General features: G+C 39.6%; 1 protein-coding gene and 2 long non-coding RNA genes across 9 annotated transcripts in view; 1 reads left to right on the plus strand and 2 right to left on the minus strand.

The window, feature by feature from the left end:
- LOC135228051 (uncharacterized) overlaps window positions 1-6,158 on the minus strand; it is an 11,286-nt gene extending 5,128 nt beyond the window's left edge. Inside the window, exons 1-2 of the long non-coding RNA XR_010318252.1 lie at window positions 2,778-6,158; window positions 1-1,310 (exon numbers count right to left, since the gene is read on the minus strand). The exon at window positions 1-1,310 is cut by the window's left edge and continues 5,128 nt beyond it. This is a non-coding gene — a long non-coding RNA (uncharacterized LOC135228051). The remainder of the gene's footprint in view (window positions 1,311-2,777) is intronic.
- A 37,569-nt stretch (window positions 6,159-43,727) lies between these two features.
- PCMTD1 (protein-L-isoaspartate (D-aspartate) O-methyltransferase domain containing 1) lies at window positions 43,728-162,627 on the minus strand. 7 transcript variants are annotated; one of them, XM_064270410.1, is made up of 8 exons: window positions 162,497-162,621; window positions 142,263-142,362; window positions 132,789-132,904; window positions 87,345-87,772; window positions 74,052-74,154; window positions 62,615-62,786; window positions 56,060-56,183; window positions 43,728-45,603 (listed from the first exon to the last, which is right to left on the minus strand). In XM_064270410.1, exons 4-8 carry the CDS (start codon window positions 87,649-87,651, stop codon window positions 45,236-45,238), a joined length of 1,074 nt encoding a protein of 357 aa, XP_064126480.1. In that variant the 5' UTR covers window positions 87,652-87,772; window positions 132,789-132,904; window positions 142,263-142,362; window positions 162,497-162,621; the 3' UTR covers window positions 43,728-45,235. The 7 variants fall into 7 exon arrangements, with proteins under 7 accessions (XP_064126480.1, XP_064126479.1, XP_023394640.1 ...); XM_064270409.1 differs by lacking the exon at window positions 132,789-132,904; XM_023538872.2 differs by lacking the exons at window positions 132,789-132,904; window positions 162,497-162,621 and adding an exon at window positions 143,640-154,895 and having other exon boundaries at window positions 142,263-143,220.
- On the plus strand, window positions 162,570-172,182 carry LOC135228050 (uncharacterized). The gene is made up of 2 exons (XR_010318251.1): window positions 162,570-163,854; window positions 165,588-172,182. It is a non-coding gene; the product is annotated as an uncharacterized LOC135228050 (long non-coding RNA).
- The last annotated feature ends 116,176 nt before the right edge of the window (window positions 172,183-288,358 follow it).

Below are 288,358 nucleotides of genomic sequence, written 5' to 3' on the forward strand. Positions count from 1 at the left end.
TTAAAAATTCTGTTTCAAAGGCCAAAGTAACCCTTGAGGGTTAAATTAAAAATAATAAAATAATCTAGCTGGAATGGAAATTGGAAAGAGCTGAAGATATCCTATTTTTGTCTTGAACAAGATGACATTTTTATCAGCTGGATAAATTTTTTCATGACTGAGCATTTTCCCATCCCCACCCCACCTTTTCCCTTTAGTTTTATATTATCTGGAAGCCAAGTAAGCTTTTTACATAATGGAACTGTCTGTAAGTTAAATATTTAAAACTTTCCATTTTATATAGTCCTATATTTAAGACATTTGGGGGAAATCCTAATCAACCAAATAGCCCTAAGCTTATATATTTTTCTCTTGGAATCTCAGAGGTTTTTAGAGTATATTCGCTTTCTGATCACTGTCACTCTCCCCACTGCTGAGGGATTCTAAGATCATCACATTTCTTAACCGGTAACTAGGAGTTTGAAAGCATGACCCAGTGATCCTGGAATAAAATGGAATCAACAGAAACTAAGGAAGTACTACTGCTTCCGAGCATTGAACAGGCTCCCTACACATATTGTGTTCATTCTTAGAAATGTTTCACTCACAACTTCTATTTCCAAAAGAATGGCTTTATTAACGTATATAGGGTGAAGAGTGAGGTTTTCTAAATGGTAGTAGGCTATGCGGTAAATGTATTTGCTTTGAACACACAGTGGTATCTTTATAAATGGAATCAAGGTAAAAAATCTGGGGGTTGGTTTGCATTTTTCTAAACTTAAAGCCACAATCAACTCATCTTTAAACACAGTGAAGCTTTCTTATCTATGGTTGAATACAGTATTTTCTGTATTCAGATTTAAAAATGTTTAAAATGAAGCTAAAAAATCAAGAACATTATAATAATAACACTATCTAACATTTATTAAAAATAAAATTCTTACAGGCTAAAAATGCTATTTACATTCTTTTCGATGTTATGGTGGAAGTACATATATAATTCATTATAGTTTAACAAAAGCTATTATTTAAAAATCAGAGAATTTCATTTTGGATTTCCATATTTCCTTGAAAAACATGGCAAGATCAGCAACACTAGCCCAAATTCCCAGAGGGTTGTACCCAGCTGAGTGGCTGACCCTCAGATAGGGTGGCTATGCCCTCTGCCTGCAGCGACAACCCACTCTCTGCTGCCAGCTTCTGACTCACATATTCAGCACTCCAACGTCAGTTCCATCCATCTTCCTACTCACACAGTGTCTTGTCTTTCCACCAGCCCACTTCCCTCAAATCACTTTACCAGCCAGGCTCTTCTAGGTATTCGGTCACTCCTGTCCTTAAGTGAAAACATAATAGTAATAGCTAACACCGACAATTGGCAAAGAACATTCAAAATTTTAAGGTACTTAGCATTGCAGAAGGGGTTGACAAAGGCCCACTGGGTTTCCAAGGAGCACCTGGTAGATTCAAACTGCTGACCTTTTGGTTAGCAGCCAAGCTCTTACCCACTGTGCCACCAGGGCTCCATTCTGTAAAAATCCTTCCCCTAGGGAGCACTTAGCACCTAGTTTGGTGTTTCCCCCCAATGGCTGCTCTGTGGCCATGGTTGCTCTTGATCCTCAACAAAACTCTTTACTTTTAATTTTAAACAGACTGTGATTTTTAGCTCTTCTACATTTTTGGTATCAGAAGTCATGATTTTGAGCTCTATAACATGGCACTTTGTAGGGTAATGCTATGCGCCTATACGGATCCCCTCTCTAATAGAATCAGCTTTGCTCTTCCCTGAAGCATGCTGGGGATGAATTCGGGATGAACTCGGGCCAGGGTACAAGGCCGGGAGGGGCATGACTGGGCCAGGAGCCAAAAACGCCAAAGAATGCCTTAACAACAAGAAAACATCTGGGCCTGGACATGAAGCCGCTGGGAACACTGACTGCCCAAGGATGTGGGAGAAAACTATGAACCTTGGTTCCAGCCGGAATGGTATATAAGCTTGGATCCCTTGTTAGGTGGTTGCGGAAAATATTCCAGCCAGCCGCCACTGGAGAGCAGCTGCTTGCCCATGTCAGTAAGTTTCCCTGAACGCATGAATCTGGAAAGAGCTACGTGTCAGTTCTTCGAATTATCTGCCAGGACACACAGTGAGGGTCTTTCCCTGCTGGGGCTGTCCCCTGATACACTTATAAAGGCTGGCTATTTGCTTAAGCATTTAACTTGCATTACATTCCCTACAGGGTAAACACTGTTAGTGTTCCCTTTGTACAGAAGAGGAAACTGAGTCACCTGGAGGTCAAAAACCCACCCAAGGCCACACTCACTCAGTAAATCAGGGGTTCAGCCTGAGAACGCAGACATGAGCTCTACTGAACTCTCAGCAGAGCTCCTCACACTGCATCCCCGGTGTCAATGTCCTTTCACTCTCTCAAGGGGGTGAGAAGTAGGGGTGAGGAGAGGCTCTGGCAGCCCCTCATAGTACCACCTCCACCTGCTACCAGGTGCTCTGGAAACGCATATGCATAAGAATCCCCATGAAAAGATTATTCTACTGCAGGGCAGGTCTCTTACACAATGAATTCAACCTTAACGTTTAAAAAATTGAACACCAATCCTTTGACATTAGGGTTTTAAAAACAGGTGACATAAAAATCTAGCACAGCGGTTAAGAGCATGGCCTCTGGCCCCTGGCAGATCTGGATTTGGACAGTGCACCAGCTGAGCGACTTTGAGCAGTTACTGGATTTTTCTAACCCCCAGTCACCTGTACTTTCAAGGGGTTAAGAGTTATATATACTTACCAAAATAGTAATATGATCAGCTACTTCATAAGAGGTGCTCACTGCATTCCCGTGAAATGTTGCATTTGGGATTAATTTTACAATGATGATGATGATTAAAAAGAACAGCACACGCTTCTTGTTGTGTGGGAAGCATTGGTCTGAGCATGTTGAGCTGCAATATTTCTTCTACTCTTCACTATAACTCCATGAGGTAGGTATTATCGGCCCTACGTTAAGGATGAGGGAACTGAGGCTTAGAAAATAGAAGTGGCTTGCTCATGACCACATACCTGGCGGTAGAGCCAGATTTAGCTAACTAAGAGTTGCCATTTGCTAACACGGAAAAGGCATCTTGACTAAATCAAAGGAAGCAAACAGTTCTGGAGTGGGCCCCTCGGAAGGCTCAGGTTGTTAATGGCACAGAGAGACATCTTAACCTAGGGTGGAAATTCTGTGCTCAGGTGGAAAAGCACAGACATTTCTTGATTTTGCTCAAGCTCAAAATTTTTAAATCTTTGAGATCTTCAGTAATTTTATCTTCATATTTTAAGGCAAAGAACTTTGTCATCTTTTTCCTATTATTTCTCCCCTTGAAAGCCTTTGAAAGTACCAATATTTATCCTACTCGTGACTCTTTTCAGTATCATAGACCCCAGAGACCCAGCAGTAATGATCTATCTAACTACCAGTTGTATTAGGTGCCTGAGGTCTGCACCTCAGCCCTCTACTGAAAAAGGACAGTTTCAGTGATGCCCTGGCACTTGATCAGACAAGCTGTCCTTCTCTAAGGCTTTCTTGTGATCTTCCAGAAAACTGTCATTACAAAAACGCAAATTTATGCTCATGAGTATGATGGCCCATATATTTGTGCTCTGCCACCTGCACAACCATGAGCTAGAGAGAATTGTCTTTTCAGCTTTTACAATGATATTTGGAAGCATATAAAATTAACAAAATTCTTAATAAAAGTTACCATGAAAATGTGTGGAATATATATATATATATGTATATATATATGTGTATATATATACATATATACACACATATATATACACATATATATAAACCAAAAAGCAAACCCATTGCCGTTGAGTTGATTTCAACTCATAGCAACCCTATAGGACAGAGTAGAACTGTCGCATACGGTTTCCAAGGCTGTAATCTCTACAGAAGCAGACTGCCACATTCTTCTTCCACACATCGGCTGGTGGGTTCGAACAGGCAACCTTTTGCCATTGCACCACTAGGGCCCCTGTGTGTGTGTGTGTGTGTGTGTGTGTGTATAAATACACATACACATGTATATATATATATATCACTAACCAGAAGATGAAAGATATGGCAATCTGCAGTCTGCTTCTGTAAAGATTACAGCCTTGGAAACCCTATGGGGCAGTTCTACTTTGACCTGTAGAGTAGCTATGAGTCAGAATCGACTCCACAGCAGTGGGTTTGGTTTTGGGGTATAAATATATATATATATATATACACACACACACATAAACAAACAAAAAAACCAAACCCAGTGCCGTCCAGTCGATTCTGACTCATAGTGACCCTATAGGACAGAGTAGAACTGCCCCATAGAGTTTCCAAGGAGCGCCTGGCGGATTCGAACTGCCAACCCTTTGGTTAGCAGCCGTAGCATTTAACACTACGCCACCAGGGTTTCCATATATATACATATATATACATACACATACATAATTCTCTATGCAACTAGCACTAACTTGAATTTTTCATTACCAAACTAAATTCTCATTTCATGATTATGACCAAAAAATCTATAATGATGATCTTCTTAAAATTTCTAGCTCAAATTCCCAGGAGTTTTAGGTTATTTCTCTCTACCCAAGAATGGGCTTGAAACATTGAACACAATTCTTCCCAAGGACATGACATAATCCACAAAAAATACTGTGGAGCAGGCAACCTTTGAATCAACATGTCCTTTCAGCATTTTTCCTTTCCTTCTCTCATGGTATAAAGCTTGGAAATTATAATAATAAAAGATTTGCACTTCCCATGTATTATTTAATTTAATCTAAATAACAGCTCAATGTTCCAGGTTTCTTATCCCCATATTAAAGGCAAGGAGGTAGGATTTGAACCCAAGTCTGTTTGACTCCTAAACTCTGGTTTATTCTACCATCCCACAATGCCTCCTAAATGCTGATTAGTAGTAGCTGCTTAGTAAGGCTTTTACGCACCAAAAGCTCCACGGGCCCATTTGAGTCTCTCTCTTGGGAACCCGGTAACACACTGGGAATGGGTAGCACTTCAAGCATTTGGAGGTGGGGACATGCCCCTCCTGGGAGGCACACTTAATACACAGCATAGCAATGAGCAGAGGAAACTCAATTTGCCATGGCGTAATAAATTAGAACCACTTTCTGAAGTTAAATTAGTTCTTCCCAAATGGGACAGATGCATGCTGACCCAACTAAAGGAAATATGAAAAGGGATACATTGAGAACCTATGTGGGAAAATTATTGGAAGAAGAATGAGGACGAAAATTCTCAATGGTGAGTTCTGGAAGATATTAGGAAAGATAACTGCACCTGGAACAAATACATTGAGCTCAACTCATTATTGTTCACATTTTCTAGGCTGGCAGATCAGATCCATGACAGTGTTTGAAAAGTGAAGGCACCTCTTCCAAGTATGTCATCAGGGAAAGCAGGAGGAATTCTAATGTAAAGAATGGCCTTTAGTCTGTCCTAGTGTTGTCAGTCACTGGGCCAACTCTCTAATTTGATATTTTAACAAAAATTCTATTGAAGGAATGAAAAATCTGTGGGAAAGCCTGTGTTCAGTTTGGCTGTAACAGTATGCTCTGCCTTACAAGCAAAACAAACATATTTAACAAGCAGAATGAGTGCAAATAACAGTTTCACATCAAACTAGTGGCAGGGAGGTATTTACAAGGGTGGCAATTAACCGCAAAACTTTCTCTACGCCAGTTGAAACGTTTTAACTAAGGTAATATTTCCTTTCTTTTTTTTTTTTGGCTTTAAAGAAGAGAAATTAATTTTCTCACAGCTCTGGAGGCTAAATGTCCAAATCAGGGTATTGGCCATGTTGATTCCTTCTGTGAGCATCTGTGAGCATCTCTCCTAGTTTCTGGTGTCTGCCGGGGATACGTGGCATTCCTTTGCTTGTAGACCATTCTTACCTGTTGTCTGTCTTCCCCTCTGTGTGTCTGTCTGTACTGGCCTTTTTATAACTCAGTCATAATTAGATTTAGAACCCACCCTACTTGGGTATGATCTAGTTAACACAACAAAGAAAACCCTATTTACAAACAGGATTTCCTCCAGAGGTATAACCAAACCCATTGCCATAGAGAGGATTTCAACTCATAGTGACCCCATGAGACAGAGCAGAACTGCACCCCCCCCCCCCGCCCAGTTTCCAAGGCTGTAATCTTTACTGAAGCAGACCGCCACATCTTTCTCTTGCAGAGCAGCTGGTGGGCTCGAACCAACAACACTTTGGCCAGCAGCCAAGCACTCAACCACTGTGCCACCAGGGCTCCTTTCCAGAAGTGTAGGGGTTAGAATTTCAACACATATTTTGTGGTGGTGGTGGTGGGCGGGGGGAGACACAATTTAATCTATAACATTCTTTCTTTCATAAACTTCCCATATAGTTAGATACATGGGAAGTGCAGAAGGAGCCCCAGTGAGGCAGTGCTCAGAAGCCCAGCTGCCAATCAGAAGGTCAGCAGTTGAAAGCCACCAGCTGCTCTAAGGCAATATTTCTAAAAGTATAAATAATTTTGACATGAAAGTTTAGTGATATGGAAGTTAGTGATATGACTGCAGCTGTGACAACTTCAATGGAATCTTTGGATACAGAACTGACCATTAGTTGTTGTTGGTGTTAGGTGGCCTCCAGTTGGTTCAGACTCATAGGGACCCTATAGTTAGAAAGTGTAAACGAACCCTGCTTATTTAGCTGAGAGGAGAGAGAATGCCTCAGCACTTGCTGAGGACCTTCTTTAAGGTAGTCAAAACAACACGGTCATCTATAAGCCCTAATTTACTTGAACTCAGTGAAGCTTTTCCTAAGCCAGCGGCAGAACACTCAACCAGCTGAGCTTTGTTCTTCAAAGGGCAAACTTCAACAAAAGTCAAATGTTAGCAGGAGCGTAGAAGTAAAACCCTCCGTTTAATTTCACAATGGAGTGCTTTATTTTAGTTCCGAAATCCCCCCAATTAGACCTACCAGCACCTCAAAATTTAAAACTTCCTCATACAAGTTCCAGCAGAGAGGGGCGGTGTCGCGCCCTCAGGCAGGGACTCGTGCGAACTTACAGGGCTGTGGTCTGCTGTAGCACCTTGGGGATGTGAGCTAGCTCAAGTGCGAGCAGCTGATGGTGCTCTTAAAGCAACGGCACCGGCTGGGCCAGGGCTGAACGGGCAGGCGTCTCAGGGCCAGGAGACACTGCGTGGCCCCGAAGAGGAGCCCGGGCTCCATCGCTCGGTTGGCTGAGAGACAGGCAGGCAGCAGGAGGAACAGCAGCAGCGCCGGCTGCCGGGCTGACCCAAGCTCGGAAGTAGTCGCTGGGTGCGGCTCCCAAGGCAGACAGATTCCTCGGCCAGTCGGGGTGGAAGGAGATCACCTACAGGGCCGTTGGGTGCTGCAGCTCCGGGCGGCACTGGACTCCCAGGGGCAGATGCCATCAGCGCAAAAGCTCTTTTCTACAGCAAACCTCCTCTTTAAGCAGCACAAAGCAAATACACACTTTCCCAAAGTTGCGTCCGCTGCTCACTTTCTGTAAGCCCCAGCCTTACCTAGCCCCCGCTTCCTTTTGAAGTTCAAGTTGATTAATAATTTATTGAATTGAAGCAGAATAGCTTTTCTTTTTATCTGGTAACATTACCAAATCCTAAGGGGCAGGCAGAGTGCTAATTAGCTGATCTAGGCGCATGTATTCCTTCCCTTACTCCAAACTATGCTGGAGGAGGGGGGTCATTTCTTTCTATATGTTCTGCCCCTGAAAGCCAAAGCGCTTCACTCATGTAAGTTTCAGACCCGCTACTTCTGATCTTTTCCTCTAATATTTAGGGCCTTTTTTAACACTGCGTTCAGAACGGTGAAATCCTGGGCATGCCTGCGGAGGCCTCACGCTGACAGACGTGAGCACGTACAGAGCAGAGCTGGGCTTCGCGCAGCACCGGGTGGGGCGGGGGCGTTCAGGGCGGTGGGCGCTGCGAAACCTCCCGGGCACGCAGCCCCTCCTAGGAAGTCGCGGGAGAAGGCAGCAGACGTTTTCCAGAAAAATGCCTTGCAGTTACATGTATCTTTCTTGCTCGTCTTCTAAAAGCTTTTATTTTTTTAATCTTTAAAGACTACAGTCTCATCCCTAAAATTGCACTTTTATAGAAAAATATAAAAGTAATAGAAAAACTAATTAAAACTTGGACGGGTCAATTTAGGCAAAAAATGCTAGGTAACCAGACTGGGTGACAAACCTAGTGAGTGGAGAACTAGTTTTGTCAAATGTTTTACCAACTTCAGGAGGGAAGAAAAATCCGTCTGCCTTCTCTGTGCAATAACTTTTCAGCCCCCTTACATTCTGCTGAACCAGGGGCGCTCCTTGGAAACTCTATGGGGCAGTTCTACTCTGTCCTATAGGGTAGCTGTGAGTCTGAATGGACTGGACCACAACGGGTTGGGTTTGGTTTGGTAGGTAAACACTGCCCTCTTTTGGTAAAATGGTCAAACATCATTGTGAGGTTTTATTTTTGGATTAAAATGCAAAAAGGAAGACATGAAGAAACAAATTAATCTTCATGAACAAGGATATTTTTTAAAAATAAACATAAGTATGTTTAACATTGTTTATTGTCTAAATATACCAATAAAAAAGGCAAATGTCTTCCTTTCAATCCCTACCCACACAATTCCTATGCTCTTGCCAGGCTGCAATTTGACGGACTTGAAGAGACATGCAGGTTTGTGCAGTTATGTGTTCAAAATGTCTATTCATATGTATTCAGAAGGCATTTTTTCCAAAAGAAAGAATAAAAATTTTCCATGTTAGAAACCCAAGCTACCATTCAGTTAAAACAGTGTGTTGATGCCCTACTGTAACCGAATGCCAGTCGGGTTCTTGTCCTGTCTTATCAGCTGATTGAAGTAAGACGGATACTGATTGCAATGGAAACAGAAAGTGGCAAGTTTATTGTCCGCGCATACAAGAAGCGCCGTGGGGTCTAGTGACCTTAAGGCCACGTGCTCGCAGACTAAGGGGGCTGGGGAGCTTTTTGTTTCCAATGACCTCAGGGGGTTGGGTTTCTGCCTTTAACCCTCCCATGCCTATATTTGGGGGTGGGTGGGGGAGGGGGTCAGTTGAAGGATGTGATCTCAATCTGTGCATGCTTCAAGGTGTAACTAGGGCTAGTCAGTGGACGGAGCCACTACCTGCTGCAACTTCCAGCTCAAAACAAGCTTGTGGTTAGCAAGACAAAGAGAGGGGTTTTCAAAGGATTGGGTTTTCAGTATGGCTGAGCAGCCTGTTTCACTACTACAAGTACAGGGATGAGAACCACAAGGGACAGAGGGATCATACCCACAAGGACTGCAAGTTCCTTCCTATATATAGTGTCTTGGGGCAGCAATCCAACTGAAAACAACTAAATGTGCTGGGTAAAATATTAAAAACCTCTTTATACATGTATCCAGAATCTAAAAACATAAGTGAAAATGGAAAGTCAGAAAAGCAAGTCAATATTGCGGGCAGGGTACCTATCCTATGTGGAAGTCTTAATTGGAAAATCTCCTGCATGAAGCCACATCTTAAGGGTGAGAAATAATCCAACTGTCCCCCTCCCTCCAAACAAATACCAGAGAATGAGGAAAAATTGCCTATTTCAAAATTTATCGTGGGGAGAAGGGGAATAAAATCTCCTCGGAGGTGCTATTTTGCCAAACTAACTCTCACTTAAATGTTCAAGGCACTCTCGGGTGGTTTGAAAAACATTAAACCCAGGATTAAGTTCAAAGATGTCATTAGCTGGTGGTGTTCCTGGCAAAAAAAAAATCCACAAATAAAGTCCTACAGCACAAGCTCAGTTGGACTTGTGACCCTAATACTCCCCAGCGTGTTTTCTCCTTTTCAAAATGGGTGACTGAGAGCTTGACATAACTAATGCCATGATGAACCTATAAGTTTTTCTCCTTCCTCTGCCTACCTCCTCCTTCGCATACCTTTGTTAATGACTTTGTGTTGACCTTGTGTTAATAACTTTGTTCTTTGTTTTAATCTGATGCAAATAACTTTGTTTTGTTCTGTCCAACCACCTGTGACTTACAACCCCCCTCAGGGAAATCAGAGCCCAGGTGTCCGATATGTATGTCTTTAGCCTGATAAAGGGATGTCTGGGATATATCTCTTTAGTCTGATAAAGAGTCTTTTGTCACTACCTTGTAATGAATAACTCCTCTGCCACGCCATCTGCGGCCTTCAAAGAGACTTATAACCTTTGTAAAATTCTATATAAGCTCTAATGTAAAATTGCTCTCTAGGACTCCATAGAGACAGCCTGGTTGCTGTCAGTCCCTGGTGGTGTATACATCTTCTGAATAAACTTTCTCACTCTTTCTGGCTTGGAGTACGTTTCATTGGCTCAACTGCTCCAGGGCACTGACCCTGATCAGACAACAGGACCCACACTGTACAAGGGGAAACAGAGTTATGGATGTAAGCTATTGGGGTTGCCCCTCCTGCCTCATTACCCTCAACATATATCAACCTTTTATTTTCCGTGGAAACCCTGGTGGCGTGGTGGTTAAGTGCTACGGCTGCTAACCAAAAGGTCGGCAGTTTGAATCTGCCAAGTGCTCCTTGGAAACCCTGTGAGACAGTTCTACTCTGTCCTATAGGGTCGCTATAAGCCGGGATCAACTCGATGGCAATGGGTTTGGTTTTTGGGGGGTTCATTTTCCACACACCTTCACAGCCATGTACACATCTTCCCACCTCTTTTAAAGAGCAACATGGTGGCCTCATTACAAACAATGACAACTGGAACCAACAGCGCCTCTATAATGGGGCTTCGCCACTAAAAGGATGCTCACTCCCTTCCAGCTGCCTCCTGGGATCAAATACACTCATCTGCAAAAATAACTGACTGAAGTTAAGAGCAGAGTCAATGTACATCCAGAATATAAAATGAAACTACTACTTTTTTTTTTTTTTTACAGAGGCCTGAGTACTGGGGAATATGAATTGAAAGGGGGAAAAAGGAGATGTGTGATATTTAGTGTGCCTGTCACTATGTGTGGAGGTGTAAGTCACTTACAAAGACTCAGGTGAATATATGGTTTTTATAAAAGTTCAATGGAGAGAGGATGGAGAGACCTCATTCTATGTGCTTTGGCCATGTTATCAGGAGGGATCAGTCTCTGGAGAAGGACATCATGCTTAGTAAAGTAAAAGATCAGTGAAAAAGAGGTAGACCCTCAATGGGATGGATTGACACAGTGGCTGCAACCATGGGCTCAACAATAGCAACGCTTGTGAGGATGGCACAGAATCAGGCAGTGTTTTGTTCTGTAGTACACAGGCTCACTGTCAGCTGGAACCAACTCAATAGCACCTAAGAACAACAACTTTTTCAATAAGAAAAAGGCAGACAACCCAATAGAAAAATGAACAAAAGATTTAAACACCTACTTCACAAAAGAGGCTAACTAAATGGCCAGTGAGCACATGAAAATGTACTCCGTATCATTAGTCATCAAGGAAATGCAAATTCAATGAGATTCCACTTTACACCTACAGAAGGGATAAAATTTACAAGACCGACAGTACCAAAGATTGGTGTGAAGGTTCATAAATATTGCTGGTGGGAATATACTGCTGGTCCAGGTATAAAATAGTGCAACTACTTTCTAAACCACTTGGCAAAATCTACTAAACCTGAAAATCTGCCTGTACTATGGCCCAGAGATTCCACTCCTAGGTGTAGACTCAATCAAGATGAGTACGTATGTGTACCACATTATAAACAACAGAATGTTCAAAGCAGCACTATTCACTGTTGTTGCTAGGTGCCATAGAGTAGGTTCCAACTCATAGCAAGCCTACGTACCATAGAACAAAATACTGCCGGTCCTGTACTATCCTCATAATCCTTGTGTCCTCGTGAAGTCACTGGACCAACACTCTAATTTGATATTTAAACAAATTAAATTTATTGAAGAACGGAACCAAGGGAGAGCATGCATTCAGTTTGGGTGATGTAACAGTATGCTCGACTTGCAGGCAAAACAAAGAGATATTTAACAAGTAGAGTGAGTACAGATAACGGCTTCACATCAAAGCAATGGCAGGAAAGCAGGTGAGATTTACAAGGGTGGCAATTAACTGTGAAACTTCCTTTACATCAGTTTCTAGTCTAACACAAATCTGTCATACTCCATACATTTAATTAAGGCAATATTTTTAAATGAAAAGTATAAACCATTTCAACATGAAAGTTTAGCGACATGGAAGTTAGTGATGTAATTGCAGCTGGGTCAACTTAATTAGAATCTTTGGATACAGAACTGACCATTAGTTAACCCGTTGCCATCGAGTCAATTCCAACCGTAAAGGACAGAGTAGAACTGCCCCATAGGGTTTCCAAGGAGCAGCTGGTGGATTCGAACTGCAGACCTTTCGGTTGGTTAGGAGCAGAGCTCTTAACCACTGTGCCACCAGGACTCTGACCATTAGTTAGAAAAGTGTAAATAAACTCTGCTTATTTGTCTGGGAAACCTGGTAGTGTAGTAGTTAAGAGCTATGGCTGCTAACCAAAAAAAAATCAGTAGTTCAAATCCACCAGGTGCTCCTTGGAAACCCTATGTGGCAGTCCTACTGTTGTCCTATAGGGTTGCTATGAGTCAGAATTGACTCAACAGCAACAGGTTTGGTTTTTTGGGTTTGCATTTAGCTACGAGAAAAGAGATAATGCCCAGGTGCTTGCTGGGGAAATTCTTTAGCATAGTTAAAACAGCATGTTTCTCTATAGGCTCTAGCTTACTTTAACACCTCAATGGAGCTTTTTCCAATGCGTGCTGCAGGAACACTCTTAACATAGCAAACACTACTGAGCTTTGTTTTTTTCAAATGGCAACTTTAACAGAAGCCTAATGGGTATCAGGAGTGTAGAAGTAAAACCCCCAGTTTAGTTTCTGAATGGAGTGCTTAATTTTAGTTCTGAAATTTCTCCCATTCGACCTGCTGGCACCTAAACACTTAAAACTTCCTCACAGAGTTGTTATGCTTGAGCTCATTGTTGCAGCCACTGCAGAATAAATTGTGCTATACTCACAATATTATACAGCCATGGGAAAGAACATCCACAACTACACCCAGCGTGGACAAATCTCACATACAATGTCAAGCAAAAGGAACCAAATGCAAAAGCGCACATCCTTAGGATTCAATTTATACAAAGTCTAAAAGTGGACAAAACTAATCTATGGTGTTAGAAGTCACAAGAGGGTTACTTTAGGCCAGGGGTGGGGGTAACTGGACAGCAAAATGGACACCTGGGAGCTGATACTGTCCTTTCCCTGATGTGAGTGCTGATTATGTAAGTTCTGCTTTCCCCTACGTTATCTGTCAGTTTGTCATACTGTGGGGGCTTGCGTGTTGCTGTGATACTGGAAGCTATGCTACCGGTATTCAAATACCAGCAGGGTCACCCATGGAGGACAGGTTTCAGCTAAGCTTCCAAACACAGACTAGGAAGAAGAACCTGGCACTCTACTTCTGCAAAGATTTAGCCAGTGAAAACCTTATGAATAGCAGCAGAGCATTGTTTGATATAGTGCCATAAGATGAGCCCCTCAGGTTGGAAGGCATTCAAAAGACAACTGGGAAAGAGCTGGCTCCTCAAAGTAGAGTTGATCTTAATGATGATGTGGATGAAGTCAAGCTTTCGGGACCTTCATCTGCTGATATGGTACAACTCAAAATGAGAAGAAACAGCTGCGAACGTTGAAGCAAGGATGGCGAGACTAAGGCTCACATACTTTTGACATGTTGTCAGGAGGAATCAGTCCCTGGGGAAGGACATCATACTTGGTAAAGTAGAGGGTCAGTGAAAAAGAGGAAGACCGCCAAAGACAGATTGACACAGCGGCTGCAACAATGGGCTTAAGCACTACAAGGATTGTGAGGATGGTACAGGACTGGGCAGCGTTTCGTTCTGTTGTATATACGGTTGCTATGAGTCGGAACTGACTCGACGGCATCTTGAACAACAACATGAGTAGGAACCGACTCAGTGGCACCTAACAACAACTCTGTGAAAAGTCATCAAGCTGTATACTTGCAATCTGGGCCATTTTCTGAACGCATGCTATATACTTTAGTAAAAAGCTCAAAACAAGACAAAACCTGTAAATGTGGGAGTAAAACTAATCAAGCACTGATTACATAAACAATAATCATCATGGTGTACTATACCAAAAACAAAACCCGTTGCCCTCAAGTTGATTCCGACTCATAGGAACCCTATAGGACAGGGTAGAACTGCCCCACAGAGTTTTCAAGGAGTGCCTGGTGGATTCAAACTGCCAGCCTTTTGGTTAGCAGCCATAGCACTTAACCACTACACCACCAGGGTTTACTTGGTTTAAAAATGTAGAATTACACTAGCATACAATTTTTTTTTTTAAGTTTTAATTTATTTCTGGGAATTTTTTTCTTTTTTTAAATAATATTTTATTGAGTTTTTGGTGAAAATTTACCCAACACGTTAGGTTCCCACTTGACAGTTTCCACACAAAGTGTCCAGTGGTACTAGTTACATCCTGTTTTTTCCCTTTCCAGTACTCATCTCCCTGCCCCCTTATCTTCTCACCAATGCTTTTGAGAAATTGTTGGTCTTTCAGGGTCTCATGCTGAAGGTTTTTAAGTAGGGAACCAATCCTATGGGTAATATCTTTTACTTTGTGTGCCACTTTGCTATTTCACAAAAAGATGATCTCAGGGGAAAGGCTCAGATTAAAGAGTGTCTCAGGGCAACAGTCTCAGGGGGTCTTCAGTTCTCTAGTGTTCCAGTCTGCTGGCTTTTTTGTTTGTTTATAAGAATTTGTGTTCTGCTCCATATTTTTTTCACATTCTCTCTGGAACCCACTATTGTGGCCCCAGTCAGGATGGTCAGTAGTGGTAGCTGGGCACCATCTAGTTCTTTTGGTTTCAGAGTAGATGAGGTTGCAGCTTGTGTAGACTTGTTTCTCTCTGCACTTTTGGTTACCTTCTTACTGTTTTGCTCCTGGAGAATTGAGACCTGTAGTTGTCTTAGATGGCCACTCACAAGCTCTTAAGCCTTCAGATGCTAGTCACTTTACTAGGAGGCAGATCATGATTTTTGTGAACTATGTTATGTCAATTGACTAAGTTGTCCCATGACAACTTGGAAGGTGTTTGGTTGTGTATGAGGAGTATTCATATTTGTGTCTTCAACACACATTTGTGCCTGTACCCACACATTTGTGTTTACATGTACTTACACATGTTCTCACTTATATACACATCTGTACCTGTCTGTATTCTAATTTGCTTATACCCATCCATATGTGCTCGAACACTGCTATTACTTTGGTTCTGCTGTGCTCACTACATCCACAACTGGTGCCACTTTTCCCATCACCAAAAATAACTAGTCCCTACTGTATAAAGCATACTTGCCCTACCCCCCTTCCTGGTAACCACCAACAAACATTAGTCTCTCTATATTTATCTATTCTTATCTTCTTATAAACCTCCACATGTCTGTTAATCTGTCATACTGTGGGACTTGTGTGTTGCTGTGAAGCTGAAAGCTATACCAACAGTATTCAAATACCAGCAGGGTCACTCATGTGGACAGGTTTCAGCTGAGCTTCCAGACTATGAAAGACTAGGAAGAAGGACCTGGTGGTGTACTTCTGAAAAAAATTAGCCAGTGAAAACTTTATGAATAATGGCAATTGGAATGCAAAAGTTGGCAACAAAGAAGAATGATCAGTAGTTGGAAAATATGGCTTTGGTGATAAAAAACGATGCCAGAGACTGCATGATAGAATTTTGCAAGACCAACGACTTCTTCACTGCAAATACCTTTTTTTAACAACAGAAATGGCGACTAAGGCTGTGGACTTCACCAGAACAGAAAACACAGGAATCAAATTGACTACATCTGTGGAAAGAGACGATAAAGAAGTTGAATATCTTCAGTTCGAAAAAGGCAATGGGCTGCCTGTGGGACAGACTATCAATTGTTCACGTGCAAGTTCAAGTTGAAGCTGAAGAAAATTAGAACAAGTCCACGGGAGCCAAAGTATGATCTTGAGTATATTCCACCTGAATTTAGAAACCATCTCAAGAATAGATTCGACACATTGAACACTAATGACTGAAGACCAGATAAGCTGTGGAATGACATCAAGCATATCATACACAAAGAAAGCAAGAAGTCATTAAAAAGACAGGAAAGAAAAGACCAAAATGGATGTCAGAAAAGACTCTGAAACTTGCTCTTGAAAGTTTAGTAACGAATGCTAACAGAAGAAATGATGACGTAAAAGAGCTGAACAGAAGATGTCAAAGGGCAGTTTAAGAAGACAAAGTATTATAATGAAATGTGCAAAGACCTGGAGATAGAAAACCAAAAGGGAAGAACACGCTTGGCATTTCTCAAGCTGAAAGAACTGAAGAAAAAATTCAAGCCTTATGTTACAATATTGAAGGATTCTACAGGGAAAATGCTAAATGATGCAGGAAGCATCATGAGAAGATGGAAGAAATAGAGTCACTGTATCAAAAATAATTGGTCAACATTCAAACATTTCAGGAGGTAGCATATGATCAAAAACCAGTGGTACTGAAGGAAGCAGTCCAAGCTGCACTGAAAGCATTGGCAAAAAAACAAGACACCAGGAATTGACTGAATACCAGTTGAGACGTTTCAACAAACAAATGCAGTGTTGGAAGTGCTCACTCATCTATGCCAAGAAGTTTGGAGGACACCTACCTGGCCAACTGACTGGAAGAGATTCATATTTGTACCCATTTCAAAGAAAGGTGACCCAACAGAATGCGGACATTATTGGACAAATCATTAATATCACACAGAAGTAAAATTTGGCTGAAGATCATTCAAAAGCAGTTGCAGCAGGGAATTGCCAGAAATTCAAGCCAGATTCAGAAAAGGATGTGGAACAAGGGACATCGTTGCTGATGTCAAATGGATCATGGCTGAAAGCAGAGAATAACAAATTATGGATAACACTGTGATGAATGGGAATTTCAGAACACTTAATTGTGCTCATGAGGAACCTGTACATAGATCAAGAGGCAGTCATTTGAACAGAACAAGAAGATACTGCATGGTTTAAAGCGAGGAAAGGTGTGCATCAGGGTTGCATCTGGACCAGTAAGTAACATCATGACAAATGGAGAAAATATTGAAGTTGTCAAGGATTTCATTTTACTTGGATCCACAATCAACAGCCATGGAAGCAGCAGTCTAGAAATCAAAAGACACATTGTATTGGGCTAATCTGCTGCAAAAGATCTCTTTAAAGTAAAAGCAAAGATGTCACTTTAAGGACTAAGGTGCACCTGACCCAAGCCATGGTGTTTTCAACCACCTCTTAGGCATGTGAAAGTGGGACAATGAATAAGGAAGACTGAAGAAGAATTGATGTCTTTGAATTATGGTGTTGGTAAAGAATATTGTATATACCATGGCTGCCAGAAGAACAAACAAATCTGTCTTGGAAGAAGTACAGCTAGAATGCTTATTAGAAACAAGAATGCCAAGACTTCATCTCACATACTTTGGAGATGTCACTAGGAGGGACAAGTCCCTGGAGAAGGACATCATTCTTGGTAGAGTAGAGGATCGGAAAAAAAGAAGAAGACCCTCAAGGAGATAGGCTGACACAGTGGCTGCAACTATGGGCTCAAGCATAACAACAATTGTGAGGATGGCTCAGGACCAGGCAGTGTTTCGTTCGGTTGTACACAGGGTCACTATGGGTCAGAACCAACTCAATGCACCTAACAGAAACAACAGCATCTTCTTATAAAAGAGGGATCATACAATATTTGTCTTCATATGCTTGACTTATTTCCCCAAGCATTATGCCCTCCGGGTCCATCCACATTTTAATAGGTTTTGCAGCCTCATCCTTGTTCTTTATGGTTGTGTAATATTCCACCCTAGTTTGCTTATACATTCATCCATTGATGGGCACTTCAGTTTTTTCCATTTATTTGCTATTGTGAATGAAGCAGCAATGAACATAGGTATGCATATGTCTGTTCATGTCATTATTTTTAAGTCTCTAGGGTCATTATGAATCAGAATTGACTTGACTGCAACAGGTTTAGTTTTTGGTTAGGGTATATACCTAGGAGTGGGGTTGGTGGATTATAGGGTAGTTCTATTTCTAGTATTTTGAGAACGTGCCGTGACATTTTTCTTAGTGGTTGTACCATTTTACAGTCCTACCAGCAATTGACAAGGGTTCCAATCTCCCCACATCCTCGCCATTTGTTATGTGGTTTTTTATCAGTGCCATTTTAGCCTAGGTCAGATGGTAACTCATTGTAGTTTTGATTTGGATCTCTGTAATGACTAATGATCATAAACATCTTTTCATGTGTTTTTTGGCTGATCGTATGTCCTTTTTGGTGAAGGTTTTGTTCATATCTTTTGCCCATTTTGTGATTGGGTTTTTTTTGGTCTTTTTGTTGTTTGGTTTTTGCACTTTTCTATAGATTTTAAAGATTAGATGCTTATCAGATAAATCATTTCTGAAGATATTTTCCCAGTCTGTAGGTTGTCTATTTACTTCTTTAATAAAGTCCTTTGATGAGCATAAGCTTTTAATTTTTAAGATATTCCACTTATCTATTTTGTCTTCTATTCGTGCATTTGTCATCATGTTTGCTATCCTATTTTTACAAAAGATTAGGTCCCATAGTTTTCTACCTATGTTGTCGTCCAGGGATTTTATGGTTTTACATTTAGCATTAAGGTCTTTGATCTATTTGGAGTAAGTTTTTGTGTACAGTGTGATGTATGGGTCCTACTTCATTTTTCTGTAGGTGGATATCCAGTCTTGCCAACTCCATTATTAAGAGGCTGCTTCAGCCCCACCGAATGGTCTGTCGCAAATCAGTTGTCCATATATTGCTAGGTTTAATTCTGGGTTCTCAACTCTTTTCCCCTGGTCTATGTATCTATTGTTGAATCAATGTCAGCCTGTTTTGATTACAATGGCTTTATAGTATGTATTGATACCAGGGAATATGAGACCTCCTACTTTGTTCTTTTTCTTCAATATTGCTTTGCTGTTTGGAGTTTATTTCCTTTCCATATGAAGTTGGTCAATAGTTTTTCTGTTTCAGTAAAGAATGTTGTTGGGATTTGTATTGGGATTGCATTGAATCTGTAGATCACTTTAGGTAGAATTGACATTTTCACTATATTAAGTCTTCCAATCCATGAGCATGCAATGTCTTTCCATTTTTGTAGGTCCTTTTTAGTTTTTTGTAATAGTGTTTTATCATGTTCATTGTATAAGTCTTTTATGTCCCTGGTTAATTCCTAGGCATTTCATCAGTTTCAGGGCTACTGTAGTGTTGTTATCTTGATCTCTTTTTTGGAGTAGTTTTTTTAGTGTAGAGGAACCCAGCTGATTTTTGTGTGTTGATCTTGAACACTGCAACATCGCTAATTTTCTATTAGTTCCAGCAGCATTCTTGTGAAATCTTTGGGGTCTTCTATGTATAGGATCATGTCATCTAGTACATAGTTTTGAGGTGATGATTTCAGAGTTAAAGGGCTCTGAAGTGCCTAGTGTCACTTAGGAGGAAGATAAAGTGTTTTAAAATGTCTAGAATAACCAGTGAAAGACCGGAAAGAATTAGTACATAGGTTTCAAAATAATATCGGTCAAAAAATAGGAGAAAACAGAGGTAGAGCTAACATGGTGCTATACAGAAGTACCATGCTGTCCCTCTGCAGCAAAGACCCAAAAAACTAAATAAAACAAATACAAACATCAATCCTGGAAGCTTAAGCATCAAATAAAGGAATAAAGAACTCGATCAAGCACTGAATAGAATAAGAAACTGGCAGAGAATAGAGAACGAGGAGAGGTACGGAGTGCAAGTACCCTACCAGCTGACTTGGCACAGATTCACCATCTTTGACTACAGCCACCGAGGAGTGCAGACGGAGTATGGAAAGGCAATTTCACAGAGTTCCCAACAGGAGACAGAGCACCTGGTAAGCAGGGATGCATGCTTTTCCACCCCTACCCTTCTTCCCCGTACGAGGCCTCCACCACTTTTCAACGGGCCATGGTCACTCAGCCAGAGAGACACCAGCTCACTGCCACCCAGATTCACCATCATTGACCTCAGCCACCAAGGACCATGGACGGGGAGTACTGAAAGGCAACTTCAAGGAGCTCCCAACAGGAGACAGAACACCAGGTAACTATGGATACATGTTTTCCCACCCCCACCCTTCTTCCCTCTACATGGCCTCCGCTGCTTTCCAATGGGCCACAGTTACTCTGCTGGAAAGACACCAGCTCACTTCCACCATGTCCTCCCTGCCCCTACAGCTGGCCCTTTCTGTACCACTTTTTTTGTTTCTTTTTTGTTATTATTATTATTTTGGCTTTTTTTTTTTTGGTCATTTGTTTCTCCCTTCCTTCCTTTCCTTTCTCCCCCCAGCTAGCCCTTGTATGCCATCCCCTGCCCTTCTTGATGGGCTGTGTCACACCGCTCAGCTACAGAGCCACTGGTGCACGGCCTCCCTGGGTCCCTGCTGCAACCCTCTGGCAGGCTCCCTCAGTGCCTCTTTTCTTTTCCAGTTTCTTCTCTCTTTCTCCCTTCCTTCCTTCCTTTTTCACCAGCCCATCTAAACCTGTGAGTTGGCCCTTCTCAACAGGCAGTGTTGCACCACTTGGATAGAGAGCCACTGAGGCACAGCCTCCCTGGGTCTGGGCCGCTACCAATGGCTAGCTCCTTCAGCACCATACTTTTTTTTTTCTGTTTCTTCTCTCTCTATCCCTTCCTTCCCCCCATCCACTTGGCCCCATGTGCCATCCCTGCACCTTCTCAATGGGCCTTGCTGCACCACCTGGCTGGGGGGCCACTGGCACATGGCCTCCCTGGGTCTGAGCTACCCCCACCAACTGGCTCACTCACTGCCATATATTTTGGTTTGATTTTTTCTTTTTTCTTTCTCTCCTTTCCTTTCTCCTGCCCACCTAGCCCTGGACAACATCCCTGCCCCTTCTTCAGAGGCTGTGCTGCATTAGTCAGCTGGAGAGTCACTGGAATGTAGCCTCCTCGAGTCTGCGCTGCCATCAGCACCATTTAATTTGTTGTTTGTTTACTTTTTGTTGTTGTTTCCTCTCTCTCTCTCTCCCTTCCTTCCTTTCCTTTCTCCCACCCACATAGCCCCACGCTCTCCCCCACTTCTTGGCGAGCTGTGTTTTACTGCTTGGCTGGAAAACTTGTGGCACGCTGACTCCCTGGGTCTGTGCCACCCCCACAGGTTGGCTCCCTCAGAGCCTTTATATTTTTCTTGCTTTTGTTTTTCTCTCTGTTGTGGATTCCTCTCTTTCTCTCCCTTCCTTGCCTTTCTCCCACCCACCTAGCCCCATTCACCGGCCCCCCCCCATTCTTCATGGGCTGTTCTGTACCTCTCAGCTGAAGAGCCACTGGTCCATGGCCTCACTGGGTCTGTGCTGCCCCCACAGGCCAGCTCCCTCAGAGCCATTTTTGTATTTTTATCTTTCCCCTTCTCCCTTTTCTCTTCCCCTCTAACTAGGGCCTGCACTGCCTACACCCCTTCCTGACGGGCCATTCTGTGCCACCTGGCAAGAAAGACATCAGCTCACCACCACCCCAATTCCACCTCACCCCCAATGGCTGAATCCCCCACAACCATATTTATTTATTGTTGTTGTTTTTATTTATTCTTTTAGTTTGCTTGTTTCTTCTCTCTCTTTCCCCTCTTTCCTCTCCTTTCTCCTGTCCACCTAGGTCCATGTGCCATTCATGCCCCTTCTCGACAAGCCAAGCTGCACTGCTCAGCTGAGAAACACTGGCAAACAACCTTGCCAGGCCTGTCCCACCCCCACCCATGGAATCCTACCTTGCCACCATTTACTTTTTTCTTCATTTTTTCTTTTTTTTTTGCTTTTGTTTCTCTCTCCTTTTCCTCTTTTACTCACCAATTAGATCCACACATCACATCCTCTTCCTTCCCTCCTGTCTAGCTGCACTGATGCACTGAGCACTGTGCCCCCAAATGGCATTGACAAAGTCCCACAGACCCTGCCCTGCACTGCCCCCTGCCCCCATCCCAACAGCACCAGTTCATGCTGCAAACCACTCATCCCCACCCCTCCACCCCCGCTGGACCCACCTGGCTGCACCACAGCTGAGTGACTGGCCCTGCCCACCTGGACAAGGTGGTGAGAAGTATTGTGCCCATAGGCTAGCAAGCAACAAAACAAACCCAGCCTGCCTGTCCAGACATAACCAAATAAAACAAAAACGCATGACAAACAAAAAAACCTACAATTAATAAATGAAGAAAATAATTCCTCAATGTCCCAAAGACAGCAGACAATATCAAAATATATTAAAAAACACAGGACAGGGTGACTCCAGAAAGTGACCAAAATAAAACACCAGATAACCGTCCAGTAGAAGAAAAGGCAGTGGAACTACCTAATAGGGAATTCAAAACTCTAATATTCAGGTTCTCCAAGAGATGGAGGAAAAAACAGACAAAAATAAGGAAAAAATAGACAAAATCTTGGAAAATGTGAACAAAATCAGTGAAAACACAGACAGAGCAATAGAAGGACTCAGGAAGGTAATACAGGAACAAAATGTCAAAATATGTAAACAACTAGAAATCATAAAAAGCAGCAATTAGAAATCCAAAAGATAAATTACAAGACTTCAGAAGCGTTTAGGAGTGAATTTGAAAAAAATGGAAGATAGGATCAGCAAAATTGAGGACAAATCTGTGTATACCACTTTCAGGAAAAATCAAAGAAAAGAACGAAGAAAAATGAAGGAACACTGTGAACAATGTGGGATACAATCAAAAGCAAAATTTTGTGTGATCAGAGTTCCAGAACAGGGGAAGAAAACAGAAAACACAGAGGGCCATTGAAGATTTGCTGACAGAAAACTTCCCTAATATTATGAAGGATGAAAAGCTGATCAACCAAGCTCAATGAACCCCACATAGGATATACTCCAAAGGAAAATCACCAAAACATGTCATAATCACACATGCTAAAATCAAAGACAAAGAAAGAATCCTGAGAGCAGCTTGAGAAATGAGAAGAGCTTGCAGCAGTACTACTCAAATTATTTCAGGACATACAGAAGAAGGGATACTTCCAAATTCATTCTACAAAGCCAGCATAATTATAATACCTAAACCAGGCAAAGACACCACAAAAAAGAAAATTACAAACCAATAACCCACCTCCACTGCTGTCGAGTCGATAGCTCAGACCAATAAAAAAAAAAATCATGAATAAAGATGCAAAAATTCTCAACAAAATTCAAGCCAATAGAATTCAGCATCATAAAAAAAAATACACCAAAACCAAGTGGGATCCACACCAGATATGTAAAAATGGTTCAACATTAGAAAATCAATCTATGTAATCCACCACATAAAAGAATCACATGATCACCTCAATTGATGCACAAAAGGCATTTGATAAAGTCCAACACCCATTCTTGATTAAAAAAAACTGTCAAGAAAATAGGTATAGAAGGGACGTTCCTCAACATAATAAAGGGCATCAATACCAACCAACAGCCAACACCACTTTTAATAGTAAGAGGCTGAAAGCACTCCCTCTGAGAACAGGAACCACACAAGGATGCTCTTTATCACCACTCCTATTTAGCATTGTGCTGAAAGTCTTAGCTAGAGCAATAAGGCAAGAAAAAGAAATAAACAGCATCCAAATAAATAAGGAAGAAGTAAAAAATCCCTATTTGTGAATGATATGATACTACACGTAGAGAACCAAAAGGACACCACAACAAAACTACTGGAACTAATAGAAAGATTCAGCAGAGTAGCAGGATACAAGATCAATATACAAAAATCAGTTAGATTCCTAAACACCAATAAAGAGAGCTATAAAAAAGAAATCAGGAAAGCAATATCATTTATAATGGCCCCTAAAAAAAAAAAAATTCTTAGGGATAAATGTAACCAGAGACATAAAAAGCCTATACAAACATTACTGCCAGAAACCAAACAAGACATACATAAATGGAAAAACATACCTTGTCCATGAATAGGTAGACTCAACATTGTTTCAGTTCTACCCAAAACAATCTACAAAAACAATGCAATCCTGATCCAAATACCAACAGGAGATGGAATAACTAATAACTAACTTTATATGGAAAGGAAAGAGGCCCCAGATAATTAAAACACTATTGAAGAAGAAGAATAAAGTAGAAGGACTTGAACTACCTGATCTCAGAAGTTCCTGTATAGCTACGGTACTCAAAACAGCCTGGTACTGGTACAATGACAAAACATTGACCAGTAGAACAGAATAGAGAACTCAGATGTAAATCCACCTACAGTCACCTGAAATTTGACAAAGGGCCAAAGTCCATTAAATGGGGAAAAGACAGTCTTCTTAACAAATGATGCTGGCAAAACTGGATGTCCATCTGCTAAAAGAAAAAAAAAAAACAGGAACCATACCTCACATCACACACAAAAACTAATTCAAAATGCATCAAAGACCTAAATACAAAACCAAAAATTATAAAGATCATAGAAAAAAATATATACAACACATATACACTTATATCCCCCACGTGTCTGTCAGTATGCCTTACTGTGGGGGCTTGGGTGCTGCTGTGATGCTGGAAGCTATGCCACCTTTATTCAAATACCAGCAGATCACCCATGGCAGACAGGTTTCAGCTGAGCTTCCAGACTAAGACAGACTAGGAAGAAGGACCCAGCAGTCTACTTCTGAAAGAATTAGCCAGTGAAAACCTTATGAATAATAGCAGAATATTGTGTCCTGTAGTGCCAGAAAATGAGCCCCCCAGGTTGAAAGGCACTCAAAAAATGATTGGGAAAGAGCTGCCTCCTCAAAGTAGAGTTGCCCTTAATGACGTGGTTGGAGTCAAGCCTTTGGAACCTTCATTTGCTGATGTGGCAGGACTCAAAATGAGAAGAACCAGGTGCAAACATCCATTAATAATCAGGACCTGGAATGTACGAAGTATGAATCTAGGAAAATATGAAATCAACAAAAATGAAATGGAATGCATAAACATTGATATCCTAAGCATCAGTGAGCTGAAATGGACTGGTATTGGCCATTTTGATTTGGACAGTCATATGGTCTACTATGCCGAGAATGAAAACTTGAAGAGGAATGGCGTTGCATTCATTGTCAAAAAGAACATTTCAAGATCTATCCTGAACTACAATGCTGTAAGTGATAGGATAATATCCATATGCCTCCAAGGAAGATCAGTTAATATGACTATTATTCAAATTTACGCAACAACCACTGAGGTCAAAGATGAAGAAACTGAAGGTTTTCACCAACTTCTGCAGTCTGAAACTGAATGAACATGCAATCAGGATGCATTGGTAATTACTAGAGATTGGAATATGGAAAATGGAAACAAAGAAGGATCAATAGTTGGAAAATAAGGCCTTGATGATAGAAACGATGCTGGAGATTACATGATAGAATTTTGCAAGACCAATGACTTCTTCATTGCAAACATATTTTTTCACCAACATAAACAGTGACTATACACACGGACCTCGCCAGATGGAATACACAGGAATCAAATCGACTACATCTGTGGAAAGAGATGATGGAAAAGCTCCGTGTCATCTGTCAGAACAAGGCTAGGGGCCAACTGCAGAACAGATCATCAATTGCTCATATGCAAGTTCAAGATGAAACTGACGAAAATTAGAACATGTCCACAAGAGCCAAAGTATGACCTTGAGTGTATCCCACCTCATTTTAGAGACCATCTCAAGAATAGTTTTGAAGCTTTGAACACGAATGACAGAAGACCAGACGAGTTGTGAAATGGCATCAAGGACATCATATACGAAGAAACCAAGAGGTCATTGAAAAGACAGCAAAGAACAGAAAGACCAAAATGGCTGTAAGAAGACACTCTGAAACTTACTCTTGAATGTCATGTAGCTAAAGCAAAAGGAAGAAATAATGAAGTAAAAGGACTGAACAGAGGTTTCAAAGGGCAGCTGGAGAAGACAAAGTAAAGTATTATAATGATGTGCAGGGAGCTGGAGAGAGAAAATCAAAAGGGAAGAACATGCTTGGCTTTTCTCAAGCTGAAAAAATTGCAGAAAAAATTCAAGCCTCCCGTTGCAATATTGAAGGATTCTATGGAGAAAATATTAAACAACACAGAAAGCATCAGAAGAAGATGGAAGGAATACACAGAGTCATTATACCAAAAAGGAATGATCCACTTTCAACCATTTCATGAGGTAACATATGATCAGGAACCAATGGTACTGAAGGAAGAAGTCCAGGCTGCACTGAAAGTATTGGCAAAAAACAAGGCTCCAGGAATTGACGGAATAGTAATTGAGAAGTTTCAAAAAAGGGATGCATCGCTGGAAGTACTCACTCATCTATACCAAGAAATTTGGAGGACAGCTACCTGGCCAACCAACTAGAAGAGGTCCATATTTATAACTATTCCCAAGAAAGGTGACCAACAGAATGCAGAAATTAATGAACAGTATCACTAATATCACATATAAGTAAAATTTTCCTGAAGATCATTCAGAAGTGGCTGCAGCAGTATACCAACAGGGAACTGCCAGAAATTCAGGCCAGATGCACAAGAGGACATGGAACCAGGGATATCATTGCTGATGTCAGATGGATGTCTACCTGTGTTTTACTGACTACGCAAAAGCATTCGACAGTGTGGATCATAACAAATTATGGATAACATTGCCAAGAATGGGAATTCCAGAACACTTAATTGTGCTCATAAGGAACCTGTACAGAGATCAAGAGGCAATGGTTTGGACAGAACAAGGGGATACTGCGTGGTCTAAAGTCAGGAGAGGTGTACGTCAGGGTTGTATCCTTTCACCATATCTAACAAAAAAAAAAAAAAAAATTTTTTTTTTTTTTTTTTATTCAATCTGTATACTGAACAAATAATTTGAGAAGCTGGGCTATAGAAGAAAGGGACATCAGGATTGGAGGAAAACTCATTAACAACCTGCATTACGCAGATGACACAACCTTTGCTTGCTGAGACTGAAGAGGACTCGAACCACTTGCTGATGAAGATCAAAGACCACAGCCTTCAGTATGGATTGCACCTCAACATAAAGAAAACTAAAATCCTCACAACTGAACCAATAAGTAACATTATGATAAATGAAGAAATGATTGAAGTTGTCAAGGATTTCATTTACTTGGATCCACAATCAACAGCCATGGAAGCAGCAGTCAAGAAATCAAAAGACACATTGCATTGGGCAAATCTGCTGCAAACGACATCTTTAAAGTTTGAAAAGCAAAGATGTCACCTTGAAGGCTAAGGTGCACCTGATCCAAGCCATGGTATTTTCAATCACATCATATGTATGGGAAAGCTGGACAATGAATAAGGAAGACAGAAGAAGAGTTGACACCTTTGAATCGTGGTATTGGTGAAGAATATTGAATATACCATGGACCACCAAAAGAATGAACAAATCTATCTTGGAAGAAGTACAACCAGAATGCTCCTTAGAAGCAAGGGTGGTGAGACTATGTCTTACATACTTTGGACATGTTGTCAGGAGAAATCAATCCCTGGGGAAGGACATCATGCTTGATAAAGTACAGGGCCAACGAAAAAGAGGAGGACCCTCAATGAGGTGAACTGACACAGTGAGTGCAACAATGGGCTCAAGCATAACAACGATTGTGATGCAGGATCGGGCAGGGTTTCTTTCTGTTGTACACAGGGCTGCTATGAGTTGGAGCTGACTCAACGGCACCTATCAACAACAAACACATATAACAAGAAAGAAATACTCATAAAAATTACAGTCCTCTTTGCTGTAACTGGTCACGTGGCCTTCCACTACCCATTCCGTTTTCCTTTTCCCCTAGCAAGCTCCTCAGCTGGTGGTGGTTTTTTGCCTCGTGGGTTGACCAAAACCTTTACTCCTGAAGGGTCTGGGCCATTAGCAGTCATGTTGGAATTGAGTAGTTGTATTTCTCCTTGCCTTTAATCACTGGGCATGATAGTACTAAAAGTCATCATAAGGGATCTCTTGTATTCCAGACATACTCTTCTTCATGTCCGTTATGTAATATAAATCCAATTTCCCCTTGGTAATCAGGATCAATCACAACAGCCAATGCAGTTAGTCCCTTATCTACATGTTGATCCAGAGGTGTGAGAAGCCCAAATTGGCGATTGGTGTTTGTGATGGTTAAGATTGTGTGTCAACTTCGCTGGGCTGTGATTCTCAGTGTTTATATGTGATTACTCCCATGATGGGATCTTCTATAGTAGCAAAATCAGTTGAAAGGGAGTTTCCTTGGAGGTGTGGCCTATCTGAATATAAGTAGACTTTCTGGCTTTTTGGATCCTGGATCTCTGGTTCCTGCAGCTGGCTCCTGTTCAGTTCATGGGACTTGAGCTAGTGGCTTTCCTGCCAAACTTGGGATTCACTGATCTTCACAGCCTGTGAGCAACAGCCCTGCTCTTCGACCTGCTGATCTTGGGTTCACCAGCCCCTGCAGCTACGTGAATCAGAACAAGTTTCTATCCTAATCCACAAACTTGGGACATTCCAGCCTCCACAACTGCATGAACAATTTCCTTGATATAAATCTCTTTGTATAGATTTATATGTTTTATTGGTTTTGCTTCTCTAGCAAACCCCGCCTAAAACTGCATTCTTAACTTCCAGTTCAAAGGAATCTGTGTTTTGTCTCCTGGTAGGAGCATTCCTACCTTTTGAACTAAGACCTCTAGACCTGCTGAGCATAGAGTCATGGGGACAGGAAGCAAAAGTTTTGTGAGTGGGTTACTAGGAGTCATAGTGAGTGGTGCCACTCCCATTTCCACCCTTGATTCTTGGTCCTGTGAATTCTGGCTGTAGGAGAGACAGCACCGTATACTGGATGCTGGTTTAGAGCATATACAACCTCCTGGAGAACACTGTCCCAACTCTGTAAGGTACTGCCACCTAGCTGGCACCATAATTGTGACTTTAGAAGACCATTCAAACATTCTATCAAGCCAGCTTCTTCAGGATAATGGGAAGTAAGACCAGTGAATTCTAAGAAAATGGGGACACTGCCACATTTCATTTGTTGTGAAGTGAGTTCCTTGATCCAAGGCAATGCCGTGTGGGATACCACCATGGTAGATAAGGCATTCTGTAAGTCCATGGATGGTAGTTTTGGCAGAAGCATTGCATGCAGGGAAGGCAAATCCATATCCAGGGAAAGTGTTTATTCCATTAAGAATAAAATGCTGCCCTTTCCATGATGGAAGTGGTCCAATGTAATCAACCTGCCACCAAGTTGCTGGCTGATTGCCCCTCTGCTGCTGGCAGATTGGGCGCTCAGCAGTGGCTGTAACCAAGTCTGTCTTGGTGAGTGGAAGTTCGTGTTTCTGAGCCCAAGCATAACCTCCATCCCTGCCACCATGGCCACTTTGTTAATAAGCCCATTCGGCAATGGCAGGAGTGGCTGGGGAGAGGCTGACTGTTACCCATAGAATGCATCATTCTATTCACATGATTGTTAAAATCCTCCTAGGCTAAAGTCACCCTTTGGTGAGCATTCACATGAGACATAAATATCTTCACTTCTTTGGCACATTCAGAGAGGTCTATCCACATGGCTCATCCCCAGACTTCCCTGTCACCAATTTTTTAATCATGATCCTTCCAAATCCCTGACCATCCGGCCAAATTACTGGCCACAGCCCTTGAATCAAAATGCAATCATACATCTGGCCACTTCTCCTCCCAAGCAAAAAAAGCAACCAGGGGCACTGCTCAAAGTTCTTCCCACTGTGAGGATTTCCCTTCATGACTGTACTTCAGGAAGTGCCAGAAAAGGGCAGAAGTCCTGTCACTGTCCACTTTTGAGTGGTGCCTGCATATCACAGAGAACTATCTGTAAACCAGGCACAAGTTTTCTTGTCCTCAGTCAACTGATCATAAGGAACTCTCCATGAGGCCACAGGTGCAGAATGGGGGAGGTAAGGTAGTATGACAGGAGTGGGGACCATGGGCATTGGACCACTTCCTCATGCAACTTACTTGTGGCTTCAGGTTCTGCTTGAGCCCGATCTCATATATATCACTTCCGTTTAATGATGGGCTGCTGCTGTGCACATTCAACTTTATGACTCTGTGGGTCAGACTATACCCAGTTCACGATGGGCAGCTCAGGCCACATGGTGATTTGGTAGCCCATGGTTAAGCACTCCGTTTGTACTGTGGCCAAGTAACAAACCAAAAGCTCTTTCTCAAAAGGAGAGCAGTTATTATCTACAGAGGATGGCAGATCTTTGCTTCAAAATCCTAAGGGTCTGTGCTGAGATTCACCAATAGGGGTCTGTCAAAGACTCCAGCAATATCTCTATCTACCACTGATACTTCAAGTACCATTGGGTCAGCCTGATCATATAGCCTAAGTGGTAGAGTGGCTTGCATAGCAGCCTGAACCTGTTATAGAGCCTTTTTTTGTTCTGGGCCCCACTCAAAACTAGCAGCTTTTCAAGGCACCTGATAAATAGGCCAGAGTAGCACACCCAAGTGACGGATATGTTGCCTGCAAAATTCAAAGGTGTCGTGGCTCCTTTTTAGTTGTACGAGGGGCCAGACGTAACAACTTATTCGTCACTTTAGAAGGAAAATTTCAGTATTCCCCACACCACTGGATCCCTAGAAATCTCACTGAGGTGGAAGGCACCTGAAGTTGTGTCAGATTAATTTCCCACCCTCTAGCATGCAAATGTCTTACCAGTAAGTCTAAAATCATGGATACTTCTTCCTTACTAGATCCAATCAGCATAATGTGATCAATGTAATGGACAGTGTGATATCTTGTGGAAGGGAAAGGTGATCAAGGTCCCTGAAGATTAAATTATGAGATACGGCTGAACAGTTGATATATCCCTAAGGTTCAGATGAGTGAAAAGTGTACTGCTGGCCTTGCCAACTTAAGGAAAACTGCTTCTCGTGATCCTTCGAAACCAGAATCAAGAACAAGCCATTGGCCAGATCAATAACTGCATACCAGGAACCAAGAGATGTATTAATTGGGTCATGCAATGAAACCACATCTAGAACAGCAGCTGCAATTGCAGTAACCTCTTGGTTAAGTTTATGATAATCCTCTACCATTCTCCAAGATCTGTTTTTTTGCACAGTCCAAATAGGCAAGTTGAATGGGGATGTGGTAAGACTCACCACCCCCCGCATCCTTCAAGTCCTTGATGGTGCCACTAATCTCTGTAATCCCTCCAGGAATGCGGTACTGCTTTTAGCTTACTATTTTCCTAGGTAAGGGCAGTTCTGAGGGCTTTCGCTTGGCTTTTCCTACCATAATAGCCCTTACTCCACATTGCGAGCATTAATCCAATGCGAGCATCCTGCCAGTTGCTGAGTATATCTATTCCTATTTTGCATTCTGGAACTGGGGAAATCACTACCATGGGACTGGGGACCCACTGTGGGACAGATCTGAGACTCCATTTATAACCTGACCGCCATACACCTCTACTCTGACTAGTGGGCCACAGTGACATTTTCGGTTTCTTGGAATTACTGCCAGCTCAGAGCCAGTGTCCAATGATCCTCAAAAAGTCTGATATTTCCTTTTCCCCAGTGAACTGTCACTCTTGTAAAAGGCCATCAAGTCCTTTGGGGAAGGCTGGGACAAAGATCAACACTATAAATTTTTGGCAGTGTTGTGGGGTCCTTGCTTAAGGGGATCTGGCCTCACCTTCATTCAAGGGGTTGTGGTTCTGTAAACTAATTCAAGTTTGGGAATTGATTGAGGGGCTGTGACTCTCTACTCTGGTGATTCCAGTTAGACTGCTATTCACTTGATCTAGAATTCTTACACTTGTACAGATCAAGTAAATATTTAGTAGATTTCCCATTTATTTCACTCCTAGTAACACCATGGCTACTTAAGTAACCAATGCCGTAAGTTCATATGAGTCAGACTACTCTGACTGCTGCTTTGACTCTGGTGTCCATTATAGTAACTATGCCCACGTCCTCTTTGGTGATTTAGAGCCACCACTTGGCCCTAACCCCAGCCTTACTCCCAGGATCCAATCAGCCCCATTGTAGTTAAGTGTCTTAATTCAGTTAGGGAATTTCCCAGTATCAAATCTGGCTTACATAAAATAGCAATCACAGCAGTCTTCAAGGATGCTGGGACTCCCTTCACAAATTTTTCCTCACCATTTTAGTAAGAGGTGTGTCCTTTAGGTACTCCATGGGTGGGTCTGTGGGTCCAACCTGATAAACCCACTCTAGCATGCCAATTTCCCTAAGCCATTGGACATCTCCTCTACAGTGTACCAAGGCAGGTCTGGCATTTCAACTTGAGGTAGTGTAGGCCACTGCTTAATCCATTCTTCAGTGAACCAACCAAACACAAGTAGTCTTTGACTTATGATGTGTTTGAGTTATGACAAACTGCTCTTATGGCCACCCTTTTTTTGGGGGAGGGTACATCTTACCATCAGTAATATATACTACATACAATGTTGCAGCACATAATTTGTGGATGTTACCATTTTCAGATGTTCACTCGCAGATGTTCAATGTTATGATTTACTGTTCAAAACACTGCCATAGCAGGCGATGTCCCGGTCTACAGTGAAGTCAGTTTTGGTGTTGGGAGTTGTAACAGATAGAAAGTGGGGCAATGTACAACTCTAACATATGACAATTGAACTGCACATGTACCCCACAGCTGTTATGACTTCAACTTCATTGTAGACCAGACCTATAAAAAAAAAAAAAATTTTTTTTTATAAGATCATGACCTATAAAAAAAAAAAAAAAATTTTTTTTTTTAATAGGTCATGATCTTATAAAAAAAAAGCATGATCTTATTCAGCATTCCATACTATAAGAAGCATCGGTTGTTAATTTGAAGCCTATGGTTCAAATTTCTGTTTGTGATCTCTAGAAGAATTATAATATTCTTCAATGTATCTAGAGCATTTTCTTGGGAGGAAGTTATGGGAAAATGCATGCAGGGGATATGGAAAATATTTGCTTTGTTATGTGAACATGCTCCAAGCATGATTGATCAGGATAATTATGATGCACAAGATCGGTGGAAAAACCCATGTGGCAAAAATGCTGAATTTAGAATCTGGTATCACCAATGTGGAACAGCTCATAGATAACAAAGAAGGGGAACTGATGTATCAGAGCTTAATGGGTTTTGAAGAGGAAAGAAAAGCTGAAGAAGAAAAAAATTATGAGGAAAAGGAAGAAGAGAAGTTGTCAAAAAATTTTATAGTGAAAAGATTAGCTGAAGTTTTTTCTAAACTAAATCTGGGGCTTCAGTTGCTTGAAAACAAGTACTCTAAAGCTGATTGCTTTGCTAAAATCAACGGGCAGATTCAGTAAGCAGTGAGATGTTACTGTGAAATTTATGAAGAAAATAAGAAAAGGACCAAACAGATAACTCACACCAATTTTCTAACTAGAAAAACTATCCCTATCCCCAGGGATAATCCAGATGGTCCATAACTTTCTACAAGCAGAGTTGCGCCTGCAACTGACAAAATACCAATGTCATTCAACTCTTCATTACTGTCGGAGTAAATTTTTATGATTTATGTATTTTTTATGTATGTATGTATTAAAATCTGTAAGTTTATATGTAATGTTTACAATCTCGAAGACTGGATTTTAAAAATATTGATAATAAAAAGCAATAATAATTAAAAAAGGGTATTTGACTTATGTCAGAACAAACATATGACAGAGTTGTCAGAACGGAAACCCATCATAAGTGGGAGACTACCTGTAAAATACTAGATACTTTTATAACCTTTCAAGCTGAAACACTGATTGAAGAATATGTGTTTAATGGTCCCATACCAATAAACTCAGGCTGATCCAAATTTGTTCCTTGTGCCATTATCCCACATCCTTACTAGTCATTCCCACACATATTTCCCAGGCTTCTGTTTGTATGCATTAGAAAAATGAAACAGATCTTTTTGAGTGTAGCGTACTTCTTCCTGGGTCATACTTTGTAGTTCACACTTTTGGGGGCTCATTGAGCCTCTAGTCTAGTTATAGGTCTAGAAGCAAAAATGGGTGGTGAGGGTGGGTCCTGGGGATATTCAGCAATGTCTTTTAAGGCATCTGCCTCAGGCGATGGCCCAAGCAATGCCCTAGGTGCCACCCCAGGCAATATCTCAGACAAAGACTCTTCATACACAGCTGGGTTAATCTCATCAGATGGGGTGGAAGGGATAATGGTTTTACTGGGGAGGGTGGTTTAGCAGACAAAGCTGGAGTAACCTCTCCAGATGGGAGTGATTCAATGGGATTTAGGGGCTCAATGTCCCCAGCTTCCTGATATTTGCCCATATGTATGCATCCGAACATTCAGGATTCTATTTCTTCCCAATCGATGTCCTCACTTTAACTTCAGATACCACTCGGGGTTGGAAATTCAACTGGCATTGTAATTCAGCCACTCTTAGGATAAGACTCTGGGTTTGGTTTTTGGAAGTATCAGCTCTGTTACTACTAGAAATAAAGCTTTGTTTCAGGAGAAAAGTGGCAACTTTCAGGTCTTCTATGTAGTGGAGCTTGAGCTGTGACTTTGAAGCTTTTAGCTCATCTCTTTCACCACTTTGTCTAGCAAAAGGACAACCAACCAGCTTCCTTATACTTCTCAATATGAAAAAATTGTAGAAAAGTATGCAATCATCCAGAGCCTTGTCTCTCATAAATATTTGATGAAACAGTGGTGATATTTTGTGTGCTTCTATTCCACCTTACACCACGGATTAGCAGTACCCTCTTTACAACCGGAGATAGATTCATCAGTGCCTTTCAGAAAACTCATCCTTAAGATTTTGTTCCTCTAAAACCGCCCTCAGTACCAAATGTCTTAGGGCTGGGTTCTAGAGGAGCAAGACCAGTGAAGCATATACATAAGGTCATAGAGAAGGAATCTACTTAAGGAAATGACTTGCAGTTGTGGAGGCTGGCAAGTCCCAAGTCCGTGGGTCAGGCAGCAGACTGGGGGCTTTTCCTGACTCATGTGGTTGGTTGCAGGGGCTGATGAATCCAAAATCTTCAGATCAGGCAACAGGCTGTTGGCTAACAGGGTTGTGGAAACTGGAGAATCCAAATTATGCAGGTCAGGCAGGAGGCTGCTGGTTCACATTCCAAGAACCTGAGGTCAGGATGATGAGATGGATGCAGGATCGAGATAGAGAGCGAGCTTTCACAGAACTTCCGTATATACTGGACGTAGGTCACACCCCCAAGGAAACTCCCCCTCCAACTGACTGGCTGCTCACATCAGATCACAAAACAGAGGATGATTACATAATATCTGCCAAACCACTGAGAATCCTGGGCTAGCCAAGTGGACACACGTAATATCAACCATCACAGCTCCACAGTGTTTCCTAGGGTGAAATATTTAAGGGAGCATATAGATCATCAGGTCTTTTCTACCATGAAGTGCTGATGGGTTCGAAACTCTGACCTTTCTGTTAATAGCCAAGTGCTTAACCATTGCACCACCAAAATTAATATAAATAATATATATTTTATTTATTAATATAATTGGATTATATATATAATATAAATGGATGGAATGCTTCAAGTAAAAATCAAAGACTGTCAGAATTAATTTTTAAGAAACTCAGCTATATGCTGTTTTAAGTAACAAACTTAAACCATAAAGATACAAAAAAAGGTTGAAAATAAAAACAGAAAAAGATACACTAGGTGAGTACTAACCAAAAGAAAACTACTGTGTGAATATCAGACAAAATATACTTTGAAGCAAAGAATATTACTAAAGATAAAGAAGGTGCCTACATAATGTTAGAGGTTTAGACATAGCAATCCTAGAAACTTAAACATATTATTATAGTATCAAAATATATAGAGCAAAAATTGGACAACTACAAGAAACTTGACATTCCATCATCAAAGTAAGAAAGGTTGCCAAATATCTCTGAGCAACTGATACATAATGCAGGCAATCCCCCTCCCCGCCTGCCCCTCAGGCTACATGGATATCTGTGGCATAATGGTGGCATAGTGGTTAAGAGCTATGGCTACTAACCAGAGGTCAGCAGTTCGAATCCACCAGCTGCTCCTTGGAAACCCTATGGGGCAGTTCTACTCTGTCCTGTAGGGTTGCTATGAATCAGAATCAACTCAACAGCAACGGTTTGGTTTTGGTTTTTTAGGCTATACTGACTTTGAATAACACAATTAGAAAACTTGATTTGAATCAGCTCAGCAATTAATAACAGAAAGCACCAGGTCCGGATGGTTTCACTAATAAATTCTACCAAACATTCAAAGAAAAATTAACATCTATCCTTCTAAAATTCTTCCAAAAAACAGAAGAGGAGGAAGTATTTCCCAGCTCATTTATGAGGTCAGCATTACCCTAATACTGAAACAGGGAAAGGCACTAACAGGAAGGAAAATGACAGACCAATACATCTCATGAACATAGGTGTAAAAATCCTTAACAAACGTTAGCAAGCTGAATCCAACAACGTGTAGGTATATAATACATATACCACAACCAAGGGGCATTTAGCCCAGATATGCAAAGCTGGTTCAACATTCACAAACCAATCAATGTAATTCATCATACAGTAGGCTGAAGAGAAAAAGAATCATATGATCGTATCGACAGATGCGGAAAAACATTTGACAAAATCCAACACCTTTTCATGATAAAACTCTCACCATCTCACCAAACTAAAAATGGGGGGAAACTTCCTCAACTTGATATTAAAAAGTATAATAAAGGCAGCTACAAAAGAAATACAGCTAACATCATACTTAATTGTAATAGTGAGAAACAAAATACTTTCTCCCTAAGACTGCGAACAAGACAGAGATGCCTCCTCTCACCATTCCTATTCAATATCTTACTTGAAAGTCCTTGCTAATGAAACTAGACAAGAAAATGAAAATGAGATTAGGAAGAAATAAAACTGGTTGTTCATAGATATGATTGTCTTTATAAAAAATTCAAAAAAAATCCACATAAAAAAACAGCTGGAACTATGTGATGGTTAATGTTATGTGTCAACTTGGCTAGGTTGTGATTCTTAGTGGTCTGACAGCCTCTATGGAATCATCTCCCTTTTTGTGATCTGACGTGAACAATCAGTTGGAAGGGGCATTTCCCTGCGGGAGTGGCCTGCATCCAACATATAAATGGACGTTTTGTCAAAGGTAGCTCTCTCTCTTTTTCTCTTGATTCTGTATTCATTTTGTCATCTGCCCCTGGCCCTGGGGATGTGAGAAGCCTTCAGTCTGCTGCCTGACGTGCAGATTTTGGATTCATCAACTCCCACAATCCCGTGAGCCAACAGCCTGCGTCTGACCTGCAAATTTTGGATTCGCCAGCTTCCGCAACCCCATGAGCCAGCAGCCTGCTACCTGACCTGCAGATTTTGGGTTTGTCAGCCCCTGCAACCACGTGAATGAAGAGGTGCCTTCAGCTTGCCTCCTGACCCATGGATTTGGGACTTGCCAGCCTTCACAATGGTGTGAACTATTTCCTTGAAATAAATCTCTCTATATATGTGGGTTGGTTTTTTATATATATTTATGGAGCCTTGGTGGTACAGCTGTTAAGAGCTCAGCTGCTAACAAAAAGGTCTGCACAGCTCAAATTCCCCAGCTGGCTCCCTGAAAACCCTATAGGGCAGTTCTGTAGGGTCGCTATGAGTCAGAATTGACTCAAGGGCAACAGGTCTTTTTTTTTTTTTGGTTTCTATATTAAAAATAAAAATTTTTTTTTTTAATATATTTATATACACACTTCACTGGTTTTGCTTCTCTAGGGAAACCCATTGCCATCAAGTCGATTCCAACTCATAGCAACCCTACAGGACACAGGAGAATTGCACCATAGGGTTTCCAAAGTTGTAATCTTTATGGAAGCAGACTGCCACATTTTATCTTCCGCAGAGAGGCTGGCGGGTTCAATCCGCAGATCTTTCAGTTAGCAGCCGAGCACTTAACCACTGTGCCACCAGCCTAGCCTAAAACAAACTAATGAGCAATTACAGCCAGGTTGCAGGTTAATATACAATATACACAAAAACCAAAACGGAACTCATTGCCATCAAGTCGATTCCAACTCATAGCGACCCTATAGGACAGAGCAAAGCTGCCCCATAGGGTTTCCAAGGAGCAGGGGTGGATACAAACTGCCACCCTTTTGGTTAGTAGCCTTATGCTTAAACACTGCGCCTCCAGGACTTTTATATGATACATGCAAGGTTAAGTCATTTGCTTTCTTATATACCAGAAGTGAACTGGAATTTGAAATTAAAAACACATCATTTACACTAGTCCCAACATATAAAAGAAATAGGTATAAATATAACGCACTATATACAAGACGTATGGGAGAAAAACTACAAAACTCTGATGAAAGAAATTAAAAAAGCTTTAAGGAAATGAAGAAATACTCCATGTTCATAAATAAGAAGACTCAATAAATTAATATGTTAACTCTTACCAACTTTACCTATAAATTCAATGCAATCCCAATCAAAACTCTAGCAAGTTATTTTGTGGATATCAACAACCCAATTCTAAATTTATACAGAAAGTCAAAAGATTATTCAGATAGTCAGCAGAGTTCTGAAGAACAAAGTTGGAGGAGTGACATTCCCTGACTTCAAGACTTAATGACTGAGACAGTGTGCTATTGGTGAAGAAACAGACAAACAGATCAGTGGTACAGAACAGAGCCCAGAAATGGGCCCTCACAGCATAGTCAACTGGGAGAAAATATTGTAAAACAGCTATCTGAGAAAGGACTTGTATTCAGAATGTACAAAGAACTCTCAAAGCTCAACATTAAGAAAACAATCCAATTATACAATGGGCAAAAGATCTAACCAGGCAGCACACCAAAGACAACACAGAGACGGCAAATAAGCCTATGAAAAAATGCTGAACATCCTATGTCATTAGGGAATTTCGAATCAAAACAACTATGAAATACCACTATATACCTATATACCTAGCATGGCTAAAACCCAAAACAATGACAATACCAAAGGCTAGGCAGGATGTGGAGTAACAGAAATTCTCATTCATTACCGGTGGAAACACAATATGGTACAGCCACTCCAGGGAGCCAGCTGGGGAATTTGAACTGCAGACCTTTTTGTTAGCAGCTGAGCTCTTAACCGCTGCACCACCAAGGCTCCATAAATATATAGAGAGATTTATTTCAAGGAAATGGTTCACACCATTGTGGAGGCTGGCAAGTCCCAAATCCATGGGTCAGGAGGCAAGCTGAAGGTACCTCTTCATTCACGTGGTTGCAGGGGCTGACAAACCCAAAATCTGCAGGTCAGGTAGCAGTCTGGCAGTTTCTTACTAAGCTAAACACAAATTTACCATGCGATCCCAGCACTCAAACTCCTTAATTCTTATCCAAATCAGTTGCAAACATGTCTACATAAAAACCTGTACATGAATGTTTACAGCAGCTTTATTTATAACTACCCAAAACTGGAAGCAACCAAGATGTCTTGCAATAGGTGAATGAATAAACTGTGATACATCCAAACAATAGAGTATCATTAAAAAGAAATGAGCTATCATGCCACAAAAAGGCATAGAAGAACCTTAAACGCATATCACTAAGTGAAAGAAGGCAGTCTGGAAAAGCCTACATACTGTATGATTCCAACTATACGACATTCTGGAAAAGGCAAAACCATGAAGGTGGTAAAAGAAAATCTGAGTGGTTTCCAAGGCAAGAGGGGTGTGGGAGAGGGATGCATAGGTGGAGAATGGGGCATTTTGCGGGCAGTAGAACTATTCTGTACAATAATACAATGGTAGACACAATTTGTCAAAACCCACAGGACCGTACAACACAAAAAGTGAACCTAATGTAAACTACGGGCTTGAGTTAATAATAACGTGTCAATATTGGTTCAATTGCAATGAAGGTACCACACAAATGTAAGATGTTTAATAATAGAAGAAACTGTGTGTAGGGGGGAAGACGGTACATATAAAAACTCTATTTTCTGTAAAATTTTTTGTAAACCAAAACTGTTTTAAAAAATAATAAAGCCTATTTTTTTAAAAACTTTATTCAACTGACATCTACAAAATGCTACACTGAACAACCACAAAATACATATATTTTTTCAAGCACGCCAGGCCATTTTAAAAAAATGACCATATAAAAGTAATAAAACAAAAAATAAGAAAGGCTGCCCACTTTCATTACTTCTGTTTAGCACTAATTTGGAAGCTTCAACCAGCACATCTGACAAAATAAGAAAATAAAACCCTAAGTAAAAAATAAAACTGTCTTTATTTAAAAATATGATTATTTAGAAAACCCAAAAGAAAGAATCAAAAGACAGTGTTGGATTTAAACAATGTGCAAAAATCAACAAAAAGAAAAATTCAAAAAAACAATATAGTAGCACTGAAAAAACAAAATATCTACAATAAATATATGTCAATTCTCCCACAAACTGATCTATAAATTCAATGCGATTCCAAAGAAAATCCCAAAAGGGTTTGTGTATGTCTGTGTGTGTGTCTGTGTATAAGCTGAGAAGCTGATTAAGCTGATTCTAAAATTTCTATGAAAGTCTGAAAGTCCAAGAAGAGCCAAGAAACTCCTGAAATACAAGTTGAAGGGACCTGTCTTACCAGATCAAGGTTGAGAATTATTGCAAATGTACAGTAAGTAAAACTGTGTGTTGTTAGCACCAAAAAAAAAAAAAAACTGTTGCCATCGAGTCGATTCTGACTCATAGCAACCCTACAGGACAGAGCAGAACTGCCCCACAGGGTTTCCAAGGAGTGCCTGGTGGATTCAAACTGCCAGCCTTTTGGCTAGTAGCCGTAGCTCTTAACCACTACACCACCAAGAATACATCCACTGACTAATGAAACAGAAAAGAAAGCCTAGACACACAGCTACAAACATATGAAAAGTTAATTTATGACAGATCAGAGGAAGAAAAGGGAACTTCTTAGAGAAAGGTGCTGGAACAACTGATTATCAACAAAGGGGAGGAAAAAAAGAAAGAAACTAGCCCACTACTTCTCACCACCGACAAAGATCAATTCAAGGTGCACTGCAGACCTAGATGTGAAAAGCAAAAATCACAGGGCTTTTGTAATAAAATACAGACTGATATTTTCATGACCTTGGAATTGAGGGAGTGCGAAGAAGATGAACTGGACACAATAAAAACAAAAACATTAAAGACACCATAAAAAGAACAACAGAAACCACGAACTGAGGAAAGATATTTTTAACACACAAAACTGATAAGGGATTAAAATCTAGACTACATAATCAATTTTTAGAAAGAAACTACCCAATGAAAAATTTACAAAAGACTTGAATGGGAAGTTTACACAAAGGAAACCAAAAACCAATAAACGCTTAAAAAGATTTGAAAAACCTGCTTAATAAGTAACAAAGCCCCTATATCATTTCACACTCCCAAATTGGCAAAAATCACTAGCATCAAGTGTATGTGTGGATGTGGAATAACGGCAACATTTAAACATTGCTGGAAGGAAAATATATTGTTACACTATTTTGGGAAACAATTTTGCACCATCTAGTAAAGTGAAATATAAACCTATTTTATGACCCAGTAATTCTACTACTACATATACGATCTAGGAAGATCCCACATATATCCATGAGATGGGTGGGAGAATGTCCACAACTGACCTGTTTGAAGGAACAACAAATGCCCATCACCCGCAGAATGACTAAAGTGTGACATACTCACTCAGTGAAGATGACATGTATAACGTGGTTCAGTCTCAGAAAGGTAACGTGGAATGAAAAACAGAAGAATGCATAGAGTGAGACGCCACTTACACAAAGTTAAACATGTATAAAGCCAAATAACGTATTTCTTAGAGAGAAAAACACATGCGGCAAAACTACCGCAAAAAGCAAGGTAATGATGAACACAAAAGGGTTATCCTGAGAAGGGAGGGGTTCAGGTGAGTTTGGGAAGAGGCACCCAGTTTGCGGTAATGCTGTACCTGCATTCCTGTACCTACATGTGCACCGCATTCTTATTCTTTGAACTTTTCATAGTTTATAAACATCCTTTCATATCTACTCAATATTTAATAATTAAAAAAACAAAATCTACACAGTTCAGAGGTGTGAATAGTGAACAAGAAGTGAGATGTCTAAAAATACAGACTATATACCCAAATTCAGAATATAGCCATAGGTGTATTGAGACTATCTAAATTAAAAAAAAAAAAAAGAAAAGAAAAAGCCAGGCCATTGGAAAATGATGGTTAATTACATGCAACTGTTTATTTAATATAGTCCAAGGCTTTCCATGATATAGCAGGCCTTGCTAAACTTTTATCAGTTCAGACGGTAGAAAGCAACAATTACACTTTTTGTATTTTACTTTAACCTGAATGTATGTGGTTTTTCTTAACACCATGACCAAAAATCTCGACCGATAAGCAGGACTAATTGAAATTACCTTCTCGTTTTAGAAGTTACAGTGTCAATGACAGATCTCTGGGGCTCAGCTGCTGCTGCATGCTGTGTCGGCCCTGTCTCCAGCCAGCTGCATGGCTTGGGCAAACCATCTACCTCTCTAGATGCTTTCTCATCTGCAAGATGAAGGCCTAGATTAGGTGATTTCCATTGTTTCACCTGGCTGTAAAACTCAAAACTTTATTTCCCATAATTTTAACTTAATTTACTTCATCTTTATATGCCATTTCTCTACCTATAAAGCATAATTTCCCAGGCTCATATAAACATGGAATCATTCAAAATTAAACACAGGCCCAAAATACTTTAAGTTTTTCTACTGTGTCCCACTAATAGATACAAGGGCTGTCACCTGAATTTTCATTTCTACCTCTTTATTTAAAGTCACAACTGTAAAATGAATGCATTTGAAAACAAAAAAGATACATTTCAATGATGAAAAATATGCAATGATCATTAATATCTACTGTACATTTTGCCAAGGTCAACAGAATGAAAGATGATATGAAAAAGTCAATCTTCAAAATATCCTTAACAAAAACTCTCTCCTAAATAGTAAAGTCATCATTTAAGAATATGCACTTTACATACCCGGACAGCAGCTGCAACACAAAAGATGGGGGGGCAGTTAAGATGTTAAGTCCTCAAGTTTTCTACATAAACACATGTGGCAACAGGAATTCAAGATTAAACTTCTAAAACAAACTTAGAAATTAAAATAAAACGAACATTTCAAACAGATAACCACTGTTAGAATAAACAAACTAAATTTCTTCTCTTTTCTCAATAGAAACAAAATGGGACATTTCTTAACAAGAACAGCTCGTTACTGATCTAAAAGACCTGTGGAGGTCTCCAACCTCTCAGCACTGGTACAAAGCAAATACCTTCCACGAAATTATTTTTCACGTTATATAAATATTCTCATTTATTTGGAACGGGTAATGCTTAAAAAAAAAAAACTTAGAACCCTTCAAATACTTGTTTTTATGTGTGTGGAATTACTACACTTGAGAGCTTTAAAATCACCTAGGCATAACCAATATTTGAATTTTGCAGAAAGATAATAATTCTTTCACTATAGATTGAAAATAAAAAAAAAAAAGAAATTTTTTTTTTTTTTTTTATAGATTGGGTTTCCTTAAGCAAAACTTATCAACTATGATAATAATGATGCTGGTGGTATTAAGTGATATTCTCATATTTTTCCTTTTAAAACATATATAATCCATGTAACTCTAAGGCGTAAATATGTTACAGTGTATACTTCCTTCACAAGGAATGACTGCTTTCAAGCCCTACCTAGGAAAAAAAAAAAAGAAGCAAACTAACAATGGCATTTACCAACTGTTTTGTTATTGAAAAGCTACAACTAAAATTCAAATGATGGACAGTTTAAGTACATGATATAAAGCAAAAAATGAAAACCATTATAACTTTACCAAAAGAAACTTAAGAAACCACGAGAAGAAGTTAAATGAGCACGATGTAGGACCCAAAGATTACACTATGATTCTCAGCTGATTTCAAACCAAAAGACACCTATGAACAATTCCTGTGAATGTTTCTTATACTAGAAAGACGAATTTCAAAGCAAATGGTGGCCTGCTCAGCCCTACCTTGTCAAAGATAAATATTCAGATGAAATAGAAGTTGCGTTTGCTAAAGTGTGTCCCCTGAACAAATGCACTGGGCCCTGCTACTCAGAGCTGCCCACTCCCGGGCTGTGCCAGTTAGGAGAGTAACAGAGAACGGTGGTGCTTTGACTAAACACTTTACACAGTGGACTACAGAAAAACAATCCTAAACAGACCATCTTTTAAAACTCCAGAGAGTAAGATAATTTCATTATTTATAAATACTGAAAATGCAAAGGGTCCATACAAATTAAGAGTGGAATTAAGTGTGTACTTTTCACTTTAATATTCACTTGATGTGCTCTTAAAATCTCTATGAGAGAAGCAGTTAATTTCCCCATATCTTTTGGCAATAGGTTCAAAAGCAAAAGTAGCAGGGCTGTTGAATTCCATGAAACTTGCCTTTTTTTTTTTTTTTAAAGCTAAATGATTCAATATCTGTATTGTTATTGCACTCATATATTGCCCGGAATATATCTATAGTAACTCAGCAACAGTGATTGCAACAAAACTAAGGTAAATTGTTCTACAAAGCATTTGATTTCCTTATAAGAAAGTCTTGCTAGAGGAAATGCAAACTACAATTCAAATCAGATTATATATGCTTAACGATTATTTAATCTTATATAAAATTAAATTTAACCCTCACCGCTATAAATCTGTAGGGAATCAGAAAAAGATTTACAGTACGCAAAGTTTTAACTATTGCATTCTACTTTGAAATCACTGAGTTAAAACAGTATTTTCCCAAGATTCAAAGAAAAATAGATTTTATAAAAGGGATTCTTCTTAATCACCAAATACATCATTTTTGTTACTAAGACAAAAACAAGTTATACTTTTTTTTCCACTATAATTTGCTCTGATGAAAGAAATACTCTCTTTTAACTCCTAACAAATGCTACATTTTCAAGACTAGAGGAACTAGGAGGCATTCTTCTTGGCCTAAATTATTTTTCTCTAAAATATGTCAAGTAAGCTTTTAAAGATTCAGGGAGGGGCAACTTCATGATTTTTTCTCTCAGCAGATTTTGAGGAGGCTCTTCTGGCTTCATGGCTTCACTGTTATCTTTCTCCTCCTCTTCCTTGTTATCTTCTTCCATTTTTTCATCCTCTTCACTGTCTAGAGGCTGTGGAATGAGCTGATTACCCACAAACACATATGTGTTAATTCTCTGTTTAACTCTCTTTCTTTTCCTTTTCGGGGGGGCTCTGGGAGGAAGCCCCTTGGCCTGCATCTCGTCATTGATGAAATTTCTAAGTGTGCGGCGGATGTAAATGCGAGCCAAGTCCTGCAGGTTCCTGACAGCACACGGGGCTAAACAGGAAACAGATATGAAAAGTAAAACATTACACATTGCTCATGTCTTCAAAGGACAAAATGTGAATTCCTCTGCGAACATTAGAAAACATAAACAGTACCGCTAATGTTGAATTTTACCTGAACTCTGTGATACTAGAAAATAGCAAAGGTTAAAGAAATCCCCTAGACCTATGTAGCCAGGAAAACAGCTTTCTGCAAACAGCCTGCCTTCCCATAGACTTAAATAACACTCACCAGGCACCCCGTGTTCACCTATGACAAGGTCAGACACAGACCCTCCAAATTCCAATTCCTTTACCTCATAAACAAGTAACCTATTGCCAAGCAATTCAGTTACTTGGCAATGAGAAACAAAGTGCTGTTAACTAAACTTTGTCCAAGCTTCCTCAGGTCCCTGAACTTTTTGGCTCACCTCAGTTCAGCCTCAGCTAACACAAGACCCCTCTTTAAAAGCCCCTCCTGGAGGACAGGCTGACCTCAGTGTAAAGCCTTCTAAGTTACTATCTGATGATACCACCGCTCATCCCACTGTCCCACACTGCTTTCTTCTCTCCATGTTTACCATCCTAGGTTCTGAGTGTTCTCCCTGTTGGAGAAGTTCCCCTCCCCAACTACTACAACAGTTCCTTTTCCATTCCTCCTTTCCTTCCTGAATAAAGCTTCTCCCTATCAAAGTCTGGATTTGTTTTTATTTGACAGTGTAAAAACCTGGACTTCCATCTAACAAAGATTTAGGGCACTGACGCTGTCAAGCACAACCTTCTAGGTACTGGGGACAGTGCAGAGAACAAAGGAGACCATTCTCTGGGCCCAAGGAGTCTAAGCAGGGAGAAGACGATAGACAGACTAGCAAACAGAACAATGCCCCAAGGTGAAGCTGCTGTGCAGAGCATGAAAACCAGGGCTTGCTAGAAGAAAGAGCTGAAGGCCCCAGCAAGCTCTTTAGATCAGGGGTCAGGAAGGTCCTCCCTCAGGAGGTGACATCTGAGGGAAGAACTAAAATAAGGAGAGGTCAGCCACAAAAAAGCTGGGGAAAAGACCACTTTAATGTAAAATACTTGAATATAAACATGCTGCATGTATGGAGTAATAAGGGTTTAGAATTCAAAATAGTTTAAGCAGACAAATCAATAAAGGGCTGACTAAATAATCACAACACATGCACGAAACAGAAGAATGTTGCGCAGCTGAAAGATGAAAAACTAAGCTTCTGGTGAGTGGAAAGATCTCTAAAGCACATTTTTCTGGGGGTGAGGGTGGGGGTAGGGGAGCAGGGCACAGAAAAATATGTCTAGAATTATGACTTGCCTAAAAAATGGGACCACCACAGGGCTCCTTAACAAAGAATATATATATATACATAGCACCTTGTATTTGGAAACCCTGGTGGCATAGTGGTTAAGTGCTACGGCTGCTAACCAAAGGGTCGGCAGTTTGAATCTGCCAGGCACTCCTTGGAATCTCTATGGGGCAGTTCCACTCTGTCCTATAGGGTCGCTATGAGTTGGAATCGACTCGACGGCACTGGGTTTGTTTTTTTTTTGGTTTATATGCATCAAAGTTCTCTGGCAAGATAAGAAATCTGGACCAGTGAGGGTGCACAAGAGACAGGGACAGGAGAGATTTTATACTGCATATCCTTAGATACTTTTTGATGTTTAAAACATGTGACCCAAGTACAATATATTCAAAAAACTCAAATAAAGGCAACATTTGAACAGCTGCTTCAGTGTAACCTCTGAAGTTGTTATACACACACACGCATACACATACACATACTCAGAGCTTATGTCATTCTTTCTGTAAATCAGCAAGTAGGACTGGTTCACAGGCAAAGGGCCACCAGAAATCATCCTGTGATTTTAAAGGCACAGGGAAATACCACAGGTTCCTTTAAATTACTGATGTTAACTTAATATCAAAAACATCAGAGTTCGAACATATCCTGTCTGCCTCATTGTCATTTCCCACAGATACATAAATGTATAAGCCCTATAACCACATACTCTTCTTTGTATCCTGTTCCAATACTTAGCACATAAAAAAAAATAATAATAAATTCTCTGCTCCCTAGTTTCCATCCTTATGGAAATAAAACAATTACGAAGACCCCTCTAAAACACCTAAAACAAAACCCTCCTTGGTTAAACAGTATTAAAATGTTTCATTATTTATTTTTCTGTCTCTTCAGTTTTGGTACTTTTTTCTGGACGTTCCTTTTCAAACGTCTTTATCAAACCTTTAAAATTCTGCCTTCTTTAGTTATTTGCAAATGGTTGAATCCAATGGCTACTGGGTTGTGAGCTCTGGGAGGGGAGGGACTGTGGCTGTTTCCTCTTCAGACTCCCCACAGGTCCAGTACGCACCAGCCGTGCAGAGTCTATACTCACACTCACAGCCACCAGCTTGTTTCCTGTGTTCTTACCACTGTACCACGGTGCCCTGGGCTAGGCCAAGTCACATGTTAGACACACACACCCTCAGTAGGAGACATAATTATTCACAGAGCCCTAGGACTAGAAACTTTTCAGAGTCCTTTAGAGCTCGGCTGCTAACCAAAAGGTGGGCAGTTCAAATCTACCAGCTGCTCCTTGGAAACCCTACGGGACAGTTCTACTCTGTCCTGTAGGGTCACCATGAGTTGGAATCCACTTGATGGCAATGGGTTTCTTTGGCCTTCTTTTTTTTTTTTTAGCACACATCTATTGGGCCACTAGAAAACTTTTACACTATTTGGAAAAGAATTTCAAAGGCACCTTAGGCCTGTTCTGCTAAGTACTGTGCTTACTTGTTCTACTGGTCTGGACCTGTCCCCACTACATGTACTGGAAAATGAAGCAGCATGCAAGAATTTCAGTTCAAGTCCTGGGGCTACCACTGACTGGTTCTGTGAAGACAGGTAAGAGACAAAAGGTTTGTATTCTCATCCTTTATGTGTTAAAATGTATAAAGTACCACTTGTGTTGCCTACCTCCAAAATTGTTCACTGCATTATTTAGCATTCATTCAGTAAACATTTATTAAACTATATGCCAGGCTCTGTTCAAGAACCCATTAGGTAACAGTGCGTGGTTTAGACTAACAAAGTCCTTGTCCTCACAGAGCTTAAACATCTGCACTAGGGCTGGGGAGGAGATAAAAAATAAGTACACATAAGACAGGGGATATCAAAAACAATGATATGATATAAAGTGACTTTCTATTCGATTGGCTCCTTGTGAAGGTCATGTCTGAGCGATGATCTGACTGATGTCAGGGTTACGACTATGTAAATGTCTTGGAGCACAGATGTCTGGGTAGAGGGGAGAGCAGTTTTCTACGAGGTCAACAAGCTTAGCATGTTCAAGGAGCTGAAAGAAGGCTGATGTAGAAATTTGGAGCAAGAGGACAGTGGTAAGAGATCTGATCATGCACTGCCTCATAGGTCACGGTAAGGAATGTGGATTTTATTTTCTAAACAACTACTCAAAAGTTTTAAGAGGCAAGAGTTACAATGCCATGACAATAATGCCTCTGTAGAGTCTAAAATGCATCAGGGCAAGAGTGGAGCAGGAGGTCAGCTAGGGCACTTCGTAGGCCACACGAAATATGACTACTTGTGATGGAGGGTGGCAGTACAGATGGAGAGAATTGGACAAAGGAGAGAGATATTTTGAAGACAGGATGGTGATGGATTGGAATGGGGGATGAAAGCACATGTGTGTGTGCGCACACACTCACACACACACACACACACAAAAGAATTCAGTAAGACATCTACGTTTCTGGCCATAGCAACTGGGCAAATGATGCTGGTGTCAGTTATTGACGTGACAAAGGCAGAGAAGTCAAAAATTTGTTTTGTGTTAAATCTGAGGTGTCTATTGCATATTCAAAATGGAGATTTCAGGAATAACAACAACAGCAACATTGATCGCAAACTCTTCAGGAAGTAGTACTATGGCACATCAGCCACTATTTTAAGCACTTATAAATAAATAATTGCTCACTCAGTGCTAAATGAGGAGACAGAAGGAGAGAGAGTTTAAACAACTTGCTCAGGGTCATAGAAGTTGTGACAGAGCTGGGATTTTAACCCAGCATCTGACTGCAGAGTCTATTCTGCCTGTTAGATAATGACTCTGGACTCAGGAGCAAGGTTGCGTGGGAGATACACATCTGGGAGTCATCAGCCCGTGGGTGACGTGGTGAGTGACAAGGAGCTGGGTAAGAATGCGCAAGGGAGTGTAGACAGAGGAGAAGAGAGGTCTAAGGCCCAGTGAGCTCTGCAAAGGGGGAAGGTAAAGAAGGAACAAGAAATACAAGCTATAATTAGTCTTTTCATCTTGTCTCACATTCCTGGTATTCTCTTTCAACACCTTAATTATGTTCTTCCCCTGCCAACAACACTGTCTGCCATTCCAGGGGCACTGCTAGAATGACAAACTGTTCGATCCTAAATGGTGAGGATACCTAACCGCATAAAGAACCAACTGGGCCCGGAGTGGAAAAAGGATTCACAGTTTACTTTTGTAGCTTCTAATACTCAGATATCCTAAAATAGCATCTAAGTGAGTGTCATTTAAAAGTTCTTTTGAATGATAAAAAAAAACTTAGATAATTCTCAATACTAAAAAAAAAAAATTACTTACTCAAATATCCCCAGTATTTTTTATTCCTTAATACTCCTTTGTTTCTAATGCTTCAAGTTATGAGAGAAGGACTTACTGAGTCAAATAGTATTAATCCTTACTACCATAAAAATTTATTTTGAATTTATGCTTTTATCCCGAAATTACAGTTAATGTTATCTCATATATATACATTTAAACTCCATTTATTTAGACTCTGTATAGATTTTACAAAAACCTACTGTCAGCATTTTGACTTGGATTTTTAACAAAAATTAAAGAAGGCATTTTATTTAGGTCAAACCACACAAAATTGACAATTTTGGGGCATTTTTGACCTACAAAAACAGTAATTTCATATAGTTCACAATTCATATAGTTTCACAATTTATGAAGTCTCTTCTGACCCTTCTAAAGGGCCTGACATGAACTTTAAGCAATACAGCCTTATTTTTAGAATACAAAAAAAAAAAAAAAGACCTCTAAGTGGAATAAAAATTAGTGATGAATTTGAGAAAAAATAGCTATATTTTAGCAGGCAGTTTAATATAAGCTATTTTATAACTACATAATAAACTTGGCAAAGGATATGCATGTATATTTAGTTTTTTTACATATATATACTAGCATTCTTTCATATTATAACTCCCTATAATTAATGGAATAATGTCCTCTGAACAGAAAGTTATTTTAACTTATCTGAACAGAAAAGAAAACTTGTTCTCATTCTCTATATGTCATATTAAATTTTGGCAAATACTAATTTTCAAAACTTTTTAACTACGTGAACATTGCCAAATAAAGCTCTTATTTTTAGAAAGTCTCATAATTCCTGACTCATTCTATAAATTGCTATTAGTAGTTGAAGATTTTTTTCTCTTTTTATTATAGAACTTGCAAGTTTATATATAAAAGGAGAGTACAATGGACACCCAAGACCTGCCACCCGGCTTCAAGAATTATCAATTCACAATTATTCTGATTTTATCAACACCCCCAGATGCTCTCCATCCCCCACCCCAGATTATTTTCACAAAAAAGTTAGACATCGTACCTTTTATCTGTATAGATTTCAGAGGTATGATGGATCTTTTATTAATTCAGGCTCACCAGTCCCAATTTTATCTATTCCACATGAAATTTATTCCTTACTTTATAGGAACAGTTGTAAACATCAATCATTCTAACTAATGACAATCTTAGTAACTGCCTGGCCCTACCTGGGCTGACATCCTTAAAGTGAAAATAAAAATTGCTCATTTAGAGCATATCATCCATGTCATTCATAAATCATCTTATTATAAAACAACATTTACAATCAAGACCCTCTTGAGTGAAACTAAGCTAGGAAAACTAGTAATCAGATAAAAAGGGAAATGACTACTTGTAGGATTCTGAGGATTTTAAGCGTCAATGACAAAGTAGAACATTTTCACAGTTGCTGCAGAAATCTACAGGGGGCTCCGTAAGTGCACGCATCCACGATGCAGGCCACTGGCAAGCCAGACTGTATCAGGGAAACTTTCATACTTCTTTTTATTACTCTCCATCCAGTTACGAGATAGGTTAAACAGAATTTTCATAAATAAACTGTGTACTTCTAGTATTTAGAACACGAGAGAAAAAATAATTTTACTTTGTGAAACTGTTGCTTTTAGCAAGGAGACTGAGTAGATACCCAATAATTACAGAAAAAGTTTAGTCTGAAAAGTAGGCAACTTTATTGAAATAATTGGTTAAAGCACGTGCATACTAACAACATTTATGTGATTCTACTGCAGTGCTAGAAAGAAGTCCCCTTTGTCGCAGAGCGCGCCCAGCATGCATCCTTTTTTGACTAGACTGGAAAAAAAAGGTCTAAATTTAACATTCCAGTGCAGTAATTTCACATTTTTAACAGGATTCTTCCTTTTGAGACTCCTTGTTTAAAATCGCTTATTTTAGTTTTATTACCTTGCTTTATTTGAATTTTTTGTCTATGCTGACTCACATCTTTTTTGTAAGTGGCCAAAGCATATGTGGGAGTGAGTCAAAAAGTACTGCTACAAAATCAAAGAAATCTTTATTAAACAAAAATATCAATATGTGAAGCTACTGTTTCCCAGCATATCCTCCATCTATGCTTACACACTTTTGAAGGTGGTGTTTCCATCTCTCCAACCCCTCCCTGAAGAATTCTGCACTCTTCCATTTACACCACATCAAAATGACAAGTTTTGGCATCCTCAAGGCACTCAAATTGTGTTCCTTTTAAATGTTCTTTATGTTTTGAGAACAAACAGACATCTGAAGAGGTAAGATCAGAGATGTAGGTTGGATGGGGTAAAGTTTCCCAAAAAATTCTCATTGCTACCCTCAAAGAATGAGCAGGTGCACTGTCACGACAGAAAAAAATTCCTTGGAGCAATTTTCGTGGCCTTCTTCTCACCAATGCAGTTTGTAATGTTCTAAGACCCTGTGATCTTCCTGTGTCCTTTGAGAAAATCTATCAAGATTACCCCTTTGGAATCCCCAAAAATAGTCTCCATAACCTTCTGAATGGTCTTCCCTCTCCTGGCTCATCTTTGAGGTCTTCTCGACCTTCCTTAAAACACCTGATACATCTAAAAACTTTTCTCATTTTTTTTAATGTGGGGCACCATTCCCATAAGCCTGTTGCAAAGCTTCAATGATTTGGGAAGACGTCCAATTTAGTTTTGTTAAAAATTTGGTATTAGACCTGACCTCAAAATCGTTTTTTTCCATAGCACAAAAAGCACCTTTTCTTTTTTTTGAAGGTCCCCTGAAGAGGCTAAGACAAGTGTACTGCTGAGACAGCGTGTCTGCAGCCACCCATAGAAACACATTTAAACACGTTTTGTTTGTAGTAAAACCGTGCATGTATGAACTGGAACCCTAGTAGCAAAACTTTTTGACTTACCCTTGTACTGGCAACAAGCGTATTTGGGAAAAAAATTGAAAGATTGAAAACATTTTCTAAATTATGAAAGGTTCAAAATTTTTAGAATTGAGTACCTACTTTATTTCTAAATGAAATCAAAAGAAGAGCACTTTGTCAGAATCTGGTGACTCTTCCGTGCCCATGAAGAGAAGTCAGCAGTCTCCACTGCTAGAAGCTCCTGTTGGAAAACATGGCTATAAACCTCCCCTGGCTCCATGTGGGGAGCCCTTCATGCCATTAACACTCCTGGCCTCTCCATACTACCTAACTCATTCTCTCCCAAGACAGGAGGAGTGGCTTGTAGAGTGTGTGCGTTCATCATAAGAAGCTGGTCACATGTGGCTGTGACCTTTCCTTCGTCTTCCCTCTGGGATTTGCCTACTCAGAAGCAAGCATGCTGGGCTCTGCTCATCCATGTACTTGCAAGGTAAACTACCATGGCAGAGGCAGATGGTGGCCAGTGTTACCTATAACTGGTAGTGGGTAAGCCTGTCTAATTAATGGTGCAGACCTAATCCCTATTCTCCAACCTACTTTGGTAATAAATATGACATTTCAATCCCTAGCTATCTGACCCCCGCACTGATAAGAATTTGAACAGAAGAAAAATGGGTATGATTTACTGATCCTCCCAAAATCCTTAATACAAAAAAAAAAAGAAGAAAGACCCAAACCCACTGCCGTTGATTCCAACTCATAGTGACTGTGCAGGACAGAGGAGAACTGCTTGCCCCATAGAGTTTCCAAGGCTATATATAAATCTTTACGGAGGTAGGCTGCTACATCTTTCTCCCTTGAAGTGGCTGGTGAGTTCAAACCGCCAATCTTTTGGTTGGCAGCAAAGCACTTTGCCACGGTGTCACCAAAAAAAAAAAAAAAAAAAAAACCAAACCCGTTGCCATTGACTCGATTCCAACTCATAGCAACCCTAAAGAACAGAGCAGAACTGCCCCATAGGGTTTCCAAGGAGCACCTGGTAAATTCGAACTGCCGACTTCTTGGTTAGCAGCCATAGCTCTTAACTACTATGCCACCACGGTTTCCACCTGTGCCACCAGGGCTCCTTAAAATCCTCTGGGGGGTGGGAGAGAGACAAGAAAAAAGCAAACTAAGGCAAGAGGTCTACTATGGTTAAGTTCATTTTTTGGTAAAGAACTTTACTTAATGTTTACCAAGACCATTAGGTAGGCCAAATCAAGTACTATTCCCTTTCTCTTCTTTCTCCCCATGTCTGTAGCTCCCAGTAGGTTGATCGCTCGCTCCCTTCTTCTTGAAATGCTTTTCTTTTTTGGCTTTCAACATACCATGCATGCTGGCCCTCTTCCTCAGTCTCCTTTGCTAATCCACCTAATTCCCATGGGTGGGCTGCAGGCCCAATCTAATGTCTCTTCTCTATGTCCATTCTCCCCCTAAGTGGTCTCATCCTTTTTCATAGCTTAAACGACATCTTTACTTTGAAGATTCTCAATTTATATCTCCCATGTGCAGTAGGTTTATCCACTTGACCACCTGACACTCACATGCTAATCATCAACTCAAACATGGCCAAAATATAAGTATCTGATTTCCATACACCAATTTCCAAACTGGAGCCCAAACTGGTATAGTAGTTAAGAGCTCATCTGCTAACCAAAAGGTCTGCAGTTTGAATCCACCAGCCACTCCTTATAAACCCTATGGGGCAGTTCTACTCTGTCCTATAGGGTTGCTATGCGTCAAATTCACTCAAGGGTAATCGATTATTTCCAAACTGGAACCTGGTGGCGCAGCAGTTAAGAGCCTGGCTGCTAATCAAAAGGTCGGCAGTTTGAATCCACCAGCCACTCTTTGGAAACCCTATAAAAAAAACCAAACTAAACCCATTGCCATCAAGTCAATTCCGACTCATAGCAACCCTATAGGACACGGTAGAACTGCCCCATAGGGTTGCCAAGGAGCAGCTGGTGGATCTGAGCTGCCAATCTTTTGGTTAACAGCCAAACACTTAACCACCATGCCGCCACAGCTCCTATTTCATCCCATAGGGTCGCTAAGTCAGAATTCACTTGATGGCAATGGGTTTGGGTTTTTGGTTTTTTATTTCCAAACTATTCCAAACCCCCAGTCTTTTTTAAATAGCAGTTAAGTGGTACCATCACTCAGCCAGCCACTCAAGGCAAAACTTTTAATTCCTCTTGTTCCTCACCTCTATCCTCCCACACCCATTCTACCAACCAGCCAGTTCTGTTCTAACTTATACCCATATGTTTAATCTGTCCGCTACTTGTCCACCTTCAAACAACTCTATCCAGACCAACATCAACTCTCTCCTTGACTATTAAAAGAAAAAAAAAAAAAAACCCTCTTAACTGGCACTCCTGCTTCCCCTTTTGCCCTATGATAATATATCCTCCGCAACCCAGCTAATGAGCTTCAGCCACCAGGACATTTATTCCTGGTCTTTGAACGACCAAGCCATTTTTGGCCTAAAGACTTTTGCCCTGGCTATTCCTTTTAATAGAAAACCCTGCCATCCAATCTTGACATGGCTGGTTCTTTCATATCATTCTGGTAGTTAATTCGAATGACAGCTCATCAGGATGGCCTTCCTTTCCACCAAACCTGAAGTAGATACATTTTCCCATGACCAGAGATTCACTGTCATTAATAAATTCCTTTTTATTTTGACCTGCCTGTTTTTTTCATGATTACATAATTACAGTGTCTGGTATAAGGTAAAGGCTATTTTTTAAAAATATTTACTTATTTAAAAAACATTTTTAAAAAGTTTAAATGCATTGACTATATTACTGCATATTTATTTAATTCTTCTTAATTATATAGGGCATCAAATCTCGAGCATATAGGCTGAACATCACACATCACATAGTTCAATCAGAAAGAACCAATAACTACTTACGGAGTCCCACCGAATCTGGTTTGCCATTATCATTCTTACTTGGCTGCACAAGTGGAGCAAATGAAACAGCAAGGATATTTTTACTTTCCCAAGTGTTTTGTCCGGTTCGCATAATTTGTGTTAACTATTTAGAGAGAAAAAAGGAATAGAACAGCTTAATCCTGAAAATGTGATGACCTTTTAGTCACAATTTTGTTTTAAAACAGTAATTGCCAAAGAGAGCTATACAATCACTTATATTTGAAGGCAATCAAATTACTTCCATTAAGATACTTACTATAAAATAATACAAACGGAATTAAATATCTTTTCTGTTCAAGATACATATTCCAATGCAACTGAGATACCCAAGTATGGCCGAGTAACTCTGCGTGTTAGATTTGGGGTCTAATAGCTTCTAGGGTTACCACTCCAATCCATACTTGCCACTGGCTCTCAAAAGGCAAGTCTAAGATAGGTTCAGTTGTTTGGGTAAAGCATTATATTAATAAAATCGTGTTTTGATTACTGTACCAATGAGTCAGCCCAATGCTATTCCATAACGGAAATGAAATATAGATTCTCATTCTAACCTCAAATTGGTATTTCACAAATAAACGCTATCACTCACAAATGGACTAGGAAAGAGTTTGTTACTCAGCAAAGACTCACCACTGGTCTGAGAAAAAAAATATCAGCTCAGTATTTGACTTGTTCAAGTTGAATTAGTATCTTCAACATAAATTATAAAAAGCAGCCAATTATCACATTTTATGTTTGTATGCTGTTGGAAACCCTGGTGGCATAGAGGTTAAGTGCTACAGCTGCTAACCAAGAGGTTGGCAGTTTGAATCCACCAGGCGCTCCTTGGAAACTGTATGGGGCAGTTCTACTCTGTCCTATAGGGTCGCTATGCGTCAGAATCGACTTGACATTAGTGGATTTGGGGTGTTTATGCTGTTGTTAGGTGCCTTTGACGAAACACAGTCCTGCGCCGTCCTCACAATCATTGCTCTTTGAGCCCACTGTTGCAGCCACTACGTCAATCCATACCGTAGAGGATCTTCCTCTTTTTCCCTGACCCACTTACTTTATCAAGCAAGATGTCCTCAAGGGATTGTTTCCTCCTGATAACACGTCCAAAGTACATGAGACAAAGTCTCACCATCGTCAGCCATCGTCACTTCTAAGGATCATTCTGGTTGTGCTTCTCCTAAGACAGATTTGTTTGTTCTTCTTACAGTCCATGGTATATTCAATATTCTTTGCTAACACCACAATTTGAATGTGTCAATTCTTTGGTCTTCCATTTTCATTATCCAGCTTTCACATGCATATGAAATGATTGACAATACCATGGCTTGAGTCAGGCACACCTTAGTCCTCAAAGTGACATTCTTGCTTTTTAACACTTTAAAGAGGTCTTTTGCAGCAGATTTGCCCAATGCAATACGTCATTTTATTTCTTGACTTCTGCTTTCATGGCCACTGATAGTGGATCCAAGTAAAATGAGATCTTTGACTTCAATTTCTTGATTTTATTTATTGATCCAACTGTAAGGATTTTTTTTCCCTTTATGTTGAGGTATTTACTGATCCAATTGTAAGTATTTTTTTTTTCCCTTTATGTGGAGGTGTAATCCTTACTGAAGGCTGTAGTCTTTGATCTTCATTAGTAACTGCTTCCGGTACTTTTCATTTTAGCAAACAGTTGTGTCAGCTGCATATCACAGGTTGTTAAGTCTTCCTCCAATCCTGATGCCGTATTCTTCTTCTTATAGTCCAGCTTTTTTTTTTTTAATTAATTTTTATTAAGCTTCAAGTGAACATTTACCATCCCAATCAGTCTGTCACATGTAGGTTTACATACATCTTACTCCCTTCTCCCACTTGCTCTCCCCCTATTGAGTCAGCCCTTTCAGTCTCTCGTTTCGTGCCAATTTTGCCATCTTCCCTCTCTCTCTATCTTCCCATCCCCCCTCCAGTCAAGAGTTGCCAACACACTCTCCAGTGTCCACCTGATTTAATTAGCTCACTCTTCATCAGCATCTCTCTCCCCGCCACTGACCAGTCCTTTTCATGCCTGATGAGTTGTCTTCGGGGATGGTTCCTGTCCTGTGCCATAAGAAGTTCTGGGGAGCATTGTCTCTGGGATTCCTCTAGTCGCAGTCATACCATTAGGTGTGGTCTTTTAATGAGAATTTGGGGTCTGTATCCCATTGGTCTCCTGCTCCCTCAGGAGTTGTCTGTTGTGCTCCCTGACAGGGCAGACATCGATTGTGGCTGGGCACCAACTAGTTCTTCTGGTCTCAGGATAATGTAGGTCTCTGGTTCATGTGGCCCTTTCTGTCTCTTGGGTTCTTAGTTGTCGTGTGACCTTGGTGTTCTTCCTTTGCCTTTGCTCCAGGTGGGTTGAGACCAATTGATGTATCTTAGATGGCCGCTTGTTGGCATTTAGGACCCCAGGTGCCACAATTCAAAGTGGGATGCAGAATGTTTTCATAATAGAATTATTTTGCCCATTGACTTAGAAGTCCCCTCAAACCAAGTTCCCCAGACGCCAGACCCTGCTCCGCTGACCTTTGAAGCTTTCATTTTATCCCGGAAACCTCTTTGCTTTTAGTCCAGTCCAATTAGGCTGACCTTCCTTGTATTGAGTGTTGTCTTTCCCTTCACCCAAAGCAGTTCTTATCTACAGATTGATCAATAAAAAGCCCTCTCCCTCCCTCCCTCCCTCCCCCTTTTGTAACCACAAAAGTATGTGTTCTTCTCCATTTTTTCTATTTCTCAAGATCTTATAATAGTGGTCTTATACAATATTTGTCCTTTTGCAACTGACTCATTTCGCTCAGCATAATGCCTTCCAGATTCCTCCATGTTATGAAATGTTTCAGAGATTCGTCACTGTTCTTTATCGATGCGTAGTATTCCATTGTGTGAATATACCACAATTTATTTACCCATTCATCCATTGACAGACATCTTGGTTGCTTCCAGCTTTTTGCTATTGTAAACAGAGCTGCAATAAACATGGGTGTGCATATAGCTGTTTGTGTGAAGGCTCTTGTATCTCTAGGGTATATTCCGAGGAGTGGGATTTCTGGGTTGTATGGTAGTTCTATTTCTAACTGTTTAAGATAACGCCAGATGGATTTCCAAAGTTCTTATAGTCCAGCTTCTTGGATTATTTGCTCAGCATGTAGATTAAGTATGGTGAAAGGATACAACCCTGATGCACGCCCTTCCTAATTTTAAAACAGACAGTATCCCCTTATTCCATTCCAATGACTACTTCTTGATCTATCTACAAGTTTCATATGAGCACAACTGAGTGTTCTGGAATTCTCATACTTCTCAATGTTATCCATAATTCATGATCCACACAGCGAATGCCTTTGTGTAGTAAGTAAAACACAAGTAAACATCTTTCTGGTATTCCCTGCTTTCAGCTAAGACCCATCTGACATCAGCAATGATATCTGTCGTTGCACATTCTCTTCTGAATCCGGCTTGAATTTCTGACAGTTCCCTGTCCATTTTTTAATTGTCTTCAGCAGACTTTCGCTAGCATGTGACATTAATGATATTTTTCAATAATTTCTGCATTCTGTTGGATCACCTTTCTTTGGAATGGGCACAGATATGGATCTCTTCCAGTTGGTTGCCAGGTAGCTGTCTTCCAAATTTCTCGGCACAGACAAATTGGCGCTTCCAATGTTTGTTGCAGCATTTCAAAGAGTATTTTGTCAATTCCTGGCGCCTTGTTTTTCAACAATGCCTTCAGTGCAGCTTGGACTTTATCCTTCAGTGCCATCAGTTCTCCATCATATGCTAACTCCGAAATGGCTGAACGCTGACCAATTCTTTGTGGTATAGTGATTCTATATATTTCTTTTTGGTATACTGACTCTGGTATTCCATCTTCTTTCGATGCTTCCTGTGTTGTTCCATATTTTGCCCATAGAATCCTCCAATATTGCAATACGAGGCTTGAATTTTTTCTTCAGTTCTTTCAGCTTGAGAAATGCCAAGCATGTTTTTCGGTTTTGGTTTTCTGACTCCAGGTCTTTGCATATTTTAACACTTCGCCCTGTACTCTCAAGCCTCCCTTTGAAATTTTCTGTTCAGTTCTTTTACTTCATCATTTCTTCCGTTTGTTTCAGCTACTCTGCACTCAAGAGCAAGTTTCAGTGTCTTTTGACATTCTGTGCTTTTAATGACCTTTTTTTCTTTTTATGTATAATGTCTCTGATGTCATCCAAAACTCTTCTGGTCTTTGATTATCAGTGTTCAGTGCAACAAATCTATCCCTGAAAAAAAAAAAAAAAATTTGAGGTGTCCCTAAATTCTGGTGGGATGTATTCAAGATCGTACTTTGACTCTCATGGACTTGTTTTAATTCTCTTCAGCTTCAACTTGAACTTGCATATAAGCAATTGATGGTCTGTTCTACCCAATGATACTGAGCTTCCCCATTGTCTCTTTCCACAGAGGTAGTCGATTCGATTCCTGTGTATTCTATGTGGCAATGTTTGTACAGTAGTAATATATAAAAACCAAAAAACCAAACCCAGTGCCGTCAAGTCAACTGCAACTCATAGCGACCGGACAGGACAGAGTAGGACCGCCCCATAGAGTTTCCAAGGAGCGCCTGGTGGATTCAAACTGCCAACCCCTTGGTTAGCAGCCGTAGCACTTAACCACTATGCCACCAGGGTTTCCATAGTAGTATATAATAAATGTTTAATAAAATACCAATTAGAAGTCATATTTTAAGTGGTTAAAAATATATCTTAAAAGGAAAACAGTCTAAACACTGGAAGAACTTAAGTAACCATATTTTTCCAGGATTTTTTTTTTTAATAAGTATTTTTATATTATGTCTCTATCATAACTGGCAAACGATTTACCACAGAGCACAGCACATGGTAATGCTGAGATTCCCTAAACTACAAATGACAAATTGTGACATTAAAGGACCCATACAATATATAAACCCCAAAACATCATGCAGTCCCCAGTCATTTCAGGTTATCTAACTTACAAACCAAAATGCGTTTCAAACATCACAGATTTAGATTATTAGGATTACTGAAGATTTTATTTCTTTGAAATGCATTTTTATACACATTTGAAGTCATTTGCTTTTAAAAGGTCCACTCATTTTCTGAATAAATTAGTGTTTCATACATTTATTATGCCTAATAATTTCACAATAAAAGATGGCAAGAAAAAAATTAATAATGCTGATAAATGCCTAAACATATTTTCAAGTGAGTCTATACAGTTTTGTTTTTTTTTTTTATTAAATGAAGATGTAAATATTCACTTGTTTTTTTAAATGGAATGAAGCAGTTCAAACCAAACCACACATGAGATTTCTTTTGACGCATTTAAAGAGCTGAAGAATGTTGGAAACTGAGCAACTGTTAGAGATCACAGCATTCCACCCAGTACCTTCTAGGTGGGGAAACCGGAGGAGTAGCTGCTGATCCGAGCCACAAAGGGACAGCTAATCTGTGTCAGAAGCCCAAGTCTCCTCCAATCACATCACAGGGATCTCTTTTGTATCTGCTTTGAGTAAACATTAAGTACGTATTTCAAGTTTTTCTATACAGACAGAAGAGTATTTCTTCTTTGAAACCTACAGTGTACGTTTCACTGACACAGTACTCTCCCAATCTTAAGCAAAAACAAAAAAGGTAAAAATAAAACCCAAGTGACAATTACGGTATTATAACTTCAAAATGATGTGAAAATCCTCATCATTCCTAATTATATGTGGTTCAGGGGTTGTGACAGTAAAAGGATTGAGGGGCTTAGGGAAATAAAACTGAAAAATAACTGCTTTGAAGGCTACTTTTTAATAGTAAATTATTTTAGGAAAATAGAACCCTAAATATCTTTTTTATCAAGCAAAATGTTGATATGTTACTAAATATCTTCTGCAAAGGCTAAGAAGAAAATAATATAAATTTCTAACAGACAACCAGGTGCTGTAAAATTTTCACATGTACGTCCTACGGGTACAAGCAGTGTTATTTGTTTCAACACCGCTAGATTCCAAACTTTCAGTTTCCCTTCCTCTTAACAAAATCTGCTAGTAGTGAAGTGACAAAAGGAATTGTGTGCTCATCAATGTACCTTCTAAAATGATTAGGGCTGTGGGCCCTCAGCCTGGACTCTTTCCTCTCCCACCGTTACCTGCTTCCATCTTGCTGGCCTATAGAGCGTGGACCTTACCCTGAGTGTACTTCCTCAGGGGTCCTTTCTTGAGCCAGGCTAGTTGGGGCTCCTGTGTTATCTGTGCGTGTGTGTTGCGGGGGGAGGGCAGGGGGGTCTATAGTAACAAATAACAATTCACATCCATTAGTGTGATTATATGATGAATGTCAACCTCCTTAACCCAAACTTCAGTGTGCTTTTTAGACCCACCACGTGCCCAACACCTGGCATGGTGCTTAACATTTATTACATGAAACAAAGATATTAAAGAAAAGTAGTAAGAGTTACAGAAAAGTAAAGACTAATGTTTTTGCTTCCTATGCCACCAAGTAAAAGGACAGTGAAAGCTACCTGATCCTCTATAGGCATGACCAGAATGCCTCCAACTTTTAGCAATATTTTCATGTAGTTTTCATGGTCTTTCTGAACTCCAGCTCCACAATAAATTCGATCATACTGATGACTGTCAGAGGCTATCTGGAGGCAATTGCCAACCACAAATGCAGGTTCACAGAACTCAAATCTGCATGGAAAAACAAATGTATTTTACTTAAACAAAAGATTATATCTAAAAAAAAAAAAATTAATACAAGCCAGTTCTTCAAAATAATGAAGTTACCAAAATAAATTAAAAGGATAAAATATCATTATAAAACATGAAGTTTAACGCCAGTCAAATGTACTGTTTTAAAAACATACCAAGTTTTGGCCACACTGAAGCCTCTTTTCTACCTTAAAAAAATAAATATAATGAAAATCCCATTACAACACCAATCTCATGATGCCCCACAAACGATATATGACAATAAAGAGAATTGCAAAGGTAAAACAATTTAAGGAAAACATCACTTTCCACTGTCCTTTCCAAAAAAGGTGAGGGACTAGTGGAAACATGGGGTGTGTAACACCCTTCTGGGTGCTGGACTTTGTTGAGGATAACTTGGCAGAGCTTTATCAAGAGAGGGACCAGTGTACTGATCTACATTCCCTTGCAACCACTAAGATTAGGAACATTTTTCTAATAAATTTTGGCTGAGGAATTTACAGGTTGGGACCGAGACCAGTATGAACAGTGTCTTTACTTACTGCTGCTTTGGCCCCTGTGATGTCTCCTAAGCCACAAGACAAGAGATGTGCTTCAAAGAAAAGTATTTTAGTCAGGCCACTCCTTTCTGGTTACAGTGTTGGTTCATGGTGTATAGTTATGCTTTTACAAACTATCCTATTTAGACTTCTACTTTATTAAGTTCTATTTAGACTTCTACTTTATTAAATTCTATTTAGACTTCTACTTTATAAAATGCTGATAAACAAAACTGAAAGCAACCTCTAACATATAATTAAAACTCCAATGCAATAATAAAACATGTGATATTTTTAAAAATTAATTTGTATATTATCTTTTCACTTTTAAGTTGATTAAAGTTAATATGGTCATACAGCAGAATCAGGCTGTCATCGGACGATGAAATAATTCACATTAAAAGCTCTGGCATGCAGTGAAAAATGACATTTATTTGAATCGCCATCATTTTTACTTTGTAAAATATATCCTATTCTTCAGTAATTAATAGTAGACAATTCACTGAAACACAAACATATTATGAACACTAACTTGGTTCACCAAAATTATGCCCTATCCTCAATTTCCCCTAACCTCGGCGGGGGCATGGGAGGGGACTGGGTTTAGCAGTATACTACGCCCTGTGCTTATATCTCCACACTCTTGAGCTAAGGTGGTCCATGGTCTGTGATTTCTCTTCCTAACCATCTCCTCACTGCTCACATTTTTCAGGTTTCTTCCATGCATATGCTCCCTACTGCACAGGGTACATTCAAACTCCTTGCAGTGCCATGTGGGCTCATTACACTTCTACACCAAGTTGCCCTTCAAGACTCATTCTCCTGGGTTCTTGCCCACAGCACACACCATGCTGTATCCAGAGGAAAGTGGCATTATCACAAACTGTGCTGAAACTTTCTCTGTATGCACTGTTCCCCTGACTGAAATACTTTCCTTTCACTTCTTCCCTTAAATAAATGCCTACTAGCCCAGTGGGTAGCCTTCAAGATACAGTTCAAATATCAGCTTCCCATTGAAGTCTCTCCCAGCTCTGTCACAGGATCTCATTCTTTCTATTTGCAGAGCATACACAAAACTTACCAAGGCTGGGGACCATGCTTTACTTCTCTTTTATGGCACAATCTCTGATTATCTAAAATATGGCCAAAATAAAATGTCCTGGCTTTTAAGCATCAGATACTATGATTTAGTCATTTTTATCAAACTTACAGTGAGTATCCCTTAAAAAGGAAAAGTTAGACTACTATTTTCAATAGTGTCTCTAAAAATCTTCTTATAAAAATTCATTTTAAATAATTTAATTTTATAATAATTTAAGTCATTCTTATAATCTTCAGGATGAACGTGGGCAGTAAATTTAAATAATGAAAGGGTTCTGAACTATCAAACCCCTTCTATCACTATCGATGCCATCAAGTCAATCTTGACTCCCAGCAACCCCACCTGACAGAGCAGAACTGCCCCATCAGGCTTTCTAGGCTGTGATCTTCACAGGAGCAGATCACCAAGTCTTCCTCCCCAGGAGCCACCGGGTGGGACTGAACTGCCACCCTTTCAATTAACAGCTGAACAATTAACCATTGCACAATCAGGGCTCCTTTTATCATTAAGTCTGTTAAATCAGCTCAAAAGTACACTTATAGCTTAAAAGCTTTCTACTAGTTAAAAATACAAGATAGCTTGCAGCACTATTACCTAGGAAAACATCATCACAGAAAAACTTACAAATTTAAACTTACACTTCTTATATCTATGATACTTTATACATTCTCATACCCAGCAAATAAATTAGAAAAAATTTACTGCCTGATTCTAAAATCAACTGTGTGACTCTGGGCAAGTTACCTTATGCCAGTAAGTAGTACAGTTCATTCAATCAAAAAGTATTTACTGGGCACCAGCTGTATGTAAATACTGGGAACACAGTGGGGTGCTCATGGAGCTTACAAAGAAAGCATCAAACAATCCCACTAATTAAAGTGTAATTTACAACTGTGACAGATGTCTAAAGGAAAGGAATACAATCCTGTAAGGCTGAGGATGAAAGGAGGCAGACAGACTTGGCAGGTCAGAGAAGGGTTCCCTGGGGAATAAGCAGCTGTGATCTGAAAGGTGTGACAAGAACAATGCAGAGCTACACTAGACAATATGGCAACTCTAGCCATGTGGATACTGAGTCCGTGAAACGTGACCACTTCAAACTGAGATGTGCTACCAGTATAAAATTCATATGGGGCTTCAAAGACTTGGTAACAACAAAAACAAAAAGAATGTAAAATATCTCAAATTTTTAAAATATTTTTATAAAAAAATATAAGTTTTCTGCTTCAACAGCCACATAAACTGAAAATATTAAACAGCTATCCTATTTATTACAGGTAAATAGAAGCTTCAAATACATTCTCCTTAAAAAACACAATCTTTCCCTTGAAACATCCTCCTGGCTTTCCTGCTATCGCTTAGAATATTTCCTCTGAATTTTAACTGTATCTCCATCACCTATCCCAAATTATGGTTCTCAAGATACATTTACGAAGTCAGTGAACCATATAAGGAAACAAAATGCCTTATCTACCAATTTTGAAGATGAACTCAAATTTGACAAATTAAATATGCTAATCACAAAATCTCAGGGCTGGAAGAAAAACTTGCACAGAAATAGTTACAAAAAAAGCACATGCTTATAGCACTCTATATTAATATGATGGTTAATATTTTACTAAGTTGATTGCTATAATAACTGGGCTTCAAGTTATAGAATACATGATTCTTTTTGCAGCATGCCAAAAAACAAAAACAAAACACAATCCGTTTCCCTTTAATTAAAAGGCACTTTTTTTCTTTTTTGCCTTTCTTAACATTTTAAATAAGCCACCCTTATTCACACATAGTTGAGAAAATATCTTGAATGATTACCCTTCTGATGGGGATCAGAACAAGTACATGTACTTCTACCTACGGAGTGTTACAAAAGATTGTAGAGAAAAATTAGATCTGTAAATTCATAAATAATTTCTACTACTGCAAATGGAACATACATTTCTAATAAGCACATAGTCTTTACACTTCCATTTTACATGTTTAACTCTTCACCAGAATATCTGAATTTGGAAGATTAATTGAATTTAGGAGACAATATTCCACAAGGATTGCATTATTTCTAGATATGAAAGTAGCAAAAATAAATAAAATTGGGGACATAAAATTGGAGAAAGACTATAATATTTTTCAATGTTGGCTCTAAAACATCTAGAACATGGTAGAGAGTTCATATGCCAAACACTTTACAGAAAAAGTTGTAAGAGTACCAATCTCATAGCTATAAAAAAAAGTCTATCCAAGATAGTATCCCATCTGGGAATTATTACACTTTTAACTATGGTTTGGCCTTCTCCATCAATAATACATGAACTCATCACAATTATTTAAAAAATAAAAATTCACAAATTGCATAGTCTGGCTATACATATATATATACACACACATATATATATGAATTATGGATTAACTTTTAATAAAGTGCTTATAGAGGCACATAGTTGTATTTCTGATGAGGAACATAGTTGAAAATCTTACACATTTTGTATCTGATACTAAAATTGTCATATTTTTATAACAGTTTTGATGTATATAAATTCATACCAATCAGGATACAGAATGATCAAAATCCCACTGCTTATATTTTTTTCAAAAAGTCTATGATTATAATTTTTGTGGTAAATATTTAAGGATGTGCTCATTTATATGTATGAATAACTGAATGACTGATACTACACAGAGATGGTGGTACCATGTTATCAAGTGGAGTAAATTACTACTATTCTTAATTCCTCCAAGGTAGAGAAGTAAATAAAGAAAACACCTTTTTCGTTAGGTTATGACTATCTGTACCTAAGTTTCCACAAACCTCTATGGGCAAAGAACATATTTTAAACCACAAATGCAATTTCTGTGCAATATGGAAGACTGGAACAATAAACTAACCAAAAGTTCTCAGTTTACTACAAAGTAGTACTACACTATTTACAGATTTATGCATATAAGTCAGATTAAATATAGTGAAAGAAAATCTGAGTTCCACCTGTTCACATCAACCACCCACTAAATGAAATCCAAGCAGAAAAACTGGCAAGAAGTCTACCAAAAAGATATTTCATATGTGGTTTTAATCATACTTGTGAAAGTTTGATTCATGTTTCCTTTCCTTAGTTTTTATACTTGATTTAGGAGAGTGCATTAAAATTTTATGTCTCTAAGTAAAATGAAAAGTAGCAATCATTCTTATTCTTTGAAGAAAATTTCCAAAACTTCCCAGATAGAAATAACTCACCCTCCTAAATTACAATATTAACTATATACAGAAAAAAAAGAGATTACAAAGTCATTTTAGGTTTATAATCATCTACTGAATTAAGACTGAAAATCTAATAACTGATTTTTAGACTTCCTCTTATGTACAGAGGAAAAACAGTTGACATACTTTTACTAAAACGTACACCAGAAATCATTTATGGAAAAATATAACACACACACACACACACACACACACACATATATATGTATGTATCTTGGTTTAGAACCATGAACATTTGCCGGACATAACACCAGGATTCTAATCACTTACCTTAACAGTGGATTTCTTTAAAGGTGCATGTTGAAGTATCTTCATCTTGAGATGGACAGATGCCTTCGTTCACAGCAGGGACCTTGCCAACTTGCCCATATAATTCTTTTGATAAGCTGCTAGGAGATCAGGGTGACCTAGCCTTGCCCTGCAGCTTCCCTCTTAGACGGATAGTCTAGGTCTAGGAGCTGACTGAGAGTAGAAAAAACAACATTCCCCTTCAATACACTGTGGAAGTGGGGGCTGATAATTTGTAAACCTAGTTTATCATGTGCCACGGGATGCTGTCATTGAAATTTTGGACAATTATTCCAATGGAATAAAGGAATTTCAAGGACATGGGAAAGAATCCCACCTGGTTCTCATACCTCATCCAAAACAAGCTGCCAAATCAATCACAGAAACTTCTTTTTCTTAAAACATTTTGTCATAACACACATTGCAAGTTTTAAGAGCTATGAACTTTGTTAAAGCAAGACAAAAACTTTAGAGCTTTCCTTTGTGAAAAGAATCAAGAGAAATGACTTGGAGATCTCTTAACTGCCAAATGTACTTATACCATTCAAACTCTTATAACTAATAATTAAGGTATTGAATTAAAACAGTAAAAAAAAGACTTTACCTTTTCAAGTGTTTTCCCTTCCAACTGCAACCAAACTCATCTAAAAATAAGTCAAACGCTATTCAAAGCATAGTGTTAAGAGTAAACACATTGGTTTTTCACTGAATGAAGCTTTAGAAGAAATCCTTAGGAACTTCCCCCCAAAATCTCTAAACATTTTCATAGGAAATGTCAGAGAAAGTCATATAAAAGAAGTGAGCCTTCATGTACTTCAACAATAATTTCTTCTCCTAAAAATGTACCTGAAACCATCAAACTTTTCCCCACAGCTACTTCTGAAGATTTGTCCCAACATTTGAATATTTGTGAAGAGTAAAAATGCATTTACAACCTGTGAAAATCATTATAAAACTACCATCTGAACATTATTACTATACCATAATGTTTGAATATCTGACAAATATTTTTCAATAATCTTCAATATATAATGAATTATATACAGCAAAACGATACATGCGAAACAATTCTGCCATAATTCTCTTAAAGTTGAAGCAGGGCTACTCTAGTTATAAAGCTGACATTTAATTTTTCCAATGAAAAAGAATCACATGTGGAAAATGAAACAATATATTTTTTTTTTACTTAGGAAACTAGACATTGCCATAAATCAATAAAATCTTCTAAAGTACAACAATCTATTTTAACTCTGAATTTAAAATTAGAGGAATGCATTGCCTCTCCCACCCAACAATAATTCACGTCAGATAAGTCTCATTAAAGAAAAGGGTAGGAGCTCTCTTCAAATAAAAATGCTGTAGTGCACTTAACCACTTTAACAGCATTCCTTAACTTTAACCTGAAGGAAATAAATTATAAAAACCAAAGTGCTGCTTCAACTTTCGTATCTGGAGCTGAGGTGCGAGGCTGAAATTCACTGGTAGCAGCTTACTTACATGGGAAGAAATGCTAGAATAAATCAATGTGTATATCGACATAGCCAAACTAGCTAGACCCAAGTAAAAAGACTGGCCAGCTAAGGTTCTCATCTGTCTCTCTAACCCTTCCCTGGGGAATGTGGACACCAGTATCACCTCTAGAACCATGGATAAAGCACATAGAATGGTGCACGGCACTTACCGAAGAGGTAATACGTATTAGGAGCTATTATTTTTTAGCTTCTCATTGATGTTTTCCTCACTTACATCACGACCCATCTATATGACAAGCTATACAGAAACTATACAGAAACAGTGGCACTCCATTCATGTATAAAGAAAATCCCCAATAAATCAGACTACACAGCCCTTGTTAGGCTACTGATACTAGAGCATTTCCAAAATCACCGCTAAATCTAGGCATGCCTTTCTCGGACATGACACACTCCACAGCATGCATTCTACAGGGGCAAGTCAACTACTTGCATGTATACATATTAAATACATACATAAATACAACTATAAATAAATGCTACACTAATAACTGACTCATTTCCAGGGTATTTACAGGTAAAAGGTTTATAATACAGGCTCATTTAATTGACACCCTCTTCCAATCATACCTTCAGAGATTATTTTGCTTACTGCACATGTACAAATACTGATGCATATAGTTTGACCCTTCCGATCTCCTGTCTGGATCAGAGTGGCCTAAAATGAAGATATTTTGGAGAGTTTTTGTGAAGAGTAGAACAGAGGTCAGCAAACTACGGCCCATGGGCCAAGTCCAGCTCACCACCTGCTTTTGTAAATGAAGTTTTACTGGAACACACCACGCCTATTCATCAACATATCATCTATCGCAATCCGGCCCTTTATGGAAAAAGTTTGACAGTGTTTTAGAGGACTCATGAAATCAGATAACAGTTTTAAAAGGCAATTTCAGTAATTTTGGAAATACCATAGATACCAAAGCAATAAAGCAAACATGAGGGCGCCCCCTTCCCTCCCATCTCCAAATGCAGTAAATTCAGTGTAAACTCTCCAAATTATGTGGGGTAGTTTTTAGTTAAGAGCTGTGGCTGCTAACCAAAAGGTCAGCAGCTGGAATCCATCAGGCACTCCTTGGAAACCCTATGGGGCAGTTCTACTCTGTCCTACAGGGTCGCTTATGAGTTGGAATCGACTCATCAGCAATGGGTTTGGTTGGTATAGGACTACAACATAGAAAGTTTAAATGTCTGTACACTATAATAAGGACACTTCCTATCTAAAAAAATACTAATTTCAAGACTCAGGACCCATGTTTTATACACATACAAAACCACACATTTGTGTTTTTTTTTAAAGGTATCTTACATTATATATTCAGATATTAATTATTTTATTGGTTTTTCCCACCTCCTGTCTTATTTGGGGGAGCCCTGGTGGCACAGTGGTTAAGAGCTATAACTGCTAACCAAAAGGCTGGCAGTTCAAATTCACTAGCCGCTCCTTGGAAACCCTATGGGACAGTTTTACTCTGTCCTACAGGGTCACTGTGAGTTGGAATCAAGTTGATGGCAATAGGGTTTGTTTGTTTGTTTGTTTGTTTTACTTGGGAGTTCACTATGATCTTTGATACGTATACATAAGAAAACTTGAAATATGCAGTTCAAATCCTAAATGACATGACAATACTTTTGAAAAAGGGCCTGATAGAGCAAAGATTCAAACCAATAGGATAAATAAGATTTGAGAAGTATCTATTAGGTTTTAACTATCTATTCTTTCCATGTTATACACAATCAAAGATAACCTGGTGTCAAGGAATACATAAACAGCAATTAATTTTCCTTAGTAATATTTTGTTAATTAAAATATGTATTTTAATGGTCATACACAACTAAATATAATGAAATGGCTGGCAAGTGGGATTTAAAAATCACTTTGCCTGCCATTTCACAGTTTTTCTCTTAATTCAGTTTTAGAAAATTGAATAAGTAGAAATATAAGCATCAAGAAAAAACTGCAAAGCATCAAGAAAAATCGCAAAGAAATCATGAAAACCCAAGTTGGCTAGGAAGAAAAACACTGTATTTTTATAATTTCTGCCATAAAATCAAATGATACAAAAAGACCAAAAAAGAACCATCACATGTGCCATCAACTTTGATTACTAAACTTTCAAGTACTCACTACTTTATGCTAAGAAAAAAAACCATTTCTCCAGTACCTAATACTCTTGTGTGCAAGCTATTTTATAATCTGAAATATATTAACATATTTCTGGACATTACTTAAAAACTAAAGTAGATGATAAAATTTCTAAAACTAATTTTTTCAGACTACTTTATTAACATAAGAATCTGTCTCAAAAATAAGTTACAAACTTTCAGAAACAACTATACTATAAAGTCTGATTACTGCAGGATGATTAAAATAACAAGACCATTAAAAATTGTGTTTAGATCAGTCATACCACTATATTTTATGATTCATCATTTCATGAATAACAAACCTGCATAAAACATTAACAACAAAAGAAAACTTAAGAAATACAAGTGAAGAAACTTCAATCATTTTACAATTAAATGAAAATACAGTCTTCAAACTGATCTGTTTTATGAATTGTTTAATATTTATATTATATAAGCACAGAAATGCTTTAAATAATGACATATATATACTTCAGTGATTCAAGATGCTTCCTTGACTCTGTGCTGCCCAAGTTAATGACTCAAGCTGCATTTTGTGTGTTTTCAAGGAATTATAACATGAAATGTGTTCATACCTAACATACAATAGATCTTACAACAGACCCTAAACATTTGCTTTTACTAATATTACTTTCACATTTTCTAAATTCAAATGTATTCAAAAGATCCCTATGTGTACCTTAAGCTTCAACATCAAAACAAATACTTAAAACAAGAGGAATTCACAAATTCAATAAAATTCTATTGTTCTAGTAAACTATATAATATCCATGTCCAGATCTTAACCACTCGCCATACTACGAATCACAAGACAGAAACAATAGACACGAAAGGATGTAAAAACTGAATCTCAAATTTCTTATTATTAATTTGGGCTAAAAACTATTTTATCTGTAACAAACACATTACTCTTGGAAACAGAATATGAACCAACACGGTAAGCACTTGAAAAATGTTTCAAAATGTGAGTTGTATGTTTTTCTAAAGAAAAGTATAAATAAGACAATGGTAGGTGTTCAGCAATTGATGCAGAAAATTCAAGTGGCTTGCTCAAATCCACAGAGTTAATTATAGAAAATATAAAACATAAGCATTTCCCCACTCACCTAGCCTGCCTGCCTGTGGTCCTTCATAAACCAATTACAATACCACCTAGGTAGACAGGAGACCTTGCCTCTCCCCTACAGTTCTGGGGACTTGGCTGCCTTCTTTCTTCCCAGCAGCACACTGGTACTCTGTTCTTCAACCATTCAAGTGTCAGTTTGCAAGAGGACAGATACAAACTGGTAATGGCAAAGAGAATGAAAGAAAAGGGGGAGAGGATAGAAAGAAAGGGAGAAGACAGGAAAATATGTGTCCGCAGACATTAACAGGGTTTTCTTAGCTTCTCTATCTTGGTTCTATCCCCAACTCTAACCTCTCCAGAGGAAACCCTCAGCTCTTAATTCCAACTGCCCCCAGGGTTTCATCTTGAGGGTCCATGGCCAGGGCCTGAAAAAGATTGAAGGCCTAGTCCCAGCCAGCCAAACTGGAAGACTAAATGTTATTTTGCACTAAAACTTCGTTAAATAAAGTGACTACGTTCTAAATCTGTGACTCCTAACCCTGCTAAGGCTTTCTCCCTTTGAAAATACGACAGTTATACAGAAAAATGAGAGCTGTAATCCTCCAAATTTTACGTAACTTCGCAGGGTCCATGGACTTTGGCAAAAAAGCCCTTGCCCACAGGATTATCAATACTGAATTTTAGCAGCCTTATACACTAAAAAGATTTTCCCTGCCAGCCCAAAAACCAAGCCCTGTGTAGCATTTTTTCTAAGGGAAAGTAGATTCTGATTTTAAAGGAATGGCTTTATAAACAGTTATCAAACACAATCCTATCACAAAACATATCAATGTATTTCTATGTTAATTTTATTAGATTACATTACAAAGTAGTTTAATGTTTTTTAAAAAGTCCTTTTCATGCTAACAGGTATCACCCTTATATTACAAATAACGGGGCAAAGCTACTAAATTACTACCCCAAAAGTATAAAACCAGTTCCAGAAAAGTATTCTAATCACAAGAAATCTTTGTCAGTCATATCTCCAAAAAAAAAAAAAAACCTTGTAGGATGTTTAATGGGCCATACTTTACTAATAGTAACATAAAATTATAAAGGTTATTTTACTGATAACTTACTGCATAGATTTACATATAATAAAAATTATAGTATAGAATCATTTACCTAACCTTTTTTCTTTCATTTTTATAGCACACTGATTTTCGCTGTGTTCAGATTAGCAATTCAGGGTCAAAATAAACTAACAGTGTTGAGAAACAGGTGTTAACACATATCATCAGTCAAGTGCTTTCAGCCAAACTACAGACGTGAATACTTACTTATCAAAGCTATCACTATTTTTGATGAAGCTCTCCAGCTTTTCCTTGGCATATTCCACCACATCTGAATGAAGCTCAATCCCATGATTTATTCCAAAAGGACCTGCAATCGTAGTAGCAGCATTTTTATAAAACATTAATAACGTGCCCTTCCAGAGCTCTTTCAATTTCTGCTCATTTCATCTACCACACGACCGTTTATGGAGGGTTTGAAATATGCTAATACCTAGCTGAAGTTGAATGAAAATTTTACCATTCACATTGCTTTTAAAATAGAAAAGTTCCACCGAGTACTACCGTGCAGAACGTTGACACCTGGATAGTTCTCTCCAGGGAGTAGCTATCAGGCAGGACTCCACCGCCAAGGAAACAATAATCACACTTCTGTGTGAATTTTAAGTTCTTTACCAATATATTCTCGCTTATCATTAGCTAAAAATTTAGTAATTCTCAAGTGCCTGAAAGCATGGACTTATATAGGTTACATAAAGGTTACACTCCGCTCTCCCAATAAATGGTAAATTTGTCTAGCACCAAGACGACACTGTCTTTTGGAAGCTCCCCATGTCTAGCAGCCTGCCAGGCTGACTGTACTCTGTGTTCCAGTTAATTTCCCATTTCTAAAGTGGCATTTCTTCTTGCACATGGTCCAGGATCAGGAAGAGCTTCCTCTGCCCCAGGAGATGACCTTGGGACAGCTGCTCTCCCCACCGCTGCCCCAGCTCACAGACCATTTCCCAAGGCTACTTAGTGCACCCTACTGCCAGCCACGCGCCCCGTGTGAAACACACTATCTCATCTAGTTGCGCCAGTTCCTTCTGAACTTCTGAAATGTGGCCAATCAGGTTTTCCTCACTTGTTATTTTTTTTGCTACACTTTTGTTTTACTGCAACACTGATCTCTTAAGAAAACGAGTATTTTTTGTATCTTTAGGGACTAACTGGATCTGGCCCCTACTGAATGTCATTAAATATACAATGTACATTGTTGTTTCTACTGGATTCTAACTATACATTTTGAAATAACAAAAAATCACATATTTATAAATGAACATGTTTGAATGTTCAAACAGCACATAAAAAAATGTTTTGTGATCTAGGGTGTAACTCAAATTATAAAAACTAAATCAAAATGATCTGATACTGCCTTCAAGCCAAAGTCGGCTACAAAAACCAAACCACACCCACTGCTGTTGACTCCTAGCGACTCTATAGGACAAAGTAGAACTGCCCCACACGGTTCCCAGGGAGCAGGGGTGGATTCAAACTGCCGACCTTCTGGTTTGCAGCCAAACTCTTAACCACTATGCCACCAGGGCTCCAAATTCAGCTAAAGACAATGCTTCATTCTGCCATACTTGTGCCATTTTATTCTATTTGACTGGTATTCCCTCAAAAAAACTGTCTTGATTCTCCCTGAAAAATGTATTCAGGGAGGAAAAGTAAATAAAAAGGTTCTGGTTTCATCAAACTAAAGCAGGCACAATCGATTTCCTTTGTAATGTTTTTATACTTTCTAAAAATAAATTGGTCTGATTGATGTAATCCTCAAAGTGTTCTGCTTCTCATTTCCTTGCTCTTGCACAGTTAACCTGCACCTGAATACTGGGACCTCTGCCCAGTATCACTTACGGACTCTAGTAATTATTATTAGTATAGATAAACTGAGTACAAATAAAACATTTTTTTTTTAAAAAGTAAATGAAAGTTGAAAAAAATTAGAGAAGCATGCAGAATGACGTCAGTTTTTAATTTAGTGTTGAATCTGAATATTTTGAGAACTTGGATTCCCATAGAGGTCAACATATAGAATGTTAGGAAAAACTGGATTAAGTTTTCCTCATTTAAAAAATTCAAATTAGACTACAGCTACTTAACGTTCTGTACAAAATGAAAAAACTGTTCTATGAGTCTAATTTCTCTTTAACCCTTTTAAGACATCGTACTGAATGTAAAACAGATCTTTATATTTTCATTATCCATTAAGAACCTAGCTGAAGTAATCAAACATTTTTAAGAGAAAAGAAAACTAGGGCTACACAGAGATCAGTAACTAGGGTCACTGTTACTAGCATTCTAAGTTTCCTGTAAGACCAAATGCACAGGCACAATAATAAAGTTCTTAAGAGGTGGAAAACAGACTTTTATTCAACACTTCAAGGTGCCTTATTCACTGAGGGAGTCTGGATTTCAGAGTTCTAGATCCAAAGGGACTAGGTAGGCTGTGCTTCAGGTAAAGACACCACTAGCCTCTTTTTCCTTTACTTGCTTCCTGTTTATTGTCTAAAAGCAATGCGGCAACTTTTAAAATTAAGGTTGGAAGTTTGTTAAAATTTCATGTTTTTCACATAACAACATCAGTTTGACATGATTATGAAAGATACAAAATACAGTTTCATTAAACATACATAGGATTTGTTTGATGAGATACCATTTATGGTTTTTTTAAATAGATGGAATCATTAAAGTTTAATTTAAACACGAATACATATCTTTATCATTACTTAGAAATGTGAATATTACAGTAATGAATATAATGAAAATTAAAGAGAAATGCATTAATAAAAGGTGTCATCAGTATCTCATTTATTTAGAATGTTATATACTAGAACACATCAAGTGTATGATAAAAATGGAGTGCAATGATAATTTTTACAACTCATATTTGATATCTGTATTAAAGAGAATTAACAGGAAAATAAAGCACAGAAAACTGAACAGACAGACACTGCTGCTTCTGTGGAAGGAGACTCAAGAGTTCTGCGATGGGGAGGAGGCATTTTCACCAGTAAACCCGTTGGTCTAATGTGTGTTTCAACCATAAGCATGTATAATAACTTTTTCAATCAAAAAATACTTGACTAGAGAGAGGAAAAATAATAAAAGTATAGAATTTTCAAATAAATGTATCACTAATATGAAATAGAAAGGTACAAGTCATCAGTGGAAAAAAATGAAACAGTATTTGAAGATGTTAACAGGCCAGATGAAGCATAAACTTGACTTTTTAAGCAATGGATTCTAATGTTATTTTGTATTTACCATGTAAATGAAGAGATTTTTCTATAAAATACTTCAGGCTTAATCTTTACAATACATATTTAAAAAACAAAGAAAAAGTATTAACAGTTGATCACTATCTTTAATACCTAAATATTAAAGAAGAAATAGAAACATACATAAAAGTCAAAGTTTATTAAAATAGTTACTAGAAAAAATCTAGGCATACTATGCAATACTAGAAATGATTTTTAAGGCAGGCAAAAGCCCCTTTATTTAGAGTAATAACAAATATAATGAACTTCCAATAAAATAAAATCTTTGGTAGTAATCAGATCTATAATCTAGGTCATTTATTACCCACCAGTTAGTCAACAATCGAACTTACAAAGGCCAGTAATTACTAAGTTTAGGTATCAAGTGTGCATGCCACAGCTCTATTATTACCATTGATGTTGACCCCATGTGACACCAGCACTTAAGCCCCACTCCTTGCTCTGAAGTCCCCTGAGGAGGCTCTGTGAGAGTGATGTGTGAGAAGCCTCTGAAGGTAGGTCATGGAAACCTGAGAGCTTCACATCACCTTTGAATGAAGCTATGTCTTCAGCATTTTGTGTAACGCTAATTTATAGAACTCAGCCACAGGCAAAAGGTACTTCATAATATTTAACTCAAAGAGCTGCAAAGATCAACTAATTCTAATTAGCAAATGTCTGTTACATACGTTTTTACCACATTAAAAAAAAAAAAAAACGAATTTAAGATGCATCATTTCAGTTGAGGACTCTGAGGTCTACAAACTGTTGCAGTGAGAAAAACAGTGGATTTAAAGTCAGATATCTTGATTCCAATCCCGGTTCCCCCTCTTAACAGTTGTATAATCTGAGACTAGTCGCTTACTGTTTGAAGACCATTTTCTCACCTTGTACTTACGTAAAAGCGCTTCACACAATACAAACTACAATATGGGTGCAAACTTTTACTATCAATTTTGTGACTTTTCCTCATATATATAATTGGTTACTTGCAGAAGATCATAACTACATAAATGGTTCTCGATCTTGACTGCATATTAGAATAGTCTGAGAACCTTCCAATTAAACTTCATTTTAAAAGTAGACTATATTACAAATTAGATTAAATTTAAATTGATTTAAACTGTAGATCTTAGGCCCCATCCCTGACAGGTAAGGGAAAATCTCTAGAAAGCATGGCCTAATTTTTACAAAGCCCAATTAAATGATTTTTAAAAGTCTATTTTGAACTGTCCCAAATCTCTGTTCTCCTTGGTAAATATCAAGAGCTAATAACAATAAATAAAAACATTTTACACAAAACTAAATATTGACCACAAGGGGGAGGAGGTGAATCACTGATTTCTGTGAAACTAGTACAGTCAATGCAAAGTAAGACATGTAAGTGGAATCATTTTTCAATAAATTTCAGTAATATTTTATTGCTAATTTTATATAAAACAAAGCAGTTTGGGGAAGATTTGTAACTTTACAAGCAGTCGAAGGCAGTAACAGGTAAAAAGTAGACAGGAATAGGTTTCCTTCTTTTCCTGAATATTCTGTATCCTCTATACTCCAGAGACATAAAATAGTCCAAAGTAGATAAGAGGGGGGAAAAGGAATCAGCAAAAGGTTAGGTAATTATTAACTAGATAATTAAGAGAAATTGCCCAATGTGTTGCCACTTATTAAAATTATATTTAATCACGGTTTCACCTTCCCTATTATTTCATATCGAAAAAACATGTGAAAGACAAACGCTGTCAAAGTTCCACTGAGTCTTGTCATATTAGCACAACCATTCTGAAGCTAGCTGGATATACCCAAGACTGGAGACCTCTGTTCTCTGCTCTCTAGGATTGGGAAGGTCATCCTGAAACAAGTCCTGGAATTCACCAGAAACAAGTTCCAGTCCTTCAGGCTCCTCTCAGCCTGTGGATAGTTCTATTTTCTTTCATTATACTTGAATCTTAGAAGTACATTTACACAAAATCTGAAAGTGCTGGTTTAAACAGTTACAGAAAATACAAAACCCAAGGCCCTAAATAACTACATATGAGAAATGTCTGAACATCAAGAACAGACATCACAACCAATTTATTTACATATTTCCAACCAACTGGCTGATAATATTCAAATTCCGAGAAACTTTCAACTATATCTCACTCTACAGTGAAACATTATAGACACTAAGTTTCTATTAAAGCAAATTTTAAAAAAAACTAAGAAAAAATGTGTTCAACTACAATATAGTTTAAAAAGCTGATTTAAATAACTCCAAATCTTGATCCAAATTCTTTTTAATGCAAGCCATTTCCCTCGAAGTTTTTTTTTTCTTTTTTCATTTTATTCTCTTACTTCATTGCATACTTATTTGTGAAGTCCCTAAAGATACTCTGGGCCCAGCATGGTGATTGGTCCCCATAAATACCCAATAAATATTTTCTCAACTAAACAAACAGCAGCCAAAAAAATTGATATGATCCTTCAGATTATAAAAGACATGCATGATTTCAAGGGTAGGGATATGTCTTGTATTACTGTATCCACTCCATGGCAGCCCAGTGTCTGAGATAATAGCTTTCTGAATGAATGATAAAGTACAGAAATGGTCCCAAATTTCAAAGGTTTACAAAAAAGACTGGGGCAGATGGTGTAAAAAGCACAAAAATATATGTCTGTCTTTGATTTTAAAATAATGTTGGCAAAAAAATAATTTCAGTACAACTACTCCTCGCCTACCAACTATCTCATTATCAACATTCTGCATTTACGAAAATAGTAAGAAATCTACTCTCTGATTATTTTGTACATTAACGACGTACGTCTGGCAGTAACGAATACCGGGGTGTGAGGCGAGGGTAACGCTGGCTGTGATGGTTAAGTTTATGTGTCAACTTGGCTGGGTCATGATTCTCAGAGGTTTAGCAGTTATGTAACAATGTAGTCATCCGCTGTTTTGTGATCTGATGCGGCCATCCTCCATTTTCACATAACACTGATTTTTGCAGAACAACCCAGTCTTTGGAACCTAACCATGTCAGTAAGGGAGGAGTGGGTGTACATGTCAAATCTATTTTATCTGATATTACCAGGGCATGAGGGAATTCACACAAGGAAATTTTATAGGTAAGTACATTCTATTCAAAATAAATATTAATTTTAGCTGTTTGATATTTATAAAATGCAATACATATTTTCCTTGTGTTCCAAAGAAATTCTTCTGAATTCAATCAATGATAATTCCTATAGATATCCTACGAATATTATGCAAAAAAGGGAGTGTCTTCAGGGCTCTACTAAGTTATCAAAGTGGAGAGACAACCAGTAAGATAGCGTAGAGGGAGAGAAGGGAAACTTTTCAAAGTATGCCTTTTTATACTTCTGGATTTTTGAGAGAGAAGAGAAACTGATGTTGACGTTTCTGGCTTGAGTAATTTGGTGGAAACAAGCACATTTCACCAAGATAGAATACACAGGAGGAAGAAGATTTGTTGAATTGTCTTGTCTTGTGTGGGAGACATCTGAACATGGCAACTTGAGCTGGGGACAGGTTGAATTTTTTGAAGCAGAGATATGTAGTAGGTACTGCATATTTAAGCACCAGAGCTGCTGAAAGTGACCTGAAGGTCAGGAGCAGCTGGAAATCAGCAGACAAACCGTGCCTGGCAAGAGAAATCTGTGAATCCTCTGCATATAGGTGTTACCTGCAGAGGAAAGATGCACCCTTCGCTACCGCCTGAAGCCAAAAAAATTTCCAAAGAAGATATTTATAAGAGTAACACAGAGTGATCTGAACTCCAGGGTAAGAATCTTTGCAGACCAATGGGTAGGGGAGGGGGAAGGCAGAAGGGTAGACTCTGCAGAAAACATGCCCAGAGAGAATATGAAGGCAGGTTCTAGAAGGGACCAAGAACTCCAGCAGGCCAAGGAGTCAGGCCCACTCAAATCAACTCCTGGCTCCAATCTGAGGGCGTAGTCCAACATCCAACCCAGCCTATGGAAGAATATATAACAAGAGAAAGAATTACTACATAGGTGACAACTCCTACACTGGAAGAGATTTCACAAATTATTTTACAAATAAGGAAACAAATTCGAGAAAGTTTAATAGTTTTCTGAGGGTAATATATTTGGTAAGTTGAAGGGCCAAGTTGAGGAGAGGTTAATTCTGAAGATGAAAACTCAAGATGATCTAAGAATCACCTCTGACATTTTTCACTTCCACTAAAGGAATTTCCTCTTAACTTCTAAGAGTATAACCAGAAGAAATTACTATGAAAACTGTAAAATTTCTAGAACTTGTATTGCTTCCCAATATTCGATATTTTTGTTACTTACAATTTGTTGCCCTGTAATAATCACCTGGGAATTGATTTTCAGAGGCAGCAATGAAAGAAAGTGATTATTTCTACTCTACAACCAGTAGAAGTGAGAGGGGAGGAAAGAAAAAAAAACAAGCCTAAGAGACAGAACAGTCATGGCAACTCCATACAGGGCACAAGGGCAGAAAAATGACAAATGAAAGCCTAACTGCGACTAAGGAGTAACAGTTTAAATGGCAAAGAGCCTTTACTGATTTCATAAAATGAGACAAGCCTAAAGGAAACGGTTCTTCTCAAAATAGATTTACTCATAGAACCCCAAATTATTAATAAAGTACATACCAAGAATAGCCCTTCTAATTTCCAAAAAAAAAAAACTACTCAAAAAAAAAAGTGCGATGGAGCTCAGAGGGAAAACTGAGGCCTGGTTTAATGCAGCAAGTGGAATCTACCTTAGAGAGAAGCTTGCATACCTCCAGAACATGCTTGGTCTTAACAAGAAGAACTAGGGAGTGGGCCCAAGGGAGGGGATTAACTACAGTCTGGATCCCTAATCTTTTGGCCTGAAGTAAGCTAGTAAGAGCCTTCCAAAATAGATGCATAAAAGAGCTTGAAAAAAATATTTGAAAATCTTACGTCTGATAAAGGATTTATACTCAAAATACATAAAGAACACTTACAACTCAATAATAAGAACACCAACAACCCAAATAAAAAGTGGGGAAAAGATTTATAGATACTTTTCTCCAAAGAAGATATAGGAATGGCTAATGAACACATGAACAGATGCTCAACATCACTAGTCATTACCAAAACGCACTGCCATCAAGTCAACTGTGACTCACAGCAACCCTATAGGACAGAGTAGAACTGCCCCATTGGGTTTTCCAAGGAGCACCTGGTGAACTCAAACAGCTCACCTTTTGGTTAGCAGCCAAGCTCTTAACTAAGCCACCAGGGTTTCCCACTAGTCATTAAAAAGAAAAAAAAAAGCAAACTCACTGCCGTCGAGTTGATTCCGACTCATAGCGACCCTATAGGACAGAGTAGAGCTGCCCCATAGAGCTTCCAAGGAGCGCCTGGCGAATTTGAACTGCTGACCTCTTGGTTAGCAGCTGTAGCACTTAACCACTACGCCACCAGGGTTTAGGGAAGTGCAAATTAAAACCACAACGAGATACTACTTCACATGTATTGAAATAACTATTAAACACACAAACACACACACACACACACACAGAGGAAAATAACAAGTGTCAGTGAGGGTGTGGAGAAACTGCATCTTCCTACACTGTTTCTGGGTAAAACGGTGCAGCCACTTTGGATAACAACTTGGCAAATGTCCATCAACTAATGGACAAAATGTGGTATATATCCTTACAAAATACTATTCAGCAATAAAAAGGAACAAACTACTGATACATTCTACATACAATAAGGATCAATCTCAAAAACATCATTCTATGTGAAATCAGCCAGCTGCAAAAGATCACATACTGTGTGATTCCATTTACATGAATTGTCCACAATCAGCAATTCCTATAGACACACAATGTAGACTAGTGGTTGTCAGGGACTGGAGTGGATACAACTGGACATGGGAAAAGCTCCTTGGGGTGACGGATTGTTCTCAAATTCAGTTTGTGGTAATGTTTGCAAAACTTTGTAAATTTAACAAAAATCATTGAATTGTACACTTAAAATGGTGACTTCTATGGTATACAAATTACACCTCAATAACCCAAACCCACTGTTGTCCAGTCAATTCTGACTCATAGCGACCCTACAGGACAGAGTAGAACTGCCCCACAGAGTTTCCAAGGAGTGCCTGGTAGATTCGAACTGCCAACCCTTCAGCACTTAGCCACTACACCACCAGGGTTTCCTATACCTCAATAAAGCTGTTAAGAGAACCCGAGTTCCTGAGGTCAAAGGCAGTACAGTGTAGCTGGAAAGGGATCATTTAATGTCCTGTGGTAGAGACAGAACAACTGTAGAGGCCAAAAATGATGACAAGATATAGCTTAACTAGTCAGGCCTTTTGGACAATACAACAGTTACGGTTATTCATGTATTTTGGCAGTTAAGTTTCCTATTAAATACACAAGCTTGTCAATTGTTATATCTGTAGGAACACATGTTCTACCACTGAGGTAGTGACTACAAAGTGCTGGAACGATTCTGGCAGTCTCCCGGTACAGTCATTAACCAGACAAGTGAATCCCTGAACAAAAAGGATCAGAACAGAGAACCATCCCTACTTGAATCGGGTGGAGATTAGTAGTCTAATTTGCCTTCTTGGCTCTGAGTCTGACTAAACCCTATGAAGTAGAGGAAAGCACAGGGGTTGGGAAGCCTCTTTAATTGCATCCTATTTTCAAATGGAATTGCCAAAGAATTGAGACAAAGGACTCAGCAGAATCAAGCACTAGATTCTTTGTGAAAGTGTTAGTTTTGGGAAAACACTTAAAGAGAAGCAAATGAAAGAAGGGGAAATTATCTTCAATTGAAACTTAAGAAGGCATGTCTGTCTCAATGAGGCATGCTAAAAGATAGAATGGTCTGTTCTCCAGGTCTGGAGTAAAAATAGATTTTATTTATGAATATCATTTTAAGGGTACTTTAACCACAAGACATTCCCTGGAGTTAAGATAAACCTAACTTCCTCTGACCATCGGGAAACTGTCAAAAACACAGCTCTCTCAGATTGCAAACAGGAGTGGAAGAGGGAATTCCCTAGGGGCATGCATCCTCCTTGCCTGTGTTACCAAACCACAGATGCCCTGCTCTCCCTGCCCCAGCCCAGTCTCCTTCAATTATACTGCTTATGATGAGCACCTGCCACCTCCATCTGGCAAGCTGGGGGAGAGGAATGGCTGAAAAGCATGGCAGTCTCATTTCTTAGTAAGGTGAGAACTTCTGTTATTGGGCGTTAACTGTGAAGCAATGGAACCAAGTCTGATTCACTGCACTCACAGGGAGCATAGAAGCATGTAGCATTTGGATCTAAGTGATTTTATGGATACATTCTCCCCTCCTTGACTTAAACACACACAAAATACAAATTAAAAAAAAGGGATAAGGGGAAAAAGAGACAGATTCAAGATTTACTGAGCTGTAGTCCTAGTTTTACAGACTGTTCTTTCTGCCTTTGTTTCTTTAACATGTTTTTATCTTTGTCACCAAATGAATATTTCCAATCAAAAGGAGAGGCGGTATATCTTAGTCCTGACTGTAGGATTATACATCAATGAATTGTGGCAGAGTACCCAACAACTATGGTCGTATGTGTAACTAACGCCTGTAGCAGAAAGAGAAGTGCACTGTGGATCATTTCCACAAAGGTCTCTTTTCCCACACTGCCCTCTGGTATTTATTAGACATTCAAGATACAGTAAAGTTTGAGGTTTGCTACAAGTGCATCCAGCCACAGGAATCTAATCTTCTGGACTGAATTAGGTATTGAGTCTAAGAAGATGGTCTCATTGCTACCAAGGTTGCTAATTATGAGTGCCCCCTACTGGAAATGTAGGCCTTTGGCTTGACTGGCCTCCATAAGCAGGAGCCAGATGGCAGTGTGAGAGAAGTGGATAACAGGACAAAACAGGCATGCTGAGGCTGCCAGGCATGGTACAATGGGGCCTAGAGTCCAGCCCTTAGTCGCCAGAGCTGGTCATGGAATGTACTGGTTCGAGGAAGGCAGCTCTATTTTTTTAAAACAAAGTTGCCCTACTGCTCCCCACTAAGTTCCTTTTATTTGGAGACTGTGTCAAACCCTGGATTCCTTTTGCAGAGAGACTCTGGAAATAGGAATGTGACATGTCTAGAGATTCCAGCCTGAGAAATTCCTGTCTAGGAGGGAGGAGGGGAGGAGTATCAAACCTAAATGTCATCTTCTACATTTCTTTATTGGTAAAAATAATTACTACCATTTTTGAGCAGTTACTCTGCATCAGAGACTGACCCTGTTGTGGAATGAAAGGGGCCCTATTGCGTGTGTGTGTGTGTGCGCGCGCGTGTGTGTATTTGAAATATATAACACATTCCATGATTAAAAGTTTAAGGAGCTAGCTAGTGTATAAAAAAAAAAGGAAAATTTCAGGCCTGACAATGCCTTAAAAGTCACATGTTATCCTATAATTTGTTGTCCAAACTGGGACACTTTCAGGAATGAAAAAGGACACTATTAACACTGATAGTAGGACTGTCTCAGCAAAGTGGAACACAGAGTCACCCTATAAGATGGTGTGTCACTTCTCTACTAAAATCTTTCAATGATTCCGCATCACTTTAGAATGAATGTTAAATCACAGGCTATCTCTGTACCTTGGGCACATACCTCAAAAGGGGTGAGAACTTTGATTTTCTCATGTTGCTCTCCCCGCCGCCCCACGCTGCTCACACCTACCAGACTGTAAACTCAAGGGCAAGAGTCAATGTTATGTGCCTAATGCTCTACCTTAATGCTTGACACACACTCAAAAAAAACCCATGCTGTGGAGTCAATTCCAACTCTCAGCGACCCCACGGGGCAGAGTGAAACTGCCCCACAGGGTTTCCAAGGCTGCAGTCTTTACAGACTCAGCCTGCCACATCTTTCTCTCACGGAGTGGCTGGTACGTTCAAACTGCCAACCTTCCGGTTAGAGTTCTTAACCACTGCTCCACCAGGGCTCATTTGACACACACTGAAAACCAAAAACACCAAACCCACTGCTGTTGAGTTGATGATGACTCATAGCAACCTACAGGACACAGGAGAACTGCCCCATAGAGTTTCTAAGGAGCAGCTGGTGGATTCAACCTACCAAACTTTGGTTAGCAGGCACAGGTCTTAACCACTGTGCCACCAGGGGTCCTTGATACACACTAAAAAACCAAAACCTAGCCCATTGCCGTCGAGTAGATTCTGACTCATAGCGACCCTACAGGACAGAGAAATGACCCACAGAATTTCCAAGGAGCGCCTGGTGGATTCCAACTGCCAACCTTCTGGTTAGCAGCTATCTCACTTCACTACTATGCCACCAGGGTTTCTGCACTCAGTAAATATGGTGGATAAGCTGACTAAATGGCATAGTAAAATTCATGGTTATTCATCTTCCACCCAACATCATAATGTATTGCAGACTTCCCTCCCTCTGTGCTCTTCCCACTCACATCCTGCATTTCCCAGCTGTCATTTCCTAGCTATATTACTGTAAGGAAGTTATTTAACCTCTCCGCACTCAGTTTCCTCATCGATGTAACGGGAGTAGTAATAGTACACGCTTCACAAGATTATTAGGAAGATTAAATGAGCTACTGCATGTAAAGTGCTTTAAGCAATGTCTGTCTCCGGTAGGTGACATCCAGTAAGCTCCACTGGGGCAGCGATCTTTGTCCCTCTGTCCACTGCCCAGCACCTGGAACGATGCCTGACAGGGCAGACAGTAAGTATGCTGAAAGTTGAGTAAAGATGTATTTCTCTTCCATGTACTTTTCTCCAATCCCTTGCTTTGGCCCACCAGTGCCATACACTCTATATCCCACACACATCCATCTCTCCAACGACAAAACACCGGCACAATTCTCCTACTATTTAAAATGGGTCACTGTTAACTATCAAGCTTTCTACATCAGCAGTCAGAACACTTCTCCTGAAACAGATTTCATAATAGTTCTGAGTTGCCTGCCTACCAGCTGTTTAAATACAGGCAACAACTGAGGGCTAGAGAACAGTCCCATGAGCTACTGTAAATTTAGGATGCATGCAGGAGCTAACTATAACTATCAGGGTCAGGGCTGGGAATAAGAAGATTATGGCCTTGTGTTTTTGCATTTAAGTAAGGAACATCACTACTCTGAGTATACACATTCAAACATATCCAAAGTTTCAAACCCTGTAAATCACATACAATAATATAAACTCAGCTTAATTTATTTTAAAATAGAGTTTTACAAAAATAAAATTACCTAAAATTAAGCCCACCATTGTACTTAAATATCCGGTTCCACTTCCCAGGTTAAGAAATGACAATCCTGGCTGAAGTTTCAATGCTTCCATAACTTCAGAATAAATGCAAGGGGCTGACAAATGGATGTTTCCATGCTTCCAGGCCAAGTCTTTGTAAGCATTGTCTCTGTAGCCCTCCAAATAGTAATCTCCACGGTCAATAGCTCTGAAGGCCTGCTCCACTCTTTCAGTGCGGATATACTGAGCTTCTTTTAAGTTGTCAATTAAATCATCATTATCTTCTCCAGCACTCACAGCTCCCCCCATGATTGTATTCAAATCAAATCATAAATTAAAAAAAATAAAATAAAATTAGCAGAAATGGCTTCCACAACGGTGTGGCTTGTTTTCCTCTTAATATTGCACTTGATTTCCAAATGCATTAATCCTGGAAGAATAAAAACAAAGAGGTTTAAATTAATGGTCAAAAACAAAACAATTCTGGTTTATTAAATACATAAGAGTCATTACAACTAACTAGTATTTCTCAAGGGTATACTCTGTACCAAGCATTGTGTTAAGCTCCTTACATGTATTATTTTATTAAATTCTTTTAACAACCCAGTAAAGTAGTTTAAGTATTATCTCATCTTCACAGATTGGAAACGGGGACACAGAGATGTGAAAGTTAAGTAAGTCATCTAATACTGTGATTTTCATTACGGTAGCTATTAACCACACATGGCTAGTCAGATTTAATTACAATAAAACACAAAATTTAGCTACTCAGGTTAGCAGTCGAGAGCTTAACCACTGCCAACACCAGGGCTCCTAGTCACATCTCAAGTGCTTAATGGCTACACGTAGCTGGTGGCTACCATACTGAACAGAGATGTATTACCTAATAATCAAAAAACCCAAACCCAGTGCCATCGAGTCAGTTCTGACTCATAGTGACCCTACAGGACAGAGTAGAACTGCCCCACAGAGCTTCCAAGGAGCACCTGGCGGATTCGAACTGCTGACCCTCTGGTTAGCAGCTGTAGCACTTAACCACTACGCCACCAGGGTTTCCTGTATTACCCAAAAAACAAGGTTAAGTACATGTTTACGGCACTGGGATCAACAAAACAGGGTACCAGTTGTCCCAAACAAAGACCCATAAATGCCAGACAGGCCACAAGGAAAACCAAGCAGCTCACTGGAAGGGAACTGACAGGACACTAAATGAAAAAGATACCATTTTATAAATTTTGTATACAATAACAATTTTATTTTCATTTCCAACCAATCGGATATAACCTCACATTCGGTTCTCTCTTGCCAACCACATGAGAACAAGCCAGCAGCACTATCATCACATGACTCGTGATGTATCTGGTCCTAAGCAAAGCAAACCAAAACGCGTCTTCAGATCGAGTACACCCTTGCATTTGTATCACGCTCTTTGCGATTGCTCTTGCCCCCTTCAGGTAACCAGCAGTAGTTGAATGAACTGTGAAGATGCAGCACCAAAGGACAGAAAGTGAGTGCACAAGTTTTCAGGTATTATTTCAAGATGAAAAACACTTGTGGAAATCTGTGAAGGGCCCGCTAACAAACATCGTATGACAAACGAATGAAATTATGTCCGACTGCCTTGTGAGTACTAGTTCTTTTGACTATCTCAGACCTGAAGAACAAAATTGTATGTTTCAAATCAATTTTTCTTACTAATTTTCAAATACAAATTTTTGTGTTAACATCCAAAGTCAAAAGTAGTTTATTTTATAAATTTACTTGTTTTACAAATTTTATTTATTTTCAATTATTCACATTTATATCCTACAGCAGAAACAAATTTAAAAAGTGACATAATTTTATATCCAGGTAAAATGAAATCACAAGTAGGTGGTGTACAAAAACTAAAGCCTGAGGATTTGTGAATCCCTAAAGACAATTCCACAATTAACCTCCTTTTTAAAACACAATGTGTTAGAAGAGACTTCTTCTGTTGAACGCTCAAGTTTAATGGGTGCAAATCATTGCACTAGTACTGCTAGTATTGTAATTACTAATCCAAAAGAAAACCAAACCCGTTGCTGTCAAGTCGATTCCAACTCACAGCGACCCTACAGGACAGAGCAAACTACCCCACAGGGTTTCCAAGGAGGAGCTAGTAAATTTGAACTGCTGACATTCTGGTTAGTAGCTGAGCTCTTAACTACTGTGCCACCAGGGCTCCAGAATTACTAGTAATCAATAAATTAATTATATTCTATTAATTTTTTATATAAAATAAATACTATATACCAATAAATAGTTGATAAATTACTAATAGCAATAAGAATATAACAGAATTTGTTCTAAATTCTGCATCTATTCCCTTGCTGTAGTAAAAAAACTAATAATGGTGTACAAAGTGAAACTATTGTAGAATCTGAAATTGTCATATCTGCAGACCCCCAGTAATACAGAATGATTTTTCTCCTAATGATGTAAATTATTGGATCAGAAGTGGGTCAAGTGATTATTAACATCACAGTGACCATTTGAAAATTCATGCTGAAAATGTCTGGCTGGGAAACAAACAAGGATCTGTAGCCAGAATACATTTCTAGGGTGCAAAGCTAATGGAGAAAATTATAAGAGGAAACAGCTACTGTATTCTCCATCAGGTGGCTCTGTATATTGGTTTGTTTACAAACCACTCAGTCTTAAATCAGTTAATTCTCTATTTGCTACAGATGGGTTTAGCGATTAGTGCATATGATTGATAAGCGTGAAACTAGTTCAATTCACAGAGATTGAATGCTGTCATATTTAAACCGAAGACATGGTTTTGACTTAATTCATCAAGTGGAAACAGAAATTAATGAAGAACGTCAGTAATGGAAAGCCGTTTTGCAATGTGCTGTTGCTGTCCTAACAATTGCAAAACATGGACTACCTTTTCATGGAAGAAATGAAGTGTTTGCATGCCCACAAAATGGACATTTTGGGGTTTCCTTGAACTTCTTGCTTAGTTTCATCCATTTTTAGCAGGTCACATCTCAAAATGGTAACACAAGAAAGGGCAATGTGTGAACAATTAATAAACTTAAGCGATAACGTTCAACTACTTTCTGTGAAATAAGTATAGTTCAGTATCTCCGTTTGTAGATTCCACTCCAGCTCTTACTCATACAGATCAGAGAAGTATTGTTCTAAGATACGTGCCAACAGATGAAAAGCCTGTCGAGCGATTTACTAGCTTAAAAAGTCATAATGGTAAAGAAACTGCAAATCACATACTTCATTATGTGAAGTTGGCAAAACGGATTTTTCTAAGTGCAGTGGCGAGTCCTATGACAATGCTGCCAATATGTCAGGACATTATGAAAGCGTGCAACAGGAAATTTTAGAACATAATGAATATGACACTTCATACTACGTGTTATACATTCACTTAATCTTGTAGGGCGTAACGCAACAGACTGTTGTCTGGAAGCAGTTCATTTTTTTTTTCGACTGTTCAGTTACTCTACACATTCTCTGCTGCCTCTACTCACCGATGGGCAGTTCTTAAAACATATTTAGACAATGATCGAGTATTAAAATGTCTTTACAATATACCTGGGAAGCACATGCAACAAATGCAATCCTGGAATCACACACTCAGATTCTAGATACAGTAGAAAATACTGCTGAAGACTAGATAAAAAAAAAAGGAAATATCAAAAAAGAAGCTGAAAACATCACCAACAAAATGCAAACATTAGACTATGTATTTATGTTGGTTATGTAGAATAATACATCGCAGCATTTTCATTGATGAGTCAAGCTCTCCAAGATTCAGAAGTAAATTTAAAGACATGCCCAGATCTCTATGAGCATTAATAGGGTATTTACATAACCTAAGGAGATTTTGAAAACACAACAAATCAAACACTACCAAATACTGATTATCAAGCAGTTCACCACCACAGAAGCATAAGAAACAAGTAAATGACAGATGTGCTCTAGAAGGATCACTGAGTACCAGAGATCGATTCGCAGAACCACATACTTCACCATCACCGACACGCTTGAATATTGCATGAAAACAAGAGTGAAGGTGTATGATGTTCTTTCAAACAGATTTTCCTTCTTAAACAATGTGGATATACCTGATGAAGAATGCATGAAGGTATGTAAGCAATTAATGCAGGCTTATCCTAATGATTTAAATACAAACCTTTATGGAGAAGTGCGACAATTTCATTCTTACATGAGAACTAAGTTTACAGCTTCAGAACGACAAATTTCACTCATGTAGGCACATGTATGATTCCATGAAAAAAAAAATAGAAGACAAAATACAATGCATATTTCCCAATGACAAAACTGCTTTACGCATACTCCTAACATAAATTATCACAAACTGCACAAAAGAACACTCATCTTCATCCTTAAAGAGACTTAAAAACCCTCACCTTACACCGATTCAAAAAAGACTCGATTCATTATCCTTAATATGTATATATAAAAAAAAAAAAAACCCAGTGCATGGACATAGTTATTGTTAGTCAGCTTTGATGAAATCACTGAAGAATTTTTAAGAGCGAAGAATAGAAATGTTTTTAATTACAACGTATTAGAAATGAAACATCCATCTAAAACTAAAATATAGTAATTTCTTGTAATATTTATTTCCTGGCCATTAAATTTTCTTTTATGACATCTTTGCATTTGTTCATTTATAATTACAGCATTTATTACTAAACAAGCATCAAAACTGAAGTATGAGCCTTGTGATGGTTAAAGTTGTGTGTCAACTTGGCTGAGCCATGATCCTCCGTGGGTTGGCAGTTATGACATAGTTTGGTAGCTTTTTAATGATGAGATCTGATACAATGTGATCAACTCCATGATGGGAGCTCCTGTGAGTACCGTTATCAGTTGAAAGGGAGCTTCCTTGTGGTTGTGGCCTGCACTCAATATAGAGGAACTTTCTGGCAAGGCTCATGGGCTTTTGCTCACACTCTATCCTGCAGCTGGCTCCTGTTCATCTGACCTCTGGTTCTTAGGACTTGAGCTAGCAGTTTACCTGCCATCTGCCTGCCAAAATTAGGATCTGGAGGTCTTCACAGCCTGTGAGCCAGAGCCCTGCTGTCTGACCTGCTGACCTTGGGTTTGCCAGCTCCTGTGGCTATGTGAATCAGAAGCCTCCAGGCTGATCCATGAACTTGGGACGTTCCAGCCTCTACAACTGGGTGAGCCACTTCCTTGAGAATCATGACCCCTCAATCAATTCCCAGACTTGAACGAGTTTACAGAGCCACAACCCCTTGAATGAAGGGAAGACCAGAGGCCAGGTCCCCTTGAGGAAAAACTCTACTACACTGACAAAGATCTATACTGTTAATCTTTCTACCCTAAACTGACAAAAATTTATACTATTAACCTTGATTTAATATATATAAACCTCTCTCTACATATATTGATATGCTTCATGGTTTTGCTTCTCTAGAGAACCTAGCCTAAGAAATTTAGTACTGACAAAGGTTCTCGAGAAACAAAATTATAAAAATGAGCTTTTTAAATTGGTTCTAAAGTCTGGTTAGTCTTAAAGATGTTGATGACACTGCTTCCAGTAGTAAAGAGGGCACTGCTGATACACAGCATGAAGTGGCAATACAAATACAAAAACCATAACCACTAACAGATCAGGTATTGGTGAGAGGTCAGGCTCTGGGTGATCATTTATGTTTGATACCTTTAATTCTGTCATAATGAGAAGTATAAGAAAGCTGGTTGGTCGGTCCTACTTTCACTAGACAAAGTGGTAAAAGAAAGAGATGAGTTCAGGGCTTCAGAGTCAAAGCTCAAAGAGCTGCATAAACCACCTCTTTCAAGGTTTCCACTTGCACCTTGAAAGAAAGCCTTATTTCTTGCAGTAACAGAGTTGATATTGCCGAAAACCAAACCAGAATTTTTTCATAAGAGTGGCTGAATTACCAGCTGAATTCCCAACCTCAAGTGGTGTCTGAAGTTAAAGTGAGGGCATTGATTAGGAAGAAATGGGATCCTGAAACTTCGGATGGGGACACGTAGGCAGATAATCAGGAAGCTGAGAACACTGAGCCCTAAATTCCCTTAAATCACTCTTGCCAATAGCCCTCTCACTCCATTTGAAGAGATTATTCCATCTTAGTCTGCTAAGCCACCCTACCTAGTAAAACCATTAGCCCTTCCACTCCTATCTGATGAGATTAACCCAGCTGTGTCTAAAGGGCCTTTGTCTGAGTCATTGCCTAGGGTATCAACTGAGGCCAATGGCTTACTAGACAATGCTGCATGTTTTCAAAACACATCCCCACCACCCATGTCGGCTTCTACACTTATAACTAGATTTGAGTCCCAAAAGTTGAACTACAAAGTATGACCCAAGAGGAGATATGCACAGTCCAAAATAACTGCTTGACTTCTCTAGTGTGTACAAACAGCAACCTGGGGAATATGTGTGAGAATGGCTATTAAGCATGTGGGATAATTGGGAACAGAACATAAAGATAAACCAGTTTGAATTTATTGATATGGGCCCACTAAGCACAGATTCTTCATTCATTGTTTCAGCTTGAGAGGTTAACAAATGACCTAATAGCTTATTTGGCTGGGTCACTAAAGCATGTATTATGCAGGGGCCTACACTAAATCAAGTAGAAGTACCAGACTTGCGTTGGTATACTGCAGAAGAAGGTATCGAAAGGTATAGGGAAATTGGCAACGTTAGAGTTGCTTTATCAGGTTAGACTCACAGACCCACACATGGGAGTCATACCTTTTACCACAACAATGAGGAACAAATTTATAAGAGGAGCCCCAGCATCCCTGAAGAGTGCTGTGATTGCTCTTTTACGTTAAGTCAGATTTGTCAGTGGGAAGTGCCCTAACTGAATTAAGACCTCTAACTACACTGGAGCTAACTAGATCCCATGGTAGTAGGTCCTAAGTGCTGCCGCTCAATTGACAAAAACAAGGTGGACGTGGTTACTGTATTGGGCAGCTGAGGCAAAGCAGCAATCAGAATAGTCTGACTTGAATGGACTTACGGCACTGGCTACAGAGTCATGGTGTCCCAAGATGTGAAACAGGAAATCTGCTAAATACTTACTTGATCTGTACAAGCAGAAGAATTCTAGGTCAAGTGAACAGCAGTCTGACACAAATCACCAGAATAGAGAATCTGGCCCCTCAATCAATTCCCAGACTTGAACAAGTATAAAGAGACACAACCTTTTGAAGGAAGTGGAGGACAGAGGCTGGGTCCCCTTGAGGAAGGACCCCACTACAGTGACAAAAATTTATACTATTAATCTTCCTCCCAACCTTCCCCAAAGGGTTTTACAGGCTTTTACTATAGTGACTGTTCACTGGGGAAAAGGAAACAATCAAAATTTTCAGGGATTATTGGATACTGGCTCTGAAAAGACACTAATTCCAAGAGCGCTGAAACGCCACTGTGACTCACCAACCAGAGTAGGAGCATATGGAAATCAGTTTAGTAATGGAGTCTAAGCTCATGTCTGTCTCACAATAGGTCAGGTGGTCCCCTGAACCCATCCTGTAGTGATTTCACCAGTTCCAGAATACATAATTGGAACAGGTATATTCAGCAACTGGCAGAACTGCCATGCTGGATCTCTGGTACATGCAGTAAAGGCTATTATGGTAGGAAAAGCCAAGTGGGAGCATTTAGAACTGACCCTATCTAGGAAAACAGTAAACCAAAAGCAATACCTAATTCCTGGAGGGATTGCAGAGACTAGTGACACCATCAATGACTTAAAGGATGCAGGAGTAGTGATTACCACCATGTACACATTCATCTCGCCTATTTGGACAGTGCAAAAAACGGATCTTTGAGAATGACAGTGGATTATTTTAACTTAACCAGGAGGTGACTTCAACTGCAGCTGCTGGTCCAGATGTCATTTCAGTGCTTGAGCAAAATGATACATCTCCTGGTACCTCGTATGCAGGATTGATCTGGCTAATGACTTTTCTCCATACCTATTTCAAATGACCAACAGAAATAGTTTGCCTTCAGCTAACAAGACCAGCAATACACCTTTAGTATCCTACCTCAAATCCTACCCCAAGGGCATATTAATTCTCCAGCCCTACATCAAAATTCAGTCCACAGTGACCTTGATCACCTTTCTCTTCCACAAGACATCACACTGGTCCATTACACTGATGACAGTAAGTTGACTGGACCTAGTAAGGAAGAAATGTCAATGACTATGGACTTATTGGTAAAGTATTTGCATGCTAAAAAAAAAAAAATGTGCTTGCTAGAGGGCAGGAAATTAATCCAACAAATATTCAGCCACCATCCACCTCAGTGAAATTTCTGTGGGTTCAGTGGTGTGGGGTATGCTGAGATACTCTTTCTAAAATGAAGGATAAGTTATTGAATCTGGTCCCTCACACAACTAAAAAGGAGACACAACACTTAGTGGGCCTCTGGATTGTGGAGGCAACACATTCCACATTTGGGTGTGCTACTCCAGCCTATTTATCAAGTGACTCAAAAAGCTGCTAGTTTTGGGTGGCACCCAGGACAAAAGAAGGCTTTGCTACAAGTTCAGATTGTTGTGCAAGTGACTCTGCCACTTGGGCTGTATCATCTGGCTGATCCAACGGTGCTAGAAGCGGCAGCAGCAGACAGAGATGTTGTCTGGAGACTTTAGCAGGCCCCTATTGATGAATCTCAGTGCAGACCCTTAGGATTCTGGAGCAAAGTCCTGCCATTCTCTCCATATAACAACTTCCTTTTGAGAAACTGCTTTTGGCTTCTTATTGGGCCTTAGTAGAGACTGAACATTTAACCATGAACCACCAAATCACCATGTGGCCTGAGCTGCCCATCATGAACTGGGTCTTGTCTGATTCACAGAGCCATAAAGTTGGACCTGCACGGCAGTACTCCATCATTAAACATAAGTGGTATATATGAGATCACACCCAAGCAGGACCTGAAGGCACAAGTAAGTTGCATGAGGAAGTGGCCCAAATTCCCATGGTCTCCACTCCAATCACATTACCTTCCATATCCCAGTCTGCAACCATGGCCTCATGGGGAGTTCCTTATGATCCGTTGACAGAGGAAGAGAAAACTTGTGCGTGGTTTACAGATGGTTTTGCCTGATATCCAGGCATCACATGAAAGCAGCACTACAGCCCCTTTCTGGGACCTCCCTGAAGGATAGCAGTGAAGGGAATTCCTCCCATTGGGCAGAGCTCTGAGCAGTGCACCTGGTCATCACTTTGCTTAGGAGGAGAAATGGCTTAGGATGAGAAATGCAACGGTATACTAATTCATGGGCTGGAGCCAATGATGTCGCTGGAGGGTCGGGGTGCGGAAGGAATATGTTTGGACAGTGGGAAACAAGGAGGTATGGGGAAAAGATATGTGGACAGACCTCTCTAAGTGGGCCAAAGAAGTGAAGGTATTTTTGTCTCATGTGGATGCTCAACAAAAGATGACCTCACAGAAGAGGATTTTAACAATCAAGTGCACAGGATGACGCATTCTGCGGGAACCGGTCACCTTCTTTCCCCAGCCAGTCCTGTCGTTGCTCAATAGCTCATGAGCAAAGTGGCCACGGTGGCAGGGATGGAGATTATGCACAGGATCAGCAACATGGACTTCAACTCAAAAAGGCCGACACAGCTACTGCTACTTCCGAGTGCTCGATCTGCCAGCAGCAGAAATCAACAATGAGTCCCCAATATGGCACCATTCCCTGAGGTGATCAGCCAGCAACCTGGTGACAGCTTGATTACATTGGACCACTTCCATCATGAAAGGGCAGCGTTTAGTTCTCAGTAGAACACATACTCTGGAGATGGATTTGCCTTCCCTGTATGCAATGCTTCTGCCAAAACTACCGTCCACGGACTTACACATAATATCATATCCATCATTATGGTATCCCACACAGCATTGCCTTGGATCAAGGGACTCGCTTCACAGAAAATAAAGTGCGGCAATGGGCCCATGCTCATGGAATTCATCGGTCTTACCATTTTCCCCATCATGCTGAAGGTGACCATCCTGAAGCTTGATAGAACAATGCAGTGGCCTTCTCAAGATTCTAAAGACATAATTACAGCACCAGCTAGATGGTAATACCTTGCAGGGTTGGAGCAATGTTTTCCAGGAGGCTGTATATGCTCTAAACCAGCATCCAACATATGTTGCTCTCTCTCCTATCATTAGGATTCATGGGTCCAGAAATCAAGGGATGGAAATGGGAGTGGCACCACTCAAAATTACCCATAGTGACTCACTCACAAAATTTTAGCTATGCTCTGCAGACCTAGATGTCTTAGTTACAAAGGAAGGAATGCTCCAATCTGGAGACACATCCATGATTCCAATGAACTATAAGAATGCCACCTAGCCACTTTGGTCTCTTATGTTTCTGGATCAAGAGGGAAAGAAGGGAGTTGCCATATTAGCTGGTGAGATTGATTCTGATTAACAACACGAAATCAGATTGATATTACATAATGGAGGTAAAGAAGAGTGCGTCTGGAACAGGAGATCCCTTAGGGTGTCTCTTAGTACTACCATGTCCTGTGATTAAAGTCAATGGGAAACTACAGTAACCCAATTCTGACATGACTACTACTGGCCCAGACCCTTCAGGAATAAAGGTTTGGGTCACCCCACCAGGCAAAGAACCATGACCAGCTGAGATGCTTGCTGAGGGCAAAGAGAATACGGAATGGGTGGTGCAAGAAGGTAGCTCTAAATACCTGTGTTGGCCATGTGACCAGTTGCAGAAATGAGGACTGCAACTGTTAGGAGTATTTCTTCCTTCTATATGTGTATCAAATATTTTTGTTTTCTTCACTTATATAAGATAAAAGCAGGGCTAATGAGTTTTCACTTGTATGCACATTAGTTGTATCATGTCAGGCACAAGTATGACTTCTGTCTTTATTCAAAGATTATGTATGGTTTAAGGAGATGTGTACAGGTGCCAAGGTGATGAGGGGTCGATTGTTATGGTTAAAGCTGTGTTGTCAACAAAAAAAGACCAGAGTTACTGGTCTGACAGAGACTGGAGAAATGCAGAAAATATGGCCCCAGGACACGCTTTTAACTCAGTACTGAAGTCATTCCTGAGGTGCACCCTTCAGCCAAAGATTAGACAGGTCCATAAAACTTAAAAAGACTAAAGGGGCACACCACCTCAGGGGCAAGGACAAGAAGGCAGGAGGGGCCAGGAAAGCTGGTAACAGGGAATGCAAGGTCAAAAAGGGGAGAGTGTTGACACGTTGCAGGGACGGCAACCATCTCACAACACAGTATATGTATTAATTGTTTAAGGAGAAACTAATTTGCTCTGTAAACCTTGATCTAAAGTACAATAAAAAGCAATCAAAAAAGCCACTTCTTAGGTCACAAAGTTAAAAGTGAGCAGGAACTTTGAAAACATGTAGCCCAACCCCTTTATCTGATACAGGAGGAAAAAGAACCCCAGAGAATCTAGATATTTGTCTCTGAGAAAGACACATTCCTTTTATTAAAGAAGAGATAAAACTTGTCAAAAATCTCAAAAAATGAAGATGTGAATAAAGAAAAACACTTCAAAGGTCTCTTCATTCTCACTGTGAGGTTGGCAGTATTACGAGGACCATCAGGGTAGAAAAGGGTGGTGAATAAAAGATGGGGAGGGCAATTCTTTTCCAAGAAAGGCAAGCTAGCCTGATGGAAACACAGACTGTTTATTCTAACTTGAAAAGGAAAATACTGTGGGAATAATCATTTTCAGAATTACGATCTAAAAAAGCAAAACAATGTGTCTAGATTAGAGATGTATCAGTCATTTGGAAATGGTTTTCTAAGGGATTTATGTTATCACTAGTGGCCTCCAAAATTCTTATCTCTGGGGCTGTAGCTCAGGCCTCCTGGGGAGGTGACAGAGATCATTTTGTTAAAGTGGGGAAAGTGTGTCTGAGAAGCGATTGTGTTGAGTTTAGACATCACCAGAATATAGCTATAATGTAAAAGGACAAGCTAAAAATAACACCCTCAACAACAAGAAAAAAAAAAATTGTGTGTCAGCTTGGCTGGGTCGTGATCCTTAGTTGTTTGGCAGTTATGATGTAGTCTGGCAACTTTTTAATCATGTAAGTACCTCCACGACGAGATCTGATATAATGTGATCAAGTCCATGACGGGATCTGCTGTGAGTAGCCCATTGGTTGAAAGGGAGTTTTCCTGTGGGTGTAGCCTACATTCAATATAGGTGAACTTTCTCACAAGGCTTATAGAGGCTTTTTCTTGCTCTTGACTCTGTGGCTGGCTCCTGTTCATCTGACCTCTGGTTCTTGGGACGTGAGCTAGCAGCTTATGTGCCATCTGCCTACCGATACTGGGATCTTTTAGTCTCTAAGGCCTGTGACCCACAGCCCTGCTGTCTGACCTGCCTATCTTGGGTTCCCCAGCCCCTATGGCTACATGAATCAGAAGCCTCCAGCCTGACCCATGGACTTGGAACATTTCAGCCTCTACAACCACATGAGCTACTTCCTTGATATAAATTTCTATCTATATGTATTTATATGCTTTACTGGTTTTGTTTGTCTAGCGAACCCACCTAAGAAAAGCTGTTTAAAGCAAAATTGATGAAAGTCAATTTTTCATCAAAAGAATTTTACATTGATTGTTGAAACAACTAAGTTCACTGACTCATTTTCTTTGTTATAGAATGTGAAAAATTCTTTTTATAAAAAATGTGGTATAGAGTAAAAATCTTAGTACACCACATCCACTAGAAAGTTTATAATACAGTTCATCTCCTTCTGCTAAAATGGCATATGTCACTTTTGTCTTCAACTGGTAATATTATATAATCACACTTAAAAAGTTACATCATGGATAGATAAGACACACAGAGACATACATATATACATGTACATATACATAACTCACCTATCTCGTTTGAAGTGAAAGTAAGCAGAGAAGGAGGCACCACAGATTATCAGTGTTTAGGGCCCTGGCATGCCTTAATCTGGGCCTGTGGACAGTGCTGTCTTAGGAAGTGACACCGCTGGGATTCAATCCTAGGGCTGTCTGCATCCAGAATTTAGGTGTTCCATGTGGCTTTTTATATAGTATGATAATCCTAGTTTAATATGCATGAGTCACTTGATTGATTTAAAATTCCTGAATTGAAAAATCCACTAACAATTCCAAATTGCACTACATAAATTCAAAATGTTAAGATGGAGAATAATATACCCAAACACTGAGTACCAAGTGTAAAAACAAACAAAGCCACATGTTAGTTTAAGCACTGGAACATGTTTTTAACACACACACACACACACACACACACACACAAATAATTACTTCTTCAACAAATCAAGCTTAGCATCTTTCAACAGAAATGTTAACTGCAAATTAAGTTAAATAATTTCAATATATAACACTAAATAAACAAGCTTTATTCAACTATAGCTGACAAGTAAATTAATAAATTGAGGGGAAAGAAAGTGAGAAATGAAATACCCATGACCAAAGGCAGAAGTTATGGCAGCCACCCCTAGCAAGGCTGTACCGCCAGTTTTGGCTTTAGAGAAGACATGCAATCAGGGCCTCGAGCTTCTTCAGGTGCTCCCAGACCTCTGGCACTGCTGCCCAGATGCTGTTGGGGCAGCTCCCTCACCAGAGCCCGTCACATCACCTTTGTCTCCCTCATCCTCTCCTATGTCATTAAGAATTTTCTGAGTAAATACTGTGAACTTACACCACACTCATATTTAACTTATTCAAACTCATTTATACAAACTTGAAGGTCTCCACCGCCTGCCAATGCAAACAAAGATAATTTAAAAACCACCACGGGTTTACAACATCCTTCTCCTCGATGAATATATATCCTAGCATGTACTGCAATGGGAGATATCAGTCTGCTGTTTCTTCAAAAGGTCTTAATTCTGAAATCCTCTTATAACTTGAGCATCCCAACTCATTGACTACAATCTTAGCGTTTATTTTTTTTAATGGCATGGTTTCTAACCTCATCTGGCACTCAAAAAAGAGTGAAGTTTTTCCAAAAAGCAAAGAAAACAAGGCTATCCTAGACTCATGGGGAGACAGTCTGTCAGTCTCCAGTGCAGCACCTGCCTAAGGATTTTACAAGAGCAATTCTGACTACACAGGTAACTACTGTAAATGCTACAAGTTGCTAGTTAGGAGAAGTATTTCCCTCGTACAGGTTCTAGGGCTTAAGAAGGACTTGACCATTCTCAGGTTCCTCTGAACTGTATCCTATCCAAAAAATATCACAGCAAAATTAACAAACATGATGTTACCACATGGAAGCCCACACTCTCAGTGTAAACAAGAATGACCATCATTTGCTGATAGGCACTGTACCGTTATCTGTGTATAATCTCATTAAAAATTACAATAAGCCTATGAGGAAGGAAGAAGAGTTGACACGTTTGAATTGTGATGTTGGCGAAGAATATTGAATATACTATGCACTGCCAAAAGAACAAACAGATCTGTCTTGGAAGAAGAGCGGCCAGAATGCTCCTTAGAGGCAAGGATGGCTAGACTGCGTCTTACATACTTTGGACATGTTGTCAGGAGGGATCGGTCGCTGGAGGAAGACATCATGCCTGGCAGAGTACAGGGTCAGCGGAAGAGAGGGAGACCCTCAACAAGGTGGATTGACACAGTGGCTGCAACAATGAGCTCAAGCATAACAACGATTGTAAGGATGGCGCAGGACCAGACAGTGTTTCCTTCTGTTGTGCATCGGAACTGACTCAAAGGCACCTAACAACAACAACATGAGGAAAGCATTAGTATGCCCACATTTGCATGAGAAAACATCTACTAAGCAGTAAAGTGCTACAATGCTGGAGCCAGTTACTATAGGAGCCAAGAGAAACTCAAATCGGGGATGTAACCTGGGGATCAAGTATCTGACTCTAAAGGCATGAGCTATGTAGTACAGTTGAAGGAGTGGGGGAGTTGTAAGCTGAGGAAACAGCTGGCACTGAAGCAAGAGCGCACAGGGTGCTTGTGAAAAACTACCTGCAGTTTAGCGCTTTCAGGCACCATAAAGGACACTTACCTTACAGGACAGTGATTTTTTTTTTTAAACCCAGACCCGTTTGAGAATCTGAGTGATTTACAGATCCTGTAAGTCAGAACTGACTCAACAGCAGTGGGTTTGGTTTTTGTGGGTTCGGCCCTATTAAAAAGAAGCCCTGGTGGTGCTGTGGTTAAAGTGCTCAGCTGCTAACCAAAAGGTCAGTGGTTCAAACCCACCAGCTGTTCCACAAGAGAAAGATGTGGCAGTCTGCTTCCGTAAGGATTTATAGCTTTGGAAATTCTATAGCGCAGATCTACTCTGTCCTTACCAGGTTGCTATGAGTCAGAATCGACTTGATGGCAATGGGTTTGTTGTTGTTTATCCCTATTCAAAAAATAAACAAATGAAAATTTTGCATACAATTTCAGAAGGTGCCTTAGTCCCAAGAAACCAGAGTCTACTCTGATTTTAGAGCATCTACTTTTTTTTTTTTTACTACAAGCAACAGAGAGCCAGTCAGAGATTTTAACCATGGAGGGCAACTCACATTTTCATTTTACAAAGTGCATCCTGTGTGACTTAATCTGTTTACAGAAAGGCCTATTTCGTCCTCAGAAAGATGGGAAAAGCATCACCCAGTTCACAAAAGGTAGTGCAAGATTTTGAAACTGGATCTCACGGACTCCTTTCTCTGTGGTCTAGTAGGAGAGACAAATAGATCTAGACAGAAAGCTGTAGGGAACCCAGGAAAAGGAGATTAGAAAGCCTGGCTTAGGAGATACAGAGTTTGCTACAATGCATCCTTCTTTGACACCAATTAGTTCACGCACTTAGTGCACAGGGTAATGGTGTAAACCTAGAGTAAGCTGTGGTCGTTCACAACACGTGTGCATGTTTGAAGTGACCAGGAAGGAACAAGCACACTCATATTAAAGAGACACCCTTAGCAACTTAGGAAGACTGGAAGCAAAAAGGTGAAGATACAGAGCACCTTCCTAGAGGCAACCAGAGGCTGGTATAGTGGCTTTAAGTTACTTGGGAAACTGTGAATGTACAGAAGGAACTACTAAAGCATTTTCCCGGAATTAAAACAGCAGACTGCTGAAGAAGGCTTTTAAATTTTGATAAAAATTATATCCATACAAAGTAATTTGTCTTCCAGGGCCTAAGTCTTGAACGAGGAAGCCAAGCGCCCTGGATTTACTGCTGTAAACTGACTCACTGTGGTACTAGGTGAAACCCCAGGAAAGATTTAACTGTTTTTAGAAATTTTATTAGGCTGGTTGTTCTTGCTGGTGCGCTGCTTACAGTCTCATAGGTTTTCAGTGATATGCCCCAACCCTGTTTTTCCCACAAGCCCTGCTGTTTTGCAAAGCATGTTTTCAGAAGTAGAAAACCCCAACATTTCACTTCTCGGACCCCTGGATGGATCCTGGGGGACGCCAGTGCCCCAGACCACATCTGAAAAATGGCTGCCATAAACAAACAATTACAAAATAATATGTCTAGAAGCATGGTAGAGTTATATAAGGGTGTTATGGGGCACCTAACCCAGGCTACTGTTGAAAGAGGGGGGAGATGGAGAGACTGGAGGATTTTCTCAGAGAAATTGAAAACTTGTTAAGCACAGAGGGCTGGGGCGAAAGGTTCGAGGATGCAGAAACAGGTGTGCAAAGACAAGGAGGCCAGAGGCAATAAGCACAATCGAGGCACTGCAAATAGCACAGCAGAGGTGAAATACGATGACAGGAAGTGGTATGTGTGAGGCTAGAGAGAGAAAGGAGCCAGAGAGGCTTGCATGCCATACCGAGTAAGTTTGGAATTTTTCCTGCAGCTAGTGGGAGGCAATGATGATTTTTAGGCAATCAGAGGGATACTACATGACATTTTCAAATAGGATAGTAAGGAAACACCAAAACTATGGAAGAATTACAATTCATTACTTGATCTACAGGAGACAATGTTTACAAGGTCCTAACAGTGGGGGGAAAAAAAAGTTGATTTCATTTAAATAGTTATTTAAGCACATCGGGATGATGATCAAAAAGAGGTAAGGGGGGCACGCAGGCTACAACTTCATCTGTAATAACAAAGTAAATGCTGTCTAAAGTTAATGAATTAAGAAAGAGCAGTAGAAGCATTTTATTTATCAACGTGAAGGGAACTAACTTATAAAACAGCTAAGTTACCTCTGGAGTGTGGGCTGGGGATGGAAACTGGTAAGGCCAGGGACTTGCTATGCTCTGACTTGAAGGGCTGTGGTACCACTTGACTTTCTACACTGTGTACATGTATTTGAACAAAACTGAAAGGTAAAGGTAAAAATAAAGGCGACATGTATATAGACTGAATTAAGCACAATAAAACAGAAAATAATTCCCTAAGGAATAACAATACACATAAACAAGATAGAGTAGAAAAATCGAGGAACAAAAAAGAGATCATACCATATACAATAAATTACACTACGGAAGAGTTCCAAATATGTCTTTTTACCGTAGACATTGTTCCTTAAATTGAGTGGAAAGAGAATTATATTACATTTTTATAATATTCATGCATGTGATTACAAAAGTAATGTTCATTTGTAGAATATTTGGGAAAAATAAATAAAAATTATTCATAATGCTAGAGCCATTCTTATTATTTCTTTTCTAAGCATCTAAACGTTTGTTTTGTTTTTGTTTTTTTAAACACAATATTGGTGTTATACAGTGTATACTGTTTGGACTTTTTCACTTTAATGTATCTTATGCATTTTCTCCAGCCATCAAACATTCTTCCAAAATCCAGAAGCCTGATACTCCACACATGAGTGCACCAGGGCACGACCAGACCCGGCTGCTGCACAACAGGACTGTGAAGTGATCACAATCAATGCACATTTGGGGAGCTTGCGATTTAAGGTCTACAAATTCTGCAGTGAATAATATGCTAATTAAACAATAAACCACTAACTTAAAATATTTCACATCATTTTTAATGAAAGTAAATAGTCTTAAAAACTGAACACAGCTTTAGATCATGAACGTATTGTTCGTTAATTCTGAGATAATTCCATCTCAATCATGGAAAACAAATACAAGTCAGGAGACCAAACTCTGGCCTTTGTCCCAGTGATAACTTAGCTGTACGGCTCTGGGCAACTCTCCAGAACTTCCATCCTCACCTGTGCAATGAAGAGGCTAAACTGTATGATGCCTAAGGCTCCCCAGAGCCCTCATTCCCTGCTCCCGTAGCATCGGAGGAGCCTGCATTTGCATAAAGCCCCGTGCATCACCAGACAGGGCTGGCCCGCTCCAGCACGCTGTTACACTGACCACAACTTTCACTGCCCGCTCCCGCCATTTTCTCTGCAATGCAAAAGAAACAACTTTAGTGGTGTTCAAGTCCTGCATTAAACAATGAAAGCACAATAGGAATCTGAGGTAAAGTTGAAAAGGTAAAGGCAGCAAAAGAGACAGTGGCAGAATAAAGGACCGAACAGCTTAAGCAATCATGTCTGTTTGGGACACAGTCATCATATTATCCCTACAATCCAATTTCACTCTTTGGCAGCATCTTGTCTCTAAGGGTGTGTGTGTGTGCATGCATGCGTGTGTGTGTGTGCTGGGGTAGTTGTGGGGACAAGGGGTAAAGAAAAAAACAAAAGGCACATTCACATATGCACACCTGAAATATCTGTGAAGTGTTCCAAAAGTTGTTTGCTGTTCTTTCAAAATTTAGGTTTGGAGCTTAAATATCTTTGGTTTTGGGAAAGAAACTCAGTATTACAGGAATTTTTAGGCAGATTAGGGATGTGTTATGGAAAGTGAAAAACTGACTAGTCAAAGGAGGTGGGGAGCAAACAGATCACAGACAGATGTCACAGAGTGGGAGGAGAATAAACAAATTCTGACTCACTTTCTTTCCCTTCTAGCAACCAGTGGCTAGCGGCCAATTATTCCTTGCTGCTCCTTTCTCTGTAGCGCTGAGGACAAAGATCACTATGCTTTTAACGGGAGGGAGGTAAATGGGGCTAGTCATCCTAATGGCAGCACACTACTTCACTGAGGGCATGAGGAAAGGAACATTTCTCATGCTTTCAAAGGTCTTTTGATGGGAGTCATGGACCAAGGTTGTTCTGAGCATAGCACAACTACACAAGGAAAATATTTTTCTCAATGATGGGACCGATAAATACACAGCATGAAATATAAATACAGAACTACAAAAGCAGGGCAGGGCAGGAAAGGAAAGGACAGGACGGGACATGGCAAAGGCAAGGCAAGGCAAGGCTAAGCTCCCCTCACTGGATGTAGCTCCATGAAAGGAGAGATTTTTGTCAATTTTGTTCACTGTTGCATACCCAAAAGCAAGAACAGTGGCTGGCACATAGAAGGTGCTTAACATATACTTGAGGCATGGATGAATAAACCATACAGTAGGGAGATTTCAGTAATTAAAAATATTCTCATGTAAAACTAACCACATCAGTGAGTGGTAAGCCTCAAATTTTTTAGGTATTCTCATCTTGCACAGTTAACAAGATAGTTAACTTTAAATGAATTATTAAAAGGTTCACTACTCACTTTTGAAAAGTTTCCAAGAATAATGTTGTTGTTAGGTGCCCTGGAGTCCAATCTGACTCATAGCAACCCTATATACACTGCCTGGTCTTCAGCCGTCATCACAGTCGTTGCTATGTTTGCACTCTTTGTTGCAGCCATTGTGTCATTCCATCTCATTGAGGGTCCTCTTCTTTTTGTGGACCCTCTATTTTACCAAGCATGATGTCCTCTCCCAGGGACTGGTCCCTCCTGATAATATGTCCAAAGTACATGAGATGAAGTCTCACCATCCTCATTATCAAGGAGCATTCTGGCTTTGCTTCTTCCAAGACAGATTTGTTTGTTCTCTGGCAGCCCATGGTATATTCAATATGCTTTGCCAACACCATAATTTCTAGGGGTCAATTCTTCCATCTTCCTTATTCATTGCCTAGTTTTCGCATGCATATGAATATGGCTTGGGTTAATCCTCAAGGTGACATCTTCACTTTTTAACACTTGAAAGAGGTCTTTTGCAGCAGATTTGCCCAAAGCAGTAAGTCCTTTGGTTTCTTGACTGCTGCTTCCATGGGTATTGATTGTGGATCCAAGTAAAATGAAATCCTTGACAACTTCAATCTTTCCTCCATTTATCAAGATGTTGCTTACTGGTCCAGTTGTCAAGATTTTTGTTTTCTTTATGTTGACATGTAATCCATACTGAAGACTGTGTAGTCTTTGATCCTCATCAGAAGTGCTTCAAGTCCTCTTCACGTTCACCAAGCAAGGTTGTGTCATCTGTATAACACAGATTATTAGAGTCTTCCTCCAATCCTGATGCCATGTTCTTCTTCATATAGTCCAGCTTCTCGGATTATTTTCTCAGCATACAGATTGAATAAGTATGGTGAAAGGACACAACCCTGATGCACACCTTTCCTGACTTTAAACCACACAGTATCCCCTTGTTGTATTCTAACAACTGCCACTTGGTCTATGTACAGGTTCCTCACAAGCACAATTAAGTGTTCTGGAATTCCCATTCTTCACAATGTTATCCATAATTGTTATGATCCGCAGTCGAATGCCTTTGCATAGTCAATAAAACCCAGGTAAACATGTTTCTGGTACTCTCTGCTTTCAGCCAAGATTCATATGACATCAGAAATGACATCCTCTGTTCCATGTCCTCTTCTAAATCCAGCTTGCATTTCTAGCAGTTCCCTGTCAATGGACTGCTGTGACTATTCTTGAATGTAATGTAATTTTACTTGCATTGATATTAACGATATCGTTTGATAATTTCTGTGTTCTGTTGGATCCCCTTTCTTTGGAATGGGCACAAATGTGGATCTCCTCCAGTTGGTTGGCTAAGTAGTTGTCTTCCAAATTTCTTGGCATAGATAAGGGAGTGCTTCCTGTATTGCAACCATTTGTTGAAACATCTCAATTGGTATTCTGTCAATGCCTTCAGTGCAGCTTGGACTACTTCCTTCAGTGCCATCGGTTCTTGATCATATGCTACGTCCTGAAATGGTTGCATGTCAACTGATACTTTTTGGTACAAAGACTCTATATATGCCTTCCATCAAATAAAAATAAGAACTATTTATTTACTTACTTTTAACCAAACGATGCCAAATAAGTACAATTTCCTAAGTACCTACCATACAACAGGCACTGGGTTCTATGACTCACCATACACCTATGAAAAAAGTACTAATCTCATTTTACTGAGGCAGAGATCAACATTCAGAGACAACAGAAAAGAGTTCATGGCTCTTGAGTAGCTGATCCACATTCAAGCTATGAAACCCTCCTGACACAGAACAATTTGCACAGAGGTTCCTGACTTGTAATTCAGAAGTAAGCTTTCATTAACTCTTGAAAGGATATTCAATTCAGATCTTTTTCCCTCTTTCAACTTCCAATTTCCTCTTTTTTCACTCCCTTTTAGTATTCAGCTCCATAGGAAATGAAGGCTCCTAAGGAAAAATGGAGTAATGGAGAAAAAAGCATCCTGATGTCCTCATTTACTAGCTGCGCTGCCTCAGGTGAATTATTTAACCTGTAATCTTCAATTCCCTTATGTATAAAATGGGAATAATAACAACCATAAATACGTGAAGATTAAACAATATGCTGCATATAAGCTCCTAACATACAGATGCCCAATAAATGCCAGCTTTTCTTCAGTTCTATGACAGTAGGGCACACTCAAAACTTTCATTTTTAAGCACAAAAGACTGAAAAGGGAATTTACTACCTAGTGACCACCTTAAAAGAAAACTAAAGAGTGAAAATGTAAAGTCCTGAAGTTAGAAAAGGAAGAGCAAGTAACAGTATATATAGAAGAAAAGAGAAGTACACATGCACTCATATATAAAAAGATATAAGTTGATTAAAAAAGAAAAGTTAATGTGAAAAAAAGGACAGTGTCTTCTGCTGGGGAGCTCAGGCACCAATAAGATACCAAATCTCTCTCAGGTATGTTTTAAAGCTCCATCTCACTAGCTAACTTCTGCTCTTACTAATCTTTTTTTTGCTCTAGCAGAGTACTTGTTATATAACTTAGCAAAAATTAACTAGTATACTTTTCTCTTTCCATACATCTTTTCCATCAAGATTGTAATGTCACTAAACACAAAGATAATCCCTGTTAAGAAGATTCACAAATGGCTTATAAGTACCTGAAAAGATGCTCTATGTCATCAGTCATTCCAAACCCAAAAACCAAACTCATTCCCAAATTGATTCCGACTCATAACAACCCTACAGGACAGAGTAGAACTGCCCCTTAGGGTGTTGTCTTAGGCGGGGTTGTCTAGAGAAGCAAAACTAGTAAAGTGTATAAACATATAGAGAGGAAAAAAAAATACAGAGAGAGAGATTTATATCAAGGAAATGGCTCACGCAGTTGCAGAGGCCCAAATCCGTGGGTCAGGAAAGGGGCTTCTCCTGATTCACGTAGCCACAGGGGCCAGTGAAACCAAAATTAGCAGTCCGGACAGGAGGGCTGTTGCTCACAGACTGTGAAGATTGAAGAATCCCAAGATCAGCAGGCAAGACCACACGTAAACTGCTAGCTCGTCCCAAGAACCAGAGGTCAGATGCACAGGAGCCAGAAGCAGGATCCAGAAGAAGCAAAAGCCCCAGCAAGGAAAGAAGGAAAAGCTAGGCAGCAGAGGGGGAAGAGATGAGAGCAGAGTGAGGTGGTGAGCCACCACAAGCCCTGCCCCCCACTCAGTACTAACTCACAGCAGATCCCATCACAGGGGTGATCATGCAACAAATCTCAACAGGGAAACAATCACACCATTGTATGACTGCCAAAATACTTGAGAATCACAGCCCAACCAAGCTGACACACAATCCTAACCATCACAGGTTTCCAAGGCTACAAATCTTTATGGAAACAGACTACCACACCTTTCTCCCGTGGACCAGCTGGTGGGCTCGAACTGCTGACCTTTTGGCTATCAGCCAAGCACTTTAGCCACTGAGCCCCCAGCGCTCCTCTCAATAGTCATTACCCGCTGCCATTGAGTCGATTCCAACTCATACAGACCCTATAATCAAAACCACAATGAGATACCATTTCATACTCACTATGATAGCAACTATCAGAAAAATGGAAAATAACAAGTATTGGCTAGGATGTAGAGAAACTGGAATCCTCATACACTGCTGGCAGGAACATAAAATGATGCAGCTGCTGTGGAAAACAGTCTGGTGGCTCCTAAAAACCTAAACACAGAATTACTATGTGTCCCTGCAATTCGACTCCTAGGTATATACCCAAAAGAACTGAAAGCAGGTACTCAAACACATATTTGCACACTACTGTTCACTGTGGCACAATTCACAGTAGTCAAAAGGTAGAAACCACCTAAGTATTCATCAACAAATGAATGGATAAAGAAAATGTGGTATATATGTACAAAAGAATATTATTCAGCCATTAAGGTGGAATGAAATCCTGATACATTCGAAGACAGGGATGAAAACTAAAAACATATTGAGTGAGATATGTCAGACACAAAAGGACAAACATTGTATGATCCCACTTACATGAAATATTTAGAGGAGGTAAAAGTTTATTAGTGGTTACCAGCAGTTGGGGGGAGGGAAAGATGAGGAGCTATTGGTGAAGTGGTACTTAGTTTCCATTTGGGGTGATGGAAATAATCGTAATGGCTGCACGACATGGTTAATGTAATTAGTTATCACTGCATTGTATATTTAAAAATGGTTAAAATGGCAAAAAGATTTATACAACCCTCATAAAGTTTTAGTAAGCATTTAATAAAAAAAAAAACTGCTGACTAAACATAAAACACTGTGACAGTAAGTTCTATCTTTCCACTTTGAGAAGTCCTTTCAAATTTTAATGTATCTAATGGCTACAGCAAAGTGAAGGTGTATTTTTTCCTCTATATGCCCTTGGAACTCTGGAAACTTCATTTGATCACACAATTAATAAGCCACTGTTTCAAAATAATTCGAGATTGTCTCTACCCCACTCCTCCAATTCAATGCTACAAATAAATTTATAGCAACAAAAGTTTTCTTGGAAACATCTGTATTATACATTTTCATATGTGGCATGTTTTTAACATGCCTGAATTCACAGAAAGGAGCCCTCGTAGCGCAGTCGTTAAGCACTCGGCTGCTAACCAAAAGGTCAGTGGTTTGAACCCACCAGCCGCTCTACAGGAGAAAGATGTGGCGGTCTGCTACAGTAAAGAAAGCCTTGGAAACCCTGTGGAGCCCTTCTGCTCCGTCCTAGAGGACCACTGTGAGAACTGACTAGACAGCAACAATGTATTCACAGAAGCAGCCTTTTCATCTACACTCTCAACTCCTTCATTCCAATGTTACTTTCTATGCCTTTTCTTCTACCTTCCTCCTCATTCTTTAAATTTTCCTGTTCTCCCTGCCTGAGCCAGTGATGAACAAAGTGAACACAAAGATGGGAAAACAGCAGGTAGCAGCACTACTGGAATTTAAGGCATAGGATATTAGGTGACAAAGCAATACAAAACTTTAAAGGGCGTGATATGAGATAGTTAAACCTGAATTTTTTTTTTCAAAGTTACAGGATTTCAAGTACCTCAAGAAAGTCTTTCCCCTTCTCCCTTTTACTCAGAGACCTGGATAAATGGCCTCTTCAAACCGTAACTGCTGTACAGTGTAAGCACTGTGTTCCTAAGCACAATAATGTGTATACTACCTCACCCTCAGTATGCAAAGGTCTTTGAGCTGAAAAATTATCAATTCTACATCAACAATCTCAGATTTCAGTCCAATTTTTTAAGAAATAAAAAGAGTGCTATACTAACTATTCTTAGTGCTCTTTATTTTTTAAGAATATCCTTATAAGGAGCTGTAGCACTGAGGGAAAAGGGCTTCGAACAAAATAGTTGTTTACCTGCTCTAATTCAGGAAAATTCTGAACCAAAAAATTGAAACGACAGCTAGCTTTTTAGTTTCAATTTGTTGAACCTATGAGAAAGCGTAGGATGAAAGCATACGTATTTTCAGCTCCTCTGGCTTAGGCTTTAAAAGTAAGGCTTATTTTATTTGAAGAGGTATAAATTCACAAATATTCAAATAGAAATGTAAGAATATACGATTTGGGGCCTACTAATAATCACTTCAGGTGAACTGTATGTGTTCCCTTCCTCCAGTATGTCATAAAATAAACCAAGAGTGAGCTTACATCAAAGTTCCTCTATCCAAATATCATGTACAGGGAATACAAAGGCTGGCCTTGACACACTATGACTTCCAGCAAGTCATTATGTTTCTGGCTTTACTTTTTTTCACATGCAAAACAAGGACACAACTGATCTTGATGGCTCCTTTAAGAACTTTCAAAAGGTATAACCTTATTTACCACACAAAGGTGGAGAATTTATAAACAGGTTAACTACAAGGTTTATCTGTCTCATAAAATGCTATCTTTCAAAAGTTCAAGATGATCATTTTATCTGCAGATGGACACTGGTAAAAGCTGCGTAGAACAAAGTATCCACTTATCTATCATTCTTAATTTTGCAAAGTGCTTCAACATCAACTCATAATTTCTCAATTTTCCTTGGAATAAGAAGCAGGACAGGAAGCATAACCTGCACTGCACAAATGAGGAAAACGACCTCCCATATAATACCAGGAGAGTCCTGTCTTACTCACAGATCTTATGTCAGGTACTAGTAACATTTACCTTATAAATAAGAAAACACGACATAGAAAAGTGGTTCTGAGACCCTTTAGAAAGTCACATTAAAAAAGAAAATAACTCATTAATACTACAGTTTCTTTCCCTTCTTGGGGAAAATAATTATAACCTCATTTTTGTTAAGGAACTAGAGAAATTTTAAGAGATTTCTAAAACAGTCATCATAAGACGTAATACTACAGGCTCCAAAGTAAGTGATAAGCGGGTCACCTTAAATTTAATGATTAATTTGTCAATAATGGTTCCCTGAATAAATAAAACTCATTTAGAGAACATGTCCAAACTGAACAACCAAAATGTTTGTGAAAGCCTTTTAAACTACAGCTCAGCACCTCCTCGCATACTGCATGTCATGGATTGAAGCGTGTCCCCCAAAAATGTCTGTCAACTTAGCTGGGCCATGATTCTCAGTACTATGTGACTATCCGCCATTTTGTGACTTTCTTATCTGTTGTAAATCCTATCACTTTGATGAAATGAAATGGATTAATGGCAGTTATATTGATGAAATATATAACATTGGATAGTGTCTTAAGCCAATTTCTTTGAGATATAAAAGACAGAAGTGAGCAGAGACAGGGGAACCTCATACCACCAAGAGAGCAGCACTGCGAACAGAGCACATCCTTCGGACCTGGGGTTCCTGTGCTGAGATGCTCCCAGACCAAGGGAAGACTGATGACAGGGACCTTCCTCCAGAGCCAACAGAGAAAGAAAGTCTTCCCTTGGAGCTGGACCTTGATTTTGGACTTCTAGTCTACTGCACTGTGAGAGAATAAACTTCTCTTTATTAAAGCCATCCGGTTGTGGTATTTCTGTTATAGCAGCACTAGATGACTGAGACAGTATTTGGTACCAAGGGTGGGGTGCTGCTCTAACAGATACCTAAAATGTGGAAGCAGTTTTGAAACTGTAGATGGATAGAGATCCAGCAGCAGCAGAGAATCGACAGCAGCAGAACCAGGGGACCAGTGCCAGACAGCACTGCAGCTGACCCACAGAGACAGAGAGCTGAGTGCTTGCGTGCAGCAGGTTTCCTGACGGAGCAGGGTGCCCCCAGGCACTTATTGGTGGAGCTACAGAGCCTCGGAACATGTGCCTCAGCAGGGCAGATGCAGGCGTGAGATCCAAGGAACCGAGAGCCCAAGGAACCAGGAAGCAGAAGCTGATGAGACAAGGAACACATGAAGCCGAGCTACCTCAGTCTCAAAGGTATGGCCTGGACCTGTGGGGTTTCAAAGGGTGGAGCCACGGCCTCTGATGTTTCCAAGGGGAGTTGCCACTCAGATGGACTAGGAGAATGATAGCCTAAAGCCAAAGGAGCAGAGCTGCCGTCCCAGTGGGCCTGGAAGGCGGAGCTGAAGCCCAGGACCGAGGGGCCTCCACTCAGAATCTACAGAGTGCGGCCAATACCTAGAGTCTGAAGGGGAGGGCTACTGTGCAAATAGTCTCAGAGAACAGAGGATTATTTTCAAAGCCTTGAGGGCTAATGTAATGTGTTCTGCTGACTTGTTTGGTGCCTGTTATGCCTTCTTTCCCTCAAATTTCTCCCATTTCTAATGGAAATGTCTAGCTTGTGCCTGTTGTCACTGTACTTTAGAAATAGATAATTCGTTAGATTACACAGATGAGGAAGAATTTTTGGATTTTGGACTTGGAGTTGATTTAAGACTTTTGCTATAATCTGACGGGATAAATACGTTTTATATGTGGCAAGGACATGAATTTTGGGGGGCCAAAGGGTAGAATGTCATGGGTTGAACTGTGTCGCCAAAAATACCTGTCAACTTAGCTGGGCCATGATTCTCAGTATTGTATGATTGTCCACCATTTTATGTGACTGTCCACCATTTTGTATGTTTTTCCTATATGTTGTAAATCCTATCACTATGATGAAATAAAATGGATTAGTGGCAGTTATACTAACTGCCAATCTCTTTGAGACATAAAAGAGAAAAGCAAGCAGAGAGACAAAGGAACTTCATACCACCAAGAAAGCCGCACCAGGAGCAGAGCGTGTCCTTTGGACCTGACGTTCCTGTGCTCAGATGCTCCAAGACCACGGGAAGACTGATGATAAGGACCCTCCTTCAGAACTAACAGAGAGAAAAAGCGTTCCCTTGGAGCTGGCGCCCTGAGTTCAGACTTCTAGTCTACTGGACTGTGAGAGAATAATTTCTCTTTGTTAAAGCCATCCAGTTGTGGTATTTCTGTTATAACAGCACTAGATGACTAAGACGCTGCATTTAACAACTTCCACATCATTTGTTCAACAAGTTGTATACCACATATAACCTCTAATGAGAGAATTTAGAAGGATGGTTTTAGTTCTGAGACAGTCTTTGGCAAACCGTAAAACAAACAGTAGTCTCTTAAACAGTAAGTATTTTCTCAGAAAAAAATGCTGAAAAATTACTTTTAATTTGGTTGAAATGAATTAACAGAACTAAAGACCTTTAGCAACATAATGAATTATTTCACACTAATTAAACAAGTATGCAAAATACAAGTAGTTCTGTGTGAGAGTTTGACTTGATTTGTAAACTTTCACTTAAACCACAATAAATATTTAGAAAAAAAAAAAAAACTGCCCCATAGGGTTTCCAAGGAGCTCCTGGTGGATTCAAATTGCCAATCTTTTGGTTAGCAGCTATAGCTCTTAACCACCACACCACCAGGGTTTCCACTTTTATAATAGTATATTTAAAAGCACTAAATTTGCTCTCAACAAAAAGTTACTCAAAACAATAAATAATTACCTTACATTTGCATGTTTCAATTTTTAAGTGCTCCGCACAAAAAGATTTCATTTGATGATTTTCTCGTTCAATAAACAAGAACTGATCTGCTATTTATACCTCAGGAACTATAACAAACATTGAAGACGATACTGAAGAAGCTAAATTCAATTTAAATAGCTTTCTAATGAGCAAGAATCCCGGAAATGATCATTTCACATCATCAATAAGGAATTTGAGCCCCAACAACTACCTTGTCCAAGATCACACAAGTTAGAAAGGGAAAGAGTCAGGTAAGTCATTGTATAATATTCTGAGACAAGAGAAATCTATTTAAGCATTAAAACATACTCAAAACATATTTAAAAAAAAATCTATTTAAGCATAAAAACATAAGGCCAAAAACACATAATGTGTTCCTTTGTTCAGATTTCTTAAAACTAATTGACCATAATGCTTCTTTAGGAATTTATTTTATTTACTTTCAATGTTTCAGTTACTGACAGTAACTATTATAAGTGAAACATGACTTGTGCCAGACTGTCAAAAATTGAAAACAAAAAAGACAAAAAATAAACTATTGCAGAATATATAATAATAAAAGTCCAAGGGCTAAAATTATCTGAAGTGTTTTTCTGCTTGACTATTTTATTTCTCTAAGAAGCTATTCACTCTTACCACAGTAAAAGTTCACAATTATTTTCAACCTTCAGACTTTTTTTTTTTTTTCCAGTTTCTCTGGAAAAAAAAAAAAAAAAAAGATCAAGGTATCCACAGGACTGCACTCTTTTCTGGAGGCTCTCGGGAAGAATTCATTTCATTGCCTTTTCCAGATTCTACTCAATGGCACTGGGTTTTTTTTTTTGTAGTGGTATGCTTTCTGCTTTCTTTGGTTTGTGGCTCCTTCCTCCATCTTCAAAGTCAGAAATGTTTGGCCAAGTCTTTCTCACATTGCCATCTCTCTGGTTCTGTCTTCTGCCTCCCTCTTCCACTTTTAAGGATCCTTATTACACTGGTTCCACCAAATAATCCAGGATAATCCTCCCATTTTAAAGCCAGCTAATAACCTTATATTCCACATGCAACTGTAATCCCCGTTTGCCATTTAAGGTAACACAGTCACAGGTTCCAGGGATTAGAACATGGATATCTTCGGGAGCCATTTACCACTCATACTACCCAAGCCTTATTTGCCCCCTACTCTCCAGAGGAAGGCTGATCTGAAGAGAATCAAACACAATCCATGATAAATATGTACACTTGCAGCCAAAATCCACCCCCACATCCACCATTTTACATTCAGGATACAGGAGAGAAAACAAGAGATCACAAGGAAGATCACTGGAGAGAGAGAAGCTCTTATTATTCCTTGATATAACTTAGTTCATTTTCTCTTACAAATAATGCTCTAAAGAATGGTCATGTCCAGAGCAAGACGGTGGTGTAAGCAGCTCCATGCTCCTGTCACCCACTCCCACAAAAATACCAAAAACACAAGCAGAAACTGGTAGAACCAACTTTGTCAAAACTCTGGAAGCCAGTCAAAGATTTATAGCAACTCAGTGGACAGTGAATCAAGAAAAAGGCAACTTCACAACAGTAGAAAAAGCTTTGGTTTTTTACTGGCCTGTATGCCATCCCCTCCCTGGCTCAATGTGGCCACCTTAAAGCTGCAGCACCCTGCACTCCCAGGGGCAGAAACTACTATACCTGGTCTCTAACTCTGGAGGAAGCAGAGAAGACTTTATTTGAAAATTACTGGGTGTGTGTCTGTTTTAACTGGTCTAGGAGCTACCTGAAGGGCTGATACGAGGCACTCATCTCTGTCTGACCTATTTCAGAGATCCTGCAGGGCAAGAAAATAACAGGCAAAGCCCCAAAACTGTAACAGCACAGGGCTAAAGAATGCAACCAAGGCATACAATAGATGTCTAAGGAATAGAAAGAGAAGACAGGGAGAGAGTTCCTTTGGGATTTTAGGCATTTGAAAGCACCCATGTATACAGGGGAACTTAGAAAGTGACATGCATGCCCAGTGCAAGATGGTGATTCATAAAATATCTGAGAAGACCCTACATTTTCACCTAGGCTGATTCACCTGCGGCTGATTCCTAGGCTCAGACCAAGCCTGGCTAAGCGCTATAGAGTGCTCCAACACAGGGCCAATATGCAAAGACTGGAGGGCGATTTTTTATTTGTTTCTTTGCTTTTCTGTGATTTTACCTCTGACATTCAAGGAAATATCTGTCAAAATACAAGATGACCACGAACTAAGGAACAGAAACTCCAGTGTCAACACACACCCAAGAAGGCAGTCTTTGCAAAAATACTTACGTGAAGTCACTAAACAAAGAGACAAGGAAATCTTCAACAATTAGAAAATCCTGGGAAAGGAGGAGACTCTGACTTCTACAGTTACTACATTATAATCTTCAAATGTCTGTTTTTCAACCAAAAAATCACAAGGCATACAAACAAACAATATAGGATCGCTCATTCAAAAAGAATAAAATAAGGTAACAAAAACTGTCCCAGTGGAAGCCCAAATAATGGACTTTCTAGACAAGGACTTTAAAACAACAGTATAAATATGTTCAAAAACTAAAGGAAATCAGGAAAACAATATTGGAATGAAATGAGAATTAAGAACAAAGAGAAACTGTAAAGAGGAAGTGAACAGAAATAATGGAGCTTAAAAGTAAAGTAACTGAAATGAAAAATTCACAGGAGGTGTTCAACAGTACATTTGAGCAGGTAAAAGAAATAATCATCAAATGAGAAGATAGAACAACTGAAAATTTTCAAGTCTAAGGAGCAAAAGGAAAAAGAATGGAAAAACGCGTACAGAGCCTAAGGGACTTGTGGGCCATCATCAAGTGGACTAACACACATGTAACAGGAGTCTTAGAAGTAGCAGAAAGAATGGGGAGAAAGACTATCTGAAGAAATAATGGCAGAAAACTTCACAAACCGGATGAAAGACATGAGTCTACATATCCAAGAAACTCAAGGGACTCCAAGTTGTGCAAACCCAAGGAGGCCCATACCAGTTAATTATAGTTAAACTGCTGAAAACCAAAGATAAGGAGAAAATCTTGAAAGCAGCAAGAGAGAAGTGAACCTGGAGGCGGGGCCAAGACGGCAGACTAGGTGGACGCTACCGCGGATCCCTCTTGCAACAAAGACTTGGAAAAACAAGTGAATCGATCACATACATAACAATCTACGAACTCTGCACAACAAACACAGACGTAGAGACGGAAAACGAACAAATACGGGCACACAGCGACCGTTTTCAGAACTAGGAGCCAGCGTACCAGGCAGGTGACCTTCGGAGCCCGATCTGTGGCAGAACCCGGGGGGCAGATGGCACAGACAAGGGGCCCAGCCCTACCCCCCCGAACCCATCCCGGGAGGGAGTCTAGCTGGTTGGCGCGGGCGGCGTAGCGGCGCAGCTGGAGGGAGAAGCACCCCCGAGGCAGTGACTGATCTTGGAGCGGGGAGAGCAGCGTCCCAGCCGGGGAGCCGTCCCGCCGGGATTTGGTGGGAAGCGGGAGAGGCGCGAGCAGGGGGATCAGCTATATTTCCCTAAAGCGACCCCGGGGTGGGGTCCACAAATTCGTGCGGGGGACGCCCATGCAGTTCGCGTGCGCGGCACGGTGCACCGGAGGCAGAAGTCCCTGGGAGGAAGTGACTGGTCTTGGAGCGGGGAAAGCAGCGTCCCAGCCAGGAAGCCGTCCCGCTGGGATTTGGGAGCGCGCGGGTGGGGAGTGAGCACGGGGTCCAATTATATTCCCCCGAATAGACCCCGGGGGCAGGCCCACCCATTCGTGCGGGAGACGCCCACCCTGTTCGCGCAAGCGGTGCGGTGCACCGGAGGGAGAAGTCCCCGGGAGGAAGTGACTGGTCTCGGAGCGGGGAGAGTAGCGTCCCAGCCAGAGAGCCGTCCCGCCCGGATTTTGGCGGACGGGGGCGGAGCATGAACGCGGGGATATGCTCTATATTCTGTGGTGCTACACTCCTAGCTCTCTGATCCCTCCCCCACCTTCCGCAGGCGGCTCCATTAACATCCGAATACCCTGAGCCAGAGGGAGAATTCAGATAAGGATCTGACTGCATTTTTTTATACCTGATTACCTGGAAAATCTAGTTTCCCAGTGGTGGCTCGGAGACAGCAGTCCTTATCAAACCACATAAAGAAACAGACCATGACACTTTCTCCAACCCCCCAAACAAAAGAATCAAAATCCTTCCCAAATGAAGATACGATCCTGGAATTTTCAGATACAGAATATAAAAAACTAATTTACAGAACGCTTAAAGATATCACAAATGAAATCAGGATAACTGCAGAAAAAGCCAAGGAACACACTGATAAAACTGTTCAAGAACTCAAAAAGATTATTCAAGAACATAGTGGAAAACTTAATAAGTTGCAAGAATCCATAGAGAGACAGCATGTAGAAATCCAAAAGATTAACAATAAAATTACAGAATTTGACAATGCAATAGAAAGTCAGAGGAGCAGACTCGAGCAATTAGAATGTAGACTGGGACTTCTGGAGGACCAGGGAATCAATACCAACATAGCTGAAAAAAAATCAGATAAAAGAATTAAAAAAAATGAAGAAACCCTAAGAATCATGTGGGACTCTATCAAGAAGGATAACTTGCGAGTGATTGGAGTCCCAGAACAGGGAGGGGGGACAGAAAACACAGAGAAAATAGTTGAAGAACTCCTGACACAAAACTTCCCTGACATCATGAAAGACAAAAGGATATCTATCCAAGATGCTCATCGAACCCCATTTAAGATTGATCCAAAAAGAAAAACACCAAGACACATTATCATCAAACTTGCCAAAACCAAAGACAAACAGAAAATTTTAAAAGCAGCCAGGGAGAAAAGAAAGGTTTCCTTCAAGGGAGAATCAATAAGTTCAGACTACTCAGCAGAAACCATGCAGGCAAGAAGGGAATGGGACGACGTATACAGAGGACTGAACGAGAAAAACTGCCAACCAAGGATCATATATCCAGGAAAACTCTCTCTGAAATATGAAGGAGAAATTAAGATATTTACAGATAAACACAAGTTTAGAGAATTTGCAAAAACTAAACCAAGACTGCAAGAAATGCTAAAGGAGATTGTTTGGCCTGATGACCAGTAATATCAGGTACCAGCACAACACAAGGTCACAAAACAGAACGTCCTGATATCAACGCAACTCAAACAGGAAAAGCACAAAAACAAACAAATTAAGATTAATTCTAAAAAATAAATAAATAAACAAAATAATACACATAACAGGAAATCATGGCAATCAATAGATAAATGATCACAATAATCAAAAAGAGGGACTAAATATAGGAGGCATTGAACTGCCAGATGGAGAGTGATACGAGGCGATATAGAACGATACAAGTTAGGTTTTTACTTAGAAAAATAGGGGTAAATAATAAGGTAACCACAAAAAGGAATATCAATTCCATAACTCAAGAAAAAAGCCAAGAAAAACGTAACGACTCGACAAACATAAAGTTAACCATTATGAAAATCAGGATCTCACAAGCTGCTAAGAAAAACATCTCAGCACAAAAAAGCATGTGGAAAAATGAAATGGCCAACAACACCCATGAAAAGGCATCAAAATGGCAGCACTAAAAACTTATTTATCTATAATTACGCTGAATGTAAATGGACTAAATGCACCAATCAAGAGACAGAGAGTCACGGACTGGATAAAGAAACACGATCCATCTATACGCTGCCTACAAGAGACACACCTTAGACTTAGAGACACAAACAAACTAAAACTCAAAGGATGGAAAAAAATATATCAAGCAAACAATAAGCAAAAAAGAAGAGGAGTAGCAATATTAATTTCTGACAAAATAGACTTTAGACTTAAATCCGCCACAAAGGATAAAGAAGGACACTACATAATGATAAAAGGGACAATTGATCAGGAAGACATAACCATATTAAATATTTACGCACCCAATGACAGGGCTGCAAGATACATAAATCAAATTTTAACAGAATTGAAAAGTGAGATAGACACCTCCATATTTATAGTAGGAGCCTTCAACACACCACTTTCAGAGAAGGACAGGACATCCAGTAAGAAGCTCAATAGAGACACGGAAGACCTACTTACAACAATCAACCAACTTGACCTCATTGACTTATACAGAACTCTCCACCCAACTGCTGCAAAATATACTTTCTTTTCTAGTGCACATGGAACATTCTCTAGAATAGACCACATATTAGGTCATAAAACAAATCTTTGCAGAATCCAAAACATTGAAATATTACAAAGCATCTTCTCAGACCACAAGGCAATGAAGCTAGAAATCAATAACAGAAAACTAGGGAAAAGAAATCAAATACTTGGAAAATGAACAATACCCTCCTGAAAAAAGACTGGGTTTTGGAAGACATCAAGGAGGGAATAAGGAAATTCTTAGAAAGCAATGAGAATGAAAATACTTCCTATCAAAACCTCTGGGACACAGCAAAAGCAGTGCTCAGAGGTCAATTTGTACCGATAAATGCACACATACAAAAAGAAGAAAGCCAAAATCAGAGCACTGTCCCGATAACTTGAACAAATAGAAAGTGAGCAACAAAAGAACCCATCAGGCACCAGAAGAAAACAAATAATAAAAATCAGAGCTGAACTAAATGAATTAGAGAACAGAAAAACAACTGAAAGAATTGACAAAGCCAAAAGCTGGTTCTTTGAAAAAATTAACAAAATTGATAAACCATTGGCTAGACTGACTAAAGAAAAACAGGAAAGGAAACAAATAACCCGAATAAGAAATGAGAAGGACCACATCACAACAGAACCAAATGAAATTAAAAGAATCATTTCAGATTACTACATAAAATTGTACTCTAACAAATTTGAAAACCTAGAAGAAATGGATAAATTCTTGGAAGAATACTACCTACCTAAACACATTCAGAAGTAGAACAACTAAATAGAACCATAACAAAAAAAGAGATTGAAATGGTAATCAAAAAACTTCCAGCAAAAAAAAGTCCTGGCCCAGACGGCTTCACTGCAGAGTTCTACCAAACCTTCAGAGAAGACTTAACACCATTACTACTGAAGGTATTTCAAAGCATAGAAAAAGACGGAATACTACCCAACTCATTCTATGAAGCTACCATGTCCCTGATACCAAAACCAGGTAAAGACATTACAAAAAAAGAAAATTTTAGACCTATATCCCTCATGAACATAGACGCAAAAATCCTCAACAAAATTCTAGCCAATAGAATCCAACAACACATCAAAAAAATAATTCACCCTGATCAAGTGGGATTTATACCAGGTATGCAAGGCTGGTTTAATATCAGAAAAACCATTAATGTAATCCATCACATAAATAAAACAAAAGATAAAAACCACATGATCTTATCAATTGATGCAGAAAAGGCATTTGACAAAGTTCAACACCCATTTATGATAAAAACTCTTACCAAAATAGGAATTGAAGGAAAATTCCTCAACATAATAAAGGGCATCTATGCAAAGCCAACAGCCAATATCACTCTAAATGGAGAGAACCTGAAAGCATTTCCCTTGAGAACGGGAACCAGACAAGGATGCCCTTTATCACCGCTCTTATTCAACATCGTACTTGAAGTCCTAGCCAGGGCAATTAGGCTAGACAAAGAAATAAAGGGTATCCAGATTGGTAAGGAGGAAGTAAAGCTATCACTATTTGCAAATGACATGATCGTATACATGAAAAACCCTAAGGAATCCTCCAGAAAACTACTGAAACTAATAGAAGAGTTTGGAAGAGTCTCAGGTTACAAAATAAACACACAAAAATCACTTGGATTCCTCTACATCAACGAAAAGAACACCGAAGAGGAAATAACCAAATCAATACCATTCACAGTAGCCCCCAAGAAGATAAAATACTTAGGAATAAATCTTACCGAGGATGTAAAAGACCTATACAAAGAAAACTATAAAACTCTGCTACAAGAAATTCAAAAGGACATACTTAAGTGGAAAAACATACCCTGCTCATGGATAGGAAGACTTAACATAGTAAAAATGTCTATTCTACCAAAAGCCATCTACACATATAACGCACTTGCAATCCAAATACCAATGGCATATTTTAAGGAGATAGAGAAACAAATCACCAATTTCATATGGAAGGGAAAGAAGCCCCGGATAAGCAAAGCATTACTGAAAAAGAAGAAGAAAGTGGGAGGCCTCACTCTACCTGATTTCAGAACCTATTATACAGCTACAGTAGTCAAAACAGCCTGGTACTGGTACAACAACAGGCACATAGACCAATGGAACAGAATTGAGAACCCAGATATAAATCCATCCATTTATGAGCAGCTGATATTTGAGAAAGGACCAGTGTCAGTCAATTGGGGAAATGATAGTCTTTTTAACAAATGGTGCTGGCATAACTGGATATCCATTTGCAAAAGAATGAAATAGGACCCATACCTCACACCATACACAAAAACTAACTCCAAGTGGATCAAAGACCTAAACATAAAGACTAAAACGATAAAGATCATGGAAGAAAAAATAGGGACAACCCTAGGAGCCCTAATACAGGGCATAAACAGAATATAAAACATTACCAAAAATGATGAAGAGAAACCAGATAACTGGGAGCTCCTAAAAATCAAACACCTATGCTCATCTAAAGACTTCACCAAAAGAGTAAAAAGACCACCTACAGACTGGGAAAGAATATTCAGCTATGACATCTCCGACCAGCGCCTGATCTCTAAAATCTACATGATTCTGTCAAAACTCAACCACAAAAAGACAAACAACCCAATCAAGAAGTGGGCAAAGGATATGAACACACATTTCACTAAAGAAGATATTCAGGCAGCCAACAGATACATGAGAAAATGCTCCCGATCATTAGCCATTAGAGAAATGCAAATTAAAACTATGATGAGATTCCATCTCACACCAACTAGACTGGCCTTAATCCAAAAAACACAAAATAAGAAATGTTGGAGAGGCTGCAGAGAGACTGGAACTCTCATACACTGCTGATGGGATTGTAAAATGGTACAACCACTTTGGAAATCCATCTGGCGTTATCTTAAACAGTTAGAAATAGAACTACCATACAACCCAGAAATCCCACTCCTCCGAATATACCCTAGAGATACAAGAGCCTTCACACAAACAGATATATGCACACCCATGTTTATTGCAGCTCTGTTTACAATAGCAAAAAGCTGGAAGCAACCAAGATGTCCGTCAACGGATGAATGGGTAAATAAATTGTGGTATATTCACACAATGGAATACTACGCATCGATAAAGAACAGTGACGAATCTCTGAAACATTTCATAACATGGAGGAATCTGGAAGGCATTATGCTGAGCGAAATGAGTCAGTTGCAAAAGGACAAATATTGTATAAGACCACTATTATAAGATCTTGAGAAATAGAAAAAACGGAGAACACATACTTTTGTGGTTACAAAGGGGGGAGGGAGGGAGGGAGGGAGGGAGAGGGCTTTTTATTGATCAATCTGTAGATAAGAACTGCTTTGGGTGAAGGGAAAGACAACACTCAATACAAGGAAGGTCAGCCTAATTGGACTGGACTAAAAGCAAAGAGGTTTCCGGGATAAAACGAAAGCTTCAAAGGTCAGCGGAGCAGGGGCTGGGGTCTGGGGAACTTGGTTTGAGGGGACTTCTAAGTCAATGGGCAAAATAATTCTATTATGAAAACATTCTGCATCCCACTTTAAAATGTGGCGCCTGGGGTCCTAAATGCCAACAAGCGGCCATCTAAGATACATCAGTTGGTCTCAACCCACCTGGAGCAAAGGCAAAGGAAGAACACCAAGGTCACACGACAACTAAGAACCCAAGAGACAGAAAGGGCCACATGAACCAGAGACCTACATTATCCTGAGACCAGAAGAACTGGTTGGTGCCCGGCCACAATCGATGTCTGCCCTGTCAGGGAGCACAACAGACAACTCCTGAGGGAGCAGGAGACCAATGGGATACAGACCCCAAATTCTCATGAAAAGACCATACCTAATGGTATGACTGCGACTAGAGGAATCCCAGAGACAACGCTCCCCAGAACTTCTGATGGCACAGGACAGGAACCATCCCCGAAGACAAATCATCAGGCATGAAAAGGACTGGTCAGTGGCGGGGAGAGAGATGCTGACGAAGAGTGAGCTAATTAAATCAGGTGGACACTGGAGAGTGTGTTGGCAACTCTTGACTGGTGGGGGGATGGGAAGATAGAGAGAGAGGGAAGATGGCAAAATTGGCACGGAACGAGAGACTGAAAGGGCTGACTCAATAGGGGGAGAGCAAGTGAGAGAAGGGAGTAAGATGTATGTAAACCTACATGTGACAGACTGGAATGGTAAATGTTCACTTGAAGCTTAATAAAAATTAATAATAAAAAAAAACTTATTCGACAATTCAAACAAATGAAATGTTTTTTAAAAATCAAAACCAAAAAGCCCATGACCCTTCCACCGAACTTAATAAAGTATTATATTGTTATTGTCGTTCAAAAAAAAAAAAAAGAGAGAAGTGAATCTAAGATGAAGCACAACTTGTCCTCAGAAACAATGGAGGCCAGAAGGTAATGGGATGACATGCTTTAGGTGCTGGAATTAAAAAAAAAAAAAATGTCAACCAAGAATTCTAGGTTTAGAAACACTGTCCGTCAAATATGAGGGCAAAATTAAGGCATTCCCAGATAAATGAAGCTGTGGAAGTTTACTACCATTAGGCCTGTCCTTCAAGAAATGCTAAAGGGAGTTCTTCAGGGTGAAATGAAACGACATTAGATGGTAATTCAAAGTCATATGAAGAAACAAAGATCTTTATAAACAAATAAATTTCATGGGCAAATATAAAAGTCACTTTTATTGCATTTTTGGTTTGTAACTTGTTATGCACTGCTGTGTTGCTAGTTGCCATTGAGCTGATTCAGACTCGTGGCAAGCCCATGCGTGCAGAGTAGAAATGCTCCACATGATTTTCAAGGTTGTGACCTTTCAGAAGCAGAGAGCCAGGCCTTACTTCCGAGGCACTTTTGGGTGGGTTCGAATTGCCAAACCTTCAGCTAGTAGTCGAGCACTTAATGGTTTGCCCACCAAGAGTCTCCTCATTAGGTACAAGATTTAAAATACAAATACATAAAAAAAAGTATAAATTCATACTATTGGACAGACAATGTAAAAGGATGAATCTATGACGACAACAACAACATAAAGGGGGTAGTAGCACCAGAGCAGAGTTGTACAGAAAGAGTCTTGCATACTATTAAAGGTAACTGTGTATCTATTCAAATTAGACTCATAAATTTAGACTGTCAAGTGTAAACCCCATGGTAATCACAAAGTAAATTCCTAAAAAATACACACAAAAAGAAATAAGGGAACCAAAATAGTTTACTATTAAAAATCAACTAAACAAAAACGAGTATATTGGGGTAAATGCGATACAAAAGAATGTAGAAGACACACAGAAAACAAATAACAAAATGCCAGAAGTCCTACTTTATCAATAATTACTTTAAATGTAAATATATTAAATTCTTCAATTAAAAGATAGACAGTGGCAGAATGGATTTAAAAAAAAACTATCCAACTGTTTACATGGGACTAACTGTAGACTAAAAAACACAAATAGGCTAAAATAAAAGGACAGTGAAAAATTCTATGCAAACAGAAACTAAAAGAGAAGTGGCATAACCATATTCCAAAACCAAACCAAACCCAGTGCCATCAAGTCGATTCCGACTCATAGCGACCCCAGAGGACAGAGTAGAACTGCCGCATAGCGTTTCCAAGGAGCAGCTGGCGGATTCGAACTGCCAACCCTTTGGTTAGCAGTTGTAGCACTTAACCACTACACCACCAGGGTTTCCATAACTGTATTAACATCAGACAAAACAGACTTTAAGTCAAAAACTGTTAAGAGAGACAATAAATGACATTATACAATAATACAAGGGTCATTTATCAAGAACATATAACAACTATAAATATAAACGTACCTAACTACAGAGCCCCAAAATATATAAAGCAAACACTGACAGAACCGAAGGGAGAAGCAGTTCTAAATAACAGAACCCTTTAAACATCACTTTTGATAGTAGGTATAACACCTAGAAATAAGATCAATAAGGATATAGAGGACTGGAATAACACTATAAACCAATTAGATCTAAGAGACATATACAGAACACTCCACCCAGCAACAACAGAACACACATTCTTCTACAGTAAACACAGAACATTCCCCAGGACAGACCACGTGTTAGGTCATAAACCAAGTCTCAAAAAATCTAAAAACACTGAAATCATACACAATATCTGAACACAGGGATGAAATTAGAAATCAATAACAAAAGAAAAGATTAAAAATTCACAAATGTGTGAAAACTAAACAACACAATATTAATCAATGGATCACATGAAAAATCACAAGGGGAACTAGAAAATGCTCAGAAACAAATGGAAACCAAAGCCCACACGCCAAAACTTGTGGGATGTGGCAAAGCTAAGAGTTCAGAAGAAAATTTATAGCTGTAAATGCCTACATTAAAAAGCAGACAGATCTCAAATCAGTGACCTATGTTACACCTTGAAGAACTAGAAAAAGAACAGCAAACTACCGGAGGAAAAGATGTACCATATTTTTACATAATAATGCATGCCTTCCATAGTTGTTTGCCAAATGTGCCCTCCCCTTGCAAGGAATTTTCGTAAGCACTGCTATGCCCTGTTTTTTTTTTTTTTAACATGTTGCTATAGAGAAAATTAGCATAGTGCACTTACAAAATACCTCATGGGGGACAGCATGGTTGGCAAACAACTGCACAAGGCATGCATTACTGGCATAAAAATACGGTAATGAAGATTAGAGCTGAGACAAAAGAGAGAACAGAAAAATACCAAACATTAACAAAGCCAAAAACAGTGCTTTGAAAAGATCAATAAAATCAACAACGGCAAACACGTGGAAAAATCATATCATCATCCATTGCTGGTGGAAATGCTAAAATGGTACAACCCTGTGGAGAACAATTTGGCATTCCTCAAAAAAGTAAACAAAGAATTACCAGATGACCCTTCAATTCCATTCTTAGGTATATATACTCAGGAGACTTGAAAGCAGCAATCCAGACACACTTACACTACTGTTCACTGCAGCATTATTCACAATAGCCAAAAGGTGGAAACAATCTAAATGCACATCCACAGATGAAGGGACCTGTGGTACAGCCATACAATGGGACATTATTCAGTCATAAAGAGAAAGGAAGTCCTGATTATGGTACAACAGGGATGAACCTTGAAACCACTGGGAGGAGTGAAATAAATCAGACACAAAAAGACAAATATTGTATAATCCCACTTATATGAAACATCTAGAACAGACAAGTGTATACAAACCAAATTTTATTAGTGGTTGCACCAGGGCCAGGTGGGAGGAGGAAAGAAGGAATCACTGTTTAGGAAGCACTATCTGTTAATGGCAATGCAAAATTTGGCAAGGATGTATGGGTGATTAATTTAATCAAAGTCACTGAATTACACACATAAAAAAATGTTGAATTGGGGAAATGTTGAGCTATATATTTTTTTACTACACTTTAAAAAAAAGAAACCATTTTTCAAGCAAAATCTTAAAAAAAATTACAAAAAAACAAACCTGTTGCAATCAAGTCAATTCCGACTCATAGCAACCCTACAGGACAGAGTAGAACTGCCCCATAGGATTTCCAAGAGTGGCTGGTGGATGTGAACTATTGACCTTTTGGTTGGTAGTCATAGCACACTGTAGCTCTTAACCATTGCACCACCAGGTTCCCAAAACAATAAAGGGGAAATATTTTATTAGCAGAATCTGTGGTATTCACATATTTTTATAATACTGGCTATTTCAATAAAAATTATAGGATTCAAAAATAAATAACAAACCTTTAGCTAGACTGACAAAAAAGAGAAGACACAAATAACTAAAATCAGAAACAAATGTGGGGACATTACTACTGATCACACAGAAACAAAAAGGATTGTAAGGATGAACAACTGTATACACCAAGAAATTAGATAATCTAAATGAACTGTACAATTTCCTAGAAACACATACACTACCTAAATTTCCCAAAAAGAAACAGAAAATCTCAACAGATTTTTAACCAGTTAAGCAACTAAACCAGTAACAAAAATTTCCCAATAATTCCTTAAAAAGCTAAAAATAGAAGTACCATACGATCCAGAAATCTCATTCTTTGGAATAAATCCTAGAGAAATAAGAGTCGTCACACAGTGCCCACTGCAGCACTGTTTGCAATAGCAAGAAGATGGAAACACACCAGGTGCCCATCAATAGATGAATGGGTAAACAAATTGTGGTATATTCTCTACATACGATGGAATACTACATAATGAGAAATACTACACAATGAGAAAGAACAACGATGAACCCGTGAAACATCTCAAAACACGGATGAAGCTGGAAGGCATCATGCTGAGTAAAATTAGTCAATCACAAAAGGACAAATATGGTATGAAACCATTATTGTAAGAACTCAAGGAAAGGTTTAAACACAGAAGAAAACTTTCTTTGATGGTTACAAGGGTGGGGTGGGAGGAAGAGGGGAATTCACTAACTACATAGTAGACAAGAATTATCTTAGGTGAAGGGAAGGACAACACATAATACAGGGGAAGTCAGCACAACGGGATTAAACCAAAAGCTAAGAAGTTTCCTGAACACAACCAAACACTTCGAGGGGCGGAGTCGCAGGGGCTGGGGTCTAAGGACTATGGTTTCAGAGGATATCTAGGTCAACTGGCATAACAAAGTTTATAAATAAAATGTTCTGCATCCCACTTCAGTGAGTGGTGTCTGGGGTCCTAAAAGCTAGGAAGTGGCCATCTAAGATGCATCAATTGGTCCCAACCCACCTGGAGCAAAGGAGAAGGAAAAACACTGAAGACACAAGGAAAATATTAGCCCAAGAGACAAAGGGGTCACATAAACCAGAGATTCCATCAGCCTGAGATCAGAAGAACCAGATGGTGTCCAGCTACCACCAATGATTGCCCTCAGAAGGAACACAACAAAGAATCTCTGATGGAGCAGGAGAAAAGTGAGGCGCAGAACTCAAATTCTAGTAAAAAGATCAGACTTAATGGTCTGACTGAGACTGGAGAAACACCAGAAGACACGGCCCTCGGACTCTCTGTTAACCCAGAACTAAAACCATTCCCAAAGCCAACTCTTAAGACAATTAGACTGGACAATATGACATAAAATGATACTTGGGAAGAGTGTGCTTCTTAGTTTAAGTAGATATACGAGACTACATGGGCAGCTCCTGTCCGGAAGTGAGATGAGAAGGCAGAAAGGGACAGACGCTGGTCGTATGGACATGCGAAATCCGGGGTGGGAAGGGGGGGATGTGCTGTCATACTATAGGGATAGCAACTAAGGTCACATAACAACGTGTTCATAAATTTGTATATGAGAAGCTAACCTGAGTTGTAAACTTTCACCTAAAGCACAATTTAAAAAATAATAACCTCCCAATAAATAAAAACCCAGGACCAGATGGTTTGACTGGGGAATTTTACCCATCATTCAAAGGAGAATTACTACCAATCCTTCCCAAACTCTTCCACAAAATAGAAGAGGGAACACTGCCTAACCCACTCTATGAGGCCAGCATTATCCTGATACCAATGCCAGATAAAGACAAGAAAGGAAACTCAAAAACCAGTACCTCTTATGAATATACATACAAAAGCCTCAACAAAATACTAGTACCCCAATCCAACAACATATTAAAATGATTATATACCATAAACAAGTGGGATTTATTCTAGGAATACCTGGGTGGTTCAACATTAGAATATCAATTAATGTAATACACCACATTAATAGAATGAAGAAAAAAAAAACACATGATCACCTCCATTAATGCAGAAAACGTATCTAACAAAATCCAACCCCTTTTCACGGTAAAAGCATTTAGCAAATGTGGAAAGGAAATTCCTCAACACTGTAAAGGGCATTTATGAAAAACTCACAGACTCATACTCAATGGTAAAAGACTAACGGCTTTCTCCCAAATGTAAGGACTAAGACAAGGATGCTCACTCCCACTACTGCTATTCAACACCATACTCAAAGTCCTAATCAATGTAATTAGGCAAGAAAACGAAATAAAAGGCATCGAAATCGGAAAGTAGCAAAGCTATCTCTATCCGCAGATGGCATACAAAGAATGCTCACGTTCTTAACATTGCCCAAAGTCCTCTAACTGAAACGATAAAATAATTATACAATGGACTAACCATATAAGAAATTTATGAAGACCCTGAAACAATTTTATGTATCAAATGGAAGTGCTTCAACAAATAAAACCATCGGTCTTTTGGTTTGGTTATTATTAACCCAGGTAATCACTGTTTCTCTTAAAAAAAAATACGTGCCCATTCCTAATGCCTGCGCACAGTATCACAAACGGTTTATGGCATTTCTAATATATACCACTGGGAAAAATCGTGTCTAAATATAAATTTCAAGCTTAATAGAATGCTACGGAGGGCCCAGAACTGCCTAATTTCTTATCTTACTTTCAAGATATTAGAAAGTTATCATGGAGGCAGGGCCAAGATGGCAGAGTAGTCAGAAGCTTCCTGCAGTCCCTCTTAAAGACCCCAAAAAACAAGTGAAATCGATTATATATGACAATGTAGGCACCCTGAACATCAAAGACAAAGCTGAGGAGTCGGGCTGAGCAGCAGGGGGAGGGAGAGACAGTTCAGAATCAGCGAGGATTTGCCAGACATGACCTGGGCGACATCCTGAAGGCTGGATCAGCTGGTGCATGCGAGCTGAGGCAAGCAGTAGTGCTCAGGACACATTTTCCACACCAGGAGAAACCAAGTGGCAGAGAGTCTGCATGGGCCTGCGGAACCAAGGAAAAGTGGTACTGAATTGCAAAAGTTAAGTGCAAACGTCTAAGCTACCACACGGGATTAAAAGAACCCTTCCACCCTCTTGGAAGTACCTCTCTCCCGTTTACCCACCCTCTCCCTGCTCTGCTCCGGTCCAAGTCTGGCTTTAGTAACTGCTGCGCCCCCTGGGCCAGAAGTTGGACTCATCGTGTACCATTAGCCATTCTCCCAGCTTTGGAGAGGGAACAGATTAACAAACAGGACAAAAATAATCTGCCAGTTCCCCTAAGCCGGGAACTCAGGGCAGGAACAGACCTTTGCCTAGGCACAGGCATATGGGGTCCATGGACTCTGAATGCCTTTTACCCCTGCCTAGATCTGTGTGGGCTCATTTCAACAGTACAGGCCCTCATTAGCATTGTACAACAGGGTATATACCTGAAGCCTATTTTCAATTACAACAGCTAAGGAGGAGTGGCAGGTTTGTGACATTTTACACCACCCTATCCATTAAGCAGGGTCCTCACCTACCCACATCCGGGGCCTGAGGACTGGTGGCTCCACCCACTCCACCTAGCCACCCACAACAGGGGTCCGAGAATAAGTGGTACGTTCCACTCATTACAGCCAACAGCACTGGGTGTCCAAAGTCCAGCTGCAAAACCCACCCACCTACATGCTCTAGGGAACAAGGATATGCCTTCCACCCAGGCATTCAGAGGCAGCCGTCAGCACCCTACCTTGCTCAGCACATAGCCCCCTACTGCAGCCAGATACCTGTGCCTGATCCAATCACCACTACATGGTAGCCCTGCCCGTCTAGGGCTGTAAGTGAGAACCTGCACCACATACTCAGTGACCAACAACCTAGACACCTGATCTGAATCCACACACAAAAAGTAAACAGACTCCTGGGCTCAGGGACCTAATAACAACTCTAACCACCTGGTGACAGGACATGAGCGTTTCAAAGACACCAGTAATCAAATAGTTCACACGACCAGCCAATTCTGGCATATCGAAACAAAACAAACCAAGAGCCAGGACAAAATAAGCAAACATAAAATAAATAAATGTAATAACTTATTTATGGCTCGGAGGCAATAGTCAATATGAAATCACATAAGAGGCAGACCATGATGGTTTCACCAAGTGACAAAAACAACCAAGAAACCTCCCAGAGAAAGATACGGTCTTGGAATTACCAGAGGTAGAATTCAAAAGATTAATATACAGAGCTCTTCAGGAGATCGGGCAAAATGTAGACCAAGCCAAGGAACACAGACAAAGCAAGAGAGAAATTTAAGGTTATACAAGAGTATAATGACAAATCTAATGGGTTGAAAGAATCCATAGAGAGTTAGCAAGCAGAAAACCAAAAGATTAACAATAAAATTTCAGAACTAGACAACAGAAATTTATAGGAGCAGAACTGAGACAATGGAACTGGGCATCAGTGAAACCGAAGATAAAGCACATGACACCAATCTATTTGAGGAAAAATCAGATAAAAGAATTCAAAAGATGAAGAAACTGCAATAATTATGTGGACTCTATCAAGAGGAATACCTATGCATGGTTGGAGTACCAGAACAGGGAGGGATAACAGAAAATACAGAGAGACTTGTTTAAGATTTGTTGGCAGAAAACTTCCCTGTTATCATGAAAGACGAGAAGATATCTATCCAAGAAGCTCATCAAACTACACCCAGGGTAGACCCCAAAAGAAAGTCACCAAGACATATTACAATCAAACTTGCCAAGACCAAAGATGAAGAATTTCAGGAACTGTGAGGGATAAACAAAAACTCATTTACAAAGGAGAGTCAGTAAGACTCAGCAGAAACCATGCACCCAAGAAGGCAATGGGATGACACATTTAAAGCCTTGAAAGAAAAAAATTACCATCCAAAAATTATGTATCCAGCAAAAACGTCTCTCAAATATAATGGTGAAATTAGGGCATTTCCAGATAAACAGAAATTAAGGAAATTTGTAAAAATCAAAATTATAAGAAATACTAAAGTCCTCTGGTTATAAAAAATCAGTAACATCAGATAACAACCTAAGACTAGAACTCATGACAGAATATCAACCCAGACAGGGAAGTCACAAAAATAAATCAAAACTTACACAATGAAAATAGGAAAACTGAGGTGTCAATATGTAAAAGATGACAACATTAAAACAAAATAAGGGGGATTAAATAATGGACTCATAGAACTTTTATATGGAGATAAATTCAAGGTAAGATCAAGAAATAAAAGACTGTTTTAAACTTAGAAAAACAGAGGGAAATTTTAGGTAACCACAAGGAAACAAACAATCCTACAAATCAAAAAAAAAAAAAAACATAAAGGCTCAACAAATACAAAATCAACAATAATGAAAAAGATGAAAAGAAAATACATACACGAAAATGACTCAGCACGGAAAACTAAGTGGAACAAAAACTGTCAACAACACACATAAAAAATACATCAAAATGACAGCATTAAACTCATAAAAAATTACACTGACTGAAAATGAACTAAATGCACCAATAAAGAGACAGGATAAAAAAACACAATCCGTCTATATGCTGCCTACAAAAGACAAACACAGACTTAAAGACACAAAAAAACTAAAACTCAAAGGATGGAAAAAATATATCGAGCAAACAACAATCAAAAAAGCAGGGGTGGCAATATTAATCTCTGACAAAATAGACTTTAAAGCAAAATCCACCAAAAAGGACAAGGAAGGACACTATATAATGATTAATGAATCAATACACCTGGAGGACATAACCATAATACACATTTATGCACCCAAAAACAGAGCTCCAAAATACACAAACTCTAATAGCACTGCAAAGAGAAAGAAACACCTCCACAATAATAGTAGACTTCAACACACCACTTTCAGGGAAGACCAGAACATCCAGAAAGAAGCTCAGTAAAGACACAGAAGATCTAAATGCCACAATCTACCAACTTGATCTCATAGGCATACACAGAACACTCCACCGAAGAGCAGCCAAGTATACTTTTTTTTCCAACACACGTGGAACATTCTCCAGAACAGACCACGTGCTAGGCCACAAAGCAAGCCTTAGAAGAATCCAAAACATCAATATATTACAAAGCATGTTTTCTGACCATAAAGCCTTAGAAGTAGAAAATTAGTAACAGAAAAATGAAAAAAAAAAAAAACATAGAAACTGACCAACACCTTGCTCAAAAACTACTGGGTTATAGAAGAAATCAAAGATGGAATAAAGAAATTCACAGAATCAAATGAAAATGAAAACACGTCCTACCAGAACCTTTGCGACAGAGCAAAAGCAGTGCTCAGAGGTCAATTTATAGCAATAAATGCACATATCCCAAAGAAAAGAAAGGGCAAATGGGCACCAAAAGACAACCATGGGCACCAGAAGAAAGGAAATAAACAGAGAAAAGAAAAGCAACTTAACAAGGCCAAAAGCTGGTTCTTGGAAAAGATTAACAAACTTGATAAGCCACTGGCCAAACTGACAAAAGAAAAACAGAAGAGGAAGCAAATAACCCGAATAAGAATGAGATGGGTGATATCAAAACAGAACCAACTGAAATTAAAAGCATCGTAACACAATACTATGAAAAACGTACTTCAACAAATTTGGAAATCTAGAGAAAATGGACAAATTTCCAGAAACAAACTACTTACCTAAACTAACACACAGATAAAACAACTAAATAAGCCTGTAACAAAAGAAGTGATTGATGAGGTAATTAACCACCCCCCACCCCAAAACACACAAAAAAAACTCTGGCCCTGAAGTCTTCGCTGGAGAATTCTACCAAGCTCTTGGAGAAGAGTTAACACCACTACTAGTAAAGGTGATCTCAGAGCATAGAAAAGGACGGAATACTCCCAGACACATTCTATAAAGCCAGCATAAAAGCCTGATACCAAAACCAGGTAGAGACGCCACAAAAAAATAAAATTACAAACCAATATACTTCATGAACACAGGCACGAAAATCCTAAACGAAATTTGAGCCAACAGAATTCAACAACATATCAAAAAAGTAATTCACCATGACCAGGTGGAACTCATACCAGGTACACAGGGATGGTTCAACATAAGAAAAACAATCAATGTAATCCATCACACAAATAAAAGAATCACAATCAAGGGATGCAGAAAAGGTATCTGACAAAGTCCAACACCGATTCATGATGAAAACTCTCAGCAAAACAGGAACAGAAGGGAAATTCCTCAACATAATAAAGGGCATTTATACATACAAAGCCAACAGCCAACATCATCTAAATGGATAGAGTCTGAAGGCATCCCCCTTGAGAATGGGAACCAGACAAGGATGCTCTTTACCGCCATTCTTATTCAAACACTGACCAGTCCTGACCCATTCCCACAATCCTTGTTATGCTTGAGCCCACTGTTGCAGCCACTGTGTCAATCCATCTCATTGAGGGTCTTCCTCTTTTTTGCTGACCCTGTACTTTAGCAAGCATGATGTCCTTCTCCAGGGACTGCTCTCTCCTGACATGTCCTAACTATGTACGACCTACTCTCACCATGCTTGCTTCTAAAGAGCATTTTGATTGTACTTCTTCCAAGATAGATTTGTTCATTCTTTTGGAAGTCCGTGGAACATTCAATATTCTTCGCCAGCACCACAATTTCAAGGCATCAATTTTTCTTCTGCCTTCCTTATTCACCGTCCAGCTTTTCAGGCACATGATGTGATTGAAAATATCATGGCTTGGGTCAGGCATACCTGAGTATTCAAGGTGACATCTTTGCTTTTGAACACTTTAAAGAGGCCTTTTGCATCAGATTTGCCCAACGAAATGCATCCTTTGATTTCCTGACTGCTGCTTCCAAGGTGTTGATTGTGGAACCAAGTAAAATGAAACCCTTGACAACTTCACTCTTCTCCATTTATCATGATGTTGCTTACTGGTCCTATGTGAGGATTTTTGTTGTGTCTATGTTGAGATATAATCCATACTGAAAGCTGTGGTCTTTGATCTTCATCAGTCAGTGCTCCAAGTCCTCTTCACTTTCAGCAAGCAAGGTTGTGGCATCCGCATATCGCAGATTATTAATGAGTCTTCCTCAGATCTTGATGCTCCGTTCTTCTTCATACAGTCCAGCTTCAGATTATTTGCTCAGCATACAGATTGAACAGGTATGGTGAAAGGATACAACCCTGACACACACCTTTCCTGATTTTAAACCATTCAGTATCCCCTCGTTCTGTCTGAATGACTGCCTCTTGATCTATGTACAGGTTCCTCACGGAACAAGTGTTCTGGAATTCCCATTCTTTGCAATGTTATCCATAATTTCTTAAAACCGAAACAGTCAAATGCCTGTGCAGAGTCAATAAAACACAGGTAAACATCTTTCTGGTAATCTCTGCTTTCAGCCAGGATCCAACTGACATCAACAATATCCCATCCACATCCTCTTCTAAATTCGGCTTGAATGTCTGGCAGTTCTCTGTCAATACACTGCTGCAGTTGCTTTTGAATAATCTTCAGCAAAATTTTGCTTGTGTGTGATATTAATGATACTGTTTGATAATTTCCGCATTCGGCTGGATCTCCTTTTTTGGGAATAGGCATAAATGTGGATCGCTTCCAGTCAGTTGGCCAGGTAGCTGTCCTCCAAATTTCTTGGCATAGACAAGTGAACACTTCCAGCGCTGCACCTGTTTGTTGAAACATCTCAATTGGTATTCTGTTAATTCCTGGAGCCTTGTTTTTCGCCACTGCCTTTAGTGCAGCTTGGACTTCTTCCTTCAGTACCATTGCTTCCTGCTCATGTTGTACCTCCTGAAATGGTTGAACGTTGGCCAATTCTTTTTGGTATATTGACTCTGTGTATTCCTTCCATCTCCTTTTGATGTTCCTGAGTCATTTAATATTTTCCCCCATAGAATCCTTCAATATTGCAACTCAAGGTTTGAATTTTTTCTTCAGTTCTTTCAGCTTGAGAAGTGCAGAGTGGTTTTCTATCTCCAGGTCTTTTCGCATGTCATTAGAATACTTCACTTTGTCTTCTCCAGCTGCCCACTGAAATCTTCTGTTTAACTCTTTTACTTCATCATTTCTTCCTTTTGCTTTAGCTACCTGACATTCAACAGCAAGTTTCAGAGTCTCTTCAGATACCCATTTTGGTCTTTTCTTTCTTTCCCGTCTTTTTAATGACTTCTTGCTTTCTTCATGTATGATGTCTTGATGTCATTCCAAAACTCATCTGGTCTTTGTTCCACAGCGTTCAACACATCAAATCTATTCTTGAGATGGTCTCTAAATTCAGGTGGGATATACTCAAGGTCATACTTTGGCTCTCATGGACTTGTTCTAATTTCCTTCAGCTTCCACTTGAACCTGCATATGCAATTGACGGTTTGTTCCTCAGTCAGCCCCTGGCCTTGTTCTGGCTGATATTGAACTTTTCCATCATCTCTTCCCACAGATGTAGTTAATTTCATTCCAGTGTATTCCATCTAGTGAGGTCCACATGTATAGTCGCCATTTATGTCAGTGAAAAAAGGTTATTTGCAGTGAAGAAGTCGTTGGTCTTGCAATATTCTATCATGCGATCTCTGGCTTCATTTACATCAAGGCCATATTTTCCAACTACCAATCCTTCTTCATTTCCAACTTTTGCATTCCGATCTCCAGTAATTTTCAATCCATCCTGATGGCATGTTCGATCAATTTTAGGCTGCAGAAGTTGGTAAAAATCTTCATCTTTGACCTTTGTGGTTGGGCGTAAATTTAAATAACGTATTAACTGGTTTTCCTTTTAGGCGTATGAATAGTATCCTATCACCAACAGCACCGTACTTCACGATAGATCTTGAAATGTTCTTTTTGACGATGAACACAACACCATTCTTCTTCAAGTCATCATGCCCAGCATAGCAGACCACATGATTGTCTGACTCAAAATGGCCAATACCAGTCCATTTCAGCTCACTAATGCCTAGGATATCAATTTTATGTGTTCCATTTCACTTTTGATGATTTCCAATTTTCCTAGATTCATACTTCATACATTCCACATTGATTATTAACAGATGTTTGCAGCTATTTCTTCTCATTTTGAGTCACGCTGTATCAGCAGATGATGGTCCCAAAAGGTTGACTCCATCCACTTCATTAAGGTTGACTCTACTTTGAGGAGGCAGCTCTTCCCCAGTCATCTTCTGAGTGCCTTCCAACACGAGCAGCTCATCTTCCTATATCAATGTTCCGCTGCTATTCAAAAGGTTTTCACTGGCTAAATCTTTTCAGAAATAGATTGCCAGGTCCTTCTTCCTTATCTTAGTCTGGAAGTTCAGCTGAAACCTGTCCACCACAGACAACCCTGTTGGTATATGAATACCGGTGGCATAGCTTCCAGCTTAACAACACCACGCAGGCCCCCACAGTACAACAAACTAACAAACACGGGGAGACAAAGATTAGACTGGACTGTAAAACATAAAGTAATACTCCTGAAGCATGTCCTTAGTTCAAGTAGATAAACACAAGACTAAATAGGCAGCTCCTGTCCAGAGGCAGGATGAGAAAGTAGAAAGGGACAGGAGCTGTTTTAACAGATACGGCAAACCCGGGGTGCAAAGGGGGAGTGTGCTGTCACATTACAGGGTTTGCAACTAGGGTCACATAACAGTATGTACAAATTTTTGTATGAGAAATTAATTTGAGCTATAAACTTTCACCTAAAGTACAATAAAAAAAAGAAAAAAAGGAAAGCTATCATGCGTATTCATTCCAAGTGCTTACAAAAAGTCACTTTGGCATGTACATGTTGGACCATACCTTTTCTTAGCTCCCAGTACCCATTAGGTTCCATACAGCAGCATCACAACAGTCAAAATTTTAATGCAGTACGATTCCAGGTTGGCCTCAAGAGGGAGAACCCTTTTAAAAATAGATTTCCCCCAGGATAAATGTTTTTTATCAATAAAAACGATTAGAAGACACAGTAAGTAAAAGAACAGAGCCTGATTTCATTAATGCTTCCAATACACGAGAAGGCGCTAAAGGATACAAAAGGAAGCCATTAGTCAGAGCTGACTCCACAACAACTAGTTTAAAAAAAAAACAAAGCGCATGCTGAACCTAGAAAAAGAGTCTTCATAAATAAGCTCTGGAGTATCAGTCAGAGAAGGCCCAGAATCAAACATACTTACGAAGGTTTTACCTTACCATCAGTCATTAACCTCACCTTTGGCCCGCCTCAGTTTTAAGAATCAAAATAAATATACATATTCAAATTTAGTAAAACATTTTTCATCTCCCACCACTGAGAGTGAAAACAATGTTACACATAAGTGAAAGGTACTTCTCAAAAATTCCAAAGATTAAAAACAAATTAGAAGTCTTTCTACAGTATTAGTTCTATAGTCTCAGATAATATTCAGCATAATTCAACCATTTCTTGGTGGCTCAGAGTCACTATGAGTGATAATGGTATGCACAATGTAGAATTTTGTCTTTCCGTCCCACTGTAGTAATTTCTCATTACTTTTAGTGTGACTAGATAATTCAAATCTTCTGCTTTATTTTACACACAACTATATTAGGACTATTGTATCTCCACAGGCTGTCCCTGATTGTATAGTAATTATTGTCCTTGCTATACCTATGTCTTCATTTTTCATTTATTTATTTTTTTATTCCCGGCTCACTGCTCAAGATCTTGATGGTGAGGTTGGTCCAAGTCTAGCCTCTATTTAAAAGGATACTGTTATTGTGTTAGGTCCTTCACTCTCTGCCAACTATTGATCTTACAATCTGTGAAAAGTATTATATAAAACTCACAGAGTAATGTTACCTTTTTTAGACTACAGAAACCCTGGTGGCGTAGCGGTTGAGACCTACAGCTGCTAATCAAAAGGTCCGCAGTTCAAATCCACCAGGCGCTCCTTGGAAACTCTATAGGACCGTTCTGCTCTGTCCTACAGGGTCGCTATGAGTCAGAATTGACTGGACGGCCCTGGATTTGGTTTCGGTTGGTTATTAGACTATTGGTGCAATTACTGAGCACTCACTACATATAAAGCTTTGGACTATTTTAAGTACATAAATTCCTTTAATCTCAACAAAACTCTATGTCACAATACTATTTTCAAGGATGGGAAACCAAGAAAAGGGATTAAATAACTTACTTAAGATTTCTACCAAGAGATAGAACTGGGATTGAGATCTAGGTCAATCGCATACCAAACCCCATTCCTTCAACTCCACAGAACACTAAGCCTGATAGCATTTTACATCAAAGCAGATTCTGGAAAATGAAGTAACTTTAGTCTCAGTTTATGGCATCTATAAAACATGAATAACAATACCTACCTGACTTTTTGAAAGCGTGAAAATGTTAAAGCACCAAAGATATCAGGGTCTTGCACAATTTCAAGATGCATCATTCACACAGAAAACAGTGTGAGTTTTCCTGGAGTAATAGAGAAAACGCCGTTTATGTCAACAAGGCCATTATATTTATGTGAATGGTGCCTCCTGGAGAGTGCACCACAGACGTCCACATATATGTGTACGTACATACGCTTAGCTTATTAATGTACACTGCATTCATTTTATTAAGTGTTAACTAGGCACAATAAAATTGGTGATTACTAAATAAGCACTGTTAAGTAAACAAGTCCTTAACAAAAAGAAATCTTACAGTCTTTTTATCATAAAGAACAACTACCACAAATCCATGGTCATTTTCTTCTTTCCTTTAAAACAAAATCCATTTCATGAATGGTTATAATGAACAGATATTTATATAAATCACTGTAGAAAAGCCTAAATCTTTCCATTTCTAAGTAATTTCTCTAGTTCATGAAAAAAATAAAGGTTAAAATCACTCAATCTAAAGGGAAAAAAAGTGAAGTCTGTTAAAATAGTTCAGAAATATGTTAAGTAACTCTTTCAGGGTGGGATTTACAATGTATGTTATATCAACATAGGCCACCGCTAGGCCTTTTTTTAAAACTACAACTGTAGCCACCACCTTCCTGGGTTCCAATAGTTGCCCTTATATATGACTATCAGGCTGAGCAGGAATTTAAACTTTACTTCAGTCACTGCTGTTACTTGCTGTTGCGTTGATTCCGCATCACTGTGCCCGCGTGTGTGCATGGCAGAGCTACCCCACAGAGTTTTCAGTGCTGGGACCTTTCAGGGGCAGGTCACCAGGGCCTGTCTTCCCAGGTGTCTCTGGGTGGGTTTGAACCACCAACCTTTCATCTAGTAGATGGGCACTTAACTGTCTGCCCCACCAGCGCTTTCTTCAGTCATTAGGAGGCTAAATGAAAACATGAGAATTCAAAGTACCAGGTCTTAGAGGAGTCATAGGGATAAAATAAGCCAGCCTTCTACATATTACAAAACAAAGATTGCTTTGAGTTTGTTTTTTGAAATATGACATTTCTAAACATTTCTTTCTAGTAAACTTAAGGTCCAATACTTTAAAGATGAACTACAAAAATTCAATGACACATAATCCAAAAAAAAGCTCTGAAGTATTTAGCCAGTAACAGTGACAGACGTGCCCTGACTAATCCCCATCACCAATAGCTACACTACACCAAGCCCTGCAGCTGGTTGTGTATGTGCAAAAATCATCACATACACTAGGCTGTGAGGCCGAACAACCACCTTGTTTACTAAAGCACCACTGCCTAGCAGACAAGTATCCAGGACAGGGGAAACTCAAGCACTCACCTCTTCCGTGCTTCCAGCACCAAATCTATTTACCTTATATGGCAGTAGGATTTACAAAGCTGGGCTTTTCTAGTTGGTGTTCTCGTTAACACACAGGTCTCTGAGAATGAATAAAAGGACACACCATCCCTGGGTAATAACATTCCTGATAATCCGTTACTTCTTCTGTTTATTCAAATTTTCTAACCTTTCCACAGTGAATTCCTACTGCTATTACATGAAAATAAGCAAAACCAAATTAAAAAAAAGAAGAAAAGCCACTGCTGTTGAGTTGATTCCGACTCATAGCAACCCTATGAGATGACCTTTTATTTATTCTGCCCATACTATGTCTAGTAAAGCATATATAAGTAATTAACAGAGAAATCATAGGTGTACAGCAACAGGTCAGTGCAATGAGCCACTACTATTTAAAAAAATGTAAAACATAAGAAATCTAGACAGCATACGCAACTGTTTTTGTTGGTTGCCATACAGTCAGCTTCCGACTCGTGTCAACTCTAGGCACAATGGGGCTGAATCCTTGTGATCCAGTTCCATCATAAAAAGAAAAAATATGCCTAGGAAACATAGAAAAACTAATTTTTTGATGCCTATCAAGAAAAAAAACAAACTCAAATCTCATAGTTAGGACAGAATGACTAGAAAATGACAAAGAAATGATAATACTTAACTATATGGTAAAAACCCGAAAACCCATTGCCGTCGAGTCGATTCCCAATCATAGCAACCCTATAGGACAGAGGAGAACTGCCCCATAGAGTTTCCAAGGAGCACGTGGTGGATTTGAACTGCCGACCTTTTTGATTAGCAGCTGTAGCACTTAACCACTATGCCACCAGGGTTTCCATACAGTAAAACACTTTTAAAAAATTGGGAAAAAAATATCTTGTTACTTATAACCTCATAAAACAGCTGCAGAAACTAAACAGCTATTTACAGTTTACATAATACTTTGTATTTATAGCACCTTTAGCCTGAAATAATCAAAAAATACTCAATATTAAACTTGTATTCCACCATCATCTTGCTTACTTGTTATTCAATAGGTTTCTGGCTCTACCGTTCCTGCCATTTACCTGTCGTTCAGTACGATTCTGAAGGGTATTCTTAAGATGCATAAATATTTCTGACTATGCATAAAAGTCTGAAAGCATTCACAACAAACTATTAAAAACTATTACCCCAGTAACCTATGAGAAGCAGACACGGATGGGGGAAGGGTGCTGAGGAGCAGGACCTTAACTTCATCTCTTTCAGTAGTTTCTCATTTTTGAGCATACAAGGACTTTATAATTAAAAAAAAACACAAAATATATTGCAGCATCAATTGGTCTCAACCCACATGGAGCAAAGGAGAATGAAGAACACCAAAGACATAAGGTAAATATGAGCCCAAGAGTCAGAATGGTCCACATAAATGAGAGACTACATCAGCCTGAGACCAGAAGAACCAGACGGTGCCCAGCTACAAGCGATGACTGCCCTGACAGGGAACACAACAAATAATCCCTGAGGGAGCAGGAGAGCAGTGGGAATCAGACCACAAATTCTTGTAAAATAGACTAGACTTAATGGTCTGACTAAGACTAGAAGAACCCCTGGAGGTCATGATTCCCAAACCTTCTGTTAGTCCAAGACAGGAACCATTCCCAAAGCCAACTCTTCAGACAGGGATGGAACTGGACTATAAGCCAGAAAATGATATTGGTGAGAAGTGAGCTTCTTGGATCAAGTAGACACATGAGATTATGTGTGCAGCTCCTGCCTGGAGGGGAGATGTGAAGGCCAAGGGGGACAGAAGCTGGCTGAATGGACACAGATATACAGGATAGAAAGAAGGAGTATGCTGTCTCATTGGGGGAGAGCAACTAGGAGTATATGGCAAGGTACATAGAAGGTTTTGTATGAGAGACTGATTTGATTTGTAAACTTTCACTTAAAGCACAATAAAAATTAAAATATACATATATATCGCAGTAGCCCATTTCTCTCTGTATGATACACAAGGATCTTTATTCTCTGAACAGGTTTCCTATGTTAAACACACTACACGGGCAATAGTCCCAGAGACCAGTTTCAGTTTCTAGGTATCAAGTAGCACGGAAACCCTGGTGGCATAGTGGTTAAGAGCTACAGCTGCTAACCAAAAAGTTCGGCAGTTTAAATCCACCAGGCGCTCCTTGGAAACTCTATGGGGCAGTTCTACTCTGTCCTATAGAGTCACTATGAGTCAGAATCAACTTGACGGCAATGGGTTTGTTTTTTTGTTTTTTTAAGTTGTAAACACTTCAGAGCTCCCCTTGTCCAAAGCAGACAATTGGTCAAGGAAGCTGCTACCCATCATCACTGCCATTCTCACTCTTCTATGTGATGCCTGCGTGAAGAAACTTCTATCCCCCCACTCCCAGAATCTTTATGTCCACATAAAAGACACTATCACAGAAATTACTACTAGAATAAAAGTAAAAATGTTTCTAGTTTTGTGATCTAAACCAAAAACAAAAACCCCATTACCATCTTAGCCACTGAGCCATCAAGGGTGACCTAGGACTCCAAAAAATATTTCCATAGAAACACACAGAAATAAACTAATATAAACACAGAAAGAGATACTCCTTCTAGCAACCAATTATTTGCGCAGATTTTTCAGGTTTTCATTTCCAATTCAATTGTCCACTATGGATTCCTGCAGTGTCTTAACAAGATTTCACCATTCTCTCCATTCAATTACCCACTGATCATCAGGTTAGGACAGAAATTCATTTCATCTTCACCAAAAAACATCCATTTCACCTTTCAAAATTTATTTTCCCCTACCAGGGAAGACTTTGTTTTTTTTTTATTTTTTCAAAGTATTGCCTCAAAGGGTATAATAATAAGAAATTGGAAACAACCTAAATGTTCATCAGCAGGGAATATGATTAAATAAATTATAGTATATACATACAATCTATAACTATAGCTATATGTAACAACTACTTTGAGGTCTGCTAACTTTTTTAAAAGAACGAACAAGTTATCTGCTGATAATGGAATGATCAAAGATATACTGTCAAGAGAAAATGCAAGTGAAAAACTGTTTACAGTGTACTTCATCTTTATGTAAGTAGGAAGGAACGAAAAATTATTTATATTTACTTCTATACAAATAAAATATTAATGTATATCATTCCAAGGAAACCTGGTGGTGCAGTAGTTAAAACGCTCAGCTGCTAACTGAAAGGTTGGCAGTGTGACTCAACCAACTGATCCATGGGAGAAAGATGTGGCAGTCTGCTTACATAAAGATCTACAACCTTGAAAACCCTATGGACACACACAAGGAAAAGAGAAGGGAAACAAAAAGGCTGACTACGATAAACCAACAAACACAAAAGCAAGCAGTATTAAAGGACAAAGACAAAGACAAAGAAGTCTTAAAGGCAAAACCCACTGCCATCTAGTCCATTTCGACTCATAGCAACCCTACTGGACAGGGTAGAACTGCCCCATAGGGTTTCCAAGGAGGGCCTGGTAGATTCAGGTTACCGACCTTTTGGTTGGTTAGCAGCTGTAGCTCTTAATCACAGAGCCACCGGGGCTCCAAATAAAGCTTAAAGACACACGAAAAACAACAAAATGGCAGAAGTGAGTCACTTATTATTAAGTAATTACAGTGAACGTAAATGGGCTAAATGCTACACTGAAAAGGCAGAGTGGCAGGACAGGTACGAAAACATGATCCAACTATATGCTGTTTACAAGAGCCACACCTTAAACCCAAGAACACAAATACACTGAAAGTGAAAGGACGGGAAAAAAAATTCCATGCAAATAATCATCAAAACAGAGCTGCAGCGACAATCTTAATATCAAAGTAGACTTTAAGAGAAAATCTGTTGCAACAGATAAAAATGGACATTATATAGTGATAAAGGTGTCAATTAATCAAGAAGATTTAACAAATCATAAATATAAATGCACCCCACATCAGGGCACCTAGATACATTAAGCAAATGCTAATTTTTTTTAATATAACTGAAAGGAGAAAAAGATAGTACAGTAATAGTTGGAGACTTCAGTACACCACTTTTAACAACAGACAGAACAAGAGGAAGATCAACAAGGAGACAGAGGACCTGAACGACACTATAAATCAACTAGACCTAACAGACATATACAGAACACTCCACCCAACAACAGCCGAAGATACATTCTACATCAGTGCACCTGGATCATTCTCCAGGACAGACCACATTTAGGTCACAAAGCAAGTCTTGATAAATTTAAAAAGACTGAAATCATACAAAGTATTTTCTCTGATCATAACGGAGTGAAGACAGAATTCAATTAATGGGACAAAAAAAACCTGGAAAATACACAAACATATGGAAACTAAATAACTCACAATTAAACTACCAACAGGTCAAGGAACAAATCACAAATTTCTTAGATTCAAACGAAAATGAAAGCACAATATACCAAAACTTATGGGATGCCGGCAGCAAAGGTAGTACTCAAAGGGAAATTTACAGCAATAAGTGCCTACATGAAAAAAGAAGATCTCAAAATAACAGCCTAACATGACAACTCCAGGAACTAAAAAGAGCAATCTAAGCCTAAACCTACCAGAAGAAAGGAAATAACAAAGGTCAGAGCATAAATAAATAAAATCGAAAACAGAAAAAAAAACCAGAATCAGTAAAACCAGAAGCTGGTTCTTCGAAAAGATCACTATAATTGACAATAGACTGACACAGAAAAGATGCGAATAATCAAAATAAAGTGAAAGAGATGACATTAAAAGGCACCCAACAGAAATATAGTTATGACAGAATATTATGAACAACTGTATGGCAACAAACTGGATAACCTATATGAACTGGATAACCTATATGAACTGGATAACCTATATGAAATGGATAACCTATATGAACTGGATAACCTATATGAAATGGACAAATTCTTAGAAGTATACAACCTATCCAAACTGACTCAACAGGAAATAGAAAGTCTCAACAGACCTGTAACAAGAGATCAAATTAATGATTAAAAACCTCCCAAAAAAAAAGCCTTGGCCCAGATGGCTTCACTGAAGAATTCTGCCAAACATTTAGAGAAGAATTGACACCAATACTGTTTAAACTCTTCCAAAAGATAGAAAAGGAAGGAATACGCCCTAATTCATTCTATAAAACAAACGTAACCCTGATAACCAAAATCATAAAAAGATACCACAGGAAAACGACAGCCCAATATCTCTTACGAATATAGATGCAAACATCCTCAACAACAGTATTCAACAAACAGCATATTAAAAGAGTCATAGGCCATAACCAAGTGAAATTTGTTCCAGGAATGCAGGGATAGTTCAACATGAGAAAAGCAATCAACTTGTTACACCACATCAATAGACAAAGGAAAAGAACCACATGATCATCTCTATGGATGCAGAAAAAGCATCTGATAAAATCCAACACCCTTTCTTCATGAAAATCCTATAAACAACTGGAATGGAATGGAAATTCTTCGGTATGATTTAGGGCATATATGAAAAGCCCACAGCCAACATTATACTTAATGAAGAAATAAAAGGTATCCAGATTGGAGAAGTAGAAGTAAAATTATCTCTATTCATGGACGACATGATCCTACATTTAGAAAAACCCAGAGTCCACAAGGCAACTTCCAGAGCTAATAGAGGAATTTAGCAAAGTTGCAGGGTACAAGGTCAACAAACAAAAATCAGTTGAGCTTCCATGCACCAGCAATGAGAAACCTGAAAGGGAAACTGGGAAACAATTCATTTACAATAGCATCTAAGAAAATACAATAAATTCTAGGAATAAATCTAACCAGGGACGTGAAGGACTTATACAATGAAAACTTTAGAACACAACTGAAAGAGATTAAAGAAGACCTAAATAAATGGAACGATGTTTCACGTTCATGGCTGGAAGATTTAATGTTGTTAAAATGTCAATACTACGCAAAGCAACCTATAGATTCAATGCATTCCCAATCAAAATTCCAACAGTCTTCTTTAGGGAAATATAAAAGCAAATCCTCAACTTTATATGAAATGGCAAGATGCTCTGAATAGTTAAAACAATATTGATAAAGAGAAGACAAAGTAGGACTCACACGTCCTGATTTTTATATACTTACAGCTACAGTAATCGAAATAACCTGGTACTGGTATAATAAAAGACACACAGGCCAATGCAACAGAATTCAGAGTCCAAAAATGAACTCACACATCTATGATCAACTGATTTTTTAAATGGGCACTATGTCCATTCGATGGGGAAAGAAGATTCTCGTCAATAAATGGTGCTGGGAAAACTGGATTTCCACATGCAGAAAATGAAACAGGATTTATGCCTCACATCATATACAAAAAACAAATTCAAAATGGATTAAGGACCTAAATGTGCAAACTAAAACCATAAGACTCTTAGAAGAACAAACAGGAATAACTGTCAAGCATAGCTTTCTACAGTGGATAATCTAATAACAAAAGCCGTAACAGCAAAAGACTAAATAAACGGGACCTCATAAAATTAAAAACTTTTGTTCATCAAAAGACTTTATTAAAAAAGTGAAAACACAAGCTACCAACTGAGACAGTATCTTCAGTAAGCATATATTTGACAAGAACCTAATAACCAAAATATACATAAAACTTTGACAACTTAGCAACAAAAAGACAAACAACCCAATCATAAAATGGGCAAAGGACTTGAATAGACATTTCACCAAAAAGGACATTCAAATGGCCACCAAACACATGAAAAGTTGCTCAGTGTCTTTAGCCGTCAGAGAGATATGCAAATCAAAACCATGAGATAACATTTCACTTCCACTGCTAAGAAAAAAACAAAATATACGTTGGCAAGGATGTGGGGAAATGGAACCCTTATCCATTGCTGGTGGGAATGTAAAACGGTACAGCCATTGTGGAAAACAATGTGGCAGTTCCTCAAAAAACTAAAAATAGAAACTACCATGTGACCCAGCAATTTCACTCCTAGCAATATACCCAGACAACTAGAAAGCAGAAACTCAAAAAGAGACTCGTACATCAATGCTCACTGCAGCACTATTCACAACGGCCAAAAGGTAGAAACAACCTAAACGCCCATCAACAGATAAATTGATAAACAAAATGTAGTACAATGGAATACTACTTAATCATTAGGAGAAAGGAAACCGGGGTGGGGCAGTGGTTAAGTGCTGCAGCTGCTAACCAAGAAGTCAGTAGTTCGAATCCGCCAGGCGCTCTTTGGAAACTCTATGGGACAGTTCTACCCTGCCTATAGGGTCGCTATGAGTCGGAATCGACGCGATGGGTTTGGTTTTTTTGATTATTAGGAGAAAAAAAGTCTTGATATATGCTACAGCATGGATGGAGTTTGAGGACATTATGCTGAGCCAAATAAGCCAATCACAAAACGAAGAACACTGTATGACCTCACATAAAAAGATTAAAAAAAGGAGGGGGGGGGGATAAATAAATAAATAAAAATAAAGGGACTGCCAAACTGTTAACAAAAAAAAGGGGGCGGACAACATGCTGCCTGGCAGACATCACACCCTCAGTTGGCAAGTGCAGCCACGTATTCACGGAGCTGGCCTTCTCCTCTACCTTCCTGCCAAGTTCAGGAGAATTGCCCCTTCTTAAAAGCATAATATTATTACATAATAAAAAGAACAACTAAATGTGAAAGAAAAAAAAACTTATAGGGCAGTTCTACTGTGCCCTGTAGTGCCCCTATGAGTCAGATTACACTTAATCGCAATGGGTTTGGACATGGGTATAGGCAATTCCCAGATAACGAACAAGTTCCGTTTCTAAATCTGTCTTTAAATCGTATTTGCATGTAAATCAAAAGAGGTAGTTTAGGATGGTGCTGGCACCAGACAGATCATTGCCCCATCACCTCCTCACCGGACCAGTCAATCCCACACACCAACTACGAGGCCCTTGCCTTGGGACACAAGGGAGAAAGTGCTGCTCAGGACGTGCTAAGAGTGAACCTAAGACCCCAGGGTTGGGAAGTGGATGCTTAGGGAAACCCAACTTCAAAGTTCTCCAAGGACCCTCGGAAACCATATGACTTACAGATGTCAGGAATTGAAGACTGCCCACGACCCCCAGCCACCAAAAGGACAAGAACTGCTTCAACAGTGAAATCCCACATGTGTTAAGATAGGGGAAACAGAAGCCCAGAGAGGTACTGCGATGGCCCCAGGCTGCACAGTACTGAAGGTCCAGCCAGAGGAGGTGGGGTGGATCTGGGGAAGGGGATGCTGCAGAGGCCTGGCCTGTGCCCAACGTGATACACTCACTGGTTGTACTCAGAGAGTATGCAGAGCCTGATGCCTAAATCGCCAGCTACCACCACCTGCAGGTGCAGGGTGTTCAGGCCCCCAGGCTCCTAAAACAGGCCACGTTTCTCCGAGCGGGCATATGCCATAGCAGATGCTCGGCCAGCAGCTGGTGGTGGGCGGGCCCCTGTGACATGGTGCACCTGAGCAGCGGCTGAGAGCAGTGAGTGGAGTGCCCACGTGCAACCTCCTCCCTCAGAGCTCAGAATAAGCTGGCCCCAGCCATCGCTGCTCTGCTCTGCATAGTGGGCCTGGCCAGCACACCAAGCCAAGTGGCCTGCCTATACAAGGCTGTGAATCCGTTAATGAGGAGCCTTTCAGCTCTGGACTTGTCAATGGGCAGGAGCCACAGAGAAGAGGAAAGCAAGAGTGTCTTGAATGGCCTCACCCCTCAACCCTTTCTGGCTTTCTCTAAGTCAGTTTTTCCCCTATCTACAGGCTGTATGTAAATAAGAAGTTTGTAACCTGGGGACTGCCTACATGTCATTCCAGAGATAAGAGTGGTTACCTCCCAGAACAGAACTGGGAGGACAGAAGTGAGACATTTTCACTTTATATAATTTTTGGACCACTTAAAATTTGAATCATATAGATATACTTAGTTTAAAATTCATTTATTTTTAAAATGTTTAAAATGTACATCTTCAAAGAAAGTACTTGTGATTAAATACAAGGCTGAGGAAAAGCAGAATGACAGGTTAATTCATTTGAGAATCAGTCTTTTATAATCATGAAAGTAATATTTCAAAAAGAAACTCCAAATATCTCTCTCCCCCCCTTACCATGACCAAAATATTCTACACTATCGATTCTTAACAAGGATTATAGTTTTATTTAATAATGCAAAAATTAATTACCTGGATCCACAGTCAACACCCATGGAAGCAACATGGTATATAAGATACAAAGGCAGATATAAGCATAAAACTGCAACCTCCGAACGGTAACCATTAAACTTGATAGGTCATTTGAATAAGCCTGAGATTTCCCCTGAACTCTTCAGGGACCCAAGAGTTAGGTATAAAGTAGAATGAGGGTATTCTGGTTCATCATATGAAGGTGGAGCTTACTGATATCAACAAAAAGAACAAAGCAACACTGCACTACAGGCATGGTTTTACTCCATCTTTCATATCCACATAAACATGGAAGACACTGAAGTCAGAGACCTTTAAGAATATTACAATTCATTAGAAATTTTGTCCAACTCAATAGCATGGGAAAGAATTCAAATGTCAAAATGTTAATTTTAACAATCATTATACACGAGTATCAATAATGTAAACACATACATATAGAAAAACACCAGAATTTTTAAACAACTTATCATGATTACCTAATAATCAATCTGAAAATAGAGAATATGACAGACTACAACAGGAATATCTGGTTGTTACGTATACACACAAACACTCCAATAAACTAGGATGTGGGGGGGGGTGGGAGGTACCAGTTAAAATCAAATACTACTTAAATGCCAATAAAAAGGACAGTCTACCAGTGACCATATTTATACTCACTCGTGCAGATTTCCTGAGCATCCACTGGGGGATACAAGAACAATGAAACAAGGTTTCTGCTTTCAAGCATCTTATAATACAATTACAGCTGTAAGAATACTCAAAAACCAACTGAGAGTACAAAGTATCATCAAGAGGTCAAGTAGCAGTACAAACGAGCTGTAATAAATACTTCTACACAAACAGGGAAGATGGGGGTTCTAGGGAAACATGGGGTACCAGACAGCCTTTAACATATAGAACTTCTAAAGGCAAAGATGGGAGAAGGGACAGCACCCCCCCATCCCCCAAAATGGAAATACATGAAAAGCCAAAATTAGTAGAATATGTTCCAGGAAACTTAAACTTGGCTAAAACAAAAGAAATAAGTTTAAAAGTGGGGGCATTGGTGGTTCAGTGGTAGAATTCTCGCCTTCTATGCGGGAAGCCTCAGTTCGATTCCCAGCCATTGCACCTCAAGTGCAGCTACCACCCCATCTGTCAGTGGGTGCTTGTGGGTTGCTATTATGCTGAGCAGTTTCCAGAGGAGCTTCCAGACTAAGACTAGAAATCTACTTTTTAAAAATGAGTCAAAGAAAACCCTGTAGCTCACAAAGGTCCAATCCTGCTGTGCACAGGGTGGGGGCCTGACTGGATGGCAGACAAAAATAACAAGTTTGAAAAGTGACACTGAAACCAAATGGTGCAGAGTTTTGAAGGCCAACACTTAGGAACATGGATTTCATTGCAGAGTCGATCAGGAGTCACTCAGAAGCAGCACGGTGGTTAAAAATACAGACTTGAAATTAAGACATGCTTCGGATTCAGATCTCAGCTCTTCTACCTACTAGCAACTCCTGCAGCCTTGTTAAGTCTCATGTTCCTCATCAGTAAGGTGGGATTAATAGAGTCTACCAACACAGAACTATTAGGGAGAACAAAGTAGCTGGCATAGCAGCTGACATAAGAAACACTCCATAAGTGAGTGTGTTTCTGTCATCAAGCAGGGAAAACAACCCGATCAAGGCTACATCTAGGGCAACTGATTTGACAGCAGAAGCCGGGCCCCTTCTGGGCTTGTAGCCGTCAGCTCTGCCCCTAGACCCCTTCCGGGCCTGTGGCTGTCTTCAGTGTTACAGGCCTTGCAGCTCTTTTAAGAGGTTCCTTGCCTCCTTTCTCTCTCTCCTCTCTTGCCTTTTCTCCTTCTTGTTTCCTGTCTTCCTGCTTCTTTCTGTCTGAAAAACTTCTTTGGGGCTGGCTGCACACACATATATATGCATATACATATGTAAGCCAAAGCCCATACTGTCCAGTCGATTCTGACTCATAGTAACCCTATAGGACAGGGCAGAACTGCTCTACAGGATTTCCACGGAGCAGCTGGTGGATTCAAACTGCCGACCTTTTGGTTAGCAGCCGAGCTCTTAACCACTGTGCCACCAGGGTCCCTATGTGTGTGTGTGTATGTGTGTGTGTGTGTATTAACCAGTGCACCACCAGGGCTCCAATATATCTGTATATGTATGTGTGTATGTATGTGAGTATATACGTGTGTGTGTGTGTGTGTATATATATATACACACACTGGTGCACTGGTTAATACACACACACACACACATACACACACACACATAGGGACCCTGGTGGCACAGTGGTTAAGAGCTCGGCTGCTAACCAAAAGGTCAGCAGTTTGAATCCACCAGCAGCTCCTTAGAAACCCTGTGGGGCAGCTCTACTCCGCCCTGTAGCATCGCTACAAGTTGAAATAGACTCAACAGCACCGGGTTTATTTAGTTTTCTTACATGTATAAATGTATACATATACATATGTGCATATATGTACATATACACATACGTGTGTGTGTGTGTATATATATATAAACACACAACTTATCAATGTCAAAGCATGGCCGTTCCCAGCAGGGCCACAAACTTAACAATTCGCTCTCAGCAGGTCACAGACACTTCAGTTGCATAGCAGACTATAGTCACCTCATTTGCCTAGTCTATTGACCAATCCTGACAAGGTGCATACCAATCACAGGGCAGGTTGCAGCCAAGGACTCAACAAAAAGCATCAAACCAAGCTGTTTACAGCCTACCCAGGAAATGTCAACCAACCTGGACAAAGTAACAAGCCCTCTAAGGTCAAGGCAAAGGGAACTCCTCAGGGCTGAGGAGAATAATCTCTCAAGCCATTTTTCCAAAAAACCAAAGCAAAAGGTCCCATAAAGGAACTCACTTCATCACAGAGGCCTTTTGATTTCGAGCCTAGATGACTAAGAAAATGTTAAGGTCATTAATATAAAAAAGGAAATGAGGGAAGAAGAATTAAATGTACAAAGGAAAAGGAGCATAATTCTGATTACACTGATTCGAGATAACAAAACGACAGCCCAGAAGAGAGTTTATCAAAGACAACAACAACAACAACAAAAAAGAACAAGCCCAAAGCTTAGAAAAGAAAATGAGGAAGAATAGGAGGCTTCGACGAGGAGGAGGAACGAATAGCAGAAACCAGGAGGCTTTGTGGGATCAGCAAAAGAGAATAAAGCTCTAGAGGGGAAGAAGAGAATTAAACCTAAGAAAACACCCAGATTTAAGAGATGAGATGAGAAAACACAAAAAGGCTTTGAAAAGGAAGAGCTGGAGGTCCTGACTATAGAAGCCACAGATGAAACACAAATAAGGATTTCACCACACTTCATATTCCACGCTCTTCATATGCTCACTAACTCTAGCTCATAAACTGAACTGACTTTATGATCATGTGATTATCACAGAATGTTTGTAAGAGCCTCCAAGTTACTGAAAAGCGTTAACTATTCCAACTTGACCCACAAGCAGGGCACAGCTAACACCGGATAATAATTATAATTAGATATTTTTTCAGTCTCTCAAACCTCAAAAACTGTAATAACTTTAAGTTGTCATCTTCCTTCACACCCATGCATTTAACTCAATTGATCACCGACTCTTTCAGGAAATCCCCTCTCCCTTTGTCTAGTTTGACAGCCAATTCTCAGATTTTCTCCCTTCCATTCTAATTTAATGCTCTCTTTTCTCACTTCTGAAACATAAACTAAGTTACTAGATTCTCTCTCTTCCCCTACTCCAAAAAAATTAAGAGAGATCCTTCGTTGTTCACAATTCTCTTCTCTACAATTACCCAATGCAGCAAATTCATCTACTCCCTTTGAATTATCACCTTCATATACAATATTTTTTTTTTATACAATATTTACAAAGCTTGGAACAGATCTGAAATCATTCCCCCCTGATGGTAGAGACTGAGTTCTGTGATGGTGGCAGTACAGGCAGTCCCTGGATTATGAACAAGTTCCGTACCTAAATCTGTCTTTAGGCTGAATTTGTATGTATGTCAGAACAGTTAGGTACAGTTCTTTAAAGAGTAAAATGTTTGTTTTAGTATATAATGTACCTTTTTATGCATAAAAGGCATTTAAAAAACACTTCTAGATACCTTAAAACATCTTTAATATAACAACGCAATAATGATAACAATAATGTTTTGATGCACGTCTCAAAGTAACACCCATTTGTTATTACAAACCATTGTATGTAACTTCTTCACTGTGGATGGGCATACGTTACCCAAAATACTTAGAAGATTTTGTTCTGTTAAATCTTTTAGACCAATTAGATACTTGTATTGCAGACTCTGAACTAAAAAAACCACCCAGCCTCATTTCTACTGGGTTTTGAACTCTCCTCAGTAGAGGCAGGGAGGGTTGGTGGCGTGGGTAGCATGGCCAGATGGATCATTGCCCCATCACCTCCTCACCAGACCTGTTAATCCACACACCAACTATGAGGCTCCTGCCTCCGAGGCAAGGGAGAAAACGTTGCTCAGGGTATAGTAAGATCAAGCCAGGGCCCAAGGGTTGGGAAAAGGATGCTTAGAAAAACCCAAGTGCCAAGTTTTTCACGAACCCCGGAAACTATGTGGACAGAGAGAGGTCAGGGATCTAAGACTGCCTCCCACCCTTCCACCCCCCAGCCACTAAAAGGCCAAGAATCGCACCAGTAGTGAAATCCACATGTAAGGCAGGGGAAACAGAAGCCCAGAGAGGTGCTACAATGCCCCATACCAGACAGGATGGGTGGTGCAGACAGAGCTGGGTGCTGCAGAAGCCCAGCTCTGTGCCCAGTGCAGCGGCGCACTGACCGGTTGCACTGGGAGAACACATAGAGCACAGGCGCCCGAGTGCTGGCGGCTGCTACCACCTTCAGGTACATGGTGTTTGCCCTGAGCTTCCAGGACAGGACACGAGATTCACCTGTATGCGCAGGTGCCACAGCAGGTCCTTGTACAGGCGCTGGTCACGGGCAGGCCACCGCGACATGGTGAGCCAAGCTGCAGCCTGCAGAATAAGCTGAAAGCCCACATGTACCTGCCTCCCTTGGAGCTCAGAAATGGCAGGCCCCACTGTCCACGTCCCCAAGCACCACTGCTCCACTCCATATGGTTTGCCTAGCCAATCAGTGTGCGGAGAACCCTGTGGCCTATGTGAGGCTCTGCACTCCAAGGTAAGGAGCCTTGTGGCTCTGGAACTGTCAATAGGCGGGGGCCAAGGAAGGAGGAAAGCTAAGTGTCTGGAACAGTCTGCCCCTCATCCCTTTCCGGCTTTCTCTGAGTCAGTTTTTTCCTGACAGGCCTTTTGCGGGGTTGGTTCTCATGAAAGTCATAACCCAGACTGCCTGTAGTGGCACAGGTCCTCACTGAACACATTCTCTAAGGCTACCCCCTCTACTTTAGAGATGAAGAAGGTGAAGTCCTATTGGGTCAATTGCTCACGGTTATATAACAGCTTGTGGCAGGTGCTTTCCACCATACCTCACTTTTCCAATAGTCAACAACTGACCTATGAACAAAACAAAGTGAACTAATCCTGTTTTGACCTCACTTTCACCAAAAAGTTTCAACATGCGCTGATGGTCTCTAAGTTCATTCAACAAATACATGCTAAAGCCCCACTTCCACCCAAATAATGTCCTAGCTGACAAAATGGCGAAAAACGTGCCCTGAGGCTTCAACGAACTTGGTCAAGTAAGAAGACACACAAGCAGCTGCAATACAACGTCATAATGACTGAAGAAGACATGCTAGGAAATAAGGAATGGAGCCAGAAAGGCTCCACAGAAATGCAGGGCTTGAGCTGAAACCTGCAGGATGCGTTTCCATTCCTCAGGAGGGCACTTCGAGAAGAAACCGAACTATCAGAGAACAGGTCCTTCATACAATTCCAAAACAGCTGTTTTATACCTACTAGTTTCTAAATTTCAACTAGATTATGAACCCTAGAAAATGATACCTCATTCTTTTTGTATGATGCATAAAAACTAGTTTATTGCTTTCTGGATTTCACGAATATATGTCCCTCTTATGGAATTGAATTGTGTCCCCCAAAAATATATGTTGTAAACCCTAACCTCTATGCCTGTGGTTATAATCCAATTTGGAAATGAGTTGTGTTTGTTATGCTCATGAGGCAGGATTAATGTACGGTGTATCTTGAGTCCACCTCTTTTGAGATAAAAGAGATTAAACAAGTGAAGCAGGAAGCAGAGATGGGGTAAGAGAGATGTAAGAGAGATCTGCAAGGAACCAGGAAACAGATGCTGAAGAAACAAGGACATTCCCCCAGAGTCGATAAAGACAAAAAACTTTCCATAGAGCTGGCACCTTGAATTCAGACTTCCAGCCTCCTAAACTGTGAGAAAATTAATTTTTATGTTCCAGCCTTCAACTCATGGTATTTCTGCCATAGCAACACTAGATAACTAAAACAGTCCCCAAATACTTTTCAGGTTAAATTGGAAAAAAGAAATAAAAACAAAAACACTTTGCCATTTCTTCCTATCAGTAATAAGATCCCTCTTATTTTTGAGGATAAATATGAACGCACACACAGCATTAGATCCCTCCCTGCCCCCACCTCGGCCAAAAGCTGAAGCAGTTCATACATCTAACTCACTCAGCATACGCCAAAGGGAACTTTCTGGTGCTGAAACATTTTTATGCCCCATAACCATAAATCCACTGAAAACTGTCGAACAGAAAATTGATGGTAGATACACCACTTAGATAGGAATCTAATTATCATCCTTGGCAATTGCCAATAAAGGCTCAAACATTTTCCTATATGTAAGTTTCTTCTCAAATACATATGACAACCGATTACACTTTATTAACTTCAGTATTTGCCATAATTTTTTAAAATTACACAGTTGCCACATCTGCTTGGAAAACAAAAATAGATTAATATACCACAATATTATGACACACACCCTATTAAACTGTCTGTCATAATGCATTTTTAAGGGACACTAAAATAGCAAAAATTAAATACACAAATTTAAATCTTTTAAGACTTTACAGGGCCCTCTTTGCATTCTTTCCTCATATTACTTTACAAAACGTACAACTGGGTTCATAATTATGTTTTATGAAATTATATTATCCAAATTTGCAAGGAATAAGCAAGCACCTGTAAGAGCTACAATGTATTGTGATATCCAAACTGGACACGGCATCCAACAGACTGCTTCAAGTAACACAATCCCAGTTCCTGTTTAACAGCATCAGCTCAAGGAGTTAAGTATTTTAATAACACGCCACCAGGAACCTCATCTAAAAAGATACCGTTATAACTTCACACGGTTTTTCCTTTATTTTTCAAAGCTCATACCTATATTCATGTCTCCAATTTGCAAGGAACATTTCAGAGAAAACTCTAAGATCAATAATCTTGTAAGGCGATTTTCCTTAATCGGAGTTGGCATGGCACAGCAGAAAACATAAGCTTGTGGATTAACCATTCCCTAAATCTAAATACAGGGACTACCACTAAACAGCCAATGCAATCTTGAGCAGTTAATCTCTCAGTCTGTGTTTATTAAGCTACAAAACAGAAAGAATATCACCCATGTGTTGCTGTCAGAAATACAGAAGAAAGGGCATATTATTACCAACAATAACTAAAATGCCATGGTTATTTTTTGGTTCCTTTTAAACACAGTTCCCAAAATAATAAAATGCTACATCATTTAGCCTAGCCTAAGATTTCAGGCTATATACATTTTTAGAAACCAGACTGTTCTTTGTGATTATCTTACTGGTTTTGTTTACCCTGGAGGCTAGCACCAAGATGAACACGCAGTACCTTTTTAATAAGTACAAACCACTGATTAAATCAACAAAGCCTTCAGCTCTTCTACACACAGAAATACAAAATGTAATAGGGATTTGCTAGCTTTCTGTCTTATTTAATAGTAAGTAGTCTAATATCTGAGCCCCGGAGGCGCACTGGTTAAGAACTCGGCTGCTAGCCAAAAGGTCAGCAGTTTGAATCTACCAGCTGCTCCCTGGAAACGCTATGGGGCAGTTTGAGTTGGAATTGACTCAGTGGCAACGGGTTTTTTGGTTTTTGTTTTTTGTTTTGGTTTGGTAGTCTAATACCCTTCTAGTTGAGTCGGAATCAACTCGACGGCAACGGGTTTGGTTTTGGTTTAGTTTAGTTAAGGCTTACTCCCTACGGCTTATTTATCAAAAAATTTAATCCTTGGCCACTCTGCTGTCTGGAATACAAACTTCTGGGTCAGTGGCTTTTTGCCTTACCTCTTCTTCACACGTCAGCAGCCAGTTCACGTTTAAGAAACGAAATTTGTTTTCATATGACCACAGGAATTTAAATTTACTTTGAAAAAATGCACTAAATAATAAACTATTTTGGTAATCTGCTTTACGAAGTCATGCAAGCCTCAGGTAAACTACCATTAACTCTGTGTAAACGTATTAAAATTACTCAACTTAATATGCAAGTATTCCCATCTGGCCTTCAACATTCTGAAAGCTTTACCCCAGTGTTTTAAAGTACTTGTTTGTAAGTCTTTTTAAAAGCTATTGATGAGTGAAAAACTGAAGACAATGTTCAGCAATAAAGGGACAGTTAAATACACAAATAGCTATGCAGCCTTTGAAAAGAATGAGGTATGAAATGAAATGGAGAAATATCGGTGACGTGTAACTGACTAATAAAAACGATATAGTATATATGATACCATTTTTGTTTTTGAAACATACTCATTATATGTATAGGAAAACAAATCTGAATGACTACACACATTTAAAAACTGGTGACCCGGGGTGGTAATAAGAGAAAATGGGGGAAGGGAGTCGGGGGCAGGGATCTGCATTGTTTGACGCCTTGATTTTTTTTCTTAAAGAGCACTTAGTACTTCAGTAATTAAAAAAAAGGGGGAGGATAATTATTGCTAAAAGCGTACTCTCTACTCTGTACGAAAATTATTCTGATTTGTAATTTTAAAAACAGCATAACTCTGATTTATCAATTTTTTAAAAAGAACAAAAACGCAGTACAAGAAGTTAACAAAAGAGTTTTTCTATTTGCAAAATGACTCCCTCCAGTTCTACCCATGGGTCCTCTCTAAGCCGGTTTTTTTTTTTTTTTTTAAGGACCAAAGCGGGCAAGGAACTTAGCACAAACAGTAGTAGGCGCTCAAACAAAAAGAACGTTAGCGCCCTTCTCTAACCTCTTCAATCTCAGCCCCCAAGGTTCCCCAGCCTACGCAGGTTTGATGCTCTTTCTTTACAATCAGAACAACACGAAGTCCCGGGGTGTATCCGAAAAGGCCTTGGTCGTCCTCGGGCGCCTGCCGAGGACCGCGTAGAGGAGTGTGGCCCCCGAGATCCAGCCAGCGCCGTAGGCTGGGCCCGAGGACCCGCAACACTAGCTCTCGCTGGACCCCGATACCCAGCCCCGCCACCCCCGATCGCTGCGCCCCCAGCTCCCCGCCCCCTCCCTGCCGTCGGGCCCCCTCCCCTCCCCCCAGGTCCCAGGCCCCTTCAGCTCCCCGGTCCCTCCGGCCTCCGTCTCCCCTGCACCAGCGCGCCGAACACCTCGGCCCGCACGACCCCGAGTCAGCTGGCGGCGGCGTTACCTGCGGCACGGCGCTCGGTCGGGCCAGCAACAGCTGCGTGCAGGTCGAGGCACTACGTCTGCGTAGGGTCCACGGCGCCGGCCGCCCAGCCACCACCACCACAACACGGCTGCTACCGCCCCCAGGAGGGGCGGAGCCCGGAACCCGCGGCGGGGGCAGCCCGACGGTCAGGTCTCCTGAGCCGTCGGGGAGCTGGGCATGCGCGGAGGGCCGAGAACGAAAAGTCAACAAGGCCTGAAACGCCCCCGCCGTCCCATCCGGTTCTGCCCACTCCGGGCTCGCTCCGCCCCCAGACCCAAATAACGCGAGGCTTTAACGGGAGCCTGGAGATGGGGGTGGTGGGAGGAGATCTCGCGAAAGCTGGGCTTCAACCTCCCGTCCCCTTTCCTGGGTCTGGGCGGCTGTGGGTAGTGTGGCCCGAGGCTGGTGGAGTGTTGCTGTTGTGTACCTTCCGGAGAGGGCCTGTCTGGCGTTGGAGCAGCTTCGGGAGCGCTTTTATGGTTTTGGAGGCGACCTCCGCGGGATAACTCTCCAGAGGCTTCTGTGCAGGGTGATCACTGGCTTACCTGAAGAGCCAGGGATTTCTGTGAAGATTGTGCCCCTCAAGAGGTTCCTCACAAGCCGGTTGTGAGCGCTGCGTCCCTGTGTCGCCGGTGCGCGCAGCCCTTCGAGCCGGCCCTGAGTCCGCAGGAACCGTGGCGGATCCTTGGGGCAAACACTTGACTCGGGAGCGTGCTAAAATGTGTTCTTCGTGCCGTACACAGAGTACCTACTACCGGTGAAGCCAGCTTCTGTTGGGCTGGTCAGTCATCCGTAGCGCATTAACAGCAGGAAAGGCTTGTGAGAAAGAGGGAAAGTTGAAAAGAGGAAAGAAAGGAGATGCAGGGTCAGGTTACTGGGGAGTCAGTAAACCCGCTATTCACCCTTTTAAGACCCCTAGAAAACTGCACAGACTTTTTTCAGTGAGTTTCAATATGCAAGAAAGGCATTGTATTTCTCCTAAATAACTTTTGTCCCGCATGTTCTCCCCTAATGATCTTTACATGTGCCTCTCCAGCCCACTCTTGGAATTGACATGATTCTCTAACATCGCTTGATTACTATTCGGTTTTAGTTTTCAAGTGTATTAGCAGTGACTGTAGACTACTCATAAATACTACCTGAAACATTAAAATTAGAACACCCTCGATGTCCAGAATATTGTTTCCCACCATAAATGATTGTGCACAAGATTGTTTAGATAATATATTTATGAAAGCAAAACAGGCAAACGAAGTCAAAGCTGAAATCACGAATTAAGAACTTACATCAACAAAATTGCTGCTAAGTTTGTCTGCCATGAAGTCCAGAACTTCCCGGTATGTATGTTTTTTAAGTATGAATGCATAACGAGTGGACATTTACCTCTGAAGAGTGGAAAATCACTAATCATTCGGCTTGTGGAGTAGAGTCGTGGGTCATGGATTCATTAGCTTTGTCTTTGGCCCTTTGCCTGGTCCAAAAGCACTCGTAACTGTGATGGGATCGTATAACAGTCTTACAGGATTAGCTTTTGCTATCCCAAGCAGAAATTTTAGCACGTGGAAATAATCTTACCATAAAGAAAATAGGTACAAATGATAATGGAAAAGGACTAAAATCTTTAAACTGTTAGAACCTTTCTGCTGTGGTTTCTCACCCCTGCTATAGGAATTTTTCAGAATTGTAGACGTTTTTTTCTTCCTCTACTGCATTAGAATTGAAGACGAGTCTCTTTTTTAGGTAAGGAGAAACTTTATTTGAAAGGATTATTACAATAAGGTAAAGGGACTCTTGCAATAGGGAGAATTTTTTTTTTTAATTGTACTGTAGGTGAAGGTTTATAGAACAAACTAGCTTCTTAATAAACAGTACACTTCAATACTGAGGTAAAAGTGTCTGGGGGCCATACTCTCAAGGCTTCTCCAGTCTCTGTCAGGCCAGTAAGTCTGGTCTTTTCTTTGTGAGTTAGAATTTTGGTCTACGTTTTTCTCCAGCTCTGTCCAGGGCCCTCTATTGTGATCCCTGTCAGAGAAGTCATCAACTCAGTCTGGCGGACTCAGCCTGGCGGAGGCTTTGGTAGTTGTGGTCCATTAGTCCTCTGGATTGATCTTTCCCTCGTGTCTTTAGTTTTTTCATTTTCACCTGCTCCCAAAGGGGTGAGACCAGTAGAGTATCTTAGATGCCGCTCACAGACTTTTGAGACCCCAGGTGCTACTCACCAAAGTAGTGTATAGAACATTTTCTTTATAAACTATGTTAAGCCAATTGAGATGAGTCTTGTAATAAGACTACCAGTAAAATAAAGTACTAGTCAGTACTTTGTTAATAAATAGGACCAAGTGGTATTCTTGTGGGTGAGTACAGCAAATAAGCCGTGAATGCCGTACTCACATCTAATGAAGCTTTCCCATTTCCACTTTCAGACCATTTTTGATTTTGCCCCCATTTAGCACTTTGAACTTAAAATTTACTTGTGTATCTAATTCCCTATTAAACTGTAAACTGAAGCCTAGGCACATGTTTGTTGCTCTCCAGGCCCTGGTTCAATGTCTGCAACACCACGGATCCTTGGAATTTGTTGAATAGATAATTTGATATTCAACTACAATTATTTAGGAATTTACTTAAACTTTTATTAATATTAGATATTTACTCCTAGCTTTCTTGGTCCATTGCTGTAGCAATTCTGGTCCTGTTAATAGCAGTAACATATTGTATAATAGCTTAGTTCTTCATACCAGTTTGCTTCAATTTTATTAAGCAGAAAATACCCTAAATGTGATATATCTGATTGGCACTCAGTTCACAATAGTGTGTAGGCAGAAACCTTGTCATATCAGAAATGTCCTGTTATTTAAATGCATAAGGTGTTCAATAAATGCTTATTAAACTGAATTGAATTCAAAATACAAACTACTCGCACCATCCTAGTGAGTTCACATATCCTGTAGGCACAGCAGTTAGAGTTATTGCATTTTTTTTCAGTCTCAGAATTGGAGTTCACCATGTGTAACTCGAATTAATGTGCTAACACCTGTGTTACATGATAGGTTTTGGTTATGTCTTACAGGACCAAATCTGCCAAGGCCTCAGAGAATTTCTTCCTTGTGTCTCTCATTTGGCCTGCAGTGATTGGAAGGAAAACCCAGAACTAAAATCCCAGTAAATATGGAACTTATTTGTTCCACATTTTTTTTCTTGTACTGTTTTCTGTACAGTTAATGACCTGTCACCCTCCCCCTCAAAAAACAAGAGAATAACCTTTATTGTACTTATTTTTCTCTGTTTGGAAAAGAAAAACACCACATCAACATTTCCTTACTAATTTTAAGAAACATAAATTTAGCTTGTTGGGACAATTGCAATGTTTTCTAGAGTAGGGTGAGAGGTTGAAAATAAAAGAAAAAGCTTAAGATCCTAGATACCAGGAAGTAATAGCCCTTGTGTCTATATAATTTACAATTTGAGGAAATTAAAAGTGATATTAGAGTTGACAGAGGCAAAAGGGGATTTTCAGTCTTACTGACAATCTTTGCCTATTAGCATTAGCACTTTTTTTTTTTTAATACAAGTATCTCCTAAGTATTGTGTTCCCTTGGCACGTGTTTATTTCACATATTGAGAAACATTATAGCCAAAATTCAAGATCAGAACCCTATGATGACATAAGACTAGCTAACCACTAGAGAAAAGTGGAAAAGACATGGTTTAAACCAGTGATTCTCAAATTGTGGTTCAGGACCAAAAACCAAAACCAAACCTGTTGCCGTCAAGTCGCTTCCAGCTCATGGAGACCCTATAGGGCAAAGTAGAACTGCCACATAGGGTTTCCAAGGAGCGGCTGGTGGATTCGAACTGTCGACCTTCTGGCTAGCAGCCGATCTGTTAACCACTGCACGACCAGGGGTCCATCCAGGACTGGTGTTATCAAGTTAGATATGCAAATTCTTGGGGCTCCAACTCATTTTAATAAGCCCTCTGGGTGAATCTGATGTACACTAAAGTTTGAGAAACCAAAAACAAACCAAGTCCACTGCCGTCAAGTCAATTTCGACTAATAGCGACCCTATAGGACAGAGCAGAACTGCCCCATAGAGTTTCCAAGGAGCACCTGGCGGATTTGAACTGCCAACCTCTTAGCAGCTGTAGCATTTAGCCACTATGCCACCAGGGTTACCAAAGTTTTAGAACCGTGGTTTTCAGGTACATGCTTTTATCTAAAATACACATAATTCACATGTCTTTGTTATCTAGTGCTTTATAACAGAAATACCAAGGTGGGTGGCTTTGACAAACAAATTTATTTTCTCACAGTTTAGGAGGCTGAGAGTCTGAATTCAGGGTGCCAGCTCTAGAGGAAGGCTTTCTCTTTGTCAGTTCTAGGGGAGGCTCCTTGTCTCTTCTGAGTTTCTGCTCCTGGGCAGTCTTCATGGGACTTGGCCTCTCTCTTCCCCCATCTCTTGCTTCTTTCCCTTGCTTGTTTAATCTCGAATATCTCAAAAGAGTTTGACTTAAAACACACTTAACACTAATCCTGTCTCATTAACATAACAAAGACAGCCAATTCCCAAATGGGATTATAACCACAAGCAAAGAGGTTAGGAGTTACAACACGTATTCTTTGGGGACACAATTCAGTCCATAACATCACACATAAGAAATTTAGTAGAAAACAGGCTTCCTTTTGGTGAGAGAGAAAATATTCTCCATGCTTTGTACTCCCAATGTCAATAATACCCACCTTTGCCTAAGAAACTGTACTTATTCTTCAAGGACTTCCCCCATTATTTCTTCCTCTCTGAAGCCTTTGAGTCGGAGTCGACTCGACGGCAATGTTTTTGGTTTATTGGGTTTATGAAGCCTTTTCTTAATCCTTGGAGCCATAATATCGTTTTATTGTGTTGCTATTGCTGTTCACATTCAAAGATGCTGCTTGTGTTTGTGGATGTGACCTAAAAGACTGTAAGTAATCCTGTCTATTTTGGAAAATTGCCTTATATTGTGCACCACTGTTGATTTAGTGGACCTTATCCTTTCCTAAGGAGCCCTGGTGGCGCAGTGGTTAAGACCTTGGCTGCTAACCAAAAGTCGGCAATTCGAATCCACCAGCTGCTCCTTGGAACCCCTATAGGGCAGCTCTACTCTGTCCTATAGGGTCACTACGAGTTGGAGTTGACTCGACAGCAACACGTAGCTTTTACTACTGCTCTTTATTGTTTGCTATCTGAAATTGTCCAACCAGAATGCCAGGTTCACCAGCAGACTGCAGTAGTTTCTTAGCATTTCATAGCCGTTGTGTATTATCTGAGATTTCTGAATACTTTCAAAAACTATGACAAACTTAATGCAGTTATTTTATAATAATAATAATTTTTTAAAAATGAACTTCAAAGAATTTAACTCTATGAGACAAGCAAAAATGTAAATACATTTACCTGTCTATGTTTTACTATCTCCCCTCAAAAATTCCCAGCAAAACACTGAAAAGCAGAAAAGTTTAATATTTTAAAAAGCTGTTTTTAGCTTCTCAAATACAGTAATCATTGCAATCTAAGTAATTCAGGGATTGTATGTATGATTGAAAATAAAATACTTTCCCAAAGTCATTTGACCTCATTCTTCAAGTGAAAACTTCGGAAATTCTCATCCTATTTAATACAGTTTCATATTAAAAGTGAACCGTATTTATGCAGACTATATCCAGTTAGAAATAAATCCAAATTTAATCTCTAGTAAATAACTTTAAACCATAATGCATATAAACAAATATGTGTGTGTGTATATATATATATATATATATATATAATTTATTTCACATGACAATATCAAAGATATTTAAATGATTAGCTGTTTTAGGCCTCAATTCTCAATTTGTTAGGATTATTTAAAAATAATATCTGATAATGGATCTTAGCTCTTACTTATTTTCTTCATCAAGTCTTTGTCTTCTCCGCTTGCTGAGTTTGAAAGTCATATTCAAAGAAGGCTATACAGATAGCCATTTTGATCACCTAAATTGAAGTCATAAGGTTTATTACCTTGTTACATTGGCCTGATACTAGTTGTATATTAATGTAATATTAAATTGGCCAAATCGTGTCTTTAGTGATTGATAATATCCATTCTGTTAATGAGTAAATTGATCTTACAGAGTTTGTTGAAAAATAGGAAAGAAAAGGCAAGTACCAACCTCATTAAAGAAAAAATTTCATTTATAAAATGATTTGAAAGGTTGAGTTATCTAGCATTATTTATTTGTATATGATTTATATCACAAGTAAGAATTTTATGAATTTGATCATTCATTGGTATAAAAATAAAAATATGAAATAACTATTTGGAAGTGATGGCGTAAACTTTGTTTCATCCTAAACAATTGAGTAATGACTGTAATCTATTAGTAACCATTAGGACTCTGTATGGTCATCTTTGTGTACTTTTCTTCTTGCCCTGTAACCTGTCTTCTCCGTATAGCAAATTCTGCCTCCCTCTCTAACAAATTTCAAGTACAATAAGTTAAACTCATTTCCTTATGAAAAATATTTACATATGTCTTAATTTCAAAATTTTGCAAAACAAGCTGCCCTCCTGGAACTCAAATATGATTTTTTTCGTTTTTCATGATAATCATTCAGAGTAGGAATTGTCATAACTACTAACTATATATTATAGTTGTCAAAGTGCAAAATACCAACGCAAACTTTGTATAGAGGAATCAACAGAGATTTATTTAGGGAATAGAACAGCCAGGCTAGGAAGCATAAAGTGAAAATATGATATGCTTCAGCTTAATGGAAAAGGGGAAAGATTTTTATACGGTAAAATGGGGAAGAGAGTCATAAGGTGGCTGCATGATCACAGTCACAAGTTGGACACGTGACCATAGTCTTTCTTAATGTCAGTAATCCTATTTTAAACACATTGTTCCTGGAACAAGCTGCGCAAGCATTCTTGGTAAACATCATCTGACCAGCATTTCTTGAACTTCCACAAAACACATCCTTGCCTTATCTTCATTTAAAGTTTTACAAGCTTGTAACATTTATTTTAAGACAGAAGCAGGAGCTGGAGACAGAATGAAATTTGATTCAGACCTGAGTTAGCCATTTTGTTGTGCCAAGTGCTTCAGTTTTAGGATGCCCTCACACATTCCCCCCTTTTGATCATGAATCTCTGTAGAGATTCCCTGTTTACTATTATAAGAATGTTACTTGTGCAGGACCTTTTTACTTCAGATGGCCACTCTCTAATGAGCCTTTAAGACCCCAGATGTTATTTTAAGTTAACCAGGTACCATCCAGTTATTCACCATGCCAGAGCTTATACATTATACTTCTGTGATCCTTGGCTTGGGGAATAGAGTGTGGGGCAAGGCTGCATTTGGAGGAACAACTTGACATCCTAAAAGGCCAATTCAAGTTGTGAAGTTGATCTCCTTTAAGGACCTATTTTCTTCAAGATGCATGATTCTTTGCATAGCAACGGGAGAGTTAACTTGAGTACAAACATTAGACAAGCATTTCATAGTGCATTTGATTATACATATAATGATTATTATAATGATTAAGATAACTATCCATGCTTGTTGTGTCGAGCATAACCAGGAACCAACACCTTGTAACCTGCTAAACGTGTCAAATATAGTAGAAAGAAGAGAGTTAATCATGGTGGTGGGGGCATTGGATGTAACCAAGTGGCTTTTTGGCAAACTTTTATGATATCTTCTTCTACTTCTCCTGTGGTATTTATCCAAGTACAGTAGGAGGTGTTAGCAAGTTAGCAGTAGCACATACTCTTCCTTGCTGCAAGAGGAGAAAGTTAAGAGATAATCTAATCACTTGGCAAGGGGTTCTAGAGATTTTGTCGTCCAGACATGCTATCTACAGTGTCACTGGCAATTTGAGCCATTGGAGCAGATAAATTGCTAATGGATTTCTCAAAATGAGGAATACCATGCCAAGGTAAGAAGGCTCGAAAGAATACCCATCCCATACATATCAGCCACTGGATTTTCAGGATCTTCCCATCTTCTTTTGTGATGGGTAATAAGCTTGATAAGGGTCTCTCAATTGTTATTCCAATGAGTGCTTTCATTATATGAGTGTATGTCTAGGGGAGCGCCTAATACACCTAATGTACATTGACCCACTAATCAACCAACAAAGCAGGGTAGTGCCCAGCCATAAGATTCATTGCTTAGATTTTGTTCTTTCTCTGTTGGGCAGTTTGATCCTCGGCATCAAAGTATATATACACAAGGGGCACATGTCACACCAGTTTTAGTATCATTGTGTGGGAAGGGAATGGATTAACTAAAGTGTTCAAGCCCATTTTCTTTAAGAAATTGTTGAAAGCAATCTTAAAAATACTGGAACAACTTCTTTTATCAGTTCAGTGCAAGAATAGGATTGTGGACTTAGGAGGCAAGGGGAAAAGTCTGTAGGTGTAAATCTGTGTCTAGGTTGGCCATACCATTTTAGGGCCAAATTAAAACGTGATATTTGAAGTTGATCTAATGGCCAAGGGGGATGCGATAGTCTGACATAGTTCATTTGATATGACACAGAAATTAAGAGTAGTGCTGGGTATAGAGCTGTAATTAAATGGAGGTAAAAAAAAATTTTTATTTTTTTTAATGCTAGCAGATCTCAATTTTCATGCATAGACTTCAGGGAAGAACGAGATATCTAACAGGTTACTAGCACTAACCACTGATTGAGCTAGTTCAACAAAGGCATTTTTTTCCAGGTATCATTGAGGGTTGTCTTAGTCATCTAGTGCTGCTATAACAGAAATACCACAAGTGGATGGCTTTAACCAAGAGAAATTTATTTCCTCACAGTAAAGTAGGCTAAAAGTCCAAATTCAGGGTGTCAGCTCCAGGGGAAGGCTTTCTCTCTCTCCTTCTCTGTCTCGGCTCTACAGGAAGGTCTTTTTCCTCAATCTTCCCCTGGTCTAGAAGCTTCTCAGGCACAGGGACCCCCAGTCCAAAGGACATGCTCTGCTTCTGGTGCTGCTTTCTTGGTGGTATGACGTCCTCCTGTCTCTGCTCACTTCTTTGTTTTATGTCTCAAGAGATTGCCTCAAGACACAATCCAATCTTTTATATACCAGGAATCATGGCCCAGCCAAATTGATACACATTTTTTTTTGGGGGGGGGACATAATTCAATCTATGACAAGGGTTATTAAAAGCAGAAAAATAAAATTTAAGAAGAGCTTTATAATGAAGAAAAAACTATCCAAAAATAATGCAATGAGGCAAATGGCACAGGAATAATAGCAACAGTGAGGTATGCCGCACGGATCTCAGTTATTTGTATGAGAGGAAAAAGGGAATAAGACTAATAGTATGTAAGAGGGAAACTAGCATAAAAGTAGCTACGATTATGAAGTAAAGTCCAAGGATTTCAACAGTTTGCCTGGAGTCATGTTCTGTGATCTTGGGATTAGCTGTCTACATCCAACATCGTCTGCTTCTTGCCACTAGGGTGTTTCAAAGTGATTTTCAGTTCTCCAGAAGGCTGTCAAGTCCACAAAGGTGTCTTTGTTTTCTTCAGTTGAGAAAAATGAATCCAAGTTTTGACTTCCTATAATTTGGCAGGACAGCAGTTAGTAAGGAGGACCAGGTAAGGTTCCTTCCAATTGAGTCGTTTAATTCATGTCTTTTCCAATATACATAATCACCTGGGTCTATTTTCGGCAAATGGTCAATTTCTACTTTATGATAATCAAAAACTTCTTTGGCTTGTAAAGAATATTTCTTTGAATAATAAAGATTGGCATCACTTTAACAAATCAGTTTGAACTAGGTTGGAGTCAATACGGGCAACATAAGGAAGGGTCATGGGCCTGCCAGTAATTATTTCATAAGGAGTAAGCTAATGGGGCCTAAGAGGTGTGGACCTTAAATTTAAAAAGGAATAAAGGGAGGACATTAGTCCAAGGCAAAACTAGAGTTTCACAGAGTTTAGCAAGCTGAGACTTTATTATTCTATATGTGCTTTCTACTAAAGCAGAGGGTTGAGAATGATAGGAACAGTGTAACCTCTGAAATATAGGAAATATTCGACAGGCTTCTTGAATAACTTGACTAGTAAAATGGGTTCCTCTGTCGCTACAGAGGGGTTTTTGGGGCTCCCCAAGTGGGGATAATATTTTCAACAATTTTCTTTGCTACAAAGGCCTGCAGTAGCACTTCAGCAAGGAAAAACTTCTACCCAATGTGCAAATCATGACTAATAACGTATTTGTAATCATCAGAGGGTAGAAGCTGAATAAAATCTAGTTACCATACAAGCATGGGTCTAGAAGGCAAAGGGTATCACCCAGGCAGGACTTTAGGGGGTTTTCCAGGATTATAATGAGGACAGATGGGGCAGTAAGTTGTTTCATATAAGGCAGGCTCAAAAAATTTTCCCCATCAATATTTTTTCATAATCATTTTGTCTCATCTGAGATAAGAGCTTTGATGTACAGCCCATGTCATAAGAACATATAAAAATTGAGGTAAAAGTAGTTTATTATTTGGTCCAATCCATAGTTTAGTATCAGGGTCCTGGAAGCAACCCTCTTTTTTCCAGGTTTCCATTTCCTTTGTTTGTGCCAAGTTGTTGGTGTTTTAGAAGCATTTATAGAGTTAATACAGATTTGGGTAATTTCCATCTTCTGTTTTCATAAGAGTGGAGACAGTTTGAAAGGCAACTTGTTTAGCAGCCATATCAGCAAGATTAATTCTAACTTCAGTTTGGAGTACTCCTTTTGAGTGATAAACTTATATCTTAATTTCAGCAATTTTAAAGGGGAGTAGTAAAGTATCTAAAAGGTCTTCCACCAAGGTTCCATTCTTAATGTGGTTTCTGGAGGAAGTTAAAAAAACTTTCAGGTCCCATAACATCCCAAAATCATGAATTACTCCACGACAATTCCTAGATTCAGTATGATATTTGCATATTTTCCTGAGGCAGATTTACAAGCCCTGGTAAGCTCTCTTCTTGTTCAGCAAAGACGGAGTCAGGAAGAGCTTGACTTTCAAGAAACTCAGTAGAGGTTGTAACAGCATATCCAGCTTGATAGTGAAAACTAGTAGGGTCAGCTTTAAATAAGACCCATCTACAAATAAAACTAAGAGTTAGTTAAGGGGGTTTCCTTTAAGTCCTTTTGCAGAGTCAGGATTTGTTCAGTTAAATCTAGACAATTATGCATTGGGTTTTCACTGTAATAAGTGTCAGGGAGTAGGGTGGCTGGATTTAAGCAGGCCATGGAATGTAATCTAACATTAGGTGAAGCCAGAAGAACTTTGTAAGAACTGAGCCAACTAATAGACAGATGTTGAGTTAAAGTAGAATTAAGTATGACAGATACTGTATGAAGTACATAAACATCTAAGAAGTTGCCTAACTATCCGTGGTGCTCTGCACTACTTGGGCAGTAGCAGCCACAGCGCACAGACAAGGAGGATATCTTTAGCTACAGGGTCAAGCTGCAGGCTATAGTAGCCCACACGTCTCTGCTGACCTCCATGTTTCTTGGTTAATACACATAAGGTGTTTTCAGACACTTCATGTACAAATAGGGAAAAATCTAGGTGGTAAAACCCTAAGGCAAGAGTTTTGGTCAAAGTTTCTTCAATTTTTCTGTGACTTCCTGGTCTTCTGGTAAGAATTGGAGTGAATCTGGTTCCACCCATTATCATTGAGTCGATTCCGACTCATAGCGACCCTATATGACAGGGTAGAACCTGGTTCAGAGGCTTTCAAATATTTATATAAGCGTTGAGCTAATAGGGAGAAATTTGAAACCCAGGTCCTGCAATAGCCACAAAGCCATAAAAATTCTCACAATTTTTTCTTAGTTTTAGGCACAGGGAAATAAAAAATCCTCTCTTTCCATTTAGGATAAATAGAAATGCCTTCTGAAGAAGTTAAATGACCTAAATACTTGACAGAAGGCTGAGCCTATCACAGTTTTTCTTTAGAAACTTTATGCCTTCTCTCAGCTAAATGTTTCAACAAGATTATACTATCGTCAAGGGAAGCCTGCTGGGAGGCAGAGTAGAACAGTAAATCATCAACATATTGAAGCAGCATGTATTTATTGGCAAGCTGAAGGGCTGCAAATCTGCTTGCAAAATCTGAGAGAAATATGTGGGAGATTCAGTCAACTCCCGGGCTTTACATTCCAAGTAAATTGTTGATTTTCCCAGGTAAAGGCAAACAAACATTGACTTTCAGGGTGCACAGGAATGTTAAAGAAGGCAGTATAAAGATTCACAACCATAAAATGAGTTGCATCAGACAGGACATTCCAAGGAGCACCTGGTGGATTCAAACTGCCAATGTCTTAGCAACGATAGCACTTAACCACTGTGCTGCCAGGATTTCCAGAGAGGGCACTGGAAAGTAATAAATGGGGATTAGAAACCACCAGGAATCTGAGAATAAGAATGAGGTTGATTGCCCACAAATCTTGAACATATTAACAGCCTCTATTGTTTGGCTTCTTAACTGGGAGGAAGGGGTATTAAAATGGCTGATGCAAAGAAAAATGAGGCCTTTAGAAAGAAAATCTTGTATGATTGTAGTATGTCCTTTTTGGTTTCTCGTTTGAGAGAATGGTGGAGAATTTGGACAAAGGTGTGGATAAATACATTTGGATTATAAGTGGTTCTGTGGAAAAGACTCACCCTACATCAGTAGATGTAGTGGCCCACAAGGTTTTAGGAACTGAGGAAAGGGCCTCTAGCAGGAGAAGACTAGTCATGGCTGAGTCTTGAAGAGGCAGGACAAGTGCTTGCACACAGCAAATAACTTATCTTTTCTGAACTGTTATCTAATTCAGGATCTGTTTGATTATGAGTGTGCAAGCTCAATAAAATTTCACCTTTTTCTTTGAATTGCAAATGGCAATTCCATTTAAATAAAAGATCTCTTAATAACAAGTTAAATGGAGTATGAGGGCTAAGCAAAAAAGGGTATAGGTCCTCAATAGGACCTAAGGATATATGGACTGTATGGGAGTGTATCAATGTTTGTTCTTGATTAATAACCCCCACAAGTTTTGAAATCTGCATACTTTGGGGCAGGGGCTTTTGTAAACAACCGGAGTTAATGGCATATAATGTGACACCAGTGTCAATTAAAAATTTGCAAGGTTCTCCATTAATAGACATTGTCGTTTACCTTTGCGAGTTAAGCACCACTATAGGAAAAGTCCCCGTTTTATCCCCAGAGCCTTCTCATTCTAAATAGGGATCTGGTCAAGGAGCATCTTGTTTAGAATTTCTTGTTTGCATTTCAGTTCGTAACATCCACTTTTCCAATGGCCAGGTTTCTTGCAATAGTGACAAATGCCTAGTTTGATGCCATTAAAGGGTTTAGTAAATTTCTTCTGACTAGAAGACTGTAATTGCTATAAGTGAAGGGCCGTTAGCTTATTAGCTTTTAAGGTTTATTTCATCTCTAAGGTCTGAGAATATTCGTGAGCCAGATTAGTCAGCACAACAGTAGGAGCTGCCTTCAAATCTAATTGGTGCCTTTTCACTAAGACTGAAATCTCAGACCTGAGACCAGAGATGAATACAGTATTAAAAGCTTCAGAAGCACATGGGACTAATGGAGCAGCCCAAAATACTCAGAAAACCTTTGGAATAATCAAGTCTGGTAATCATAAACACTGTCATCTTTGTTTTATATGCAAGACTAAATTTTTGTCCAATCTATTTTTGGGAAAAGCCTTAGGGATGGCCTCAAGTAATCTTTTTCCTATTATTCAAGCATCTTCAAGCCATGTGGCAGCTGTTTTATCCATGTTTAAAGCTAAGCTGTTTTTAGGATCATTACATCCAGCATGTCCTAGGCATAATTATGCTTCTCCAGGTCCTGTTATCATATGGACTAACTGGTATAGATCTGGAAGTCCAGGTGGGTAAACTTCAATTAGAATTTTAAATACCTCAGCAAATTTGTGAATATCCCGACATAATTTTAGGAAATCCTTCACAACATTATGTAATTCTGTGCAAGTCCAATGAACAAAATTTATAGCTGTGTCACAAGGAGGCTCCTTAGAATCCATAGACCATGTTATGGACTGAATTGTGTCCACCCAAAATGTGTGGCCAGGTCATGATTCCCAGTATTGTGTGATTGTCCACTATTTTGTCATCTGATGTGATTTTCCTATGTGTTGTAAATCCTACCTCTATGATGTTAAAGAGGCAAGATTAGAGGCAGTTATGTTAATAAGGCAGGACTCAATCTACAAGATTAAGTCGTGTCTTGAGTAAATCTCTTTCGAGATATAAAAGAGAGAAGTAAGCAGAGATACAGAGGGACCTCCTGCCACCAAGAATGAGGAATCAGGAAGGGAGTCCATCTTTTGGACCCAGGGTTCCAGTGCTGAGAAACTCCAAGACCCACCCAAGGGAAGATTGATGACAAGGACCTTACCCCATATCTGACAAAGAAAGTCTTCCCCTAGAACTGACACCCTGAATACAGAATTCTAGCCTCCTAAAATGTAAGAGAATACATGGGTGGCAAGGCCTGTGGGGCCAAGAGGCCAATGAACTAGATAGCAGAAGCTGAAGAGACAAGGACTGGAAACAGAGATGGTTCAGTCTCAAAGGGTAAGGTCACAACCTCTGGGTCTCAAAGTGTGGAGCCATGGCCCCTGGGGCTTCAAAGGACAAGGCTGCAGCCTCCTAAGTTTCAAAGACTTAGATCTTCACCAACTCGGTTCTGAAGTGTGGGACTACCTTTCATGAGTGCCAGTGGGGTGGGGCCAGATCTGCTGCCTAAAGCTGAGGGGGCAGGGCTGTCATGCCCAAGGGGCAGAAGAACAGGGCCTGTTGAGGCTGAGGGGGTGGAGTTGCCACTCAGATGGACTTGGAGAATGGAGCTCTCCAAATCCAAGGAAGCAGAGTTGCCATTCCAGTGGGCCTGGAAGGTGGAGCTATAGCCCAGGGCCAAGAGGCCTCCACCCAGAATCCAGAGAATGTGGCCAACACCCAGAGTCTGGAGGGCACAGCTGTTGTGTAAATGATCTTAGGGACAGAGGATTATTTTCAAGCCTTGAGAGCTAACGTAATGTGTTCTGCTCACTTACTTGGTGCCTGTTTTCCCTCCAGTTTCTCCCATTTGTAATGGGAATATCTAACTTGTGCCTGTTCTACCATTGTACTTTGAAAGAAGATGACTTGTATTCTAGATTTCACATACGAAACAGAATTTTTGGATTTTGGACTGGGAGTTGATTTAAGACTTTTGCTATGATATGATGGGATGAATGCATTTTACATGTGGCAAGGATGTGAATTTTTGGGGGTCAAAGGGGTGGAATATCATAGATTGAATTGTGTATCCTAAAAATGTGTGTCAATTTGGGCACATCATGATCTCCAGTATTGTGAAGTTTTCCACCATTTTGTGATCTGATGTGATTATCCTACTTCTGTAAGTCCTAACCTCTATGATGTTAATGTGGGTCCTGGTGGCTCAGTGGTTAAGAGCTCAGCTGCTAACCAAAAAGTCTACAATTCGAATTCACCAGCCACTCCTTGGAAACAAGATGAGTCAGTTCTACTCTGTCCTGTAGGGTTGCTATGAGTCAGAATTGACTCAATGACAATGGGATGATGTTAATGAGGCAGGAGTAGAGGAAGTTATGTTAATGAGGCAGGAGTCCATCTACACGATTGAGATGTATCTTGAGGCAATCTATGTTGAGTTATAGAGGAGACAAATGAACAGAGGGAAAAAGGGACCTCATGCCACCAGGAAAGTAGTGCCAGGACCACAACACGCCCTTTGGACCTGGGGTCCCTGTGCTGGGAAGACTGATGACAAGGGCCTTCCTCCAGATCCAACAGAGAGAGAAAGCCTTCCCCTAGAGCTAGTGCCCTGAATTTGGACTTGCAGCCTACTAGACTGTGAGAGAATAAATTTCTCTTTGTTAAAGCCATTCGCTTGTGGTATTTCTGTTATAGCAGCACTGGATAACTAAGATAAGCTGAATTTAGACATTTCAGAAACAGATTTAGACTCTTCAACAGGTTCCATACAGAAAAAGGGAAGTTCAGACAAGGTATCAGCAAAAGAAAAAGTAGGCAAAGAGGTGTGTGTTACAGACAGTAGTGGAGCAGAAGTGGGAGGTGCAGACTCTGACATTGTAGTTCTTTGTTTTTCTTAGTTAATTTTGAAACAGTATCTTACTGTGCTGATGTATCTTAGAAGCTTCTAGTACCAATCAAAATAGACATTCCTTTGAAATTGTTTAAATTGGGAGCCTTTATTTTCTAATTTACCATGCAGAAAAAACAGTTTAGAAAGATCCCCAAAGTGGCCACCAATTTTCCAAGCTGTCCTTTGTAACATCATTCCATTTAGACAAAAATTCATAGGTCAAAGGACTGAAGGGCCTTATACAATGAGCAGGAGTCCCATACAGTGGTCCTGGGTTACTCTTAGAGCTAACATTTTCCGTTCTGACAGACAGAATAAATGCGTGCACATAAAGACCAAAGGTTGATTGTTGCTTTTAGCTTCTTATAGTCAAACAAATTTCTAAAAGGGAGTGCCGTGGGGTATGGGTGGTGTGATGTTTTACAGTGTGCCCTCATTGTATGAAAGTTTTCTTGCAGATGGTAGGTAGCCTAGTCCTTCTGGCCCATCTCACAACCCAGTTTATCCTGTTACAGAAGTCTTTCAATTTGACGGTGAGCACCCTAACAGCTTTTAAAGCTTGTCTTATGCCCATTGATTTTTGTGGCTCCACAGACTCTGAGATCCCCATGCAGCAATCAAATCAAAATCTGGCTCATAATCCAGATTTACAGTTAACAAATAAGAGGGTGCCTTAGTCATCTAGTGCTGCTATAACAGAAATACCACAAGTGAGAGAAACTTATTCTCTCACAGTCTGGTAGGTTACAAGTCCAAATTCAGGGTGTCAGCTCCAGGGGATGGCTTTCTTTTTCTGTCGGCTCTGGAGGAAGATTCCTTGTCATCAGTCTTCCCCTGGTTGAGGCTCTTCTCAAGTGCAGGGACCCCAGGTCCAAAGGACACACTCTGCTCCCAGTGTGGCTTTCTTGGTGGTATGAGGTCCTCAACTTTCTGGTTGCTTCTCTTTCCTTTTTATCTCCTGAGAGATAAAAGGTGGTGCAGGCCACACCCCAAGGAAACGCCCTGTACATTGGTTCAGCAATGTGACCTGGTTAAGGATGTTACGATTCCACCCTAATCTTCTTTAGCATAAAATTACACTGACAAAATGGAGGACAACCACACAATACTGGAAATCATGACTCAGACAAATTGATACACACATTTTTTGGGAGACATAATTCAATCCATGGTGGACAAACAAACAACAAGTAGACCAAAAATCCCTGAACAGAACTCAAGGAGGTTCAAGGCAAGGAAGCAGAGCTGGGTTATGAGAGCTTATTTACCTTCAAGCAACTCTAAAGAGTCCAAGGAGATGGAGAGCCCCCAGAATGGCTCTGCTGATACTTCAGCCCATATCCTAGGTGTCTTCGGGTCGCCGGAGATAATACGCATTTGGTATCCCACTTCTGACACCAGTAACATTGAAGTGCAGAAGACAAACATGAATTGCTTATATAGAAATCAACAGATTTCTTCAGGTAATAGAACAGCCACACTGGGAAGCATAAAGTGAAAGTACAAAAAGTACAACATATTCCAACTTAATGGAAAAGGGGCAAGGCTTTTATATGCTAAAATGGGGATGGCAGTCATCAGGTGGGTGCATGATCAGTCACAACGTGGTCATGTGACCATAGTCTTTCTTAACATGTGTCTTGGTCATCTAGTGGTATCATAATAGAAATACCAAAAATGAATGGCTTTAACAAAGAGAAATTTATTTTCTCACGGTCTAGTAGCCTAGAAGTCCAAATTCAGGATGTCAACTCCAGGGGAAGGATTTCTCTCCCTGTCAGCTCTGTAGGAAGGCCTTTGTCATCAATCTTCCACTAGACTAGTACCTTTTCCGTGCAGGAACCCCAGGTCCAAAGGACACACTCTGCTCCCTGTGCTTCTTTCTTAATGGTATGATTTCCACCTTTTCTCTGCTTGCTTCTCTCTTTTATATCTCAAAAGAGATTGGCTTAAGACACTATCTAATTTTGTATATCTCATCAATATAACTGCCACTAACCCATCTCATTACCACATAGTGATAGGATTTATACCACATAGGAAAATAACATCAGATGACAAAATGGCAGACAACCATACAATACTGGAAATCATGACCTAGCCAAGTGGACAGATATTTTTGGAGGACACAGTTCAAACCATGACAACATCGGTAATCATATTTTAAACATACAATCTTCCTGGAATAAGCTGCGAAAACATTCTCGATAAACATCTTCTGACCAGAGTTGCCTGACTTCCACAAACCACATTTTTGCCTTATCTTCATTTAAAATTCTACAAGGTAGAGGAGGCAGAGCCAAGATGGCAGAATAGACAGATGCTTCCGGAGAGCACTCTTACAACAAAGGACCTGAAAAAACAAGTGAAACAAGTATATTTATGACAAGCTAGGAGCCCTGAACATCAAAGGCAAGCTTAGAAAATGAACTGATGGGCAGGGGGAGGAAGAGATGGTTCAGGAGCGGAGAGGAGTTTCTGAACCTGAATCATGGGGAGCCCTCAGGCAGCATTCCTGGCAGCAGCGGTAGCATGCTGGTGCTAGTGTTTGGCCGCAGTTTTCTCAGGGAGAAGCAGCCAGCCACACAGCCTACTCACACCTCCAAAACCAGAGAACAGCACTCTTGGCAAAAGCTAAGTACTTGCGTATATTTTACCATGCCCCACCCCCGTTCCCAAGCCAGCTTCAGCAGCTGATCTCCCTGGGCCTGAGATAGGCCCTGTTGAGCACCTAGAGCCATTCTCCAGGCCCTGGAGAAGGAATAAACTTGCAATTGAGGGAAAAGATAATTTGCCAGCTCCACTAACTAGGGGAGCTCAGGACAGAAGCGGCTCCTGTCCAGGCATAAATGGTCTGTGGACTTTGAGTAACTTTCTCCTCTGCATGGACCTGTGTGGGCCTATTTCAGGAGAATAGGCGCTTGCTGGCAGACTCCAACCATTTCAGCTGTGCGGCGGAGAGGTGGGTGTTTGATGTTGCGTTGCCTATTAAACAGGGTCCTCACCTACCCACATCAGGGTCCTAAGTACTGGTGGCTCCACTCAGGTCACCCAGCCACCCACGACAGGAACCCAAAGACAACTAGTACCTTCCAGTCCTTACAACAAAAAACATAGGGTGCCCATGGTCAATCTGCTGAAGCCACCCACCTGTATGCTCTAGGGAACCGGAACATGTTTCCTCAGAGCACTTGGGGATGATTCTCAGACCCCTGCCTTGTTCAGAGTGAGACCCCCCGCTGCAACCAGATACTGGTACCTACACCGATCACCCTTGCCCCTGTAAGACTGTAGGACCGAGCCTGTACCACACACTTGATGATCAGCTACCTGGACTCCTGAGCTGAATTCATACAAGAAAAATGAATGGACTCCTAGACTGATATACCTGACAACAGTTCTAGCCATCTGAAGATAGGACGTCAGAGCTCCAAGGACAAAAAAAAAAAAAAAAAATCAAGCTAGCTCACTCAAGCAACCCATTTGGGCATATTAAAACAAAACAAAGCAAGAAGCTACGATACAGTAGGAAACATAAAATAAACTAATACAATAACTTATAGATGGCTCAGAGACAACAGTCAGTATCAAATCACATAAAGAAACAGACCATGATCTCCTCAACAAACTCTGAAAACAAAGAATGAAGGGATCTTCTAGATGAAAGTGCCTTCCTGGGATTACTGGAGGCAGAATACAGAAGATTAATGTACAGAACCCTTCAAGACATCAGGAAGGAAATCAGGCAATATGCAGAACAAGCCAAGGAACACACAGATAAAGCAGTTGAAGAAATAAAAAAGGTTATTCAGGAACATAATGAAAAATTTAATAAGCTGGAAAAATCTGTAGACAGACAGCAATCAGAAATTCAGAAGATTAACAATAAAAATTACAGAATTAGACAACTCAGTAGGTAGCCAGAGGAGCAGAACTGAGCAAGTGGAAGGCAGAATTTGTGAACTTGAAGATAATGCATGTGGCACCAATATATTTGAAGAAAAATCAGATAAAAGAATTAAAATAAATGAAGAAACCATAAGAATCATGTGGGACTCTATCAAGAGAAATAACCTATGAGTGATTGGAGTACTAGAACAGGGAGGGATAACAGAAAATACAGAGAGGATTTTTGAAGATTTGTTGGCAGAAAACTTCCCTGATACCATGAAAGATGAGAAAATATCTATTCAGGTTGCTCATTGAACTCCAGATAAGGTAGATTTTAAAAGAAAGTCACCAAGACATATTATATTCAAACTTGCCAAAATCAAAGATAAAGAGAGAATTTTAAGAGCAGCTGGGATAAACAAAAAGTCACCTACAAAGGAGAGTCAATAAAAATAAGCTTGGACTACTCGGCAAAAACCATGCAGGCAAGAAGGCAATGGAGTGACTTATATGAAAAATTGAAGGAAAAAATTTGCCAGCCAAGAGTCATATATCCAGCAAAACTGTCTCTCAGATATGAAGGTGAAATTAGGACATTGCCAGATAAACAGAAGCGTAGGGAATTCATAAAAACCAAACCAAAACTATAAGAAACACTGAAGGGAGTTCTTTGGTTAGAAAATCAATATCAGGTATCAACCCAAGACTAGGACCCTGGGCAGAGCAATCAGAAGTCAACCCAGACAGGGAAATCAAAAAATAAATAAAGATAAAAAATGCTCAAAACAGGCAAACAGCAATGTTATTATGTAAAAGAAGACAACACTAAAACAATAAAAAGGGACTAATAAATGTTGTCATAGATCTTTCATATGGAGAGGAAGACAAGGTGATACGAAGAAATAAAAGTTAAGTTTAAATTTAGAAAAATAGGGGTAAATAAGGTAACCGCAGAGGAGACAAACTATCCTGCACATCAAAATAAAATACAAGAAAAATATAGAGACTCAGCAGAAACAAATTCAACAACAACGACTCTGAGGAAAAGACAATATATAAAGATAATCTACTCAGCACAAAAATTAAGTGGGAAAAAGGAACTGTCAGCAACACGCAAAGAAAGACATCAAAATGATAGCAGTAAATTCATACCTATCCATAATTATGCTGAATGTAAATGGACTAAATGCACCAATAAAGAGACAGAGTGGCAAAATAGATTAAAAAACACTTTTGCAAGAAACCAAAAGAGACCTACATAAGCGGAAAAATATATCTTGCTCGAGGATAGGAAGACTTAACATTGTAAAAATGTCTGTTCTACCAAAAGCCATCTATAGATTCAATGCAATTCCAATCCAAATTCCAATGACATTCTTTAAGGGGATGAAGAAACAAATCACCAACTTCATATGGAAGGGAAAGAGGTCCCGAATAAGTTAAGCATTACTGAAAAAGAAGAACAAAGTGGGAGGCCTCCCTCTACCTGATTTTAGAACCTATTAGACCACCACAGTAGTCAAAACAGCCTGGCACTGGTACAACAACAGATACATGGACCAGTGGAACAGAATTGAGAATCCAGACATAAATCCATCCACATATGAGCAGCTGGTATTTGACAAAGGCCCCAAAGCAGTTAAATGGGGGAAAGACAGTCTTTTTTACCAATGGTGCTGGCATAACTGGATATCCATCTGCAAAAAACTGAAACAGGACCCATACCTCACACCATGCACAAAAATGAACCGAAAATGGATCGAAGAACTAAGTATATAATCTAAAACGATAAAGATCATGGAAGAAAAAAAAAGGGACAACATTAGGAGCCCTAATACATGGCATATACAGTATACAAAACATTACTAATAATGCAGAAGAAAAATGTAGATAAATGGGAGCTCCTAAAAATCAAACACCTACGCTCATCCAAAGACTTCATCAAAAGAGTAAAAAGATTACCTACAGACTGGGAAAAAGTTTTTAGCTATGACATTTCTGGTCAGCACCTGATCTCTAAAATCTACATGATACTGCAAAAACTCAACTACAAAAGGACAAATAACCCAATTAAAAAATGGCAAAAGTCATGAACAGACACTTCACTAGAGAAGACATTCAGGTAGCTAACAGATACATGAGGAAATGCTCACGATCATTAGCCATTAGAGAAATGCAAATCAAAACTACAATGACATTCCGTCTCACTCCAACAAGGCTGGCATTAATCCAAAAAACAAAATGACAAATGTTGGAGAGGTTGTGGAGAGACTGGAACACTTATACACTGCTGGTGGAAGTGTAAAATGGTACAACCACTTTGAAAATCGATTTGGTGCTTCCTTAAAAAACTAGAAGTATAACTACCACAGGATCCAGCAGTCCCATTCCTTGGAATATATCCTAGAGAAATAAAAGCCTTTACACAAACAGATATATGCACACCCATGTGCATTGCGGCACTGTTTATCAATAGCAAAAAGACAGAAGCAACCAAGGTGCCCATCAATGGATGAATGGATAAATTACGGTATATTCACAAAATGGAATACTATGCATTGAGGAAGAACAGTGATGAATTTGTGAAACATTTCATAACATGGAGGAATCTAGAAGGCATTATGCTGAGTGAAATTAGTCAGTTGCAAAGGACAATATTGTATAAGACCACCATTACAAGAATTCGAGAAATAGTTTAAACAGAGAAAAAATATTCTTTGATGGTTATGAGAGGGGGGAGGGAGGGAGGGAGGTAGAGGGGTATTCACTAATTAGATAGTAGATAAGAGCTACTTTAGGTGAAGGGAAAGACAGCATAATACAGGCGAGATCAGCACAACAGGACTAAACTAAAAGTAAAGAAGTCTCCGGAATAAACGGAATGCTTCAAAGGTCAGCGTAGCAGGGGCGGAGACCATGGTTTCAGGGGACATCTAAGTCAATTGGCATAAAAAAAAATCTATTAACATTCTGCATCCCACTTTGGAGAGCAGTGTCTGGGGTCTTAATCGCTAGAAAGTGGCCACCTAAGATGCATCAATTGGTCTCAACCCACCTGGACCAAAGGAAATGAAGAACACCAAGGATATAAGGCAATTATGAGTCCAAGAGACAGAAAACAAACAAAAACCAAACCCACTGTGTAAAGGGCCACATAAACCAGAGGCTATATCAGCGTGAGACCAGAAGAACTAGATGGTTCCTGGCTACAACCAATGACTGCCCTGACAGGGAACACAACTGAGAACCCCTGAAGGAGCAGGAGAGCAGTGGGATGCAGACCCCAAATTCTCATAAGACCAGAGTTAATGTTCTGACTTAGACTAGAAGGATCCTGGTGATCATGGCCCCCAGACCTTCTGTTAGCCCAGAACAGGATCCATTCCCAAAGCCAACTCTTCAGACAGAGATTGGACTGGACAATGAGACAGAACAACGTGCTGGTGAAGAATGAGCTTTTTGGATCAAGTGGAGACTTGAGTCTATGTTGGCATCTCCTATTTGGAGGGCAGACGAGAGGGCAGGGGAGAGGAGGGTGTTAGAAGCTGGTGGAATGGACATGAAAAGAGAGAGTGGAGGGAACAAGTGGGCTGTCTCATTAGTGGGAGAACAATTAGGAGTATATAGCAAGGTGTATGTACATTTTTGTGTGGGAGACTGACTTCATTTGTAAACTTTCACTGAAAGCACAATAAAAGTAAAAAAAAAAAAAACCCTAAAAAATAAAATTTTACAAGGTAGTAACATTTATTTTAAGACAGAAGCGGGAGCTGGGACAAAATGGAATTTGATTCAGACCTGAGTTAGCCATTTTTTTAATGCCAAATTCTTCAGTTTTAGGGTACCCTCACACACATCTAAACAGATTTTTAAGCTACTAATATAATAGTTATAAAGAGGGTGTTATTTTCTTGATAAAAATAGCATTTAAGATATTCCGTTACAATGAAAATTTGTCTCTTTCTCTCCCCTTTTTCCAATTTCTCGTTATCTCTTTACTACCATAGGAATTCAGGTACTAGCAAATAGAAAAAGTTAAGTCAGTGCATTTTTACAGATCATTATTATTTAAGAGAAGAGAAATCTAACCTTCTTCTTAGATTTGTCCTTGTGAGTCCTTGTGAGCCCAGCTCCAGCTGGGTCACATTCTCTATGCTCAAGGACAGGGAGTAATGACTCCAATATTATTTCCTAGATCAAATTTCAGAATTCAGCATTATCTTAGAAGTCATTTGGTCTTATCTCCATGTTTTACAGATATTAATTGTAATTTTGCAATTAAAGTATATTTAATATTGATAAGATATTGGAAATCTTTCCAGTAAAAGGAAATACAAAATTAATTTCCTTTAGGAACATAAGCATTTCTACTTTATTGTCTGCAGTAAAGACATTATGCATTTAGGAACTTTAACTCTAAAATTAAAATTACTGTAACATGATTTGTAAGCTATTCAAATATCTTTCTACCACTAAAAATTCTGCTTGTAAACTAGAAGCATCAAAACTATAAATAAAAATACTTTGAAATTTATATCTAACAAAAATTTAAAAATTAATAATTTTTAAAGAATCCATTAAAAATTCAATGAATTTCCTGAGACACTATAATATATGCTAAGAATATACAGCAATATATGACATAGTTCCTGTGGGGTAAAGAATGATTTTACCTCAAGTAATTTGACCTTTGTCCTTGGTTTCTGAGAGGTAACTCTAAAGTCTTGTAATTATCTGAGTAATTAAGGACTCTGTCCTCGCTATGAGTCGGAATCGACTCGACAGCAGTGGGAGTGGGTTTGTTATCTAAACCACACCTGAAGGTTTGTGCTAATGAGCAGGGGATGGCCAAGAGAGACCACCATGTGGCCTTATATCAGCCGACCTGGGGGTGGGAGGGCAATGATTCAATCAATCATGCCTATATAATGAGGCCCCAATAAAGGATATGGACACAGAAGCTTGATGGGCTTCCTGGTTGGTGACGATATCAATGCACATGGGATGACAGTGCACCCTTTTGGGGGCAGAGAAGCTTCATGTTGGGAACCCTCCCAGACCTCGCCCTATGCATTGTTTTGTGCTGATCCTGATTTGTATCCTTTTTGCTATAGTAAATACTATAGCATTTTCCCTGAGTTTGGTGACTTGTTTGAGCAAATTATCAAACCCAAGGAAGTAGTGGAAGCCAATAGGTCAGAAGTGAGGAGCTCAGGAGAGCCCTGAGCTTGCAGCAGGCATCCTGAGGGGGTAGAGGGAAACCCCAAGTTTGTACTCAGTAGGTCAGAAGTGAGGGTGTCCTGTCATGTAGAGGCTGACATCTGCCTATTTAGCAGTCTGAAGAATGATGTCCTTTTAACTTGTGTGACCTGATTTACTTCTGGGTGGCTAGGGTCAAAGAAAGAAGTTCTGTGTGGGCAGCTGGTGTCAGAACTGAACAGAGAAGTTAAAAAACGGGGATTCGTTATATCCTCATAGTTGAGGATGGGATAGTGGGATTCTGAGATTTCCACAGAAGACTGTGTCTTTCTTAATAAACTTTTATTTAGATAATACAAGGAAGAAAGTGTCCCATGACATAAAAAAGCTGCAAATGTTATTGATTTTTACCATGAAGATCCTAGAAATGCTTAATGGCAGAAGTAAAATTTGAATCAGGATTTGAAATTTAGATAGAATTTCTACCTTGCAAAAATCTTAGAGACACTGAAATAAATAATTCATGCTGCATTTTCAAAGAGCAGAGATTAGTTTGATTAAGATAGAATATTGACTGCCAAAAGGTTAATAGGAGCTAAACCTAGGAATATAAACCGCAACCAGATTTTGGTGGTCAGTAGATCTGATGCCAAACAATGAGGAGCTAAAATTTAATATTCCTTTTTATTTATGTGTAATTGATTCCAGTACCCAGATTAGAACTAAAAATTATAGTTTATGTAATTATTATTATGAAGTCCAACCATTTGAGAGCATGCCTCAGTGATTTATAATATAAAGGAAGTTACTGTGATTACATTAAAAACCAAAAAGCAATGGCACTTGAATTCTGTAGTGAAGGCGATAAATTTTTTGGTCAATAAACCTATCAGATCACATACTGAACCACAGAAATGAGTCCAAGCACTGAAGTAATAACTGATATTTATAGAGTCTTCTTGCTCTAAATAGGTTGATAATCTTGATCACAGTAATTATGAAGAACTGACTACAACCAACTGGTCTTCAAGTAGAATGTTTTTTTAAATCCCACTAAATGTAATAGCTTGCTAAAAATAATATTTAAAATAGCGGTTGAGAAAAAAAAATCCATTATTAAGGCAGAAAAAAAAAAAGACTGTTAAATGAAAAATCCCTAAACAAAGCTTCGGCATAAATAACTCCATTCCTTGTAGCAAAAAAGCCAAATAATCAGAATGTGGTTTATGTTCTATGTCCTTCCAAGGAGAGACTTACCGAGTCTGGCCTGCACCAAACACTCTGAAAAGTATTCAGTGTTGCACAATTTAAAGGTCATGGCCAGATAAATGCAGGCCAAAAAGCACAAGTGGCTGGATAACTTTGCTTCACTAGCCCTGCTGCCAGGATTAGTTATAAGTCAGTGTGTAACATGAGTAGAATATATTGCAGCTATCCTTCTTTCTTTTTGGTAATCTCAGTGCATGGTGTCCCCATGCTGCCTGTGGCTGTGTGGGTCTTCCCTCTATAGTTTCACTCCTGCCTCCCCTTCTGCATTGTCCTGTGACCCAACCTTTCATCTGCTTACCTACCATGTATCCCTCTGTAGTCAGAGTGAGTCCTGCACCATCTAGGAAAAACAGTTTGATAAAGGAATTCATACCAAGGTGCTTTGTATATGACACAAGCTTCATTTCCCTCCAGGAGTATTTTTATTTAGACAACTCTTAATAGCTCATTCTAAAGTTCTTACAAAGAAATTAAATAATGATGCTGTATTACTTTTAGGGAACTTTAGCCCTCAGTAGTAAGCTATAGCTAGATTATTTTAGGTAGGAGGGCATTTTATTTTCTTAGCATCCTTAAGTTTCTAAATAAAGGGTTAAGGGATGAGATATACTTAATTTATGTATTTACATGTTTTCTTATTCACTTAATTCATTTTTAGCAGATAGCAAAGATTTTATCAGCACAGAAAGCAGTCTTTGCCTGTACAAAAATAACCCTCACGCTCTCCTCAAGCCCTGGAAATGGAAGAGAGGACTCTGAATCTAAAAACTTGTTTGCCAATCAGTGCCCAAGCAGGTGAAAAAAACCTGGAAGAAATTGTAGAAGATTATAAAGAGGGGAGCTGAATTTTAGGCTCAGGGTTTCCAGCTTCATCGCATTTTATCACGCCCCAAAAGTAGAATGGAATCTGCAGACTCACTGAAGGGTCTGTGCCAGCTGAGACAATTGGCATCTCAGCAATAACCACTGTGAACAGATGATTCATGACTGGCAGACCTTCCCCAATGATTCAACCATATTTAAGACCCTAGAAATTTTTAACTCTCCTGGAAATAGGAGACCTGAAAGTTTAATTCAAAGTTTGTCATAAGTGCATGCAATATGACCTCAGGGTCAAAATTAATTTGAATAGAAAAGTAAAAGGATATTCTTGGTTTATCTAAAATTTTAAACTGAGGTTTATACCCTCTAAAACTTGCAAAATCTGCTGAGCTTTTAACTACATTCCAGCATGCCACAAGAGAAACTATCATCACTCATCTGTCAGTTTATCCTACTGTGGTGACTTGAGTGTTGGTGTGATGCTGGAAGCTATACCACCAGTATTTCAAATGCCAGCAGAGTCACCCATGGTGGACAGGTTTGAAGGGGAGCTTCCAGATTAAGACAAACTAGGAAGAAGGACCTGGTGGTCTACCTCTAAAAAAAAAATTGCCAGTAAAAACCTTATGAATAGCAGCAGAACATTGTCTGATACAGAGCTGAAAGATGAGTCCCTCAGGTTGGAAGGCACTGAAAATATGACTGGGAAGAACTGACTGCTCAAAGTAGAGTAGACCTTAATGAGGTAGATGCAGTTAAGTTTTCAGGACCTTCATTTGCTGATGTGGCATGACTCGAAATGAGAAGAAAAAGCTGAAAACATCCATTAATAATCAGAACGTGCAAAGTACGAAGTATGAATCTAGGAAAACTGGAAGTCATCAAAAATCAAATGGGGGGGCGGGGCCAAGATGGTTGACTAGGTAGAAGCTACCTCAGATCCCTCTTGCAACAAAGACTCGGAAAGACAAGTGAATCGATCACATACATGACAATCTACGAACCCTGACCATCAAACACAGATCTAAAGACTTGACCTGAGTGACAGAGACTGAGAATGAGCAACCACGGGGAAGCAATGACTGTTTTTGGAATCTGGAGCCAGAGTCCAAGTCAGAAAACCTTGGCGCCAGGCTTTGGACTGGGCACAGGGGAGCTGAGCACGGCATCATCAGACGGCGAAAACATGGGACGCAGCCCTAGCCCCCAGAAGTGACCTCGGGGGAAGCCCAGCCAGTGCACGCAGGCAGCGCAGCAATGTGGCTGACAGGAGGAGAAGTCACCGGGAGGCAGCGACTTGTTTTGAAGCCTGGGGTGCAGCGTCCCAGCCAGGGAACCTTGGCGCTGGGTTTTGGACTGGGAGCGGAGGAACTGACCACAGCTTCTGAGAGCACAAGCACAGGACATGGGCCTGACCATTCAGGGGCAATCTCGACCCAGCCAATGCACATAGGTTACACACCCCTTGGGAATCTCAGATAAAACAGTCATCTCCAAGCAAGGTAAGTAACTTTGTCCATATTCTGGGGTGCTACTCTCTTCTATGTGATCCCTCCCCTCCCCTTCCCCAGCGGCTTCATTAACATTGGAATTTCCTGATCCAAAGAGTGAGGTGCTCTGTGGTTTTTTTTTTTTTGGTCTTTTCCTAACCCATTCTCCTGGCCTGAGAGAAGCAGCTACAAAAAACCCAGGGACCAAAAATCTTTCCTTGCCTTCCCAAAATTGGACTAAAAATACAGAAGCAGCTCCAGCCAAGCATATGAGATCCACAGTCTTGGGCTTTCATCCCTACAGGGAACGACGTGGCTATTATAATGCAAAGGCAATTCTGATAGGGATCTGACTGTAATTGTTTTAGTGGATGACTGGAAAGACAAGTTTCCCAGGTCTGATATCTCTGCATATTAAACAGAGCCCTCACTAACCCATGATGGGGAACTGAGGGCTGAAGCTCCCCCCAGACCACCTAGCCTCCTGCCTTAGGGGTCTGTCGATGGTAACACCTACCAATCTGGAGAGGTACATGCATTGGATGCCTAAGGTACAGCTGCAGAGCACACCCACTGAAGTGCTTTAGGAATAGAGACACACCTACCTCACTGGCACTTCGGAGAACCCTGTCAGCATCCTGCCCCCCCCGGAGTGTGACCCCCTGCTGCTACTAGAATCTGGTGCACACAAATATCACCACTACTCTTCTAGGTGGATAGGTGACAGTCTGCACCACACACTTGGTGACCCAAAATCAGATTCTACTCAAGAATAGTGAATGGACTATTAGGCTTATATATCTGGTAACAGCCCAAGCCAGCTGGTAATAGGACATAAGTGATTCAAGCGCTACAAAAATCAAGACAGCGCAATCTAGTAGCCCATCTACATATATTGAAAGAAAACAAAACAAGATAAGACTCAGTGAGCAAATATAAAATAAATCATTACAATATATTATAGATGGCTTGGAGTCAGCAGTTGATGTGAAACAACATAAAGAAGCAGACCATGAGTGCTTCTACAAATCCCCAGATTAAAGAACCAAAATCTTTCCCAAATGAAGATACAATCCTGGAATTGCCAGATGCTGCATACAAAAAACTAATTTACAGAATGCTTCAAGACATCGGGGATGACCTCAGAAATGAAATAAGGCAATCTCCAGAAAAAGCCAAGGAACACACTGATAAAGCAGTTCAAGAAATCAAAAAGATTATTCAAGAACATAGAGGAAAAATTAATAAGCTGCAAGAATCCATAGAGAGGCAGCATTCAGAAATCCAAAAGATTAACAGGAAAATTACAGAATTAGACTATGCAATAGGAAGTCAGAGGAACAGAATCGAGCAATTGGAATGCAGAGTGGGGAACCTGGAGGATAAGAGAATTGACACCAGTATATATATTTGTATAGCTGGAAAAAAATCAGATAAAAGAATTTAAAAAAATGAAGAAACCCTAAGAATCATGTGGGACTCTATCAAGAAGAATAACTTGCGAGTGATTGGAGTCCCAGAACAGGGAGGGATAACAGAAAATACAGAGAGAATAGCTGAAGATCTGTTGGCAGAAAACTTCCCTGACATCATGAAAGATGAAAGGATATCTACCCAAGATGCTCATTGAACCCCATATAAGGTCGATCCAAAAAGAAAATCACCAAGACATATTATCATCAAACTTGCCAAAACCAAAGATAAAGAGAAAATTTTAAAAGCAGCCATGGATAAAAGAAAGGTCTCCTACAAAGGAGAATCAATAAGAATAAGTTCAGACTACTCAGCAGAAACCATGCAGGCAAGAAGGAAATGGGATGACATATATAGAGCACAGAAGGAGAAAAACTGCCAGCCAAGGATCATATATCCAGCAAACTCTCTCTCAAATATGAAGGTGAAATTAAAACATTTACAGATAAACACAAGCTTGGAGAGTTTGCAAAAACCAAACCAAAGCTACAAGAAATACTGAAGGAAATTGTTTGGTCAGAAAACCAATAATATCAGATACCAGCACAACACAAGGTCACAGAACAGAGCATCCTGATATCAACCCAAATAGGGAAATCACAAAAACAAATTAAGATTAATTTCAAAAAGAAAAAAAGGCTCAAAACAGGGAATCATTGAAGTCAATATGTAAAAGATCACAATAATCAAAAAGAGGGACTAAATACAGGAGGCATAGAACTGCCATATGGAGAGGAAAACAAGGCGACATAGGACAATACAAGTTAGGTTTTTACTTAGAAAAATAGGGGTAAATATTAAGGTAACTACAAAGATGTATAACAATTCCATAACTCAAAATAAAAACGAAGAAAAACATAATGACTCAGCAAAAATAAATTCAAATACTATGAAAATGAGGAACATACAATTTACAAAGAAAAACGTCTCTGCACAAAAAAGTAAGTGGAAAAATGAAATTGTCAACAACATACACAAAAAGGCATCAAAATGACAGCACTAAACACATACTCATCTATAATTACCCTGAATGTAAATGGACTAGATGCACAAATAAAGAGACAGAGAGTCTCAGACTGGATAAAGAAACACGATCCGTCTATATGCTGCCTACAAGAGACACACCTTAGACTTAGAGACACAAACAAACTAAAACTCAAAGAATGGAAAAAAATATATCAAGCAAACAACAAGCAGAAAAGAGCAAGAGTAGCAATATTAATTTCTGACAAAATAGACTTTAAAGTTAAATCTACCACAAAGGATAAAAAAGGACACTAATGATTAAAGGGACAATTGACCAGGAAGATATCACCATATTAAATATTTATGCACCCAGTGATAGAGCTACAAGATACATAAAACAAACTTCAACAGAACTGAAAAGTGAGATAGACACCTCCACAATTATAGTAGGAGACTTCAATACACCACTTTCGGAGAAGGATAGGACTGCCAGTAAGAAGCTCAAAAGAGACACGGAAGACCTAATTGCTACAATCAACCAACTTGACCTCATAGACTTATACAGAACACTACACCCAACTGCTGCAAAAAAGTATACTTTTTTTTTTCTAGCGCACATGGAACATTCTCTAGAATAGACCACATATTAGGTCATAAAACAAACCTTTGCAGAATCCAAAACATCGAAATATTACAAAGCATCTTCTCAGACCACAAGGCCATAAAAGTGGAAATCAATAACGGAAAAATCAGGGAAAAGAAATAAAATACTTGGAAACTGAACAATAGCCACCTCAAAAAAGACTGGGTTATAGAAGACATTAAGGACGGAATAAAGAAATTCATAGAATGCAACGAGAACGAAAACACTTCCTATCAAAACCTCTGGGACACAGGAAAAGCAGTGCTCAGAGGTCAATTTATATTGATAAATGCACACATACAAAAAGAAGAAAGAGCCAAAATCAGAGAACTGTCCCTACATCTTGAACAAATAGAAAGGGAGCAACAAAAGAACCCATCAGGCACCAGAAGAAAACAAATAATAAAAATTAGAGCTGAACTAAATGAATTAGAGAACAGAAAATCAATTGAAAGAATTAACAAAGCCAAAAGCTGGTTCTTAGAAAAAATTAACAAAATTGATAAACCATTGGCCAGACTGACTAAAGAAATACGGGAAAGGAAACAACCCGAATAAGAGACGAGATGGGCCACATCACAACAGACCCAACTGAAATGAAAGGAATCATATCAGATTATTATGGAAAATTGTACTCTAACAAATTTGCAAACCTAGAAGAAATGGATGAATTCCTCGAAAAACACTACCTACCTAAACTAACACAATCTGAAGTAGAACAACTAAATAGAACCATAAGAAAAAAAGAGATTGAAACGGTAATCAAAAAACTTCCAACAAAAAAAAAGCCCTGGCCCAGATGGCTTCACTGCAGAGTTCTACCAAACTCTCAGAGAAGAGTTAACACCACTACTACTAAGCTATTTCAAAGCACAGAAAATGATGGAATACTACTTAACTCATTCTATGAAGCCACCATATCCCTGATACCAAAACCAGGTAAAGACACCATAAAAAAAGAAAATTATAGACCTATATCCCTCATGAACATAGAGGCAAAAATCATCAAGAAAATTCTAGCCAATAGAATTCAACAACATATCAAAAAAATAATCCACCATGACCAAGTGGGATTTATACCAGGTATGCATCCAGGTATGCAAGGCTGGTTTAATATTAGAAAAACAATTAATGAATCCACCACGTAAATAAAACAAAAGACAAAAACCACATGATTTTATCAATTGATGCAGAAAAGGCATTTGACAAAGTTCCACACCCATTCATGATAAAAACTCTCAGCAAAATACGAATTGAAGGAAAATTCCTCAACATAATAAAGGGCATCTTTTTTTTTATACAAAGCCAACAGCCAACATCACTCTAAATGGAGAAAGCCTGAAAGCATTTCCCTTGAGAACGGGAACCAGACAAGGATGCCCTTTACCATCGCTCTTATTCAACATTGTGCTAGAGGTCCTAGCCAGAGCAATTAGGCTAGACACCAAAATAAAGGGCATCTGGATTGGCAAGGAAGAAGTAAAATTATATCTATTTGCAGATGACATGATCTTATACACAGAAAACCCTAAGGAATCCTCCAGAAAACTACTGAAACTAATAGAAGAGTTTGGCAGAGTCCCAGGTTATAAGACAAACATACAAAGTTCACTTGGATTCCCCTACATCAACAAAAAGAACATTGAAGAGGAAATCACCAAATCAATACCTTTCACAGTAGCCCCCAAGAAGATAAAATACTTAGGAATAAATCTTACCAAAGATGTAAAAGACCTATACAAAGAAAACTACAAAGTACTACTACAAGAAATTAAAAAGGACCTCCATTAGTGCAAAAACATACCTTGCTCATGGATAGGAAGACTTAAAAAATGACTTAACATAGTAAAAATGTCTATTCTACCAAAAGCCATCTGTACATACAATGCACTTCTGATCCAAATTCCAGTGACATTTTTTAACGTGATGGAGAAACAAATCACCGACTTCATATGGAAGGGAAAGAAGCCCCAGATAAGTAAAGCATTACTGAAAAGGAAGAAGAAAGTGGGAGACCTCACTCTACCTGATTTTAGAACATATTACACAGCCACAGTAGTCAAAACAGCCTGGTACTGGTACAACAACAGGCACATAAACCAATGGAACAGAATTGAGAACCCAGATATAAATCCATCCACATATGAGCAGCTGATATTTGACAAAGGCCCAGTGTCAGTTAATTGTGGAAAAGATAGTCTTTTTAACAAATGGTGCTGGCATAACTGGATATCCATCTGCAAAAAAATGAAACAGGACCCATACCTCACACCAGGCACAAAAACTAACTCCAAGTGGATCAAACACCTAAACATAAAGACTGAAATGATAAAGATCATGGAAGAAAAAATAGGGACAACCTTAGGAGCCCTAATACAAGGCATAAACAGAATACAAAACATTACCAAAAATGGCGAAGAGAAACCCGATAACTGGGAGCTCCTAAAAATCAAACACCTATGCTCACCTAAAGACTTCACCAAAAGAGTAAAAAGACCACCTACAGATTGGGGAAAAAATTTTCAGCTATGACATCTCCGACCAGGGCCTCATCTCTAAAATCTATATGATTCTGTTAAAACTCAACCACAAAAAGACAAACAACCAAATCAAAAAGTGGGCAAAGGATATGAACATGCACTTCACTAAAGAAGATATTCAGGCAGCTAAGAGACACATGAGAAAATGCTCTCAATCATTAGCCTTTAGAGAAACGCAAATTAAAACTGCGATGAGATTCCATCTCACTCCAACAAGGCTGGCATCAATCCAAAAAACACAAAATAATAAATGTTGGAGAGGTTGTGGAGAGATTAGAACTCTTATACACTGCTGGTGGGAATGTGAAATGGTGCAACCACTTTGGAAATGTATCTGGTGTTTTCTTAAAAAGGTAGAAACAGAACTACCATACAACCCAGAAATCCCACTCCTTGGAATATACCCTAGAGAAATAAGAGTCTTCACACAAACAGATATATGCACACCCATGTGTATTGCAGCCCTGTTTACATTAGCAAAAAGCTGGAAGCAACCAAGGTGTCCACCAACGGATGAGTGATTAAATAAATTATGGTATATTCACACGATGGAATACTACGCATCGATAAAGAACAGTAACGAATCTGTGAAACATTTCATAACATGGAGGAACCTAGAAGGCATTATGCTGAGTGAAATTAGTCAGAGGCAAAAGGACAAATATTGTATAAGACCACTATTATAAGATCTTGAGAAATAGTATAAACTGAGAAGAACACATACTTTTGTAGTTATGAGGGGGGCGGGAGGGAGGGTGGGAGATTTTTACTGATTAGTTAGTAGATAACAACTACTTTAGGTGAAGGGAAGGACAATACTCAATACACGGAAGGTCAGCTCAACTGGACTGGACCAAAACCAAAGAAGTTTCCTGGATAAACTGAATGCTTCAAAGGTCAGCAGAGCAAGGGCGGGGGTTTGGGGACTATGGCTTAAGGGGACATCTAAGTCAATTGGCAAAATAATTCTATTAAGAAAACCTTCTGCATCCCACTTTGAAGTGTGGCGTCTGGGGTCTTAAATGCTAACAAACGGCCATCTAAGACGCATCAATCAGTCTCAACCCACCTGGATCAAAGGAGAATGAAGAACACCAAGGTCACACGATAACTATGAGCCGAAGAGACAGAAAGGGCCACATTAACCAGAGACTTACATCATCCTGAGACCAGAAGAACTAGATGGTGCCCGGCCACAACCGATGACTGCTCTGACAGGGAGCACAACAGAGAACCCCTGAGGGAGCAGGAGAACAGTGGGATGCAGAACCCAAATTCTCATAAAAAGACCAGACTTAATGGTCTAACTGAGACTAGTAGAATCCTGGCGGTCATGGTCCCCAAACCTTCCATTGGCCCAGGACAGGAACCATTCCCGAAGACAACTCTTCAGACGTGGAAGGGACTGGACAATGGGTTGGAGAGAGATGCTGATGAAGAGTGAGCTACTTGTATCAGGTGGACTCTTGAGACTGTGTTGGCGTCTCCTGTCTGGAGGGGAGATGAGAGGGTAGAGATGGTTAGAAATTGGCAAAACCGTCACGAAAGGAGAGACTGGAAGGAGGGAGCAGGCTGACTCATTAGGGGGAGAGTAAGTGGGAGTATGGAGTAAGGTGTACATAAGCTTATATGTGACAGACTAACTTGACTTGTAAACTTTCACTTAAAGCACAATAAAAATTATTTAAAAAATCAAATGGGACACATAAAGATCAATATCTTAGGCATTACCTAGCTGAAATGGCCTAGTATTGGACTTTTTGAGTCAGTCAATCATATGGTCTACTATGCCAGGAATGACAAACTGAAGAGGAATGACGTTATATTCATCGTCAAAAAGAACATTTCTAGATCTATCCTGAAGTACGTCATCAATGATAGGATAATATCCATATGCCTACAAGAAGTACCGGTTAATACGACTATTATTCGAATATACACATCAACCACTAATATCAAAAATGAAGAAATTGAAGATTTTTACCAACTTCTGCAGTCTGAAATTGATCAGACATCCAATCAAGAAGCATTGATAATTGCTGGTGATTGCAATGCCAAAGTTGGAAACAAAAAAGAAGGGTAGTAGTTGGAAAATATAGCCTTGTTGGTAGAAACAATGCCAGAGATTGCATAATAGAATTTTGCAAGACCAACAATTCTTCATTGCAAATACCATTTTTCAACAACATAAATGGTGAGTATATATGGACCTCACCAGGTGGACTACAGAGGAATCAGATTGATTATAGCTGTGAAAGGAGACAAGGGAGAAGTTCAATATTATCTGTTAGAACAAGCAGGGGGCGTTTTCAAGACAGATCATCAGTTGCTCATATGCAAGTTCAAGTTTAAGCTGAAGGAGATTAGAAAAAGTCCACAAGAGCCAAAATATGGCCTTCTGTATATCCTACCTGAATTTAGAGACCATCTCAAGAGTAGATTTTACGCACTGAATACTGATGAGTGAAGACCAGATAAGTTGTGGCATGACATCAAGGACATCATACATGAAGAAAGCAAAAGGTCATTAAAAAGACAGGAAAGAAAGAAAAGACCAAAATGGATGTCAGAAGAGACTCTGAAAGTTGCCCTTGAATATAGAGTAGCAAAAGGGAATGGAAGAAATGATAACTTAAAAGAGTTGAACAGAAGATTTCAAAGGGTGGCTTGAGAAGATAAATTGTTATGATGAAATGTATAAAGACTTGGAGTTAGAAAACTGTCCTAGTTATCTAGTGCTGCTATAAAAATATCACAAGTGGATGGCTTCAACAAACAGAAGTTTATTCTTTCACAGTCTGTGACGTTAGAATTCCAAATTCAGGGTGTCAGCTCCAGGGGAAGTTTTTCTCTTTCTGTTGGCTCTGGAGGAAGGTCATTATCATTCCAACTTCCCCTAGTCTAGAAGCTTCTCCGCACAGGAACCTCGAGTCCAAAGGACATGCTCTGCTCCTGGCACTGCTTTCTTGGTGGTATGAGATCCCCATCTCTCTCTGGTTGCTTCCTTCTCTCTTTTATATCTCAAAAGAGATTGGCTTAAGACACAACCTAATTTTGAAGATTGAGGCTGCCTCATTAACATAACTGCCTCTAATCCCACCTTATTAATATCATAAAGATAGAGTTTACAACACATAGGAAAACCACATCAGATGACAAAATGGAAGACAATCACACAACACTGGGAATCATGGCCTAGTCAAGTTGACACACATTTTGGGGGGGAGGACACAATTGAATCCATAACATTCCACCCTGTGGCTCCCCAAAATCGTGTCCTTGCCACGTTAAAACACATTCACTCCACCACATCATAACAAAAGTCTTAAATCAACTCCAAGTCCAAAATCCAAAAATTCCTCTTCATCTGTGAAATCTAGAATACAAGTTGTCTGCTTCAAAAGTACAGTGATGAAATAGGCAGACACTAGCCTGACATTTCCATTACAAATGGGAGAAAATGGAGGGAAAGGAGGGATAACAGGCACCAAGAAAGTCAGCAGAACACCTTATATTAGCCCTCAAGGGTTGAAAATAATCCTCTGTTCTCTGAGACCATGTAGACAATGGCCCTGCCCTCCAGACTCGGGATGTTGGCCACACTCTCCGGATTCTGAGTGGAGGGCCCTCAGCCCTTGGCTTCAGCTCCAACTTCCAGGCCCACTGGAACAGCAACTCTACTCCCTTGGCTTTGGGCAGCCCCATTCTCCTAGTCCAACGGAGTGGCAACTCTACCCTTTGAGGCCCCAAAGTTGTGGCCATACCCTTTGAGACTGAGGCAGCTCTGCTTCCCATGTTCCTTGTCTCTTCAGCTTCTGTCTCTTGGTTCCCTGACCTCTTGGCCCCTCAGACCTAACCACCCGCGTCTGCCTTGCTGGGGCAAGTGTTCTAAAGCTCTTTTGGCTCCACCAATAAGTGCCTGGAGGCACCCCACTTAGCCAGTAAGCTGGCCAGAAGGCACTCAGCTTTCTCACTCCTTGGGTTGGCAAGCCCAGCTCCACTGATAAAGGCCTGGAGGCACACTGCTTTGCCAGGAATCCTTCTGCTCAAAAGCACTCAGCTCTCTTGCTCCCTGGGTCAGTTCCTGTTCTCTCGCCGGTCTCATGATTCTGCTCCTGCCGCTCCTCTGCTGCTGCTGCTGCTTCTTGCCATCTGTGCCGTCTCCAGTGTAACAGCTCTCCTCATTTCATAACAGCTTTTCCACATTTTAGGTATCTGTTAGAGCAGCACTAGAAGACTAAGACAAAATTTGGTACTGGGAGTAGGGTGCTGCGTTAACAGATACCTAAAATGTGGAGGCAGTTTTGAAACAGTGAATGGATAGAGGACTCAGAAGGAAATGAGGTGAGCTGTTACAGTGGAGATGGCATAGATGGCAAAAACAGAATCAGGGAAAACAGCAGCAGCAGAGAAATGACAGCAACAGAAATGGCAATAGCAGAACCAGGAGACCAGCACAAGAGCACTGGAGCAGACCCACAGAGGAAGAGAGCTGAATGCCTTTGCACAGGAGGCTTCCTGGTGGAGTAAGGTACCCATGGGCACTTATCAGTGGAGCTAAAGAGTTTGGAACCCTTGCACCAGTGGGGCAGACTTGGGCATTGAGTCTCAAGAGGCCAAGAGGCTAAGGAACCAGGAAACAGAAGCTGATGAAACAAGGAACACAGGAAGCAGAGCTGTCTCAGTCTCAAAGGGTGGAGTTGCCATTCAAATGGACTAGGAGACCAGTGCGCCCAAAGCTGAGGGAGCAGAGTTACTGTTCCAGTGGGCTTGGAAGGTGGAGCTGAAGCCCAGGGTGGAGGGACTTCCATGCAGAATCAGAAAAGTATGGCTAACACTCAGAGTCTGGAGGTCAGGGGCGTTGGGTAAATGGCCTCAGAGAACACTGGATTATTTTCGAGTCCTGAGAGCCAGCGTAATATGTTCTGCTGACTTGCTTGGTGTCTGTTATCCCTTCTTTCCCTCCAATTTCTCCTGTTTGTAATGGAAATGTCTAACTTGTGTCTGCTTGTTGCATCATTGTACTTTTGAAGCAGGTAACTTGTATTCTAGATTTCACAGGTGAAATGGAATTTTGCAGAAGATGAGACTTTGGACTTGGAATTGATTTAAGGCTTTTGCTATGATTTGATGGGGTGAATATGTTTTACATGTGGCAAGGGCATGAGTTTTGAGGGGCCAAAGGGTGGAATGTCATGGGCTGAATTATGTCCCTCAATAATAAGTGTCAACTTAAGTAGGCCGTGATTACCAGTGTTGTGTAATTGTCCACCATTTTGTCACCTGACGTGATTTTCCTATGTGATGTAAATCCTACCTCTATGATGTTAATGAGGTGGGATTAGAGGAAGTTATGTTAATGAGAGAGGACTCAACATACAAGATTAGGTTGTATCTTAAGCAAAACTCTTTTGAGATTAAAAAAAAAAAAGTAAGAAGCAAGCAGAGATACGTGGGAACCTCATATCGCCAAGAAACAAGACCCAGGAGAATAGCGTGTCCTTTGGACCCAGGATCCCTGTGCTGAGAAGGTTCTCAGCTGGGGAAGATTGATGACAAGGACCTTCCTTCAGAGCCGACAGAAAGAGAAAGCATTCCCCTGGAATCGATGCCCTGAAATTCAGACTTCTAACCTCCTAGACTGTGAGAGAATAAATTTCTCTTTGTTAAAGCCATCCACTTGTGGTATTTCTGTTATAGTGGCACTAAATACCTAAGATAAAAACCAGAAGGGAAGAACAAGCTGGGCATTTCTAAAGCTGAAAGAAGTGAAGAAAAATTCAAGTCTTGAGTTGCAATATTGAAGGATTCTATGGACAAAATATTGAATGGTACAAGAAGCATCAAAAGAAGATGCAAGAGATACACAGAGTCACTTTCCAGAAAGAATTGGTCAACATTCAACTATTTTGGAAGGTAGCATATGATCAAAAACCAACGATATTGAAGGAAGAACTCCAAGCTGCACTGAAGCATTGGGGACAAACAAGGCTCCAGGAATTGAAGGAATACCAATTGAGATGTTTCAACAAGCAGAGGTAGCACTGGAGGTACTCATTCATCTATGCTAAGAAATCTGTAAGACAGCTAACTGGCCAACTGACTGGAAAAGATCCATATATGTGCCTATTCCAAAGAAAGGTGTTGCAATGGAATGCAGAAATTATCAAACAATATTGTTAATATCACACTAGTAAAATTTTGCTGAAGATAATTCAAAAACAGTTGCAGCAGTACATCAGCAGGGAACTGCCAGAAATTCATGCTGAATTCAGAAGAGTATGTGGAGCAGGGAATATAATTGCTGATGTGAGATGGTCTTGGCTGAAAGCAGGGAATAACAGAAAGATGTTTACCTGTGTTTTATTGACTATGCAAAGGTATCTGACTGTGTGGATTATAAAAATGTTACAGATAACATTGCAAAGAATAGGAATTCTAGAATCCTTAATTGTGCTCATGCAGAGCCTGTACATAGACCAAGAGGCAGTCGTTCAAACAGGTTTAAAGTCAGAAAAGGTGGGTGTCAGAGTTGTATCCTTTCACCATACTTATTCAAACTGTATGCTGAGAAAATAATCCAAGAAGCTGGACTATATAAAGAAGAACGCAGCATCAGGATTGGATGAAAACTCACTAATAATCTGCGATATGCAGATGATACAACCTTGCTTACTGAAAGTGAAGAAGACTTGAAGCACTTAATGATGAAGATTTAAGACTACAGCCTTCAGTGTGGATCACACCTCAACATAAAGAAAACAAAAATCCTTACCAGTGGACCTATAAGAAACATCATAAGATTGAAGTTGTCAAGGATTTCATTTTACTTGGATCCACAATCAACACCCATGGAAGCAGAAGTCAAGAAATCAAACGGAGTACTGCATTGGGCAAATCTGCTGCAAAAGACCTCTTTAAAGATTTAATAAGCAAAGATATCACTCTGAGAACTAAGTTTTGCCTGACCAAAGCCATGGTATTTTGAATTGCTCCATATGTATGCAAAAGCTGGGCAATGAATAAGGAAGATCAGAGAAAAATTGATTTGTAGAAATTATGGTGTTGGTGAAGAATATTGAGTATATCACGGAGTGCAAGAAGAACAAACAAATCTGTCCTGGAATAAGTACAGCCAGAATATTCCTTAGAAATGAGGATAGTGAAATTTTGTCTTTTGTACTTTGGACATGTTATCAGGAGAGAACAGTCCCTGGAGAAGGCCATCATGCTTGGTAAAATAGATGGTCAGCAAAAAAGAGGAAAACCCTCAGTGAGGTGGATTGGTACAGTGGCTGCAAAAATGGCCTTAAACATAGCAATGATTGTGAGGTTGGTGTAGGACTTGGCAGTGTTTGGTTCTGTCGTACATAGCGTCACTCTGAGTCGGAACTGACTCGAAGGCACCTAACAACACTAGAGAACATTCCTGGAGAGCTGTCTGGTGGCCATATGGTCTCAAAACCTTTCTTTTTTTTTTTTTTTTTTACTACATACTTAAGATTTGGTTGGATCACCTTTCTTGGGAATAGGCATAAATATGGATCTCTTCCAGTCAGTTGGCCAGGAAGCTGTCTTCCATATTTCTTGGCATAGACAAGTGAGCACCTCCAGCGCTGCATCTGTTTGTTGAAACATCTCAGTTGATATTCCATCAATTCTTGGAGCCTTGTTTTTCGCCAATGCCTTCAGAGCAGCTTGGACTTCTTCCTTCAGTACCAATTTCTGGATTCCGAAAGCGGAAGTTATAGAACAATATCATTAATATCACATGCAAGCAAAATTTTGCTGAAAATCATTCAAAGATGGCTGCAGCAGTATATTGACAGGGAACTGCCAGAAATTCAGGCCGGTTTCAGAGGAGGACGTGGAACCAGGGATATCATTGCTGGTGTCAGATGGATCCTGGCTGAAAGCAGAGAATACCAGAAGGATGTTTACCTGTGTTTTTTGACTATGCAAAGGCATTCAACTCTGTGGATCATAACAAACTATGGATAACACTGCGAAGAATGGGAATTCCAGAACACTTAATTGTGCTCATGAGGAACCTTTACACGGATCAAGAGGCAGTTGTTCGGACAGAACAAGGGGATACCGATTGGTTTAAACTCAGGAGAGGTGTGCATCAGGGTTGTATTCTTTCACCATACTTATTTAATCTGTATGCTGAACAAATAATCCGAGAAGCTGGACTATACGAAGAAGAATGGGGCATCAGCATTGGAGGGAGACTCATTAACAACCTGTGTTATGCAGATGACACAACCTTGCTTGCTGAAAGTGAAGAGGACTTGAAGCACTTACTAATGAAGACCACAGCCTTCAGTATGGATTATACCTCGACATAAAGAAAACAAAAATCCTCACAACTGGACCAAAAAGCAACATCATGATAAACGGAGAAAAGATTGAAGTTGTCAAGGATTTCATCTTACTTGGATGCACAACCAACAGCCATGGAAGCAGCAGTCAAGAAATCAAAAGACACATTGCATTGGGCAAATCTGCTGCAAAGGACCTCTTCAAAGTGCTGAAAAGATGTCACCCTGAAGACTAGGATGCACCTGACCCAAGCCATGGTATTTCCAATCACATCATATGCATGGAAAGCTGGACAATGAATAAGGAAGACCAAAAATGAGTTGACGCCTTTGAATTGTGGTGTTGGCGATGAATATTGAATATGCCATGGACTGCCAAAAGAACGAACAAATCTGTCTGGGAAGAAGTGTGGCCAGAATGCTCCTTAGAGGCAAGGATGGCGAGACTGCGTCTTATATACTTTGGACATGTTGTCAGGAGGGATGAGTCCCTGGAGAAGGCCATCATGCTTGGCAGAGTACAGGGTCAGTGGAAAAGAGGAAGACCCTCAACGAGGTGGATTGACACAGTGGCTGCAACAATGAGCTCAAGCATAACAACGATTGTGAGGATGGCGCAGGACCAGGCAGCGTTTTGTTCTTTTGTGCATAGGGTCGCTATGAGTCAGAATCGACTCGACGGCACCTAACAACAACAACAACAACATATTTAAGATAATCACACATCCTGGTTTTCTCAGAAGAGTCCCAGTTTACGACTGTTGTCCTGATGTAATCATTAATATTTTTCCCTCTCAGTCTACTGATATACTACTCACGGAAACGTATCAGTGTGGATATGTTAGATCATGCTGCTTTAACAATTAATGTGAAATCACAAACCTTATCACAACAGAAGTTTGTCAGGTGAGATTCTAGGGCAGCTGTCCTCCAACTTAGAATTCCAGGCAACTCCATATTGTGCTTTCAATCATTGCTACAGGGGGAGTGGGGAGCTCTTGCAGTGCTCTATGCCGGCTAATAAGTGATCCCGCCTGGAAAGGACACACGTCACTTCTCTCCACAACCAATTGGCCATTTGTGTGGCTCTATTGGTTAATTTTTTTTTTTTTATTGGGGTGTGTGTGTGAGGGGAGGGAGGAGGGAACAAATTTTCCAATTTTATGAGAAGAGCAAACAGGATATGAGCATTAAAAATCTCAACTTTAGATATTCAAACAAGAAAGCAAGTATCAATAAGACTATTTATTGTCGAGATCATGAAGCTGAAAAGTACTAAATAGGTAAGTTGCTTTCATGTTTAATCACATTCTTGGTAATGATGACTTTGTGAGGACCCAAACTTAAAAAACAGTTCTTAGAGTCAGTATAAGAGGGTTTAAGTTTTTATTTTTCACTAAATGAGAAAATCATCAGCAGAAGGGAAAACAAAGTCCAAATTGTGCTTTTACTCTGATGATGTTAATACGAAAACTCATGAAACACAAATGCACAGTTCATGAATATATGTGTGTCTTAAAATTCCCATATAGCCTCTACATAGTCATTTGCCGTCAAGTCAATTCTGAGTCATGGTAACCTCCACGTTTGTCAGAGTAGAATTACGCTCAATAGGCTTTTTATTGGCTGATTTTTCACAAATAGATCACCAGGACTTTTTATGAGGCGTATTTGTGGGAACTCAAACCTCCAACCTTTCAGTCAGCAGCCACTCAGGGACTCTAGCCCCCATATAACCCCTGTGGTATGCAGATGGGACAACCTTGCTTGCTAAAAATAAAGACAACTTGAAGCACTTACTGATGAAGCCCAAAGACTACAGCCCTCAAATATGGATTAGACTTGAACGTGAAAACTAAAATCCTCACAACTAGAACAATAAAACATCATGATAAATGGAGAAGAAGCTGAAATTGTCAAGTGTTTCATTCTATTTGGATCAACTCAACGTACGTAGTAGCACCAGTCAAGAAATCGAATGATGTATTGTATTGGAAAAATCTGCAAAAAAAAAAAAAAAAAAAGACCTATTTAAAGTTTTAAAAAGCAAAGATATCACTTTGATAATCAAGAAGCATCTGAACCAAACCATGCTGTCTTCAGTTGCCTCATATGCATGAGAAGGAAAAAGGAAGACAGGAGAAGAATTGATATTTTCAAACTGTGGTGTTAGTGAAGAATATTGAACATACCATGCACTGCCGGAGAACAGAACAAGAACAGAACAAATTAGTCTCAGAAGAAATACAATCAGAATGTTCCTTAGACGCAAGGATGGCAAGATTTGACTCACTTACTTTGGGCATGTCATCAGGAAAGACCAATCGTGTGGTAACGTAGAGGGCCAAAAGAAAACGAGGGAGATACTCAATAAGATAACGATTGACACAGAAGCTGCAACAATGGACTCAAACTGTCAAAGATTATGAAGATGGTGCAGAACATTTAGTTCTGTTATGCATAGTAAGGTCGCCATGAGTCAAAGTTAACTTGATGGCAACCAGCAACAACCATAACCCCTGATTTGAACACACAGTTGTTATTGTTTGATTCTGACTCTTAGCAACCCCATATGATATAGTAGAACTGCCCCATAGGGTTTTTTTTTTTTTTGGCTGTAATCTTTATGGACGCATATCACCAGGTCTTTCTCCCATGGAGCCGCTGGGTGGAATTGAGTCACCAACTTTTCGACAGTAACCAGGAATAAAAATCACAAGATAATCCATGCACATGTATTAACAATCTATTACCATATCTGTTATGAAAATTAACCATTTATTGACTTGACTGGCACATCAGTGTGCAAAAAGTATTACCAAAACTCCTTTATCTGGTATGAAATTCAGTATGTTTAAAATTGTAGCATACCTAAGAAATCCAAACTCATCAGTGAAAAGTTTTATCCAAGTAGAAGTCAATGACCTTTTACAATAATGAAACAAAAGAAAAAAATAATTTAGCTGTTGCTTGCACAAAATATTTATTGAGAACCAGAGTAGAAGTAGGTGCCATGAAGAACACAAAGACATATATTAACAAGGGCCTTGCCATCATGAACTTGAGAGTGCTTGAAAATACATGCATAAAATCTGTTGGCTCTTTATGATCGAAGTAAAATAATAAATGTTTAATTCTTATTAATATATTAGGATCATCTGAAAATTTTCTACCTCACCACTAAGAAAAGTATGAGGAGCCAAAGAAGTTATTTTAGAATGGTTGCACCATTTTCTCAGATTACTCAGCAAAGAGCCTTTGTAAAGAAAACCAGGCTAAAAGAGATGAATGCCTCTTTTAAGCCAAAGTTAATTATTTTGTAAGTAATGTGGACAAAAGTTTCAAACGTAGTACAGAGAGGTCCTATACATCCTTCACCCACTTGACCCTAATGGTTACATCTTACGTATATATTATTATATATTGCATTTTATATTATATTTTTGTTATACCATACAATATCAAAATCTGGAACTCGACATTGGTACAATGTATGTGTATAATTCTATGCAATTTTATCACATGTGTAGATTCCTGTAACTACCACCATAATCAAGACACCACAAAATTTTCCCTCCTGTACCGCTTTATAGTCACATTTCCCCTATCATCTCTAACCCCTGGCAACCACTAAGCTGTTTCCTGCCTCTACGATTTTGTCATTTCAAGGATATTATATAAATGAAATCACATAGGATGTGACCTTTTGATGTTATCTTTTTTTTTTTCACTCAGGAAATCACCCTTGAGATACAAGTTGTTGTGTGTACAATAGTTCTTAGTTATTGCTGAGTAGGATTTCATAGAATAGATGTACCACACTTCACTGACCTATTCACCATTTGAGGGACATTTTGGTTGTTTCCAGTTTTTGACTATTATAAATAAAATTGCTATGAAAATTTGGGCACAACTTTTTGTGTGCAAATGTTTTCATTTCTGTGGGACAAATGCCCACAAGGGCATTTGCTAGGTTATATGGTAAAGGTATGTTAAGTTTCTTTTTTTTTTTTTAGGGAATAGCCAAACTATTTCCCAGAGTAGCTGTGACATTTTACATTCTTACGAGCAATATGTAAGAGAACTAGTTTCTCCACACGTTCACCACTATTTAGTATTGTCATCATTTTTTATTTTAGCTGTGTAGTGTGTAAGAGGTGTGTAGTGATATATCATTGTGGTCTTTATATATGTATGTTTTCATATGTTGATTTTGCGATGAACTAGCCTTGCATTGCTGGAATAAAACCCATCTGGTCGTGGTATATAATTCCTTTTAGATACTGTTGAATTCTCTTTGCTAATATTTTGTGGGAGCCCTGGTGGCACAGTGGTTAAGAGCTTAGCTGCTAATCAAAAGGTCAGCAGTTCGAATCCACTAGCCACTCCTTGAAAACCCTATGGGGCAGTTCTACTCAGTCCTATAGGATTGCTATGAGTTGGAATTGACTCGATGGCAATGGGTTTATGGGTTAATATTTTGTTAAGAATTTTTCAATGTATATTCATTCACAGTTTTCTTTTCACATAGTGTCTTTGTTTTTTGCGTCAGGATAATAAAGACTTCATAAAATGAGCTGGAATATGTTATTCTACTATTGTGTAGACTTGGTGTGAATTCTTTAAGTCGAAGCTTTGTAGAACTCTTCAATAAAAGCAGCTGGGGCTGGAGTTTTCTTCTCAGAAAGTTTTTAATTAAAATTTAACTTAGTCCTTATCTTTTTTTATTAGGTGAGTTGTGAGTCCGTGCTTATCAAGAAATTGGCCTATTTCATCTGCTGTGTCATATTTATGTGTGTAGAATTTTTCGTATTTCCTCATTATTATTATATTTGCAGGGTCTGTAGTGATATCAACTGTTTAATTCCCGAAATTGGTAATTTATGTCTTCTCCATTTTTTTCTTTTTCAGTCTTTCTAGAGTTTTCTCAATTTTATTGGTCTTTTCAAAGAGCCACTTTTTTTGTTTAATTTATTTTTACTATTGTTATCATGTTCAATTTTATTGATTTCTGCTCTTTTTTATTTTGCTCTGCTTTCTTTTAGTTTATTTTGCCCTTTTTTTTTTTCTGGTGTATTGAGGTGGGAACTTAGATTATTTATTTTGGACTTTTCCTCTTTCCTAATACAAACATGTTGCTGTTGTTGTTAGGTGCTGTCAAGTTGGTTCCAACTTATAGCGACCCTAGGTACAACAGAACGAAACTCTGCCTGGTCCTGTGCATTTATCACAATTGCTGTTATGTTTGAGTCCATTGTTTCAGCTACTGTGTCTATCCATCTTGTTGAGGGTCTTCCTCTTTTTTGCTGACCCTCTACTTTATCAAGCATGATGTCCTTTACCATGGATTGATCTCTCCTAATAACATGTCCAATAACATGTTCAAAGTATGTGAGATGTAGTCTCACCATCCTTGCTTCTAAGGAGCATGCTGGCTGTATTTCTTCCAAGACACATTCTTTCATTCCTTTGGCAGTTCATGGCATATTCAATATTCTTCACCAATACCATAATTCAAAGGCATAAATTGTTCTTTGGTCTGCATTATTCACTGTTCGGCTGTCATATGCATATGAGAGATTGAAAACACTGTGGCTTGGGTCAGGTCTTCAAGGTGACATCTTTACTTTTTAACACTTTAAAGAGGGCTTTTGCAGCAGATTTGCCCAATGCGATTTGTCTTTTGATTTCTTGACTGCTGCTTCCATGGGTGTTGATTGTGGATCCAAGTAAAATGAAATCTTTGACAACTTCAATCTTTTCTCTGTTTATCATGTTGTTTATTGGTCCAGGTGTGAGGATGATTGTTTTCTTTATACTGAGGCATAATCCATACCGAAAACTATAGTCTTAAATCTTCATCAGTAAATGCTTCAAGTCCTCTTCACTTTCAGCAAGCCAAGGCTGTGTCATCTGCATATCGCAGATTATTAATGAGTCTTCTTCCAGCCCTGATGCTGGTTTCTTCTTAGTCCAGCTTCTTGAATTATTTTCTCAATATACAAATTGATTAAGTATGGTGAAAGGATACAACCCTGACGCACGCCTTTCCTGATTTTAAACCGTGGAGTATCCCCTTGCTCTATTTTAGCTACTGCTTCTTGATCTATGTACAGGTTTCTCATGAGCACTATTAAGTGTTCTGGGAATTCCATTCTTCACAATGTTATCCACAATTTGTTATGATCCAGTCAAATGCCTTTGCATAATCAATAAAACACAGTTAAACATATTTCTGATAGTCTCTTCTTTCAGCCAGGATCCACTGGACATCAGCAATGATATCCCTCATTCCATGTCCTCTTCTGAATCTGGCTTGAATTTCTGGCAGTTTCCTGTAGATGTAGTACTGCAGCTGCTTTTGAATGATCTTCAGCAAAATTTTATTAGGGTGTGATACTAATGATATTGTTCAATAGTTTCCACATTCTGTTGGATCACCGGAAACCCTGGTGGTGTAGTGATTAAATAGTACAGCTTCTAACCAAGCGGTCAGCAGTTCAAATCCGCCAGGCCCTCCTTGGAAACTCTATGGGGGCAGTTCTACCCTGTCCTATATGGTTGCTATGAGTCGGAATCAACTCGACAGCAGTGGGCTTGGTTTTTTTTTTTTTTTTTGGTTGGATCACCTTTCTTTGGAATAGGCATAAATATGGATTTCTTCCAGTTGGTTGGTCCCGCAGCTGACTTCCAAATGTTTTGGCATAAATGAGTGAACACTTCCAGCGCTGCATCCATTTGTTGAAACATTTCAATTGGTATTCTGTCAATTTCTGTAGTCTTGTTTTCACCAGTGCCTTCAGTGCAGCTTGGACCCCTTTCTTCAGTAACATAGATTCCTGATCACATGCTCCCTCCTGAAACGGTTGAATGTTGACCAGTTCTTTTTGGTACAGTGACTCTGTGTATTCCTTCCATCTTCTTTTGATGCATCCTGTGTCGTTTATTATTTTTCTTGTAGAATTCTTCAGTATTGCAACCTGAGGCTTGAATTTTTTCTTCAATTCTTTCAGATTGAGAAATGGTGAGTGTGTTCTTCCCTTTTGTTTTTCTAACTCCAGGTCTATGCACTTGTCATTATAAGAGTTTAGTCTTCTCGAGCTGTCCTTTGAAATCTTCTGTTCAGCTCTTTTCTCCCTCATTTCTTCCTTTTGCTTTAGCTATTCGACATTCAAGAGCAAGTTTCAGAGTCTCTTCTGACATCCATTTTGGTCTTTTCTTTCTTTCCTGTCTTTTTAATGACCTCTTGCTTTCTTCATGTATGATCCTTGATGTCATCCCACAACTCATCTGGTCTTTGGTCATTAGTGTTCAACGCTTCAAGTCTATTCTTGAGGTGGTCTCTAAAGTCAGGTGGGATATACTCAAGGTTGTACTTTGGCTTTCGTGGACTTGTTCTAATTTTCTTCAGCTTCCACTTGAACTTGCATATGAGCAATTGATGGTGTGTTCCACAGTTGGCCTCTGGCCTTGTTCTGACTGATGATATTGAGCTTTTCCATCGTCTCTTTCCACAGATGTGTACAGATCTTTAAGCTACTAAATAATAGATATAAAGATGATGTTATTTTGTTGATAAAAAAAGCATTTAAGATATTCTGTTCCTATGAAAACTTTGTTCTTACTCTCCTCTTCTTTTTCCAATTTCTTATAACCTCTTTTCTACCATATGTATTCAGGTACTAGCAAATAGAAAAAGTAAGCCATTCCATTTTTATGAATCATTACTGTTTAAGACAAGAGACATCAAACCTTCCTTTCAGATCTGAATTCAGATCCATGTTGAGATTTTCAAGTTAAAAGAAATTTTTTTTCATACCAAAGCTTTTTCCAAACAGCCAGTAAATATTTGAAAATTAATGGTATACAAAGTTTAAACTTGGTAAGATTAGTCTTTTAGTAATGAATTAATTAAATAAAAGGCAAACCTATTACATTTGCATTTCGCTGCTGGTCTAGGGGCTCTTGAAGTTAGGAATTCAGGCCTTAACCCTGTCTCTTACGTTTTTTCAATTTGCTTGTTTAAGAAGTATCATTACTCTTTTATTGGATCCCAAACAGAGGTGGCCTTGAAATCTCATATTTTTTGTATCAGAATAGCTTGTGTTTAAAATGCTCTTTAGTTCTTTCGACTACCTTTGTAAAACCTAGTATATTCACAGAGGCTTGAGGCTTCTCGCATTAACAAATCTTTTGTGTTATTAAAGATGCTGGTGATCACCTGTCCTCTCTTCCCTTAGACTCAGATTCAGCAGTTCTGACATGAAGCCCAGGAATTTTAATTTGTGAGACACACCCCCGGTGATTCTGATGCATGCAGTCCTCTTAATCAGTGCCATCACTCTGTAGTCAGTATCATCAAAGGTACTGACTACCTGTTGTGAGCACCCTAAGCACCAGAACATTGCTTATAACTTACTGTCAGGACCCATTATTAATAATGTCATTAGCAATATTATTATTATTATCATTATTTATAATGATGCTTGGAAAGGTTATTTTATTCGTTTGTATTTTTTAATTTGATCAAAATAATATGTTATAAAAAAAAATTAGATCTTACCATAGGACTTAGGACAAAATCAGCAGTCCCTTCATCCACCTGGCTCACTCTCTGAAGGTGACATCAATTTTAATAATTACTTTTTTAATTCTTGTGGTCATTCCCTTATTTGAAAATTATGCATAAATTGCTGTTTATTAATTATCACCTTTAGACATCTATCATTCTCCAATGATGGATAAGGAGGCTGTTCACTTACATTACTATTTCTGCTCTCCCATTTCTAGTCCTTTGAATTTATTTCTTCTACTGTATATTCTATCTTTAGAAAAGTCTGTGAAGGCCTACATTTCCTGACCCATCAAGCATAGAGGATACTCTTGGCTCTCCACGTTGTAAAGATAATGGCACTCACTTTCCTACTTTCTCTCTACCTCTTCTCCCCTTTCCAGCTTCCAACTTTTGTGAACTCACAAGGTTGATATCATTTTTACTATTTATAATGAAATTTTAATCAGGTTAGGAAGGTTTTTCAACCTGGAACTTCATAAAGACTGCAAAGAGGATTTAATAAGAAGACTTACTATGAAATTAAAATTGGTAGTATTTACAGTTAAATCATGCACAATTTCATGTAACATATTATGCACAACATACATTAATGTTCCTATATAAATTAGTTTTCAATCTTTCTTCTTTTAGAACTAGTGAAAACTGTAGCCAGCTACATTTATCTGTTGCATATTTTCCTTTTTCTTTTGTCGTGTATGTTTTGTTGACCCTTTTCCTGGTTTTTAACTCTTGAGTATCTGCTGAATGCCTCCTCCTTCCTTGTAGCCAAACTTTGAAGTGTTAACTTAAAGTAGTTCTCAGTCTCTACACCTTAACCATTCCAAATTTCTATTTCTAATAACAAATTCTATTTGAGCTCTAAAAAGATCTTGCTCTCACAATAGAGTTGGTGAAATATCAAACTTGTAAAAACCCATTGCCATCGTGTCTGATTTTGACTCATAGTGACCCTATAGGACAGAGTAGAGCTCCCCTACAGAGTTTCTAAGAAGCACCTGGTGGATTCAAATTGCCAACCTTTTCACTAGCAGCTGTAGCTCTTAATCACTATGCCACCAGGGTTTCCAGATGATGGTTTTATGTAACCCAGGAAGCTTCTTCCTCTAATTATGTGTGTCTACTCCAGGGGCCTATCCATGAAGTATAATGCCTAGGGCAATTAGTGTTAAATTGCTGAAAGATCTCTCACAGCTGGCTATGGAAACTATGATGGCCGATAGAAATTGCTCGTTGGTGCCCCGCCTCACACGGCACCCAGGGTGCAGTACCCTACCTGTTACATCTTAGCGACACATCTGGTACTCTTCTGAATTTTAATAACCACAATTTTGGTAGATACATAACACATGCTATGTAGCTTAGAGTTCATTATCTCTTAGTATCTTATTTCTGATCTGAAATGTCAGCTCCTCAGATAGGTTTCCCCTCTTATCCCACCTCCTAGTCATTCTCTATACCATTTCTCTGTTTTATTTTCTTCATAGTACCTCTTATGAGTTGAGCCCATCTAGAACGTACGCTCCATGAGAGCAGGCATTCTGTCCCTCTCTCTCCCTCTTGCACTGCTGTGCTCCTAGTGTTGCCCCATGACAAAATATATTATCGTTTCTTCATGGGCACAGTACAGGCTACTTTTCCAGAAAACCAACAGTGAATATGGCCCAGTGACTAAATTTTCACCAAGGAAATGTGGATAGCAGTGATATGGGCCCTTTCAAGGTTGAGGTTTTAAGACAATGGTTGTTTACCTGTCAGGTATCTTTGCCTCAACAGCAATGATCCAGCTTCAACCTGGTGATGTTAATGGTGCCCTAGGGGAAGGTGGGGCAATTCCATGAAGGCACCCTTGATGTGAATGGCCATGTGGGATTGTGCTGCCCACCAATCTGAATGGCTCACTTTGGAACTATTATGTGAAGAGAAATGCTTTTGTACTTTATGTTCTTGTATTATTGGGGCTCTTTGTAAGAATAGCATAGTTTTTACCCTAAAAAAGTAGGTGCTTAGTACATATTTGCCAAAACAATAAACAAATGATTGAGCCTACATGCTAAGGAGGTATTGTTGTTTCCATTTATACCTGGGGAACTATGTCTTAGTTATCTAGTGCTGCTGTAACATAAATACTACAAGCGGGTGGCTTTAGCAAAGAGAAATTTATTTTCTCACTGTTTAGAAAGCTGAAAGTTCGAATTCAGGGCATCAGCTCTAGCTGAAGGCTTTCTTTCTCTGTTGGCTCAGGGGGAATGTCCTTGTCCCTTCAGCTTGTATTCCTTTGCTCCTGGGTGATCTTCATGTGGTGTGGCTTCTATCTTACCCTGTCTCTGCTTGCTTCTCTATACCTCATCTGCTCTTTTTATATCTCAAAAGAGATTGACTCAAGACATACCCTACACCAATACTGTCTCATTAACATAGCAAAGAAAACCCTATTCCTGAATGGGATTATAACCACATGTATGGTAGGATTTATAACACATATTTTTTTTTTGGTAGGGGGGGCAGGCTGGGGCACAATTTGAATCATAACAAAACAGAATCAGAAAGTTATGGATCTTGCTCCAGGTCACCCAGTTTTGAATTCAATCCCAGATCTAATTCCAAAGCTTGTGATTTACTGTTGTTGTTGTTGTTAAGTGCCATCGAGTCGGTTCCAACTCATAGTGACCTTATGCACAACAGAACGAAACACTGCCCAGTCCTGCGCCATCCTCACAATCGTTGTTATGCTTGAGCTCATTGTTGTAGCCACTGTGTCAATCCACCTCGTTGAGAGTCTTCCTCTTTTCGGCAGACCCTGTACTCTACCAAGCATGAAGTCCTTCTCCAGGGACTCATCCCTCCTGACAACATGTCCAAAGTATGTAAGACGCAGTCTCGCCATCCTTGCCTCTAAGGAGCATTCTGGCCACACTTCTTCCAAGACAGATTTGTTCGTTCTTTTGGCAGTCCATGGCATATTCATCGCCAACACCACAATTCAAAGGCATCAACTCTTCTTTGGTCTTCCTTATTCATTGTTCAGCTTTCACATGCATATGATGTGATTGGAAATACCATGGCTTGGGTCAGGCACACCTTAGTCCTCAGGGTGACAGCTTTGCTCTTCGACACTTTGAAGAGGTCCTTTGCAGCAGATTTGCCCAATGCAATGTGTCTTTTGATTTCTTGACTGCTGCTTCCATGGCTGTTGGTTGTGCATCCAAGTAAGATGAAATCCTTGACAACTTCAATCTTTTCTCCGTTTATCATGATGTTGCTTTTTGGTCCAGTTGTGAGGATTTTTGTTTTCTTTATGTTGAGGTGTAATCCATACTGAAGGCTGTGGTCTTTGATCTTCATTAGTAAGTGCTTCAAGTCCTCTTCACTTTCAGCAAGCAAGGTTGTGTCATCTGCATAACACAGGTTATTAATGAGTCTCCCTCCAATGCTGATGCCCTGTTCTTTTTCCTATAGTCCAGCTTCTCGGATTATTTGTTCAGCATACAGATTAAATAAGTATGGTGAAAGAACAGAACCCTGACGCACACCTGTCCTGACTTTAAACCAATCGATATCCCCTTGTTCTGTCCGAACGACTGCCTCTTGATCCGTGTAATGGTTCCTCATGAGCACAATTAAGTGTTCTGGAATTCCCATTCTTCGCAGTGTTATCCATGGTTTGTTATGATCCACACAGTCGAATGCCTTTGCATGGTCAATAAAACACAGGTAAACATCCTTCTGGTATTCTCTGCTTTCAGCCAGAATCAATCTGACATCAGCAATGACATCCCTGGTTCTATGTCCTCTTCTGAAACCGGCCTGAGTTTCTGGCAGTTCCCTGTCAATATACCGCTGCAGCCGTTTTTGAATGATCTTCAGCAGAATTTTGCTTGCGTGTGATATTAATGATATAGTTCCATAATTTCCAAATTCGGTTGGATCACCTTTCTTGGGAATAGGCATAAACATGGATCTCTTCCAATCAGTTGGCCAGGAAGCTGTCTCCATATTTATTGGCATAGACGAGTGAGCACCTCCAGCGCTGCATCCATTTGTTGAAACATCTCCATTGATATTCCATCAGTTCCTGGAACCTTGTTTTTTGCCAATGCCTTCAGAGCAGCTTGGACTTCTTCCTTCAGTACCATCGGTTCCTGATCATATGCCACCTCTTGAAATGGTTGAATATCGACTAATTCTTTTTGGTATAATGACTCTGTGTATTCCTTCCATCTTCTTTTGATGCTTTGTGCATCATTGAATATTTTCCCCATGGAATCCTTCACTATTGCAACTCGAGGCTTGAATTTTTTCTTCAGTTCTTTTGGCTTGAGAAACGCCGAGCATGCTCTTCCCTTTTGGTTTTCCATCTCCAGCTGTTTGCACATGTCATTATAATACTTTACTTTGTCTTCTTGAGCTGCCTTTTGCAGTCTTCAGTTATTTTACTTCATCAATTCTTCCTTTTGCTTTCGCTGCTCAATACTCAAGAGCAAGTTTCAGAGTCCCCTCTGCCATCCATCTTGGTCTTTTCTTCCTTTCCTGTCTTTTCAGTGACCTCTTGCTTTTTTCATGGATGATGTCCTTGATGCCATTCTACAACTCATCTGGTCCGCAGTCACTAGTGTTCAATGCGTCAAATCTATTCTTCAGATGGTCTCTAAATTCAGGCGGGATGTAGTCAAGGTCATATTTTGGCTCTCATGGACTTGCTCTGATTTTCTTCAGCTTCACCTTGAACTTGCATAAGAGCAATTGATGGTCTGTTCCACAGGCAGCTCCTGGCCTTGTTCTGACTGATGATATTGAGTTTTTCCATCGTCTCTTTCCACAGATGTAGTCAATTTGATTTCTGTGTGTTCCATCTGGTGAGGTCCATGTGTATAGTTGCCATTTATGTTGGTGAAAGAAGGTATTTGCAATGAAGAAGAAGTTGTTGGTCTTGCAAAATTCTATCATTCGATCTCCGGCATTGTTTCTATCACCAAGGCCATATTTTCCAAATACTGGTCCTTCTTCTTTGTTTCCAACTTTCACATTTCAATCACCAGTAATTATCAATGTGTCTTGAAAGCATGTTCAATCAATTTCAGACTGCAGCAGCTGATATCTATTTCAGTTTAAACTGAGAAGAACACATTCTTTTGTGGTTACGAGAGGGGGGAGGGAGGGAGGGCGGGAGAGGGTTATTTACGGATTAGACAGTAGATAAGAACTGCTTTAGGTGAAGGGAAGGACAACACTCAATACAGGGAAAGTCAGGTCAACTGGACTGGACCAAAAGCAAAGAAATTTCCTGGATAAACTGAATGCTTTGAAGGTCAGCGGAGCAAGGGCAGGGATTTGGGGACTATGGCTTCAGGGGACATCTAAGTCGATTGGGAAAATAAATTCTATTAAGAAAACATTCTGCATCCCACTTTGAAGTGTGGCGTCTGGGGTCTTAAATGCTAACAAGCGGCCATCTAAGATGCATCAATTGGTCTCAACCCACCTGGATCAAAGGAGAATGAAGAACACCAAGGTCACACGATAACTATGAGCCCAAGTGACAGAAAGGGCCACATGAACCAGAGACTTACATCATCCTGATACCAGAGGAACTAGATGGTGCCTGGCCACAACCGATGACTGCTCTGACAGGGAGCCCAACAGAGAACCCCTGAGGGAGCAGGAGAACAGTGGGATGCAGAACCCAAATTCTCATAAAAAGACCAGACTTATTGGTCTAACTGAGACTGGAAGAATTCCAGTGGTCATGTTCCCCAAGCCTTCTGTTGGCCCAGGACAGGAACTATTCTGGAAGACAACTCATCAGACATGGAAGGGACTGGACAATGGGTTGGAGAAAGATTCTGATGAGGAGTGAGCTACTTGTATCAGGTGGACACTTGAGACTGTGTTGGCATCTCCTGTCTAGTGGGGAGATGGGAGGGTAGAGAGGTTTAGAAACTGACAAAATGGTCACAAAAGGAAAGACTGGAAGGAGGGAGCAGGCTGACTCATTAGGGGGAGAGTAAATGGAAGTAAGTAGTCAGGTGTATAAAAGTTTATATATGAGAGACTGACTTGATTTGTACACTTTCACTTAAAGCACAATAAAAATTATTTAAAAAAATCGTCTATTTCTTCATCTTTGGCACTAATGGTTGGTTCACAAATTTGAATAATAGTCATATTAACTGGTCTTCCTTGTAGGTGTATGGGTATTATCCTAGCATCGACAGCGTTGTACTTCAGGACAGACCTTGAAATGTTCTTTTTGACGATGAATGCAACACCATTCCTCTTCAATTTGTCATTCCCAGCATAGTAGACTGTATGATTGTCCAATTCAAAATGGCCAATACCAGTGCATTTCAGCTCACTAATGCCTAGGATATCGATGTTTATGCGTTCCATTTAATTTCTGATGATTTCCAATTTTCCTAGATTCATACTTCGTACATTCCAGGTTCCGATTATTAATGGATGTTTGCAGCTGTTTCTTCTCATTTTGAGTCCTGCCACATCAGCAAATGAAGGTCCCAAAAGCTTTACTCCATCCATATCATTCAGGTCGACTCTACTTTGAGGAGGCAGCTCTTCCCCAGTCATCTTTTGAGTGCCTTCCAACCTGGGGGGCTCATCTTCCAGTACTGTATCAGACAATATTCCGCTGCTATTCATAAGGTTTTCACTGGCTAATGCTTTTCAGAAGTAGACTGCCGGGTCCTTTTTCCTAGTCTGTCTTAGTCTGGAAGCTCAGCTGAAACCTGTCCTCCATGGGTGAGCCTGCTGGTATCTGACTACCGGTGGCATAGCTTCCAGCACCACAGCAACACACAAGCCCCCACAGTATGACAAACTGACAGATGTGTGATTTACTACATCAGTGATTCTCAAAATTTGTAGCATCAAAATCATTGGATAGCTGCTTAGGCCCTAGATTGCTGGCCCCATCCCAGAGTTTCCCCTGGATGCTCATACTGCCATCTGGGGACCACACTTGGGCAGCCACTGCCCTGCACATGCTGTCTCTCAAACATTATCTTTAATGCTCTGGGTTCTGCTTGGATTGTATTGGTGGAATAAATATATACCAAGTTTTTTGTGAAGAGGAAAAGAGAGAAAAAGTAACTTTTAGATGAAGTTCGAGGTATGTATAACAAAACATACTCATTAAGGTATTAAAGTAGTTGTCAGTTATGTAGTGCTGCTACAACAGAAATACCACAAGTGGATGTCTTTAACAAAGAGAAATTTATTTTCTCCAAGTCTAGGAGGATAGAAGTCGGAATTCAGGGTGACAGCTCCAGGGGAAGACTTTCTCTTTCAGCTGTGGGGGAAGGTCCTTGTTATCAATTTTCCCCTGGCCTAGGAACTTTTCAGTGCAGGGACCTCAGGTCCAAAGGATGCATGCTCCTGGTTCTACTTTCTTTGTGATATTAGATGGCCCATCTCTCTGCTTGATTCTTTTATATCTCAAAAGAGATTAGTTTAAGACACAACCTAATCTTGTATATTGAGTCCTGCCTCATTAACATAACTACCACTAATCCCATCTCATTAACATCATAGAGGTAGGATTTACAACACATAGGAATATCACATCTGAAGCAAAATGGTAGACCATCACACTATATTGGGAATCATGACCTAGCCAAGTTGATAGATATTTTTGGTGGACACAATTCAATCCATGATGGCAGTGGTTCTCAAATTTTAACATGCATAAGAGTCACAGGGAAAACTCTTTAAAATCCAGATTTCTGGGCTCCATTCCTAGAAATTATTTAGTAGGCCTGAATGGGGCCGGTGAAATTTGCATTTCTAACAAGATTACAGGACTTTACTTTGAAATCAGTGGTTCTAATATGGAAACAGATGTTCTTTCCTGTTTACTGTCAATACATCTGCAGCTGCAAGAACTGAGGCCTGTGGTTGTTTCGTTTTACTATTTACCTATTTAATACTTTCCCATTATAATTTTCTTTACAAGGAGCATAGCATAGTGCATCCTTCTCTCTCAAGATATATGGAACGGTGTACCCAGGACTAGGTCAAGGGGTATCTGAGTAACAGTACCCAGCTGGCCCATCTCAAATCTGCCTTCCCATTTATCCCAGAACAGAGTCCACACATTTCATCTTTCTCCTGCTTGAGGACTGGCATACTGCCAAAATATCTGAGATCACCTTGGCACTGTCTTTTGTTTGAGTTTTAATTCCAGTTCTAAGCATCTCCCATGAGTTACCTCTGAGATCAAGTTCCTGCTCTTTAATGGGTCCTTTAGAACCTCATTCTGTAAGGATTCCCTAAGGAATATACCCACCTACTGCCCACCCCAGCCTGTGAATATATATATTAGTTTACAGTTGTACAAGATTAGGTTTAAAGTTGAACCAGAGTTCTTAGTAAGCCTTGCTAAAAATAGGGTGATAAATACAGATTTTGCTATTATCTAGTTTCTGCAGAAAACTCAAAAGGGTAAGAACCATGCAGTATGCACCAAACATCGGCAGATCCTAAAAGTAAGGTCAGGGTACTTCAGCAGAGCATGTTAAGAGGTTGTGAAATATCTTCTCCCTACCCCAACCTTTTGCTCACCCCAGTGTAAAGGATTTTGGGTGAGATTGAAGAGCTACTGCAGAAGATGTTTTGGAAGAGTTGTCACATTGCCCTGATTGTGTCCCTCTCCCTTCTCCACAAGAGGTCAAGTGAGGAGACACTATTAAGAAAACTACTTGGCAAGCTGTGTTCTCCTGGAACTTGGGAGTATAAAAGAACTGGTACTACATTCATCTGTTTAACAAATGAGTGAAGGAGTTACAGTAACTGAATTTAATGTCAGCTCTGCTTTTTACAGCTCTGTGAGCTTGAGCAAGTCACTAAACAACTCCATGTCTCTGTTTCCTTATCTGTAAAATGAACATAATATAGTACTAACTCTTAAGACTCCTATGAAGATTCAGTGATAATGCGTATAAAGCACTTATAACAGTGTCTGACATATAGTAGTGCCATATGTGTTAGCAATTATTATTATTCTCAAGGGCCAGTTATTGTTTTGAACACTGGGGGTTTAGCTGTTAACAAAAGCACCTAGGCCTTGTCTTTATGATTCTGACTGCAATCAATTTTGTAATTTGGGGCCTGTTGGGGCAAAGGACATAGTTCTACCCAGGTAACGTGGCTTTTGCCCTTAGTTTCTGTGAAATAACCCTTGGCATAATTGGAGTGCCTTGGTCTGGTACTTCCAGGTCACACATGATGATTTGGGCTGCTGAGTAGGGGCTGGCCAGGCCAGGAAAGACTCACCTGGAAGGCCAATATCAACTAGCCTCAGAAGGCATGATTTAGCCTGTCATAAAGGACTGGCTGATAAAAACCCTGACCACAGAGTCTCAGAGAGGCTATCGGTTGGCAAGAACATCTGCTCTTGGGAGGGTTGTACATCCCTCTGGACATGGAAGCTCTGCATCAGGAAACCTCCCAGACCTTGCCTTACTTGTCTCTTTGTCTGTATACTTTTTGGCTATGATAAATCTGTAGTCGTAAGTATGGTATACTATCCGTGAATCCTGTGAGTTTTCCCAGTGAATTATCAAACACAAAGGGGCAGTGGGAACCAGCAGGTCAGAAAGTGTGTCGTGTGGATTCCGTAGCCTGCAGCTGGCATCCTAAAGCTGTTGTGGGAAATCAGGCCCAAATTTTTGGTCATTGGCATGTGAGAAATTAATCTGTTCCACAGTCGGCTTCTGGCCTTGTTCTAATTGATGATGTTGAACTTTTTCATCGTCTCTTGGCACATATGTAGTCGATTTGATTCCTGTGTATTCCATCCAGCAAGGTCCACCTGTATAGTTGCCGTTTCTGTTGTTGAAAAAAGGTATTTGCAATTCTTCTTTATTTTGTCATCCGTGGCATAGTAGACCATATGATTGTCTGATTCAAAATGGCCAATACCAGTCCATTTCAATTCACTAATGCCTAGGATATTGATGTTTATGTGCTCCTTTTCATTTCTGATGATTTTCAATTTTCCTAGATTTATACTCTGTACCTTCCATGTTCCAATTATTAACAGATGTTTGCAGCTGTTTCTTTTTATTTTGAGTCGTGCCACATCAGCAAATGAAGGTCCCGAAAGCTTTACTCCACCCACGTCATTGAGGTTGGCTCTACTTTGAGGAGGCAGCTCTTCCCCAGTCATCTTTTGAGTGCCTTTCAACCTGAGGGGCTCATCTATATCAGACAAGGTTTTCGCTGGCTGATTTTTTTTCAGAAGTAGATTACCAGTTCTACTGGCATCAGGATTGGAGGAAGACTTATGGACAACTTGCGATATGTGGATGACACAAACTTGCTTGTTGAAAGTGAAGAGAACGTGAGGCACTTACTGATGAAGATCAAAGACTACAACCTTTAGTATGCATTATACCTCAACATGAAAAAAATCAAAAGTCTCACAACTGTACCAATAAGCAACATCATGATAAACGGAGAAAAGACTGAAATTGTCTTAGTCATCTAGTGCTGCTAGAACAGCAATACGACAAGTGGATGGCTTTAACAAACAGAAATTTATTCTTTCACATTCCAGTAGGCTATAAGTCCAAATTCAGGGTGCTGGCTCCAGGGGAAGGCCTGCTTTCTCTGTCGGCTCTGGAGGAAGGTCCTTGTCATCAGTCTTCCCTTGGTCTGGGAGCATCTCAGTGCAGGAACTCAGGTCCAAAGGATGCTCTCTGCTCCCAGAGCTGCTTTCTTGGTGGAATGATGTCTCCATGCCTCTCTGCTCCCTTCTCTCTTTTATATCTCAAAAGAGATCGGCTTAAGACACTATCTAATCATGTAGATCTCATAAATATAACTGCCACTAATCCATCTTATTACATCTTAGTAATAGGATTTACAACACATAGAGAAATCACATCAGATGGTAAAATGGTAGACAATCTTACAATACTGGGAATCAAGGCCTAGCCAAGTTAACAGGTATTTTGGGGGGAAACAATCCGATCCATGACAGAAGTTGTCAAGGATTTTATTTTACTTGGCTCCACAATCAACATCCCTGGAAGCAGCAGTCAAGAAATCAAAAAATGCATTGCATTGGGCAAATCTCCTGCAAAAGACCTCTTTAAAGTGTTAAAAAGCAAAGATGTCACTTTAAGGATTAAGATGTGCCTGATCCAACCCATGGTGTTTTCAATTGCCTCCTATGCATGCGAAAGCTGGGGATAGAATAAAGAAGACTGAAGAAGAATTGACTCATTTGAATTATGCTGTTGGTGAAGAATATAGACTGCCAAAAGAAGGACCAAATCTATCTTGGAAGAAGTACAGCAAGAATGCTTCTTAGAAGCAAGGATGGGGAAACTTTGTCTCACGTACTTTGGACATGTTATCAGGAAGGATCAGTCCCTAGAGAAGGCCATCATGCTTAGTAAAGTAAGAGAAAGGCCCTCAAAATTTACTGCAACAATGAGCTCAAGCACAATGACCACGAGGATGGCACAGGACTGGCAGTGTTTCATTCTGTTGTTCATAGGGTCACTATGTATCAGAACTGACTCAATGGCACCTAACAACAAAATTTCATCATTGGAGGGTCATACACAAGATTATGCCATTTAAAATAGATTTCTGTGCTCTCTGAGACAATTATCACCCATCCAGCCACTTTTCCTCTTCCAAAGATGTGTTGATCTCTTTCATCTGATATTACTTTACCCTTCTTCTTTTTTTTTTTTTTTTTTTTGGTTCTTTGGATTTACACTAAAAAAAAATTACTATCATTTTAAAGGGTTTCAGAAAGGAAGTGATAATTGTACATGCTTAAAAAAACTACTATATACCAGCTGATATGTGAAACTGCACTGATGGTTTCATTTTTTCATAATTGTTCATTAACAAAGGAGATGAGTATTATTAGTAGGTGTGAATTCCTTCCCAAATCTTACAATCCTCCGCTTTCCTGCTAGCTTCAGATATTGCAGTTAGTAAAAAGTTCCAAACAAATTTAGATTTTATTTTCAGATAAGCTCTTCCATTCATGCAGAATGAAATCACAAGTTAAATTGCTTAAAGTTGGTTCCTCTTTATATGAGCTTTTATATGAATGTATCTTGTCCTCCCTTTACCGATTTGAAGTCTAATTCTCATCCGTACAGAAAAATTTAGAGAATTTCAACACCATAGTTATATTTTATCATTAGAGAGGTGAACTGTAGTTTCTGCTGGTAATCACATTAAAAAAATATCAGTTGTGACCTTCCTTGTTAGTTGCAACTTTTAAGACAATTGTGTAGGACAGTAGGTGGTTATATACAAGGAATTTTGGTGATGTTGATGGTATTATGAAATAATTGACCTTTTAAAAATGCCCAAATTTACCATGTCTGACTTGTATCTTAGTTGCAAACATGAAGTGACATAGTAATGAAAAATCAACACTTGTTTCTTGAAGAATTTTTTCCTAAAGAAAAGGAATATCATTTCGTAAAAAAAAAAAACAAAAAAAAACTTTCAGCCTTCCAGTATAACATAACAGAGTCTTTGAACTCTCCTTTGTACTAGCAAGGTGAAACCATGATTCTCTGGTTATAATAATTAATTCATGAAAACGAAATATGGTAAGGCGTAAGTATAAAAAATGGGGGTCTAGAAGAACAGCAGTGTCACAGTGAGTGGGAGAGAAAAAAGTTGTTACCTTTTTTAAAATAAATTGAAGGAGAGAGGAAACCTTGAAAAATGCACAGAGGATATGATTAGTGTTGGTTGAACAAATGGCAAATTTTGAATGAAACAGTGGCAGGATCAAGAATATCTGAGGGACTTCTGGCCAATATGGTGCCATAGACAGAAGCACCACATGGTCCCTCCAGAGCAAAGACCCAAAAAACTAAGTACAACAGAGACGAATATCATTCCTGGAACCCAAAGTGTCAAATGAAGAGATAAAGAGCTCAGCCAAACACCAAATGGAATAAGAAACTGACAGAGAACAGGGAGTGATGAAAGATACATGCAGAAGTCTTTTATCAAGGAATGCAGCATGGATTCACCATCTTGGACTCCCGTAGGAAATCAGTGGACAGGGAGCACGGGAAAGCAGCTTCACAGAGCTCCCAGCAGGAGACAGACCACCCGGTAACCAGCGATACATGCTTTCCCACCCCCCATCCTCACACCGCTGCTCTACCTCTACACTTCCTTGCTGGCTTAGGAAGTGCAGCATCTGTGCCGCTTGGACTCGCCCTGCCCACATCAGAGATCGGCAGACAGGGAGTATGGGAAAGCAGCTAACCCCACTCTTCTTCCCACTCCCCTTTAGCCTCCCTTGCTTCCTGCTAGCTGCAGTCTCTCAGCTGGCAGGCAGCTGCTTTGGCCCGGGCCTCTTGGATTCACCCCACCCACACTGGCCAGCTCCCTGAGTGCCATTTGTCTGTTGCTGGTGTTGCTTTTTTCTGCTTCTTCTGGTTTCTTCCATGCCTCCCACTACCTCCCACTCCTTTCTCTCGAACACCTGGCTCCGTGTGTTATATTTGCTTCTTCTTGAAAGGCTGTGAAGCTCTGTTCAACTGGGGAACCTCTCCCCCACCCACAACACCACACTGGTGGGAGCCTTTGGGCTTTTGTTTTTTTCTGTTTTGTACTGTTTGTTGTTTTCTTTTTCTTTTCACAGTTTGGGAGCCCCTTCTAGCCGGACCACACTGTGTAGCTTAGGAGTCACTACCTCAGTCTGCACAGCCCCTGGGGACATTTCTTTTATCTTTCTTTCTTTTTTCGCTTTCCCTTTTTTCCTTCTGTCTTTCTTCATTTCTGTGTTCTCGTCTCTCTATACGTACCTTCTTTTCTTGTCTCCTGAATACCTGGCATTGTGTGACATCTATACACCCTCTACCCAGGGTATACTTCCCAGCCACTTCCCTGGTCTTTGAAGCTGCACCAGTGGGACCCCTGGGGGCTTTTCTTTTTTCCAAATTTTTATCTAGCTAGTTTTTCTTTCTTTTTCCCTTTTTCATTTTTTACTTTTTATTTTTCTCAATGTCTTGTTTTCTCATCTCTCCATTCCAATGGGAAGCTCCTTATTCACTTTTTTGTTTGTTTGTTTTTGGCTCCCATTTCTCTCTGCTTTCTCTCCTCTTTCCCATGTTCATATTAGGTACACACGTCAGAGTCTCTCTCTCTCCTTCCTGCCTACCTGCATCTTGTGCTGAAGATCATACTCACTAGCAGCACAGACATGGCCTACCAGAACTTGCCCAGCACTGATTCCCAGCCTGCCCTGTTGGCCCAAGTGCATGCCAAAAACAAACCATCCCAGCCCTTCCACTTCAGCTGGACCTGTCCTGCTGCACCATAGCTGAGTGACTGACCCTACGCATTGGACAAGGAGATGAAAAACATCATGACCACAGACAAGCAAACAACAAAGAATGCACAGCCTGTCTGCTCGGACATAAAACAGAAAAGTAGGATGAAACACATCTACAATCAATAGAAAAAATAACTACTGAATGTCTTGAAGACAGCAGACAATATCAAAACAGATTTAAAAAAAGGATAGGATGGTTCCAGTAGGTATCCAAAATAAAACACCAGATGGCTTTCCAGTAGAAGAAAAGGCACTAGAATGACCTGACAGGGAATTCAAATCTCTAATATCCAGAGCTAGCCAAGAGTTGAAGAAAAAAGCAGACAAAAAGGAGGACAAATAGACAAATTCATTGAAAATACAGACAAAAAAATGAAAGAATTCATGAAAATAGTACAGGAACAAAATGCCAAAATAAATTCACAACTAGAAGTCATACAAAACAACAACGAGAAATACAAAAGATAAACAACAAGATTTCAAAAATGGATGGCATCATAGAAGGGCTGAGGAGCAGTTTTGAAACAATGGAAGACAGGATCAGCTAAGTGGAAGACAAATACTTGGAGACAACTCTGTTTAAGGAAAAATCAGAAAAAAGAATGAAGAAAAATGAAGAAACCCTGAGAATTATGTGGGATATAATCAAAAGGAAAAATTTGTGAGTGATTGGGTATCCACAACGGGGGAGAAAATGGAAAACACAGAAAGGACCATTGAAGAATTGCTGACAGAAAACTTCCATAATATCATGAAAGATGAAAAGGTGACAATCCAAAAAAAGTTCAATGAACCCCATATAGTTTAGAACCCAAAAGAAAATCACCAAGGCATATCATAATCACACTTGATAAAACCAAAAACAAGGAAAAAATCCTGAGAGCAGCTGGAGAAAAACAAAAAGTCACATACAGAGGAGAAACAATAAGACTAAGCTCTGATTATTTGGCAGAAACCATGCAGACAAGAAGGCAATGAGATGACATATATGAAACCTTGAAAGAAAAAAATTGCCACCCAAGAATAATGTATCCTGCAAAAGTCTTGTCCAAATATGATGGTAAAATTAGGACATCTACAGATAAACAGAAACTAAGGGAATATGTAAAAGCCAAACCAAACTTAACAAAAATTATTAAAGGGAGTCCTTAAGTCTGAGAACAAACATCAGACCACAGCCTGAATCCAGGATGCAAGATTGTACCAGCCAGATATCAACCCAGGAAATGAACTCTCAAAGACTACACAAAACCAAAAGAATTACAACGGGTAACCAGAGAGGCTAATTTGTAAATTACAACAACTTCAGAGCAATAAAAGAGGGAATAAACAGTGTAGGTATAGAACTTACTAATGCAGAGGAAGGAAAAGTGATATTGAGTAATAATAGACTGTTTCAAACCTAGGAAGATAAGGGTAAATTTCAAAGCAACCTCAAAGAATGTTGATAAGTCTACTCATCAAAATAAAGTAGAAAAAAAAAGAGTCTCAGTAAAAACAGAATTTACAAAAGCAAAAGAAATCCACAAACAAAAGGAACTCAGCATAGGAGAGTAAATGTCAGCACTGAAAAAAAAGCACTATAAAAAGACAGCAATAAACTCACACCTATCAATAATTACACTGAATGTAAATGGCCTAAATGCACCCATAAAGAGACAGAGAGTGACATAATGGGTAAAAAAACAAGATCCATCAATATGCTGTCTACAAGAAACACACCTTAGAAACAAAGACATAAATTTTTTAGAAATCAAAGGATGGGAAAAAAAAATATCAAGCAAATAACTACCAGAAAAGAGCAGGAAGAGTGCAATACTAATCTCAGATAAAATAGACTTTAAAACAAAGTCCACCATAAAAGACAAAGAAAGGCACTATATAGTGATTAAAGGGACGATCCATCATGAAGACTTAACCATAATAAACACCTAGCCACCAATGACAGGGCTTCAAAATACATAAAACAAGCTCTAGAAGCACTGAAAAGAGAAATTGACAGTTCCACAATAATAGTATGAGACTTTAATTCACCACTCTTGGCAAAGGACAGAACATCTAGAAAGAAACTCAACAAATATACAGAAGAGCTAAAGGGCACAATCAGCCAACTTGACCTCACAGACATATATAGAACAGTCATCCAACGGCTGCAAAGTACATGTTCTTTTCCAGTGCACAAGGAACATTCTCCAGAACAGACCACATCTCAGGCCACAGAGCAGCTCTCAACAAAATCCAAAACATTGAAATAACGCAAAGTATCTTCTCTAACCACAATGCCATCTAAGTAGAAATTGACAACAGGAAAAAAAATCACCCTGCTTAAAAACCACTGGGTAATAGAAGAAATCAAGGATGGAATCAAAATTCCTAGAATCAAAAGAGAATAAAAACACATCATACCAAAAACTTTGGGACACAGCAAAGACAGTCCTCAGTGGTCAATTTATAGCACTAGATGCACACATCAAAAAAGAAGAAAGGGAGAAAATCAAAACATTAGTTATACAACTTGAACAAATAGAAAGAGAACAGCAAAAGAAGCATGCAGCCACTAGAAGAAAGGAAATAATAAAGATCAGAGCAGAAATAAATGAAAAAGAGAATAGAAAAAACAATGGAAAGAATCAACAAAACCAAAAAGTTGGTTCTCTGAAAGGATCAACAGAATCAACAAACCACTGGCCAAACTGACAAAAGAAAAATGGGAGAGAATGCAAATAACCCAAATAAGCAATGAAATGGGGGACATTACAACAGAGCCAAATGAAATAAAAAGGATCATAACAGAGTATTATGAATATTTATGCTCCAACAAATTAGAAAACCTGGAGGAAATGGACAAATTTCTAGAAAAACATGACCTATCCAAACTAACACAAAATGATGTTGAAAATCTGAACAGGCCCATAACAATAGAAGAGATTGACAAGGTAATAAAAAAAACTCCCAACAACAACAAAAAAAAACCCTGACCTAGATGGCTTTACCGGAGAATTCTACCAAACCTTCAGAGAAGAGCTTATACCAGTACTACTCAAACTATTTCAGAACATAGAAAAGGAAGTGATACTTCCAAATTCATTCTATGAAGCCAGCATAACCCTGATACCAAAACCAGGCAAAGACACCAAAAAAAAAAAAAAAAAAGAAAGAAAGAAAATTACAGACCAATATCTCTCATGAATATAGAGGTGAAAATTCTCAACAATACCCTAGGCAATATTCAGCCATCACATAAAAAAATAATACAACATGACCAAGTAGGATTCATACCAAGTATGCAAAGATGGTTCAACATTAGAAAATCAGTCAGTGTAATCCACCACATAAATAAAAGCAAAGAAAAGATTCACATGATCATTTCAATTGATGCAGAAAAGACATTTGACAAAGTCCAACACCCATTCCTGATAAAAACTCTCAATAAAATAGGTATAGAAGGGAAATTTCTCAACATAATAAACTGCATCTATGCAAAACCACTGGCCGACATCATTCTTAATGGAGAGAGGCTGAAAGATTCTACCTAAGAACAGGAGCAAGACAAGGATGCCCTTTATCCCCACTCCTATTTAACGTTGTGCTGGAAGTCCTAGCTAGAACAATAATGCAAGAAAAAGAAATAAAGGGTATCCAAATTGGTAATGGAGAAGTTAAACTGTCCCTATCTGTGGATGATATGATACTATACATAAAAAACCCAAAAGACTCCACAAAAGACTGGAAAGATTCAGCAGAGTAGCAGGACAAAAGAAACATACAAAAATCAGGTGGATTCCTATACACTAATAAAGAGAACAATGAAAAGGACATCAGGAAAATAGTATCGCTTATAATAGCTCCTAAAAAAATAAAATACTTAGGAATAAATCTAACCAGGGATGCAAAAGACCTATACAAAGAGAACTATGAAACACTACTGCAAGAAACCAAAAGAGATCTACATAAATGGAAAAACATACCATGCTCATGGATAGGTAGACTCAACATTGTGAAAATGAAAATTCTACCCAAAGTGATTTACAAATACAATGCAATCCTGATCAAATACCAAAAACATTCTCTAAAGAGATGGAAAAACTTATCATTAACTTTATATGGAAAGGGAAGAAGGCCCAGATAAGTAAAGCACTATTGAAGAGGAAGAATAAAGTTGGAGGACTTATGCTACCTGACCTAAGAACCCACTATACAGCTATAGTAATCAAACTGCCTGACAGATACATTGACCAATGGAACAGAACTGAGAACCCAGATGTAAATCTATCCACCTATGATCACCTGATCTTTGACAAGGGCCCAAAGTCCATCAGATGGGGATAAGGCAGTCTTTTTAACAAACGGTGCTGGCGAAACTGGCTGTCCATCTGCAAAAAATGAAACAGGACCCATACCTCACACCATATACGAAAACTAATTCAAAATGAATGAAATACCTAAATATAAAGCCAACAGCTATGAATTTTATAGAAGAAAAAATAGGATTAATGCTAGAGGCCCTAACGCATGGTATTAACAGGATATAAACTGTTAATAATCAACAATATGCAAACTCCAGAAGATAAGCTAGATAACTGGGATCTTCTAAAAATTAAACACGCTTATCAAAAGACTTCGCTGAAAGAGTAAAAAGAGCACTTAAAAACAGGGAAAAAATTTTTGGCTATTATAAATCAGATAAAGGTCTAATCTCTAAAATCTACAGGAAAATCCAACACTTCTACAACAAAAAGACATACAATCCAATTAAAACATGGGCAAAGGAAATGAACAGACACTTCACCAAAGAAGACATTCAAGTGACCAAGAGACAAATGAGGAAATGCTCACCATCTCTAGCCATCAGAGAAATGCAAATCAAAACCATAATGAGATACCATCTCACCCCAGCATTACTGACATGAATCGATAAAACAGGAAATAACAAATGCTGGAGAGGCTGCGGGAAGATTGGAACTCTTATGCACTGCTGGTGGGAATGCAAAATGATGCAACCATTTTGGAAACTGATATGGCGCTTCCTTAGAAAGCTAGAAATAAAAATACCATGTGATCCAGCAATCGCACTCCTAGGAATATATCCTAGAGAAATAAGAGTCGTCACAGGAATAGACGTATGCACACCCATATTCATTGCACCATTGTTCACAATAGCAAAAAGATGGAAACAACATAGGTGCCAATCGACAGATGAGTGGATAAAACAAACTGTGGTACATACACACAATGGAGTGTTACGCAATGATAAAGAACAACTATGAATCTGTGAAGCCTCTTATAACATGGATGAATCTGGAAGGCATTATGCTAAATGAAATAAATAAATCACAAAAGCACAAATATTGTATGAAACCACTACTGTAAAAACTCATGAAAAAGTTTACATACAAAAAGAAACAATCTTTGATGGTTACGAAGGAGGGGAGAGGTGGGGATGAAAAAACACTAAATAGACAATAGATAAGTGATAAATTTAGTGAAGGGTAAGACAGTATACAATACTGGGAAAGCCAGCACAACCTGTACAAGGCAAGGTCATGGAAGCTCCATAGACACATCCAGACTCCCTGAGGGATTGAATTGCTGGGCTGAGGGCTGTGGGGACCATGGTCTGGGGGAACATCTAGCTCAATTGGCATTACATAGTTTATAAAGAAAATGTTCTACATTTTACTTTGGTGAGAAGCTTCTGGGGTCTTAAAAGCCTGTGAGCAGCCATCTAGTACACTCCACTGGTCTCACCCCTCTCGGAGCAAGGAAGAATGAGGAAAACTAAAGATACAAGGGAAAGATTAGTCTAAAGGACTAATGAACCACATCTACCATGGCCTCCACCAGACTGAGTCCAGTACAACTAGATGTTGCCCAGCTACCACCACTGACTGCTCTAACATGGATCACAACAGAGGGTCCTGGACAGAGGTGGAGAAAAATGTAGAACAAAATTCTAACTCAAAAGAAAGACCAGACTTGCTTGCCTGACAGAGATGGGAGAAATCCTGAGAGTATGGCCTCTGGACACCCTTTCAGCTCAGTAATGATGTCACCCTTCAGCCAAAGATTGGACAGGACCATAAAACAAAACAAGACTAAAGGGGCACATCAGTCCTGGTGTAAGGACTAGAAGGCAGGAGGGGACAGGAAAACTGGTAATAGGGAACCCAAGTTTAAGAAGGGAGAGAGGTGACACGTTGTGGAGTTGTTAACCAATGTCATAAAACAATATGTGTACTAACTATTTAATGAGAAATTAGTTTGTTCTGTAAACCTTCATCTAAAGTACAGTAAAAAGAAAGAAAGAAAAAAAAAGAGTATCTGAAATCTTATAGACTACCAGTGATTTTATGAAGGGTGATAGTCATGACCTAAGTCTGGAAAAATGCATATTTAAGAAAATCCAAGAGTAAACTACCTGGCTTTGTCATAGGTTAAAACTTTGTCTTTCTTGCCTGACCTATTTACATGGCCTCCTAAATGGCCACCCACATCCCCTTCACTCTCTTTCCCTCTGGCGACCCTCCTTATGGCTGCCATGACAACCCCTATGTAGATTCCTCCATTGTTTGACTCTGGCTTGAAGAACAAATTCCAAACATTTCAAGATGTGTAACCCACAATTCTTTGAAACTGTACAATATAGTAAAATTGGCCAAACACTGGCAATTTCATAATCTATTGAAAACTAGTAGCTACCACAAGATGTGCAGCATCTCAGGGCCTGCTCTGCTTCCACATTTCTGTTCCTATAAGAGCCATCTCTGTGCAGCACCAAGTTTTGCCAAATGTGAAACTTAGTTCCTTAGTGAGTTCCCACAAAGGAAAAAAAAAAATGCACTCACTCAAACCATGTGTCTACTCAGCAATGTGTAGAATTGCTGAAGGTTTGTGGTTCTCGGGGACAAGTTATGTCGTGGACAGGGGATGCCATAGCTTTTCTCTCTTTCTCTCTCCTTATCTCCTTCTCTGGGGCAAAACAAACTTTCTTTCATTGCTGCATTTAGTGATGAACATTTTTGGTTGCCTGAGCATGCTTTTGGGGTCTCACCATCCATCTCGAGGTGTTCACTGAAGTATTTTTCCCACTAAAGAGAGTTCTCTTCCTTTGCTGAATCTCTCCTTTTTGTCCCAGAAGGCCTGCAGACTACAACAACAAAATCCATCACACTTTGGCTTCCAGGTAGGTTTAGCCAATGGGAGGTACTGAAAGGGGGGGTAGTGCTTCTTGTTGGTGAGGTGTAGGCATGCCTTTCCCCAGCTCCCTCCCATCCATGACCCAAGTGTTGTCTGTGTCCCTCCTGTCTGCCCTCACTGGGTTCTGGTTATTCTACTGTTGTCCCATCAGGCCTAGGGCTGCAAAAACTCCCCAGGTGTGGTGCTATCCCTTTTTGTTATCTTTAAGTGCTAATCCTTCTTTGTAAATAGTCTGTTAATGCTCCTCAAATTACCTCATTTGGGTGTGCTAGGATCTTGACTCCCTAAGGAGGCATTCTGGTGCTTGCTGTCATGATAATTATAATTTTTTTCAGTTGACAGCACATAGTTTATGAAATATTTTATAGTTTGACTCACTTTATGTTTCTATTCTCATCAAACTTACCTTGCTTTGAACCTAAGAGCACTGTAACTTTGTGCTATTGTGGATGCTGTTTCCTGTCCTACAAAGCAATGCCCTTTCTGCCTTTTCTGCCAGACACCAATACCTTCATTCTCGAAGATGCTTCTCAAATGTCACTTGTCTGCAAAGCCTTTTGTCTTGCCTCCTTCTACAGAATGACTTGGACTCTGTCCTCCCATATGATAATGATTTTGTTACATGTCTGTCTCCCCTACAGAAATTGTATGTTCCTTCCTTCCTTCCTTTCTTTCCTCCCTCCCTCCCTTCTTTCCTTCCTCCCTTTTTTCTTTCCTTCCTTCTTTTTTTCCCTCATTCATTCCCGAAAATATTGATTGATTATCTCCTATGTTTCAGTCACTGTTCTAAATTTTGGGGGCATAGCATCAAACACAACAAAGTCCCTACCCTCATGGGTCTTATAGTCTAGCAGAGAGACAAACAGGTTTATAACATCACATCATCACATCACATCACATCACATCACATCACATCACATCACATCACATCACATCACATCACATCACATCACATCACATCACATCACATCACATCACATCACATCACATCAAACATAACATAAAACATAGCATAACATAACATAACAACATCATACCACACCACACCACACAACACAACACAACAAACATAACGTAATGTAATGTAACGTAAAGTAACATAACATAGCAACATAACATAACAACAAAACATAACATAACATAACAACATAACACAACACAACACAACACATAACATAACAACATAACAAACATAACATAACATAACATAACAAACATAACATAACAACATAACAAACATAACATAACAAACATAACATAACATAACATAACATAACATAACATAACATAACATAACATAACATAACATAACATAACATAACATAACATAACATAACATAACATAACATAACATAACAACATAACATAACATAACATAACATAACATAACATAACATAACATAACATAACATAACATAACATAACATAACATAACATAACATAACATAATGCCAGGTACGGGTAAACATCACAGAGATAAAATGAAGCAGGCTGAGGGGACAGGGTGGTGGCCTGTGTGGGAACTGGAAGTCTCCAAATTTAGACAGAGCCATTGTTAGGAAGGCTGCATGCAGAGATGGTATTTGAACAGAGACCTGAAGAAAGGGAGAGAATAATACCTGAGGGTAAGTCTTCCAGCCAAGTGCACAGCAGGGCAAATGTACCGGCTGTGCTTTGCATGCTTGAGGAAAAGAATGGAGTCTGTGGGCCAGGGGAGTGCTGGGGCACATGATCGGAGGTGGCCAAAGGATGCGGGCTCAGGGTGGCTACGAAGTCCAGGAACACAGATTCAGCTCCTCATGACTTGTGAACAGGGGGTAGCATGACCCAATTATTCATTTTTTTATCCCTAGTCCTTTTTAGTGCCTTACTGGAAGCCCTAGTGGTTAAGAGCTATGGCTGCAAACCAAAAGGTCAGCAGTTTGAATTCACCAGGTGCTCCTTGGAAAGCCTATAGGGCAGTTCTATTCAGTCCTCTAGGGTCACTATGAGTCTGAATCAACTTGACGGCAATAGGTTTTCAGGTTTTCTTAGTGCTTTACCTGGAAATCCTGGTGGAGTAGTGGTTAAGTGCAAAGGCTGCTAGCCAAAAGGTCAGCAGTTCAAATCTACCAGGTGCTCCTTGGAAACTCTATGGGGCAGTTCTACCCTGTCCTATATGGTCACTATAAGTCAGAATTGAGTCGATGGCAATGGGTTTGGTTTTGGTTTTTCAGTGTCTTACCCAGTTCCTGGATGAGTGGATAAAGTGCAGTAATTTGCACAGATAATTCTGTGATCTTTCCTCCTTTAGTCCTGATGGAACAGCTAAGTCTCAGGAATTGGATTTGGCTTTGCTCCAATCGTTGTCTCTCACCCTGTGAAGAACATGAAGGTATGCACAAATCTACAATAAAGTGATAGCATCCCTAAATCTGTCTTAATTACAATATTATTTTATTACATTAGAAATGGAATCTTCTTTAATAAATCAGCTACAAGAATTCCTCTAGTGATTGAAGAAGAAATTGGGATTAAATTGCATGATGAGAGATTTGGCTTAAGCAGACAGACAAAAAACCTTTGAAACAGAAAAAGTATCTAGACATAGTCAGCCAGTCACTGAATGGTCCCAAGAGAGATTTTGCCCTTAACATCTAAAACAATGTGGCAGGAAGCCATTTTTTGAATAGCTACATTAGAGGTTAAGGAAATATATATATATATTTAAAAAGTCTTCTATTCAAATAATTGTAGATGTCAAAAATTTTTAGAACTCACTATTATCCTTTATTATTAATAAATTGATGTTATATATCAGCCCATTCTTATTCTTCATCAGTATCTGTAATTACAATAAAACTGAAAAGAGAATTTTACTGGACATTTTTCCGTATTTAAAAAAATTCATATTTTAGAGTTAACATTAATTTAAAAATGATTTAAATCACTAGGGGCATACATTACCTGTTGGTAAGACAGGGTTTTATGCCGAAATACACAGTTAATGTGAGGATTTAACTTACCTATGAAAAAGTCTCAAAATGGTGTAAAGAAAACAAAACAGAAAGCAAATGTTGACTATTAACAGAAAATATGCAAAAATAACTGTCATTCTTTCATTTAGTCCATTGGTCAGTCAATCACTGAATCTTTTTTTTTTTTTATTTTTTGGGGAATACTTTTCTGAGCTAGCTGCTACATTGTTACTTAAATAGGAATCGACTGGAATGCAAGAGGTTTTTTTTTTTTTAATCTAGTATACATAAAATATTTTCTTAAAAGATAATATAGCCTGATGAAAACAAAGAGACCAATCCTTCCACTGAGATTGTCCTTAAAATACAGGGAATCTATGGTAATAATAATATGTATGGGTTGCTTGTTGTTGTTAGGTGCCATCGAGTCCTGACTCATAGTGTCCCTGTATACAACAGGATGAAACATTGCCCTGTCCTGTGCCATCCTTACAATTGCTGTTATGCTTAAGCCCATTGTTGCAACCACTGTGTCAATCCATCTCATTGGGGGTCTTCCTCTTCTTCTCTGACCCTCTAACAAGCATGATGTCCTTTTCTGGGGGATGATCCCTCCTGATGACATGTCCAAAGTATGTGAGTTGTAGTCTTGCCATCCTTGTTCTAAGGAGCACCTTGTTCATTCTTCTTCCAAAATGAATTTGTTTGTTCTTCTGGCAGACCATGGTATATTCAATATTCTTCTCCAACACCACAATTCAAAGGCATCAATTCTTCTTCAGTCTTACTTATTCACTGACCAGCTTTCACGTGCATATGAGGCAATTGAAAACACCGTGGCTTGGGTCAGGCCGACACTGTTGCTTTTATAACACTTTAAAGAGGTCTTTTGCAGCAGATTTTCCCAATGCAATGCATCTTTTGATTTCTTGACTGCTGCTTCCATGGGTATTGGTAGTGGATCCAAGCAAAATGAAGTCCTTGACAATTTCAATCTTTTCTCTGTTTATCATGATGTTGCTTATTGGTCCAGTTGTGAAAATTTTGATTTTCTTTATGTTGAGGTATAATCCATACTGAAAGCTGTGGTCTCTGGTCTTCATCAGCAAGTGCTTCAAGTCCTCTTTGCTTTTAGCAAGCAAGGTTGTATTATCTGCATAAGGCAGGTTGTTAATGAGTCTTCCTCCAGTCCTGATGCCCCATTCTTCTTCATATAGTCCAGCTTCTCAGACTATTTGTTCAGCATACAGATTGAATAGTTATGCTGAAAGAATACAACCTTGAAGCACACCTTTCCTGACTTTAAACCACACAGTATCCCCTTGTTCTGTTTGAATAACTGCTTCTTGATCTATGTACAGGTTCCTCATGAGCACAATTAAGTGTTCTGGAATTCTCATTCCTCACAATGTTATCTATAATTTGTTATGATCCACACAGTCACATGCCTTTGCATAATCAATAAAACACAGGTAAACATCTTTCTGGTATTCTGTGCTTTCAGCCAGGATCCATCTGACATCAATGACATCCCTTATTCTACAACCTCACCTGAATCAGGCTTGAATTTCTAGCAGTTCCCTATTGATATACTGCTGCAGCCACTTTTAAATAATCTTCAGCAAAATTTTACTTGTGTGGGTATTAGTGATATTGTTGGATAATTTCTTTGAAATCACCTTTCTTTGAAATAGGCATAAACATGGATCTCTTTCAGTCTGTTGGCCAGGTAACTGTCTTCTAAATTTCTTGGCATACATGAGAGAGCACTTCCAGTGCTGCATCCGCTTGTTGAAACATGTAAATTGGCATTCTATCAATTCCTGGAATATTGTTTTTCACCAATGCCTTTAGTGCAGCTTGGACTTCTTTTTTTTTTTTTTTATTAACTTTTATTAAGCTTCAAGTGAACATTTACAAATCCAATCAGTCTGTCACATACAAGTTTATATACATCTCACTCCCTACTCCCACTTGCTCTTCCCTTCTTGAGTCAGCCCTTTCAGTCTCTCCTTTCGTGACAATTTTGCCGGCGTCTCTCTCTCTCTATCCTCCCATCCCCCCTCCAGACAAGAGTTGCCAACACAATCTCAAGTGTCCACCTGATATAATTAGCTCACTCTTCATCAGCGTCTCTCTCCCACCCGCTGACTAGTCCCTTTCATGTTTGATGAGTTGTCTTCAGGGATGGTTCCTGTCCTGTGCCAACAGAAGGTCTGGGGACCATGGCTACCGGGATTCCTCTAGTCTCAGTCAGACCATTAAGTTTGGTCTTTTTATGAGAATTTGGGGTCTGTATCCCACTAATCTCCTGCTCCCTCAGGGGTCCTCTGCTGTGCTCCCTGTCAGGGCAGTCATCGATTGTGGCCGGGCACCAACTAGTTCTTCTGGTCTCAGGATGATGTAGGTCTCTGGTTCATGTGGCCCTTTCTGTCTCTTGGGCTCTTAGTTGTCGTGTGGCCTTGGTGTTCTTCATTTTCCTTTGCTTCAGGTGGGTTGAGACCAATTGATGCATCTTAGATGGCCGCTTGTTAGCATTTAAGACCCCAGACGCCACATTTCAAAGTGGGATGCAGAATGATTTCATAATAGAATTATTTTGCCAATTGACTTAGAAGTCCCCGCAAACTATGTTCCCCAGACCCCCGCCCTTGCTCCGCTGACATTTGAAGCATTCATTTTATCCCGGAAACTTCTTTGCTTTTGGTCCAGTCCAATTGAGCTGACCTTCCATGTATTGAGTGTTGTCTTTCCCTTCACCTAAAGCATTTCTTATCTACTGATTAATCAATAAAAAACCCTCTCCCACCCTCCCTCCCTCCCCTCCTCGTAACCACGAAAGTATTTGTTCTTCTCAGGTTTACTATTACTCAAGATCTTATAATAGTGGTCTTATACAATATTTGTCCTTTTGCCTCTGACTAATTTCGCTCAGCATAATGCCTTCCAGGTTCCTCCATGTTATGAAATGTTTCAGAGATTCATCACTGTTCTTTATCGATGCGTAGTATTCCATTGTGTGAATATACCACAATTTATTTACCCATTCATCCGTTGATGGACACCTTGGTTGCTTCCAACTTTTTGCTATTGTAAACAGAGCTGCAATACACATGGGTGTGCATATATCTGTTTCTATGAAGGCTCTTGTATCTCTAGGGTATATTCGGAGGAGTGGGATTTCTGGGTTGTATGGTAGTTCTATTTCTAACTGTTTAAGATAACGCCAGATAGATTTCCAAAGTGGTTGTACTATTTTACATTCCCACCAGCAGTGTATAAGAGTTCCAATCTCTCCACAGCCTCTCCAACATTTATTATTTTGTGTTTTTTGGATTAATGCCAGCCTTGTTGGTGTGAGATGGAATCTCATCGTAGTTTTAATTTGCATTTCTCTAATGGCTAATGATCGGGAGCATTTTCTCATGTATCTGTTGGCTGCCTGAATATCTTCTTTAGTGAAATGTGTGTTCATATCCTTTGCCCACTTCTTGATTGGGTTGTTTGTCTTTTTGTGGTTGAGTTTTGACAGAATCATGTAGATTTTAGAGATCAGGCGCTGGTCGGAGATGTCATAGCTGAAAATTCTTTCCCAGTCTGTAGGTGGTCTTTTTACTCTTTTGGTGAAGTCTTTAGATGAGCATAGGTGTTTGATTTTTAGGAGCTCCCAGTTATCGGGTTTCTCTTCATCATTTTCGGTAATGTGTTGTATTCTGTTTATGCCTTGTATTAGGGCTCCTAAGGTTGTCCCAATTTTTTCTTCCATGATCTTTATCGTTTTAGTCTTTATGTTTAGGTCTTTGATCCACTTGGAGTTAGTTTTTGTGCATGGTGTAAGGTATGGGTCCTGTTCCATTTTTTTGCAAATGAATATCCAGTTATGCCAGCACCATTTGTTAAAAAGGCTTTCTTTTCCCCAATTAATTGACACTGGTTCTTTGTCAAATATCAGCTGCTCATATGTGGATGGATGTATGTCTGGGTTCTCAATTCTGTTCCATTGGTCTATGTGCCTGTTGTTGTACCAGTACCAGGCTGTTTTGACTACTGTGGCTGTATAATAGGTTCTGAAATTAGGTAAAGTGAGGCCTCCCACTTTCTTCTTCTTTTTCAGTAGTGCTTTGCTTATCCGGGGCTTCTTTCCCTTCCATATGAAATTGGTGATTTGTTTCTCTATCCCCTTAAAATATGACATTGGAATTTGGATCGGAAGTGAGTTAAATGTATAGATGGCTTTTGGTAGAATAGACATTTTTACTATGTTAAGTCTTCCTATCCATGAGCAAGGTATGTTTTTCCACTTAAGTATGTCCTTTTGAATTTCTTGTAGTAGATCTTTGTAGTTTTCTTTGTATAGGTCTTTTACATCCTTGGTAAGATTTATTCCTAAGTATCTTATCTTCTTGGGGGCTACTGTGAATGGTATTGATTTGGTGATTTCCTCTTCGGTGTTCTTTTTGTTGATGTAGAGGAATCCAAGTGATTTTTTTTTTTTTTAATGGTCTTTGAAATTTATTGAAACACTTTATGAGATAATCCTTAGGTTCAGTGTGTATACACGGATCCCGTTTCAGTACAGTTGTATGTAAATGCATGGAAAATTTCTTTGAGGAGATGCAAAAAACAGTTGATCAGTTATCTCTGGAGATTGGGACAAGGTCTGGAATAAGAGGAAGATTGAGTTTTTACTATCAAACTTTTGTATTATTTTTTTTTTATTATTTTTTTTTTTTTAAGTTTTATTAAGCTTCAAGTGAACATTTACCATTCCAATCAGTCTGTCACCTGTAGGTTTACATACATCTTTCTCCCTTCTCCCACTTGCTCTCCCCCTATTGAGTCAGCCCTTACAGTCTCTCGTTTCGTGCCAATTTTACCTTCTTCCCTCTCTCTCTATCTTCCCATCCCCCCTCCAGTCAAGAGTTGCCAACACACTCTCCCGTGTCCACCTGATTTAATTAGCTCACTCTTCATCAGTATCTCTCCCCCCCGCACTGACCAGTCCTTTTCATGCCTGATGATTTGTCTTCGGGGATGGTTCCTGTCCTGTGCCATCAGAAGTTCTGGGGAGCATTGTCTCTGGGATTCCTCTAGTCGCAATCATACCATTCGGTGTGGTCTTTTAATGAGAATTTGGGGTCTGCATCCCATTGGTCTCCTGCTCCCTCAGGAGTTGTCTGTTGTGTTCCCTGACAGGGCAGACATCGATTGTGGCCGGGCACCAACTAGTTCTTCTGGTCTCAGGATATTGTAGGTCTCTGGTTCAAGTGGCCCTTTCTGTCTCTTGGGTTCTTAGTTGTCGTGTGACCTTGGTGTTCTTCCTTTGCCTTTGCTCCCGGTGGGTTGAGACCAATTAATGTATTTTAGATGGCTGCTTGTTGGCATTTAGGACCCCAGGTGCCACAATTCAAAGTGGGATGCAGAGTGTTTTCATAATAGAATTGTTTTGCCCATTGATTTAGAAGTCCTCTCAAACCAAGTTTCCCAGACCCCAGCCCCTGCTTCGCAATCCTTTGAAGCTTTCATTTTATCTCGGAAACCTCTTTACTTTTAATCCTGTCCAATTAGGCTGACCTTTCTTGTTTTGAGTGTTGTCTTTCCCTTCACCCAAAGCAGTTCCCATCTACAGATTGATCAATAAAAAGCCCTCTCCCTCCCTCCCTCCCTCCCTCCCCCCTTTGTAACCACAAAAGTATGTGTTCTTTTCCGTTTTTTCTATTTCTCAAGATCTTATAATAGTGGTCTTATACAATATTTGTCCTTTTGCAACTGACTCATTTCGCTCAGCATAATGCCTTCCAGATTCCTCCATGTTATGAAGTGTTTCAGAGATTCGTCACTGTTCTTTATCGATGCGTAGTATTCCATTGTGTGAATATACCACAATTTATTTACCCATTCGTCCGTTGATGGACATCTTGGTTGCTTCCAGCTTTTTGCTATTGTAAACAGAGCTGCAATAAACATGGGTGTGCATATATCTGTTTGTGTGAAGGCTCTTGTATTTTTAGGGTATATTCCGAGGAGTGGGATTTCTGGGTTGTATGGTAGTTCTATTTCTAACTGCTTAAGATAACGCCAGATGGATTTCCAAAGTGGTTGTACCATTTTACAACCCCACCAGCAGTGTATGAGAGTTCCAGTCTCTCCGCAGCCTCTCCAACATTTATTATTTTGTGTTTTTTGAATTAATGCCAGTCTAGTTGGTGTCAGATGGAATCTCGTCATAGTTTTAATTTGCATTTCTCTAATGGCTAATGATCGAGAGCATTTTCTCATGTATCTGTTGGCTGCCTGAATATCTTCCTTAGTGAAATGTGTGTTCATATCCTTTGCCCACTTCTTGATTGGGTTGTTTGTCTTTTTGTGGTTGAGTTTTGACAGAATCATGTAGATTTTAGAGATCAGGCGCTGGTCTGAGATGTCATAGCTGAATATTCTTTCCCAGTCTGTAGGTGGTCTTTTTACTCTTTTGGTGAAGTCTTTAGATGAGCATAGGTGTTTGATTTTTAGGAGCTCCCAGTTATCGGGTTTCTCTTCATCATTTTTGGCAATGTTTTGTATTCTGTTTATGCCCTGTATTAGGGCTCCTAGGGTAGATCCTATTTTTTCTTCTATGATTTTTATCGTTTTAGTCTTTATGTTTAGGTCTTTGATCCACTTGGAGTTAGTTTTTGTGCATGGTGTGAGGTATGGGTCCTGTTTCATTCTTTTGCAAATGGATATCCAGGTATGCCAGCACCATTTGTTAAAAAGACTATTATTTCCCCAATTGACTGACACTGGTCCTTTGTCAAATATCAGCTGCTCATAAATGGATGGATTTATATCTGGATTCTCAATTCTGTTCCATTGGTCTATGTGCCTGTTGTTGTACCAGTACCAGGCTGTTTTGATTACTGTAGCTATATAATAGGTTCTGAAATCAAGTAGGGTGAGGCCTCCCACTTTCTTCTTCTTTTTCAGTAATGTTTTGCTTATCCGGGGGTTCTTTCCTTTCCATATGAAATTAGTGATTTGTTTCTCTATTCCCTTAAAGTATGACATTGGTATTTGGATTGGAAGTGCGTTGTATGTATAAATGGCTTTTGGTAGAATAGACATTTTTACTATGTTAAGTCTTCCTATCCATGAGCAGGGTATGTTTTTCCATTTAAGTGTGTCCTTTTGAATTTCTTGTAGCAGAGTTTTATAGTTTTCTTTGTATAGGTCTTTTACATCCTTGGTAAGATTTATTCCTAAGTATTTTATCTTCTTGGGGGCTACTGTGAATGGTATTGATTTGGTGATTTCCTCTTCGGTGTTCTTTTTGTTGATGTAGAGGAATCCAAGTGATTTTTGTATGTTTATTTTATATCCTGAGACTCTTCCAAACTCTTCTATTAGTTTCAGTAGTTTTCTGGAGGATTTCTTAGGGTTTTCCATGTATACGATCATGTCATGTGCAAATAGTGATAACTTTACTTCCTCCTTACCAATCTGGATACCCTTTATTTCTTTGTCTAGCCTAATTGCCCTGGCTAGGACTTCAAGTACGATGTTGAATAAGAGCGGTGATAAAGGGCATCCTTGTCTGGTTCCCGTTCTCAAGGGAAATGCTTTCAGGTTCTCTCCATTTAGAGTGATATTGGCCGTTGGCTTTGCATATATGCCCTTTATTATGTTGAGGAATTTTCCTTCAATTCCTATTTTGGTGAGAGTTTTTATCATAAATGGGTGTTGGACTTTGTCAAATGCCTTTTCTGCATCAATTGATAAGATCATGTGGTTTTTGTCTTTTGTTTTATTTATGTGATGGATTACATTAATGGTTTTTCTGATATTAAACCAGCCTTGCATACCTGGTATAAATCCCACTTGATCAGGGTGAATTATTTTTTTGATGTGTTGTTGGATTCTATTGGCTAGAATTTTATTAAGGATTTTTGCATCTATGTTCATGAGGGATATAGGTCTAAAATTTTCTTTTTTTGTAATGTCTTTACCTGGTTTTGGCATCAGGGAGATGGTAGCTTCATAGAATGAGTTGGGTAGTATTCTGTCTTTTTCTATACTTTGAAATACCTTCAATAGTAATGGTGTTAAGTCTTCTCTGAAGGTTTGGTAGAACTCTGCAGTGAAGCCATCTGGGCCAGGACTTTTTTTTGTTGGGAGTTTTTTGATTACCGTTTCAATCTCTTTTTTTGTTATGGGTCTATTTAGTTGTTCTACTTCTGAATGTGTTAGTTTAGGTAAGTAGTATTGTTCCAAGAATTTATCCATTTCTTCTAGGTTTTCAAATTTGTTAGAGTACAATTTTATGTAGTAATCTGAAATGATTCTTTTGATTTCATTTGGTTCTGTTGTGATGTGGTCCTTCTCGTTTCTTATTCGGGTTATTTGTTTCCTTTCCTGTTTTTCTTTAGTCAGTCTAGCCAATGGTTTATCAATTTTGTTAATTTTTTCAAAGAACCAGCTTTTGGCTTTGTTAATTCTTTCAATTGTTTTTCTGTTCTCTAATTCATTTAGTTCAGCTCTAATTTTTATTATTTGTTTTCTTCGGGTGCCTGATGGATTCTTTTGTTGCTCACTTTCTATTTGTTCAAGTTGTCGGGACAGTTCTCTGATTTTGGCTCTTTCTTCTTTTTGTATGTGTGCATTTATCGATATAAATTGGCCTCTGAGCACTGCTTTTGCTGTGTCCCAGAGGTTTTGATAGGAAGTATTTTCATTCTCGTTGCTATCTAAGAATTTCCTTATTCCCTCCTTGATGTCTTCTATAACCCAGTCTTTTTTTCAGGAGGGTATTGTTCATTTTCCAAGTGTTTGATTTCTTTTCCCTAGTTTTTCTGTTATTGATTTCTAGCTTCATTGCCTTGTGGTCTGAGAAGATGCTTTGTAATATTTCGATGTTTTGGATTCTGGAAAGATTTGTTTTTTGCCCTAATATGTGGTCTATTCTAGAGAATGTTCCATGTGCGCTAGAAAAAAAAGTATATTTTGCAGCAGTTGGGTGGAGAGTTCTGTATAAGTCAATGAGGTCAAGTTGGTTGATTGTTGTAAGTAGGTCTTCCGTGTCTCTATTGAGCTTCTTACTGGATGTCCTGTCCTTCTCCGAAAGTGGTGTGTTGAAGTCTCCTACTATATATGTGGAGGTGTCTATCTCACTTTTCAATTCTGTTAAAATTTGATTTATGTATCTTGCAGCCCTGTCATTAGGTGCGTAAATATTTAATATGGTTATGTCTTCCTGATCAATTGTCCCTTTTATCATTATATAGTGTCCTTCTTTGTCCTTTGTGGCGGATTTAAGTCTAAAGTCTATTTTGTCAGAAATTAATATTGCTACTCCTCTTCTTTTTTGCTTATTGTTTGCTTGATATATTTTTTTCCATCCTTTGAGTTTTAGTTTGTTTGTGTCTCTAAGTCTAAGCTGTGTCTCTTGTAGGCAGCATATAGATGGATCGTGTTTTTTTATCCAGTCCGTGTCTCTCTGTCTCTTTATTGGTGCATTTAGTCCATTTACATTCAGCGTAATTATAGATAAGTAAGTTTTTAGTGCTGCCATTTTGATGCCTTTTCATGTGTGTTGTTGGCCATTTCATTTTTCCACATGCTTTTTTGTGCTGAGACGTTTTTCTTAGTAGCTTGTGAGATCCTCATTTTCATAATGTTTAACTTTGTGTTTATTGAGTCGTTACGTTTTTCTTGGCTTTTTTCTTGAGTTATGGAATTGATATTCCTTTTTGTGGTTACCTTTTTATTTACCCCTATTTTTCTAAGTAAAAACCTAACTTGTATCCTTCTATTTCGCCTTATATCACTCTCCATCTGGCAGTTCAATGCCTCCTATATTTAGTCCCTCTTTTTGATTATTTTGATCGTTTATCTATTGATTTCCATGATTTCCTGTTGTGTGTATTATTTTGTTTATTTATTTATTTTTTAGAATTAGTCTTAATTTGTTTGTTTTTGTGCTTTCCCTGTTTGAGTTGCGTTGATATCAGGACGTTCTGTTTTGTGACCTTGTATTGTGCTGGTACCTGATATTATTGGTCATCCGGCCAAACAATCTCCTTTAGCATTTCTTGCAGTCTTGGTTTAGTTTTTGCAAATTCTCTAAACTTGTGTTTATCTGTAAATATCTTAATTTCTCCTTCATATTTCAGAGAGAGTTTTGCTGGATATATGATCCTTGGTTGGCAGTTTTTCTCGTTTAGTGCTCTGTATATGTCGTCCCATTCCCTTCTTGCCTGCATGGTTTCTGCTGAGTAGTCTGAACTTATTCTTATTGATTCTCCCTTGAAGGAAACCTTTCTTTTCTCCCTGGCTGCTTTTAAAATTTTCTGTTTGTCTTTGGTTTTGGCAAGTTTGATGATGATATGTCTTGGTGTTTTTCTTTTTGGATCAATCTTAAATGGGGTTCGATGAGCATCTTGGATAGATATCCTTTCTTCTTTCATGATGTCAGGGAAGTTTTGTGTCAGGAGTTCTTCAACTATTTTCTCTGTGTTTTCTGTCCCCCCTCCCTGTTCTGGGACTCCAATCACCCGCAGGTTATCCTTCTTGATAGAGTCCCACATGATTCTTAGGGTTTCTTCATTTTTTTAAATTCTTTTATCTGATTTTTTTTCAGCTATGTTGGTATTGATTCCCTGGTCCTCCAGATGTCCCAGTCTACATTCTAATTGCTCGAGTCTGCTCCTCTGACTTCCTATTGCGTTGTCTAATTCTGTAATTTTATTGTTAATCTTTTGGATTTCTACATGCTGTCTCTCTATGGATTCTTGCAACTTATTAATTTTTCCTCTATGTTCTTGAATAATCTTTTTGAGTTCTTGAACAGTTTTATCAGTGTGTTCCTTGGCTTTTTCTGCAGTTTGCCTTATTTCGTTTGTGATGTCTTGAAGCATTCTGTAAATTAGTTTTTTTATATTCTGTATCTGATAATTCCAGGATTGTATCTTCATTTGGGAAAGATTTTGATTCTTTTGTTTGGGGGGTTGGAGAAGCTGTCATGGTCTGCTTCTTTAAGTGGTTTGATATGGATTGTTGTCTCCAAGCCATCACTGGGAAACTAGTTTTTCCAGAAAATCCGCTAAAAAAAATGCAGTCAGATCCCTATCAGAGTTCTCCCTCTGGCTCAGGCTATTCGGATGTTAATGAAGCCGCCTGGGGAGGGTGGGGGAGGGAACAGAGAGATAGGAGAGTAGCACCTCAGAATATAGCCAGAGTTGCATGTCTTTCTTGGAATGACTATTATATCTGAGATTCCCGCGGGGCCCGTCGCCTATGTGTGTTGGCTGTGTGGAGATTGCCCCCGGGGGTTCTGGCCCACTGGAGTCAAGGTCAGATCCTCCGCTTCCAGCCCCACGCCCAGCGTCAAGGCTCCCCTACTGGGATGGTGCACTCTCGACTCCAAAATCAATCGCTGCCTCCCGGGGACTTCTCGTCCCTCCAGCCGTGTTGCCGTGCCGCCGCCGCGAACCAGTTGGGCCGCCTCCCGGGGTTAGTTCAGGTGGGTGGAGCAGCTCCCCGTGCTTGTGCCGTGACCGAGTGTCCCGGCTGGGAGGCTGTTCTCCCTGCTCCAATACCAGTCGCTGCCTCCCGGGGACTTCTCCTACCAGGTGCATCCCACGCCGCCCACGCGACCCAACTGGGCCCCCTCCCGGTGTTAGTTCAGGGGGGTGGAGCAGCTCTCCGTGTTTATGCCGTACCTGCGTCCAGTCCAAATTCCGGCGGGATGGTTCCCTGGCAGGGATGCTGCTCTCCCGTTCCAAGACCAGTCACTGCCTCCCAGGGACTTCTTCTACCGGCTGTGTCCCACGCCACCCACGGAACCGGCTGGTCCCCCTCCTGGGGTTAGTTCAGGGGTGTGGAGCAGCTGTCTGTGCTTGTGCCGTACCTGACTAGTACGCTGGCTCCAGGCTCTGAAAACAATCACTGTTTCCCCATATTAGTTCGTTCTCCGTCTCTAAATCTGTGTTTGTTGTTCAGGGTTAGTAGATTGTTATGTATGTGATCAATTCACTTGTTTTTCCGTGTCTTTGTTGTAAGAGGGCTCCGAGGTAGCGTCTGCCTAGTCTGCCATCTTGGCTCCGCCCCCAGCTTGGACTTCTTCCTTCGGTACCATAGGTTCCTGATCACATGCTACCTCCTGAAATGGTTGAATGTCGACCAATTCTTTTTGGTATAGTGACTCTGTGTATTCCTTCCATCTTCTTTTGATGCTTCCTGCACCGTTTAATATTTTCCTGCAGTCCAGTGTTTAAGCACTTAGTCATTGAGAGAAAGACCTGGTGATCTGCTCCCATAAAGATTGTGGTGGTCTGCGTTAAGTCATTCTGACTCATAGCAACCCTATGTGACATGGTAGAATTGCCTCATAAGGTTCCCCAAGCAGTAATCTACTAGGGCAGATTGCCAGGTCTTTTCTTTCTTGGAGTGGCTGGTGGGTTCCATCCCCAGACCTTTCGGTTAGTAGCCAAGCTCTTAACCATTGCCACCAGGGCTCCTTCCCATAAAGATTAAAAAACAAACACCTACTGCCATCCAGTCAGACTCATCGTGACCCTATAGGACAGAGTAGAACTGCCACACAGGGTTTTCAGGCTGTAGTCTTTATGGAAGAAGCCTGCCACATCTTTCTCACACTGAGCAGGCTGGCGGGTTTGAACCGCCGACTTTTCAGTTAGCAGCCAAGTGCATAATCATTGTACCAGCAGGGCTCCTGTGTCGAGATTAGAGCTAAGAAACTCTATAGGGCTTGTCTACTCTGCTACATGGGGTCACTATAAGTAGAAATCAACTCCGCAACAGCTAACAACAACAAAAATGTGGATTGCTTATGTGTTCCTGACTTTGTAATATGCATTTCCATTATCAAAACTTTCATGTAGAGCTGGTACCAATTTCTTCTAACATGTGAGGAACCTGGAGCTCAGTGAAATGGAACAACTTACAGGCCCCAGTCCACTCAGTCTTTGACACCTCCCAGAGAAAGTAGCTCCATGAAGACCTCGGCATTGTGGGAGGGCTCATTCTCTGCTGGCAGGCGAGTGTCTCCCTTGTGATTCCTGTGTGGTTAGTGAATGAAAATCTCTTAATCACTCTTCTACGTATGAAAGAAGGGTTCAACTTTTCCCTCCTTGCTGATATCGTGTTTTAAATATTTACAGATAGTTCTAGATCTGATGTCATATTTGAGATTTGTGCTGCTTTTTTGTTTGGTTTCCTACATGTCTGTTCAAAACATCTACACTTTAAAAAAACTTAGAATACAATCACCAAGCATCTACCAAATAAATCAATGTTTCTACTGGTAGTTCCTCATTTGGCAGAATAAGCCATATACCTAGCAATGGGAATAGGGAAAGAGGGAACCCAGAAAGAGGGACTCACAGGAGAGATCTTTTACTCCCCATTGAGAGTTGAGAAGTAGGTATCTCCCTGTTGCACCCAAAGCTGCTCTCTCTGGAAACTACTTCTATATAAAAAAAACCCACGAACCCACATAATGTATCAATTTCTTTCTTTTTTAAAAAATAGTATTTTATTGTGTTTTCAGTGACAGTTTACACAGTAAATTAGGTTCCCATTTAACAATTAGTAAATTGGTCAGTGACATTGGTTACGTTTTTCACGTTATGTTACCATTTTCATTCATTCCCTTCTGGGTGTTTTCAGGAATCTGGTTTCCCTGTCCCCTTACACTTTCATGTCTGCTTTAGAGTAATGGTTGCCCATTTAGTCTCATACAGATGATTTTTAGAAGTGTGCAGTACTCACTGGTAATAGTCTTTATTTTATGAGCCAATCTGTTATTTCACAAAAAGATGACCTCAGGGAAGAGTTCAGATCAAGATTTAAAGTGTATCTCAGGGCAATTGTCTCAGGGAGTCGTCCTCTAGTCCTTATTGGTCCAGTAGGTCCGGACTTTTTAAGAATTTGAGTTCTGTTCCATGTTTTTCTCCCATTCTATCAGGGTATATCTATTGTGGCCCCGATCAGAATGGTCAGTGGCGCAGGGCAGTAGCTGGGCAACATCTTAGTTCTTCTGGTCTCAGGGTAGATGAGGCCGTGGCTCGTATAGGCCATTAGCCCTGTAGACTAGTTTCTTCTCTGAGACTTTGGGTTCCTTCTTTCTCTTTTGCTCCTGATGAGTAGAGACCAATAGCTGTATTTTGGTTGGCCGCTTACAAGTTTTTATGACCCTGGACACTACTCACCTCACTAGGATGCAGAATATGAACTTTGTGAATTATATATTTTTTTTAGTTGACTGAGTTGTCCCATGAGTAAGGGCCTGAGTCTTCAAACCCAGAAAACCATTCTTGCAAGGTGTTTGCTGTATCTGAGAAGTATCTGTAACTGTGTTCTCTATGAATATATATGCATGCACACACATATCTATATATACACATACATATAGATACTTCTATCTGTATACACCTAAGTACTGAAAAGGTTATTTCTAGGATCTGTCGAGGGTACTGTGATGTCCTGTCAGTAACTCCAGGGACTACACTTTTTTAATACATTAAATCCAAGACCAGTGTGTAGTCAGATTACTTCCTTTATCCCCTCTTCTCTCTCTCTCCTCATATTCTTTCTTATAATCTTAAAAATATTATGTGGTGCCATAAATATGTTTTATAAGTAAAGTTTTTACATTCTTTCATGTAAGGGCACTCAATATACTGACTATATTAGTAAATTAAAATTTTATTTGATGTTAATATTATACAAGTTATTAAGATGTTACTGCCAATAAGTTCTAAAATAAAAAAAACAGTTTTAATTAATAAGCATTTAATATTCAACATTATGATGCCCATATTTGAGTTGTAATATCCCCTTGCTTAAATGACATTTCAGTGCCCACCAATACAGCCTTAAGACATCAATGATGGTAGATCTAGGCTAAGGCTGTTCAGATCGTAGAGTTTGTAGAAGTCAGTGCACTTCACTGTGTAGGTCATTCTTAGAGTGACTGCTATGAGTGGATGGCTGTTGGTATTTCCTTTTGGCTGTCTGGCAGCACACTGAGAGTATGGGGCTTATGCATGCTCACTAAGCCCAGAACTCCAGGCTCCTGTGGTCTAGCTTTTTCTATGCAGTGTATCTGACAGCTCCTCAGTTAGCTTCTCTTGGTATTTAGAGTTAAATGGATGTTAGGAAACTCAGATTATTTATTCTTGAGGTGGTAAGAAGGGCTTCTGGCCAGGAAAACTCCCTTGACCAAGGTGCTAAAATGCATACAAGGGTACTGACCACCTTCAAAGGTCCCTGCAGTTGTTTGCAAGTGTCTGTGAGTGAACCATTCATCTTTGATCCTCTCCTTTTGGTGAACTTTTAATGACGGACAAAAAGCCTCATTCCACATTATGCCTGATCCCATATGGTTACTCTGGCCACTGAGGCTACCAAAACAACTCAAATAGCAGTCTAACATTTCATTTTCATATTCTGCATGTCTAATGGAAAACTTTGCAACTTTTCCCTGTGTTATATGTTCAAGTTTGTTTATTTATTTGTTTTTAACGGGCAATGACTTTAGGATACATTGGTCAAAAGTAAGACTTTTAGATATTTCCACTGGGTTATAAAATAAAAATATTCCTTCTGTTTTCACCTTTCAATTTCAGTTAGCGATTTTAAAATGTCAAATCGCTTTTAAAGAATTCAATACAAAATGTGTAATAGCCATCATTAGGACACTTGGGGCTTTGATCTGCTTGTCTCAAATTGTAGGGTGAGGATATGATGAAAAAGACAAGTGACCAAGCCCCCTTAGTAGGTCTTGAGGACATCACATATGTGTTTCTGTGTGAGCAGTGCGATGCAGCCCTGACCTGTCCTAGAGTGAGAACTGTCCTGCTGAGAGCCTGGAAAAGCTGTTAATGGTAAATCCAAACCAAAACAAAAGGAGGAGGGACCAATGTTAGAGAAATATAAACTTGTACTTCCATGATAACTACTGAGCAGAAAGAGTGGTCCTGAGTTGGACTAGCTCACAGACTAATAATTTTGTAGACGGCTTGTTTTGCACTCAAATTCCAGTATGTCAGAAATTGAGCAGAAGTAGATCGTAATCACTAAAAATTTCATAACTCCTAGCTTTTATGGGGTATACATCTGTCTTAGGCTGGGATCTCTAGAGAAGCAAAACCAGCATAAGCCCAGAAAACCCAGTGCTGTAGAGTCGATTCTGACTCATAGCGACCCTATAGGACAGAGTAGAACTGCCCCATAGAGTTTCCAAGGAGTGCTTGGAGGATTCGAACTGCCGACCCTTTGGTTGGCAGCCGTAGCACTTAACCACTACGCCACCAGGGTTTCCAAAACTAGCATAGCATATAAATATACATATAGAGATTTATATCAAGGAAATTGCTCACCCAGTCGTAGAGGCTGGAAAGTCCCAAGTCCATGGGTCAGGCTGGAGGGTTCTCCTGACTCATGTAGCTGCAGGGGCTGGCAAATCCAGGATTGGCTGGTCAGACAGCAGGCCTCTGGCTCACAGGCTGTGGAGACCGATGAATCCCAAAGTAAGCTGCTACCTCAAGGTCCGAGAAACAGAAGTCAGGTAAATAGGAGCTGATGGATTCAGAGCAAGCAAAAGCCTCCAAGCCTTGCCAGAAAGTCCAACTATATAGGATGCAGGCCACACCCCCAAAGAAACTCCCTTTCAACATTGGTTACTCATAGCAGTAGTAACCAATGGAGGTGATCACATTATATCAGTTGTCATCATAGAGATGATTACAACATTATATGACTACCAAACTACATCATAACTGCCAAATCACTGAGACTCATGGCGCAGCCAAGCTACACACAACCTTAATGATCACAGCCCACCTGTTGTCACTTGGTACCTGTATACATCTCCTTAAACCATACATAATCTCTGAATAATAACAAGTATAAAGTCATACTTGCACCAAACATGATACAACTAACACATAAAAAACACATGGACCACCAAAAATGCACTAGCCCTGTTTACAACTTATATTTTATAAGTGAAGAAAACAAAAACATTTGATACACACATACAAGGAAGAAATACTCATAATTACAGTCTTTGTTTCTGCAATTGCTCTTGTGGTTGAAACTGGTATTTATACCTACCTCGTTCTACTACCCATCCCATATTCCCTTTACCCTCAACAAGCACCTTTGCTAGTCACGGTTCTTTGCTGGGTGGGGCCACTCAAACCTTAATTTCTGAAGGGTCTGGGCCATTAGTAGTCATGTTGGAATTGGGTTGCTGTAGTTTTCCATTGACTTTAATCACAGGGCATGCGTATACTAAGAGACGCCCTAAGGGATCTCCTGCATTCTAGACATACTCTTTTTTGCCTCCGTTTATGTGAAATCAATCTGATTTCCTGTCGTTGACCAGGGTCAATTACACCAGCCAATATGGTATCCCCCTTCTTTGCCTGTTGATCCAGAAGCATGGCATAAGGAGCTCAAAGTATCCAGGTGGCATGCTTAACTTCCAATTTAATGGAATTTGTGATTTTTGTCCAGGTGGGAGCATTCCTCCCTTTGGAACTAAGACAGCTAGACTTGCAGAGCATAAAGTCGTGGGGACAAGAAGCAAAAATTTTGTGAGTGGGTCACTAGAGGTGATAGGGAGTGGTGCCACTCCCTATTCCACCCCTTGATTCCTGGACCCACAAATCCTGGCTATGGGAGTAATAGCACCATATGTTGGACAGTGGTTTAGAGCATACACAGCCTCCTGGAGGAAATTGCCCCACCCTGCAAGGTATTGTCACCTAGTTGGTGCTGTAATTGTTTTAGAAGTCCATCCCATTGTTCTATCAAGCCAGCGGCTTCAGGATGGTGGGGAACGTGGTAAGACCAGTGAATTTCACGAGCATGGACCCATTGCCGTACTTCATTTGCTGTGAAGTGAGTCCCTTGATTGGAGGAGGTGCTGTGTGTGATACCATGATGGTGGATAAGGCATTCTGTAAGTCCACAGATGGTGCTTTTGGCAGAAACATTGTATGCAGGGAAGGCAAATTTGTATCCATGGTAATTGTCTATTCCAATAAGAGTAAAATGCTGCCCTTCCCAGGGTGGAAGCAGTCCAATGTAATCAACCTGACACCAAGTTGTTGGCTGATCACCTTGAGGAATGGTGCCATATCAGAAGCACAAAGTTGGTCTCTGCTCCTGGCAGATTGGGTGCTCAGCAGTGGCTATAGCCAAGTTGGTCTTGGTGAGTGGAAGTCCATGTTGCTGAGCTGATGCATAACCTCTATCTCTGCCACCATGGCCACTTTGCTCATGAATGCATTGGGCAATGACAGAAGTAGCTGGGGAAAGAGGATGACTGGTTTCCATAGAATGCATCGTCCTATCTACTTCATTGTTAAAATCCTCCTCTGCTGAGGTCACTCTTTGGTGAGTGTTTACATGAGACACAAATATCTTCACTTCTCTGGCCCACTGAGAGAGAGCTATCCACATATCTCTTCCCCGTATGTACTTGTCTCCCATTTTCCAAACATGTTCCTTCCATGTCCCTGCCCTTACAACCAAATTATTGGCCCCAGGCCATGAATCAGTATACAATCCCACATCTGACCATTTCTCCTCCCAAGCAAAGTGAAAAACCAAGTACATTGTTTGAAGTTCTGCCCACTGGGAGGATTTCCCTTCACCACTGTCCTTTAAGGAGGTCCCAGAAACGGGCTGTAGTACTGTCACTGTTCACTTTCAGGTGGTGCCTGCATATCTTGCAGAATTATCTGTGAACAAATTTTCTCTTCCTCTATCAACTGATCGTAAAGAACTCCACATGAGGTCATAGTTGCAGACTGGAAGATGGAAGCTATTGTGGCAGCATGGGCATTTGAGCCACTTCCTCATGCAACTTACATGTACATTAAGGTCCTGCTCGGGCCCAGTTGCATATATACCACTTCCATTTAATAATGGAGTGCTGCTGTACATGTCCAACTTTATGGCTCTGTGGGTCAGACAACACTCAGTTCATGATGAGCAGCTCAGTTCTCATGGTGACCTGGTGGTTCATGGTTAAGCATTCAGTCTCTACTCAGGCCCAGTAACAAGCCAAAAGCTGTTTCTCAAAAGGAGAGTGGTTATCTGCAGAGGATGGCAGTGCTTTCTTCCAAAATCCTAAGGGTCTGCACTGTGATTCACCAATAGGGGCCTGTCAAAGACTCCAAATAGCATCTCTATCTGCCAGTGACACATCAAGCACCATTGGATCAGCTGGATAAGATGGCCCAAGTAGAAAAGCAGCTTGCACAGCAGCAAGAACCTGTTTCAGAGCCTTCTCTTGTTCTAGGCCCCACTCAAAACTAACAGCTTTTTGATCACTTGATAAATAGGCTGCAGTCACACACCCAAGTGGGCCTATGTCGCCTCCACAATCTAAAGAGGTCCATTAGGCACTGTGCCTCCTTTTCAGTTGTGGGACTGACCAGAAGCAGTAAGTTATCCTTCACTTTAGAAGGTATATCTCAACATGATTGAGGGGCTGTGACTCTCTATTCTGATATTAGAATTAGACTGTTGGTGTTTTGTTTTTTTTTTTTTTCACTTGACCTAGAATTCTTCTGCATGTATAGATCAGGTAAAAAGTAGAGTTTCTATTTCACTCCTAGTGACTCCATGACTAAGTAGCCAATGCCAGAAGTCTGTACTAGTCAGGCTATTCAGATTACTACTTTGACTCTGCCGTCTGTTATGGTAATCATGCCCACCTTGTCTTTATTGATTGAGTGCTGCCAGTTGGCCCCTACTACCATGGGATCCAATAAGCTCCATTGTAATTTGTTGTCTTAATTCAGTTAGGGCAGTTCCCACTGTCAAACCTGAGTTACATAAAATAACAATCACAGCAGTCTTCAAGGATGCTGGGGCTTTCTTCACTAATTTGTTCCTCACCATTCTTGTGGTAAATGATGTGTCCTCTGGGCACTCCATGTGTGGGTCTGTGGGTCTGACCTGATAAATCCACTCTGATACGACAATTTCCCTAAGCCTTTGGATACCTTCTTCTACAGTATACCAAAGCAGGTCTGGTACTTGAACTTGATTTAGTGTCGGCCACCATATAACCCATGCTTCAGTACGCCTACCGAATAAACTATTAGATCCCTTCCTAACCTCTGGAGCTTAAGCATTGACTGAAGAATCTCTGCTTAGTGGACGCATATTAGTAAACTCAGACTGATCTATCTTTATGTTCCTTGCACCATTATCCCACACCCTTAATAGCCATTCCCACACATTTCCCCAGGTTTCTGTTTGTACTTATTAAAAATGACAAGCAGTTCTTTTGGTGTGTAGGTATCCCCTCTTGGGTTACACTTTGTACTTCACTTTTTGGAGTTCACTTGGACTTAAGTCTAGAAGCCAAAATGGGCATTGGGGATGTGTTTTCAGAACATTCAGTATTGTCTTACAGGACATCTGCCTCAGGTGATGCCCCAGGCAATGCCTTAGACAAAGGTTCTTCAGACACAGCTGAGTTAATCTCATCAGATGTGGGTGGAGGGGCTAATGGTTTTATGGGGAGGGTGGCTTAGCAGACAAAGATGGAAGTAATTTCTTCAGATGGGAGTAAGAAGGCTGGTTCTGTTAGCAGGAGTGATTCAACAGAATTAGGGCTCAGTGTCCCCAGCTTGCAGATGATCTGCCCATGTGTCCCCATCCCAAGTTTCAGGATCCCATTTCTTCCCAATCAATGCCCTCACTTTAACTTCATACACTACTCGAGGCTGGGAATTCAGTTGGTGGTGTAATTCAGCCACTCTTATAATAAGACTCTGGGTTTGGTTTTTGGCAACATCAGTTCTGTTACTAGAAGAAATAAGGCTTTCTTTTAAGGCAAAAGTAGAAATTTTGTGGTTGTTTACAGTGCTTGAGCTTTGACTCTGAAGCCCTGGGCTCATCTCTTATTTTTACCTCTTTGTCTAGTGAGTAGGACAAACCAACCTGTTTCCATATACTTCTCATTATGACAAAATTGTAGAATGGTATAAAACATGCGGTCATCAAGAGCCTTGCCTCTCACCAAGATCTATCTACTGGTGGTGATATTTTGGCAATTTTTATTGCCACCTCATGCCATGGATTAGCAGTGCCCACTTTACTACTGGAAGTAGAGTCATCAATATCTTTAAGACTAACCAGACTTGAGAACCAATTCAGAAAACTCACCCTTACAATTTTGTTTCTCTAGAACCCCTCTCAGTGCCAAATGTCTTAGGCAAAACTAGTAAAGAATATAAATATATATAAAACCAAAAAACCCAAACCCGCTGCCTTCAAGTGGATTCTGACTGATAGTGACACTATAGGACAGAGTAGAACTGCCTCATAGGGTTTGCAAGTAGCACCGGGAGGATTGAAACTGCCTACCTTTTGGTTAGCAGCCATAGCTCTTATCCACTATGCCACCAAGGATTTCAAATATATATGTAGGGAGATTGATATTGAGGAAATTGTTCATGTGGTTCTAGATGGTGGAAAGTCCCAAGTCCATGGGTCAGGTTAGAGGCTTCTCCTACCTCACATAGCTGCAGGGGCTGGCAAATCTAAGATAGGCAGGTCAAACAGCAGGCCTCTGGCTCACAGGCTTGTGGAGACTGAAGAATCCCAAGATCGGCAGGCAAGACGGCAGGTAAGTTGCTAGCTCAGGTTCCAAGAAATGGAGGTTAGACAAACAGAAGCCCCTGAGCCTTGCCAGAAAGTCCAACTATATTGGATGCAGGCCACCCCCCCACCCCAAGGAAACTCCCTTTCAACTGATTGACTGCTCACAGCAGATCCCATCATGGAGGTGATCACATTATTTAAGATGTCATCATGGAAGTGATTACATCATCGTATGACTACCAAACTACATCATAACTGCCAAATCACTGAGAATCATGGCCCAGCCACACTGACATACCACCTTAACTATCACAACGTTCTTTCTAATTTATAGAGGAAGATAATGACTTGAAATTAAATAAGAAGCTTGAATAGAACTTGTTGCCTTGGAAATCTGTATTTCCACACTAGACATCTTCCCTGAATTTCAGTCTCCTTTTTTTAAAATGTCTGTTTGAAGGAAGCAACTCACTGTGTTTCCCTCAAAGCTGCTCTTCTTTATGTATATTATATATATTTATTGATCTTCCCTCACACATTCTCCTGGTTATGAACTCATTTGTTTTCACTGTGTATTCAATGCCAAGTACAAACTTGATACTCAGTCCATATTTACTAAACCCAACCAAACTTGACCTTGGAAGTTCAAGTCATTTATGATCCTTTGTTATGCTTTTAACATATTCTAAGCCCAAGAGACCAGAAAGCATTTTTTTCCCTTTAGGAAGTGCTAGTCAGACATTTTCCCAGTAGTCTACGACTCTTAGACAAATTCCAGTATTATCTATTGAATACTCACAAGACCCAGTGAAGAAACTGGAGGATGAAGAGGGAGAGAGAAGGCATGGCCACCCATGTTGTTTCTAGGCAATCTGGAAAAAAAAAAAAAAAAAACCAGTGCCGTCGAGTTTGTCTATAAAAGGAGATGGAATAATCAGAAGGAAGCATGAACAGTAAGCTAGCAAAAAAAGTGATTTTGCTATCACAGAAAAACTCAGATTCTGACCTCTAGATGGTGCTTAGGTGACACCTGAGCTATGATCTTCTCCAAGGGTGAAGGAGAGGCATGGTTCAAAGGAGTGTGGGATAAAAGGGACTGGAAGTTTTCCTTGGAGAATGGGTCTGGGGCCCTTGCTGCAGGAACCCCCAGTGTACTGTATTGGTCCCTCAGGGCTTCAGGATGCTTCAGGGGACACTTTGCCTCAGTTACCGACACGTGTGCTGCGTGAGGGTGAAGCTGACTGGATACTGTAGGAAAGTGCACAGGGGTTATCTGTAGGATGGAAAGCAGACCACTGTATCAGTTTTCTAGGGCTGCTGTGACAAATGCCACAACATGGGTATTTATGGCTTAAAATGTGTCCTGGAGGATTTTATCTTAAGAATGAATAAAGGAAATGATCAGGTTTGTCATGCAAAAACTCATTTAGATGATTGCAAGGCAATCATAGCAAGGCAGACAATAAGACCTCAAGACATTCATTTAGCACTGGAGAATCAGAACAATTACAATGTTAGTTTATATGTCATAGTCCACATCTTTAGACTTCTGGCTTTACCTTTAACCAGTGGCCTCAGGAAGAAGATTTGACACCCCCTCGAACTCAGAGGAGGTGCCCTGTAGGTAGGGTCCGGGGTTGGTTGTGGTTAGCAGTATCTCAGCAGCCTCTCAGTCTTTTGCTTCTGTCTTCTCAGAAAATGAGCAGAAATCTATGGGTTTATATACTGTGTGTGCTATCGTAGTTCTATATCCATCTAGGGATTCTAGTATTTTGTTAATTTAGAGAAATTTGAATTATTGTCAATTAGGGAATTGTTACATGACATATTTATATTCTTGTTTATTATGTGTATTTCAAGGCCAAGTTGATTAAAAATTATGGAAATTGTTTAGTGACATATATATGTTTTACTAATTTATAGAGATTTGATTTATTGGAAATTAAGGGGTAGTTCTATGACGTATCTGTGTCCTTGTTTACTACATATTTCACATACTTCTATTATATATTTTCAAGGCTTTAACAACTTTCTAATGATTTATATTTATGTTTTCTAATGACTTACAATTAATGGTTAGTGAGCATCATAGAAGTATACATGTTCACATGGTAAGTGACTTACACATAGGCATTTAAAAGAATTATAAAAACATAACAGTGTAAGAAATATTATAGACACATACCTAATACAGAGATGATATGAAAACTTTCTAAGAAGCATACTTAACAAAATGATAGAAATTTATTGTCTCACATTTCTGGGGGCTAGTAGTCCAAAATAGGCTGTCAGTAGGGCTATGTTCTCTCTGAAGACTTGAGGGGAAGATCCTTTCTTATCTCTTCTAGCTTCTGGTAGTTCCGGGGTTCCTTGGCTTGCAGCTGCAGCATAACTCAATTGTCACATGGCTGTCTTCCCACTGTCTGTCTGTGTCCCTTTGCCTTTTTTATAGGACACCACTCAGATTGGGTTAGATCCTGCCCTACCCCAGTATGACTTCATGTTAACTGATAACATCTGCAAAGACCCCATTTAAAGACAAGATCATGTTAAGAGGGAAAGAGGTTAAGACTTCAACATATCTTTTTGGGGACATAATTCAAACTATAACAACCACAATGCCCAGAGAATACTGCCTAGGATTTTTTTTGATTCTGTAAATTAAATTTCTCTCTGAGGCAGGACTACACCTGGTGTTTTGGTCGTCTCATCACCAGCTCCTGGCCCAAAGGGTGCTCGATGATGTCTGTTGAGTGGACGAATGAGTGCTCAGGTTGCCCTGTTAAAGGGGACATAGCAATAAGGTGTGCCCAGAAGAAGATGTCCTAGGTGATGAAGGATCAGGAAACAAGTCACCTTAGAAAGAGTTGAAGGATGCACTTAAAAGAGGTGGTAAACTTAATGTGGCTGCAGAAGGCAAAAGCAAGGGGCAAAGTAAGGGCCAATGTTTACAAGCTAAAATAAATGGATTTTTACTGAACAAAAGACTGGATTATCAAATAAGCAAACAGGATTATAATAGGATGCTTCATGAAAGCATTCAAGCAGAGGCTTAAATAGCATATGCCTAGACTGTTGTGGATCCCTGGTGGCGCAGTGGTCAAGAGCTCAGCTGCTTACCAAAAGGTCAGCAGTTTGAATCTACCAGACACTTCTTGGAAACTCTATGAGGCAGTTCTACTCTGTCTTATAGGGTCGCTATGAGTTGGAATCAACTCGATTGCAGTGGGGTTTTATGATCATGAGTCTGAAATGTATTCCTCAAGATGCAAGAATGATGCTGTTACTTGAGTAATTGGTTGCATTTATGTTCTGTCCAATGGGCAGCTTAACTTTCAATACAGATATTAATGCCCCCTTCTCCACCCCTCCCCCCAAAGGAAGCAAGAACAATCATCCCTTCTAATGTAGTGGCCTAAGTTAAACACAGAGGAAAGAAACATAGTGGGCTGAATGGAGGTCTGAAGAAGAGACAGGGCTGTTGTTCTCCACGGCAGGTTAGAAGATACACCCTAGTGTGTAATAAGTATCAGATAGTGAATGAACCAACCTCCTCACTCCATCCCAAATACTAAATCCCAAATACTAAAGAGAGTGACTCCATCTCCACTGTAGCAGCATCTCTTCTGGTGCTTTAAGGCAGGCTATGGTTTTTTGCTTTCTTGACCAAATGCAAAGGACCTTTCAGGCTCTTTTTCAGGCAAAGCTCCACACGGTGTTTGTGGATTGAACTGTCCACTCCCAAAAGGCTATGTTGAAAACCTAACCCCTATACCTGTGAATGTGACACTGGTTGAAAATAGGGTCTTAGAAGATTTCATCAGTTAGGTTAGCATGAGGTCATACTCCAGTAAAAAAAAAAAAAAATTTTTTTTTTTTTTTTTTTTTTTTAGTAGGGTGGGTCAAATCCTATGATTGGTGTCCTTATAAAAGGGAGGAGACATAGGTCTCAGGTGATGCTGAGCTGCAAGCCAAAAGGTATTCCTGGAGCAACCAGAAGCTAGGAGAGAGGCATGGAACAGTTTCTGCCTCAAAGCCTCAGAAGGAATCGACACCTTGATCTCGGACTCCCAGCCTTCAGAACTGAGACAATACATCATTCATATAAGCCACCTGGTTTGTGGTCTTTTGTTATGGAAGCACTAGAAACCCAATATAGCAGGCCTTGTCATACAGCCTTCCTCCTAGCTGAATTTGGGGTCTGATCTCGCAGACAGGCTCCTATTGGAAGAATCATCATTACCTTCTCTTCATCTGGTATAGCCACCAGCCCAGATATGATACCAGAACTTTTCTAATTCCTCTAGCTAGTAGGCCAAACTTATTTGTAACAAATTGTTATTTTTCAAAAAAGATGTGTTTATTGAGATTGTCATGGTGTTTCTTGTTCAAAGCACAGGACTTTCAAATGTCTTTTCATTGCAGATATGGTTCCAGCCATCCTTTCCAGAAAACGCTTCTGAAGGAAGGAAATCCACTGAACAAATGGCATGATGAATGGGCAACTATGGGTTGCAACTTATTCAAAGGCATTGGGTTTGGTTTGGTTTTTTTGGTTTAGTGACAAATAGGTGACCCTAAAAGGACTTGCTTTGTTTTTCCAACTTTAATGTTTTAGAAGTTTTTCAAAACAGCATCAAGGATTTCTAGGTGGGGGAGTCTCATACCTCATTTTGCCATGGAGAAAAATAAACACATCCCATAAAAAATGATCCTGAATGGACCTGATAACTTCACCGAGTGCGTCTAAATTTTCGTGAGCAACTCAGCCCACACTGGCTGGCCCCACAGGCCATTTTTTCTTTTCCTTTTTTCTCTTTATTCCCTTTTCTTTCTTCCCCACTCAACCTAGCCCCATATGCCACCCCTCCTTCCTAAAGCCCCCAACTGTACTGTCACATCTAGAGTGTGCCCAGTGTTCAGACCCACTGCCATGCTGGGTCCATAATACCCCTCCGCTCTTGCCACCTGACCAGCTGCTGAATGGTGGGAAGCGAGCCTGTACCACTCCCCATCTGACACCACTACCTGTCTGGTAGGGGCTGTGAATTCTCCCACACTGCTGGACCAACATCAGGGGCAGATATGGCCACCCAGTCTTCCCTCAGCTACCTTACACAAGTGTACAGTGAAGTGGGCTTGCCCTGCCTGCTGCTACCCTGCCCCCCAATAAGGTAGTGAGAGCTGTTGTGCCCACAGATGATCAAGCAACAAAAGATGCACGGCCAGCCCACCCTGACATATAAAAACAAAACAAAGAAGCAGATGAAACAAATGAACATATAATCAATAAATAAATAAAATAATACTTTAATATCTCTGAGGTATAAAAAGCAGGACAAGATGTCTCCAGCAAGTGATCAAAATAATCAGTCAGATCACCTTCTGGTAGAAGAAAAGGCAGTGGCACTACCTGATATGGATTAAGGTTTTCCAAGAGATTAGGAAAGACACAAGTAAAACACAGACAGAAACAAAGAAAAAGATAGACAATAGAAAAGACAGACGAAACCAGTTAAAACATAGCCAAAATCAAGAAAAACACTGACAAAGCAATAGAAGAATTCAGGTAAACCATATAAGAAAAAAAATAAATAAACAATTAGAAATCATAAAAAACAGCAACTAGAAATCCAAAAGATAAAATTTCGGAAATGAACAACTCAGTAGAAGATCTTATGAGAAATTTGAAATAATGGAAACTGGAATCAGTGAGACTGAAGACAAATTCATAGATGCAACTTTGAGGAACAATCAGAGAAAAGAATGAAGAAAACCTAAGAATATGTGGGACAATATCAAAAGCAATAATTTGCACATGATAGAAGTTTCAAAACAGGGGGAGAAAATGGAAAACAGAGAAGATTGCTGAAGGTTTGCTGGCAGAAAACTTCCCAAATATCGTGAAAGACAAAGAGCTGACCATCCAAGAATCTCAATGAACCCTGTATAAGATAGACCCCCCCAAAAGTTACCAAGACAGATCATAATCACACTTGCTGTCTTAGGCTGGGTTCTTTAGGGAGGCAAAACCAGTAAAGTGTATAAATATATATATGTAAAGAGAGATTTATATCAAGGAAGCAGCTCACTTGATTGTAGAGGCTGAAACATCCCAAGTCCATGGATCAGGTTAGAGGCCTCTCCCCATTCACAAAGCCACAGGGGCTGGTGAACCCAAGACTAGCAGATCAGAGAGCAGGGCTCTTGGTCACAGGCTGTGAAGGTCGACTAATTCTAAGGTTGGCAAGGAAGACCACAGGGCTTCTCCTGATTTCTGTAGCTGCAGGGGCTGGTGAACCCAAGATTGGTAGTTTGGAGAGCAAGACTCTTGTTCACAGGCTATGAAGATCAACAAATCCCAAGATTGGCAGGTAAGCTGTTAGTTCAAGTCCCGAGTCAGACAACAAGAGGCAGCTGCAGAATCCAGAATAAGCCAAAAATTGTGGCAAGGTGAGCAGGAAGGAAATAGGCATCAGAAGATGGAGAGATGAAGGCTGAGTGGGCAGTGAGCTGCCACAGGCCCAACCCCCACCAGTACCACTCAGCAGATTCCATCATGGGGGTGATCACATATCAAATTCCAACAGGGAAGCAGTCACAACTTTATACCCATACAACTGCCAAAATACTGAGAATCATGGCCCAGTCAAGTTGACACACTATTTTAACCATCACACTCTCCAAAACCAAAGACAAAAAGAAAGAATCCTGAGAGGAGCTTGACAGAACCGAAAAATCACTTATAAAGGGGAAACAATAAGACTAAGTGCTGATCACTTGGCAGAAACTATGCAGGCAAGAAGACAATAGGATGATATACATAAAACCTTGAAAGGAAAAAACTGCCAACCAAGAATAATATATTCTGCAAAACTCTCAAATACTATGGCAAAATTAGGACATTTCCAGGTTAAAAAAAAAAAAATTAAGGGAATTTGTAAATACCAAAACAAACTTACAAGTAATATTAAAGGGAATCCTTTGGGTAGAGAACCAACAACATCAGACAACATTTGAAGTCTAGGACACAGGACAGCATCAGCCAGATATCATCCCAGGTAAAGAACTCTCAAAAATAATACAAAGCTAAAAGATTTGAAACAGGGCAACAAAGATGACAATCTATAAATGATGATAATGTGAAAACAATCAAAGGAGAATAAATGGGGTAGGTATAGAACTTTCAAATGGGGAGGAAGTCAAGGCAATATTAAGTAATAACAGACTGGTTCAAACTTAGGAAGATAAGGGTAAATTTCAATGTAACCACAAAGGAAATTAACAAACCTACTCATCAGAATAAAAATGAAGAAAAATATAAAAACTCAGTAAACACAAAATCTATAATAATGAAAGAAAAGAAAAAAAAGAAACTCAGCGCAGGAAAGTAAAAGGAACAAAGAAAACATCAGCATTACACATACACCCCAAAAAAGCACACTATGACAGCAATAAACACATACTGATCAATAATCTCTCTGAATATAAATGGCTTAAATGCACAGATAAAGAGAGAATGGCAGAATCAATAATAAAAAAAAGACCCATCAATATGCTGTCTACGAGAGACACACCTTAGACTCCAAGAAATAAATATATTAACAATCAAAGGATGAAAAAAATATATCTCAAGCAAACAGTAACCAAAAAAGGACAAGAATGGCAACACTAATCTCAGATAAGATAAACTTTAAGGCAAAATCAACCATAAAGGACAAGGAAAGACATTATATAGTGATTGAAAGCATAAGCCAAGAAGACATAACCTTAATAAATATCTAGGTACCCGATGAGAGGGCTCCAAAAATACATAAAACAAATTTTAACAGCACTGAAGGAAAATAGTTTCACAATAATACTAGGAGACTTCAACACAGTACTCTCAGTAAAGGACAGAACATATAGGAAGAAACTCAGTAAAGATAAAGAAGATATAGAGGCCAAAGCTGATCAACTTGTTTGCATGGACATATATAGAACACTACACCCAATAGCAGCAAAGCATACATTTTTTTTTTCAAACACATATGGAATATTCTACAGAAGAGACAACATTTTAGGCCGCAAAGCAACCCTCGATAAAATGCGAAACACCAGATATCACAAGGCATTTTTTCTGATCACAATGCCATAAACGTAGAAATCAATAACAGGAAGATCAAGGAAAAAAATCAATGACATGGAAACTGAATACCACCTTACTTAAAAACTACTAGATAATGAAATCAAAAGCGGAATAATAAAATTTCTGCAATCAAATGAAAATATATCTGCCAAAACCTTTGGAACACAGAAAAGGCAGTGCTCAGAAGTCAATTTATAGCAATAAACATATGCATCAAAAAAAGAATGGGGCTGTACAATTTGAACAAATACAGAAAAGCAAAGGAAGCCCACAGGAATGGGAAGAAAGGAAATAATAAGGACTAGAGCAGAAATAAATGAAATAGAGAACAGAAAAACAGTAGAAGAAATCAACAAGACCAAAAGTTTGTACTTTGAAAAAATCAACAAACTCGACAAACCACTGGCCAAACTGACCAAAGAAAAACAAAAGAGGAAGCAAATTATGCAAGTAAGAAATGAAATGAAGGATGTTGTAACAGATCCAGAGTGGGGAGTGGGAGAAAGAAAGATCATAACAGAATATTATGAAAAATTGTTCTCCAACAAATTTCTGAAACTAGAGGAAACTGGCAAATTTCCAGAAATATACTACCTACCTCCTAGATAAATTAACACAAATTGAGATAGAAAATCTGAACAGACCCATAACAAGAGAAGATAATGAAGAGGTTAAAAAAAAACAAAACCCAAGAACTCCCAACAAAAAAAGTCCTGTCCTAGGGAATTGTGCCAAACATTCAGAGAAGAGCTCGCACCAGTACTACTCAAACTATTTCAGAGCATAGAAAAGGAAGGCACACTCCTGAATTAATTCTACAAAGCCAGCATAATCTTGATACCTAACCTTGGCAAAAACACCACCAAAAAAGAAAATTATAGACCAATATCTCTCATGAATATACATGTGAAATTTCTCAACAAAATTCTAGCCAATAGAGTTTAGCATCATATGCATTATATATTAACAAGAAAAAAAAAAAACTCAAGGAGCATGTAGGATTCATAACAGGTATGCAAGGGTGGTTCAACATTAGAATATTAATCAACGTAAACAACTACATAAATAGATGAAAAGAAAAGGACATTAGCATGTCAATTGACAAGAAAATGCATTTGATAAATTTAATCACCAATTCCTTATAAAATCTTTCAATAAAATAGGAAGAGAAACAAAATTCTCAATATAATCACGGGTATCTCAGGCAACATCATGCTCAACACAGACAGGGTGAAAGAATTCCCCCTGAGAACGGGAACAAGACAAGGATGCCCTTTATCACTATTCTTGTTTAACATTGTGCTGGAAGTGCTAGCTAGAGCAATAAGGCAAGAAAAAGAAATAAACGGCATCCAAATCAGAAATGAAGAAGTAAAACTATTCCTATGTGCAGATGATATTAACCTATACATACAGAACCCCAAAGATTCCATAAGAAAAATTCTGGAACTAAGAGATTCAGGACAGTAGCAGGATACAAGATCAATAGACAAAAATCAGTTTTAGGATTCCTACACACCAACAACAAGAACTTGGAAAATGAAATCAGGGAAACAATACCGTCGAGTCGGTTTTCACTCATAGTGACCCTATGCACAACAGAACGAAACATTGCCCGGTCCTGCACCATCCTTACAATCGTTGTTATGCTTCAGCTCATTGTTGCAGCCACTGTGTCAATTCACCTCGTTGAGGGTCTTCCTCTTTACCGCTGACCCTGTACTCTGCCAAGCATGATGTCCTTCTCCAGGGACTCATCCCTCCTAACAACATGTCCAAACTATGTAAGACGCAGTCTCGCCATCCTCGCTTCTAAGGAGCATTCTGGTTGTACTTCCTCTAAGACAGATTTGTTTGTTCTTTTGGCAGTCCATGGTACATTCAATATTCTTCGCCAACACCACAATTCAAAGGCATCAACTCTTCTTCGGTCTTCCTTATTCATTGTTCAGCTTTCACATGCATATGATGTGATTGGAAATACCACGGTTTGGGTCAGGCGCACCTTAGTCCTCAGGGTGACAGCTTTGCTCTTCAACACTTTGAAGAGATCCTTTGCAGCAGATTTGCCCAATGCAATGTGTCTTTTGATTTCTTGACTGCTGCTTCCATGGCTGTTGACTGTGGATCCAAGTAAAATGAAATCCTTGACAACTTCAATCTTTTCTCCGTTTATCATGACTTTGCTCATTGATCCAGTTGTGAGGGTTTTTGTTTTCTTTATGTTGAGGTACAATCCATACTGAAGGCTGTGGTCTTGATCTTCATTAGTAAGTGCTTCAAGTCCTCTTCACTTTCAGCAAGCAAGGTTGTGTCATCTGCATAACCCAGGTTGTTCATGAGTCTTCCTCCAATCCTGATGCCCTGTTCTTCATATAGTCCAGCTTCTCAGATTATTTGTTCAGCATACAGATTAAATAAGTATGGTGAAAGAATACAACCCTGATGCACACCTTTCCTGACTTTAAACCAATCAGTATCCCCTTGTTCTGTCTGAACAACTGCCTCTTGATCTATGTAAAGGTTCCTCATGAGCACAATTAAGTGTTCTGGAATTCCCATTCTTCGCAGTGTTATCCATAGTTTGTTATGATCCACACAGTCGAATGCCTTTGCATGGTCAATAAAACACAGGTAAACATCCTTCTGGTATTCTCTGCTTTCAGCCAGAATCAATCTGACATCAGCAATGACATCCCTGGTTCTATGTCCTCTTCTGAAACCGGCCTGAGTTTCTGGCAGTTCCCTGTCAATATACCGCTGCAGCCGTTTTTGAATGATCTTCAGCAGAATTTTGCTTGCGTGTGATATTAATGATATAGTTCCATAATTTCCAAATTCGGTTGGATCACCTTTCTTGGGAATAGGCATAAACATGGATCTCTTCCAATCAGTTGGCCAGGAAGCTGTCTCCATATTTATTGGCATAGACGAGTGAGCACCTCCAGCGCTGCATCCATTTGTTGAAACATCTCCATTGATATTCCATCAGTTCCTGGAACCTTGTTTTTTGCCAATGCCTTCAGAGCAGCTTGGACTTCTTCCTTCAGTACCATCGGTTCCTGATCATATGCCACCTCTTGAAATGGTTGAATATCGACTAATTCTTTTTGGTATAATGACTCTGTGTATTCCTTCCATCTTCTTTTGATGCTTCGTACATCATTGAATATTTTCCCCATGGAATCCTTCACTGTTGCAACTCGAGGCTTGAATTTTTTCTTCAGTTCTTTTGGCTTGAGAAATGCCGAGCATGCTCTTCCCTTTTGGTTTTCCATCTCCAGCTCTTTGCACATGTCATTATAATACTTTACTTTGTCTTCTTGAGCTGCCTTTTGCAGTCTTCAGTTATTTTACTTCATCAATTCTTCCTTTTGCTTTCGCTGCTCAATACTCAAGAGCAAGTTTCAGAGTCCCCTCTGCCATCCATCTTGGTCTTTTCTTCCTTTCCTGTCTTTTCAGTGACCTCTTGCTTTTTTCATGGATGATGTCCTTGATGTCATTCCACAACTCTTCTGGTCTTCGGTCACTAGTGTTCAGTGCATCAAATCTATTCTTCAGATGGTCTCTAAATTCAGGCGGGATGTAGTCAAGGTCATATTTTGGCTCTCATGGACTTGCTCTAATTTTCTTCAGTTTCAGCTTGAACTTGCATATGAGCAATTGATGGTCTGTTCCACAGGCAGCCCCTGGCCTTGTTCTGACTGATGATATTGAGTTTTTCCATCGTCTCTTTCCACAGATGTAGTCAATTTGATTTCTGTGTGTTCCATCTGGTGAGGTCCATGTGTATAGTCGCCATTTATGTTGGTGAAAGAAGGTATATGCAATGAAGAAGTCGTTGGTCTTGCAAAATTCTATCATTTGCTCTCTGGCATTGTTTCCATCACCAAGGCCATATTTTCCAACTACCGATCCTTCTTCTTTGTTTCCCAGTTTCACATTCCAATCACCAGTAATTATCAATGCATCTTGATTGCATGTTTGATCAACTTCAGACTGCAGCAGCTGATAAAAATCTTCTATTTCTTCATCTTTGGCCCTAGTGTTTTTGCGAAAATTTGAATAGTTGTATTAACTGGTCTTCCTTGTAGGCGTATGGATATTATTCTATCACTGACAGCATTGTACTTCAGGATAGATCTTGAAATGTTGTTTTTGATGATGAATGCAACACCATTCCTCTTCAAGTTGTCATTCCCAGCATAGTAGACTATATGATTGTCCGACTCAAAATGGCCAATACCAGTCTATTTCAGCAATTAATGCCTAGGATATCGATGTTTATGTGTTCCATTTCATCTTTGATGATTTCCAATTTTCCTAGTTTAATACTTCTTACTTTCCGGGTTCCGATTATTAATGATGTTTGCAGCTGTTTCTTCTCATTTTGAGTCAAGCCACATCAGGAAAGAAGGTCCCGAAAGCTTTACTCCGTCCACGTCATTAAGGTCGACTCTACTTTGAGGAGGCAGCTTTTCCCCAGTCATCTTTTGAGTGCCTTCCAATCTGGGGGGCTCATCTTCCAGCACTCTATCAGGCAATATTTCCCTGCCATTCATAAGATTTTCACTGGCCAATGCTTTTCAGAAGTAGACTGCCGCATCCTTCTTCCTGATCTGTCTTAGTCTGGAAGCTCAGCTGAAATGTGTCCTCCACGGGTGACCCTGCTGGTATCTGAATACTGGTGGCATAGCTTCCAGGGTCACAGCAATACACAAGTCCCCACAGTTCGACAAACTGACAGACACGTGGGGGAAAGAGACCTATACAAATGGAAAAACATACAATGCTCACGGAGAGGAAGACTTAAGATTGTGAAAATATAAATTCTACCCAAAGCAATCTACAACTATAAAGCAATCCCAATCCAAATACCAATGATGTTCTTTAACGAGATAGAAAAACTAATTGCCATCTTTATATGGACAAGAAAGAGGTCCTAGAGAAGCAAAGCATTATTGAAGAAAAAGAACAAAGAGATCTCATACTATGTGATCTCAGAACTTACTATGCAGCCATGGTAGTTGTCATGGATTGAATTGTGTTCCCCCAAAATATGTGTATCAATTTTGCTAAGCCATGATTCCCAATGTTGTGTAATTGTCCAGCATTTTGTCATCTGATGTGATTTTCGTACATGTTGTAAATCCTATCTCTATAATGTTCATGAGATGGGATTAGTGGCAGTTATGTTAATGAGGCAGGACTCAATCTGCAATACTAGATTGTGTATTAAAGCAATCTTTTTTGAGATGTAAAACAGAGAAATGAGCAGAGACAGGGTACCTCATACCACCAAGAAAGCAGCACCGGAAACAGAGCACTTCCTTTGGACCCAGGGTTCCTGATCAGAGAAACAGTGGACCAATAGAAGATTGATGAGAAGGACTTTCCTCCAGAGCTAACAGAGAGAGAAAGCCTACCCCTGGAGCTGGCCCCCCAAATTTGGACTACTAGGCTGTGAAAGAATAAACTCTCTGTTAAAGCTATCACTTGCATTATTTCAGTTATACCTAAGACAGAATTTGGTATCAGGAAAGTGAGGTACTGCTCTAAGAAATTACTAAATTGTGGAAGAGGTTGCCTTGAAAAGACTGTTGGTGGAATAATGGATGTAATACAATTCTGGTGAGGACTCACAAGGAGGTAAGGACAGAACTGGCAGCAGCAGAGAACAAGCAGCAGTAGAACCAGAAGACCAGTGCAACATAGCACTGGAGCCAACTCATGAAGCAAGAGAGCTGAGTGCCTTTGCATAGGAGGCTTTCTGGCAGAGTAGGGTGCCTCCAGGCACTTACTGATGGAGCTACAGAGCTTTGAAACACTTGCCACAGCAGGGAAGACTCCGGTGGAGAGACCCAAGGGACTGAGAGGCCAAGGAACCAGGAGGCAGAAGCTGAAAAGACATGGGACACAAGAAGCAAAGCTGCCTCAGTCTCAAAGAATATGGTCGCAATTTCTGGGGTCTCAAAGGGTGGAGTCTCCACTCATTGGGAGAATGGCGCTGCCCAAAGCTGAGGGAGCAGAGTTTCCATTCCAATGGGTCTGGAAGGTGGAGCTGAACCCCAGGGCTGAGGGACCTCCACCCAGAATCCAGAGAGTGTGGCCAACACCCTGAGTCTGGAGGGCAGGGCCATCGCCTAAATGGTCTAAGAGAACAGAGAATTATTTTCAAGCCTTTAGGGTAAATGTAATGTGTTCTGCTGACTTGCTTGGTGGCTGTTATCCTTTCTTTCCCTCTAATTTCTTCCATTTCTAATTGAAATGTCTGGCTTGTGCCTGTTCTACCATAGTACTGTGAAAGCAGATGACTTACATTCTAGATGTGTGTTGATGGAGCAGGATCAGGCAGTGTTTCATTCTATCACACATAAGGATTGCTATGAATCAGAACCTACTCAAGGACACCTAACAACAACATACTCTTACATTCTGGAACAAACTGACACTTTATTTTAGGTCTGATCTCAGAGGGTCTGTGATGTCAGAACTAATCTTGCAATATTACTAAGATGTTATTAACTTAAAATGTGTTCAACATTGATATCTACGAACTATTTAATAAATGAAAATTTTAATTAAATATTTCTAAATTTTAATGTCTGATATGACAGGAGTTACCCCTCCTGTCACCATTCAAAGACTCTTTAAGGTCCTCAATGAGTTCAAAGAATGTAAAAGTATTTGGAGACAAAATAAAATTAAACAAACACACATTGCTTTAGGAAAAACTAAAACAGTACTTTTCCTTGAAAAATAGAAGCATGTACACAGTTTTATTTCTCTGAAATTATTTGTCCGTAGTATAGTCTCTGGCACAGTGGTTAAAGTGCTCAGCTGCTAACTAAAAGGCTGGTGATAGGAACCCACCAGCAGCTCCATGGGAGAATGATGTGGCAGCCTGCTTCCATGAAGATTACAGCCTAGGAAACCCTATGGGGCAGTTCTACTCTGTCCTACAGGGTCGCTACGAGTCAGCATTGACTTGATGGCAATGGATTTGTTTTTTTCTCAACCACTAACAAACATTATAACTTTTGAGAGAAATAATTTAGTTTTACTACACAGAGAAAACTAAGGAGGTTGGATAATTATGAACTATATGTCCCCCACAAGCCTTTTTTAGCAGACTGGTAGGCTCATATATACACAGAACAAAACTTTCCCTAGTTGCACATATAGTACAATTTATAAAAGTGGCAGAAAATGAACTTGTTCATTAACAGACCCAAATTTATATATACCTTTTCTCTGGCATAAAAAGCGGAAAGTATATAAACTTAAATTATAACGAATATCCACCCATTAATTTAATGTCAGTAAATTACCTAAAGATCTTGAAATTATTTTTAAGCTTATATACGAGAAAACACAATTACTATAGAAATCAAGTTTGTTTACATATTCTAAGTCTTCATTCCAACTCTTAGCTTGTCCCATTTTAAGATTTTATCAATTGAATTTTTGGAAATCACAAAGTCTCTGCTCAACGTGACCAATTCATTGACATGAATAAAACCTTAAAGTCTCTGATTAGGGGTAGAAACGTTTCCCCCAGGCAATTTCAGATGTGTCTCATTGTGATTTTTATCTTTTTTGTTGTTTTTTATTTCGCTACAATAGAGAGGACTTGTTCATGGTTCTTTACTATTGGGGATTCACCCAATTTCTGATACTGGTATTAAAATGGCATTTTTTTTTCTTTTATTTTAACCCTCATCAATGTCCACCATATTTATTCTATATTTTTAAAATGTCTTTAAAGACCTTCGTCCTGTTAGGGGGAGGTCATTTCTACAAAAGATCACATGGCATGCTATATTGACAAGGCTCAGGCCTCAGAGGGTGATGGCAGTGAAAACTTCACCCTGTCCCCTCCCTTTCTAAGGCTCGTTGCCAAGGAGATGAATTGAGCAACCTCAATTTGTTACATATATTTGAGTTGGCCTAGGTATATTTGAAAGACAAAAAGTACTTTAATTGCTCAGGCTATTTTCAAAAAATGTTCTGTTTGATGATGAATGCCGCACCATTCCTCTCCTACTTGTCATTTCTGCCATAGTACACCACATGATTGTCGGATTTGGATGGCCAATACCAGTCCACTTCAGCTTGCTAATGCCTAGGATATTGATCTTTACGTGTTCCATTTCATTTTTGATGACTTCTAATTTTCCTTGATTCATGCTTCATACTGAGTGAGAGCAAGTAAACCGAGGCACTGGACTAAAGTAAAAATAGATGCTTTTGAGCTTGGAGCCCTACTCCATCTTACCTTTCTTTAAAAATATATGCAAACTGCTGACTTATTCTTTGAGGTCTGTGACTAAATGTAAACTAAAGACAGATTTCTCCTTTTCTTTGTGGTTAAACTGAGAGAATAAAAATAAACTGTTTCATAGGAGCTAGCAGAAGCCCTGGTGGTGCACTGGCTTAAGAGCTCAGGTGCTAACTAAAAGGTCTGCAGTTCGAATCCACCAGCCACTCCTTGGAAACCCTATGGGGGCAGTTCTACTCTGCCCTATAAGGTTGCTATGAGTCAGGATCTACTCGATAGCAATGGGTTTCTATCAAGTCCCTTCCTTAAAGAATGTCCCAAAAAAAAGGCCTTGATGCTGACTCTTATCTAGGTCTCCTAGGCAACTAATGACAAGAAAAATTTCACTTAAGCAAGTTATTTCTAGGAAAGAATTGTCCTATAACCTCCCACTGTAACTGACCGGGTTATACTGTTCCCCCTTCTGAAATGTAATCGACAGGGTTGAACTATTCCCTCTTCCTCCTCCCAGCCCAGTCAGGCTCTCTGAGTTCCTCGTAAGACATTTCTGTGTTGTCTGTGGAACAACACGAGGTCGTCTTACTGCTTCTCTGCTCAACGCAGCTTCACTACTAATCAACTGTCCCCCTCTCCACCTCCATCTGGGCATAGGTAATAAGCCATAAAGCTGGCCTTAGATAATTTTCATGTGCCATATCCCCCAGGTGTCATATTGCACCCCACTGCACCCCCATACACGTTAATTAGTTCCTGAAATTGCCCACCTATTCCCAGAAACATCATGAATTATGCATAAATTCCCAATCCCGAAATCTATAACTGACCTAAAATCCCCAACACCGGGGAGCTTGATTTGAGCAGAACGAGGTAATACTTTGTGGTTTAAAGACAAGAAATGTGTGTGTCATTGTTATATCCTTTCACCATACTTAATCTGTATGCTGAGCAAATAATCTGAGAACATAGGCTACATGAAGAAGTACATAGCATCAGGATCCGTGCAAGACTCATTAACAAACTGTGATATGCAGATGACACAACCTTGCTTGCTAAAAGCAAAGAGGACTTGAAGCACTTCCTGATGAAGATCAAAGATCACAGTCTTCAGTGTGGATTACACTTCAACATAAAGAAAACAAAAATCCTCACAACAGGACCACTGAGAAATATCATGATAAATGGAGAACACTGACGTTGTCAAGGATTTTATTTTGCTTGGATCCACAATCAAAACCCATGGAAACAGCAGTCAAGAAATCAAAAGAAGTATTGCATTGGACAAATCTGCTGTAAAACACCTCTTTAAAGTGTTGAAAAGCAAAGATATCACTTTGAGGGGTAAGGTGCACCTGACCCAAGCTATGATATTTTCAGTCGCCTCATATGCATGTAAAAGCTGAACAATGAATAAGGAAGAATGAAGAACTGATGCCTTTAAATTATGGTGTTGGCAAAGAATATTGAATATACCACGGACTCTGAGAAGAACGAACAAATCTGTCTTGGAAGATGCACAGCCAAAGTGCTCTGTCTTAGTTATCTAGGACTGCTATATAAGAAATACCACAAGTGGATATCTTTAACAAAGAGAAATTTATTCTCTCACAGTCTAGTAGTGTAAAAGTCCAAATTCAGGGCACCAGCTCCAAGGAAAGGCTTTCTCTCTCTGTCAGCTCTGGAAGAAGGTCCTTGTTACCAATCTTCCCCTGGTCTAAGAGCTTGTCAGGCACAGGGACCCTGGCTCGAAAGGATAAGCTTTGCTCCTGGGACTGCCTTCTTGTTGGTATGAGGTCCTCCCCAGTCTCTCTCCTTGCTTGTTTGTTTTATATCTGTAAAGAGATTGGCTTAAGACACAACCTACCTTGTAGCTTGAGTCCTGCCTCATTAACATAACTGTCTCTAACCCTGCCTTATTAACATCATAGAGGTAGAATTCACAACACATAAGAAAATCACATCAGATGACAAAATGATGGATAATCACATAATACTGGGAATCATGGCCTAGTCAAGTTTACACACATTTTGGGGGTACAGAATTCAATCCATGACATGCTCCTTGGAAGCAAGGATTTTGAGTTGTCTCATGTACTTTTGGCATGTTTTCAGGAGGGACCAGTTCCTACAGAAGACCATCATGCTTGGTAAGGTATAAAAAAAAAAGGTATAGGGGTCAGCAAAAAAAGACCTTCGACGAAATGGATTGACACTGTGGCTGCAACGATGGGCTCAAACATAACAATCGTGACAATGGCACAGGGCTAGGCAGTGTTTCTTTCTCTTGTATATACTATTGTACTGTCCCTATGTGTCAGAATCAACTTGAAGGCACCTGACAACAACAACAGATTTATATAAGCACTTATTTATTACTAAACCAATCAGAATAAAGCTCTTTGAAGGAATATTATAATTTAATTTAATAATACCATCCAGAGGTAGGAAACCCTGGTGATGTAGTGGTTAAGAGGTATGGCTGCTAATCAAAAGGTCGGCAGTTCAAATCCACCAGGAGCCCGTTTGAAACCATGTGGGATACTTCTACTCCGCCTTATGGTGACACTATGAGTCAGAATCGACTTCATGGCAATGGGTTAGAGGTAGGAAGATTTTCAATTTTCATAACCCTATCTTTGACTCGACGGCACTGGGTTTTTTTGGATCTTCTGTTCACTTTAAAGAATGTTTTAGAGAAGCAATTTAGAGTGACGTTCTTCTCTGTGCTTTAAGAATGTTTTAGGGAAGTAATTTAGAGTAATATTTTAAAATCTTTTTGAGGTCTTTTTATACCATCAAAATAAACAATTCATCCTTTTTCTCAGGGCACTTTTCAAATGAGCCATTTTATTTCTTTTTTTTTTTTTTCACTGTGCTTTAAGTGAAAGTTTACAGTTGAAGTTAGTTTCTCATACAAAAATTTATACACACATTGTTATGTGACCCTAGTTTCTCTCCCCATAATGTCACAGCACACTCCTTCTTTCCACCCTGGATTTCCACTGTCTATTTTTTATTCAACCAGCTCCTGTCCCTTTTTGCCTTCTCATCTTGCCTCCAGATAAGAGCTGCCCATTCAGTCTCACATATCTACTTGAGCTAAGACACACTCTCTTCACGAGTGTCATTTTATGTCTTATAGTCCAGTCTAATCTTTGTCTGAAGAGTTGGCTTTGGGAATGGTTTCAGCTTTGGGCTAACAGAGAATCCGGGGGCCATGTCTTCTGGGGTCCCTCTAGTCTCAGTGATATCATTAAGTCTGGTCTTTTTACTAGAATTTGAGTTCTGCACCCTACTTTTTTTCTGCTCTGTCAGGGACTCTTTGTTGTGTTCCCTGTCAGGGTGGCTATTGGTGGTAGCTGGGCACCATCTAGTTCTTCTGGTCTCAGGCTGATGGAGTCTCTGGCTTATGTAGCCCTATCTGTCTCTTGGGCTCATATTTTCCTTGTGTCTTGGTGTTATTCATTCTCCTTTGCTCCAGGTGGGTTGGGACAAATTGATGTATCTCAGATGGTAGCTCACTACCTTTTAAAGCTCCAGACGCCACTCACCAAAGTGACATGCAGAATATTTTCTTAATAAACTTTGTTATGCCAATTGACCTAGATGTCCCCTGAAAACATGGTCCCCAGACCCCTGCCTCTGCTACTCTGCCCCTGAAAGTGTTTGCTGTATTCAGGAAACTTCTTAGCTTTTGGTTTAGTCGAGTTGTGCTGACTTCCCCTGTATTGTGTGCTGTCCTTCTCTTCACCTAAGATAATTCTTGCCTGCTATCTAGTTAGTGAATACTCCTCTTCCTCCCTCCACCCTCGTAACTATCAAAGAATGTTTTCTTCTGTGTTTAAATCGTTTCTTGAGTTCTTATAATAGTGGTCTCACACAATCCTTGTCCTTTTGTGACTAATTTCACTCAGCAAAATGCCTTCCAGTTGCATCCATGTTATGAGATATTTCAAGAATTCATCATTGTTCCTTATTGTTAAGTGGTATTCCATTGTGTGAATATACCATAATTTGTTTATCCATTCGCCTGTTTATGGGCACCTACATTGTTTCCATCTTTTTGCTATTGTAAACAGTGCTGCAATGAACATAGATGTGTATATATCAACTCATGTGAGGGCTCTTATTTCTCTAGGACATATTCCAAGGAGTTGGATTGCTGGATCATAAGGTACTTCTATTTGTAGCTTCCTCAGGAAGCGCCAAATCAACTTCCAAAGTGGTTGTACCATTTTAAATTCCCACCAGCAATGTATGAGTGTTCCAGTCTCTCCTAAACCTCACCAACATTTATTATTTTGTGTTTTTTAGATTAATGCTAGCCTTATTAGGGTGAGATGGTATCTCATTGTAGTTTTGATTTGCATTTCTCTAATGGCTAATGATCGTGAGCATTTCCTCATGTATCTGGTAGCTGCCTGAATGTCTTTGGTGAATAGCCTGTTCATATTCTTTGCCCATTTTTAATTGCGTTATTTGTCTTTTTGTTGTTGAAGTTTTGCAGTATTTTGTAGATTTTAGAGATTAGATGCTGAATGGATTTGTCAGAGTGAAAAATTTTTTCCCAGTCTATAGGTTCTTTTTACTCTTTTGATGAAGTCTTTTGATGAGCATAAGTGTTTGCTTTGTAGGAGCTCCCAGTTGTCTAGTTTCTCTTCTGATGTTTGTGCATCATTAGTAATGGTTTGTATTCTGTTTATGCCACATATTAGGGCTCCTAGCACTGTCCCTATTTTTTCTTCCAAGATCTTTATCATTTTAGATTTTATATTTAGGTTGTTTTTCCATTTTGAGTTAGTTTTTGTGCATGGTGTGAGGTATGAGTCTTGTTTCTTTTTTTGCAGATGGATATCCAGTTATGCCAAGACCATTTGTTAAGGAGACTATCTTTTCCCCAATTAATGGACTTTGGACCTTTGTTGAATATCAGCTGGTCATAAGTGGATGATTTTACATCTGGATTCTCAATTTTGTTCCATTAGTCTATGTATCTGTTATTGTACCAGTACCAGGCTGTTACTGGCACTGGTGGCAGTAAAATAGGTTCTAAAATCAGAAAATGTGAGGCCTGCCACTTTGTTCTTCTTCCTCAGTAATGCTTTACTTATCCAGAACTTCTTTCCTTTCCATATGAAGTTGGTGATTTGTTTTTCCATCTCATTAAAAAATGCCATAGGAATTTGGATTGGGATTGCATGGTATCTGTAGATTTTTTTGGGTAGAATAGACATTTTCACAATGTTGAGTCTTCCTATCCATCAACAAGGTATATTTTTCCACTTGTGTAGGTCTCTTCTGGGTTCTTGCAACAGTGTCTTGTAGTTTTCTTTGTATAGGTCTTTTATGTCTCTGGTTAGATTTAGTTCTAAGTATCCTATCTTCTTGGGGCTATTGTAAATGGTATTGATATGGCGATTTCCTTTTCAAAGTTCTCTTTGCTGGTGTAGAGGAATCCAACTGATTTTTGTATGTTTATCTTGTATCCTGATACTTCACCAAAATCCCCTGTTAGTTCCAGTAGTTTTCTTGTAGATTCTTTGGGGTTTTCTGTGTATAAGATTGTATCACCTACAAATAGAAATAATTTTACTTCTTCCTTACCCATTTGGATGACCTTTATTTCTTTTTCTTGCCTAATTGCTCTGGCTAGGACCTCCAGCACAATGTGAATAAGAGTGGTGATAAAGGACATCTTTGTCTGGTTCCCACTGTAAAGGGGAATGTTTTCAGACTCTCTCCATTTAGGATGATATTGGCTGTTTACTTGAATAAATGCCCTTTATCACATTGAGGAGTTTCTCTTCTATTCCCGTTTTGCTGAGAGTTTGTATCATGACTGTGTGTTGAACTTTGTCAAATGCCTTTTCTTCATCAATTGATAAGATCATATGGTTTTTGTCTTTTGTTTTATTTATGTGATTGATTACACTGATTGTTTTTCTAATGTTGAACTATCCCTGCGTACCTGGTATGAATTCCACTTGGTCATGGTAAATTATTTTTTGATATGTTGTTGAATTCTACCGGCTAGAATTTTGTTGATGATTTTTGTGTCTATGTTCATGAGGTATATTGTTCTATAATTTTCTTTTTTTGTGGTGTCTTTACCTGGTTTTGGTATCAGGGTTATGCTGGCTTCATAGAATGAATTTGGGAGTATTCTATTGTTTTCTATACTCTGAAATACCTTTAGTAGTAGTGGTGTTAACTCTTCTTTGAAAGTTTGGTAGAATTCTCCAGTGAAATCATCTTTTGTTACGGGCTTATTTAGTTTTTCTACCTCTGTTTGTGTTAGTTTAGATAGGTAGTGTGTTTCTAGAAATTTGTGCATTTCTTCTAGGTTTCCAAATTTGTTAGAGTATAATTTTTCGTAGTATTCTGTAATGATTCTTTTAATTTCAGTTGGGTCTGTTGTTATATTGCCCATTTCATTTCTTATTCTAGCTATTTGCTTCCTCTCTTGTTTTTCTTTTGTCAGTTTGGTCAATGGCTTATTGATATTGTTGATCTTTTCAAAGAACCAGCTTTTTGTCTTTTTCGCTCTTCCAATTCTTTTTCTGTTTCATTTAATTCTGCTCTAATTTTTATTATTTGCTTTCTTCTGGTGCTCGAGGTCTCATTTTGCTGTCTCTTTCTATTTGTTCCAGCTGTAGGGTTAATGTTTTGATTTTGGCCCTTTCTCCTTTTTTGATGTGTGCATCTATTGCTAAATAAATTGACCTCTGATCACTGCTTTTGTTGTGTCCCAAAGGTTCTGGTAGGATGTGTTTTCATTCTCATTTGATTCTATGAATTTCTTTATTCCATCCTTAATTTCTTCTATGACCCATTAGTTTTTCAGCAAGGTGTTGTTCAGTTTCCATGTGTTTGATTTTTTTACCTTGCTTTTTCAGTTATTGATTTCTGCTTTTATGACTTTATGGTCAGAAAAGAAGCTTTGTAATATTTTGGTATTTTGGATTCTGCTAAGGCTTGCTTTGTGGCCTAATATGTGGTCTATTCTGGGCGATGTTCCATGTGTGTTGGAAAAGAAAGTATACTTGGTTGCTGTTGGGTGTAGTGTTCCGTATATGTCTATAAAATTAAGTTGGTTGATTGTGGCATTTAGATCTTCCATTTCTTTATTGAGCTTCTTTCTGGATGTTCTGTCCTTCACCGAAAGTGGTGTGTTGAAGTCTCCTACTATTACTGTGGAGCTGTCTATCTCTCTTTTCAATGCCGTTAGAGTTGTTTTATGTATTTTGGAGCCCTGTCGTTGGGTGGGTAAATATTTGTTACGGTTATATCATCCTGATGTGTTGACCCTTTAATCATTATATAGTGTCCTTCCTCAATTTTTGTGGTGGATTATACTTTAAAGTCTATTTTGTCAGAGATTGATATTGTCACTGCTGCTTTTTTGGTTGTTGTTTGATATATTTTATTTAGTTTGTGTTTTTCAGTCTAAGATATGTCTCTTGTAGGCAGCATGTAGGATTGTGTTTCTTTTTTTTTTTATTAACTTTTATTAAGCTTCAAGTGAACGTTTACAAATCCAATCAGTCTGTCACATACAAGTTTACATACATCTTACTCCGTATTCCCACTTGCTATCCCCCTATTGAGTCAACCCTTTCAGTCTCTCCTTTCGTGACAATTTTGCCAGCTTCCCTCTCTCTCTCTATCCTCCCATCCCCCCTCCAGACAAGAGTTGCCAACACAATCTCAAGTGTCCACCTGATATAATTAGCTCACTCTTCATCAGCATCTCTCTCCCACCCGCTGACCAGTCCCTTTCATGTCTGATGAGTTGTCTTCGGGGATGGTTCCTGTCCTGTGCCAACAGAAGGTCAGGGGACCATGGCTGCCGGGATTCCTCTAGTCTCAGTCAGACCATTAAGTATGGTCTTTTTATGAGAATTTGGGGTCTGCATCCCACTGATCTCCTGTTCCCTCAGGAGTTCTCTGTTGTGCTCCCTGTTAGGGCAGTCATCGATTGTGACCGGGCACCAACTAGTTCTTCTGGTCTCAGGATGATGTAGGTCTCTGGTTCATGTGGCCCTTTCTGTCTCTTGGGCTCTTAGTTGTTGTGTGACCTTGGTGTTCTTCATTTTCCTTTGCTCCAGGTGGGTTGAGACCAATTGATGCATCTTAGATGGCCGCTTGTTAGCATTTAAGACCCCAGATGCCACATTTCAAAGTGGGATGCAGAATGTTTTCACAATAGAATTATTTTGCCAATTGACTTAGACGTCCCCTCAAACCATGTTCCCCAGACCCCCGCCCTTGCTCCGCTGACCTTTGAAGCATTCATTTTATCCCGGAAACTTCTTTGCTTTTGATCCAGTCCAATTGAGCTGACCTTCCATGTATTGTGTGTTGTCTTTCACTTCACCTAAAGCAGTTCCTATCTACTGATTAATCAATAAAAAGCCCTCTCTCTCCCTCCATCCCTCCCTCCTTCGTCACAACAAAAGTATGTGTTCTTCTCAGTTTTTACTATTTCTCAAGATCTTATAATAGTGGTCTTATCCAATATTTGTCCTTTTGCCTCTGACTAATTTCGCTCAGCATAATGCCTTCCAGATTCCTCCATGTTATGAAATGTTTCAGAGATTCGTCACTGTTCTTTATCGATGCGTAGTATTCCATTTTGTGAATATACCACAATTTATTTACCCATTCATCCGTTGATGGGCACCTTGGTTGCTTCCAGCTTTTGGCTATTGTAAACAGAGCTGCAATAAACATGGGTGTGCATATATCTGTTTGTGCGAAGGCTCTTGTTTCTCTAGGGTATATTCCGAGGAGTGGGATTTCTGGGTTGTATGGTAGTTCTATTTCCAACTGTTTAAGATAACGCCAGATAGATTGCCAAAGTGGTTGTACCATTTTACATTCCCACCAGCAGTGTATAAGAGTTCCAATCTCTCTGCAGCCTCTCCAACATTTATTATTTTGTGTTTTTTGGATTAATGCCAGCATTTTTTGTGTGTGTGTGTGTGAGATGGAATCTCATCGTAGTTTTAATTTGCATTTCTCTAATGGCTAATGATCGAGAGCATTTTCTCATGCATCTGTTGGCTGCCTGAATATCTTCTTTAGTGAAATGTGTGTTCATATCCTTTGCCCACTTCTTGATTGGGTTGTTTGTCTTTTTGTGGTTGAGTTTTGACAGAATCATGTAGATTTTAGAGATCAGGCGCTGGTCGGAGATGTCATAGCTGAAAATTCTTTCCCAGTCTGTAGGTGGTCTTTTTACTCTTTTGGTGAAGTCTTTAGATGAGCATAGGTGTTTGATTTTTAGGAGCTCCCAGTCATCGGGTTTCTCTTCATCATTTTTGGCAATGTTTTGTATTCTGTTTATGCCTTGTATTAGGGCTCCTAAGGTTGTCCCAATTTTTTCTTCCATGATCTTTTTCGTTTTAGTCTTTATGTTTAGGTGTTTGATCCACTTGGAGTTAGTTTTTGTGCATGGTGTGAGGTATGGGTCCTGTTTCATTTTTTTGCAGATGGATATCCAGTTATGCCAGCACCGTTTGTTAAAAAGACTATCTTTTCCCCAATTAACTGGCACTGGGCCTTTGTCAAATATCAGCTGCTCATATGTGGATGGATTTATATCTGGGTTCTCAATTCTGTTCCATTAGTCTATGTGCCTGTTGTACCAGTACCAGGCTGTTTTGACTACTGTGGCTGTATAATAGGTTCTGAAATCAGGTAGAGTGAGGCCTCCCACTTTCTTCTTCTTTTTCAGTAATGCTTTGCTTATCCGGGGCTTCTTTTCCTTCCATATGAAATTGGTGATTTGTTTCTCTATCCCCTTAAAATATGACATTGGAATTTGGATCGGAAGTGCGTTATATGTATAGATGGCTTTTGGTAGAATAGACATTTTTACTATGTTAAGTCTTCCTATCCATGAGCAAGGTATATTTTTCCACTTAAGTATGTCCTTTTGAATTTCTTGTAGTAGAGCTTTGTAGTTTTCTTTGTATAGGTCTTTTACATCCCTGGTAAGATTTATTCCTAAGTATCTTATCTTCTTGGGGGCTACTGTGAATGGTATTGATTTGGTGATTTCCTCTTCGGTGTTCTTTTTGTTGATGTAGAGGAATCCAAGTGATTTTTGTATGTTTATTTTATAACCTGAGACTCTGCCAAACTCTTCTATCAGTTTCAGTAGTTTTCTGGAGGATTCCTTAGGGTTTTCTGTGTATAAGATCATGTCATCTACAAATAGTGATAACTTTACTTCCTCCTTGCCAATCCGGATACCTTTTATTTCTTTGTCTAGCCTAATTACCCTGGCTAGGACTTCCAGTACGATGTTGAATAAGAGCGGTGATAAAGGGCATCCTTGTCTGGTTCCCGTTCTCAAGGGAAATGCTTTCAGGTTCTCTCCATTTAGAGTGATATTGGCTGTTGGCTTTCCATAAAATTTTCCTTCAATTCCTATTTTGGTAAGAGTTTTTATCATAAATGGATGTTGGACTTTGTCAAATGCCTTTTCTGCATCAATTGATAAGATCATGTGGTTTTTGTCTTTTGTTTTATTTATGTGATGGATTACATTAATGGTTATTCTGATATTAAACCAGCCTTGCATACCTGGTATAAATCCCACTTGATCATGGTGAATTATTTTTTTGATGTGTTGTTGGATTCTATTGGCTAGAATTTTGTTGAGGATTTTTGCATCTATGTTCATGAGGGATATAGGTCTATAATTTTCTTTTTTTGTAATGTCTTTACCTGGTTTTGGTATCAGGGAAATGGTGGCTTTATAGAATGAGTTGAGTAGTATTCAGTCATTTTCTATGCTTTGAAATACCTCAGTAGTAGTGGTGTTAACTCTTCTCTGAAAGTTTGGTAGAACTCTGCAGTGAAGCCGTCCGGGCCAGGGCTTTTTTTTTGTTCGGAGTTTTTTGATTACCGTTTCAATCTCTTTTTTTGTTTTGGGTCTATTTAGTTGTTCTACTTCTGAATGTGTTAGTTTAGATAGGTAGTGTTTTTCCAGGAATTCATCCATTTCTTCTAGGTTTTCAAATTTGTTAGAGTACAATTTTTCATAGTAATCTGAAATGATTCTTTTAATTTCATTTGGTTCTGTTGTGATGTGGTCCTTCTTGTTTCTTATTTGGGTTATTTGTTTCCTTTCCTGTATTTCTTTAGTCAGTCTAGCCAATGGTTTATCAATTTTGTTAATTTTTTCTAAGAACCAGCTTTTGGCTTTGTTAATTCTTTCAATTGTTTTTCTGTTCTCTAATTCATTTAGTTCAGCTCTAATTTTTATTATTTGTTTTCTTCTGGTGCCTGATGGGTTCTTTTGTTGCTCACTTTCTATTTGTTCAAGTTGTCGGGACAGTTCTCTGATTTTGGCTCTTTCTTCTTTTTGTATGTGTGCATTTATCGATATAAATTGGCCTCTGAGCACTGCTTTTGCTGTGTCCCAGAGGTTTTGATAGGAAGTATTTTCATTCTCGTTGCATTCTATGAATTTCTTTATTCCCTCCTTGATGTTTTCTATAACCCAGTCTTTTTTCAGGAGGGTATTGTTCATTTTCAAGTATTTGATTTCTTTTCCGTAGTTTTTCTGTTATTGATCTCTGGTTTTATTGCCTTGTGGTCTGAGAAGATGCTTTGTAATATTTCGATGTTTTGGACTCTGCAAAGGTTTGTTTCATGACCTAATATGTGGTCTATTCTAGAGAATGTTCCATGTGCACTAGAAAAAAAAGTATATTTTGCAGCAGTTGGGTGGAGAGTTCTGTATAAGTCAATGAGGTCAAGTTGGTTGATTGTTGTAAGTAGGTCTTCCGTGTCTCTATTGAGCTTCTTACTGGATGTCCTGTCCTTCTCCGAAAGTGGTGTGTTGAAGTCTCCTACTATAATTGTGGAGGTATCTATCTCACTTTTCAATTCTGTTAAAATTTGATTTAT

Source organism: Loxodonta africana, chromosome 18 (assembly GCF_030014295.1).
Source record: "Loxodonta africana isolate mLoxAfr1 chromosome 18, mLoxAfr1.hap2, whole genome shotgun sequence".
Lineage (NCBI taxonomy): Eukaryota > Metazoa > Chordata > Mammalia > Proboscidea > Elephantidae > Loxodonta > Loxodonta africana.

Excerpts from the sequence above, each read along its gene's own strand:
- PCMTD1 (XM_064270408.1), bottom strand. The coding sequence starts at position 87,651 with ATGGGGGGAGCTGTGAGTGCTGGAGAAGATAATGATGATTTAATTGAC. Across the intron at positions 56,184-62,614 it reads TCATGCCTATAGAGGATCAG|TTAACACAAATTATGCGAAC; the intron begins GTAGCTTTCACT and ends CTCTCTAAATAG. Across the intron at positions 45,604-56,059 it reads ACCAGATTCGGTGGGACTCC|CCCCGTGTGCTGTCAGGAAC; the intron begins GTAAGTAGTTAT and ends TTTCCTGTTTAG.